This window comes from Lepisma saccharinum, chromosome 23 (assembly GCF_977018435.1).
Source record: "Lepisma saccharinum chromosome 23, izLepSacc3.1, whole genome shotgun sequence".
NCBI classification, from domain to species: Eukaryota; Metazoa; Arthropoda; class Insecta; order Zygentoma; family Lepismatidae; genus Lepisma; species Lepisma saccharinum.
Window position 1 is genome coordinate 41,615,323 of NC_139251.1, and position 270,916 is coordinate 41,886,238.

At 38.1% G+C, this 270,916-nt stretch overlaps 6 protein-coding genes and 1 long non-coding RNA gene across 10 annotated transcripts; 3 read left to right on the forward strand and 4 right to left on the reverse strand.

Moving 5' to 3' along the window:
- Nucleotides 1–4,190: 4,190 nt before the first annotated feature.
- Nucleotides 4,191–10,887, reverse strand: LOC146005251 (uncharacterized). Its single transcript, XM_083144345.1, has 4 exons — nt 10,767–10,887; nt 6,506–6,631; nt 5,940–6,091; nt 4,191–4,443 (listed from the first exon to the last, which is right to left on the reverse strand). Exons 2-4 carry the CDS (start codon nt 6,624–6,626, stop codon nt 4,276–4,278), a joined length of 441 nt encoding a protein of 146 aa, XP_083000471.1. The 5' UTR covers nt 6,627–6,631; nt 10,767–10,887; the 3' UTR covers nt 4,191–4,275.
- A 12,610-nt stretch (nt 10,888–23,497) lies between these two features.
- LOC145977766 (suppressor APC domain-containing protein 2) lies at nt 23,498–86,330 on the reverse strand. Its single transcript, XM_083110040.1, has 8 exons — nt 86,246–86,330; nt 47,301–47,426; nt 42,513–43,104; nt 40,694–40,761; nt 37,982–38,082; nt 30,109–30,255; nt 28,788–28,985; nt 23,498–28,095 (listed from the first exon to the last, which is right to left on the reverse strand). Exons 2-8 carry the CDS (start codon nt 47,416–47,418, stop codon nt 27,964–27,966), a joined length of 1,356 nt encoding a protein of 451 aa, XP_082966166.1. The 5' UTR covers nt 47,419–47,426; nt 86,246–86,330; the 3' UTR covers nt 23,498–27,963.
- A 257-nt stretch (nt 86,331–86,587) lies between these two features.
- Nucleotides 86,588–136,126, forward strand: LOC145977869 (flotillin-1-like). The gene is made up of 11 exons (XM_083110202.1): nt 86,588–86,753; nt 100,730–100,805; nt 103,379–103,469; nt 104,454–104,597; nt 106,082–106,201; nt 119,366–119,496; nt 119,619–119,703; nt 121,699–121,886; nt 126,109–126,319; nt 129,701–129,865; nt 132,364–136,126. The coding sequence occupies exons 1-11, from the start codon at nt 86,705–86,707 to the stop codon at nt 132,379–132,381; spliced, it is 1,278 nt and encodes a 425-aa protein (XP_082966328.1). The 5' UTR covers nt 86,588–86,704; the 3' UTR covers nt 132,382–136,126.
- A 1,816-nt stretch (nt 136,127–137,942) lies between these two features.
- Nucleotides 137,943–138,422, reverse strand: LOC146005474 (histone-lysine N-methyltransferase SETMAR-like). The gene has a single exon (XM_083144718.1). It carries the CDS (start codon nt 138,420–138,422, stop codon nt 137,943–137,945), a length of 480 nt encoding a protein of 159 aa, XP_083000844.1.
- Nucleotides 138,423–141,449: 3,027 nt separating this feature from the next.
- Nucleotides 141,450–183,703, forward strand: LOC145977868 (flotillin-1). 4 transcript variants are annotated; one of them, XM_083110197.1, is made up of 13 exons: nt 141,450–141,582; nt 145,266–145,341; nt 152,025–152,115; nt 154,097–154,240; nt 156,543–156,662; nt 159,352–159,381; nt 169,109–169,239; nt 172,452–172,536; nt 173,357–173,544; nt 174,768–174,978; nt 180,229–180,393; nt 181,306–181,370; nt 182,621–183,703. In XM_083110197.1, the coding sequence occupies exons 1-13, from the start codon at nt 141,534–141,536 to the stop codon at nt 182,694–182,696; spliced, it is 1,431 nt and encodes a 476-aa protein (XP_082966323.1). In that variant the 5' UTR covers nt 141,450–141,533; the 3' UTR covers nt 182,697–183,703. The 4 variants fall into 4 exon arrangements, with proteins under 4 accessions (XP_082966323.1, XP_082966325.1, XP_082966324.1 ...); XM_083110199.1 differs by lacking the exon at nt 181,306–181,370 and having other exon boundaries at nt 180,229–180,397; nt 182,625–183,703; XM_083110198.1 differs by lacking the exon at nt 159,352–159,381.
- Nucleotides 183,704–189,178: 5,475 nt separating this feature from the next.
- Nucleotides 189,179–231,844, forward strand: LOC146005258 (uncharacterized). Its single transcript, XR_014443998.1, has 3 exons — nt 189,179–189,292; nt 231,148–231,306; nt 231,786–231,844. It is a non-coding gene; the product is annotated as an uncharacterized LOC146005258 (long non-coding RNA).
- Nucleotides 194,520–198,517, reverse strand: LOC145977759 (uncharacterized). Its single transcript, XM_083110027.1, has 3 exons — nt 198,433–198,517; nt 195,658–195,737; nt 194,520–195,247 (listed from the first exon to the last, which is right to left on the reverse strand). Exons 1-3 carry the CDS (start codon nt 198,494–198,496, stop codon nt 195,080–195,082), a joined length of 312 nt encoding a protein of 103 aa, XP_082966153.1. The 5' UTR covers nt 198,497–198,517; the 3' UTR covers nt 194,520–195,079.
- Nucleotides 231,845–270,916: the final 39,072 nt, after the last annotated feature.

A 270,916-nucleotide genomic window follows, 5' to 3' on the forward strand; every position in this document is an offset into this window, starting at 1 on the left:
AATACTCGCTCAAAATTGGTTTTCGGGCATCCAATTTTTCGTCAAAAGTTAGTTTTATTATTATTAGTAGTAGTAGTAGTAGTAGTAGTAGTATTTCGATGGTATAGGAGGCAATCATGTGCCACGTGGAATGCGCAGAATCAAGTTTCATGGAGCTAAGTCTGAGGGTGGTTGTTTTGAATATTGCCAATTTAGCGGAAAGTTTGTTAGATCTATTACTTTTTTGTTGAAATAGGACAATTATTTTGGATATAAAGCAGTATCGTTTTGCATTTTTTAAATTTGTAACTCATCGCATCAATCTCCGTGCCAATAGTCATTTACTTGCGTTAAATTGAAATTTGCTATTAGTTTTTGACGCATCAGAAGATGGAGACGAAGTTATTAACATCAGTCATTAGAAAGGAACAGACATAACGTAACCAATCTTAGCAATTTGAACTCATTAAACTTTCCCCTTCGTTGCAGCAATGTAATGCGTTACTGCTTAATAAAGCGTGAGCACAAAAACACTCCCTGGTTTCAAGATGTCATAAAATTAATAGTTATTTGAATATTTTGATAAAATTGATATCCAAAGCTCAGTTAACTCAAAATATTTTAATATCTTTCTTTTCAGAATCGCTAGTTGTGAATTCGGTAGCTAGAGGGCAGTAACATCGAAAATGGCGTTCACTCCGCAGCAAAGAAGCTGGTGCGTGTTAGAATTTGTCAAAACAAGCAGTGTTTTGAGAGTGCTGCGTGCATTCAAACGGAAGTTTAATGTTGATCCACCTACACACAAATCCATTAACAAGCAGTGTTGTGAGAGCGCAGCGTGCATTTAAACGGAAGTTTAATGTTGATCCACCTACACACAAATCCATTCTGCAGTGGCATAAAACATTTGTTGAGAGAGGATGCATTTGTGATCAAAGAAAAGAACATTCTGGCCGACAGTCCATCTGAGGAAATTGTGGAGCGTGTGCGAGAAGCCTTTGTACGCAGTCCCAGAAAATCAACACGTCAAGCCAGCAGGCAGTCGCAGGTGCCACAAACTACCGTAAGCAAGATTTTACGGAAGCGTTTGCGTTTTCACCAGTACCGGCTGCAATTGGTTCAAAAGTTATATCCACAAGACAAGGTAAAGTGACGTGAGTTTTGCGAGACTATCCACACTTTAATGGAGGACGATGAAACCTTTCTGACAAAGATCATTTTTAGTGATGAGGCGACCTTCCACTTGAGTGGAAAGGTGAACAGGCATAATGTTAGGATCTAGGGAAGCGAGCATCCGCATGCCACTCTTGATGTGGAACGTGACTCACCCAAGGTGAATGTTTTTTGTGCAGTGTCAGATCGTCGAGTGTACGGTCCGTTCTTCTTTCAGGGGCCAACAATCACAGGTGGAAGCTACTTAACAATGCTACGTGACTGGTTAATTCCTCAACTTGCTGCAGAGAGAGGTGACTACATTCTACAACAAGATGGATTGCCCCCACACTCGCATCAATCTGTACGCAACCTCCCACACCGTTGGATAGGACGAGCTGGACCCAATGATCAAAATCTATGCAAGTGCCCCCCACGATCACCAGACATGTAAGTTTGTGACTTTTTCCTTTGGGGGTTCGTGAAGGACCAGGTCTATGTACCTCCACTACCCACAACCTTGAATCATCTTCAGGAACGCATCAGTACAGCTGTCAACTTCATCCCACCGGATACGCTTGAGAAGGTGTGGTTGGAGCTGGATTATCGTCTCGATGTTTCCCGCGTAACAGGTGGCGCGCACATTGAGCATTTGTAATTCCAATGAACACCACGAAAACTTTATGAGGTTTTACAACTACTGTGAACATTTCTGTAGAATACTACTTTTGGTATTAAAGTTATACCCTTTCAAAACCAGGGAGTATTTTTGTGCTCACGCTGTATAATTGTGTGTGTGTGTGTTAGTGCATCGAAACAATCAATATTTTTGGTGTGCAGTGAAGAGCATAAAAATACATATATTAAATAACATTGCATACAGCATCCTGAATACATATACGTGATATGCGTATTAGTCATAACATGTGTAATTATACACAACTTATGAGGAACAGCTAATAGAAAATATCTTTAACCTTAAATCATGACAATCAATAGCTTGTAAAGGAAAAATGCGCAGAATGGGCGTCCCTCAAAGTGTACATCGGATTATTTTTAAGTGTTCTAATATTAACGCTTTCTGTTAAACTAAAAAAGAAAGGTAAGAGAGTGGGATTTGAACCCACGATCTTTGATGGTTGACGAAAAATAAGGACACCATCGTCTAACCAACTACTCAATAAGAACTTGCTGACAATACCCACTTAAAAACCACTTTGACGTTTATAAAGACATCCACTTTCCTGCGTTCCAAGCACATTTTCTTGACAAGTCGTGTAAGACATTAATTTTTTGAAATTTTCGATATTATGCAAGGCATTGTAAATAAAATGTGGTATAAACTCTTCAGAAATTTGCTTCTTTTTGCTCACACTTGATGGCGATTTCCTCCAGGTGGAGAAAAAACGTCATTCAGTGTTTAAACCTCTCTGACTTCAAGTCGAGCAAGGCAAGCTCAATCGTAAAAATTCCTCAAAGTTCTTTATGCAATTTACTATTTCTGTTTGATTGTGTATTATATATGTTTATAGTTTTTTAAGTTCGTGGAATGTGCGAAATTGAAAACCTTTCACCGCAGCGTTTTTCGTCTAGTTGAATGACCGACTCAAAGTTGGCTACTCTGAGCTTGCACTGAAGTGCAATGTTGCTAAATTTACGAATTCGGGACTTAGAATTCTTTCGGGGCAGTCAAATAAGAAGTTGCGAAGAGTACCTTCATTTTCATCCATTCATCACTCATCTTCATCGTTGCGATTAGACAAAAGTGGCAGAAATGTGACAATGAAAAGTATAAATACAATACCTTTTCTCTATGTGATCATTTCATTGCCAATTCTTCACGTCCAAGAAATAAAGCAAAATAGTACATTTTCCAAAGTATTTATTTGCAAATAGTAATTATTACAACGAACAGTGACATGATTATCGAGATTATTTGTAATCATAGTTGAAGAAATTTCATTTTACAAAAGTTATCATTTCATCTTTACACTACTTTATTTGGTATAGCCTATGTGAAATTTTAGATTAATACAAAATTAATAAAAATAATCGTTCTTCAATTCCTTAGTTCTTGTTATTGATGTGATTTTTCACTTTAAATAAAATACACAAAATTGCATAAAAATACTTTAACGTCAGATTGTCCTTTTGAAAGAATGTGACACGGTAACATAAATAGCCAGCAATACTGTAGTAGAGGGGTTAGAATTTTTTGGGAGGGGTACTCATTTAATGACACACTTTAATAATGTTCGAAGCATTAGCACTTTTCTTCTCTTTCATTGGGAATTGGGGGTTGCGCGTCTCATGGGTGACTGACGTCTTTCTAAAATGACACTTCTTTTGGTCCTAGTCATACGTCTTAATTTTGAAGACCTAAGTCATTATTTGAATAAGTATCAAAATGGGCAACAGTACCCAATAATATGTCTCATTGATACAATTTTCCCATGCTTGAGCACCACCCCTCTGGTGCAGAGAATGTCGATGTCGTCATGATTCAAGCCATAAGCTTCTTGAACCCAAGAGTGCAATTTTTCTGCAAAGTTTTCAGGTATGTCCAGCTCCTGTAATGAAGTAAAGGGATTTTAGGATTCTGTAAACAACGTTAAAACTTAACTTAGATACTCCAAGTCTAACTCGAAGCAAGTTATTTTCTTCTCTCATGCTTCATCTGTAACTTCTCAAGTTAAAAGGCGAAGTATTTGTATTGAAAGCCTTTCATGGAATAAATACAACGAAACGCATTGTCTTAAGTATTTATTTATGTACAACTTTAAATTACAAGAAAGCGTTAAATGATAACTTCATTTTATCATATTTCAATTAGCTTGAAGATTAACAATGTTTCCTATATTTCATTAATTGTATCGTGAATTACTTTGACACTTATGTTGGTAACAATATTCAGGAGGTATTGCGAATAAACCATTAATTATATTTCCTTCATTTTTTTTATCGTGAAGTCCGTTGAAACTTTTGTACTATTCAAGAGGCATTCCGGACAAACACTTATCATGATTCTGTGCATCACATTAAAAGTTACGATTGAGGAGTTAAAAATTGGATTCTTTAACAGAATCATTCCCTGCTTTCTGTATATGTTACATTTTAGCTATAAGAGTGTATACAAAAGAAATTTTAAAAAGGGCAACAAAGTTCATGGATGTGATCCAGTGTTACAATATGTCCATGTTTTCGAACCATTCCTCTCATACACAGAATGTCGATCTCCCAGTCAGCCAAACCAAAAGTTTCTTTCACCCAGGAGTGAAGTTTTTCAGGGAATTGTTCGGGTATTTCCAGGTCCTGTAATGGATGGAGTACATAAGACTTAAATCAAACACAGGGTGAGGTATTTACGATTTTATTTCGTGAACTTTATATTTTATTTTTTTATTTTTTTAGCGGTGCCAATTATGTCTTCAGTCTTGTTGTAGTTGTAGTTAGTTTCCGAAGTTAAGTTTAAGAAAGTTAAGATCAACAAACTCCGTCCGAGGGTGGCGGGGGACGAGCGCCCCTGGACGACAAGTCCACCACCCCATTTTTTTTTTTTTTTTTTTTTTTTTTTTTTTTTTGGTGCATCAAGTGGACTTAAAACAAAAAGTCAATCAATCTTATCTAGAGTCGCTTCCTGTCACTTTTGGTTAATTGTGAGAATGAGGAAGAATGATGAAAGAGCAGCGTGGGGAAAGGAGGAGCAGGAGGATCCCATCCTCAAGGCGTCTTTCCTAGTTTTTATTTGGAGTCCACTTTATGCACAAATAAGGAAATCGAGACTGGTTTCGAACCACTATGTGACTTAACTCAATATTTATTCTCAAGGAAAATATGTTGATATGTAAATGTAAATAATTCTACCAAATTTTATTTGTGTATAGTTGTAATCATTAATTTTGTGTCATCCTAATTGAAATACTCATATATCAAATTTGAATTGATCTGCCGCTTACATAGGTATGTTATTCTGAAACACTATATTGAAAATAAGCAACTGAAGTAACACTGCTATCAAAATTACAGAATGACGGGAATCATGATAATAAATAACAGAATCTATTTTCCAGCAAGTACAACTACCATACTAGGGTCTTCTTGGAATATCCATGTGGTTGTTAATTTCTTTTATGCAAAAGTAGCGGAAAAGTAGCAAAGTAGCGAGTAGCGAACAGGAGTAGCGTAGCGAGCTACTTCTTGGAAAATGTAGCTGTAGCTGTAGCGAAGCTACATTTTGGAAGAGTAGCTGTAGCTGTAGCGAAGATACTTTTAAAATGTAGCGTTCTGATCACTGCTTTTGATGTTATAGTCTTCCAAGATAAAGCTAAATAAAATTGAAATTATTAGCCCAAGCCTCCTCCTGAACACGATCCTGAAGACCAATCAAAACGCAGCAAGATTTTGGAGAACCAAATTCTCACGTTCGAAACTCATTCTGTATTTGGATTATAAGCAAACTAGAATCCGTTCTTGTTTGTAATACATAAAAAGCGTCAGATAGGCTACTGTGGGACTAGAGACTGGACCTGAAGTTTAAAGTACAGAATGCGAAGAGTTATCAAACAATTGCGATAATAATATTGCAGTCAGTAGCAGCGATTAGGTGCTGGGGGAAGGGGGAGCGCAAGGACAATTTACTTTTTCTTGGTAGACAAGGCTTAGCAATAAGAGGTCATAATGCAGAATTGAAAAGTGCCAAAAAAAATTGAGGAAACTGCCCCCCACGCCCCACCTAATCGCCGTCACTGGTTGGAGTTAAAATCGCCTGTTCTAACTCTAATCTTGTGTGAGTAATGTCTTTTACTTACGTAAATATGTTCGAACACGCTGTCTGGTATTTTCCCCAGGAAAGGGTATCTGTACAAAGAAGGCCTGGATTCTATATCTGTTTCCGGGTCTTCATCCGACATCACTTCGCTGTTGTACTCGTCAAGAATGACAGTCAGGAAGACAAGCTGCTCTGAAAAGGTATGAAAATAATTTGCTAAATGTTTTCATCTTTTGCTCATTCATTCACATTTGCACTGTCATGTTGAATGGAGCTTTATTCTTAGTTTCAGGCTTTTGTCCCACAATTTCCCCTAATCCGCCCATGATGAGACAAGCCTTTATGGGGGAAAAATCGGGGGAGGGGGTGAATCACCAAAACCCCTCTCGGCACCCCCTTACCTTTCCCCATTAACAAAATCCTGGGGTACTGAACTACATACATAGAGAGGCCTCTAACATCAGACAAACTGACAAACATTAACTTTTTCTTTCTCTCTTGGTAACTTCTCGACATTACTTATAGATGGAGTAACTGCCAAAGATTATTGTATTAACATTTAAACAACAGGATTAAATTACTTGATTGATTAATATTATTGCTTACCCTTCGCTGGCAGGGACGCAAGGAACGCATCGTAGGACGAATTCGTTTCTGCTTCAGCATTGGCTTGCAACGTCAGCGCTATTATAGTGAACAAAAACAGGTAGCACTTTTTCCTGCCCATTGTGTCTGGAAGAAAATTTATAAGAGTTAGTTACACATAAAGACACCTTGATCCCTAGTCCAACCAGGGCCGCCGCTAGAGCTGTGCGACGCGTGCCACCGCACAGGGCCTCTCTCTTTGAGGGGCCTCGCGCTTCCGAAATATTTATATTCTCCACCTGGAGGAAATCGCCATCAAGTTCGAGCAGAATGACGCAAATTTCTGAGGAGTTTATACGACTGCATAATATCGAACAGTTCTCAAAAGAAACATCTTTTTCACGACTTGTGGAGATTATGTGCTTGAACACAGGAAAGTGATGTTTTCATAAAAGGCAAGGTAGTTTTAAGAGCATATTGTCAGTAAGTTACAATAGAGCAGTTGGTTAGACATTCGCTGGTATCTTTATTTCTTGTCAAGCATGAAAGGTCGCGGGTTCAAACCCTCACTTTCTTCTTTTTCTGTTGTTAGAGAATACAGACCGTTGATATTAGAACACTAAACATTAATTCGAGTGATGTCCTTTTTCTGCACGTTTTTTCCATTGAAGCTTAATGCTTATTCGGTTGATTGCCAGGATTTAAGGTTAAAACTTTGTTTACTTTTAGCCATTCACATATCAAATTTTGAATTTTGAATTTGAATTTAAAATTTTGGGTGCGTCAGTACTAAGGCTATTTTGCACCCGTCACATTATACGGGGTCCAGCCCCTTATCGTTACACATAACAACTCTAACGTTGCAGAACTAAAATCATAAAATATTAAAATCTTCTGACTTTCGTTAAAAGCTGAGGCTGTAAAGGAACACTCAGCACAAATAAGGAAAAAACACAGGACAACACAAACAAAATTATACTGACCATGGGGCCAGTCGCCAGAGCCTCTTTAGTCTGCAGTCCAGGGTTTACTACGTGGAAGTGAGGTTGACTATTGGGTGCACTACGTGGAAGGATCACCCCTACATATCAAATATATGTATCCAGGATGCTGTATGTAATGTTACTTAAGATATACACTCTTTACTGAATATTTCGAAATAATAACATACACATACAAAATTACATTGTGTAGTGGGGAGAGTTTAATGAATTCGAATTCCTAAGATTGCTTATGTTCGTTTCTTAGTAATGACTGTTGTTAATCCTCTCACCTCCATCTTCCTATGCGTCTAAAACTAATAAAAACTCGCCAATTAACGTAAGAAAACGGCTATTGCGACCGAGGCCGATGCGATAAAAACCCACTAATAACTATTTTGTCTAACATTTGTTCATCTAAAGAAATGAAAGACCTGAAAATGATCGTTAATTCATCACTGCTTTGTGTCCAAAATACTTGTCTTATTTCAACAAAATGATGTAACAAATTTTCAACTAAATTCGCAATATTCAAAACATACCCTCAGACTTAGCTACGTAACTTGATTCTGCGCATTCCACGTGGCACATGATTGCCTCCTACTATCGAAATAGCTTCCAGAAATGCTGGACCTCTTACCTTTCACCTCGTCAAATACAGAGACTAACTTCAATTTCCAAGCACAGTGGATAAACTTTACGCCCAACGCTATACTCCTGAAAAATCCTGCCCCGATGGAGAATCGAATCTAGGATCACCCTCGTCAGAAGCAAGCACGCTACCACTTCTCTAAGTATCTCACCTTAAAACTAGTTATCAGTTTGAAGAAGCTAATGCACACATGATGTCATGTCTGTAATTTTCTGATGGTAATTTTTAAGTGGAAACATGTTCAGCAAAAATCGAGAAACGCTGAAAGGGAAGAATGACGAACATTTCTATTGGTGTTTTGTTACATTTTGTAAATGGTGTGTAAATGCCGTGTTTTGAAGATGCAATCTTTAAGTTACGAAGTATTTTTTGATTGTTGAAAGTATGATCTAGAAAGTGAAAAGGAGACAGTTGAAAATTGTCGACCTCCGTGGCGGAGTGGTTACCACAGGGCGCTACGACGTCAGGGGTCCCGGGTTAGAATCACGGCTCGGATGTCTGTCTTGAAAGAAACGATACAGAGAATTGAGTCAAGTCATTTTCGAAATATGAACCTTATATTTCTGTATGTAAAGTGGAGATATGGGACTACATTCTCCCTCAGCAAGCAAAATTTACTCTAAAGAAGCAAAGCAAAGGTTTAATCCTACAAGCATTCCCCAGCATCTTCAATGCTCTAGCAAACATCCCCCTCCAAAGACTTTCCACTTCATACTAAACTACACAATTTAATGTGTATGTCTTCATCTCTCGAACGGAGTGATGAAACTAATGTGAGCATATGTGGTGCAGTGGAATAGTGTTCGATTGTGGAATGGAAGGTCGTGCGATCAAACCTCCTTCTTTACAGAAACTATTTCGGAAAGTAAACGGTCTTGGACGAGAATGCTTACCTACATTTTTGTTAAATTTCCGTTGACATTTATGCAATTTAAGTCCAGTATTTCCGGAAGAATATTTGAATCGTAATTAGCAAGATGCAATGTGGAATGCGTAGAAACATGATGTGTAGTATATTATGAGGTGGGTAGTTTTAAAAGTTTAATGTAGCATAATATGTGTGGTTGTAGCGTGGAAAATCCAACTTATATTTTAGGTCAGCAATGAAGAGCACAAAGAACAAAGAACATCATGTTTGACTGTATATATTGTTGTCTTAAGTCCACTTTATGTCTGAAATCGGGTCCATCGTTTTGACTTACCCTGTATAATACACAATCAAACAGAAATAGTAAATTGCATAAAGAACCTTGAGGAATTTTTACGGTTGTGCTTGCTCGACTTGAAGTCAGAGAGGTTTAAACACTGAATGACGTTTTTTCTCCACCTGGACTAAATCGCCATCAAGTGTGAGCAGAAAGAAGCAAATTTCTGAGGAGTTTATGCCACATTTTATTTACAATGCCCTGCATAATATCGAACATTTCTAAAAATGAATGTCTTACACGACTTGTCAAGAAAATGTGCTTGGAACGCAGGAAAGTGGATGTTTTTATAAACTTTAGGCTACTCGGGACTGGATCTACAGTTTAAACTGAATCCGAACCAATGTGCAATGTGTCTCCACCGGGTTTCAAACTCGGAAAACCTTGATTACAACATCCTGTTTACAAACATGTGACATATAAATTATTAACGTATTAACGTAACTTATGACAGCTGAATGAAAATATGTATTGTCTAAGATCCTGCGAATCACTGAATATCGTTGAACTTGTGATGAGTACTGTGCTAGAGAAAAATCAAGCAAACAGAAGAATTCCTTGAGGAATGCACAAACACTTACAGTGAATTAATATAATATTGTATCACATTATTACAACACTTCGTACTCGGTAAATATAAAAAAATAATAATTAAAAAAAGGAGAGGCTGGGATTTGAACCTACGATGTTTCGTTCTTGACGAAGAGAAAAGTATAACAAAGCGACAGTCTAACAACTGCTCGATGAGATTTTTTAAGAGAAACTATAAAACACGTGGATCTCAATGGAAACAACCTTGTGCCGAACGATTTTTGCCATAAATTGCGCAATATGTACCCAATATGGCCTAAACGTTACTTTATATCAAAATCTCCACTGCGCCCATGTTATTATTTGGAACTGACTCCAATTATCAGTAAAGGTCTAGAAATGATACCAATTAGTTTTACCTTTCTGACTTTGTATACCATTAGAAGCAATCGCAAACCGTAGGTAGGCCATATTGGGATCAGGTACCTTACGATACACATCACATTTCTTTTTCATACTGCTGACAGAATTTTAAAGGTTGCCCCCTCGGGATTGCGAAACCAATGCTATTGTATAGGGAAACAACATATGATGGGTTTGTTTGGACTCACTAATATGGTTCATTTACATTGTGTTGAATATTCCGCTGTTTTCTAGGATGTACGCCAGTGTAAAGTTCGGCAGTAGCCGGATATAATGTGACCCTATCCTTAAGGAACAAAACGTTATTATAATAAGAAAAGTTATTCGTCTTGGCGACCTCTACGCGTGAAAATTTCAGTGACGCTGTATAATGTACTGGTTTCAAATCTTCCAAAGAGAATGAGCTTTGGGAAATATGTATGTCGCAATCAGCCTAGTTTTCAAAACACCGAACCTCAAATGTGCTTTCTCAGCTTACAAATAGCATTTACCTGTAACAGATGACGACGTAGCCACACTGAAACACAAGGCCTGTTCGATTAAACAGTAGCTGAAGTGGAAGTATGATAAGAACCCTTCATCCCTTCCTTTATAGCGTACGCAAGATGAATAATTTCAATCGAGCACGTAAGGATGCAATTTTAGGAAGATTATCTTGTTAGCTCAAAGATTACCACCGGCAGCCATCAATCAAATAGGCAAACAAGATCATCCGATTGTTCCGTCAGTGTTGCAACAACAATCCGCGAATTCAATTCGTGAACTTCGGAATGACGTGTCGGAAATCTTCGTGACCTGCTTATGTTCGACTTCAAATGTATTATCGTGTAGATACCAGTAAGTAAGCTTCATACGAGAGTTCAAGGAAATCCAAATCATATCTCCTTTTATCTTCTATGTCTTCCTTCGGTTTTCCATTTGTCGGTTTCAAACAAGTTGCACATATTTATTTTTTCTTCACCAAATAGAACAAATGCCTCTGTGTGATATAAAAATCCTGTAAAACCTTAAAAATAAATATAAAAACCTAAAAAGTATTCGATTCAGACTCAAAAACCTACAATAGGTTCTAACAAGCAAGATAGGTTATTTTAGGCAGTATAAAACTTCATCAGTTGTAGCATTTTTTTACTGGAACGCTGACGTAATTTGTTATTTCTTATTTACCTGCAAAAGAAAAAATAGGTTAAAAGCCTAAAATCAGAGGTCTAATTATGAGCTGTACAGCTAACACCAGTATATTTACGGGCAATATAACGCTGTAACCAACAAATAGAAAAGGAACTATTTCTTAGAAGCCACATGGGTTTGTTTACATTAACTTCGTTCTTAGAGTGAACGGAGGATAGATCAGCATGTTCGGAACAACATGGAAATAACCATGAAAATATAGGAAAAGATCCTCTACTTGCTCATATTTCCACGAAACAATATCTGTTTCGAAGAGTCTAAAGCCTATTGCATTAGCTAAAGCGTCCATAATGACTAAGAGCTTGCAATGCATCAATCACTGGAGATTCCGATAGTCACATATTGACAGTGAGGATTTTGAGAAAATAATCTTGGGATTATTTGGAGCCCGTGAAATTGCGTAAAAAGTGCTACATCACTAATCAAGTTCGGCAACTTACTGCGAAGTAATATAATGTAATTTACACAAAAACGGTGCAATGAGAATATTAGTCACTTCGTGGTGACGTCATGAAGCTCAGCGCCACTAGCACCACGTTGGCAGGTTACCGCAACATGGCCAGCAAACGAGAAATATTTACTTAATGGAACACAGGGGGTGGCACATCTGTAAGGAAATATCATTTTCGGACTCCCTGATGGCGTAGTCGTAGTGGTAATGTCGTTGCCTCGTAATCGAAAGATCCCGGGTTGTATACCCGATGAGGGGGGGGGGGGCACATGGTGGTTCCGATGAAACTTTAAACCGTAGCTTTAGACCCGATTAATTATATCTGCGTGGTTGTTGGTGCCAACTTCATTCAGCGTAGCCAATGTGTGTGTGTGTGTGTGTGTGTGTGTAACCTATATCAATATCTGTGTATTTTCGGATACTGTGTGTCATTTTGTCGGTAATAGAAAGCTACGTGCGTTTTGTGTGGAAAGTTTACAATTTGATCTAGTGCACGAACTTTTTCAGTAGATAATTCTTTTGTAGGAAAGATGCTTTCCTGCATGTTTTTGAACCATGCACAAACCTGTAGATTTTCCGTTCAGGTTCCAGTTTATATACATGCTGTTGATGTCAGTGTTCTACTTTGGATTTTGCACTTTTCAGAGACACACATAGATGGCACATATAACAACATAAATATAACCCTTCACAACTATGATCAGTCTCCCAGACCATGCTGAATTTATCCTTTATTTTATTTCTCTACCCCTACAACCACAAGTGGAGGCGTAGCAGTGGCAAAGTGGACGACTTGATTGATATAGGTTTATCGATAGGAAGCAGTGGCGATGCTACATAAAGGGCAACTAGGGCACTGCCCCACAACAATTTTAACATAAAAAGTTCATCTGAAGAGACGATCGGTATATATGCGTAAATATTTTTTTTTGTTTTTTTCCCTCAACCCCTACGTTGCTGCAACCAGACTTACAGGGTATGCACCCTGTGCGAGGTTAATATATTTCTCCGTCCTGTTGGAGAGAGTCCAATCTCAGGGCTCTGACTGATCCAAACATTTACAGCATAGGTAAGGGACGGTCCCCTCACAATGGAAAAGCGCAAAATTCGTAGCCATCTCTGGGCAGTGAACGAGGTGCCCTGCCCATTCATGTTTGCCTCGTTCACCGTTCAGTGTTTCCAACGCTTGGCAGGCAGTTCATTCGTTCTTCCAGCCTGCAGCAATAAGATAGAAAAAAATCCCTCGAATGCTTTTCTTCGCGCTTGTTCCGGCGACCTGAAAAGTTGACAACACTTTTTATTGCTCAAACTAGTCCCTCGTATTTTCAAAAAGATCCTCCTTTCTTCCCATTGTAATACGGATTTGGATTTGAGTTAGTGTGTGAGTTTGCGTTGCGTTCCGTCTGTGCGTATTGGTCGCTTATGAAATAATTAGTTTTCGCGAGTATATAGTTACTGTACGTGTTTATTTATTTGTGTAATTGTGTCTGTGTTCCAGCAACTTGACATGCAGAATATCTTCGTAAGTATAAACGAACTTTTTGGGGGTACATGGCCAATGTAAAGTGTTGTAACTGAACTTAACGCTGCATCATCTTCCTACTTAGTTATTGATATTAGTGGAGACTTGGTGAATATGACATTGAATCATGTAGAAACTTTAATATCTACGCCTTTCAATTAATTGACAATGGAAGAGAAACTGCAGTGTAACATTTTCCTAATCATTCCAGTATCTACCCAAAGTTTAGTTACTGCAAGCGTATAGGGTTCCGAAGTCAGTATTCGAGTTTTTTTTTTTTATTCATGTAATTTGTTCCATATGTTGCTGATTTTTCGTATTCCTACGGAGTGAGTATTTAATGCTCTTTGGAGAGATATCTTGATCAGAATGTTAATTTTATTCCAAATTGTTCGAACAATTTACTTACTCCATATCAAGGAACTCCCTTCAAAAAACTTAAAGAGGAATATAGAGGTTAACTGCCCCCCCTCCCCCACCCAGAAAGAAAAATGTGCCCTGCCTGACTGAAAAGGCACGCGCCGCCCCTGATAGGAAGTAAGGCGAAATCCAATTCCGATTTTAATGGTGGACTCAAATCTGAACTTGTCAACAACACCAACGTAATGAATTCCAATTCAAATTTCATGATTTTAAAATAATAATAATAATAATAATAATAATAATAATAACAATAACAATAATAATCAAAGGAGAAACACGAGGTTGTATGACTTGTGAAATCTCATTCTGCCCTTCCTGAGAAAAATTGCTGCGGGCGCTTCATGCCTACTGCTTCTCTTGCCATTGGGTGCAGTGGCGCAGGAACGTTTTTCATTTGGAGGGGGGTACAAAATTCAGTCTCCCATATACGAACACACATATTACTGCATCTAGAAATACATTTCGGGGGTGTCAAACCAAGTGTTGCAATAATAATAATAATTATTATATATAATTAAATTAAAATAATTAAATATGTAAATTAATTACTATTGTATTGTTATTACATGAATAGGTAAAATATAGTAAAAGAATATAGATATAACAGCACATATTCATTATCTAGCTTACGCGTAGTTAAGATCGTTAAGATTTGCATAAAAACAACTAACCTGGCAAGGAATTTAATGTCAAATAGAAAAAGAATTGAATATTTATTGAATAACAAACAAGGAGTTAGATCCAATTAACGAAAAGTAAAGTTCCTGATTAATATTTTATGGATATTATGATTAGTTGTGTGCATAAATATTTGGAACCCTTCAAAGCCGTATGAGCCAAATTACTTGCCTTCCAATAAGTTCAGGGGAAATGACCATCGATTATATAACAAATGCTAATCAATTATATTTTGATTATTTACTTTTACTACTTAGTAAGTCTTTCGAAGGGTGGGGTCCGAAACTCCTAAATACGTCCTTGATACCTATAATGTGAAGCCATGGGAAATATTCTATTTTAGAACAGCACACACGAATGTCGTTATTTAATGCAAAATTTGCATTTATTTTTTTCTTTGTGTTTCTTAGAATTTGTTTTTTTTTTTAAAAAAAAAAAGATTTTAAAACCAGATAAGAATTCTGAAACATATAAAGCTCTGGACCTCGTTCTGGGCTTATTTGGATTTAACGGAAATGTGAAAATTGCAAACAAAGATACATCTATTCATTTTAATGCAGGTTGAGATTAAAGAGGGTGAAGAGGATTTTAGAGCTACCGCAAGCAGGAATAATCATTATTCCTGCTTGCGGTAGCTCTAAAATCCTCTCCCACCCACTGGATATAGAAACCACATTATTGAATATATCATACTTATAGAGTTCCACTTCAGTTCAGTTCATTCTAATTTTAAAGTCCCATAGCTACGAATATAAATATCTTTAAACAATTTGGAGTACCACATCCAATGTCTTTTAGAAGCCATGTAGACTATTTGGTATTTCCTCAAACATCTATAGGACGTTGTATTATAAAAGAACTGAGTTGAGATGGTTCCCTTGGGTGTACAGTACAGCCAACGGCAAAAATTGATTGATTGGTTTTGTCTTACGTCGCATTTCTGCCACTTTTGGGCATGATGATGATGAGCATGAGTGATGATATTCATGAGGATCTCACCCACAAAGAATACGCACACCCAGATTCGACCCCGGGACTCACGATGTTGATGTTGTACTACCACTCCGGAACAGAGGCCGGCAACTGCAGAGATAATAGTACAGTGGGATCCATGAGTATTACCGTGCAAATTGGCCATGACCATTTTCATTAATTATTCTCTTGCATCCTATGCATTTTTAAGCGATGGATTTTCATGTATGCTGTGCAAAATTGTCAACAACTTGTTTTGAGTTTTCTTTTAAGTCTTCAAACTCTTATTGGGTTAAATAAAGTGCATGAACATGCTGATGGACAATTTGCACGGTAATACTCATGGATCCCACTGTACCCAAACTGACCATCGCTATTTCATTCTTTCTTATTCCACACCGTGTGTTGTTCTAAGGAATGTAATTCTGTTGATGCGAACCAAATGTTTCTCCTCTGTTTATTGACACTTTTATTTGATATCATAATCATTACACTGGAAAACAGACTGAATGAAAATGTTGATGACAATTCGTCTAGTACACCCAACGGCACAAGTAATAGTAGAGGAACTGTCCTTCATCATTTTCATTCACTCTGTTTTTCGCAATATCATACAGTAAAAGTGTAAAAATGCATTTTTTTCTCCGAGGTTTCATCACAGAAACACTGTTGCCAGCTAAAAATGGCATAACTTTATAGTATGGATTGAAAATTATGTTGGACCTTTTATTGTATCCACTTAAAAACCATTTTGAACAAAGATTAACGGTTTGTAGTATTACCGCAATTGCTAAATATCAAACGCATATATGGCATTCAACAAGAACGAAATATCAAAGGCATATATGGCATCCAACAAGAGCGAATCATCAAAAGTCTGTTACGTAATGTCTGTTACGAATTTAGCAGCTCAAAAACCATAAAGAACGGATGTTTTCTCGCCTGAGTTAAAATAAGGGCGTCGAACCCTCAAACCTACATGTTTATCGCTGAAATAATTGCAATGATTATTTGGAGCATTCTTGTTAATCTAAACTCTCGATGTTTGAATAGTATAATAATGTATTTAATTATCGCCTCCATTTTTAACATAACTATGACAGACAAGAGGCCATATAAATCTGGGAATGTCGATTCAGGTTTGTATGGCGAAGCCAACCGCTTTCGAATGCAAGAGCGACCGTACGATCTTTGATCTCACCTAAGTAGCAGAGAAAGCTAAGAGGCAACGTGGTGTGGTCTGGTGGTTAAGGCAGCTAATCCAGGTGCCCGAGGTCCAAGTAACGAATCTCCTCCATGGTGAAAATTTTTAAGTGACATGCATCAGCTTTTGGTGTTGGTCTCCTTCTGAGCTAGTTTCGTCACATCTCTCTCTACTGAATATACAACTCGAGGCCTTGCATGCAAAATTGCTGGCTGATAATATACGCATTAATTACAGTAAGTGTGATGAACTTCATCAAATTGGCAATATCTGCTTCCATGTTTATCGCTGAAGTAATTGAAATGCTCATTCAAACTCTCCAAATGTAGAAAGAACAATTTATTTAATTATTCTCACTATCCAATGATAAGTGTCAATTCTACATCTTGGTTCTTTGCAACGAGGTGGAAAGGGGAAGAACCACCACACATTTCTTGGGTCAGTTTGGTGAGCAGACAGCAGAATTCCATTCCTCCAGCGACAATCAATGTGGAAGGGAAGCCCAGCTGTTGCCAACTTCGTTTTTTGGAGCAAGGTTTATTCAACTATACTTTCGTCTGTTACCTAACTGGTCTGTTGTAGTTAAATCCAACCTTGGCTTTGCAGTCTAGCTTTAGTTGCTTCAGAGAAATATTATCCCCATTTTAGGTGGGATTGAGCTCTTTCTGGGAATCCAATGTGACAACACTGGCCGGTTTCCAGCAGGCCTGACCGGTAACAGAACCCCTCAACAGGCATATGAATAACCCAAGTACTATGTTCTGGTATGCATTTTTTCAAGCTAATGACGATCTGACAGGGTGGGGTTAGTGTAGCGTCCATTTGTAATCAAAGAACCCCTCAATTCGATCCCCCGTGGAGGCACAGTAGTTTTGATTCCACTTTAAACTGTAGGTTCAATCCTCATTAATGTGATGGACTTTTGAGTTTGTGTTTTAAGTCCACTTTATGCACAGAAAGGCTGATCCGGACTGGGCCTACAGCTTAAAGTGAGATCCGAACCACTATGTCTCTCCACCGGGTATCGAACCCGGGAGCCCTTGAACAAGGCGACGATGGACTTTTGAAATTTGGGGCCTGGCAAATGGTTTTTTGGTTGGCGACACGTGGTTTAGCACATAAACTTCGATAACACATGCCATCTGTCATTCTAAAACAGATCCAGTTACTTCAGGGTGACTGACCCTTTCTGAAGACCTGGACTGCATTTTGCAAATTAGTGAGGCTTTGACATCTGGACTCTCAGCCAGTATAATCCTCTGTGGGGCGTGTGTTGTCCCTTCATGCATATCGTATCACCATTCATCATCATCTTGACGATTAGCCAAATGTGGTACAAAAGTTAAGTAAAAGAAATCAATCAACCTGTTACTTCATTTATTCATGTAGTATCTCACTATCCATTTGATGTTGGGTTCAGAGGATTTCAAAGCTGCGCCACCTGCCCCAAAAGTGAGTGTGCCGAGTCATACGGGAGCCTACAATTGTGTTTATTAAATATAATCATACTAAAATTAAGTTTGTCTCTATACTGTGAGGATGGTAGAACATCGGAAAACTATTAGAAGATATATTCCACTCCGTACTCCCAAGTGGCAAAATGTGAGTGTGATCTAGTGTAAACAGTATGCAGGCAAACACAAGCTTTCCAAAATATTTTTACTAAAGCTCAAGCCATGGAAACAGTCCAGTGAAGGTCATGCCGCTCACCTACATTGTTGCCAATAAGTAACAATTTCGATCGATGAAATAACCACATACGTACGAAGTGTGAAGTGTCGACTGAGTAACTTAGAAGAAGCATGGCAAGTCTGAAGGGCCAGGGGTGTGGAGGAGGCAAGGGAAAGCTCCGACCTTGACTGGACTGTTTTCGTGGAGAGAGCAATAAATAGCTGAATGAAACAAACTATTAAAAAATTAGAGCTAGTTAGAATCTTAAGTTTATCATACTTTCTCTCCAGAGAGTAAAATGAATGTGCGGAAACAAATCACTGAACTTCTTGTTAATGGAAAATATAATTTACACAAAAAGCAAAAGCAGTTAATATAGAAAATGAACAGAGCAGTTGTATCAATATTATTCATTATAGACATATAAAGGTTACATTAAATGTATCCAGAATACTGACACACTACTACATCCTTGTAGTTGTGTAGTTCCCAGTGGCAGCGATTAGGAAGGGGGGGCAGTTGCCCTCCACTTTTGCCTACGCACTATGCTAAACCTTACCTACAAAGGGAAATATGTTGTCTTTGCCCCCCAGTTTTTTTCACCTTGCCCCCCCCCCCCCCCCCACAGTTTTGTAACCCAATCACCGCCACTGGTAGTTTCATATATCTCTGCTGAGTTAAAATTAGCTATGGAAGAAAAAATCAGACAAATAAAACAGGATGCATACAAATCTATATAGATTTTATTGAAAACTAATAAAAAAATGATTCAGAACAATATAGCTCTTTTAATATATTAACAAAAAACTTGAAAAATTAGTCAAATTGCATTAGTCAATGGGCTACAGAAAATAATACTACCTATATTTATTTGCTACAATAAATTCAATTTGAAATAAACAAATAATAATATTTTACATATTTACAGCATCATTTGTGGTCAATCATCTATTACTATAACAATCTTAAACTGTTAAAAATGAGAATAAATCAACATGTACCCTATATCGTCCTCTGAATTCTCAGATCAACCTTGGTCCTTCTTCAAGGATGGAAGGAAAACAAGGGTTGAACATGGTTAAAATAGTTAAAAAACATTAAAGAGTATAAAAACTTGATATCTTCATCATACCCCTAGAGCACTGTTTCTCAACCTATGGGGCACGACCCACTGTTGTGTCAAGAAAAGGCATTTAGTGGGTCATGAAGTCGGGCTTGAAAATTTATTTACCCTGTCTTAAAAGTCCATTACATTTAAATTACTAATTGTTTTATCATTTTAAATTCAACCCGTGTTGTACGTAGTCTCTACATTTCTGTCATTTGCGCTCTACCATTACTTTTTACCGGAATCTCTTTGATGCTTAACTCAAGGGAATTGGATATTTGTCGTTTTCATTTCAGTGGTAGCAATTAGTTCTTAGTTATCTGTGTGTCACATGCATGTCGACTTAAGGTGTCGCTTGATATTTCTGACCGCCTGTGTGTGTATGCGTGCCCACGCACATGTATATGTGGTTGGCGAGAGGTGTCAACTGTCATTAATGCACATTGCTATCGAGACTGCTTGAATTACAAATCTAACTGCATAAGAAAATATGTTTTCAATTTCAGCATGTGTGTTTAGTTAGATGTTAGACTAGAGTAAATTAGTCTTTTAAATTAAATATTTACTTTTCTAGAATGAAGTATGTGTAATTTGTTTAAGCAAGAGCAAAAGAGAGCTTCTTAACCCTTAGTCCGCCCCCGTAACACATATGTTACCAAAAAAGTATGTCCCTTGTAGCCTCTGTAACACATATGTTACAAACAGCTTTAGGTACAATTATCAAGGGTTTGCCACACTTATATTTGTATATTGAGGTTGAAACACTGACAGTTCGTTCGGGAACATGTTTTACAATCGTGTTTACGAAAATTCCAATAACAAAAGTTATCCGAAGTAGATTGGTCCCATAGTGTCAGTTATAACAATTTTATGAATAATATGCAAATTGGCTAAAATTCGCTAGAGTTTTACGTTTAGCCTTATTATTCAAATTGTATTGCATCCACGAACATGAATCAAGTTTCATTCTGTTGCGGAAGGTCCATTCTTTAAAAAAAAGCAAAAGTTCTGGTTTTCTCTCCAAAGTAGCTGGAGAAGAGGGGGCAAACTACACATTTTCATGCTTTTTTCATTGAAATTCGAGGGATGCAGCCCCCGCCCGTAACCCCCCCATGGTTGGGGCATCCAAATTTTACATGGTTGCATGCACCAATATATTACCTGCAAAACAAAAGTTATCCGAAGTAGATTGGTCCCATAGTGTCAGTTATAACAATTTTATGAATAATATGCAAATTGGCTAAAATTCGCTAGAGTTTTACGTTTTGCCTTATTATTCAAATTGTATTGCACCTACGAACATGAATCAAGTTTCATTCTGTTGCGGAAGGTCCATTCTTAAAAAAAAAAAAAAAAAAAAAAAGCAAAAGTTCCGGTTTTCTCCCCAAAGTAGCTGGAGAAGAGGGGGCAAACTCCACATTTTCATGCTTTTTTCATTGAAATTCGGGGGATGCAGCCCCCGCCTGTAACCCCCCCGTGGTTGGGGCATCCAAATTTTACATGGTTGCATGCACCGATGTATTACCTGCAAAACAAAAGTTTTCCGAAGTAGATTGGTCCCATAGTGCCAGAGTTATTACGATTTTTCTCCATTATGTATACGAATTCAAATTTCCCGCTCAAAGCCTCGGCGACACTGGGCTTACTTTCGTCAGACCGCGCGGCGTACTAAGGGTTAAAGTACTCGATGATAGCAAAAATATGATTATAATCTGGGTGCACACCCCTACAAGTAATTGTGCCGGCGTCCATGCTTATGGTCCCATGAAGTGGGTGGGACTGAAAAAGGTTATGAACCACTGCCCTAGAGTAATCAACTGTTCCTTGCAATAGACTTAGCGTGACGTAAACATCAACCATTAGGTTGAAACAAGGTACATGTTGTGATTTTATTTCATTTCTATGATGACAACATGTGAAGTCAAATACCAACTTTTAAAATCTTAAACAAAACATACATATTGTGATATAAACAGTGTTCCAAGTGAGGCGATGCTATTTCCCAGTTAAGAAAATTTTCACAAAGCATCCCCCCCAATTGCGATAATTAGCATAAGCCATCCCTCCACCTTCTACTGTGTGTCCATGTTGATCCATACAAGCATCCCTCTACCTACCAACAAACTTGACCAAATACCCCCACCCAGCTATACCCTGTCCCAAATATCTCTGGAGCAAGGCTGTGCATAATGCCAGAGAAGGGGAGGAAATCGAGTGGGCAGAGTGAAGCACTACATGCTGCTCGAAGGCTGGGAACTGCAGTTGCTTTCCCCCTCCAAGTAATAACGTTCCCTCTCATGTGTTCATTGGTGGAGCCATCTTGCATCACTACTTGCACAGAGACTTGCTTTTGTTCACCTGCTCCACAGATAGCTGGGACAGGGTATAGGAAATTCCACTTCCAGCACTGGATATAAAAATTCATTTATAATAACAATAGAAAATAACTTTACAGCATTACACAATGGATACTTTCCTCTGTTAATTTACATTTAACGTACACATATATTTGATTTATATATGCATTTGGTACGGTCAATAAATAACCGGATTAATGCTGTGAAAAAGCAAACTAAAGTGACAGAGCGATGAAACTTACGAGATATGTAGGCCAGGATACGCCACATATCTGCAAGACGAGTTCCAGACCACGTCGCTAGGTAGCAGCACTGGCAGGGAAGGGAGGTTGTGTATGTGCAATGTGCCTCCAAGGTGCCAGTCATTCCGTGAGGTGAGTCATGGCATTCACAGTGTCAGGTGCCACAAAGGAAGCTCAGCGATCCGTGATCCAGTTCTTGACGGCAGAAGGCAACACACCAGGGAACATTTACGAGCGTATGACTACTGTGTATGGTGATGAGTGCATGTCCCGAACACACAAGCCAAGCTTTTTGGAGTGTTGTCAGTGTACAGAGCAGTGTTCATTTTCTCACCCTGCCATCAAAAACTGTATCACGGATCGCTGAGCCTCCTTTGTGGCACCTGACACTGTGAATGCCATGACTCACCTCACTGATTGACTGACTGGCACCTTGGAGGCAAATTGCACATACACAACCTCCCTCTCCTACCAGTGCTGCCACCTAGCACTGCGGTCTGGAACTTATCTCGCAGACATGTGGCGTACCCAAGACTGGTCTACATATACCGTAAGTTTCATCGCTCTGTCACATTATTTCCCTTTTCACGGCATTAATCCGCTTATTTATTGGCTGTATGAAATAATATATGAATACAAACATTTTTAAAACTGTACAAATTACTTTCAAATATCATGCAGTCATAAAAACACATACTATTTCATGAACACTTCCTAATCACTATCATCTTCATGTAATTTCTCTTTGTCAAATACAACAGTCTACATTTTATACAAGTTGTCACTCTATTGCAGATAATATTAACAGTAAACTTAGAAGCCAATACAAATACAGATAATTGCTTGAAAGAAATATTTGTTATAAATTAAGAAATGTCAAAAGAAAGAAGCCTAAATTGTTGAATTCAGGTAAAATTTGAAAAAAAAAAAAAAATGAAGACTTCAAAGTTCCTATTGCTTGAATTATACCTGCCATTTCAAACCCTTCCATATCCACACCCCAAATGGGAAAAGCCCTTGACTGTTCTGATACATCTTAAAATACAGGGTGAACCAAAAGTCAGGTTACGTAGGAAAACAAATACGTACATACAAACATCCACACGAATGATATGAAATTGTTGCAGTTGAAGCACATGTACAATTTGTGCGCCATCTGCTTGAATGCATGCTTCAATTGTACTCTCCCAGTTGCGTAAGACATCTGCTAGTGAGGTGGCACTGATATGGGAGATGGCACCTGTGATTTTTCTTTGAGGTGGTCCAGGCTCTAATTTTCTTAGTGTATGCAGTAGCATTTACGTGTCCCCACAAGTAAAAATCCAGGAGTATTAGGTCTGGTAACCATGGTGGCAATACAACTTTGTAAATTGACTTTTGACCCACTCTGTATATATATCTTCCTTGCAAAATACAAATATAATTATGTTGACTTCATAACGAACCAAGTTTTATCATTCAGATATTGCAGTCATGCAAATGTGAGCCTTAAAAATTCACAAAAATTATATATAAAAAAAAAAACCACACACACAATAAACAAGGAAATGTTTACTCCTGACCTCGAAGTTTGAGGTCTAATACTTTCAAGCATTCACTGTAAAATAAACTACTATTTCAAGAGATCAATACATTACTATAATTTAATATTTGGCACATATTATGTAAGAAATAACTTACTTGTCAAACTCGATACAACTAAAAATTGATACTGAATACATTAATGTACGATAAAATATTTATCCATGGAATAACCACACCACTGTCAACCACATTTCAAATGAGACAACAAGATAAACTTTCAGATGACACTATTTAAACAATCACTTATAACAAAAAGAAATATATATATATTGCATTTTCCTTAACTATTACAGAGCAAACTCTGAATATCATAAATTTTTACATTACACACAACTTCATTAAAACTCTAGATAATTTTCAAGCATAAAAAAATGTTTGTCATATTTTACTATAAAATTTTGTGTCCAATTTCTGCATCCTATAATTTGATACAATACTGATTCAAATAATATATGTGATGGGAAATTTCTGTAAATTCTCAATATTATCTTAAACAAAATAGATCCCTACTTAACACATACTCTATGTAATACTACATAAAATATATACATATATTTCATGCTTATTTTCTCTAATGTTCATTAAATACCATGACAATATATTTCTAGAATCGAATGAGGGGGCCAAAAGTTGAGAATTCAATAAAAGAGGGTTGATGTATAAAACAAGTATGCATAGATAAAATGTTCTCAAGGAAAAAAAAAAACAAAAAAAACAACACATTCTCGATCTCAGACATAGTGGAAGTGACGTGATTTAGTGCCATGCTCAGGGTTGTCATCGGAGGCTGAGTGAACCCCAGAGCCATTCTATGCAGGGATTTTGTAAGTAATATTCCTACCTGAAATCACCTTGCATGGCAGTCAGACATCCTACTGGCTGGACCAACTTTACTTGTATATAATATTTTAAAATCAACCAATATTATGTGTGATAAGGATGACATTTTTACTTATGTTGTCAGAAAACAAAAACATTTGTTAGCTTCTGAATGTCATTTAGTTGAGGCATAACAAAGGACATGCATGCATCTGAACTGTCATTCACACTTGTAATGACCTCCCTTGTCAACTACAGTTCAACTACTAAGACGCAATTGTAACAGAGCATGGTACATGATCAACCTTTATGTTAAACTCTCAAAATAATGTAAGAAGGAAGAAGGTTTGAAAGAATAGACATTGAGATGGATGTAATAACTTGCAAGTTACATATTAATTATATTTTCAGTGTTTAACGTGATTAGCGTTGATATAACTTAGTAGTGTATACAAGTGTGTTGGTTTTCCAAATAGAAGAAGGTAAATATATAGAAATCAGGCACGTATCTAGAAATAAGTATGTTTCAAGGGAGGTGGGGGTGTGGGTCCGAACCAAGTGTCTCAAAATAATAATAATACTAATGTTTAAACTAAAATAATTATAATTATATTAAATAAATTAAAATAGTGTTAATTAAAATATGCAAAGTAATTAATATTATTATTTTTTTACATGAATAGGTAAAAGGATGGTATAAGAATATTGAAATAACAGCATGAATTCATTATCTACCTTACGTGCAGTCAAGGTTGCCAAAATTTGGAATAAAAAAAATTTAAAAAATACAAAACAGCCCTGGTAAGGAAATTAATGTCAAATAGATAAAGATTTGAATATTTATTGAATATAAAAAAGGATATTAGATCCAGCTGACGAAAAGTAAAGTTCATGGACCTGGTGATACAATGAATGTAATGTTATAAGTACACTCTGTACAGAAAAAATACACACACCTCAATTCTCTCACAGTAACTTACACAGAAAACCATAAAAGGAAAGGAACAGTAGGATAGTTTTGTTGCGTTATCTGTGACACCTGTGGTCATGAACGGCGCTAGTCAAATGTTTGTGTATCAGTAATTCTCACCAGATGGAACATGAAAGCAACTCGTCAGTTATTGAGAATTTTGCATTGCAGTTGTGATGTGTACGCCAAGGTAAACAGCAGTTAGTGACTGTTATGTGCTTTCTCATTGTTTGTACAGTGTCACGTGGTACTATTGTTGTTGTGTAGCGTTGTTTTTGTGTGATATTGTTGCTGTGTGTGGACTCTAAAGAAGTAAAATGGGTAAGAAATGTGACTTGTCGTCACGTAAGCAAGGCACAATTTTTACTTTGCACATCGAAGGTAAATCTCTTAGTGAGATCGGTGGAATACTAAAAATCCACCATTCAACAGCAGGAAGAGTAATTCACAAGCAAAACCAGCATAACAAATCATCACTTCGGCAACAGTGTGGTAGAAAAAGGAAAACATCACCCAGAGTAGATCAGAAAATGAAAACAACAGCACTGCAGAATCGAGAAATGAGTTCCCGCCAACTCGCTTCTGTAATTAGAAATGACCTTGGAATTGCAATCAGCCATACAACTGTACTGTCTCGACTGCGCGAAGTGGGTATTGGGAAGAAGAAACCGTGTAAGAAGCTGAAGCTGACACAAGCACACAGGGCAGCAAGATGTGAGTTTGTGAGGCGATATTCAAGTTGGACTGAAGACGAGTGAAAGCATGTCAATTTCTCTGACAAAAAGAGATTTAGAATAGTGGGAAACGATGGTGTGAAGTTGTGGATTCGGAAGGGCGAGGAACTTGAAAAGGATTGTGTTTCAGAGATGCAAAAATTCAGTGGCGGAGTGATGGTGTGGGCTTGCTTTACTGCTCAAGGCATCGGAAGGATGGAGATATGTGAAGGGTCAGTTGATGCACTAAAATATCTTCAAATTGTAGAACGTAAAGTTCTTACAACAGCTAGAGACTACTTTTCTGGAGAAAATATGGACTACTTGGTTTTCCAGGACGATAATGCTTCATGTCACCGAGCGAAAAATTGTCAATACGTGGTTCAAGGACATGAGTATTTCGAGACTCCGGTCTCCAAACTCGCCTGACATGAATCCCATTCAAAATTCGTGGGCCATTATGAGCAGAAGACTGAATAATAAGACATTCTCGAATAGGAGGGAACTCATGGAACATGCATTGCAACGACTTTGGCGAAAATAAATAATCCTCCATTAAACAACTAGTATACTTGCATTATTTAAGTTTAGTTATTTTATTATTTCATTTTTGTACTTAGTAAGTCTTTGGAAGGGGCCCGGACCCCCTAAATACATCCTTCATAGAAACATGTCTGAAGTGTGTTATTTGTGAAAGCAAAACAGATATGTGTCTCCTGCATGCATATGAGATAGTGTAAATTAAGTTGCCGTAGCTCCTTGCCTTATAAAAGAACCGAGAAGTCAGATTATGGAAAATTAGCAAACTTAGGACTATTTACACTCAAGTCAAAAGGTGTGTGTCATACTGATGGCTGTATGGTAATAAATTGTGTTCAAATTTCATGTTTCTTCATTCATGCCTATCTGTAAAACACAGAATAGCGTTGTCTAAAGCAAAATGAAGTTGCTAGCTTTACCATCAAGAGAGATGAATACACACTAAAACACTACAACTGAGGCGACAGAATTCTAGAGGAACTTTAGTTATTTAAAAAATGCTTAGTCATAGCCTACATTTTTCACTTTTCTAAAAAATGGAAAGCAAGAAACATTTAAAAATAGGAATTAATGTATATAAAAATACAAATAACATATTACATGCATGTGTGTACAAATCTATTAATATATAAAGCAAATCACAAAGTACACATTCATTATACAAACAAAAACTATAAAAACTCATGCAACAGTATATACATGTGTGTGTGCGCATGTGTGTGCATATGTGTATACATGTACGCATATTTTAAAAAAATGAGAAAGATGAAACAATACTAATTCATCCACAATGGGTAAAACAACCTTAGATTCTTAAGGCACAAGATGCAGAACAAAAACAGTACAGTAAGTTCTTGTGAGAATGCAAAAACATATCCCTTGTAAGACCAAATAACCCTTTGCATCCTTACCAATATCATTTCTCACATATTTCAGCAATTTAAATAAAAATAATTATAGTTTGAAGAACTGGAAAATGACACTGCCAGTCTATCAAAAAATTTGGACTAAAATATCATAAGCAACAATAAGATCTACCCACAAAATAGAGTTTCTTTTATGGATATGCCAATATTTAGCGTAACTCACAGGATTTTAAAAATACTGGCATTGTTGCCAAATCTACACAGGATACAATGAGATGCTGTATATGAGCTGGTCTCTACTGAAATACAACTACTTACAATGTTAAGAAAATACTTTACAACCACTGGCTACTATTTTACTGGTTATAATCTCTACTTTACATTAACGTTTTATCGTCTTGCACTTCACTGCTCCTCCTTGTTTGTGCTCTTATCTGAAATAATTCCCTTATCAATGAAGCTTTCTCCCTTTCCAGTGCCGTGATACGTTCACTTTTCTTACCAACTTCCTGCAAAAGAAACATAAAAACTATTAATTATGCCTGGAAGATATTTGCGGAAACAATGAATATGAATGGTGGAATTTCTACACATATTTTTATTAATATCATGACTTTAAAACTGCTTTTCTGCCTATTTGGGATAATTATGATGTAATTATAATCCTGACTGCACAATGACCACCTTCCTTTTTTTATTTTTTACTAGAAGAGAATGATTACAAGAAACATATGAAAGAAAGAATGATGGTCAAATAAAGAACCAGTCGAGGAAACAAGATGACAAATTGGACACACAATGATACACCACTATTTAAAATGTCAAGAGAGATAATTTAGTAAAATACAAATTTCACTAAGTATAACAGAACACTATTATTTTTTTCAGTTCATCTGAGAAAAGAAGAAACACATCCTGATTTTTATGTGAAATAACTAAGTACAGAGTGTCCAAAAATTAAGTATCTATTTTGTTGAAATAGTGATTTTACTCGCAATGTTTTCATGGTATATGTTGCTTACGCATTGCTTTCAACATGTGCATCATCTACATCACGACCCACTTTCCATCTATCGACAGTGGCGCAAAAGACGTTCTGGAGCATTGCTGCTGTTCTGGCAGCAGCAGCTTGTGTAAAAATCTACATGAAGTAAACTGAGCATTATGCAATAAAATCTACACCAAGTAAATTGAACATTACCTCTGTTAGCAAGTGGTTTTGCTGCTTCAACCGCGTGAGGATGTCTGGACCATGAGAAGGATGATGCACAGCAAGGTTCATGTGCAGGGGCAAGCCACGTTCCCAGCTGTCCATGAGGGCGGTGAGGTGTCTGTTCACTTCCAACACTCTTGCTCGCTGCAGTTCGAGCCGTTCTTGTTGTGCTTCCGACCAGTGTTCCTGAATTACAGAAAGTATAGGCTTCAATATGTTGGAGAAGTCAATTTTTCTTTTTACAATGGGTTAAATTCAGGACAACAAAATTTAAAGTATCACAGCAAGTATTTTTGATAATGAATAATGAAGTAACAAGATAGGTAATGGGATGAATGCAAAGATAAATCCGTGTTTTACCCAGGATTCAAATCTCGGACCTGGCATGCCTCTTGCAGAATAGTTAGCATAAAATGCTACTACTATGCTCAGCTGAATTTGAATCAGATATGAATGTGAATTTTTTTATCATTTTTTTCAACATCCATATTCATTTTCATGATTACCATTTCTTTCTTTATAGAAGTTTATTTTTCATCCAACATTTTGTCAACATATTAATCAATGTTACTGGAATTCTGGACAACTTTCAGTTTAATTCACTCAAATAAACTACATATTTCATATTTAAGGCTCGGCTGGACTTTCACCAACACCTGGGCAACTGTTTATGAATTTTCCTCTCCTTTTGAAAAACTGCTATGATAATCCAAAATTGGAAAAATTGTATATACCTGGAATTCCTCCTAAAGGATTCACTTAAATCTTTGTGTGGTTTGCTATCACTGTTGCCTGGATATTATCAATAGTTTAATAGACTTGCACAGCCATGAAACTATTGAGAATATATAGGCAACAGCGAAAGGTAGCCAGTTAAGATTCATGTGAATATTCTACAAGGAATTCTAAGCATGTGTAATTTTTCAGATTTTGGAATATCATAGCAGTTTTTCAAAAAAAGAGGAAAATTCGATAACAGCTCTTCTGGCATTGTTCCACCAGTTGAGCCTTGAGTTTCATTTCACATTTTGTATCCAATGTCACTTCATTTTGTGAAAAAAATGTGGTACAAAAATGAACCTCTCTCCCTTTGCAATCACCTAAAATAAAAGATTATGGTGGATAATCTTGCATTTCTGTCAAAAATATAATATCAATACCTTAGTTTTTTTTACATTTTACCCTCCATATATCATTTTATGATTTCAGTACAACTACTCCCAAGCTCCACAAGTTTTCATTGCAATATAATTATGGAAACAAGACCTGCTCATACAAACTATTAAGTATTCTGAATTATTGTACTTACCATGTGCGAACCCATTCTACCAAGATACTTCATTTTCTCTTGGACTGCAGCTATTTGTTTAAGGTACCAGTCTCTTGCTCTCTCCACAGCCTGCAAACCCTGCATCAATACGTCTTTCTCTTGTTCGATCTGCTTCATGCGCTTAAGCTGAAAATTCAAGAAATAAAATTACATAAGTAATATGAAAATAACATATTTTCTTTTTCATTTCACTAGCTGAATGCTATGTTTTCATTTGTTCATCTGCAATAACTTTTCAGGAGAGCTGATTGAAGTTTGACGCATGGTGATTTTGAATACACAACGAAATTTGAGCAAACATTTTATTACAGTTTATAATTAATGCCACTTGACATTAAGAAACGTCGCATTCGATTGTGATTCAATAACATGTATGGAACATGATAACGTCATCAACTATATTTCCAATGAAAAATGGAGATACTGCAAAACAACACTCAGTCAGCTATTTGTCACCCACTTCACCATTAAGAAGAAAGAAAGAAAGGGAAAAAACTGCTGAAAAGGGAAAAAAATGCTAAGTAGTTATGGATATGCTTGGGACAGAGAATAAGTTGTTGGATGAAGAGGCAAAGGGCATTCCCTTCATTTAGTTGTTCAAGTTTGCTTAAGGTTGATTGATTGATTGATTTGCTTTATGTTTGCTTTTTATGCCAGTTTTGGCTAATTTGCGAAGATGGGGATGAGTGATGATGTGATGAAATTGATGAATGGACACTCACAAACATCCATGCCCAGGCCAGCATTCGAACCCGGGACCCCTGGCTTTGTAGCGCAATGTGCTAACCACTCCGCCATGGGGGCCGGCAAAAAGTTTGCTTTAGGCTCCGATAGACTGATTAGGATTGGATTTACAGTTTAAAGTGGGAAAATGGCACCCCTTTGTTAGAAGGTGACGGTGTTACCACCAGAGGTAAATAAATAAACCTCCCTCATTCTCAAATGCCCTTGTGGCTTGCACCCAACCTTACCCTTACACACCCTCATGACTCACCCTCAATCACTCTCACCCTCAGAAGTCTTCCAGAGGGTGAGAACTGCCTCATGAGCAGTGCTCAAAGTGAGGGGTGATGGTATCCACCTAGCTATCAAAATTCTCACAAACAATATCCCCAGTTGTCCCACTGTCACCATGTTACACCATAGCATCCCCCAAGGTAACCCCATCAGGTGCTGCTCATGAAGGTCGCCCTCCAGATGGTAAACACCTCCGGAATGTGTCCAGGCATTCCAGGAAAATGAAACGTAAAATTTTGTACCAAACCTGTCCATGATGCCCATAGCTAGTGACAACAGTGTGGTTGTTCCAAGTGCAATAATCAAACCTGTAGCCGATGAAGAGGTGGCAGATGTGGTTCAGTGCCCTCCGATAAAGATTATGTATCTCATTCGCAACATTTGCCCTCACTCTTTCAACATCACTTTGCCCTTACCCTCACCACTGAGGCTTGACCTCACCCTCATGGGTCATCCTCATTACTTAGCCAAGCCCTCACATGTCTTCCAGAGGGAAGGTTCAAAAGGCAGATGGGAAAAAATGATCGATTGATTGATTTGCTTTATAATTATTCACTTTTCTGCCACATTTGGCTAATTGTGAAGAGGAGGATGAGTAGTGATCTAATGATGATGATGGAGAGAGACTCCCCGAGAACACCCATGCCCAGGCCAGGATTCAAACCTGAGATGCACGGCATCATAGCATGCTAACCATTCTGCCATGGAGGTCAGGCAATAGATTTAGTTTATTTTACGTGGGCTGTTCAACAAAGAATGATCATTACTTTCTTATTCACACAATTTCTCACTCTAAAATTTAATTTTATGTTACACAATTTACGTTGTGTAATGTACACGCAGTACTAGTTTCATTGTTTTGACTTCAGTTGTGCGCCTGTGAAAACAGTGGAAGTTGAGACATGTTCAGTTCCACCTACGGCAATAATGGACGTAACATGCGACGAACAATACACTCCATTGAAATGTGCAATGATGCGATCATTACTGGATCCTTTTTTATGTTATAAATTGTGTATGGCTATGTATTCCTGTACTTTTGGGTTCTTGGCCGTTGGGGAAGCGGTAAGTTTCCAGTAACGGTTTAGGTCATTAGCGGGGCCTATAAATAGGAAGGGCAGGGGAGCAGTCGGTCTCAGATGTTTGGCGGAGTACAGCAATGTAAGAGGTATCTTTTTCTCTGAGGGGAGCGGCTGGGCGAGCATTCTTTCCTTACTATGTGAACCGATGGCGGGGATGTTAACTTTCTTTCTTTTAATACACACACTTGCTCTTTTCACATTATTCCAATAGTTCATTTCATGAGGGAAACCGGGCACACAACACACATACCTTCAGCCACCTTTTTTGGTACTGAGGGTTATATTTTTTTTTACTCGTGGAGCCAGTGGCTACGCGAGTCTACACACTCTCTTCGGGAAGGGGGGACAGGGTACACCGAAATGTAGATTTTGCGAATAACGGCCAAGAATTAACTTCTGTAAATATAATATGAATAAACCTATATATATCTAAAAGGAAATGGGCGTTAAGTTGTAATTTGAAGAGGTACGTGTCTATTGCCTAAACTAGCATCCACAGAACTTCAGGTACTGCAAGTTTTGAACCTCGGGACAAGGATTCAAAAATGTATGGTTGTGTATATTGTGTATGTTGCTGAGAATCAGCTTAAAAGCACAAAGTATACCGTTACATACTGGGGGCTCAGAGTCAGGGATATTTTCTTGTGAAAAGTACTGAAGGCATTAGTTATTGTGAAGTGGAAAGAAAATAATAGAAGACAAAATGGCAATTCAAATAGACAGGGAGCTCATTAGCAAGTTGCTAGGCAATGCGAACTTGGAAGGAAGGCCGGAGGAAGATATTGTGGGGGAACTTGAGAGACTTTCTCTAAATGTTACACGAGGAACTTCGATAAGGGCCGGCGAGGAAAAAATGAGCAAAATCTTGGAAAAAAGCAACATTAACATTCCGATCTTTAAGGGAAACGTCGGCGATGTAAGTCCACACGATTATTTGTATGAATTACGCAATTATCAGGAAATCATGGAAATTGGGGATACTTTTCTCTTAGATAGAATCTTGCCGCTTTCGTTGAAGGAAATCGCCGCAGATTGGTTCAGATTTTCGAGACCTTTCGGCACTTTTAGGGAATTCGAGAAGGCTTTTCTTGAAGAATACTTTAGTGTCGATTATGATTCGGAAATAGCAAGGATCATTCAGAACAATTACCAGTTACCAGACCAGTCTCTTCTTGCATTTATTCGACACACCAGGAAGCTTTTCGCAATGAGGGAGAAGCGGGGGACAGAAGACGAGATTATCCAGCATGTTTTGAAATTTTCCCATCCTAAATTCAGAACGCACCTGTACGATAGAACCTTTACAACCTTGAAAGATCTGGAGATTCGCGCTATGGACATTCAAAAGAGATTGTATTCAGAAGCCCTGTACTATTGTCCAGAGCTAAGAGATAGCAGTTTACCACTAGCGTCAACTTCAGGGTGTGTCGCAAGGCAATTAGTAGCAGCGGGGGCAACAAACCCTTTCGGCCGCGTGGGAACAGAGGTATCAATGAGTGCCATAAATCCAGGTCTTTTCAACCGCCTAAGGCTTTCCGGGAATTTTGGAACCCCGTCGAGAGCAGAAGAACCGGCGAGAAGAAAGGGGTATGATGGTCCGCAGAAAGAGGCCACCTGTGCAGTCTCTAAAGATACCGTTACACCAGAACAGATAACTCCGGTTCTTGCACACGTAGAAGGAAAGCAAAACAGGGGGAGGAATAGGGAAATACGCAACTGCAGAAATTTCCCTTCTGGCGACAAAAAACCGTTAGTCACCTGTAAGGTTCAGGGAAAGGACTTCTCGCTATATTTGGATTCTGGTGCGTCTGTGAGCACCGTGTCTGTTGAGATCGCAAGAGAACTGGAAAAACAAGGAAATAAGATTAACAATAAATGTATTAATATTCTTTGGCAGTAGGCTCTGTACAATCATGTGGGGAAATGTATCTTACTGTACATTTGAATGGGATGAAATTTAAGCATAAATTCGTCATTCTGCGCAATTGTTTCACGGGATTTATCACAGGTCGTGGGTTCATAAGGAAGGCCGGCATATCGCTACATATGAAGCAGGGAGGCTACAGTTTTGAGAACAGTAACGTCATTCATTTATTTTCTGCGGAGAAGAGGGAAGTGGGAAAGAGGCTTCCGTTCTCGCAGCAGGGGAGGACGTCGACTGTGGAAGCTGGAGCTGGGCTAACCGCGACGATGACAGCGACGATGGAAAGAAATGAAACTGTTGCTGAAGCAACTGCGACGATGGGAAATTGCAAACCACACCCCGAAACTGAGGACATGATTGACCGTGTTGAATGTTCGACCGACACTGTGCAGAAATCAGCGCTTTGTGTACTGCAGAAAGTGCGAAGCAAATGAGGAAGAAACAGAGGGAAAATTTGCTTCGGAGCACAAAACTGCCCATGGTTCGTTTCTCTGAAAGTAAAGAAATGGAACATTCTTCATTGTTGCCATTCTCCGCCACTGAGGGAAATGAAGAATACAATTCTGAGGAGCCACGTAGGCTTCTAGACACAGCCTCCCTCATTTCCGAGCAAATGAAAGACAAGTTTCTTGCTGACGTAGCGAGGGTTACAAGGAATGAGGAGGTGGAAGGAACGAAGAAGTACAAGGAAAAGGTGAAGACCCAGGCCAAATCTTCGTATTTCGACAACGAGGGAATTCTTAGGAGAAATTTGCCTACGGAAAAGTACAAAGAGAAGGGAAAAGGGAAAATATGGGCACCTACTTCTCTACGTTCGCAAATTCTCGTGTCGTTGCATGGTAATGCATTCGCTTGTCATCCTGGGAGATTGAAAACGTTAGCGAAGGTTAGGGAACAATACACTTGGATAGGCCTAACTAAAGACGTTATCCAGTATTGTAAGTCATGCCAGCCATGCTGCGTATTAAAAGATGACAGGAATAAGCAAGATTTCATGTCAAGTAAGGAGGAAACGAAATTCAGGATGGAAGACGCCAAGAAGAAAGCTTGTGATAGGAAACGCCGCAAATGCACGTTTCAGGTGGGGGATAAAGCTTGGCTTAAGGAACATCCTATCTCTGGTAAGGCCCGCAGAGAAACCAGTAAATCCTCGGGGAAATCCTCTGGATCACATGCAATTGTGGAGCAAACTTCGGCAAATACTTTCAAAATGGAACACAGCGGGGACGGAAGAATATTGAGAGCCAAGAGTGACCAGTTAAAGCCTTATTCTTCGCCACCTGACTTTGCAAGGAAAGTATCTGAACCCAATTCAGCAAAGAGAGCGCACGTAACTTCGGCAGGAGGAGCAAGACGAAGATATATCCCGGATGCGTTACAAGCTGAGAAACAGATTCTAGTCTAATTTCAAAGGGGGATTTTTTGTAAATATTGTACATAGGGACTTATCTATCTTTTTTTTATTCTATCTTTCACTTATTTTCTCTACCTCATACCTCATACAGTACTCATACAAAAGTGTCGTTCCGCAATCAATTTCATCGCGAAAGTAACGCAAAGTTAGTGCGTATTCTTTTACCGTGTAATTTTGTCGAGAAGCCCCAGTTCGGTGGCGAGTGAACGCAGTTTTAGCGCCGGACATAGCAATGACATCTCTGGATGTAGAGCCAGTTCGATCCATTCATGTGGAAACCGGTCGAAGCGGTGACTTCCGATCTCGGTAGGAGCGCAGAGCAGTGGCGTTGCCGGGAGTCGAACCAGCAGCCTTGATGACTTGGATGGATTTCCAGGAGACTGTCTCTCATTGGTCCAGGAGGAAGGATGGAAGAGATGCTGAGTGGGTAAGAATCGACGTGGGTTAACCAGCTCCAGTGCTGAGGGAAGATCGGTGATCTCGAAGTACACTTGTGGACAAAATTCGTGTGAACATTGACTGTGAATTTCGGGTGAACTGTTAAGTGAACAGAAACTGCGAACAAGTGTTTTGTGTATATTATTATTATTTTTCTAGGTTACAGAACTTTGATTTTTCTCTCTTCAGGAAGGGGGGACTATGCAATGATGCGATCATTACTGGATCCTTTTTTATGTTATAAATTGTGTATGGCTATGTATTCCTGTACTTTTGGGTTCTTGGCCGTTGGGGAAGCGGTAAGTTTCCAGTAACGGTTTAGGTCATTAGCGGGGCCTATAAATAGGAAGGGCAGGGGAGCAGTCGGCCTCAGATGTTTGGCGGAGTACAGCAATGTAAGAGGTATCTTTTTCTCTGAGGGGAGCGGCTGGGCGAGCATTCTTTCCTTACTATGTGAACCGACGGCGGGGATGTTAACTTTCTTTCTTTTAATACACACACTTGCTCTTTTCACATTATTCCAATAGTTCATTTCATGAGGGAAACCGGGCACACAACACACATACCTTCAGCCACCTTTTTTGGTACTGAGGGTTATATTTTTTTTTACTCGTGGAGCCAGTGGCTACGCGAGTCTACACACTCTCTTCGGGAAGGGGGGACAGGGTACACCGAAATGTAGATTTTGCGAATAACGGCCAAGAATTAACTTCTGTAAATATTACATGAATAAACCTATATATATCTAAAAGGAAATGGGCGTTAAGTTGTAATTTGAAGAGGTACGTGTCTATTGCCTAAACTAGCATCCACAGAACTTCAGGTACTGCAAGTTTTGAACCTCGGGACAAGAATTCAAAAATGTATGGTTGTGTATATTGTGTATGTTGCTGAGAATCAGCTTAAAAGCACAAAGTATACCGTTACAAATGTTACATATTTCGTCAGAACAAATCGTCAGCTGAGGTCTATGCAATGCTTACAGGAGTCCAATGGAGAGTCTGGTTTAAAAGGTTTAAAGAGGGGATACAACCAAATTCAAAGGAAGATGGACCCGGAGCTCCAGTCAGTGCTCTTATGGGAGAAAACAACACTGCTGTCATTGTGAGAGAAGATCATAGAATAATGTTTAGAGTATTAGAAGAGATACTGAAAATTTCATTGGGTGCTACGCACATGTTGGCAACAGAAAAATTACCCATGAGACATGTTTGTGCCCAGTGGGTTCCAAGACTGCTCATACCCACACAACAGGACAACCACACACTGTAAATATTGTTTCTGAATATCTCATGAGAAACAATGTGAAGTGTGTTCCTTATCCTCCCTATAGTCCAGAACTAGCCTCACGTGACTTTTATATTTTCTCCAATATGAAGAAACGCCTTCATGGGATGCATTTGCCATCATCAGAAGCAGTAGTGAAGGCTGCCACTTGTGACTAAGTGCAAAGATGAGGATGCGTAATGATGTGAAGAAATTTATGAATGGACACACAGAAAGAACACCCATGGGCAGGCAGGAATTTGAACCCAGGACACCTCACAACGTATCATGCTGTGCTAAGTAGTTTTTCAAGTAGTTGTCAGGTGGTTGAAAAACAAACAGATTCAAAGAATATTTGGTCCAAAAACATGTTCAACTCATATATATATAAGCACCTCATATAAACATGATATTGAATAAACTTAGTCAAAAGCACTACATAATTAATTAAAATAGGAACAAGACATACAAAAAAAAGCTTTACATACTAGTAACATGCAATGAAAACTAAGCTCACAATGACAAGCAATAAAAATATATTGTTTCAAAAATCCTACTAGAATAAGAAGCAATAAACGTGCAATGAAACTTATCTTTAGATCAACACAAATAATTATTTATTGATTCATAGTTGCAACATAATTAGTTGGCTTATTAAAAATAATATTCTCTGTTGTACTATATTCAGAGGAATATTAGTGTTTTTAATACCATGTTATAATCAATCCCGTTCTGTAGGGTATGCCTCCGCGGTTCTCTTCTTCGGCCTGAGACTTTTTTATGCTGGGGGCCTGGCACCTGAGTATTTTGAACTGAAGAGAAATTTCATGAGTAGAAATACAACATAAAAAACTGAAATAGCAAATTAAATAAAAAGAAATTAAAAACACTCCCAAAATAGATGGGAGGGATAACGTTGAGATGGACCTAAAGGGAATTGGTATCGATGGAAAAGAGTAGTATCTTGCTCAGGATAGGGACAGATGGAAGGCCTGTGTTGATGCAGCCATGAACCTTCAGGTTCAAGAAGGCTAGAGAGTTAGTTAGTTACTTAGTTAAAATAGTATCAAAACTGTAACAAATCACATTACATACATAAAAATTTAGAAACAATATTCTAAAATTTTCATTTCTTTTGACACTGCTTTCTCTATCCACTAGTTTACACAATTTCCTGATCTGGATCTACTGAAATAGTGCAGCTGCAGGGCATTTCCTCCTAGTGGGTATACAGTCACGTTATTTTCTATCATCATTTCAGTCTTAACGATATATCAGAATCTAAAATTTTTGTTTTACCACTGCTTTTGAAAGAAATTTGTATTCACAATTTTCAAGAAATCGTCATCATAATTCTTTTGCCATATTGGAGAAAAATCGTACAGAACTCACGTCTTATTATACAATTCCAATAATTTAGTTTCTCAAAATCCAACTATTCAATTCTTCTTATATTAACGGCTTGGAACTGAATTGTTAATTGGTTTCACGCTGTCTGTTAATTTTGCTTTGATTGTTAACATAGATAATAATTTACATATTTTTTTTTACGTAGCTCTTGCATGTTAAAGTATGAAACATGGGCTGCAACTGTTTTCTTCTTTACTGCTTTCTTAACATATACTATAAACAGGACAGAAAAATTAGTATTTTATCAATATCAGCGAATATAGGCATTTTATTTGATTTATTTTACTTTAATTTTCTGTCGCTTTGGGCTAATTGGCAGAGTCTCATATTAGTGTTGGTAAAATTAATCTTCTTCTTCTCTTCTTTCTCTATCCCTTATGCCTTTACAGCGTTGGGGATAATCAGTATAATTACTGAAATGATCGACATGCCCTGTAATTTAGTGCAAGATTCTTAATTTTTTATGAATATAAACAAATACAGTGGAACATCAATTTTACGTTTTTCAGGGGGCCAAGCTGAAAAAATCTTAAAATGTGAGAAAATTTAAAATTGAGGAAAATTTTATAATATTCTTCCATGTTGGGACCATCAAGATTGAATGTATTTGGTATGGTCAATAAATAACCGGATTAATGCCACGAATAAAGTGGCAAAGCGATGAAACGTACGGAATATGGAGGCTAGGCTGGGGTACATCACGCCACATGTCTGCGAGACGAGTTCCAGACTGCATTGTTAGATGGCAGCACTGGCAGGGAAGGGAGGTTGTGTATGTGCAATTTGCCTCCAAGGTGCCAGTCAGTCATTCAGTGAGGTGAGTCGTGGCGTTGACAGTGTCAGGTGCCTCAACAACGCAGGGTAGTATGCCATTACGGATGAGTCCTTTTCTGCTGTTGATGACCATACGGGAGTGTCGGGGGATTAGTCTGAACCAGATTGCAACCGAATTCGGCATTAGTCATGGTACAGCGTACACTATTGTTCATGAACACCTTCACTATGGTGTTGCCTTCTGCCGTCAAAAACTGGATCACAGATCGCTGAACCTCCTTTGTGGCACCTGACACTGTGAATGCCATGACTCACCTCATTGAGTGACTGACTGGCGCCTTGGTGGTAAATTGCACATACACAATCTCCCTTCCCTGCCAGTACTGTCACATAGTGACGTGGTCTGGAACTCGTCTCGTAGACATGTGGCGTACCCCAGCCTGGCCTACATATCCCATAAGTTTCATCGCTCTGTCACTTTATTTCGCGTTTTCACGGCATTAACCTGGTTATTTATTGACCGTACCAAATATAATGTAGGAAAATGAAAAATTTGGGAATATAAAATAGGGGCTCCACTTTAAATCATTTCTCTTTGGTTTGTCGAGTTAAAGTATAAATTTGCAGGTTTTTTTCATACAAAAGCCACTGCAGTCACCTGCTTACAAACATTAAGAAAGTTAATGAACCATTTATTTTTTCCTCAAAATTTGTCTGCCAAAGTTCGTTTTGAGAACACTGTATGGCAGATAGGCTAATTGGGACTAGCCCTACATTTTAATGTGGAATCCGAAACACTGTACAATGTGCCTCCATAAGGTATCAAAACCACCCAGAGCAGCTGATTACTGAACCTAGCTCTGTAGCAAACAAAAAGACTTTTCTGTTTTATTCCATTCTATTAATTACGAGGCAACTTTGTAGACCATCACTGAGGCCATCACATACACTTTGATGTACTTATGTTACATATATTTCTTTTTTAGCAAAATAACAGATAGCAACAATACAATGCATTCATCATGCAATTCAACTCACACATTGAAACAATACTCAGGCAACTGTAATGGCTATAAAGAAAAGTTTCTCCTTACTGATAATAGCCTATGAGGCAATCAATAATTGTGTAACTTCTGAAATTTATTCAGGCATTCGTACATTGGCTACAATACACATTTCATGCTAACATATCATGCTTTACCTAAGGCATGTGCATACAAGAATATGTGCTAATACTACCTGCTGGCTTTCCATCCCCTGAGCTTCTTCCTCGAGCAGTTCTGTGGTCAACTTCAGAATAGCCGCCCCTGTAAAAGTTTATAAGTAAATCAGTGCACTTCTAGGTTAAGTAGATTAACTGCAAATGTCATTACAGGGACATGTCCGCAAAATAAGCTAAAATAGTTGCTACAGCTTGCTCAGTCACATTGAGGGGTCAAATAACTGCTCCACGTGCAATGCTTGAACTAAGATTAATAACTTTGCATGTCACTTTCCTATCTGTAAATAGGTTTTCAAATGGTATTGCTACTAAACATAAGTCCCGAATCGTGGCCGTGTGATCTAAGGCATCAGGCTTTGGATTTGAGCTACTGGATGTGTGCTAGTTTGAGTCTCCTGCCAGGATGTGTAACAACTTTTCTCCTGACATTTTGGCCAGTGTATGGGACCACCCACCAGCATTGAGGAAATTGGGGACCTATGAATGAGTAGCGTAACCCAGTCATTGAAACTTATAACAACTGCAGGTTCAACGTGCTCACCACACACAACCCTGTAACTGGTTGGATGAATTTTCAGTTTGTAGGTAAACTTTGGCCCTCAAGGGCTGTTGCCCCACGGGGTTATGTTACGGGGATCCAACCAATACTGATACCTCTGCCGACACTCTCAGATTCCCAGTGATAACTATGTTCGATTATTCTAAATAGAAATTATTCAGAATATTTATAAATAATAACATATACATATTAAATGCAAGTACATCACATCGACCTACCAGAGATTTGCTTTCAAATATTCAAAGAATTACATGTGAGATAAAAGAAAAATTAAAATAATGCCATTTAATTATGATACACACTTTTGTCATACAATATTGGTGCAAAATTAATTAATTTAAACACATGAATTCTGCATATTTTCAAGGGTAATTTCTGCAGACCACATGTAATGCTATGACTGATAAAATGTACCAACTAGTATTCAAAACTAAACTTTCTGATACTGGTATCAGCTCAGACCTTAAACAAACATGTTCAATCTATGAGACCTAACACACATTATATATTATTATATGCTTTTCTGTATGCCAACTGCTGAATTTTGGATATAAAATATGAACATCAGTGTGAATCATGTGATGATCAGTTTTAAAAATAGAATGTGTAGATCTTGTGCAACTAAGAAGTGCTGTTCTAACTGTTGCGCACAGTAACATATCATATGAGTGTAATGTTAACAGTACTCACGTGAGATGACATTCAATAGTTGTTACATACCATAACATGCAATAGTGCAAAGAGTTTTAAAAAGAATCAAAATATTTAACAGAACTGAATGAAAATATTGAATCATCACATTGCAATATATAACTTAGTGATTGTAAAACTAAATATTCATCATGAAAGAAATATTACAATCTATGAAAATTTAATTTCAATTCTCTTTTTCACATTTGCATGCAAATATCTTCTTACTACACTAATTGGAGAAACTTAGTCAAAGTTTCATCTGTATGCTCTATAGAGTAAACCAATGTTATCTTTTTCCCCTTCATAAAAAATATTCACAATTAATCATAACATCTGAATTATTAAATTTCAAGCAAGTGTTTCATGTTAGTCTTTCTTTTTATATGTTTACCTTACAAAGAAATCAACACGTTAATGTTATTTCTGAAAAAAATTACCACATTTTATCAAATCAGTATGATTGCTAAATTTTATATTGGTTATTTAAATGATCTTGGTAAACATTTCTTACTGGTTCACTCCTAGTGAACAGTGCTTTGACAACATTAATTTTCATGAACACATGAATAACGTAAAACATATACCTTTTATCACCGTCAGATAATGTCTTCCCCATTTCCTGTTCATTCATCATCAACCCCATTTGCCAATTCTGAAGGGCAGTCCTTATTTCAGCTTTGTCCAGGGTTCTCTCCTGTGCACGTTCGGCATTCGTCACACCCAGCCTGGGAGGTTTCGGTGGTCCGTACAGAATTGTGGCTGGTTTCGTGTTAGGCACAGTGAGCTTGGCATCGCTTGCATAGTTTCTCAACTCGCAACCATCTGGATTAATATTTTCCTTCCTCTCTGTAAGCAGATGAGGCATGCTTAACGTCCTCTGCTGAGACATGGCGTTGTTTGGCCAAACAGCTGCGGTGTTCGGGGAAGCCCACAACGATTGCTTTGACTCTGCATCCAAGATTGGAGCCGAAGGGGGACGCATGGGTTGATTCGGCTCCACCTTTAACATCCCGGTTCTTGTGTTCTCTACTTGATTGTGCAGCAAGCAGATTTTCAGTCCTGCACAGAAACGCTCGAAGGACAGAAGTCCGTTGGGTGGAGTCACCTTACGCAAGCAATCAATCACGCCTTTTGGAAGACCCTTAGAACCATCATCTTGCCACCTCTGTTCTATTTCTGAAACATTAAATTAATGTTGTTATTTAACATCAAATTACAACAGCTATACATAAAAATGAACAAAAAATGTTCAGTTCGCATTAGATTCTTGCAGATTATCCATGTACTTACATTCAGGGCCTCCCAGATGACAATGTAGTAATGTAGTCACCTTGTAATCAAGGAGTGCCAGGTTCGATACCCAGTGGAGGTACATAGTGGTTCAGATCTCACTTTAAACTGTAGGTTCAGTCCCAATTACCCTTTCAGTGCATAGAGTGGACTTAAAAAATAAACTCACATAAACAAACATTCATAGCAGAACTAATAAAAACTTTATTGTTTTGTATAGTCTAAACCTTCTTTACAAATCAATGTTTCAACACATACCACATACGTCTTTTTTCAAATTATATAAAGAATGAATTGTACAGTAAAGAAGCTGCAACAAGTGATGAAATGCTACCAAACCCTTACATTTGCAAGCTGACAGTTAACAACAAATGTTAAAAAATATTACACTGTTTCATTTCAATTTTCATGTATTAAATTATTCAATAATAAATGCACAATTCTCACATTTCTTTTGAGGGATGGAATTTTAAAACATCTCTCAGAAGTATTCACTTTAACTATTCATTTTTTAGTCAGCATCATCGACATTTGTCAACCTTTATTTGGCTTATTTCAGAAATGCTTTACGAAGAATGTAAACAATTATTCCACATAATTAATGCACCAGGGGGCAGATTGATACATTTTTCTGTGCTTAAAAATGTTCGCAAGGATTACATAATAAGTTTTCTGTGCTTGAAGAAATAGCATTTAAATACAAATAAAGCTTTCCAGCATGAAAAATATACATATCTAACTAGAATTACAGTATTTGCAAGCCAATGTGTACACAATATGCATATAAAATTGTGAAAATTAATGATTTAATGAAAATTAAAATACACATAATGCAAAATCAACAACTGACTGAACAAATACATTTAGACATAGAAAAGTACAATTACTAACCCTGCAACATTGCCATAAATAAAATCATAACAATGATTCAGTTTGGAGTCACTGTGCCCTTGTAATGATGCCTATCAGTCTTGCTTGTAAATATCAGTACCCCCTCCTAATGTTCTAACTAACTAACTCTCTAGCCTTCTTAAACCCGAAGGTTCATGGCTGCAGCAACACAGGCCTTCCATGTTTCCCTATTTTGAGCAAGTTCTATATACTCTTTTCCATCCCTACCGATTTCCCTTAGGTCCATCTCAACGTTGTCCCTCCATCTTCGTCTTGGCCTTCCTACAGGTCTCTTACCATCAGGTTTCCCAACAAGAATCCTGTAAACTCCTCGTTCCTCTCCCATTCGTGCCACATGGCCTGCCCACCTAAGTCTTCTTGATTTAATTATTCTAATAATATCTGGACATGAATACAAATTATGTAGTTCTAAATTATGTAACCTTCTCCACTCACCTGTCTCCTCTTCCCTTTTAGGTCCAAATATTTTCCTAAGGATCTTATTTTCAAATACTCTCAATTTATGTTCCTCTTTCAATGTAAGGGACCAAGTTTCACATCCATATAATACTACAGGCAAAATTACTGTTTTGTATATTTTAACTTTTAGTTTCTTAGATATTAAACGAGAAGACAAAAGTTTATGAAGAGAGAAGTAACATGCATTTCCTGAATTAAGCCTACTTTTTATTTCCTCTTTAATATAATTTTCATTTGTTAATATTACTCCTAAATATTTGAATTTGGAAACTGGTTCAAATGAGTTGTTATCAATAATTAGATTTTGATTATTACCTAACACTTGGTTTCGGCCTGTAAGCATATATTTAGTTTTCTCTTTGTTAACTTCCAAACCTATCTCTTTAGCAGTTTTGAAAAATATTTTAGCATTATTCTTAATTGTATTCACATCATCCCCCAGTAAGTCTACATCATCTGCATATGCTAACAACTGAGTCACACCATTTAATTTTAGTCCTTCTTTAGTTTCTTTTACTTTCCTAACAGCATATTCTAAGGCAAAATTAAAGAGCAATGGAGATAATGCATCTCCTTGTTTTAACCCATCATGAATTGTAAATTTGTCAGACATATTAATACCCACACGAATTTTACTTTCTGTTTCACTGGTGCATACTTTTATCATACTAACAAGCTTCTTAGGTATTCCAAACTCAACTAATATATTATATAGTTTATCTCTTTTGACTGAATCATATGCTTTTTTGAAATCAATGAATAGCTGATGGACATTTTGATTATATTCCCACTTTTTTTCAAGTGTCTGTCTGATGTGAAAAATTTGATCTGTAGTTGATCTGTTACGTTTAAATCCACATTGATAATCACCTATAATTTCATTAGCATATGGGGTTAGTCTTGTTAAAAGAATGTTAGATAATATTTTATATGTTGTTGAGAGTAGAGAAATTCCATGGTAATTATTGCAGTTCATTTTATCACCTTTTTTAAACACAGGAACAATTATGGATTCTTTCCACTGTTGAGGGATTTCTTCTTTATTCCATATTAAACAGATTAATTTATGAATTTGATACATTAATGAATTTCCACCATATTTAATTAACTCAGCTGGTATTAAATCAATGCCAGGTGCTTTGTTATTCTTTAGCCTTTTAATAGCATCTTTAACTTCAGTCAAGTTGGGTTCTGGAACTAAAGGTTCTGCTGTGTGTACTTCATTCACTTCTGATTTATCTCCTACATGGACATTTAAAAGGTCATTAAAGTAGTTCTTCCATCTATTTAGAATATCACTTGGGTCAGCTAGAAAATCACAGTCTTTATCTTTTATCAAGTTTACTTTAGGTTGCCACCCCTTTCTAAATTCATTTACACCTTTATATAAATCTCTGATATTTTTATTTTTGCTGTTTGTTTCAATTTCGTTAATTTTGGTTTTCAAGTAATCTCTTTTTTTACTTCTAAACGTGCTGTTAACTTCTCGCTTTATTCTATTATAATTGTTTAGATTTTTATCATCAGAGTTATTTAACCACCTAAGTCTAGCCTGATTTCTTATTTCTATTAGATTATGACATTCATTATCAAACCATGGCTTACTTTTTCTCGGTTTATGGTATCCTATACTTTCTTTAGCTGCTGATTCTATTGCATTACGTATGTGCTCCCAATTCTTATTTACGTCTGTTTCATTTATATTTTCATCATCATTTAAATCCTGCAAAACATCAAATCTATTTGACAGTTTAATTTGGTAATCTTTCTTAATTCTTTCATCAGTAAACTTTCCTTATCAAATTTTAGAACTTTTAGATTTTGTTGCTTATGATTTATCACTGAGAGTCTTTCTCTTAATTTAGCAATTACTAAATAATGGTCACTAGCACAGTCAGCACCTCTATGTGTACGAACGTCAATTATACTAGTATGCCTTCTCTTATCAATGAGAATATGATCTATCTGATTTTGAGTTTTACCATCTGGAGAAGACCAGGTATATTTATGGATATCTTTATGTTTAAAAGTGGTACTTTTCACAATTAAATTCTTTGAGGTTGCAAAAGTAATCAATCGTATACCATTATCATTACTTAATTCATGAAGACTTTCTTTACCAATCGTGGGTTTAAATGTCTCTTCTTTGCCAATTTGTGCATTACAGTCACCTAACAGAATTTTCATATCATACTGAGAAAATTTATCAAAGACCTGTTCTAACTCTGCATAAAAATCATCTTTAGTATTATCATCTTTATCTTCCGTTGGTGCATGTATGTTTATTAAAATAATTTTACACCACCTACCCTGTAAAACTGCATATGATATCCTATCATTAATAAATTCTACTGTTTTAAGAGCCGATATAATTCTATTATTTATGAAAAAGCCTGTTACAAAATTATGATTTTCAGTACCACCATAGAAAAAAGTATAATTTTTAGTTTTACAATTCCCTTCTCCTGGCCACCTAACTTCCTGGACAGCTACTACATCTAATTTATACTTAACTATCTCACTAACTGTACACTGAAATGCCCCAGGCCGGTAAAGGCTCAGAACATTCCAGGTGCCTAATTTAATATCCTTCTTCCTAACGTAGATCTTATCCTTAGTCCTTATCCTCCTGATGTTCTTGCTATCAATATACTTTCCACATAAAAACAAGTACAAATTAATTTGAAAAATTGCAAAATAACAATACATACCTAAAAACTTTACATAACCAGTTTTCCTGTCATCCATAATATCAAACAGTGTGTGCATTGCCAGGATGAATTGTTTTGGAAGCCCTTCCAAAGAAGTAGACTGATGCTGTGGTAACATGTTCCAACCTGTAGAAAAAGCAAGACAGAGTGTATTTAGTACCCTATGGGATTTCATTATTCCTTCCAGCAACAAATATATTCAGTGTTCTTACACTGCCAAAACAAATTCAGTACCCATGCCCTTCTGTATCCCCTCGAGAAAGTGAAATATTTTACATGGTTTAAGATGATTATGTTGTGTATGAATGTTTTCCGATGCTTTTAGCTTATGGAGATGTGAAGTACATCTGATACCTTACCATGAAGAAGAGCAGCCCGAACGCTTTGTGCAAGTGAATATAGCACCCAACATGATATTCCACAACAGCAGCTATAATTTTAAGCTGTTAGGTTAGGAGTGTTAGGTTTGGAGCTGATAGCCAGTGTGTTTTTCACATACAAACTGTTTTTACTAATAAAAAGTGGTGAAAGTACTCAGAGATGGCACATTTTTTTTTATTTATGTGGGATCCAATATCTCCGTTATTTGTGTTTTCCGCATGCTGGACCTGATTTTATATTACAAAAAACATTGAAATCTGTTGATTAAAGCAAAATTCAACTTAATTCTTGAAGGGTATATTGGGTCAATGACCTCACAAATTCTAAAAAAAAAATCCAGGCCACTTGACTTCACTTTTAGACCACTTTAATGTTTTTGCAGATTTTGATTTGATTTGATTTATTTCCATCCACTTGATCATATAAGTACAAATATGATATGGGAAAGGTCAATTACATGTATAATTTTGAGTACAAAAAAAGATACAGGAACACCAGTCATTTTAGGTGTTGGTGACCTTCCGTACAACCATGAAAAGTGGAAAAATGTTGCACCGTTTATAAAGTCAGTGTTAAAATGAACATTTTCTGCTGCTTTTAGTTAGCATAGAAATGGACCTTTTTTATGTGATACAATGTAATATGCTGGGAAATCATCATTGCTGATGGTACCTTTATGTCTTTTCTTACATTAGGAATGCTAGGTTCAATACCGTTACAATTTCTACTTCTTGTGTAGAGCATTACACAAGCAAGTGCTCAAGGATAGGACAAATTAGACTAATACGAAAATGCAAGGTAAATGTGTATAATGTCTTGATGATGGTTTTCTTTCAGATGTGATAGGTTTTAATTTAGTAGTGTTAGATTTAATGATGTTGGTAATTGTATGCTCATAGATTATGAGTATTATGTTTAAAGCTGTTAGAACTTCCATGTACCTTTGGACTAATATCTTGGTTATTTATGTTTTCCACCTTTTGAAATAAATTTTATGTAATGTAAAACAATTAAAGGTAAAAATTTACTATCCTTCGGACACCTCTAATTTTTTCGTTTAGTCAATTTTTGACATTCGTACTTACGTATCTGCTTCGCGGAACATTCCTGAAGGTGTATCAACGCTGTTTTGATTAAATTAATTGCAATTTTTCACATTACCAGTACGTCTTTCTGATAGGCCTTTTCGCTTGCCTGAGACGAACTAACCTAACCACGTGCCACTGGTTCGTGGGGCTAGCGCCAATGGTTCACAATTATTTCCAATTTCTAGATCCTGATACTAACACGACACCAAATTTTAACTATGTTTCCTAACCTAACAGAACTAACCTAACAACGTGCCAATGATTCGTGGGGCTAGCGCCAATGGTTCATGGCGAAACGAAAAAATTAGAGGTGTCCGAAGGATAGTAAATTTTTACCAAGCATATATTGAACAAAATCTTAAGTAATTGCTAAAACTCCACAGTGTATGTTAACAGAAGTAAATTGAAATCGAACCATGTAAAAATTGCATTCGTAGCATGATGAAATCGCAATAAAACAAAATAAACTTGGGCCCAATTATGAAACAGCAAGCAACTTCCAGTCTACTGCTGTTGCGCAAAGCCTTCAGTCTATTCTGCTTCACGCTAAGGTAACAGATGTACTTTACTATAGTGGAACCACAAGCAAAGAAACCTCCGCAGACCCGCAACTCCTGTGCACCGTACTCCCACGTAGAGGGGAGGGACTTATGTTAAGTTAGCCTGATACGAGCCAGCCTGAACGTTTCGCGCACGTGAATATAGCACCCGAAAGAGAATCCAAAACACACCAGATGGGAAGTTGCCTACCGTTACATGCATGCATAGGTAATTAATAATTACTAATTTAAATACTGCGTACAAATAAATAATCCAATTAAAACAAACAAATATAACTTATTGCGTACAAATAAATAATCCAACTAAAAGACACAATAGATTTTTTTCCTTTATAATATTAAATTTCAAATATTCCTCACAATTGAGTAGAAATATACCGCATTGAGAAATATATATAAAATTATTTTTAAAAAAAACACAAAGAAAAGCTTAATAAAATTTATCACCTCTCCCCAAACATTATTTCTAGACAAAGACCGAGTAGAAGAGAAATTTGAAGCCTATTTTAAAATTATGGAATCATAATAAAACTTAACGGAATAGATCTAAAGCTGATAACAAACTTACGTATATTATTATCGATCGAATACTCCAAAAACAACCTAGAATGCGACAAAATGAGTAGTTCTAATCCTGAAGTTAGCCTGACGCGTCAGCCTGATCTCTACTTGAAGGTAAACACAGATATAAACTACCCGCCTATTTCTAAACGAGGACATCTATCTCAGTGAAATGTATTTAGGATCAAAATACTTATATAGGACAACAACTCTCATACTATGAAATTCATTGTTTCATCTATTTACGCTCATAAAGTAGCGTCAAAAACCGTCAGGCTGAGCATTTACTTGAACTGTACGCCCAACATTAGAAGCGCAGAACAGACGTGAAGGCGAGTCTATATTTTCAGGATGCAATGAAATTCCACTGTATTGACTTAAATTGACTCTAGACATGTTAGACTACAATGCCTTGCATTTGACAATTTCATTAAATCAATATGACCCCCTTAGGGAGCGCCAAAGAAGTGTAGAAATGTATCGAAAAGTCGATTTCAAGGACGGACAATTTTTATAATATGGTATTATAATTCCTCAAATGTACCTGAATTTAATCTACGGATGTCGCACAAGAGGACTACGAGAAAGAAACCAATAAAATCATTTATGTACCCCCTCAAATAGAACTCCGAAGTCGTCACTTTGGACGTCGCGTCAGCAATGAACGAGGAACGGTTGAGCGAAAAACGGATTTAAAGGACCGTACTATTTCTAAACGAGGTCATCTATTTCAGTGAAATGTACTTAGGGTCAAAATACTTATATAGGACAACAACTCTCATACTATGAAATTCATTGTTTCACCTATTTACGCTCATAAAGTAGCGTCAAAAACCGTCAGGCTGAGCATGTACTTGGACTGTACGCCCAACACTAGAAGCGCAGAACAGACGTCAAGGCGAGTCTATATTTACAGGATGCAATGAAATTCCACTGTATTGACTTAAATTGACTCTAGACATGTTAGCCTACAATGCCTTGCCATTGACAATTTCATATAATCAATATGAACCCCCTCAAAGAGCGCCAAAGAAGTGTAGAAATGTATCGAAAAGTCGATTTCAAGGACGGACTATTTTTAAAATATGGTATTATAATTCCTCAAATGTACTTTGACTTAATCTATGTATGTCGCACAACAGGACTTCGCGGGATAATCCAATAAAAGCACTAAACTACCCCCTCATATCGAACTCGGAAGTCGTCACTTTGGACGTCGCGTCAGCGTGAACAAGGAACGGTTGTGCGAAAAACGGATTTAAAGGATCGGCCTATTTCTAAACGAGGCCATCTATTTCAGTGAAATGTACTTAGGGTCAAAATACTTATATAGGACAACAACTCTCATACTATGAAATTCATTGTTTCACCTATTCACGCTCATAAAGTATCCTCAAAAACCGTCAGGCTGAGCATGTACTTGGACTGTACGCCCAACACTAGAAGCGCAGAACAGACGTGAAGGCGAGTCTATATTTTCAGGATGCAATGAAATTCCACTGTATTGACTTAAATTGACTCTAGACATGTTAGACTACAATGCCTTGCCATTGACAATTTCATATAATCAATATGACCCCCCTCAGGGAGCGCCAAAGAAGTGTAGAAATGTATCGAAAAGTCGATTTCAAGGACGAACAATTTTTATAATATGGTATTATAATTCCTCAACTGTACCTGAATTTAATCTACGGATGTCGCACAAGAGGAATACGCGAAAGAAACCAATAAAATCATTTATGTACCCCCTCAAATAGAACTCCGAAGTCGTCACTTTGGACGTCGCGTCAGCAATGAACGACGAACGGTTGAGCGAAAAACGGATTTAAAGGACCGTACAATTTCTAAACGAGGTCATCTATTTCAGTGAAATGTACTTAGGGTCAAAATACTTATATAGGACAACAACTCTTATACTATGAAATTCATTGTTTCACCTATTTACGCTCATAACGTAACGTCAAAGACCGTCAGGCTGAGCATGTACTTGGAATGTACGCCCAACACTAGAAGCGCAGAACAGACGTGAAGGCGAGTCTATATTTTCAGGATGCAATGAAATTCCACTGTATTGACTTAAATTGACTCTAGACATGTTAGACTACAATGCCTTGCCATTGACAATTTCATATAATCAATATGACCCCCCTCAGGGAGCGCCAAAGAAGTGTAGAAATGTATCGAAAAGTCGATTTCAAGGACGAACAATTTTTATAATATGGTATTATAATTCCTCAAATGTACCTGAATTTAATCTACGGATGTCGCACAAGAGGACTACGCGAAAGAAACCAATAAAATCATTTATGTACCCCCTCAAATAGAACCTTGAAGTCGTCACTTTGGACGTCGCGTCAGCAATGAACGAGGAACGGTTGAGCGAAAAACGGATTTAAAGGACCGTACTATTTCTAAACGAGGTCATCTATTTCAGTGAAATGTACTTAGGGTCAAAATACTTATATAGGACAACAACTCTCATACTATGAAATTCATTGTTTCACCTATTCACGCTCATAAAGTATCCTCAAAAACCGTCAGGCTGAGCATGTACTTGGAATGTACGTCCAACACTAGAAGCGCAGAACAGACTTGAAGGCGTGTCTATATTTTCAGGATGAAATGAAATTCCACTGTATTGACTTAAATTGACTGTAGACATGTTAGACTACAATGCCTTGCCATTGACAATTTCATATAATCAATATGACCCCCCTCAGGGAGCGCCAAAGAAGTGTAGAAATGTATCGAAAAGTCGATTTCAAGGACGAACAATTTTTATAATATGGTATTATAATTCCTCAAATGTACCTGAATTTAATCTACGGATGTCGCACAAGAGGACTACGCGAAAGAAACCAATAAAATCATTTATGTACCCCCTCAAATAGAACCTTGAAGTCGTCACTTTGGACGTCGCGTCAGCAATGAACGAGGAACGGTTGAGCGAAAAACGGACTTAAAGGACCGTACAATTTCTAAACGAGGTCATCTATTTCAGTGAAATGTACTTAGGGTCAAAATACTTATATAGGACAACAACTCTTATACTATGAAATTCATTGTTTCACCTATTTACGCTCATAACGTAACTTCAAAGACCGTCAGGCTGAGCATGTACTTGGAATGTACGCCCAACACTAGAAGCGCAGAACAGACGTGAAGGCGAGTCTATATTTTCAGGATGCAATGAAATTCCACTGTATTGACTTAAATTGACTCTAGACATGTTAGACTACAATGCCTTGCCATTGACAATTTCATATAATCAATATGACCCCCCTCAGGGAGCGCCAAAGAAGTGTAGAAATGTATCGAAAAGTCGATTTCAAGGACGAACAATTTTTATAATATGGTATTATAATTCCTCAAATGTACCTGAATTTAATCTACGGATGTAGCACAAGAGGACTACGCGAAAGAAACCAATAAAATTAATTATGTACCCCCTCAAATAGAACCTTGAAGTCGTCACTTTGGACGTCGCGTCAGCAATGAACGAGGAACGGTTGAGCGAAAAACGGATTTAAAGGACCGGCCTATTTCTAAACGAGGTCATCTATTTCAGTGAAATGTACTTAGGGTCAAAATACTTATATAGGACAACAACTCTCATACTATGAAATTCATTGTTTCACCTATTCACGCTCATAAAGTATCCTCAAAAACCGTCAGGCTGAGCATGTACTTGGAATGTACGTCCAACACTAGAAGCGCAGAACAGACTTGAAGGCGTGTCTATATTTTCAGGATGAAATGAAATTCCACTGTATTGACTTAAATTGACTGTAGACATGTTAGACTACAATGCCTTGCCATTGACAATTTCATATAATCAATATGACCCCCCTCAGGGAGCGCCAAAGAAGTGTAGAAATGTATCGAAAAGTCGATTTCAAGGACGAACAATTTTTATAATATGGTATTATAATTCCTCAAATGTACCTGAATTTAATCTACGGATGTCGCACAAGAGGACTACGCGAAAGAAACCAATAAAATCATTTATGTACCCCCTCAAATAGAACCTTGAAGTCGTCACTTTGGACGTCGCGTCAGCAATGAACGAGGAACGGTTGAGCGAAAAACGGATTTAAAGGACAGTACAATTTCTAAACGAGGTCATCTATTTCAGTGAAATGTACTTAGGGTCAAAATACTTATATAGGACAACAACTCTTATACTATGAAATTCATTGTTTCACCTATTTACGCTCATAACGTAACTTCAAAAACCGTCAGGCTGAGCATGTACTTGGAATGTACGCCCAACACTAGAAGCGCAGAACAGACGTGAAGGCGAGTCTATATTTTCAGGATGCAATGAAATTCCACTGTATTGACTTAAATTGACTCTAGACATGTTAGACTACAATGCCTTGCATTTGACAATTTCATATAATCAATATGAACCCCCTCAGGGAGCGCCAAAGAAGTGTAGAAATGTATCGAAAAGTCGATTTCAAGGACGAACAATTTTTATAATATGGTATTATAATTCCTCAAATGTACCTGAATTTAATCTACGGATGTCGCACAAGAGGACTACGCGAAAGAAACCAATAAAATCATTTATGTACCCCCTCAAATAGAACCTTGAAGTCGTCACTTTGGACGTCGCGTCAGCAATGAACGAGGAACGGTTGAGCGAAAAACTGATTTAAAGGACCGTACAATTTCTAAACGAGGTCATCTATTTCAGTGAAATGTACTTAGGGTCAAAATACTTATATAGGACAACAACTCTTATACTATGAAATTCATTGTTTCACCTATTTACGCTCATAACGTAACTTCAAAAACCGTCAGGCTGAGCATGTACTTGGAATGTACGCCCAACACTAGAAGCGCAGAACAGACGTGAAGGCGAGTCTATATTTTCAGGATGCAATGAAATTCCACTGTATTGACTTAAATTGACTCTAGACATGTTAGACTACAATGCCTTGCCATTGACAATTTCATATAATCAATATGACCCCCCTCAGGGAGCGCCAAAGAAGTGTAGAAATGTATCGAAAAGTCGATTTCAAGGACGAACAATTTTTATAATATGGTATTATAATTCCTCAACTGTACTTGAATTTAATCTACGGATGTCGCACAAGAGGAATACGCGAAAGAAACCAATAAAATCATTTATGTACCCCCTCAAATAGAACCTTGAAGTCGTCACTTTGGACGTCGCGTCAGCAATGAACGAGGAACGGTTGAGCGAAAAACGGATTTAAAGGACAGTACAATTTCTAAACGAGGTCATCTATTTCAGTGAAATGTACTTAGGGTCAAAATACTTATATAGGACAACAACTCTTATACTATGAAATTCATTGTTTCACCTATTTACGCTCATAACGTAACTTCAAAAACCGTCAGGCTGAGCATGTACTTGGAATGTACGCCCAACACTAGAAGCGCAGAACAGACGTGAAGGCGAGTCTATATTTTCAGGATGCAATGAAATTCCACTGTATTGACTTAAATTGACTCTAGACATGTTAGACTACAATGCCTTGCATTTGACAATTTCATATAATCAATATGAACCCCCTCAGGGAGCGCCAAAGAAGTGTAGAAATGTATCGAAAAGTCGATTTCAAGGACGAACAATTTTTATAATATGGTATTATAATTCCTCAAATGTACCTGAATTTAATCTACGGATGTCGCACAAGAGGACTACGCGAAAGAAACCAATAAAATCATTTATGTACCCCCTCAAATAGAACCTTGAAGTCGTCACTTTGGACGTCGCGTCAGCAATGAACGAGGAACGGTTGAGCGAGAAACGGATTTAAAGGACCAGCCTATTTCTAAACGAGGCCATCTATTTCAGTGAAATGTACTTAGGGTCAAAATACTTATATAGGACAACAACTCTCATACTATGAAATTCATTGTTTCACCTATTCACGCTCATAAAGTATCCTCAAAAACCGTCAGGCTGAGCATGTACTTGGAATGTACGTCCAACACTAGAAGCGCAGAACAGACTTGAAGGCGTGTCTATATTTTCAGGATGAAATGAAATTCCACTGTATTGACTTAAATTGACTGTAGACATGTTAGACTACAATGCCTTGCCATTGACAATTTCATATAATCAATATGACCCCCCTCAGGGAGCGCCAAAGAAGTGTAGAAATGTATCGAAAAGTCGATTTCAAGGACGAACAATTTTTATAATATGGTATTATAATTCCTCAAATGTACCTGAATTTAATCTACGGATGTCGCACAAGAGGACTACGCGAAAGAAACCAATAAAATCATTTATGTACCCCCTCAAATAGAACCTTGAAGTCGTCACTTTGGACGTCGCGTCAGCAATGAACGAGGAACGGTTGAGCGAAAAACTGATTTAAAGGACCGTACAATTTCTAAACGAGGTCATCTATTTCAGTGAAATGTACTTAGGGTCAAAATACTTATATAGGACAACAACTCTTATACTATGAAATTCATTGTTTCACCTATTTACGCTCATAACGTAACTTCAAAAACCGTCAGGCTGAGCATGTACTTGGAATGTACGCCCAACACTAGAAGCGCAGAACAGACGTGAAGGCGAGTCTATATTTTCAGGATGCAATGAAATTCCACTGTATTGACTTAAATTGACTCTAGACATGTTAGACTACAATGCCTTGCCATTGACAATTTCATATAATCAATATGACCCCCCTCAGGGAGCGCCAAAGAAGTGTAGAAATGTATCGAAAAGTCGATTTCAAGGACGAACAATTTTTATAATATGGTATTATAATTCCTCAAATGTACCTGAATTTAATCTACGGATGTCGCACAAGAGGACTACGCGAAAGAAACCAATAAAATCATTTATGTACCCCCTCAAATAGAACCTTGAAGTCGTCACTTTGGACGTCGCGTCAGCAATGAACCAGGAACGGTTGAGCGAGAAACGGATTTAAAGGACCGGCCTATTTCTAAACGAGGCCATCTATTTCAGTGAAATGTACTTAGGGTCAAAATACTTATATAGGACAACAACTCTCATACTATGAAATTCATTGTTTCACCTATTCACGCTCATAAAGTATCCTCAATAACCGTCAGGCTGAGCATGTACTTGGAATGTACGTCCAACACTAGAAGCGCAGAACAGACTTGAAGGCGTGTCTATATTTTCAGGATGAAATGAAATTCCACTGTATTGACTTAAATTGACTGTAGACATGTTAGACTACAATGCCTTGCCATTGACAATTTCATATAATCAATATGACCCCCCTCAGGGAGCGCCAAAGAAGTGTAGAAATGTATCGAAAAGTCGATTTCAAGGACGAACAATTTTTATAATATGGTATTATAATTCCTCAAATGTACCTGAATTTAATCTACGGATGTCGCACAAGAGGACTACGCGAAAGAAACCAATAAAATCATTTATGTACCCCCTCAAATAGAACCTTGAAGTCGTCACTTTGGACGTCGCGTCAGCAATGAACGAGGAACGGTTGAGCGAAAAACGGATTTAAAGGACCGTACAATTTCTAAACGAGGTCATCTATTTCAGTGAAATGTACTTAGGGTCAAAATACTTATATAGGACAACAACTCTTATACTATGAAATTCATTGTTTCACCTATTTACGCTCATAACGTAACGTCAAAGACCGTCAGGCTGAGCATGTACTTGGAATGTACGCCCAACACTAGAAGCGCAGAACAGACGTGAAGGCGAGTCTATATTTTCAGGATGCAATGAAATTCCACTGTATTGACTTAAATTGACTCTAGACATGTTAGACTACAATGCCTTGCATTTGACAATTTCATATAATCAATATGACCCCCCTCAGGGAGCGCCAAAGAAGTGTATAAATGTATCGAAAAGTCGATTTTAAGGACGGACTATTTTTATAATATGGTATTATAATTCCTCAAATAAACCTGGTCTTAATCTACGCATGTCGCACAACAGGACTACGCGAAAGAAACCAATAAAATCACTTATCTACACTCTCAAATCGAACTCCGAAATTGTCACTTTGGACGTTGCGTAAGCCCAAGCGAGGAACATTTCAAGCGAAAAACGGATTTAAAGTACCGCCCTATTTCTAAACGAGGCCATCTATTTCAGTGAAATGTACTTAGGGTCAAAATACTTATATAGGACAACAACTCTTATACTATGAAATTCATTGTTTCACCTATTTACGCTCATAACGTAACGTCAAAGACCGTCAGGCTGAGCATGTACTTGGAATGTACGCCCAACACTAGAAGCGCAGAACAGACGTCAAGGCGAGTCTATATTTTCAGGATAAAATGAAATTCCACTGTATTGACTTAAATTGACTGTAGACATGTTAGACTACAATGTCTTGCCATTGACAATTTCATATAATCAATATGACCCCCCTAAGGGAGCGCCAAAGAAGTGTAGAAATCTATCGAAAAGTCGAATTCAAGGACGGACTATATTTATAATATGGTATTATTATTCCTCAAATGTACCTGGACTTAATCTACGGATGTCGCAGAACAGGACTACGTGAAAGAAACAATAAAATCACTTATGTACCCCCTCAAATCGAATTCGGAAGTCGTCACTTTGGACGTCGCGTCAGCAATGAACGAGGAACGGTTGAGCGAGAAACGGATTTAAAGGACCGGCCTATTTCTAAACGAGGCCATCTATTTCAGTGAAATGTACTTAGGGTCAAAATACTTATATAGGACAACAACTCTCATACTATGAAATTCATTGCTTCACCTATTTACGCTCATAAAGTAGCGTCAAAAACCGTCAGGCTGAGCATGTACTTGAACGGTACGTCGATCAGAAGAAGCGGAATACCGATTTAGTTGCCTTGCTAGTATATGACTTTTTTGTTTCTTATGAAACTGCTTATGACACTGGATTGATGTTACAGAGCTTGGAATAATATTTTATTGTTTGAATGGAGATACAGTACAGGATTTTCCATAGGTGGTTGTATTTAATATTGGGACTCTCTATAGTTTTTTCCGTCGCGTTATGTGTTGATGTCTACTTTATCTTATCCCCATTCTTCTAATTATCACAATTAAAGTGGTAGAAAGGTGAGGTAAAGCAAATCAATGGCAGTTACTACTTATGGATTCTATATAATTTGCTGGCAAAAAGGGAACACATTTCGAATTAGTTATTCAGTTTGGATTCGCTAATCACCTAGAATGTACGGGTCTCCCCGATGGCGCAGTGGTAGCGAGGTCGCCTTGTACTCATGTGGTCCCAAGTTCGATACCCAGTGCAGCACATAATGGTTCTGATCCATCTTTCAACTGTAGGTCCAGTCCCGATTAGCGTTATTGCACATGAAGTCGACCAAATCAATTTACTAACCAACCCAGAATTTAGCTAATTACCAAATATTAACTTTAACGTATAAAGTACTAAATAACAAGCAGCCTCCATATCTCCTTGAGAAACCGAAAACAAATTCGAGTAGACATGTGACAACTGTCACAAATAAAACCTACACATGTGATTTTACTGTCTGCGAATCCAGATGTCATAACCTGGTTAGTCTGCAAAATGCATTCCAGGGTGAACAACGTTGAAGAGAGGTTTACATTTTGGTGCATTTTTAGGTCAACGTGCACCCGCACACGATCTATCAGTTCTGTGTTCACACTTGCTACAGTACAGTGACCTTCACACCCTCCACCTCAAAGCCTGATGTGTTGTTATCCTAGGGTCTCCAAATACATAAGTTCTGGTAGACTCCGGACAACTTTGTTTTCGCACAATAGGCTGCAACTTTCCACACACGTGCAGAGTCCAAATCTATCGACGTCTCATTGTCTCTACTTGTCTAGGGCTCGGGCGGGAGGTTGACTTGGCCTTCTCAATTACTTTACAGTCTTCTCTTTCCCACCGGCCATGCCCACATTCCTGGAATGTGCAACCCCTTTCCATCAACCCTTGGACCCTTGCTCATCCACAGGGGAGACAGGTCAGGCCATAAAACAATTTGGGATACGGTGAACAGATGGTCACACTTCGAGCCATCTCCCTCCCCCCGCACAAACCTCTCTGTCCGGCAATTCTTTCAGTCGAGCGTAATAGTTGCAGTGTTACGCAATTTTCTTTTAGATTAAATGTCCAGTGATATTGGTAGCGAATATTGGCTAGTCATTATTTTCGAATTTTTGTGTAATTTCGTGAGAATAAACTTTAAAAAAGGAATTAAAATATGCAGAATGAAAGTCTTTGAACACCCTTACTCATTCTCTGCATTTGCATTAATTCAAAACTGCTTCCCAAGATGCCTAAAACTTTAAGTGAATTATCAATTAGCATAAGAGTGAAATGTGATCGCCCCACCCCCCACCAGCTTAAACGTAAGAAGCCTTTTATTTTAGAGTGCTGTTATAATATTAACCCACCTATCGCATTGTAGATAGTAAAATGTTCACGTAAAAATACGTAGCACAATATATTGCACGTGGTGCGAGCGAATCGAGTAATAATAGTGGTTGAATGATTTGGTTTATTTTACTTCACTTTTCTGCCATCTTTGGCTAATCGCGAAGATAAGGACGATTGATGATTCGAAATTGATGAAGGGACACTCACAAAGAACATGCATGCCCTTGCCGGGATCCCTGGAGTTATGTGCGTTGCGCTAACCACTCCGTCACGGAAGTTGAAACAAGACATAAAAATGTAACAAAAAATAATTACTGTAAATAGTTTTTATTAGGATGGAATTAACAATGGGTCTACAAATACATACAGTGTTGCTATACGAGTAGTATTGGAATTTTATTTATTATTAATATTTTTACTTTTCATTTAAATATTTCAGGTGGTGTAAGGCTTGTTGTTAAAAAGGAAAACGAGTATTCCACCTGAGACTACTACAAGTTAATTTAATGTCATTCGTTGCACATTCTTCTGTGGCACATATGGGTCTTGTACTAATGGTGCCATTATGATAGTGATTACGAGAGTAACGTGGACTTCCGTGGCGGAGTGGTTAGCCGTGCTACGATGCCAGGGTTCGAATCCCGGTCAGGACCTGGGTATTCTTTGTCATTGTCCTCTGATCAATTGCATTGTATCCAGGGCCGGCGCTGGCTATTTTGCCACCCTGGGCAACCGCGGCGAATGCCGCTCCCTTTCGACCCCCCCCCCCCTCCCCCGTCATTACACAACAACGGGAAATTGAAAATCAAAATCAATATTTTCTAAGTAAACATCAAAGTATAAAATAATAAATAAAATAAATAATGTAACACTATTGAACAAACGGATGTCTCTACCACAGCAAAACTTTAAAAAATGCGAACCTAAATTACAATTTCATTATACGTATCTTAAATGTAACAAGTATTAAAAAAGAAATGCCTTGAAGACTTGGGCTCATATTTTTACCATTGAAGGCCTATGATATGATTGGATGTTTTTAAAAAATACATGGAATGTTATTTCTCGTATGGTCTCCTTTGGTGCACTATTGTATTTTATGACAGCTTAAAGTACTTTCAGTTCATCTTTCAAAGCAGTAGGGTAATTACGCATATTTGGAGCCTTCATGTGTTAATAATATACAAGCAAGTTTTGTACACTTTTGAGACAAAAAATCAGATGCATGGGCGTCACCAGAATTTTTTATAGGGGCGGTCAGGCCATTGATAAAACTTGAATAGTAGAAATAACAACAATAATAATTATTATTATCATTGTCTTTATTATTATGATATAATACCTATTATAAACCAATGAAAATTAACCTACTTTTTTCCAAATTTATTATTATTATATCGATCCACTGAATTAGTGAATATCCACTTCATACAGTTAGTGTACTGAAATGCATAGCTATTTTATTTTGTTGTTAACTTCTGCATAACTTTTCCTAGAAAATATAAATATTTGGGAAAATGTTAATAATAAAGTTCTGTTATTTCGCCTCACCCCATAGAACTTATAGAAATCTTTTTTTTTTTTTCAATTTTGAAAACTGCAGGACCATTTATTATTTTAGTTTAAATGGTAAAATATGAAAACATAACCTGGTTACTGTATTTTACACTAATTGTTTCGATCTAACGCTGTTTTTACTTTGATTATTCTGTTCGAATATTAAGTGGTCGTTATTTCTTCAGTTAACAATAAAAGTAGGCTAGCTCCAAATTGCATGTCTTTAAGCTTACTAATATCAAGCGAGAAATCGAAAGATTCACTACGATGTTCAAGCTACTCAAATATCTTAGAGCTAAAATAATCACGTTTAGGACATACTAATAAAAATCAACTTTGTACCGTGTTTGCGGATCTTTTAACAGTTTCGTCATACTGGAACTACCGCTTCTTTCGATTTCGCACCTGTACAGTATTGCCTATCTTGGATCGTCTATATCTAAATTTGATGTCATTCCTTCGCATCAACTAAGAACAGTGATGCGATTGGCGGGGGCGAGGGGGACAGTTCCCCTTCGCTTCCCGCCACTTGTGCCTCCGCACTATGCTAAATCTTATCTACAAGGGAAATATACTGTCTTCCCCCACCAGTTTTGAATCGCCACCACTGACTAAGTAACTGGATTGTTTCATCACTTCTTATTTCAAAGTGCTCTGATATATTTGCAAGAAATCTAACAGCATCTATCACATCGAGATATTCGCTCACTACACTTATGTGGAGTAAAATTGAGCCTATCAGTTTTATCAGTAATATTATAACTTCCAAGTTTTCAATAGGCTTATTTTTTTGTTCTCTTCCAATTTTGCCGCCCTAGAAATATGCCGCTTTGGGTGGCGGCCCCCTTCCGCCGGCCCTGATTGCATCTAATCATCAATAACCCTCTTCGTCGCCATTAGCCAAAGTAGCAGGAAAAGGACGTCGAATAACTTAATAGAAATACAGTTAAAACTATTAGTTAGGAATGTTGTTGGGGATATATCGGTCTCTATTAATCTTTTTATATTCGAGAAAAAATGCATTTAAACAAGTTCTTTGCCGATCTGTGGAGCAACGTGCCTGCAACCTTTACCAAGATGGTATTTCATGTAATGCAATTTGTCGGCCTCCGTGGCTCTATGACGCCAGGGATACCAGGTTCGAATCCCGGTCTGGGCATGGATGTTTGTGTTTGTTCATTCATCAATTTCACTCTATCATCACTCATCCCCATCTTCGCAAATTAGCCAAAAGTGGCACAATATTAATGTAATTTATTGCATATCATAGGTTTATCTCTACCGGTATTTGCCGTAACCATTTGAGCTTTTACTTCATCCATGTTAAAACATTTTCAGTCCTTATTTATGTCACACTAGCTCGTGAAAAGGACAGAAAAGAGGGTTGCTTCGAGGGAGAGGAAGGGGGGAGTAACCTTGAGTGGGCCAATCAAATAACCTGACACTTGGAAATATGGACCCAAGATGAAACCCTGTTTGTTCTTGGGAACCTCTCGCGAGCCGGGTTCCACCATGCTTTTGTCTTCCCCATTCAACTCTATGGGTTTGAATTACCTGAAACTTGTCCCCGCGAGTTTCTGGTGATGTGTGACTTGTTCTGTGCTTCACTGTGTTTTTACGACAATGCATAGTTCCGGAAGATCTTTGAACGCTAGGATTGACCCTTGCGTCTCGAATTCAGGAAATTTCAATGTAATTTCTTGTTCAGAGTTTCAGAATTTATGTAATCTTTATGCACAGATAATCCGAACAAATATGAGCTTCAACCGGGAATCGAACCCGACCTCATGATTCAAGGCAACAGCGTTATCACTACAACATCGGGGACACGTAAGATGGTTATGGACGAATTCATGTTGAAAAAATGTTGGAGTTTCGGTTTTCTGATAACTGAACTTTATTCGCAGATAGGGTTTCGGGACTGGGTTTATAATTTCACTTATGAAATTATGTGATATTTATGCACATATAGGCTAATCTAGACTTACCTTACAATTTAAAGTGGAATATGAACAAATATGCGCTTCCACCCAGAATCGAACCCGACCTCTTGATTCAAGACATCAGTCTTATCAGGGAGACGTAAGATGGTTATGGATGACTTCATATATAAAATATTGGAGTTTAAGTTTCCTGGTTTGAATTTTGAATTTGAATTTAACTCATATTTTGGGTGCGTCAGCAGTAAGGCTATTTTGCACCCCGTCACTTTGTACGGGGTCCAGCCCCTTACCAACACTAAAATAACAAGACTGTAGTGTCGTGTCGCAACTGAAATATTAAAATATTCTGACCGGTTAAAATCTGAGGCTTTAAAGAGGCACTCAGCTCAATCAAGACAACACACAAAATTATACTGGCCAGTCGCCAGACCCTCGTTCGTCTGCAAAATGCAGTCCAGGGTGTACTACGTAGAACTGAGGTTGCCCATTGGGTGTACGTACTACGTGGAAGCATCAGCTTTATGCGCATATTGGGTTTCGGAACTGGGTGTACAATTTAAGTTAGAAATGGAACCACATAGCGCTTTCAACGAGTCTCGAACCCGCAATGCAAAAATATGGATTCGCTGTTCAGAACAAATAATCGTGGCGGCTCTCCTCGTAAAGTTTTGCCATTTTAGGCTCAGCTACCCTGGCTGAACATAAAGTGGGTGGGAAAGAGTAATGGCGCAGATAGTTGCATGAAAATATAGGGGGCTAATTTTTATTTAAAGTAATATAAAATTCAACACGTAAAATGTTACACATTGGTACCATGCTGCAATATATGCGATAAAGCTGAGGGAGGAGTGAATCAGGATATATTCTTTAGTAATTCATTTACTTTAGCTGCTTCCAAGTTCCTTTTGCTGTACTAGATGTACTTTTGAAAACTGTACAAGTAAGGCACTATGCATAACCAAATTATTTTTCCTTATACATTTTAGTTTCATCACTTAACAAACAAGTCAAAATGCAGGTATCTATTACATTGTGTAAATTTTAAATGTAATACGGTAGTCAAATGTATCCGGTTTATGACTTATATACATACATTATATCTATTTGAATTTCTATCAAATTATTAAAATTTGTTGTATATCACAGTGTGAAGGGAAAATGCAGAACCCATAACATATTGTATTGCTGTAAACCCCTAATTATTGTCCATAGCTGTAGCTATAGCATTATCTATATAAATGTACGAGATTATATAAACCTGTTTGGGATACAGGGTAATACTTTGTAACAAGATGTAATATGACGCTTTCCATGCCCTCTTACAAAGGGTCAACGAAAAAAAGAGAAATAAATAAATATTATCCGTTAGATGAAGAAACGACAGAACAAGTGCTCAGTAAAGCATAAATAAGAGCGACTTTCAGTAATTAGATGGTAGTAGATACTCTGTTGTAACTAAATAATTTATTGGCATTATCATATGATCTGGGGTGACGCGCATTGGCCTTGGTGTGTGTGTATGGGAGGTGGGGTGCACCCCTGTGCTGGAATGTTTCCTTTAACTGTACCACAACCGTTTCCTTCCATCATAGTTTCATTCACTCGTCTCTAAAAACGGGCGAATTCTGTCTTGGTTTTTATTTCGGTCCACTATTAATCAAAGATAGACTATTGCAAGGATAGGGTCTACAGAAAGTTATTATATAAGCATGCCTAATGTGTGTCAGTGTTTGGAAGTAACTAGTTTACAGGGCGTAGGGGAAATCCCTGTGAACGATTTTTCTCGTTACGGTTATCTTCATTGTGGTCGACAGTAGGAGCTCTGAGAAAACATTTTTATCCGGTATTCATCACATTCATGGCCGTCACAAGCATGTATTTCTGACGGTGGACAAAATCTTTAGTACGCTACGGACAGACAGCAAGGGAGCACCATCAGAATATGAATGTCTCTAAATAAAAGATAACGATTCTTTTATGCATAGGTATTAAATGCGATAAGCTACAATGCATGAATTTAGCGAAAACAATAATTTCAAGGGTTTCAGCCTGTCTGCTTCTCTGCTAGTATGATCCCCTTTCCATAAGAGTACTCAGGTCTTTAGTGCTGTATGAAAGAAATTTCGAATCTGCAGTGTGTATACGCAGACGATAAATTATTGATTTACGATGACTAGTAGTACCGAAACATTATGTGGCAAAAATTTCTTAGGAAAATATTTTGTGGATGTCCTGTAAATACTGCTAAAATTTAATGGATTGGTCACGGGAAATCCTATGTGTGCTTTGATGACCGGGAGGCGTATTTCATAAATGCACATGGGATTCGCAACCGGACAATTTTCAACCAGTCACAAGGGAGAAACTTGCTGACGTCATTTGCTGCAAGGGCAACGAGAAGGGAGGTTCTTCAAGGTCGTTCGCTTTCACCTCTTAGAAGCCACCCTTCTTTCAACAGAGTTAAGGTTTACACGTGTTACAGCTATATAACAGTTATCAAAGTGAGTCAAAAACAGCTCAGTTGATTACTATAATTGAAGAGAAATCTTCAGTGCACAACAAAGTTTGCTATAATAGATACTGTCTAGGCGAGGACTGTAAAAAAGTTCCTCCAGATGTTGGCAACAAAAAAAAAAAAAAAAGTTTCAGTAAATTAAATTTGAACTCCGAAAACATACAGGTGAAAATATTCAAATGATGTTCACAATTCTTATTTAATTTACATATACCCCCCTTTGAATTTACACAAAATTTGTATTTAGTACAACCAAAAAAAATATACGTGCGTCGTACAATAAGGAGACACAACACTGTTAGGAACTTACCGAAAAACATGCTGAAATTCCTACAACTTACACCCTATCCTACATTGCCTCTTTGATTCTTAACATTATGTTTATTGCATGCCGAAAAGCAATATAAATTTACAATGTATTTTCATGATTTCATAACTACAGCATCCAATCATAGTACGGCGTCTCTGGGGCGAAGTCTATGGAAAGGTGGACACTCGATTTTGCCACCGAAGGTTCCAAGTTCGACTTCTGTCTGGGCATGGGGGACGACTTTCTAAGTGTTCTTTTATCCTGTCACTAGTCATCCTCATGGCTTCGATTAGTTCAAGTGGCAAAAAAGGCGACGCAGAATAAAATGTGGTGAAGTGGGACACGTGAACTCAGAATTTTCAAAATGTGCTCAAAATCTGAGAAAACTTGTAATTAATTTTAAAATAGTATTATCTAGTTCTATGTATATATTCTTGAAGTTTTGTTACAAGCGAAAGTCAGCTTTCGACTTATCCTGACATTAAATATCCAGTAATATATGCGTATACGTATTTGGAAGCCGGACATCCGGGAGTATTACCTAGGTAGTATGAATATATTTATTATACATATAATTCAATATCTTCCTGAATGTACGATGCATTTCAATATATGTGTGATGTGGGTGGATGGGTGCGCGTGGTTTTCGTTTGATTTGGAATATGTTTTATTATCAATCTGAATTTATTCACATTGTGTATGAGGGACACAATCTCATTCCAGTTTTCTGTTCTATTAACGCGTAGATGCAAGCAAGGCCGCCCGCAGGACTTTTTTCAGGAGGTAGTAGTGCTTAAGTAGGAGAAACGTGGAGTGATGCTTTCCCCCAGTTAAGAGAATTCTCATAATGATGAATTAAAGGAAAGGGTTAGCTATGTAGATATAAACTTTTGCACGAATTAGAAATAGTTTTTTTCCCCAAGAGCAGTAAAAATTAAAAGAAACTCAGAAAAATAACAAATCTCACAAAGTTTTTGTTTTAGGGAGGCGATTTTTCGGATGAAACTCCAAAGTATTCTTTTGTGTTTTGTACAGAAGGAATTTAAGATCAGTTCTTTTTCATCGATGTGTTAGATAACGCACATAATCAAAAGAAAGGCAGCACATTGGGCGTTGGGAAGAAAGAGTGATCCAAGTTCTGCGCTCTGCGACGTCTCTCTCGAGTCGCGACTGAAGAGAAACTGGGTGGTAACAAGTTCGACATGTCATCATTTTCCCTCCTGGCTGTTGATAGGCTGACAACTCTCCGGTTGCGAATCCCATGTGCATTTGTGAAATACGCGACCGGGAGTGTTGGTTGGGGGTGGGGCGGGTAATTACACAATGCTGATAATCATGTTGGTATCAGTACAGAATTTTACGAGTTGTAGAAAGTGTCTATATTTCATTTTCTTTTTCTAAAATATAAGTGCCATGCGTTTCGCAAAGGTGGCCCTGACGTGCTACCACAATCGCAACTCTAGGGTATGGAGATCCGAATTGGCAACACACCGCTCCTTGCTCCGGCCGGTCAGTTGGAAGCATAGGGATCGGGATTAAGGCAATCTCCAATCTGCCGGGAAGATAACCACCGAGCAGCACATCACGTCAAATAAAAATCAAATACTTTATAATTAAATATCCAAAAACTTTAATCACGAATTGCGCGCGTAAATACTCATTATAATTTGTTGGGTCCTGCTCGTTCGTAGGCAGTGATAAGCAACTTATTTAACACGACATAGTCCGCCTTCATCGTTAATAGCAAGACCTCAACTGCTACGTCAGGCGCGAGTCACAGCTTAACAGATTCTTTCTTACAATGCTACAAACTCATACTATAAAAATAACACAAGAAAAGCTGATAATGCATATGTCAGATTAATGCTAAATAGCGAAAGTAAGCTTAATTGTGGTTGGCAACAATTGAGAATGCCAACGTGGAACTTTTGACGTCGCCATATGCACGTAGCGTCATTCCCCACTCCTAAAGTAAACAGCCAATAGGAGAATGATATAGTATTGAAAGCGAGAGAGAATTGCGGCGCTATAATATTATAATATTGAACCAGATACAAAATAACGAAACTGATTTTATAAAATAATTCATATTTGCCCTTACACATAAAATGATTAAATAAAGATTTAGTTTACGAATTTATAACGAAGACTAAATTACTTCAATCTTGTACATTGTTGAACAAAAATCGACATCAAGAAGAAATTTTATGTAGCTTGTGCTTAAACAACAACTTCTGCGTGAAAGATAGAAATGATCCTAGTCATCTTGGATTTGAAAAATAATGACAACGTAGCATATATTATTTGGGATAATTAACAGCCTATAAAATTTGAATGTTCCAAAAATTCCTTAATAATATAATAACATAAGATAAACAGGGTCCTCCGTTCAGCCTTGGGCGCCTTGACAGCGGCACGCTTAACGGGCGCCCTGACGCCAACTCCCGTCAAATCGCGTGCGATATCTTCGCTATGGAAACAGCTAGCTTCGAAATGACTTAAAGTTCTCAGAATTATAGTTACAATTACATTCAAAGTAAGCACGTTAATTGTCACGGCGGATGTTGGAAATGTTGTCCTCGTGCATTCACTCGTTTTTGGCACGGTTTTAGGAATTTTGTGGGCTGATCCCGGAGATTTGTTTAGAATTTTATGCAATAATAGGTTAACGATTTGCCATAAAATGCCTTTTCTTGTTCCTTGGACAGATATTGTAGGCTTTTATGTTTAAAAATCGTCTCGTAACATTTGTGAGTGATATTCATTGATTCATTGACTGAGTTGGTGTTTTAAGTCCACTTTATGCACAGTAAGGCTAATCGGGACTGGACCTACAGTTTAAAGTGGGATCCGAACCACTGTGCATCCACTGGGTATGGAAACCGGGACCCCTTGATCACAAGGCGACGATGTTACCACTACACCATCGAGGAGGAGCGTAGAGGTAACGTCGTCGCCTTGTAATCAAGGGGCCCCGGGTTCGATACCGGGTGGAGGCACATGGCACAGTGGTTCTGATCCCACTTTCAAAGTATACGAATAACATAAATTGCAGTACATGACTGAAATTTGCCTAACATGGCGGTCATTACACACTGCCAAAATTTAATCGATTGTTCACGGAAAATTCTGTGTGTTTTGATGACTGGGAGTGTTGGGTGGGGTGGGACGGGTAATTACGCAATGCTGATAATCATGCGCTTCTAATTGCTTCTGAAGGAAAAGGGGAGAGGTAAGGACCGGTGTTTCGTATGGGGCAATATTTCACGGGGTGATATTCATTCTACGTTCCGATTTTAATTCCTTTGGGGGACCATGTTTCCCTAGGTGAAGTTTGTTCCCCTTGCTAACCTCTTTATTTTTTTGTTCCCCCAGGTGAATGTTTAATTTTATTTAGCTGGCAGGACCATTCGGAATTTTCAGTTTAATGTCAATGATTTTCCCGTACACTCGGGGAGGGACCTAATATTCACTCCCCCTTTGCTGAGAGATTTGGACCGAGGTAACCATATTTCGTGGTTTATTTGGTCCGACAGAACTATGTTCTTTGTGGGGGGGGACCACATAAACCGTGACACCGGTTTTGTAGAGGTTCTCATTTGTACTTTACGTAACCCTGAAATACTACGAGGTATGTGCGTTACAGTGCATATATACCCATTTGCAGAAAAAGTCATGTCATTTACATTTTATCTATGTATTTTGAGTATATTGTAGATCTTTTGCTTGTAGAAAGAGCATATGGGGCGCCGCTCAAAGGAAACTGCATTTTATTGAGATCAGCGTTAACATTTTGTAAAGACTGAGGTGTCAAAACGGATCGAGATGATAATTTCAACGACGTTCTGTCCTTTGTAAATATGTTGGTCCAATACATAAAGGAAGCAGAAAAACTTTAATTATTGTTGTTATGGGAAGACTTTAGATAACAGTAATACTCGGCATAGTGGCATGCCCAGGGTCTCATTGGGAGGTTCATAACCCATCTCTTTGGCACAGTAGTTGTAAAGAAAAATAACGTCAAAGGCAGGAAGAATGGCAAAATGAGTGCTGACTGCGAAAGAAAAGTACATTTGAATATCCTGAGCATGCCACTGACTAGGTATATTTTAACACAGGGGATAAAAAAAGTGTCTGCCTCCCACACTCTCACTTTAATAAATGATTAACTTTCATGTATCTTCACATTTTCCGTATAACCGTGCAAGGTGGTCAGGATTTCTTTCCAAGACAGGAAGTTGAATGGGATACGTTAGAATTGAGAAGAACAACAGAGAAAACAACACATGCAATTATATTTTAACCATATGTACTAAACCCTTATGTATATAATTTGTTCGTTTATCGGTTTTCTACTCCGAAACCATACTAACTAGAGACCCCCTCTTTTTTTACAGGACCTCAAAAAAGGATCCAAATCCAAATGTTAAGTATTTCTCTACAGAGTTTATGACAGCATAATTCCGACATTCGCATGCGCCCGTACAGAAGCCACTCTGTACAAAATCGCCCCACGCTTTGCTTATGACTTGTAGAGAACTTTCCTGGGTTGGGAACAGTGGTGTAGGAACGGGGGGGGGGGGGGGGTACAGGGATACATTGTACCCCCCAAATTTTTTAAGGTAGTACTGTACCCCCTAAATCCGTAAATCCAATTGTACCCCCTGTACCCCGTTCCATAATTTGACAGACGCAAGGTGCTACTGTTAAAATAACACATTTTCAAGTCGTTCAATTAAAATATTTATATTGTTCATAACTTAAAGCATTATCTTTCTTACCACAGAAATTCAAACCATTGTAAACGTATTCTACTACATTGTGCTTGTTACGAGTTAGTTCATTGACCTGTGTTCTTGGAAACCTCTTTAAGGAGATGGAAATTGTTTAAAATGTGCGTGGAACAATGGAATCAGATAAAGTTCACTCTCAGAAAGTCACGCTCCAGACGAATTCTCTTTTGCGTAAAGGGGTACACTTTTCTAAAGAAGGGGTTGCGTCGATTCGAAGATAAGATACAAATCTTCATCAGGAAACTGTATGAATTTTTCAAATGGAATTTTTCGAAACGGAATACTTACACAAACGAGACGAGAAACGACAGACCAATTTGAGGGGTACAATGTACTCCTGTACCTCACCCATAATTTTCATAACTTTGTAAGAGGGTGTTCGGAAACCTATACTTAAACCTATACACGAAGAAGATTTTTGAAAATTTAGATGGTACTGAGACAAGAAAAAGTCTCTATTTCCTCTCAAATTCCGAGACGAGACAAATAAATATCTGCAATATTAAAGCGAGACGATTTCATTCGAAACTGGTATCATATTTGAAGAAATTGCTTAAAAAAAATTATATTACTATATGACTTATCCAGACATACCAAGCGTATATCTTATTGATTTTTCTTCCAAGTAAATCCTATATTTTGTTTATCGTAATTTCAAAGTTAATCCATTAGTGTCAATTGCGAGCCTGTGATGCCCGGTTTCGTCTATTCAGGATAAAATTCCGTATTTCGACGGTTCGCAGCGTCGAAAATAGATGTAAAGCAGACAAACGTTAATAACAAAAGTTTTACTTCAATGACATATAGTATATAGTTGTAAAACGTTGGGTGGTGACACAATATACGTTTTCCTTATACTAAACATTTCGTGGGTCAGGACGAGATATTTCGCCTTGTAATCAAAGGGTTCCACATGCATAGTGCTTTGGATTCCAATTTAAACTGTAAATTCAGTCCCGAGCTATCTGAGCATAAAGTGAATTTAGAAAAATATTTAACAAAGTCTGAGTGGAAACCGAAACAAAAATAAACACAAACAAGAACGAGAAGGACCTCACGAACCACACAGGAGACGAGATGAGGCTGTGACAATTCTTGACTCTCGTATCGCGATATCATTCCTAAGTGAAATGATATGTTTTCTAGACATTAAAACAGGGTGCAATTTGTGATTTTATCAGAGGGGGAGGACTTATTTTTACCTTGGACTAGGTATACTTAGAATTGGACATTAATTGCTTAAAATCTAATATTGATACATTAGTCAGATAAATGCACGAGATAAGTGAGACTCGCTGCAGGTTCTATGATTTGCCAATTGGCTTGTAATGAGCACTGTGTCACTTAGACTTGATCCAATTTCTTGCAAATTTTTTTGAATGAAAGCATTGCACTGAGGGTCTAAGGAAAGGAAAAGTAAGTTTAAAAAACTTCTAAAGGATTTCTCTAATCATTTCAGACGAGGTTTTTGGCATTGAACCCGCTTTCACATTCAACTGTAGATACTGGTATGGATTGGATTCACGAGGACTATGAGTGAGATGGTAATGTTTGACTGATTGGTTTGGTTTATTATACTTCGCATTTCTTCCACTTTGGCGAATCGTGAAGATGATGATGAGTGATGATATTATAAAGGACACTCACAAATGACACCTATTCCCAGGCCGGGATTCGAACCCGGAACCTATGGCGTCGTAGCGCGATATGCTAACTACTCCGCCACGGAGGCCGGCGAAATGGGAATGTGTCTTGGATTTTCTTTGTATAGATGTCAAAATCTATAACTGTGATGCACACATGCTTTTGCTTACTTTAAAGTTCAAATTTTCACATAAACGAGAAATTGACATGTCACCTCAAAACACACGCATGTATTTGCATTTAATACCTCTACATACGAAAAGAAACCTTGGCCGACTCTTCATATTGTCCACCAAAGATTGAAAAGGAAAAAAAAAACATTCGAGCATATAGTTTTCCTTGCTTGCTCCGAGATCTGAAGGATTTCGGTTTTGTATTTGTAATGCTAGTACTGTCAGTGCTCGAAGAGCGTCATTAGGTACAGCTAATTATAAATTAAATATATTACAAACATATGCTTTGTCAAGTGTTTTAGAAATGTTCCAAAGTTTGACCTACAACGAGTAGATCGGGAATCATCTCAACCCAGTATTTTTTCAATACAAAGCCCTCTAGATATCTGAGAAAATACCGAACATATGGCTTCTAAAAGGCATTGGATGTGGTACACATGTGCTATAAATTGCTTAAAGACATTTTTATATGTAGCTATGGGACTTTAGAATTAAAATGAACTGAACTGAAGTGGAACTCTATAAGTACATAAGTATGATATATTCAATAATATGGTACGTATATCCAGTGAGTGAGAGATGATTATTCCTGGTTGGGATGGCTCAAGATAGAAGGGGGGTGGAATCCTCCTTACCCCCTTTCATCTCACACTGCATTAAAATGAATAGATGTATCTTTGTTTGCAATTTTCACATTTCGAACTTCTGATTTTCTGTTCCATTAAATTCAAGATGGGCGCAGAAGAAGGTCCAGAGCTTTATATGTTTCGGAATTTTATCTGGTCTTAATATCTGTTTTATAAATAACCATAAATTCTAAGAAAAGCAAATAAATAAAAATAATTTATGCAAACTTTGCATTGAGAAACGGAAATTTGTGTGAGCTGTTCTAAAATGGAATATTTCTCATGCCTTCACATTATACCTAGGTAGGTAGGTCCTTGTGGTGTGTGTGTCTATATATGGGAGGCTGAATTTTGTACTCCCCCAAATGAAAAACGTTCCTGCGCCACTGGTTGGGAAGACATTTCACTGAAATATCCAACTGGTAAAGACTATTTTTTGAGATGGCACTGTTTTCATTGGAATTTCCATAGTTCGTGTATTGGGAAATCCTGACTCTGGAATCGCCCTGTGTGTGACATGTTTGGAAATTGATATATTTTCAGAAACCATCTGGCATTTCCAAGATTACACGGCTGCACGTCTGTAGGGTAGCAGAGCGACAAAGATTTTGAGGACGTCCTGGGCATACTGTAACTCATCCTCATCGTCGCGATGAGCAAAAAAAATAATACAAGAGAGATACAAGGCAGTCCGTTCAAACAAAATAATAATATTTGTAGACTTGTTTTTATTGTTACTATTTTATTTAGAAATACGTTTGGCCCTTTCATTAAAAGCAAATAACTGCTGCTGCACAAAACTTCTTATTATTATAGCACGCCTTTGCCATTCCTTTCCACAAAGTGGACGTACAAGCGGCAACGAAACTCGAGAAGGAAGGAAACAACTTGATGCCAGCCGCCACCTGTCAAATATTTTCTCGCGGTCAGAGGAAACCTTCCCGGTTCAGACCCTCCCCCCACCCCTCCAAGTGTCAGACACATGTGGTCGGTCGGTCCTCTGTATCGCCGCGGCAGACTGCTTGTCGCCGCGGCTCTCCCATCGCGGAAAGGACATCGAGGGCCGGTTGTACAAACATCACTAACTGGAGATTAGATTTCAGATTTGACCTACGATCCGGGAGTGAACCAGGCCCGTAGCTCGAGCTGATCTCCAGGGGAGGCGGGAGGAGGGGGCTCGCGGGTTATAAGTCGAAATTTTAATCGTCGTATTCATTTCCTAGAAACTCTAGCCGGGCTCCGTGCTGGGATCACGGGTTCGAATCCCTGCCTGGGCATGGGTGTTCCTTGTGAGTGTTCACTTATCCTTATCTTCGCGATTAGCCAAAAGTAGTAGAAATGACACTTTGCTGGATGCAGTAAAGCGAAATTGTAATATTTTTAACGTCCGTGAACCTGGCCCCCTCTTCATCCCAACGCAAGTTTTACAATGACATCAACAAGAAAGCGTAAGCGGGGCATGTTTTCTGTTTGTATCAATGAACACTTGATTGTTCTCAAGTTACCATTCTCTGATCGTGAAATCAAACAATGTTACAATATGCTTTTGCACTCATTTAAGGCTAATTTCAAGGGGAAAAAATCCATGGTATTTCAAACAGTAAATAACAATGACACAGGATATATGGAAAGAAAGAAAAATGGAAGAAATATTTATCATTTTCACCTCGTTGTGCATGCTTCTTCTTTATTATTATGGAAACAGGATTTTATGAATTGATTCTCCCGTCTTGCCGCATACGTTCACTTGCAACACATTTTACAAACAAATATTCTTTAGTACAGCCATGTTACAACAGCTGAACTACGGTCAATGTCTGCTGATCGGAGAAAAATCGCGGGTCAACTTTGACCGCAGATCGCATGGACTTAATCTCAGTTCAACTTTTATACAACACAAAATCAGAGTTCAGCGTGACTGCAGATCAATTTTACTGGCTAATCGAGGATCAACTGCTTTATACAATCGGGCCGATAACGTGTTACAGGTGGACCATTAGTTCCTTTAAGTAGTATACGAAATTTTCCTTGCACTTAATTGAATAACCTACGTTGTGAAATGTAAAATGTGTTTGCGTTTTCCCGAATGGAAATAAATATTGAAACAACAATGGCGTTTGTCCTCTCGGATGTAAATTATGCCCAAAACAAATAATATTTGAAATAAAATAAGATTATAACACCATGAAACCTTCTTTCCATGATGTGAAAAACTCAATATGCTGACCAAGGCAGAAATTTATTTCATTAAAAACATAAACTAAACGTAACGTTTCAACTTTCTAGCAAGGTCTTCTTCAGACTCTGCACCAAGTACAAATGTAACAAGGTACAAAACAGGACGATATATATACACAAAAATTACTCCCCTCCAGACTATTAGAAAGTTGTTCTGGATCATTCTAGCAGCTGGCTTTCCCTTGTCAACTGTACTTTCATCTGAAATGTGGTTGGACTCTTTATCTTACGATCTTTTTCCTTCATTCTTCTTCCTTCTTCTCTCCTCTTTCTCTCTTGTCCTTTCCACTCTTTCTAACACCTTCTTCCATTCTTTGAATATCTCCAGTCCCCCATTCCAGTTCATTGTGTCTTCTTCACCTTTCTTCTCTATTTCCTTGGCTTCCTTCCATTTTCACACTAGCATTCTCTTCTCCCTTCCTATCTGCTTAGTCTCATCCCACTCTATGTCATGTCCTGTTTCTCTCGTGTGTTGAAATATTGCATTTCTCTCTCTCTTAAGTCGTACATCATCCCTATGTTGTTTCAACCTGTCTTTCAGCCTCTTTTCGTTTCTCCTATGTACACACTCTGACATTCTTTACATTTCATTTCGTAGATAATCCCTACCTCATCCTCTTCTCTGTTTTCCTTTTTCTTGTTTGCATTCTTCACTATTCTTAAGATGCTTCTCCCTCCCTTCCTGTAAGTTTTAATGTCCGCTTTCCTAAGCACTTTGCATATCTTTTCTGTTGTCTTCCCCATACTCCTTATTCGAAACCTCCTCTCTTTCTCTTAATCTTCCCTCTTTTTCTTTCTCCTCCAATTGTCCCCTGCACCTTTTCTTCCTTACTCTGTTTATGTCCTCCTTCTCGTAGCCATTCCTTTCCAACTGTTTCCATAGGCTATTTATCTTTCCTTCTTTTTCACATTCAATCGTGCATATTTTCTTGATTCTGTCATCCATATTCTTTATAAAATTTATATTTGCCACCTCACATACAACACTTCTTTTGTGGCCGGATACACCTGCTGCACACTTCCTCTGATGCCAAGTGGTTTCAATTTCTTATCCTATCTTCCTTTTCATCAATGTATGAGGAATTATAAAAAAAACATGATATAAAAATGGGCCGTCCTTGAAATCGGCTATTCGATACATTTCTACACTTCTTTGGCGCTCCCTGAGGGGGGTCATATTGATTATATGAAATTGTCAATGGCAAGGCATTGTAGTCTAGCATGTCTAGAGTCAATTTAAGTCAATACAGTGGAATTTCATTGCATCCTGAAAATATAGACTCGCCTTCACGTCTGTTCTGCGCTTCTAGTGTTGGGCGTACATTCCAAGTACATGCTCAGCCTGACAGTTTTTGACGTTACTTTATGAGCGTAAATAGGTGAAACAATGAATTTCATAGTATGAGAGTTGTTGTCCTATATAAGTATTTTGACCCTAAGTACATTTCACTGAAATAAATGGCCTCGTTTAGAAATAGGCCGGTCCTTTAAATCCGTTTTTCACTTGAAGTGTTCCTCGTTCGGGCTGACGCAACGTCCAAAGTGACAATTTCGGAGTTCGATTTGAGGGTGTAGATAAGTGATTTTATTGGTTTCTTTCGCGTAGTCCTGTTGTGCGACATGCGTAGATTAAGTCCAGGTACATTTGAGGAATTATAGTACCATATTATGAAAATAGTCCGTCCTTGAAATCGACTTTTCGATACATTTCTACACTTCTTTGGCGCTCCCTGAGGGGGGTCATATTGATCATATGAAATTGTCAAATGCAAGGCATTGTAGTCTAACATGTCTAGAGTCAATTTAAGTCAATACAGTGGAATTTCATTGCATCCTGAAAATATAGACTCGCCTTGACGTCTGTTCTGAGCTTCTAGTGTTGGGCGTACATTCCAAGTACATGCTCAGCCTGACAGTTTTTGACGTTACTTTATGAGCGTAAATAGGTGAAACAATGAATTTCATAGTATGAGAGTTGTTGTCCTATATAATTATTTTGACCCTAAGTACATTTCACTGAAATAGATGGCCTCGTTTAGAAATAGGCCGGTCCTTTAAATCCGTTTTTTGCCCAACCGTTCGTCGCTCATTGCTGACGCGACGTCCAAAGTGACGACTTTGGAGTTCGATTTGAAGGGGTAGATATGTGATTTTTGTGGATTACCTCACGTAGTCACGTTGTGCGACATCCGTAGATTAAGTCCAAGTACATTTGAGGAATTATAATACCATATTATGAAAATAGCCAGTCCTTGAAATGGACTTTTCGATACATTTCTACACTTCTTTGGCGCTCCCTGAAGGGGGTCATATTGATTATATGAAATTGTCAAATGCAAGGCATTGTAGTCTAACATGTCTACAGTCAATTTAAGTCAATACAGTGGAATTTCATTGCATACTGAAAATATAGACTCGCCTTCACGTCTGTTCTGCGCTTCTAGTGTTGGGCGTACATTCCAAGTACATGCTCAGCCTGACGGTCTTTGACGTTACTTTATGAGCGTGAATAGGTGAAACAATAAATTTCATAGTATGAGAGTTGTTGTCCTATATAAGTATTTTGAACCTAATTACATTTCACTGAAATAGATGGCCTCGTTTAGAAATAGGGCGGTCCTTTAAATCCGTTTTTCTCTTGAAGTGTTCCTCGCTTTGGCTTACGCAACGTCCAAAGTGACAATTTCGGAGTTCGATTTGAGAGTGTAGATAAGTGATTTTATTGGTTTATTTCGCGTAATCCTGTTGTGCGACATGCGTAGATTAAGTCCAGGTACATTTGAGGAATTATAATACCATATTATGAAAATAGTCCGTCCTTGAAATCGACTTTTCGATACATTTCTACACTTCTTTGGCGCTCCCTGAGGGGGGTCATATTGATTATATGAAATTGTCAAATGCAAGGCATTGTAGTCTAACATGTCTAGAGTCAATTTAAGTCAATACAGTGGAATTTCATTGCATCCTGAAAATATAGACTCGCCTTCACGTCTGTTCTGCGCTTCTAGTGTTGGGCGTACATTCCAAGTACATGCTCAGCCTGACGGTCTTTGACGTTACTTTATGAGCGTAAATAGGTGAAACAATAAATTTCATAGTATGAGAGTTGTTGTCCTATATAAGTATTTTGAACCTAAGTACATTTCACTGAAATAGATGGCCTCGTTTAGAAATAGCCCGGTCCTATAAATCCGTTTGTCGCTCAACCGTTACTCGTTCATTGCTGACGCAACGTCCAAAGTGACAATTTCGGAGTTCAATTTAGGGTTGTAGATAAGTGATTTTATTGGTTTCTTTCGCCTAGTCCTGTTGTGCGACATACGTAGATTACGTCCAGGTACATTTGAGGAATTATAATACCATATTATGAAAATAGCCAGTCCTTGAAATCGACTTTTCGTTACACTTCTACACTTCTTTGGCGCTCCCTGAGGGGGGTCATATTGATTATATGAAATTGTCAATGGCAAGGCATTGTAGTCTAGCATGTCTAGAGTCAATTTAAGTCAATACAGTGGAATTTCATTGCATCCTGAAAATATAGACTCGCCTTCACGTCTGTTCTGCGCTTCTAGTGTTGGGCGTACATTCCAAGTACATGCTCAGCCTGACGGTCTTTGACGTTACTTTATGAGCGTAAATAGGTGAAACAATAAATTTCATAGTATGAGAGTTGTTGTCCTATATAAGTATTTTGAACCTAAGTACATTTCACTGAAATAGATGGCCTCGTTTAGAAATAGGGCGGTCCTTTAAATCCGTTTTTCTCTTGAAGTGTTCCTCGCTTTGGCTTACGCAACGTCCAAAGTGACAATTTCGGAGTTCGATTTGAGAGTGTAGATAAGTGATTTTATTGGTTTATTTCGCGTAATCCTGTTGTGCGACATGCGTAGATTAAGTCCAGGTACATTTGAGGAATTATAATACCATATTATGAAAATAGTCCGTCCTTGAAATCGACTTTTCGATACATTTCTACACTTCTTTGGCGCTCCCTGAGGGGGGTCATATTGATTATATGAAATTGTCAAATGCAAGGCATTGTAGTGTAACATGTCTAGAGTCAATTTAAGTCAATACAGTGGAATTTCATTGCATCCTGAAAATATAGACTCGCCTTCACGTCTGTTCTGCGCTTCTAGTGTTGGGCGTACATTCCAAGTACATGCTCAGCCTGACGGTCTTTGACGTTACTTTATGAGCGTAAATAGGTGAAACAATAAATTTCATAGTATGAGAGTTGTTGTCCTATATAAGTATTTTGAACCTAAGTACATTTCACTGAAATAGATGGCCTCGTTTAGAAATAGGGCGGTCCTTTAAATCCGTTTTTCTCTTGAAGTGTTCCTCGCTTTGGCTTACGCAACGTCCAAAGTGACAATTTCGGAGTTCGATTTGAGAGTGTAGATAAGTGATTTTATTGGTTTATTTCGCGTAATCCTGTTGTGCGACATGCGTAGATTAAGTCCAGGTACATTTGAGGAATTATAATACCATATTATGAAAATAGTCCGTCCTTGAAATCGACTTTTCGATACATTTCTACACTTCTTTGGCGCTCCCTGAGGGGGGTCATATTGATTATATGAAATTGTCAAATGCAAGGCATTGTAGTCTAACATGTCTAGAGTCAATTTAAGTCAAAACAGTGGAATTGCATTGCATCCTGAAAATATAGACACGCCTTCACGTCTGTTCTGCGCTTCTAGTGTTGGGCGTACATTCCAAGTACATGCTCAGCCTGACGGTCTTTGACGTTACTTTATGAGCGTAAATAGGTGAAACAATGAATTTCATAGTATGAGAGTTGTTGTCCTATATAAGTATTTTAACCCTAAGTACATTTCACTGAAATAGATGGCCTCGTTTAGAAATAGTACGGTCCTTTAAATCCGTTTTTTGCTCAACCGTTCGTCGTTCATTGCTGACGTGACGTCCAAAGTGACGACTTCGGAGTTCGATTTGAAGGGGTAGATAAGTGATTTTTGTGGATTACCTCGCGCAGTCAGTTGTGCGATATCCGTAGATTAAGACCAGTTACATTTGAGGAATTATAATACCATATTATGAAAATAGTCCGTCCTTGAAATCGACTTTTCGATACATTTCTACACTTTTTTGGCGCTCCCTGAGGGGGGTCATATTGATTATATGAAATTGTCAATGGCAAGGCATTGTAGTCTTACACGTCTAGAGTCAATTTAAGTCAATACAGTGGAATTTCATTGCATCCTGAAAATATAGACTCGCCATTGACATCTGTTCTGCGCTTCTAGTATTGGGCGTACATTCCAAGTACATGCTCAGCTTGACGGTGTTTGAGGATACTTTATGAGCGTGATTAGGTGAAACAATGAATTTCATAGTATGAGAGTTGTTGTCCTATATAATTATTTTGACCCTAAGTACATTTCACTGAAATATATGTCCTCGTTTAGAAATAGGGTGGTCCTTTAAATCCGTTTTTCCCTTGAAGTGTTCCTCGTTCGGGCTGACGCAACGTCCAGAGTGACAATTTCGGAGTTCAATTTAGGGTTGTAGATAAGTGATTTTATTGGTTTCTTTCGCCTAGTCCTGTTGTGCGACTTACGTAGATTACGTCCAAATACATTTGAGGAATTATAATACCATATTATGAAAATAGCCCGTCCTTGAAATCGACTTCTCGTTACACTTCTACACTTCTTTGGCGCTCCCTGAGGGGTTTATTATTCAAACTAAAGGTTAAAAGATTAAAATCAACAACTTACGTGTGTGAGTATGAGATTTTTCGTACTACGTTTCGGAGGTTACACTACCTCCTTCTTCAGGTTAAAACGATGTTTTTCAGACACCTGACATGGTGCCTCGTCGTGAAAGTGATGGTTAAGGATTTAGGTTAAAATGTTGTAGGAAGGACACTTTCTAAAAATGAATGTAAACTCACATCTAAAACCGCGCAATATTCATAAGAAACAAAAGAACGTCCAAGGTTGACGTCGGCGAACTGCCGACCAGTGCTCGGGGTAGGCGAATGCACGGTGTCAGCCCCATACCGGGAGAAAGAAAACTTCTCCTCCTCAATCCTTCCGAACTGGGGCTCGGGAGTCACCAATCCAAGGTGAAATCGACTTCCACCTCGGCGGCTTTCCTAACCTCAGGAGTAACACGGAAGCCTATCTCGTCCCTATTCACTGCGGCTTTTTCCCATTTTTTAAAGAAGTTAACCCAGCCGTCTTCTAAATTCCCATCGTCCCTATTAAGTTTGTTCCAATTTTTCGCGCATATATAGGCAGCTTCATATACATTTCTGTCCAATTTATTGTTAACCTCTCTAATAACTTCCCTTTTAACAATCTTATGTCGGTGGACCAATAGGTGTTCAGATAATCCTGTTTTGGGTATGCCCTCCTTTACATCCTTATCATGCTCTCCCCACCTAATTTGCATACTTCTCCCGGTCTGTCCCACATATTCCTTTCCGCATTCACATACTATCCTGTATACTCCCTTCTGCTCTTCAGGGTTATTGCGCCTATCCCCCTCCCTTTCTTATAAGACGTAAAGTGTTTTTCAATACTCCGGGGTGCTCTTACCCCACATTTTATCCCGTAACCCCTCACGGACTTTTCAATTTTCTCGGAAATACCCTTATAATAAGGAATCCCGACAAAATATGTATTCTTTTCACCGTTTCCTACCTCAGTTTTTTTCCCCTCTTTGTCATTTTGCGATGTTTCTTGTCCAACAATCTTTTTTGCCCTCCTAGCCTAGTATTGAAAAACACTTTACGTCTTATAAGAAAGGGAGGGGGGATAGGCGCAATAACCCTGAAGAGCAGAAGGGAGTATACAGGATAGTATGTGAATGCGGAAAGGAATATGTGGGACAGACCGGGAGAAGTATGCAAATTAGGTGGGGAGAGCATGATAAGGATGTAAAGGAGGGCATACCCAAAACAGGATTATCTGAACACCTATTGGTCCACCGACATAAGATTGTTAAAAGGGAAGTTATTAGAGAGGTTAACAATAAATTGGACAGAAATGTATATGAAGCTGCCTATATATGCGCGAAAAATTGGAACAAACTTAATAGGGACGATGGGAATTTAGAAGACGGCTGGGTTAACTTCTTTAAAAAATGGGAAAAAGCCGCAGTGAATAGGGACGAGATAGGCTTCCGTGTTACTCCTGAGGTTAGGAAAGCCGCCGAGGTGGAAGTCGATTTCACCTTGGATTGGTGACTCCCGAGCCCCAGTTCGGAAGGATTGAGGAGGAGAAGTTTTCTTTCTCCCGGTATGGGGCTGACACCATGCATTCGCCTACCCCGAGCACTGGTCGGCAGTTCGCCGACGTCAACCTTGGACGTTCTTTTGTTTCTTATGAATATTGCGCGGTTTTAGATGTGAGTTTACATTCATTTTTAGAAAGTGTCCTTCCTACAACATTTTAACCTAAATCCTTAACCATCACTTTCACGACGAGGCACCATGTCAGGTGTCTGAAAAACATCGTTTTAACCTGAAGAAGGAGGTAGTGTAACCTCCGAAACGTAGTACGAAAAATCTCATACTCACACACGTAAGTTGTTGATTTTAATCTTTTAACCTTTAGTTTGTATCTAATTGTGAGTAATTCGCACATTATCAGTATGGGTTTATTATTGATTATATGAAATTGTCAAATGAGAGGCATTCTAGTCTTACATGTCTAGTGTCAATTTAAGTCAATACAGTGGAATTTCATTGCATCCTGAAAATATAGACTCGCCTTCACGTCTGTTCTGCGCTTCTAGTGTTGGGCGTACATTCCAAGTACATGCTCAGCCTGACAGTTTCTGACATTACTTTATGAACGTAAATAGATGAAACAATGAATTTCATAGTATGAGAGTTGTTGTCCTATATAAGTATTTTAACCCTAAGTACATTTCACTGAAATAGATGGCCTCGTTTAGAAATAGGCCGGTCCTTTAAATCCGTTTTTTGCTCAACCGTTCGTCGTTCATTGCTGACGCGACGTCCAAAGTGACGACTTCGGAGTTCTATTTGAGGTGGTACATAAATGATTTTTTTGGTTTCTTTCGCGTAGTCCTCTTGTGCGACATCCGTAGATTAAATTCAGGTACATTTGAGGAATTATAATACCATATTATAAAAATTGTCCGTCCTTGAAATCGACTTTTCGATACATTTCTACACTTCTTTAGCGCTCCCTTAGGGGGGTCATATTGATTATATGAAATTGTCAAATGAGAGGCATTGTAGTCTAACATGTCTAGTGTCAATTTAAGTCAATACAGTGGAATTTCATTGCATCCTGAAAATATAGACTCGCCTTCACGTCTGTTCTGCGCTTCTAGTGTTGGGCGTACATTCCAAGTACATGCTCAGCCTGACGGTCTTTGACGTTACTTTATGAGCGTAAATAGGTGAAACAATGAACTTCATAGTATGAGAGTTGTTGTCCTATATAAGTATTTTGACCCTAAGTACATTTCACTGAAATAGATGGCCTCGTTTAGAAATAGGGCCGTCCTTTAAATCCGATTTTCGCTTGAAGTGTTCCTCGTTCGGGCTGACGGAACGTCCAAAGTGACAATTTCGGAGTTCAATTTAGGGGCGTAAATAAGTGATTTTATTGGTTTCTTTCGCGTAGTCCTTTTGTGCGACATACGTAGATTAGGTCCAGGTACATTTGAGGAATTATAATACCATATTATGAAAATAGTCCGTCGTTGAAATCGGCTTTTCAATTCATTTCTACACTTTTTTGGCGCTCCCTGAGGGGGGGCATTTTGATTATATGTAATTTTTAATGGCAATGTGTTGTAGTCTAACATGTCTAGAGTCAATTTAAGTCAATACAGAGGAGTTTCATTGCATCCTGAAAAAATGGGTTCTCCTTGAAGTCGGTTCTGCGCTTCTAGTGTTGGGCGTAGAGAACATATCGACTAATCAGAGGATACAGGACCATAGCCAGAGAGGAAACTCGGGGAAGTTTTTATTTTAAAATGTTCATGTTATATTTTGTAATGTGAAAACTGTAAACACTGCTTATTGAAAAGTGTAATAGTGTGTAGATTTTCTGGTTATTGTAGAGTAGATCCGATACGGGGAGGAGGAAGATACAATATATTCCTGGAAAATAAACACTAAGAGCAAAGAGTTATCTTGTTTTAATATAACAGATTACGAAATTTAAAATTAATAACTTTGCAATTTTTCAGAAGATTATACGAATAACACATGCTTCACCAAGTATCGAAGCCAGTTCTTTGGCACGGTATCAAAATGCGTTTAATAACAATATTATTATTAGTAATAGTTTCCTTAAACTTCAACGTAAGCCTTAATTGATTGCCGAAATATAAATCAGGGAATGTACAGAAATAGAGTGGGAAGGCGGAAACGATTTATCTAAGGGCAAAACAAAAGTTTCGACACAAAAAAGGATTACATTCATCGTTTTTTTCTACTTCACTGACGTTTTCTAATATTTTGCACTTACATCCCTGGCAACCCTTATATCATGCACCCTGCACCCTGATACAGCGGGAAGATAGCTACGTTACGCTACCTTCCCGCTATTGGTGACTAAGGAAGGACAATGTGTGGCTAGCTTCACTGAGGGATGCGCAGATCAGGCTGGCGCTTCAGGCTAACTTCACGGACATAGGGGAGGGGGAGAGTGGACCATGCTTCCTTATGGCCCAAGTTGAACGGAAGAAGGGAAAGCTTTTCGTCCAAGGTTTTTTCCCTTGTGGTCGCTCTATAGACAATAACACATTTCCGTAAGGTAAACACAACAGAAAACGTTCACAAAGAACATATGCTTCATAAAGTATGCAAAATATTTCACTTTCTTGAGAGAGTAGATGGTCAAGGGTAAATATTGTAACATTCATGAAGAATGTAAGTTATGGATAAGTATAATTGTCTGGGGAACCCACTTGTTACTTCAGTACAGTATTTCCTTTTTATTGACCCTTGATTTGTGCTTCTATCAGATGCAATTAAATTGAATTTCTGTTTGAACTTAGGTTTTATAGATAAGGCAGATTATGTCAATTACTTAACGTTAGTATTGTAACAGTACATTATTTGCATCTCCCCTTCTTACTCATCCGCTACTATCATCATTAAACTTTATATGCGTGTAATTATAAAAATGTAACATTGGAATACAAACCACACAATAAAATAATTTCTGAATTACTGACAATTTCAGCAAAAGAAAGAGATCACAGTGAACTCAAACAAAACACAGATTACCACATACATTTAGCACCACAGACTACAATACGGACTAGTGGTAGCTGTGGGTGGGTAGGGCTGTTAAAATTTCTTCCAGAAATACGTCAACATAGGTTTTCAATTTATAATTTAATTTCCAATTAGTTATGGATCCTTATAATCATCTGTAAGACCTAGAATAATGTTTCATAATGATATATTATAGTTAACATTTTTGTATGTTACTAATGAAGAAAATATCTGAGCAGATGAAGATAATTTATTATTACTACACTTGCGCAAAAAAAAAAAGAAATGACGTTTGTCAACAAGATAAGGATTTAATTATGGTGGTTATGGATGCCTTTGCTCTTTGATAAACAATAACTTCAAGTCAAGTTACGAGAAAGTCAAAATGTGGGGATTTGTGACATGTGGTCCTAATGAAGCGTTAGTTGTCTCAGGTAAGTTTAGGTTTGAAAGTGACCGGTTGGGTATTTTGCAATGGCTGTAAATCTCCAATATCGAAGAGTCGTAGTAGGCCTCTAAAATATAACTTAAAAGATAATCTGCTAACTTAAAAAGATAATCTGCTTTAATTTCCTAATATGATGGATATTATCACTGCGAATATGCCATTTTGTGTCCCATATTTGTAAATTATTTGTTAAATAACCTTGCCGATGGGAAATGAAATGTCCAAAATTCTTGATTTCGAACTCTTAGGAAAGTGGGATGTGTCCATGATAAATTCATCCACATTCGATTTTTGTGTATTATTTTTTTTAAGAATGTGTGTTTTGACATATATTTTCCAGAATTATTTGAACTGTATAAATACATAATGTTATGAGTGATGCAAGCGTCTAATTAGGTGGCAGGGCGTGACAGTCCATTTTGTTACTTTTGTGGCTCTACTTCTGTATGTTGTATGATAGTCTTGAGTATGGTGAACCAGTTTTGTATGTACCATTTATGGTACTACTTTACTATACCGGAGACACCTGTCAATGATTTATTTTGCACTTTTTTACATTGCTAACGTACTATTCTGCATTGCGGAACATTTATTTAGGTGAAATAATGAATTTCTAACGAAAATAATGCCTATTTCTTACATTTACGAGTACTTACTGCTCTTCCTTATTTCCACACAATATGGCGATAGCTTACCCGTTCATTGCGTGTTGTGCCAGTGTTTTGTCGATTTGGAGTGTGCATGCAGTGTTGCAACCTTGTTCACCGAAAAATACCTAAATTTTAAAAAAAAATTCGGTAAATTTCTCGTATCGGACAAACGGATTTCTTCAAATTTACAGGAGAAATTACTTACCGAATGCAGTTTCTTTAGACTTGTGGAAGTTCGGGGAAGTGTTTTCTTGCATCGATCATTGAATTTTGCCGGTAAATCATCTATTTTTCGATATAAATGTGTGACCGATGCACGAAAGCTCTTGCATCCATTTACTTCCAGGTAGATGTAGCCTGTGTCTGATGACGTAATCCGGTCAGTGTTTCCAAACTGAAGAAGGTACGTTTCCGCAAATGGTTTGTGGGGCTATGTGTCAATGGTTCGTGGGGCTATGTGTCAATGGTTTGTGGGGCTATGCGTCAATGGTTCGTGGGGCTATGCGTCAATGGTTCGTGCGGCTATGCGTCAATGGTTCGTGGGGCTATGCGAGAATGGTGTGTGGGGCTACGCATATTTTTCTCTAAACCAATTTTTAACTATTGTAACCTATAGTGACCCTACCTAACCTAACTTTACCGGAAATGGTTCGTGGGGCTATGTATGAATGGTTCGTGGGGCTATGCGTCAATGGTTTGTGGGGCTACGTAGGTATTTTTGGGTGTAATGGGGTGGAAACACTGCATGCCGAGTACGGTAGTGAAACTGTGACCGCCATTTTGCGTGTTACCGAAGGCCAAAAGAAACGAAGAAAACTTACTCTATATGTCGCAAATAGAGCTTATTTCCGTGAAATAAGCGAAATGCCACCTTCAGCAATGTTTCTCAATGCAGAATGCGTAAGTACGAATATTCAAATTAAATGAACTAGCAAATTTCAGCCATTTGTCCCATACGAGAAATTTACCAAAAATTCGTGAAAAAAGTTCAGTTTTTGACATAAAGAGTAATTATTAAACCATTGACGTTAGCCTCAAAAACCATTGACATTAGTCCCAAAAACCATCCACGGGTAGCCCCAAAAACCATTGACGTTAGCCCTAAAATTCACGATAGGCCCACGAACCATCACGGAGACGAGGTATGCCCACTAGGATAGGTTCCATTAGCACTCCTTTCATTCAATTTAGCATATACGGACAACGACACGTCATCTTATAGCGAAAAGACGGCGTGGGTTTAAACACTGACTATGGCGTTTAGGTCATCAAACACATTTAACATTGTGCTCTCATGCAGAAAGCAAATGGCGGCATCAGCAATAGCGTGTCGGAAAGAGATTTTCGTAGAAAACCACATGCATTCGCATTAAAATGGATCAAAACTACATTACCGAACATCAACAACGCTACAGAAAATGATTTGCGTAAGTACTTTCTCCTGTAAATTTGAAGAAATCTGTCTCCAGTATAGTAAAGTGTTACCATAACTCTAAAGTCTACATCTCTTCATGTATGGATCCCATCAGAAAGTGTTTCAAAACAATCGCAAACATATCTTTCAAGGTTTATAACGTGGGCGCTGTAAGATATATATTTACAAGTACTAGTTTTCTGCATTAACAAGCATCATCCACCGAGATATTTTAACCTTCCGTTTGTATGCGTGTGAGTGCAGCGTTCACCCTAGGAATACTTGTAAGTTTCTCAGGCCTAGGTAATGATATCACTTTCTGCTATTGTGTAACTGTTGATTCTAATGTCTATGGCCTGTAGATAGCAGTTATAGGTTGTGACATTGTTCTTAGTCTGTGCAGACATGCCATTTTGATGATAGCCCGTGTCTTGTGAGCACCATGCTCACACGTATACCAATCGCATAACCATTTTATGCACACACAATTTATTTCTGTGTACACTGAATTCGTGTTGTATCACTGTTTTCTCTTTTTGATACTCTAGTAATTATTTTATTTGATTTTATTCCCTTATTACTGCCACTATTTCTGGCTAAATGAACTTTGAAACCTGATATTCATTACAAATGAACATTGGAAAGTGATAATGAGAGCAACACAGATCAATCTCCTTATGAAAATGGGCCTATTTTTACTTGTTTTTTCCTCAATATATTGGGCAGGTTGAAACTATAAAGTTGAATGTACGGTAACTATCCGATATCGCCCGAACAGATTCTTCAAATTTACAGGAGAAACTACTTACTGAAATCACATTCTGTAGCATTGTCGAAGTTCTTGGAGGTATTTTCTTTCGCGGAAACTGAAAACTTCACCATAGAATGCTGCAGAACAAGAAATAATCACTTGTTACGTAAGAAACTTGCATCTTCTGTAACATTAGGCCGTTGTTTCCATTATGTACGTGCAGATGGCACGAGCATCGAAAGTTACGCAGTCTCGCCAGTGTTTCCAAACGTGCCTTTTTTTACGAGAATTTTTTTTATTTTTTTTTAACTATGCTTACCTAACCTAACCTAACCTTGCCAGAAATGGTCTGTGGGGCTATCGTGAATGGTTTTTGGTGCTATCCGTCAATGGTTCGTGGAGCTATCGTGAATGGTTTTTGATGACATAAAGAACACGAAAGTAGGTATTTTTCGGTTAAGAAGGTTGAAACACTGCATACCCACTCCAAATAGACAAAACACAAGCACGACGCGCGATGATCCATGACGAGTGCACACCATATTGTCTGTTACCCAAGCATAACAAGGAAGACAAATAATGACTCATAATATAAAAAGTTGTCACTATTTTATGGAAAAAGGCATAACTACACTTTAAAGAATCTTCCGCAATGCAGAATAGGTAAGTATCAATGCTAAAATTAAGGAAAGAAACGAGTGAGAGGTGTTCGGGCCTTATCGGATAAGTACCGAATGTACATCTCTCTCGACATAAAGTAATATTGATAGAATTAATATGAAAAGATATTCGAATAAATCACAAAAAAACAACAACATTGAAATACATATGTGACCGCCACGCTCACCGTATACCAACTGCGTTCTCTGGAACACGAATACCAACGAAGGGTTAAAATATACTTGATTTCCAGGACCAGGTTCTGGTTGTTCAATTCTGAACTAATCAATGCACGTAGCCCCACAAACCATTCATAAATAGCCTCACGAACCATGCATGGCAAGGTTAGGTTAGGCAAACATAGTTAAGAGCCCGTATCACCGCTGGTGACGATACCTAAAAAATAGGTTCTTGCGTCGACCTTCTGTGCTCGAACAGTCAAGTGTGTGGCATTTAAATTTTACTGAGTTAAAGATCAAATATGAAATTTGTTATGTCGTTAAGCCTTTTTTTAAATACATTATTTATTACGTAGTTTTCCTTATCTCAATTTCGTAAAATTCACTTGCTCGCCAATTATATGTAATAACTTAAATGAACATTTTAAAGAACAAGAAAGCTTCTACTGTTCTTCTACAGCAAAGAAATGAAACTGATCTTACATAATTTTCTTTAGAATGTCTGTAGTGTGTCGACGTACAGAGCAATGTATGTAAATTTTAACTTCGACTTTTCTAAGCTGGTCGCGCTGGCCGTTTCCCCCTCTGTACCGCTCGTGCCCCTCATGAACCCCCCTCCTCCCATTTTTTTTTCTTTCACAATCGGCCAGTCTTCCTCAAGTGGCAAGAAAACCGCATGCTGAGAGCTAGGAAAAGAAAAAAAGAAGGCAGGGAAAGGTTTTGGGGGGAGAATCAATGGTTTGGGCGATGCTTGTAAACAGTTCTTCACTACGCGATATCCTCATACTAAATCACGATGGGGTTGTAGTGCAATGACAACAGTGAAGGATGGTGGATTTCCCCAGTATATTGTTCACAAATGGGAAGGGCTGATTGCACAGACTGAAGTACACCTTTACAAAAGGTTTGCCCGCGAAAGAAAAATTGTGCCAAATTATAACTTTTTTTTTTGTGAGAACACGAAAGTCCATTACCAAAGGATTTTTTTTAGGGTGAAGGTGACTTTACCCAAAGTTTTTAGGTAAATATTGTGTAAATTCTATCTGGTGGTGGATTATCATCCAGTCATGCAAATGAATGACTTTTTAGCTGTCGATCATAAATAAGTTCAATGAACGTTCATTGTAAGTTTGAGATATTCCTGAGGGTCAATGGTAAAAAATACTTGATGATCTGTTATGGAAATAGTGCTATTTTTAAAAATTTTGAACGTCCGTTCAATTTAATTTCGAATTTGGCTCCTTTCATGATTTGTAAGTAGGGGGATAAAATATATTTACTTAATACTTTACTGCATTATTTTATCACCAATTACATATATATATTACAGTCAGAAATCACAACATAAAATAGTTCTGTGTCATCATATACAAAAATACTTTTAGGCATAGGTCTTATGTAAAATAAAATACATTAATTATTTGTTGTTTTTTTTTCCAGACATTATTTAGTGGAATAATATGACAGACTTACTATTGATAATGACCATACAAAACACACCATAAAAATTTCATTCACTTTCAACTTTCTGGGGCCGGCCACCGTGGGGGGGTGGTTAGCACATCGCGCTACGACGCCATTGGTCCCGGGTTCGAATTTCGGCTTGGCCACGGATGTTTGTGAGTGTCCATTCATCATATCATCACTCATCCCCATCTTCGCAAATTGGCCAAAAGTGGCACAAAAAGCGAAGTAAAATAAAGCAAATCAATCAACTTTCTGGATATACGACAAATAACACTATTTCTGTCTCAGATCCTCCGATTATGGGGAGCAAGGGCCTTGATAAGAGTTCAGCTGACGAAATAAAGCCCTCATTCCATCTCACTGTTTTTTATTACATTAGTGGGAACAAAACAGGATCGTGTGTGTCCCGACCCACCTAAAATCACTTTATTAGATGAATTTCAACTTCAGAGGCACCATTGTTCTCTGCTGGCACTTTATTTTCCATATCTGTCGTTCAAAGACTAATGTACGTATAAACGTGGTTTACTACCGCAAATTCAAAAGAACTACACATAATTTATTCATGTGCAATATATGGGCAATTTATTCTGCAGACACATACAGATAATACAACTAAAGAATGAAATATGTGGAGGTGTTAATAAGAAATTTGCTAGTGGGAGAGTCCAATTACATAGGAAGTAATTCACTACCCTTTCCTTACGTAGTTACTTGGAACTTTCGTATTTTTGAAAATAGTATATACTTTTATTTCTATAAAAGCATAATGTTGTTTAAGAACGGTTATTAGATTCCTCTGCACTAAATTTCTAAGTGAGACTATTAAGGGGGAACTTCTTCCTTCCCCCACATTTACTCACCGTATGCAAAGAGTGTGAATACTTTTTTGCTGAAATGGGAAAATGAACCACAGCAAGAAACTAATAAAATACGCATACGTCTGTTTTTATGAACAGGTGCAGAATTATCTACAAACTTGTTGAAATTCACAGTTTTGCTTGCTTGTACTCATTGCACGAAATACATACAGCCAGGGACGGCGCTACAAGGAGGTTAGGGGGGATGAAACCCCAACAACAGATCTAAGCTCCCTGTAGCCCCCAGATTTTTATAGTACGGTAGATGCCTTGCGATCGAAAATTAAAGAAGTAGAAGCTATCTTACGTAATATTTTCCATTATAAAACTTCCCTTAGGGCAAGGCCATTGCAATGTTCAAGTACATTTCCTGCTTTTATAAGATCGCAAGATTATTACAACGTGTTGTACGTAAAATCGTGGTTGGAGGTGGCAGCTGCAGATCTGCATGGATCAACAACGAACCAAAGGCTCCCCTCTACCAACCTACCACACACAAACATAAACACAAACATACCCTCTACGCTCTATTTCAGGGCGCGAAATTTCCGGTCGCCAGGCGACCAAAAGTTTTGGTCTGGCGACTAAAATTTTGTTCTTTCAAATGTGTGTCAAACACGCCTCAAGACTTCACCTCTTGAGAGAAACGGCAGAAGTTATAGAAGAAATTCTAAAACTTAATGATATCCACACTATTAAGTGGTTAGCCAGCAAAGAACGTGCAAAAAGAGCTCTCTTGCAATCATGGAAAGCTGTTGTGACCCATCTTGAACAGGTGGCCCATAGAAAAGACAATGATGGCGCTAAAGCTAAGGATTTGCTGAAAAGTTTGAAGCAATTTAAATTTGTTAAGCTTCTGTACTTCCTTTTGGATTTCTACGGGAAATTGAACCCTTTAAGCGTGGCACTACAAAATAAGATTCTTTTGATTTCATCTCTGAAAATAAGAATTGAACACTGTATTTCAGTTTTGGCTGACCTGGAATCTAATGTTGGACCAAGCGAACAAGATTTCTTGGACCATGTATCCATTTCAGGGAAGATCAGGGATGTGCAAGAGTTTCAGACTGTTAGAGGAAACTTAATTAACAATGCGAAGGTGTACATCACAGAAACATTGCTGTCTATGTCAACAGATGCGATTGCATCTCTGCATGTTTTCGACACCTTGGGTTGGCCTCCCAAAGAAAATATTCTTCAGTTTGGGATAGAAGAAATAAAGAAGATCTACATTACTTTAACCCGATCCTTTATAATGAGAAAATGGATGTTCTGTCAGCAGAGTGGACAGAATACAAACTTTTGTTTCCTTCTCCAGCTTTGAATCAGACGATGGAGAAGATCCACAGTGCAGAGTGTTCAGCAAGATTCCCCAACTTGCTCCAGATTTTGACATTTTGTGCTGTTCTACCAGTGAGCACAGCCTCATGTGAGGGAGGTTTCAGCTGTCACAACAGACTCAACACTACTTACAGGAACTCTCTGAAGACTGAGACACTGGATGATTTGCTCAGAGTTTCCATAAATGAACCCCCCGTCAGTGTTTGACCCAGTAGTTGCGATTGATAAGTGGTACTTCAGTGCAGAACGACAGCGCTACACAAACATTAATTCCTAACTTTTTAATAATTGCTCATATTTTTATTATTTATCAATATAAAATAGTGGCGACCAAAGATTTTAGTCCGGCGACTGATTTCAAACTTGAAATTTCATGCCCTGCTCTATTTATAATATGTGTGTGTGTTTGTGTGTCTGTATGTATATTATAATGCATGTGTGTGTGAAGTTCTTGATCTCATGTTGACAAAGTCACATCTAAGAGCCTAGAGGGTGATTCAAAAGTCCCTCAACAACTCATATATAAACACATTGGTGTGTTCCAAGTGGACGTCATGGCACGGTGCTATATGGACAGGGAACTTTAACTTTACCTTTACCCAGTGGTGGCGATTGGGTTCCAAAACCGAGGGGGGAGGGGAACAGTATATTTCCCATTGTAGATACTGTACGGTTTAGCATAGTAGGGGACAAAAGTGGGGGCCGACTGTCCCCCTCGCCGCCACTGCTGTTACCTGTATATCTTGTATTCATTTCTGAACCCCTGAGTAATTAAGTTTAGTTTTTAAATACGCATATACGAACCCTATACTATGTCAATCACTGAGGGCCTTCTAGAGACTTACTTGTCTCTGCCCCCACCCCCGCACTGCGGGGTCTTGCGGCTTGTAGATCCGGCAGTGCTCGTTTCTGTGTTCTTCCCCTGTTCTTGTATTCGTGTATTTAAATCATTTTGTATGAGATCCATATCTCAGTGCCAGTGAGATCCATATCTCAGTGCCAGTGATGATGATGTGTTATTGTCCTGTAAACACATTTCAAAATTATCTCATGAAAACTGAAAATTCTGATTTTTTTACCATGCATTTCCGTCCGAAGTTAAAAAAAAAAAAGAGCAAATGCTGTCGAAAAGACAACTTTGAGGTTACTAACTCGAGAATTTGTTCTGCACATTTTTCTACCAGAATGTTATGAAGTCTGAATTACTAGGAATTATCACACTGATAATTCCACTTACACATCAGCAGGTCAGTGTTCGCGCAAGACGTGTGAAGTAGAGATGGCCAAATCCAGATTTTTTTTTTTACTATTCGGGAATCCGATGGAAAAATGAGAGAATCCGGATTTCGGAGGTAATCTTCCCATTTCGGAGACAATCCGGATTTCGCTACAACCATAACTTACGTAGAATTTTCAGTGAAAAATGCAGGCTCAACGAGGACTCGAACCCAAGGATGAAAGGATGGAGAGAACATCGCTGACAATTATACGATTGCCAGCAGGCAGGGTTTCGGAGCTAGGTCGCGGTGGTACTAAAGGAGCCCTCCGGAGCGGAGTGATTCAGTTCTTTTTCACATGCATGCTCGGATCCGGAGTGATAGTTTGCAACTATGAATAATAGGAGTGAACAGTTAACAGAATCGAGCATATCTGGAAACTAGTAAGCTACGTGAAAACTGACATACGTGTATTTCAGGATAACTATGATAGATATGAACAAGAAACTGTATTAGCCTTATCTGCGGATGTTTGAAAAGTCCTGTAGTAAATTCACAAATTCATCGTTCCGGTTCAATATGAGTAATATGCATTGGCTGTAAATAGTTTTAATTGTATCAAAAATGCTAAAAGTACACATTTTACTAACTACACGACTTTCCCAATGATTCCAAATGACTAACTTGGAGTGATATTCATGTGCATTAGCCCTGGCCTCTGTGATGGAGTGGTTAGCACATCCGGGAGTTCGAATCCCGGCATGGATGCTCTTTGTGAGTGTCCGTTCATCAGTTTCATCATACAATTCATCCTCAGGCGGAGCACAAAGGATGACTCCTTAGGTTAAAGAAAGAACATCAAAATCATCTCACTTAGGATTATCCACCAACTGCAGAAAACACAAAAGAATGTCTTCCGCCTGTTCTGCACATGTGTCGCAACAGGCTGAATTGCTATGCACTACTACAAAACATCGTCATTATTTCCCTAGTTTACAGCACCATACAGGAGAGATATCCTGCTACTCGATGTTATAAACTATTCCATATATGTTGGTCATAGGCCTGTGCACGTGCGGGGGAGGGGGGGAATTGCTTCAAAACAACAACCTGAGAGTCTTGCCTGAGCAAAATCCAAAACATTAATGATACTTGGGATGTTGTAAGAAGCATTGACAGTATTTATAAACTGACCAAGACAAATAATGGGCAGACTGAAATTCAAGATTACGAACTCATTCTAAAATATCTCCATAATTGATCGATTGATTTGGTTTATATTAATTTGCTTTTCTGCCACCTTTGGCTAATCGCGAAGATGAGGATGATAGCTATGATGAAATAACAAATGACACCATTGTCTAGGTCAGGATATAAACTCGAGACATCTGGCGCCTTGGCAATCTTTGCTAACAACATCACCACGGAGTGTTTCGTGTATCATGCAATATCAACAATTGCAAGGGACACGTAAGATACGGGAAATCCACTAACGAACAAATGTAAATAATGCGCAAATGTGCAATACGAGTGCCCTTTACAGTTCAGCACTTGACATAAGTATGCATTTCTTGGCTTTGGTTCTTAATAAGCACTAGTTTTAATGTGTGAATTTTGTTCATATCTACGCTACGATGCCAGGAGTCTTGGATTCGAATCCCGGTTTGAGTATGAATGTTTGTGAGTGTCCATTCATCAATTTCATCATATCATCACTCATCCCCATCTTCGCAACTTAGCCAAAAGTGGCACAAAAAGTGAAGTAAAATAAAGCAAATCAATCAATCAATGAATCATTAAATTAAAAGAGCCTTGCAATTTTTTCCTTATGATTGATTGATTGTGTGTTTTAAGTCCATTCTATGCACAGTAAGGCTAATTGGGACTGGAGTTACAGTTTAAAGTGGGATCCGCTTCACAGGGTATCGAACCCGGGACTCCTTGATTACAAGTCGACGACGCTACCACAGCGCCATCGGGGATGCCTAATGAGACGAACACGATTAGCAATAACGGTAGCACAGATAGGAATAATTTTCAAATAAATTGTAATAACATTACAGTCTGCGTGTTCGAAACGAGGCAGCAAACACATCATGTTTACATTTGTTCGTTCGTGGATTTCCCCCATCTTACGTGTCCCTTGCAATTGTTGATATTGCATGATACACGAAACACTCCATGGTGATGTTGTTAGCAAAGATCGCCAAGGCGCCAGATGTCTCGAGTTTATATCCTGGCCTAGACAATGGTGTCATTTGTTATTTCATCATATCATCCTCATCTTTGCAATTAGGCAAAGGTGGCAGAAAAGCAAATAAAAATAAACCAAATCAACGGATCAATTATGGAGATACAGTGCGTCCATTTCGATCTGCAGCCGAGAGATCGGGAGAAACGTGGCGGGCGGCGCTGACGGAGATGCCGACATTTGAGGCCTGTAATGCCCGCTTATTTTTGTGGACATCTTGCAAAACGAGCACTAACCTGTGTTATAACACGCAAAAGTTCTTCTGTAATTCTTCCAAGTTCCACCCTTATATACACAAATAAATACGCTTTAGAAATGATGTTAAGAGCCACAGATAATACTCTGTAAAACATTTTAATCATAGTTTTGACCAGTAACGTCCTGCTTAAGTTTATATCCTTGAAAGAGTTTTGTGTCGATGGGGATCGTTTGGAGGTTTCAAATGTGCAACACTGTATCAAGATTACGCTGCAGACGAACCGTTAAAAGCTAATGGTGTTCGTGAGCTTCCTTGCAATCCGAAATCTCCTAGCTCAAGTTTTTTGTTCCTTCGCGACTACAGAGCTGTGAATATAGTGGCAGGCAGATGTAAACCAAGAGCGTGTTAATTTCGTACTGTGCGTAAGAGTGTTATTCTTGGTTACTTGCCATTACTTGTTTGTGTTATTGCAGTGTGTATGTGTGTTGTGTCAGTCAGACGATTGGAATGCCAGCCGCAAGGTTCACGTTAGAACAAAGAATTTTTATGTATGACACTTACGTGAAAACAGACTCGTGTCGAGACGTGTGTAGGCAATTTGTACAGAAATTCCCAGGCGTTTCACCTCCACATAGAGATACGGTTAGACGTCTTGTCCTTAAATTACGAGAAACTGTATCGTTAAATTTTAAAACACCTAAGCAAAAACGACGGATTCTAACCGAAGCAAAACTCGATGAAATTGGTGCAGCGTTAGAACGTTCTCCAAACAAACCTCTACGCCGTGTTTCACAGGAGATGGGCATGTCAAAATGATCAGCACATACAGCCACTAAGCTACTAAAATTAAAACCATACAGAGTTTCTATAGTGCAAGAATTACGGCCCCCTGACAACGTAAGCAGAGTAAATTTCTGTAATTGGGTTTTGCAGAATATTGTAGATGGTATTGTTGATCCACAGTTAATAATTTTTTCGGATGAGGCATGGTTTCACCTGCATGGTCATGTTTGTTCACAGAACAATAGATACTGGAGCACTGAAAATCCCAGAATAATACACGAAGTTCCGTTACACGATGCAATAATTAGTGTGGGGTGTGTCTTGGTCAGTTTATAAATACTGTCAATGCTTCTTACAACATCGCAAGTATCATTAATGTTTTGGATTTTGCTCAGGCAAGACTCCCAAGTTGTTATTTTCAAGTCGTCTCTCTTAACGAGGAACGCTAGTGGCAACCCTGTCATGCGCCCCTGGTAGTTATATCAGAGCAAGCGTTTGCTGTGTTGGGTTGCATACGTACAGGATAGATTTTAAGCTCTTATAGCGCAGAAACTAAGAGCTTTCGAGGTAAACTTTATAGGGAAAAGTTACTTGTTTTAATGATATCTACCAGCACCCAAGCGTTGTTGAAAGAGTTTTGCGACACCCTGTATAATATACACACGTGTGCGCGCGCGCGAACACACACATATATATATATATATCACATCAATGAAAAAATCTAAAACAGTGAGATAAAATGAGGTTTTCTTTCCCGATCTCACTGAATTTTCAAGGCTTTTGCCCCCCCCCCCTTATCAGAGAGTCTGTGCACGCCTATGATGTTAGTACCTTCTTCTAATAATAAAAACAAATTAAAATAACTGTAATATTAAATTAATAATTAAAATATTAATTAATATTGTTATCACATGAATGGGAAAAAGATGGCATATGAATAGGAATATAACCGCACATATTCATTATCTAGCTCATGAATAGTTCAGATCGCTTCAATTTGTATAAAAACAACTGCCCTGGCAAGGTGATTGTGAAACAGATAAGGAATTGAATATTGTTTGAATAACGAAAAAGGATGTTAGATCCATTTGACGAAATGAAAAGCTCTTAATTTAATATTTAATCATATTACTTAAGTAGTGGGGTGCATAAATCTTATTTGATACAGTCATCCAAAGTTGTTTGACCCCAATGTAATCCTTCCCTTAGAATATGTTTGACGGAAATACACGTCTCTCGATTATACGACAGATGCTAAACAAAACAAGCATATTTACATTATTTAATTTTAGTACTTCGTAAGTCTCTCGTAGAAGATTCGGACTCCCTGGACACCCCACCTCCCCTAAATAGTCCTTGGCTCTCAGTTGTATTGCGATGTTCGTCAATGTGTGTTTTTCTCGTCTATGGTTTTTCTTCTTTCAGACACTCGGAAAAAGTTTTGTCTTGTAACAGAAAACCTGTTATGGTCAGACTCTTGAGCGGGAGGAGAGTAGCGGACAGGGAACCTTGTGGTCTGCTTCTTTCGACAGAGCAACCCCTCCCTCCAGCAAAGGTCTCCCATGCAATGGATTTGCCTTCGAAGGGGGAAATGGAATCAATATTGGCAAGACTAGGAAGAATAAATGACATCTGTCCGCTGCTTTTTTCGAGCGAAGCTGATACGGGCTCTTAAAATTGTCATGTTCTTGCAAAACAACGGTGTGGTTGGAAACACTGACCAGGGGTTACATCATCGAACGCATGCAACATTTTGTTCACGTAGTAGAAGGACGTAGAGGCAACAGCTTTCATGCACTGGGGAGACATTAATCTTCAAAAATCTATGATTTACCGGCGAAATAAATTAAGCGATGGGAAAAAATACTTCCACGACCTTTCAAAAGTGTACGGAAAGTCAGTTCGGTAAGTACTTTCTCCTGTAAAATTGAAGAAATACGTATGCATATACATACACCTTACTGAAGCACCTTAAACAAGTATATTTTTTCATTACATGAATTTTTGTACATTAAGACTCTTTATCAAAAGATATGTCCAAATACAGGAAAATATTGGATTGAATTACATTGATTTATGTGATCGTACTTTGTATTGTTCAGCTGGAAATCAATAACAATGTGGCAGAGAAATAAGTATTAATGTGTAAAAGAAGGATTGAAAATTTATAATTGATGCTTTCTTTTTCAGGATGCTGTTACAGCAAGCCTCTTTTGGTGCAAGGAGGGCGGGCGTTTGTGTGGCCGGGCGTTCAAATGGTTCAAAAGTAAGTAAATTGTGTTTTCAACTATTTGATTTAAACTTCAAACTAAAATAGGTTCTTCAGGTACTCATGTTTTCCGCGAAGTTGTTTTAAGTAATTTTCTTTCTGTTAGTTTCAGTAGCCACTCCCACTGCCATCATCCTCATTGGAATTTGACGATGGTGGCAGTTGCTACTGAAATTAATAGAAAGATAATTACTTAAAATAGCTTCGTTAAAACGTGAGTACCTGAATTATCTATTACCGCATCTCTCATTCCCATGGTATGAATAAAATAGGTACATGAAAGAACTTAACCTTTTGGTGCCCAATCCCATTTTCACATGTAACCCCCTTGATGCCCAAGCCGATTTTGAGCAAAATGCAGAGTTTCAATTAAGTGAGTGTAGATCGGAGGCTAATTGCCCTAGAGAGATGAGTGATATACCGTTGTACGCGGAATGAACCAGAGAGTCAGACTATATAAAATTTAAGCAAATTCGGCGTATATGTGGTGGGGGGAGGGGGCTAACTCTCAAAATTCCAAAATTTCGGGGGAAAAAATTTGGTTCCCCCACCCTCCCCTCAAGAAAAAAAGTACATGACAGTGTCGACATGCACATGGAAATGATCGCTGACATGTAAGGAACACAAAAATATTTGCATTATTATCATATGACCAATGTAGCTTGAGTTGTACCCCCAAAAGGAATGGTCGGCATGCCGCTGATTCAAGCTTCAAAATGCAGCGGTACCTTGAAATGACTTTAGCTCAGAGAATATTTGCCCTGGAGATATGAACGATATACCGTTGTACGCAGAATGAATCACAGATTCAGACGATATATAATTTATGCACATTCGGCGTATATATGGAGAGGGAAAGGGGGAAATCCCCTGAAAATACTTTTTTTTAAAAAATGGGGTTTCTCCCCCCCCGCCCCCCTGAAAAAAAGGATATGAAAAGTTCAAAATGCATATAGAAATTATCGCTGGCATGTAAGAAACAGAAAAATATTTGCATCATTGCCGTATGACCAATGTAACGCGAGTGGTACCCCTGAAACGAAAGGCTTGTACACCACTGTCTCAAGCTTCGGAATTGAGCGAAATGCAGAGTTACATTGAATTGACTACAGCTCAGAAACTAAATGCCCTAGAGATATGAAAGATATACCATTGTACGCAGAATGAATCACAGATTCAGACGATATATAATTTATGCACATTTGGCGTACATATGGAGGGGGAAAGGGGGGAAATCCCCTCAAATACTTTTCTTTAAAAAAAATGGTATTTCCTCCTGCCCCCCCCCCCCGAAAAAAATGTCAAAATGCACAAAATGCAAAATTTATGCAAATTTGGCGTATATATGGAGGGGGAAGGGAGAAAACCCCCAAAAATTATTTTAAAAAATTGTCACTTCACCCAAAAAATGTCCTCGCACTTGGGCACAAAACGACACCTACGCACAACATTCACGGACGAAATGCTAGAACGCAGTGAAAAATGAGCGCCGATTCTAGCAGCTGGTTGAAATTCTATTTTTAGACAATGCAGGGTAACCCCTGTTGCAACTTGTGGACACGTGTGCTAAAAAAAACAAAGGTTTCCTTCAGCGCGCTTCGAAATTCCATATTCACAACGCAGATTCAACAACCAGTCTTCCCTCTCCCCCCACCCCCTGCCCCCTGCTTGCGACCTCATGGAAAACTTTCATTTTGACATCGGATACTGATAAACAAGCTTCCTTCGAATGCCGTTAACAGGAGGGAGTGAAAAAACATTGATTTAGAACAACAACAACAAAGCCAGTCTTCCTTTGTCGGCAAAAATTTGACCTTGAAAAGAGACGCAAAAGAAGTACCTTTTCCCACCTTTTCCCCTCCATTTTCATGAAGACAAAAAAAATGCAAAAAAAAACATTTTTGTTAAATACATGTGTTAGGAACAATATAAAAAAAATCGAAATTCTAGCCAAAAATAGAAAAGTTATAACGTAAAAACTACGACCTTGACACAGCGTCTCGATCGAGATGCTTGGTACCGGGAGGGTTACATTTGGGTATCTCGATCGAGACGCTTGGGTCCCTAAAGGTTAATGCACACAGGTTAAACTATATAATTTATGTCCCTCTTTTTCATGAAATTCCAGTAGTGTTTACATGTCGACAGCATGGTTCCCACTGGTGTGGAAATGTCAGGGAAATCAACTGAAAAATGAAAAGGTTTTGAAAAATTGGGAGAATTGTGTAAAAGTATTGAAAGTCTTGGGAAATGTGCTCGTCTGCTTGTGGAGATTGAGGCCCTAATGATTTTTTTATTTTACTCTTGTTCATTTATTTTAACATTGTGGAATAAAATTAATTTTTTTTTAATAGTATGCAAAATTGAAGACATAACACTTGTTTATTACTAGGATGTGGAATTTTACCCATTTGGCCCAGTTTGTGCCATGTGCATTCACGTATTGATGTTAACTGATATATTGTTCAGGAATAAAACAAAAGTTTTTATGTCTTATTTTCCTCCCTCCCAATGTTAGTTATAACATTTTAAAAACTATGTTTTTATTAGACCTGAATTGTCCATTCCAGGATATCCTTGAACACGATGACCCTCCAGGTTGAAAGTCCCACGGTGTACACAAGCCAAGGAGTACCCATTTCCGTAACAGGGATTGCCCAGGTATTTATCTGTATGCATGAATGCAACATGTAATCAAAATTCATATTTTTTTAAGGTTGAGAAAGCTATGTGCAACATGGTTCTTGAATGTGCTTTTTAGGTAATGTTATCACACAGCTTCGCCAACAAAATTAAAAAATGAAAAATATTTTCCATACAGTTAACATAATAATTAATAATATGAATAATAAAGGCAAAGCTGCTTCTGCACATTGCAACATGTCGTGAAGACATGTAAAGTTAGGGCCATTTTTGTCTATATCAGTAGATATGTATAGAGTACACATGAATCTGTGTATCCCTAATATTTGCCATTTCCTTAATTACTTGCATATACAGGGTGTATCATAAGTAATAGCACAAACTGACACATTAATAGAAGGAAAAGGTCTCAGTAAACTTGTTCTGCAAACAAGCCATTTTCGAGATAATTGCGAATGTGTGGTTACAAGCTGCCACTGACTTCATTGTTTGTAAATGTCATCCTAGTTGGTAAAATTTACTCTTCGTTGCTGTAAGGTTCCATTTTCACTAAGCAGTACAGCACAACTGACGTGACTCCCACAGTACGATTAGACTGTGTACTGATTGTATCCATCCTGTTTGATTACAACACCACCTCTCGGAAATTTTCTGTTTTGTAAACAGAGCAAACCTCGGTATGCAGAAGGAGTAAAGCACTCAGTATTTACAAAATGCAATCAGTGACTGCTTCTAACCACACATTCACACACATTATTATCATTTTAGCCACTGGGACGACGTTGACATAAAATGACGTAGGTGGCAGCTTGTAACCACACATTCGCAATTATATCGAATGTGGCTCCTTTGCAGACCCATGTTTACTGAGACTTTTTTGCTTCTATTATAGTGTACTTTCAACTGTTTCAGTTTGCGCTATTACTTATGATACACCCTGCACATACCTTCATCAAAGCATGAAAAACATTTTGCTGAAATGTCCTAATTTCTTCACTGCAGGTTAAAGTCCAAGGGCAGAATGAAGAGATGTTGCTGGCTGCATGTGAACAGTTCCTGGGGAAAACTGAGCGTGACATAGAACACACAGCTTTGGTCACCCTGGAGGGCCATCAAAGGGCAATCATGGGGAGCATGACTGTGGAAGTAAGTATGCGAAATGTAAACAATGTGTAATTTATATTTGCACTTGAGAAGAGTGCAGTTTTTAAATTATGCAAATAAAGTTCTGGTATAAAATTTACTGATAACTATACAGCTTGCCATATATGACTGCCAGTGGACCCGTATACATGGTTCACATTGGAGAGTCACATGAGTGAAACAGCCAATCCACATCACTGGTATTGAAGATGCTTCTGTAGAAGACATGACTACCAGAAATTTTGGCAGTGTTGCTAGTCTGTTTTCCACTGTATTCCTCTCAGTCTGTGGGCCGTCACTTGCTATATGTGTTGACATTTATAGTCCTAGGAATCTATGGTGAATGCCTATTTTATTATTTTATGAGGAAGTGAAAAATACCTTTAGATGTTTCACATAAAATTAGTTATACCGAGAGAATTTTAGAGTGCTAAAATTCATTATATTGATTCTGAACATATTTTACAGTCTCTTTTTTCTTCACATAGAATTGTTACAACATTCTGAAGTATTGTTCAGTGTTGGTTATCGGTTTTGGCAAATTTTAGATCAGTACTTTATCGGCATTGCCCACAATTTCATGTAGATCGATGCCTATAATATACTGCTCATGCCATACCATTTCGACATTTTGAATTAAATGCTAAAATCATCTCTCGCTACTAATTGAAAATGGCATCAAACTCTAAATACAAGCCTGAAAAAAAAATCTATGTTAGATTTTGAGAACTTGAAGGATATAGGAACAAGTGGTTAAATTATTAATATATTTTTTTTAAAATGATGAAGTGACAAGGGTTGGTCGGAATGTAATGGAACAGCCCATACATAATTATAGATCTAGTGTAAAATAAGCCTACGGCTGTGCCAATAGTGATAATGACGATACTCAGTACTCTTTCTGATTCTTACTGATATCCCCGAGTTCGATACCCGGTGGAGGTGCATAGTGGGTCAGATCCCACTTTAAACTGTAGGTCGAGTTCCGATTAGCCTTTCTGTGCATAAAGTGGACTTAAAAGAACAATTCAATCAATCTTACTGATATCGATGCTTGGAAACTGTATTAATTTAAAGTTATTCTAAATACTGATATTATTACGTAAGTATTCCACTGCAGAATTTCCTTTAAAATATTCGAGAATTACATCAGATTATTTAATCACTAAATAGTTGGGGTTTTTTGTTTTGTTTTTATTACTGTTGCAAAATGATTTGCACTCTTTCCAGGATCATTAGATTCCACAAATGTGTTACATGACATTTTGTGAACCCCAAGGAAATGCCAGGCAAGTGCCAGTAACAGTGATTCAGCATTGGCAGTTGTTTCGGCCCAGGCATAATTAAGCATAGTCATTTATCAGAACGAAGGGAAAAATCTTTAATTTTCTCAAAATTGTCTTCGTAATAAAATAAATCTGTAGAAAACTTTTTTGTATCTCTTACGTTCACATATTTGCTGCTAATTGAATAATTCCTTTTTGTAGGAAATCTACAAAGACCGAAAGAAGTTCAGCAAGCAAGTGTTCGAAGTCGCCTCCTCTGACCTGGTCAACATGGGCATCACAGTTGTTTCCTACACACTCAAGGACATCAGAGATGAAGAGGTGAGAATAAAGTTCATGTATGACATTTCAATGTAAGAAGTTGTTCTCTCATTCCAATTTTATGAGCTGCGTTGTCATATTTGTGTGTGACTATAATTGAATTTTAGTACTGCTTGCTCAAAAGAGCTCAAAAAATCAGTGGAAAATACACCTTTAGTGAAAGTGGTCCTTGGTTCGATCCCCAATAGGAGCTCCAAAATTTTGATGTTGACCTAAGATTGTGAGGACAGTTGGGAAGCTACTTGAAATCAACAGTACCAGCCTTTGCTCTCCAAAGATGGAAGTGATGATATTTAACATGCTGACCACTCAGTACCCAAAGCAAAGCTACCTGGTAGGCTTTGTCCTCAAAGGGTTATTGTGTCATGGAGTTCAGCTTTATTAGTTTATGTTACTCAAACGATGGTAAGAGGCATGGTTGTTGATAATTAACCAAAATTTTATTTTTGAATTAGAGCATAACATACCCCTTTTGTGAACGTTATTAAGAATAAGTAATGTAAGTTATTAGTATCCATTTACTTTTATTACTGGTTTTGGCATGTGTTTTAAATACAATATAATACAATAATACGTATTACAATGTACATGCTAAATGTATGAACGAAAAAGAAAAATGGGAAGCTTCAGGAGAAGATAGATAAGCTGCAGATGAGATGGTTCAGACACATGAAGAGGATGGATGCAGAAAGACTACCGGTAAGAGCTTACAATGCACAAGGAGTAGGAATAAGGCCAAGGGGGAGACCAAGATGTCTGCGGAAAGAGCAGATAGTGGAGAATGTCAGTAAAAGAGGACAAGATTACAACACCGTGGAAAGAGAGGAATGATGTAAGACCAGGAAAAAATTGACAGGCTTGACTTCTATGCCGATGCAGCCAGAGGCAGGAAACTGTGAAGGATCATGATGATGATGAATGTCTTTTAAAACTTCAACAATTAATAAACTTAAACTTACATTAATTTTTTATTTGTCTTTTAAAACTTCAAAAATTACCGAAGTTAATCTTACATTGATTTTCTTTATTAGTTTTTAGACAACTCAGGTGAGGTTAATACTTCTGAAGGGAAGCAAATCATTTACTCATATGTTCATTGTCAGTTTCCAGTATCTCATAGTTGGCGCAGTCCAGTGTCCATAAATTTTGAGTTGATTAGCTTTTAGATTTGAAGTCCACTTTATAGACTAATCGGGACCGAGTCCATAGTTTAAAGTGGGATCCGAACCACTATTTATCTTCACTGTGTGTTGAACTTGGGTCTCTTTGATTACAAGTTGATGATGTTACCGCGATGCCATTTGGAAAGCCTGGTGTGCATCCATAAAAGTATGTATAATAAACTATTTGTTAATGTTTTGTGTAAAATGTTAACACAAAATAACTTTTTAATATTACAATTGTTATTATTTTTCACCTTGCATTTTTGGACAATTTATCTGAAACTTGGGAATTATATCAGTTTTATGTTGATGAACAGTAGCCATGCAGTAGAACCAATAGTAAATGTAAGTGGTTATATATTGTTATATAAAAGTATTTGAAGTTGAAGTTTTGTTGTGGACTGATGTCAAAAGCAAGAAAAAACCAACAGTGGATTTTTATATTTAAATTTATAAGAAGAACTGTGTTTTGAAGGTGAGGCTTTAACTTTCAATATTTATACACTAAAGACTGTATTAGTAAATAATCAAGGGCCAGGTACCTGAAATAGGTGGTTTATAAGCGTATCTGGAATACGCCGAGTGGCCAGCTTCCAATATAGATTTTATGAGATACTATCACATTTTTTCAATAACGCTTTGTACCGTACACAAATTTATTTTTCTTGTTGTAACCAAGGTTGCCTACTACATTTGGCAAGAAACTATCTACTCTGTCTTTATTTATTTATTATTTTATTGTGACTATATATTTTTAATTTCATCACTCCAGGCGTTAACTTCCTGGGCATGCTTAGTAAATTTGCTGAAACACATGGAGGGTGTTAGGGGGAGTATAAATCTTGATGGTGACTAAATTCCAGTTGTATGTCTTCTATCTTCCTTTAGTTCCGCCTATCATGTCTCTCTTCCATAGAGATATGTAAATATTCCAACAGGTATCTTGTCATGAGGAAGTGCGTATTACTCACTATTGAATACAAAATAAATACGTAAAATAGTATTAAAACTTTTCAAACTTACGTGAGTGAGTATATGTTAATCCGGACGACGTTTCGGAGGTTAATACTTCCTCCTTTCAGGTCTAACTAGATGTCTAGACACCAGACATGGTGTCATGTGAAATAGTGTTAAATAGGGACATGGTTAAAGGAATCGGTAAAAAACACTTAAAAATCCTGGTTATTAAAATCGTAAAAATCCCTATCCAGGTGAAACATTCTAAAAAATACTCATATTCAAAACTAAAAGACTAAAAACAAAACCAGGTGCCCACATGGCAGCCGAGGAACTCCCGTCCAGCAGTAAAGTGAAGCATGTTGGTAATGATACGTAAAATAGTATTAAAACTTTTCAAACTTACGTGAGTGAGTATATGTTAGTCCGGACGACATTACCCACATGCTTCACTTTACTGCTGGACGGGAGTTTCTCGGCTGCCATGTGGGCACCTGGTTTTGTTTTTAGTCTTTTAGTTTTGAATATGAGTATTTTTTAGAATGTTTCACCTGGATGGGGATTTTTACGTTTTTAATAACCAGGATTTTTAAGTTTTTTTACGCATTCCTTTAACCATATTCCTATTTAACACTATTTCACATGACACCATGTCCGGTGTCTAGACATCTAGTTAGACCTGAAGAAGGAGAAAGTATTTACCTCCAAAACGTCGTCCGGTTTGACATATACTCACTCACGTAAGTTTGAAAAGTTTTAATACTATTACGTTACGTTTTTAATATGCATTTATTTTGTAGGTATCTTGTACTGACCTTTAGTACTTTCACAGCTCGCGACAGAAGAACTTTTCTTTTCAAACGAACACGACTTCACTCCTTAACAGTTAGCAGTAAATTGGATTCCTTTCCAATAAAACTTCTAATCGCACCATAGTAATGACACTAAACTTCACGATTGTAGTCTCAGCAGTATTCCATTTAGTTTCATTTAGACTTGTTCCAAATGGTTTACTAAATTTTCACACCCAAGTGCAAAAACTGAGTTCATGTATCGACGTGGATCTTACTCGTACCAACATGCAGCTTGCACTGTCTTATGAGCAACACACCTCAACCGTCCCTGAGAAAAAACGTTAACAGCTTTTACCGCCTTTTTTTCCTCCAGTGAGGGCGGGTCAAGTTTTGTAGGGGTTCGTCAAGATCGTTACAGTTACTTATGCTACATAACTGACATAACATTTCCGTCATTGGACAGAAACCCAGGGGCGTGCCGTGACCTTTCGTGATAGGCAAGCGATGGGTGAATTTTTCGTTTCGGTTAATTATAACAATTTCAAATATAATATAGGCCTAGACACATCCCCATTTACAATAATGTGCTTAATGGTGACGTATCGGGCTTGAGTGTGTGATGTGCATACATACCGTAAAATCAAATCTTCGCTGCATGGTTTGTAAAGAAGGAAAACAGCTTTTCGATATAACTTTTAAATTCCAACCATGAAGAAAATTATGATTTACCTGACATTTGAGGGCAACTATAAATTAAATTATGTTCTTCTTTAACCCTGAAAATAAGGAACATCCTATTAGCGTAAAGTTTTGATATTAAATAAACGGACGGGTTTCGGTTTCTTACTTGGCTAGAATTATGAATCATGACTTGTCTTCAGTTACTGAATGCAAGCGCAGATGTGATTCTGCGAACGTTCATGTCTTTGCACTGCATTATAAAAATTGCTCAAGTCACTCACCGTAGCCTGTACAGTTCCATCAGTGGCGTGCTCAGGATTTTCGAAAGGGAGGGGTTATGTATACTTTTTCTTGGTAGTCAGCCCTCATTTTTTCATATTTTCCTACCTTTGACGTTCTTTTTTAGGAATACTTGGTGAAAACCCACATCAACCCCCCCCCCCCTTGGGCACGCCACTGAGTTCCATGGTCCTACATTTGTACTGAATAAAACGCATGGCGAACAAAATAATTTATTAAGATCATTGCTGCCACATAACCAGATAATATTGTTGTACTGAGATGTTTTAAACTGCCTAATGAAAACTTTCCCATCTTTCTTAGTTGGTTTGGTTATGAACAATTCAGGACATGGTCGCTCATGGTTCACAAGCTCCAACCTTTCACCTTATGTTCTCGAAGTGAATGGTTTTGAAAGAAGGCCCCTAATAATCAAGTCCTTACCTGCAACACTGCAAATCGATGGCTCGTCTGGTATGTCAACCATGGCGGAAATTTTCAATGTAGAATCATACTTTTACATCAGGTACAAAAACACTACACGAAGAACAGAAAAACACAGCACAATATCACAGTAAAAAACAACACGCATCCCAGCACCCACGCTTCTTCCGTTTCACCCTACCTGCAGTTGCAGTGTTACATACCCTCCATATTTCCGAGTAACTGACTACATGACGGATATGTTCAAGTACCGGCTGTGATTTTATTTCTTATAAATAGCACACGACTGGTGATCACTGGCTAGCTTCATAATGTAATTTGTTAATTACTATAGAGTTTCAAACATGAAAATCGTACCGCGTGAGGTGGTGCTACAGATGCGCAGAAAATTCTGGAAGTTAGCAACACTTGTGGCCCGTGTGGACGAATTCTTTCCAACACCCTTGCCAAAGACAGATGCGGTCTTGGTGTTGCTTGCCCTCGGCCTTTTTTCTTCGTGAACGGGAATGGACAGTGACCATGCAAGAACTGCATAAGTCACTCGAAAAGCGGGGAGAAAGGCGAGCAGTCCTCTTCTTCTAACGCGGTCAGTCGTACCGCATCGCCCAACGTCGTCAAGGGTGCAGCCGGTTTATGTTTCAAGCCAATAGAACAGGAAATAGGGGAAATGAAAATTCTGTAATGTAAATATCTTATAGTAAATAAATTCCATTCTAAGGTATATAAAGGCATTGAAAAACACGGACTTAAGATATCAAAAGTGTTTTAAAAAACAACGCAAGTGGCGCTTGCCCCGCCTTTCCTTACCGCACGCTTCTGCAGAAACCTGATATAAAACCTCTTAGTTGGTGACCATTGATTGTTGATTCATTTTCGTTGATAATTGTACTTGTTTGATTCCAATGTTTGTGAAGCTTCATGCATCTTATCTAAGAACATAACCACCAAGGAACAGAATGGTATTTGCATTGGACGAACCATGAGCTCACAATCACTCAGGGTTCAACGGTTGCATGTAGGTACCATTAAAGGAAAGAATTCTGAAATAGAAATTTGTTCAGTCTACTCTTCTCCGTTGTTCAACTCTGAACATGGTGAAGCTTTTACCACCATCATGCATCCCAGACTTTTCTGCTCACACACAAGCACACGACTTCATAGTTACAATAATCTTCGTCCTGAAGGTGCAGTTCAAGTGTCTGAAATGTTGGAATCAAAAAACATTCATACTGGAAACTTGCTGTTTTATTTTGTGGCTTGTTTCACAATGTGTTATGGAACTGAAGTAAATAAGTATTACTGCATTTCCCACCCTATTATGTACAATGTATAGTGAAACCCCTATTTTACGTTCCTGGATTAAGTGTTACACTTTCTTTCCCTGAAAAATGCAAAATCAAAGTTCACTGTAATTGTAAAATTTGGTTACTTTGTGTAATGCAAAATAACTTACATGGAATCATGAATAGTATAGGATTCTGCTGCTTAACATCATAAAAATTAAGGGAATAAAGAAGTGAATCACAAAATTTGGTTTCCAATAATGCTTCTGAATTGATTGTTTAGTGTACAAAACATAGTGTGACAATTTGTTTCAAGTAAGCATAATTCTTTATGCTCATATAAGCTAATCAGGACTGGACAGTTTATAGTGGGATCCGAATCACTGTGCCTCCTCACAAACATTGGAATCAAACAAGTACAGTTATCAACGAATATGAATCAACAATCAATGGTCACCAACTAACAGGTTTTATATCAGGTTTTTGTCCAGTGATGAAAATGTTATGTCAGTTATGTAACATAAGTAACCACTTACATTTACTATTGGTTCTACTGCATGGCTACTGTTCACCCACATAAAACTGATGTATAATTCCAAGTTTCAAATAAATTGTCCATAAATGCAAGGTGAAAAATAATTACAACAATTGTAATATTAAAAAATCATTTTGTGTTAACATTTTGCACAAAACGTTTACAAATAGTTTACTATACATACTTTTATGGATGCACACCAGGCTTTCCAAATGACATCGTGGTAACATCATCAACTTGAAATCAAAGAGACCCAAGTTCGACACGCAGTAAAGACAAATAGTGGTTCGGATCCCACTTTAAACTATGGGCTCAGTCCCGATTAGCCTATAAAGTGGGGATTCCACACTTTCCACTATGCCATCAGGCCTCCCCGATGGCACAGTGGTAGCGTCATTGCCTTGTAATCAAGGGGTCCCGGGTTCGATACCCGGTGGAGGCACAAGTGGTTCGGATCCCACTTTAAACTGTAGGTCCAGTCCCGATTAGCCTTACTGCGCATAAAGTGGACTTAAAACACCAACTCAAATCAAACCAAACCACTATGCCATCAGGAAGGAAAGTGTGGCAAAATATCTTTCAATTACCTAATATGTAATTATTCAATATTGTTTAATATGTAGCTTCTTTATATATTCTAGGAAAAATAGATTTATTTGATGGAACCTAAAGGATATAAGATAAATATGTATGTACCCAGTTTGCGGTAGGAAAATCTGTTCACAGCGAATATTTTGTTTTGTGGTTTTGAAACATATTGAAATTAAATCAGGAACAGCCATTTTTAATGGAAAATTGTTGGAAATTGTGACAGTTATATGTTGTGTGGCAAACTGAATAAGTAATCATAAGGCTATTGTAAATCTTCTGTAAGAACAAAGTCAAAGAAAACAAGCACACGTCTTGTGAGAAATTCTGTTGGTTATTAGAATAGCAGCTGTGTAGGATTTTTTTTTGTAGGAATATAGTGCTTGCGATAAAGCCATACCACTCAACGTAGCGGCTGTATTGAAGTAGTGGGGCCCATAGTATGAGCTGTAGATCTATGACCAATATATACAAGATCAAAATATAACAACAAGAACTAACAAAGGAAAGGAATTATATCTCGGAATCATACAGATTTGTTTACATTAAATTCATTCTCACAGTGCTGGAGAAAGAAATGTCGACCAAAGATTGATTTTCTTAAACCTGAAATCTAGGTTTGGTATTGTACACAGCTATGCATTTCTCACTTTTTTAGTTGTTTTACAAGACATGAAAGGCTATAGAAGTCCAAAATATATTACAGCATTAAATATCTGGTATGGATTTCCGATTTCAGGTTTGCATTTAATTATGTATTTACCACCTTTACTTTCAGTCATAAAAAAGTTTGAGTTTGTTTTAAGTCCACTTTATGCACAGATAGGCTAATTGGGATTGATATTATGCCACCAGGACATACATTACCACTATGCATTTGGAGGCACCAACATTTTGAAACCATAAAATTTTATTCAGACCTTAACTAGTTTTAGTCTGGAATCAGATTTTAGTTCTGAAGGAAGCCATGGCTCAAGATAGTTTTTATTAAACCAGAGCCATGACTAAAGGTTTCTGCTAAAACTAACTAACTCCCTAGCCTTCTTAAACCCGAAGATTCATGGCTGCAGCAACACAGGCCTTCCATCTTTCCCTATCTTGAGCAAGTTCTATATACTCTTTTCCATCCCTACCAATTTCCCTTAGGTCCATCTCAATGTTGTCCCTCCATCTTCGTCTTGGTCTTCCTACAGGTCTCTTACCATCAGGTTTCCCAACAAGAATCCTGTAAACTCCTCTTTCCTCCCATTCGTGCCACATGGCCTGACCACCTAAGTCTTCTTGATTAAATTATTCTAATAATATCTGGACGTGAATACAAATGATGTAGTTCTAAATTATGTAACCTTCTCCACTCACCTGTCTCCTCATCCCTTTTAGGTCCAAATATTTTCCTAAGGATCTTATTTTCAAATACTCTCAATTTATGTTCCTCTTTCAATGTAAGGGACCAAGTTTCACATCCATATAATACTACAGGCAAAATTACTGTTTTGTATATTTTAACTTTTAGTTTCTTAGATATTAAACGAGAAGACAAAAGTTTATGAAGAGAGAAGTAACATGCATTTCCTGAATTAAGCTTACTTTTTATTTCCTCTTTAATATAATTTTCATTTGTTAATATTACTCCTACGTATTTGAATTTGGAAACTGGTTCAAACGAGTTGTTATCAATAATTAGATTTTGATTATTACCTAACACTTGGTTTCGGCCTGTAAGCATATATTTAGTTTTCTCTTTGTTAACTTCCAAACCTATCTCTTTAGCAGTTTTGAAAAATATTTTAGCATTATTCTTAATTGTATTCACATCATCCCCCAGTAAGTCTACATCATCTGCATATGCTAACAACTGAGTCACAACATTTAATTTTAGTCCTTCTTTAGTTTCTTTTACCTTCCTAACAGCATATTCTAAGGCAAAATTAAAGAGCAATGGAGATAATGCATCTCCTTGTTTTAACCCATCATGAATTGTAAATTTGTCAGACATATTAATGCCCACATGAATTTTACTTTCTGTTTCACTGGTGCATATTTTTATCATACTAACAAGCTTCTTCGGTATTCCAAACTCTACTAATATATTATATAATTTATCTCTTTTGACCGAATCATATGCTTTTTTGAAATCAATGAATAGCTGATGGACATTTTGATTATATTCCCACTTTTTTTCAAGTGTCTGTCTGATGTGAAAAAATTGATCTGTAGTTGATCTGTTACGTTTAAATCCACATTGATAATAACCTATAATTTCATTAGCATATGGGGTTAGTCTTGTTAAAAGAATGTTAGATAATATTTTATATGTTGTTGAGAGTAGAGAAATTCCACGGTAATTATTGCAGTTCATTTTATCACCTTTTTTAAACATAGGAACAATTATGGATTCTTTCCACTGTTGAGGGATTTCTTCTTTATTCCATATTAAACAAATTAATTTATGAATTTGACATATTAATGAATTTCCACCATATTTAATTAACTCAGCTGGTATTAAATCAATGCCAGGTGCTTTGTTATTCTTTAGCTTTTTAATAGCATCCTTAACTTCAATCAAGTTCGGTTCTGGAACTAAAGGTTCTGCTGTGTGGACTTCATTTACTTCTGATTTATCTCCTATATGGACATTTAAAAGGTCATTAAAGTAGTTCTTCCATCTATTTAGAATATCGCTTGGGTCAGCTAGAAAATCACCGTCTTTATCTTTTATCAATTTTACTTTAGGTTGCCACCCCTTTCTAAACTCATTTACACCTTTATATAAATCTCTGATATTTTTATTATTGCTGTTTGTTTCAATGTCGTTAATTTTGCTTTTCAAGTAATCTCTTTTTTTACTTCTAAACGTGCGGTTAACTTCTCGCTTTATTCTATTATAATTGTTTAGATTTTTATCATCAGAGTTATTTAACCACCTAAGTCTAGCCTGATTTCTTATTTCTATTAGATTATGACATTCATTATCAAACCATGGCTTACTTTTTCTCGGTTTATGGTATCCTATACTTTCTTTAGCTGCTGATTCTATTGCATTACGTATGTGCTCCCAATTCTTATTTACGTCTGTTTCATTTATATTTTCATCATCATTTAAATCCTGCAAAACATCAAATCTATTTGACAGTTTGATTTGATAATCTTTCTTAATTCTTTCATCAGTAAACTTTCCTGTATCAAATTTTAGAACTTTTAGATTTTGTTGCTTATGATTTATCCCTGAGAGTCTTTCTCTTAATTTAGCAATTATTAAATAATGGTCACTGGCACAGTCAGCACCTCTATGTGTACGAACGGCAATATTACTAGTATGCCTTCTCTTATCAATGAGAATATGATCTATCTGATTATGAGTTTTACCATCTGGAGAAGACCAGGTATATTTATGGATATCTTTATGTTTAAAAGTGGTACTTTTCACAATTAAATTCTTTGAGGTTGCAAAAGTAATCAATCTTATACCATTATCATTACTTAATTCATGAAGACTTTCTTTACCAATCGTGGGTTTAAATGTCTCTTCTTTGCCAATCTGTGCATTACAATCACCTAACAGTATTTTCATATCATACTGAGAAAATTTATCAAAGACCTGTTCTAACTCTGTATAAAAATCATCTTTAGTATTATCATCTTTATCTTCCGTTGGTGCATGTATGTTTATTAAAATAATTTTACACCACCTACCCTGTAAAACTGCATATGATATCCTATCATTAATAAATTCTACTGTTTTAAGAGCCGAGATAATTCTATTATTTATGAAAAAGCCTGTTACAAAATTATGATTTTCAGTACCACCATAGAAAAAAGTATAATTTTTAGTTTTACAATTCCCTTCTCCTGGCCACCTAACTTCCTGGACAGCTACTACATCTAATTTATACTTAAATATCTCATTAACTGTACACTGAAATGCCCCAGGCAGGTAAAGGCTCAGAACATTCCAGGTGCCTAATTTAATATCCTTATTCCTAACGTAGATCTTATCCTTAGTCCAGGGACCTCCCAAAGTAGTCCCCACCCGGAGATCCGAACGGGGGACTATTTTACCTTGGGAACATCCATGGCCTTATATTGCTGTTTGTTGACATTTTTTTTTTACAGTGCAGAGTTGTCAGCTCTACGCCTAACCCCCAATATGAATGGAGGAACTACTACACAAGACAAACACAAACACATTAGACCACAATTACTACACAAGACGAACACAAACACATTAGACAGCACAACTACTACACAAGACATACACAAACACATCACAACTATAACACAATATAAACACAAACACACCACAACTACTACACAATATAAACATAAACAAACTACACACCACAACTTCTACACAAGACAAACACAATCAAATTATGATTGCATGATTGTAACAAATGTATCAGTGTAAGAAAACAGTGTCATATATATATGTATAACTTTCAACATATTACGTACATAACTTTTGCACACAGAAACTTCGCACACAATAGATGGGAAATTACGCAGGATTCTGCTGTTTGAGAGTCTCTCTTGTGCTTGTGTGTTTACTATTTCAGTATTTCCTTTCAGGTGGGTAGTGTCACTGTGGGAAGAGAAGAAAAATAGAATTTGGTGATCTCTTCACCAAACCATTCTGAATTAGCTGTACTTTATTTTATCTTACATTCAACATTGAATTTGCTGAGCCATTGGCATGTACCTTCAGATAATCGTTTCCTGTTTTACTTTTTATCAGATCCAACATTTTTTTGTGTAAGTCTCACTAAAAACGTCAGATCGGAACTTACATCTTATTCTATGTAATATCATGAACAAATGTATTATCTGTTTCAAAGCAATAAGTATAAACATTATGTGACTCTTACAAAAAATGTTGTATTGTGAGAGAAAACAATCTTGCAAACGCATGCTGATAATCCTATTAATTTAATAGGGTTCCAATATTTTCACAGGCCACTACAATGTTTACACTTTTCCTATTTTTGTTCCTTCTGCATCTTCTTCCCTCCCAGACTATGCCTCTGAATGAAAATGATGTCATAAATTAAAACTGTGTTTTGATTTTCTGTGAAATATCAGTATTTTTTTAAATTCTTCACAACACTTTGTGATTATTATTGCCACAATTATAATAAATTTGCATCCATTCTCACTGCTAATCTGCAAATTTAATGTACATCTAAACACAATTGTGTAATCTTTTTGCATCATTTTTCTTATATTCCAGTAGTATCATTTGATTTTACATGCATGCTGTTTCTAAGTGAAGGTACTTTTCTAAACTTCTGTATTCCTTTTAGATTTGTTAGTTTCATATCTATCTAAAATCTACTGATACCTACGTATCTTTTCATTTTATTTGTACATGAAAGGATGTAAGGTAAGTTTATTATCATTTACTTTTTTTTTTTTAATTTCAGCATGGCATGTTTTGACTTTTTTCCCATTGTTTTGTTCTTAGGAGTGACCATTTACATATCAAGTTTGTGATACGTGATCGTGCAATGTGTTAAATACACATTCCACTTGTAACTGTCTGTAACTGTGAAGAAAAGTTGAATTGTTTTTCTGGAAAAATCTCCCATCAAGACTCTATTAGCATCTTGAAACTTATGTAGTTTAAAATTATAAATACAAAAAGATGTATTCAAAATTTCACATGTTGACTCACATCCCCCTTGGATTCAGAGACCAGAAAATGTTTAATCAGAGGGAAACATGGTTAGACTTTGAACAGCTAAGTCAAAATATCTTGGAAATTATGCAAAATGCATAAGATTCTATGATAGTTATTTTCATATTCTGATTGTTTTATTGGTTAATAATACTTTTGCATCACACTGGTAGATTAATATGGTATAGTTGTCATGAAGTATTTATATCTTAATATGAGGCACATCCAGAAAGTAGTGTAGTACCTGTTTGGCAATAAAAACTTTATTTTACTTCGAAAGTACATACCTTGAGCTAGTTTTCTGCATAGGCGGTGTTGAGACACTTATCGTAACAGGATACGAGTTTTTGTATACCTTTGTCATACACTTCTGCTGCCAGTCCATTGATAAGTGATTTCCTCCCCAAAACTCCTTTAATTTAATAAATAATTCCCTATTCGTAATGGTGTAACCTGAGTATTGGCGTATAAGATGCACACTGTTTTTTTCAGAGCTATTTTTAAAGGGAGAAAGTATATTTTATACACCGGCAAATACAGTAGTTTTTAGTGTACAAGAAAATGAAGATCGAAGGAAATAGACATTTACATAATACAATTAAATTGTGCACTGATTTACAATAGTAGCATTTTGAAAAAGGTATGTACTATTGTTGAAAGATTTGATCAAAACATAAACTGTGATGAGCATTCACATTTCAAAGAAAATGTAATACATGTGTCACGATTGATATCTGCATATTCTTCAATACTCTATTTATTTTAGGGTTATCTGAAGAGTCTGGGCATGGCAAGAACGGCTGAAGTAAAGAGAGATGCCAGAATTGGGGAGGCAGAAGCCAGGCGTGATGCAGAGATACAGAAAGCTAAAGCTGAGGAGGAACGCATGGCTGCAAGGTAGGTTCTTCCCCAAATGAAAAGGCCGAAAGCCATAGACGGTTAATGATCCACCTCTGTAAAATTGTTTTCTTTCTTGAAGACTGACAGTGCCACTGAAGAGCAATTTGCTTTCTTTTCAGGTTCCTGAATGATACAGAAATTGCCAAGGCACAGAGAGACTTTGAGCTAAAGAAAGCAGCTTATGATGTGGAGGTCCAGACAAAGGTATGTTTAAAGTATGATTACACTGCATATGAATTACATATTGTGTTGAATCACATCCACAATGAACAACAACAAATAACCTGTGATGCAACAGCCTATGAGAGCGTCATGATGGTGGGTGGCCACCAGTTCCATAACAAAGGCTGAAATCTCAGGGGAAAAGTTTTACGCTTCCCCCAGGAGACTCGAACCTGCATGCATCCCTTAGTGGGAACCCAAAACATGATGACTTAGACCGCACTGGCCACGGTGCGGGACCACATCCATAATGGCTAATTGTTTATTTGTGACAAAACATATATCTCGCAGTTGTATACATATTTTTTATTGGACCTGGCCACCAACGATCAAGAGAATATGAAATGAAGTCAAAAATGTCTAGTAAAAAAAAGAATAGAACAGTAGAACAAGGAGAACAGTTTCCAAAGTTGCCTTCTGAAATCGACATAAAGCCTCTTATGAGTGAGTGCTCTCCATGTTTCATGTATCAATTTATTAGGGCCAGTCTGATACCGATGCATCAGTATTGGCTGGAATTTATGTACCTGCTAATTCTTTTCTGGTATTTTGATCTGTTTTGGTGTTTGTAAAAGTGCTGCATGACACTTTCACAGTAATTATCTTGGAAATTATGCAAAAAGTGAAGTTTCCATTTGTTTTGCACCAATATTGTGTGAAAAACAGGGTTCTGATTACGTAACGAGTATTTTAATATTCTCATGTAATTCTGGAATATTTTATCCTTTAGAGGATGGCACATCTCCCATGTGTATAGCCTCAAAGGATGTAACTTGTAGGTCTTTTCAAACTTGCCAGGATGTACAAAAGAATCATAGCTCAAGAACTAATTGTTGTACAGAGATGAAATATATATATTTGTTCGATCCGCGGCCGGTTCAAATCCGGGAACTTTTCAAACGATGGAAGCGGCCCCGGCGCCCACCCAGCGTCGAATAACATGGGTACCTGGGGGAAACCCTGGGGGGTAAAGGCGGTCAGGGGCGTGATGCTGATCACATCACCCCCACTCACGACCGGATCAAGAAAGTGTGGGGCGTTACCCCCACACCCCCTATACGCCTTCATGGCGTGGTGCTATGCACAGGGGAGCACTTTACCTTTTTTTTTATATATTTATTTATACATTTATACATTTTACCTCTCAGTAATGAAAGTTAGAGGACGAAGAAGAAAAATAAAATTGATATTCGGCTCATTCTTGTGACCACAACAATAGACGAAAGTGAATGAATGAAATGTAGTATGTAGAAGTGATACATTCCTACAACCATGCAAAGTAACATTGAAAAAAAGCTTATATTTTTTTCGAAAAAAGTAATAATAATGTGTAACAGTGGCTGTGTTGCGCTTTTATTATTGGGGAAGAAATCCAGAAAATTGCTTCTACCAACAGCCCTATGGAAATGTTGGGAAATTTTGAAAATTTGCCATTTCCTGTTGAACCCCCATTTGTCACACATTGTAAACATCTTCTTTTGTTTTTATTATTACATGGAAATGTGAAATATCTGCAAAAAGTGGTGGTTGAGGAGTTATAGTCCATTTTAAAAAATCTATCCCAAACAAAGGCATTTTCAAACTCCACTTGTCAATAATAGTAACACTGTATATATTGTTTTGTGATTTGAGTATGTCATACCTTCATATATACCTAGGTATATAAGGGAACGAAAAGGACAGAACTGATATTTCATTATATTACACGTTAATTGCTGTCACGTGTTACTAAGACATGTCTACCATCGGGCCACTAAAGGTTAAAGCAAAAATGTGCTATAGGTATAATTTCAGACACCAACGTCAATCAATATTTTGAACAGTTTAGTTATTACAATGTTCAATCATTGGTTGGTATCAGCTCAAAGTGGTATTGGTTTTAACCTAGAATTTATACATCTAACTTCCTTACATCAGTTTCGACTGGTGCAATAACTGATGCACCATTCATTGTGTATTGTCTTCACATGTTTGCAGAAAGCAGAAGCAGAGCTCGCATATGAGCTCCAGGCAGCTAAGACCAAGCAACGCATAAAGGAGGAGCAGATGCAAATTCAAGTTGTTGAAAGAACCCAGGAGATTGCCGTTCAAGACCAGGAGATCCAGCGCAGGGAGAGAGAGCTGGATGCAACCGTTAGAAGACCAGCTGAAGCAGAGAAGTACAAGTGAGTCTCCAGGATATTAATACAAATGCAATACGTTTCTCATTAGCATGGAATGGTAATTGAACATTGCCCATTGTCTCGTGCTTTTAACTATCACAGGTCTGTCATAGGCTCGATCCCCACCAATAACAAAAACAACATGAAGACAACAGAAGAGGTCTCTCTTGGTTGTTAGAATAAGTATAGTTGAAGCACTGCAAAGGATAATGCCCAATTAACATTGCATGCTAATGTACAACCATTGTCACTAACATTTAGATAATTATTTAGCAATATATTTTGTTTTTATTATTTTTAGGGGTTGCCGATGCCAGTGGTATTGATATTACCATATAAACTGCACATTTTATCCAAATTTCAATTGTGAAAAATTAGGATGTGTGTTATATTCACGACCTTAAAAAAAATATGACATTTCGTCAAATCATATGCCGTTAAAAATGTGCTGATTTCTCATTTGAAATAATGATAATGCAACAATAGCATTGTTTCTAACTGGAACAATAGCATTGTTGTTTCTAACTGGACATTGTAAAAACTGTTGGTATTCTTGATAACGTACTCTTTGATTTTATTGTGTTCGTTCTTCTCCAAGTTTATACAGGTACCGGAAGTGAAGTCAGTAGTGACAATTGTGATGGCGTTTAATAGACAAATTTTGTTGCCTAATAAGTAATGTGCCGGTAGTTAACAGAAAGCTACCTTTGAAGTAGGTATAGCACACAATTGTAACCTTAATTTTTCATTAATGATACTGTATTTTGTATGTACTGTATGTATGATAAAATAAAATATGTACCTACCTAATTATATTTCTCTAAATCTACCAGTAAATGGTTACCGGTATTTTCTTTTCTTCCCCCGGGTTATATTTAACTAACTAACTAACTAACTCTCTAGCCTTCTTAAACCCGAAGGTTCATGGCTGCAGCAACACAGGCCTTCCATGTTTCCCTATCTTGAGCAAGATCTATATACTCTTTTCCATCCCTACCGATTTCCCTTAGGTCCATCTCAACGTTGTCCCTCCATCTTCGTCTTGGCCTTCCTACAGGTCTCTTACCATCAGGTTTCCCAACAAGAATCCTGTAAACTCCTCTTTCCTCTCCCATTCGTGCCACATGGCCTTCCCACCTAAGTCTTCTTGATTTAATCATTCTAATAATATCTGGACTTGAATACAAATTATGTAGTTCTAAATTATGTAACCTTCTCCACTCACCTGTCTCCTCATCCCTTTTAGGTCCAAATATTTTCCTAAGGATCTTATTTTCATCTCAAGTTATGTTCCTCTTTCAATGTAAGGGACCAAGTTTCACATCCATATAATACTACAGGCAAAATTACTGTTTTGTATATTTTAACTTTTAGTTTCTTAGATATTAAACGAGAAGACAAAAGTTTATGAAGAGAGAAGTAACATGCATTTCCTGAATTAAGCCTACTTTTTATTTCCTCTTTAATATAATTTTCATTTGTTAATATTACTCCTAAGTATTTGAATTTGGAAACTGGTTCAAACGAGTTGTTATCAATAATTAGATTTTGATTATTACCTAACACTTGGTTTCGGCCTGTAAGCATATATTTAGTTTTCTCTTTGTTAACTTCCAAACCTATCTCTTTAGCAGTTTTGAAAAATATTTTAGCATTATTCTTAATTGTATTCACATCATCCCCCAGTAAGTCTACATCATCTGCATATGCTAACAACTGAGTCACACCATTTAATTTTAGTCCTTCTTTAGTTTCTTTTACTTTCCTAACAGCATATTCTAAGGCAAAATTAAAGAGCAATGGAGATAATGCATCTCCTTGTTTTAACCCATCATGAATTGTAAATTTGTCAGACATATTAATACCCACACGAATTTTACTTTCTGTTTCACTGGTGCATACTTTTATCATACTAACAAGCTTCTTAGGTATTCCAAACTCTACTAATATATTATATAGTTTATTTCGTTTGACTGAATCATATGCTTTTTTAAAATCAATGAATAGCTGATGGACATTTTGATTATATTCCCACTTTTTTTCAAGTGTCTGTCTGATGTGAAAAATTTGATCTGTAGTTGATCTGTTACGTTTAAATCCACATTGATAATCACCTATAATTTCATTAGCATATGGGGTTAGTCTTGTTAAAAGAATGTTAGATAATATTTTATATGTTGTTGAGAGTAGAGAAATTCCACGGTAATTATTGCAGTTCATTTTATCACCTTTTTTAAACACAGGAACAATTATGGATTCTTTCCACTGTTGAGGGATTTCTTCTTTTTTCCATATTAAACAAATTAATTTATGAATTTGACATATTAATGAATTTCCACCATATTTAATTAACTCAGCTGGTATTAAATCAATGCCAGGTACTTTGTTATTCTTTAGCCTTTTAATAGCATCTTTAACTTCAGTCAAGTTCGGTTCTGGAACTAAAGGTTCTGCTGTGTGTACTTCATTCACTTCTGATTTATCTCCTACATGGACATTTAAAAGGTCATTAAAGTAGTTCTTCCATCTATTTAGAATATCACTTGGGTCAGCTAGAAAATCACCGTCTTTATCTTTTATCAAGTTTACTTTAGGTTGCCACCCCTTTCTAAACTCATTTACACCTTTATATAAATCTCTGATATTTTTATTATTGCTGTTTGTTTCAATGTCGTTAATTTTGCTTTTCAAGTAATCTCTTTTTTTACTTCTAAACGTGCGGTTAACTTCTCGCTTTATTCTATTATAATTGTTTAGATTTGTATCATCAGAGTTATTTAACCACCTAAGTCTAGCCTGATTTCTTATTTCTATTAGATTATGACATTCATTATCAAACCATGGCTTACTTTTTCTCGGTTTATGGTATCCTATACTTTCTTTAGCTGCTGATTCTATTGCATTATGTATGTGCTCCCAATTCTTATTTACGTCTGTTTCATTTATATTTTCATCATCATTTAAATCCTGCAACACATCAAATCTATTTGACAATTTAATTAGGTAATCTTTCTTAATTCTTTCATCAGTAAACTTTCCTGTATCAAATTTTAGAACTTTTAGATTTTGTTGCTTATGATTTATCAGTGAGAGTCTTTCTCTTAATTTAGCAATTACTAAATGACTGAATGACTGCTGGCACAGTCAGCACCTCTATGTGTACGAACGTCAATTATACTAGTATGCCTTCTCTTATCAATGAGAATATGATCTATCTGATTATGAGTTTTACCATCTGGAGAAGACCAGGTATATTTATGGATATCTTTATGTTTAAAAGTGGTACTTTTCACAATTAAATTCTTTGAGGTTGCAAAAGTAATCAATCTTATACCATTATCATTACTTAATTCATGAAGACTTTCTTTACCAATGTGGATTTAAACGTAACAGATCAACTACAGATCAAATTTTTCACATCAGACAGACACTTGAAAAAAAGTGGGAATATAATCAAAATGTCCATCAGCTATTCATTGATTTTAAAAAAGCATATGATTCAGTCAAACGAGATAAACTATATAGGGTTATATTTGGGTATCTTTTTTTTCTTTTCGCTCCATCAAATTTTAGGGTGCATCTTATATTCGGGCCAATACGGTAATTAGATTTTATTCACTGATATTGGCAGATATAAAAGATACAGGCTGATATCGCTGATTAAATTTCAGTGATTGTGTTGATTGATTGATTTGCTTTATTTTACTCTGCTTTTCTGACTTTTCCGGCTAATCACGAAGATAAAGATGAGTGATGATATGAGGAAACTGAATGGACACTCACAAAGAACACCCATGTCCAGGATGGGATGCGAACCCACAACTCTTGGTACCATAGTGTGCTGTGCTAACCACACTGCCATGGAGGTTGACTAAATTTTAACTGATACCAATCCAATTGTACCAGTATTGGATCAGCCTTATTAATAATTTTAAATTGTCAATAAAATTTGTTTTATATCAGAAGTCATAAGACAGTATCTTGTAATTTCTTTGTTATTTAGCATCACCTTTCTTCTAATTTTTGGCTGAAGTGAGGATGAGTGATGAATAGATGAAATTCACAAAGAACACCCATGCTGGGACTTGAACTTGTGAACTGAGATGCCGAGGTCAAATGTCAATGACAGGTCACTCGGCATCCAAGCTGGCCAGTATCTTGTGACCTGATATGTACATGTTATGGCAATTTGCTCATGTTATTAATTTCATGTTCCCAAAACTAGGTTGGAGAAATTGGCAGAGGCCAACAGGAACCGAGTGATTCTGGAGGCAGAGGCTGAAGCAGAAGCCCAGAAAGTAAAGGGAGAAGCAGAATCATTCGCCATTGAAGCCAAGGCAAGGGCAGAAGCAGAGCAGATGGCGAAGAAAGCAGATGCCTGGAAAGAGTATAAGGAAGCAGCCATGGTGGACATGCTTCTGGAGACACTGCCTAAGGTATATTAGATATTTTGATTCAATTTTGATTTGATAAATTTACTCCATAAATTCCTAGCGAAACTGAACAAATTATGACATGAGAGAGCTGACAACTGAAATACTGACCAGAAATCCACAGCATTGTTTCATGCTTGTCTATCTCACTTCTCTTTTGTGTGTAGATTCATCTTCTTGAGCTAGTGTTGTCTTCTGCGGTTGAACAGTAAGTTACATGCTAATTATGGATACATGTGATCATTAAAATTATCAGTAATTTATTGTTAAACTGATATGGCTACCAGTCATTCATAACCGAAGGGACAGGAGAAAAAAACAACAGATAAGTCAACACTTGTCAAACTCCAGAAAAATGAATTTGAATTGCAAAACTTTACTCAGCATATAAATGAAAAGGTAGAAGAAACATATGCTTTGATGAATTGAAGTGTCAAATTGATTGATTGTTTTCGTGTTTTAAGTCCACTTTATGCACAGTAACGCTAATCAGGACTGGACCTACAGTTGAAAGTGGGATCCGAACCACTATGTGCCTTCACAGGGTATCGAACCCGGAACCCCTTGATTATTGATTACAAGATGACAATGCTACCACTGTGCCATCGGGGAGGCCCATTAAAGTGTCAAAAGTATGAAACGAAAGAAACATATTGTAAAGTCCAGCGAAGCATCCACATGGCAGGAAATAACACCAATACTTCACTTATGACAGGAAATTGACTTAACTGAAATCTAGTGCACACTGAACAAGATTCCAGAAAACACTTCGTGTGACCATTGATCACACTGGCTTAAGCTTCTAAAGGGTCATTAATGTTTATGGCGTGCATATTGAACACTGCTGTACTGACTTAAATTCAAAATAGTTTGTTGTTACCTCAGCACCACATTTCCACCTGGTGGTGAAAATTTGAACTATTATTTTTTCATCATCATGGTCTCCATAGCCTCCATACCAAGTCTCACCACAATCCGTTGCTTCAAACTGGCTCCAGAGCTCTCTGAGTAGGGGAAGTTTAATTATGAACACCGGGTATGTGCATAGGTAGGCTGATACCAATAGGGCACCAATCAATCTGCCCTATACCCATTAAAATAATAAATATAATTTATTAACCCTAGAACACCACCGTACGTAAAATTTACGTATGCTTTGCGCTCAAATCCCTCCCACCTCACACACACACACCCCTCCACCTAGCAGTGCCTCGAGCAGCCTGTCAGCCGTGAGGCAGCACTGTGGTAAGGAGGTTGCAAATGCTGATTGTCTTGATTTGGTTTGTTATGTTGTGCATTGTACGTCAATTTTACGTATATCTAGTAAAATGAGAAAAAAATTTCATGTAGTTTTGACATTCGTAAATTCAATTTGGATAATTAGATTTTGAAAACAAAAGTTTAGAAGCATGCACTATTATCTTGTAAGACTTTAAAATTACATTCATTCTTTATTTACAGGGTTATGAATATTATTATTGCTTGTTTTTCATTGTTCGAACTTTTCGCCTTCATTCTTAATGTACGTACGGGCTTGTTAATCAAGACATTCTCTTAACCCTTTCGGCACGGAGAACGTATATATACGTTCTTAGTTTTTGAGTGCTTATTAAAATTCTTGCTTGTTTCTATGTAGTTTGGCGATTGTGAACTTTGTTGATCTCACGTTATCAAGAATCCAAAAACTATAATGTAGCATACGTTTGGATGGCATAGGTTGGATATTTTAGTACATAACTTGACCGGTAGGTGTAGCACAAGTGTGGTTTCTTTATTTTTCTTACATGTTTACGAGTGACGCCTGTTCTGTGCTTTCTTTTGAGTTCGCACAATGGCCGACAATGCTGTTCTAGGTCGTTCCCGGCGGATATATGTGTAAAAAATGTGTTTTTTCCTCTAATTTATCCCTCACCGAGGAAAACGTGAATATCAAATGTATTCTGCAAAAGAGTCATCTAGCAGCTAAATCTGAATGGTGCCCAACAAGGGCTGAACCCATTTACATATACACCACCTTTCACAATATACATCAAACATCTAGACACTTACATTAGACATTACAAAGTTCGTACACTATGGTACCACTATTTACAAACATAATATTTTGACAATTTACACTATTTACATCTCTCCTCCTGTAATTTCACAAATCATTTACCTAGGTACTAGATCCTTTGTGGCTCATAGGATGCTTTGAAGACTATCACACGAAAGTGAACTTTGTTGATCTCACGTTATCAAGAATCCAAAAACTATAATGTAGCATACGTTTGGATGGCATAGTAAACTGAACTTCTCATTTTTTCATACTACATATTTGTTTTTATGATGAGCTTTTTACATTTCTTACTCATATTGTAATTGTTTTTTGGTTTGCAACACTGACAAAAATATAAAAAAATACCTTATTTGGATGAATATGTATCATTGGTTGAATATTTTAAAAAATGAATGATAATAAAATTTTTAGAAATTTTTATTATTATGAGATGGCAACACTGTTGCTTGTAGAAAATTTCATTAGCTTTTGTAAATTATTTTGTAAACTTTAGTATTTTGTATTCAAACTCAAAATTGAAGGTCTGAAGATATGTTTGTATGCCAATGTCAACTTTATTTCTTGTATGCTTCATGTCATCTTTCTTTTCCCAGATGAATGATAAATTTACTATTTCTCATGATGTTCAAACGGCTTTACGTGTCTGATGTCAATGTAATCGTACTTAATAATAAATAGTAATTGATTAATAATAAATAAAAATGTTACTTTACTGTAATGAATATCCATAATCCACTGAATACTTGGAAAATTAAGATATATATGTAAGAACAAAAACATTTTTTTTTTTAGATTTTGGAATATATTTTGGGATGGCAACACTGACGTTTGATATACATAACGTTTCTGTACGATACCTTCTATCCCTTAGTATTTTGAATCAGTGTGCAAAATTTCATGTCTATATAGCAAATAGTAACAGAGAAATTAATTTTCACAAAAGGGTCAAAAATCATACTTTGGCTGTGAAAGGGTTAAAATAGTCTTATGTTAAATAAAACCATGTTTATACATTTTAAAATTAAGAATAAAATTCCAATTTAAGGAAAATAAACAAAATGTTCACAAAGAATCGTCATTTTGTTTTCATGATGTAGAGGTTGTGTTAAAAATAGGTTCCTTCATGTACATAAAATTACGTAGCGCTAGTTATACTGTAATATTGGAACACAATAGTGTTCTAGACTTAGGTAACACGTAAATAACGTTTATCTGATTATAGGAATGGCAGTATAATGTAGATAAATAGAAAAATTGAGTATTTGTAATGATTACGTTCGAAATGCAACAATAGTTATTCATATGTTTGTTTTGACTTCCTTTAGATTGCAGCAGAAGTAGCAGCTCCTTTCTCGCAAACCAAGAAGATCACCATGGTATCCAGTGGAAAAGGAGATGTTGGAGCAGCCAAGATAACATCCGAGGTGCTGGACATCGTCGCCAAAGTACCTGAAGTTGTGAGGAATTTGACCGGGGTGGACATCATAAAGGCAAGTTTTCTTGTTTTGATTGTGACCTCATCTCAAATTCTGTTGTGATAGATACATTTTGTCCTGACTTTTATGTACCACAAATGCACAGTCTGTGTCTGTGCCTAGAGTGTGAGAAAACTATATAAAATAATCTGATTATCTACATCCTTACATCTACAGTGTTCCCACTGCTGTTAAAATCAAAGAAAACTCAGGAAAATCTATGTATGAGTGGAATAAATCAGGATATTTTCAAAATAACCCAAATGCTTAAGTCAGGAAATCATTTTTATTTGCAGAATTTGGAAATGACAATAAATTACTCCTTTTTCTTAAACCAGCTTGATGTGAGATATTCTATGTAAAAGTATCCTTTTGGTTAATTTTGAACAACGTTGAATAATATTTATTCTCTTGAAATGAAAATGCAGCTTAACACTTACAATTGGTTATTAGCTTGTGTGGTGTTTGCTTATAGCAATTATCATTTTAAAAGCTCCACCACATTCTCCTCGTTGAATTCACGAGGAGTTTTGCGTCAGAGTGTACTAGATGCTCGGCTCTCAACGTCGGACAGGTAAAACTGGCAATGCTGCTTCCCCTAGCGGGAGAACATGGTAACTCAACGGAGAAAGCCACGCTTGCAGGTGAGGTTTTCTTCCGAGAGAAAAAAGCAGAGGCAGTTGTGGCATACATACGAAAGGAGCTCTCTTCTCCTTGTTCGCACACTGGCGAAGGTGATCACCAGACACTGCTTTACATATGGATTTGACTGTGCCTTTTGACTGCTGGTTTCGACATGCAATATTAAGTATACTTATATAATTAATTTTTGGTTTGTGTTAATGACCGGTCTGTTTTAGTTTATTATGATTTTCTGTAATAGTTTGAATTATTCATTTTCGTGCATCGAGACTTAATTCCAGTATATCAATGCAACCACAGTACAGTCTAAATTCAATAGCTTGATTTCTAGAATATCTCGGACAAGAGGACATAAGGTTTTCCGATCACCTAAACCCATGCAAATGCCAGAAATCTATTTAATATGTGTGTTTATCTTCATATTCTATTTTAAGGGTACATATGGTAAATGAATTATTTATTATGCATGTGTGTTTTACTATTTTCTACGTACAGTTGTATTTGTGAAGACGTATTTGTCAGTTGTTTGGGGGAAGTTATGAATTGTACGGGGATTAGACTGTTATAATAAATTGCCACAAAATTGAAGTTCCGACGTTTTGTAAATGTTATTTTTTGTTGATTAATCATTCCATATATACGTATATATTGGTTTATTCTAACATATACTTTACTGAAGCAATAATGAGGGAAAAGAACTACGTTATGTATTGGATTAAGATAAAATCGTAACTATAAACCATCTTGTTTTGTGCATGTTGAGATTGGATCCGTTTTCGTGGCTAGACGACCAACAATACGGAAACCGATAGCTAATCGCGACTGCTAAAGAAAAGGGGAAAGATACTGTATTCTTGGGATCGGATGCTGGAGATCCATGATATTTTGTGAGTCAGCATTAGGGGGCCAAAACTTGATATCTCTGTGGTTATAACTGGATATTATATTTCGGATGAATGATGATTTTGCCACAGAGGTAATAAATTATGTTTTTTGAGTAAAAAGGAAAAAAGGTTGCGGGTTTGTGTATTTTCTCACAAGCATTAAGACATTTAACCATTTTTAATTTGCTCTAATTTTGGCAAATGCTGATGTGAGGTGGTCGTGGGCTTAGTGGTTAAAGAAAACCCTTTGTGTGTGTGTGTTTTTTTTTTTAGTTTGTTTGGCTTCCAAAATTTTACCACTTTGTTTGAATGCCGCGACCACGTCACACTTGTTACATCACCACGGACTGGTATGGAAGTTTATTTTAAAATTGCCTGGAAAACATCTGAAAGCTGGGTAAAAGCAGTGCAGAACGTGCACCTAATTTACGTAAAGTTTTAACCTAAATAAATTTTTTTTAAAGTGTATATATTTATGAAAGCAGAACCAGTACTACTTTACAAATACTGATGTCAATATGCTCAACAGATTGGGTCTCTCCGGTGGCGCAGTGGTAGCATCATCACCTTGTAATCAGGGGGTCCTGGGTTTGATCCCTGGTGGAGGCACACAGTAGTATGGATCCCACTTTAAACTGTAGGTCCAGTCCCGATCAGCCTTACTGTGCAAGAGTGAACTTAAAACACCAAATCAATCAATCAAACACTTAACAGATTCCTACTGATCAAAGAAAACTAAAACTATTTCACTGTGCCATGAAGGTGCATATGGGGTGTGGAGGTATGGCAATGATTCCTTGACTTGTGACTGACAGAAATCTACGACAAGGAACTATTCACAAATACTTAGTGTAAAATAGTAATGCCTGTTAATTGTCATTAAAAATATGTTATCATAGCCTTGAAAATGTGGAACAGTATTATATTTGAATATTATATTTTTCGTAGAGTAGCTGCTGTGTTGACGAAATTTATTATCTTTTCCAGTCTGTCCATGCAGCCTAGAGGCTTTGAATAATCTCTGCTGGCTGTTGCATTCTAACTTCAGATTGATGGAAATGACGTGTTGCAGTATTGCACTTCATGTTAGTGTTTGAAAACAAGGAGAAAGTAATGTGCTGGCTTTTATGTGTGTTGTAGTTAAAATTGTTGGATAGAAACAGTATGTTTTTTGCTGATATGTTAAGAAAGGAGCTGAATATGAAAAATCTAAAGTTAAAAAATTGCAAGTTATGACGTATTGTGCATTAAATCATTTTTGCTTTTTGAATCTCATTTGGAATGTTAAAAATAGAATTGCCGCAAAGTTTATTTACTGTAGTAGTATAGCTCTTTCCCCAATGTATGTAGATATGGATATGAGAAGATGATAAAATATTAAATGTATGTGTTTGTATTAAATGAAAGGACACAGTGACACATTATATTTTCTTTTATTGCTTTGTAGCTTTATTGTATATTGTTTTAAGAGAGGAAAGCTGTTGTCTCTGACAACATATCATTAAGATATCTCTTCATCTAATCTTCAAGTGAGTAATGCCTGATATATAATGCATAGTATATATAACATTGCACGCCACGTTGTGAATTTATATATTACGTTTTCCCCTTTATTAATGAAATAATAGTTTTAGCTTGTTGAGATGTGTCCAAAATTATAAAGTAATAGCAATTCTGTCAATAACTTTTTTTTTTCTGGTGCAACAGACACCCATCACAAACATACCTCAGTGATATGAAATACTTGTGTATGTCCTCTGCTAGATTTCACTTCCTTGCTTTTTTTTTTCAAATCTATGTCTCATGAGCCACACTTGCCTTTACTATCTCTTTTTATCCTTTTTTTTTCGGCAATCATTTAGGCAGCTTTCAGTCCAAAGTGACAGGTGGTATGCAACTGCCAAGCTTGTTGTTTGAAAATGAACATTCCGAAATCAATGCTATGTACCAGTGACACAACATGCTGCACATGTTGCTTGTCACTTGGACTGCACCATTTTGTCAATGGTGTGCATTGTGTTGTCTCGGTCTGTTGGTCTCTCATGCTCAGTGAGTGCTTTTTCAGACCGAAAGAGTCCATGTTGTTTGCCACCTCAGTGCTTGTAGCCTGTTCCGTGTCGCTTCTGTCTCACAGTTGCCTTACCACACACACACACACACACATCAATATAGAATATTCTGTAAGTATGGTATTCACATGTGCATCCACACAAATTTTATTCCACACATAAAAAAAATTCACCAGTCCGTTTGTTAATAAAACTAAAGACATATTGCATATTCAGCATATTTTATGTTAAGTACAAATTCATATTTTGGGGGATGAGAGACGCGGTAGTATATAATTACAGGGAAACTTGGTACTAACTTTTTCCTGAAAGCTGTTTTTTCGTTCTATTAATTTTGGTAGCCACTGCCACCATCCTCGAAACCTGTTGCTCTAAAACAATATGAATACTAAGTTTCTTTGTTAATAATTTATGTATATAGATATGCGTGTGATATATTATTTTTATGAAACTCCTTCAGCTGATGACATTAGAGTGTCAATACTTGTACAATTACAAGAAAACCATTGAATCTGTGCTGCTTGTATCCATTGAATGGAATCTGAGGTGACTTTCATGCAGGTTGTATTGTGTCGATGCTTCCTTTGCAATCATATGGCAACCAGAATCAACTCACACAATGAAGATCATATATATATATATTTGAAATTAACAGGTTCCATTGAATCAAAAGAAGCAGCACTGGTTCACTGGTTTTTGTGTAAATTTTACCCACAAAATTAGCACATAACATAACAGTACAGTTAGATTATCTACATAGCTTTTTTCTCCAATCTATATTACTGAATTATTTTCAAAAAAGTAGTTAATAATGATGCAGCTTTCTGGTTTACGATTAATTTGGTTGCAATAATTTACTTAAAATTGTTCACATTTTGCAATACAGTAAATAGCACACGCACAAAGACCAGTTTTGGAAATAGGCTATGATCAGTTCAGTCAAAAGTACCATAGAAATTAATTAAGACACTACTCTTGCACATAAATATGCACAATATACTCATCACATATATACATGCATAAAAGAATTTACATACAGAAAATAGGAAGTTGTGGAGTTGAATAGTTTGTCATATGTTTAGCTGGAAATAAAACTATACATAGATATATATATATATATTCTAGTGCAGGAATTAACCTAATATTTTTCAGACATTTAAATTTTGACAATCAAAAAATGTGAAGAACCAACAAGAAATATAAAAATAAATAAAGAACCAAAAAACTAGAACATACAAGTTTTGAATCACAATTTTGACACTATGTTTTATAGTGCAAGAATCTCATCACGATATGTGTAACAAAACAATCTTCACTGTTTGATTAAGCACACTCGTAATAATCCAGTTAGAAACTATTCAAGCATATTCCTGTTTATGACCATGAATTGACTTATATTTTTGCATTATAAATTGATATTTAAATCTTTTGAGAAAGATACCTTTGATATTTTGTAAGCACTAAATTTTCTAATTATATCAGTACTTCATATTTGTAAACAGTGCAGCAAATTATATACAGTACAAATTTCGTAGTACAAATAACATAATTTGTTATAATATTTTTCACATGTGTGCCAAATTTGGTATTGGCAAACTGTGTTACACAAAAGTCTATATATTTTCTTTACTGCGTGCATTTAACATTTTCAAAGTTTTTCCACAAATTCTACATGTGTGTTGTTTTACATTTTATATTCTTTCCACTAAGGTTAAACACTGGGGTTGTTATAGTTTTGAATTTATATTGTATCTGTATCTATAATATGAGAAAAATATCACTTACTTTTAGATAGCATGACACTAAATATAAAAGAGATAACATTTTGTATAAATGTTTGTAATTTTGACGGCAAATCTTTTGGCTTCCTTTTTTGATAAAGTGAGAGTATTGCCAGTGAACAGTTTCAATTTTATGCTCTAATTTTTTGTACAGAAAATCTTGTAAACTTTTGTAAACTATTGTACATTTCTGTCCAAATTCTCTTGATATGATTCTTGTGGAACACGTAGCTTGATACATGCAGAATTTATCTTCTACAATAGACTTCAAATTGAACTTTAATATACACACTTCATGTGTATACAAATACAGTGTGGTTTTGTTACAATTCCTAAGTAAATTACTGTTTATCTATACGGATATTTTGTTGCTAACTTTGAATTAGAAAATTTTTAGTTTTGCTTTAGAAAAATCATAAAATATGAAAATAAAATATTCCATAAGTTAATATTAATCATAGGTGTTAGAATATGTAACTTCACAGTATGGATATTTTATGAAATCAAAACCAGAGGCAGATTTTTTTACAAATTATGACAACAGGAATGAACCATTTCACCTGAAGGTTGGCTTAAGTTCAAATTTAAATCACAAAGATCTGTTTTGAACCAAATTATAAACTGTTTTGATCAATTATATTCTTCTGTCCATTTTTTGTATGTAGTTGTACTTGTGAGTTTTTATAACATTAAGAGTTTTTCATGTTTATAATTGTTCAAAGACTGCAACAAAATATATGTAATGTAGAAAGCTTTTGTATTTGTAACTTTTTATATTGTTTAGTACTGCTAGGCATGCAAAAGTGTAATTATCTTGGACAAATCCTTTGTACTAACTGATTCATATAATTGTTACCATCTATGTTATAAAGTTGAAAAATAAAAGGTTTTGTAAGTTTATGAATTGAGAATAATTGATATTAATAAGACTCGGATTTTTATGACCTAGAAATCGCCAAACTATGGGAAAAAAAATGCACTTATGTCCTAAATGTGCCCTAAAACATAAAAATATGTGCTTTAACAACAACATAAACTTCTATTCCTTACAATTTGGCACACACAGAAGATGTTATATGAAGAATTTTAGCGATCCGGCTTTGAATCCTCATCGGGCTGGCATTTTTTGCTGAAATTTCTACATAGTACATCTCCTGTGTGCTAAATCGTAAGGAAGTTACAACTCTACGCTGGGAGAAACTAGGCGCTGTTGACGTCATAAGTGTTTCAAAGGCAACGGATGCCATTGCAGTAGCATTGGCAGAGACAAAACAATAAGAGTGGATAATAAGGGAAGCCATGTCTGGCTCTGTAGCAGAGTTTGAGAACAATGGCATGGTGTGGCCGAGACCTGGATTTGAGGACTGATCAAGCCTGCATTCTTGACTAAAATTTCTAATTAATAAATGATGTGTTTTCATAAAGCCTACTTCATGGAGCGAACTATTTTTGTGAGACAAGAAGAAAAGAAATGCAGACCTATTTATTTTATACCAAGGTTATAAATAACATACGGTTGGATATTTTCACATTTACACTTTTACAAGCCTTGAGTTATAATCTACAATGATCAATTTGTGTACATTTTGAAATGTAAAGGACAGCATTTTCAGCCAGCACAGCCATACACACACAAAAGTTCTAATCTATCTTGATTGGCACGAGAGGAGCAAATTTAATCTACTTCATTAATAGCTAAATGTATGAAGAAAGATCTGGTGTTCTTTGTGAGTATCCCTTTTATGTAATCATTGCTCTTGAAAGCTTGGTAACTTTTTCTGAACTTGAGAAAATCTTTTCAGTAAGATTAATAAATAATTCATTTCTTGTCCTTTTCTTTTCATTACACATTATTGAATTGTCTGAATGACTTTTAAAAAAGGGGAGACCCTACTCATGGTTTTAAGACCTATAGTTATTAAATAAAATAAGCTAGTTATTCTGATGGATGGCCATAATTAACCTACAGATGATAAAGTGTAACATAAAGAGATTTATAAAATATGCAACTTGAACCAAAATATAAAGTCTTGAGCTAACAAGGAATATTTATTGTTGACTCAGTAGACAGTTGCAGAATCGATTAGTTCATTGAACAATCCAACCCAGCTACATATTACTATAGAGTACCAAATGAGGATGATTTTGTAGTAAAGTTAGAATATACGAGGTTTGTCCAGAAAGTAAAGATACAAACCAAAAATAAAATATAAAAGAAATGTATTGCTCGCAACTAAAGTTACATTTATACAAAGGCTATTTCTCCACATAAGTGCCACCATTGTCCAAACATTTGTTCAGACGCGAAACAAGTTTTTGTATCCCTGAATCGTAGAAATCCACCGCCTGCATCTGGAACCAAGTTGTGACTTCTTCCCTGACTTCAACGTTGTCGGAAAAGTGTTTTCCACCAAGATGTTTCTTTAGGTACATGAACAGGTGGTAGTCGCTGGGTGCAAGGTCGGGGCTTATGGTGGATGGTGAAGGACCTCCCATCGAAACTGTGCAAGCAGATCTTTGGTGACATTCGCTGCATGGGGGCGGGCGTTGTCATGAATAAATCGGATTCCACTTGACAACATGCCTCTCAGTTTGTTTTGAATTGCACGTCGAAGATGTTTCAAAGTCTGGCAGTAGGTTTCAGCATTAATCGTTCTTCCAGGCGGCATGAATTCCACCAGCAGGATGCCGTAGCGATCTCAGAAAACGGTTGCCATCAGCTTGCGGGTTGAAATTGACGTTCTGAATTTTTGGCTTTTGGAGAATGGGTATGGCACCACTGCAGTGACTGCTGCTTGGATTCAGGCGTATGGTGGAATACCCATGTTTCATCACCTGTCACAATGGAGTCCAGGAATGCATCTCCCTCTTCTGCGTAGGGAGTAAGAAAGTTCAGTGCATATCCCAGTCGTTTGGTTTTGTGTTCGTCAGTCAAATGTTTTGGGACCCAGTGTGCACACAACTTTCTGTACCCTAACCCACTCACAACTTCATGAATAGTGGTTTTCGAACTGTCTGGAAACATCACACACAATTCTCGAATTGTCACCAGCCTATTCGCATGCACCTCTGCTTCAATACGATTGCGAAGGTCGTCAGTGCTCATGGACGGCCTCCCACTTCTCTCTTCATCATGAACATCATGTTGACTTTCTGCGAAGGCACGGCACCATTTTGCCACATTTTGACGATTCATTACGTTCCCAATACACAGTCACAATTTCTTGGTGGATCTCCGATGGATGCTTTCCTTGTGCCTGCAAAAACCTGATCACGGCGTGCACTTCGCACTTGGCGGGATTCGCTATCGCCGCTGCCATTTCCAACGTGTGTTCCTCGCACAAGACTCAGCACAGCACTGACGACTCACCCCCAATCCTCGTTGTATGGATCAAGGTTACTTACTGCCAGTGTTGCCAACTTTGGTACACATTTTTTCCCTAACGTGCAAATGTGTGTCTATCTTTACTTTCCGGACAAGCCTCGTATAAGGTTAGGAGTAGTGATAATGTGGTATAATGGTAAGATGGTGGAGTTTCATGTAGTGCATCATAGTAGGTTGCATAATGGAGTAGTGGATGTTGCTGTGTGATACGTGAGTTTATCTAGTGGATGTGAAGTTTTTCCAGATGGAACAGAATATATGGCAAAAGTCATCCAGACATATAGTAATCTAGTGGGACTTAGTAAGGATATTCTACAAACTATGCGAAGAGCATGCCTTTCTAAAATCTCAAGTTTTTCACATAACAATGTGCTGTACATGTCCAAGCTGTGAAGCCATAGATAAGAATTGGATGGAGAGTTGCTTTGCAGGTCTTGATAACCAGTGTTGACTTCAGGCTCCAGGTTGTCGCACATGCACCCCTCCCCTTCCCTTTCAATAGGTTGTCTTATTTTGAATTTTCATTTTTGTTGGTCGAAGACAACCTCAAAGTATGTTAGTGTTATAAAATTTTGAACATTAATTAATAGCCAGCAAATCTGCTGCAACCTTTATGTAAGAATACTATTACTTGTGTTTTTTCACCATTTATTACACACACAGCCAATTCTTCACACTGCGAAACAAATGCTTTATGGAACAAGCTTTTCACCCATATTAAATTTTCTCAAATAGCCATCTTCGGGTTTCTGAACATAGTATAATTTATTGCTTCTTTCTACCTTTATATTTTAATTATGTAAGTAAGAGTATTAAAATATAACTAATGAGCTTGAATTTGGTGTAAATAATTACAATTTACTTATTTAGATATCATTAGAATATTTTATTATATCATAAAACGTAAGTACTCGTAAGTTATATGTGCTACCAAGAGAGAGAGACATAGGAGCACCCAGAAATTTTCTATAGTAGAAAACTGAAACTGACAGAAGAATGAGAAATTTTCCATTATAAGGTGCGTTGCAAAATGATAAGAATGGTATGGAATTTGAACATATCGTGGGAACGAAAAGGAAACAGGAAACGAAAGTGATGCAAACTGACAGAGAGAGGAAAGCATGTTATGAGAAACGTGGTACTCTTCAGGGAGACGTGTATGTGTAACAGCAGGCAAGGTCGAAGTCAAAAGAGCGTTGTAAAATGATAAGAACGGAGTGCGGTTACCCCAGTAGATGTCATTGCCAGTGGCTATAGAGGGTGGTGTTGCAGCTAGCGTGCAGATCACAAGGTATTCATACCCTGTTGCGGAGTATGACAGCATTGATGAAGGTGCAGAATGGGCCGTCGAGCAGGATTGTCGGAACGTGAAAAGGGTCAGATATTGGCATATAAAGAAGAGGGAGTGTCTTGGAATGAGATTGCACGCCGAATTCGTCGCAGCGCCTGTGTGGTGAACAATTTCCTAAAACTTGGAGACAGATATGGAATGAAGAAAGCACCGGGAAGGTCGCAGAAATTGACCCCCCGACAGGAACGTGACATCCTGAGGAAGCTGGCTGCTGGTGAAATATCCCTCAGACAGTTGGCTCGTGATCCTCATATTCATGTGCATCAATCAACGCTATCACGGGCTGTGAAATGCAGCAATTGTCTCCGATATTGCAAGGCTAAACGACAGCCACGACTCACAGCACAACACAAGGAGTGTCGCGTGTCCTGGGCCAAGATGCACATGGCGTGCAAGGAGGAATGTCGGTGGGTAATTTTCAGTGATGAAAAGAAATTCGATTTGGATGGTCACGATGGCTAGAGAAACTATTGGCATGATCTCCGCAAAGAGGAAAAGATCTTCTCCAAGAGAAAACAAGGAGGACAGTCTGTAATGGTAATGGGTGGGTTTGGTTATCATGGGAAAATGAATCTCGCCTTTTCCCACAGGCCGTATGAATGTGCTCGGATACCAAAACATCCGAACGGACAATCTATTGCCATTTGCCAATGGCATTGGTGGCGATCAGTGGCGTTTTCAGCAAGACAACGCCACTATACACACTGCTGAGTCCACTATCTTCTGGTTTCTTGACAGGAATGTGCATGTCATCGATTGGCCTGCGATTTCCCCTGACATTAACCCCATGGAAAACCTGTGGGATCTTCTGTCCCATTAAGTGTACGCCAATGGAAACCAGTACAACAACGTTCATGACCTGAGGAATGCTATCGATGCTGCATGGGATGCCCTTGATGCTAATCTATTTGAAACACTGGTGGACAGCATGTGTGATCGGGTCTTCAAAATGGTGTACTGCCATGGTTCGTGTATTGACTATTAAAGCAGATCTGGGATGCCGTTCTTATCATTTTGCAACAGTAAACATGGTCATTTTTAAGGTTCGTTGCTTTGTACCTTCTCCTTGCCTGCACATGACTTCTGGTCAACACGTTTTTTCTTTCTGTACATTATGTGAGCATTGTAATGTGCTGTGTGCCTGTACCTGTAACTTAGTACACGTGTCACACTTACTTTTTGATTCGTTCTTATCATTTTGCAACGCACCTTAAAATTGCGGGAAAAAGTAATTTTCTGTAAAACATGCTGACCCAAAGGGGGGGGGTTCTGGCCCCCATAACCCCCTTGTGTGTTGTCCGTGTTTGCTACCATCTATTGGATTATTTCTTAACATTTATTTATTTAATTATTTTTCTCAACTGGTTCTCTGTTGAATTTTTAGAAAAACATGAACAGCAGTAAGTACTATGCGTCCGGTAAGAAAAAGTAAATTTGGTGCCATTTTTACGGTCATAAGTTTGTATTCTGTGATGTTGTGAAGAGATGCCATTTTAGGAATGTTGTTTATGTTTAGGGGTGTGGTGTTGATGTTTTTATTGTGAATTGCGGACGATTTGTAAATATTGGAAATGTGGGGCTTTGTAACCTGTGGCCCTAACGAGGCACTAGTGGTGTCAGGTGAGTGCGGTTACGATTTTTAGAATTTTTTTGAATGTTATTTTTAGAGTCGGTGATAAGTAATGCAAGAAGCGTCACAGAATTGTGCAATATTTTGTTGCAGTATTCACACTTTTAATTGAAATTGTAAAATACCTGCAGTGATTATGTACAGAATTCGTGTTTTTCGTCGCAAAGGCGGAAAGTATATTAGGACTTTATGCGACTGTTGGATGAAATTATATTTCTATCAACCGGCGCAATTTGGCGTTCGCATACAACTGGACTAGGGCTATTGATATACGTATAATAGCTTATCCGGCCCAAGTTCCTTTTGTTTTAGTGCGATTTCATCATGCTACGAATGCAATTTTTACATGGTTCGATTTCGATGTACGTCTGTTAGCACATACTGCAGAGTTTTAGCGATTACTTAAGGTTTTGTTCAATATATGCTTTCGTGGTTAGGTTAGCTTTGGTTCCCTTAGCATTGTGGAAAGTCACGCGGTCTTGCCAGTGTTTCCAAACGTGCCTTTTTTTACGAGAATTTTTTTATATTTTTTTTTTAACTATGCTAACCTAACCTGACCTTGCCGGAAATGGTCCGTGGGGCTATTGTGGATGGTTTTTGGGTTGGTTTTTGGGGCTATCGTGAATGGTTTTTGGGGCTATCGTGAATGATTTTTGGGGCTATCCGTCAATGGTTCATGGGGCTATCTGTCAATGGTTTGTGGGGCTATCGTGAATGGTTTTTTGGGGCTATCTATCAATGGTTTGTGATGACAAAATGAACATGAAAGTAGGTATTTTTCGGTTAAGAAGGTTGAAACACTGCATACCCACTCCAAATCGTCAAAACATAAGCACGACGCCTGATGATCCACAGCTGTGCACGCCATATTGTATGTTCCGCAACGGAAGAAAGGAACCAAAAGAATTACTCGTAATGTGAAACAAAATATCCGATTGTAATGTGTCTCCGATATAACGAACTGTTACCACCTTTCCTATTGCACTTTAAATTCCTGTTCAAAATCTCTGATTACAATTAAACACATCATAATATCAACATGCTCTGTTTGTGGGACATTAAAAAATAGCATTGGTGCAAGCAAACAAAATAGAAAATGTCTTCAGTAAAAGTACCATTTGACAGCTTTGCAAGAAATGCACATCTGTCCGCTCCCTTCCAGTTGTCATCATTGTTCTCATTAATATAAGAAAAGTCCATTATTGGCTCCCTGTACTGTTCAACTGTGTTCACGAAGCATGATGTAAAACACCACTAGTTTGTGGAAAAGATTTGTGGTTTTCTTTAAATGTACTTGTATGGCAAAGTGGAAAAGAATACATTACACTCCGATATCTCATTCATTACCTGAGACAGCACTACATTTAGTACATGAGCGTAGCAGTTCATAAATAATCCCTTTTGGTACTCGTCCTGGACCTTCTTTTGCAAATCCGCTTAATGACCTGACATAACTGTCACCCCCTCATAAGTTTGAGCAATAAATTTATCCTCCAGTTTATAGTTATTTGCAACAATTTTTACATGAACAAATAACCCATTCATCAATAAATCCGATAAATTATTCCTTAACTCATTCCTCCTCCTTATGCACATACCTCAAGACAGTTGGCAATTGAGACCCACTGTTAACATCACATTCTTCGTCTAACATAATTGAAACAAAATCTGATATTTCAGTTCTTTTTAAAGAATTGTTCCATTCATGACATAACTAATTACATGCATTGCATACTGTACAATGCTGGAAATATCAGACACTCGGAAGAAATTTAATCTTTATGGGGTCAGAGAAACCCTGTCGTATACATGGGACTGGAAAAAAAGGCCTGTTATGACAATACCTTCAAGAGCAGGTAAAATTAAGGGTCATAGGGTGTCTGCCAAGATGAGCTGAACGTTTTTGAACAGGTAGAGATTTGCACAATTCTGCTCTGAGCTGGTTCGGTTAACACCATTGCACTCAATAGGAAACGTTGTGTGAGTGTTGGTCACGGAGAATAGTACTGGGCTCTCATTTCGATTCGCTAAGCTTAGGGAATTCCTTGCATTTTTCTAGCTTTTTTCATGCTGTCACTTGACTAATTTCACGCAAGTACAAGAATATTCTGATTTATTTTTTACTTCTTCTCTAAGATATTTGAAATGCAGTAATTTGTTATTTTGCTTTGTGATCACCACATCTCCCAATGACTGGATGTCTTCCCTCTGGTGCCATTCATTGTTCTTTGGAACTGATTATTGTCAATATGTGTATCAGAACAAAGCTTAGCATATTCTTAATTTTGTTTCATACATTTCGAACTTTTTATTTGTAACTCCTCCCTCTACTCATCACCCCACAATTTTATGTAATTGTAGTTAGTTATGAAATGGATTTTCAATCCCATGTACAATTATTATTGCTTCTGATTTAAATATATTAGCAGGGAGCTGATAGATTAGATAACTTTCGAGCTACGAATGAGACACCGATAAAAAATGCAGGTATGATAAATAATATGACATGACTTTAAAAAATAAAAATTAGATTACATGTTCATATCTTGAAGATATGTGGTCATCTCTAAGTATCTACAGATTATTCACTGAAAAACATGATTTTGCAAGAAAAATATGTTTCTACTAATCATTGTTTGGACTGGACATGAACACTTAAATGCTATTTGGCTCCTAATACATGAAATCTAGTCACCAGTCTGAAAGCTTTGTCATGAAATTATAACCCAATTAAGAAAGACCAAGTAACCAACATATGAAAGATAAACAGCATTTTCCACTTTTCTAATGATTAGTAAATTATAGAAATATAATTAATGAAATTTTCATTTTATTACAAATACAGTAGTTTTTAATGTAAAAAAATATTTCTACATATGGTTCATTCTTTTAGCTGGACTAGAAATAAAATATCTCAAGTGATAAGAGTTTCACAACAGGATGTGTAACCGCGCAGTGACTACTGAAAATGAGTAACACATTCGAGTTTATTGCCCGTATTAGATTTTTGGGTACTACTTTACTATACCGGAGACACCTATCAATGATTTATTTTGCAATTTTTTACATTGCTAACGTACCTTTCTGCGTTGCAGAACATTTCTTTAGGTGAAATAATGGATTTCTAACGAAAATAATGTCTATTTCTTACATACGATAGCCCCACGAACCATCACGGGGACGAGGTATGCCTACTAGGTTAGGTTAGGCCTGTTAGGTTAGGTTCCATTTGCACTCCTTTCGTACAATTTAGCATATAGGGACAAATTCCATGGCATCTTCCACACCCGGCAACAATTTCACGACGCATCCTCGACACGTCATGTTGTAGCAGCAGCAATAGTGCGTATTGTGCTCTCGTGCAGAAAGCAAATGGTGGCAGCAGCAATAGCGCGTCGGAAATAGATTTTCGTAGAAAACCACGTGCATTCACATTAAAATGGATCAAAACTACATTCCCGAACATCAACAACGCTACAGAAAATGATTTGCGTAAGTACTTTCTCCTGTAAATTTGAAGAAATCTGTCTCTGGTATAGTAAAGTGTTACCAATTTTTGTTATTCTCATAATAGATTATATAGATGAGAATGCATTGGTGAACAATTGAAAGAAGCAAGCTCAAAATGGATGTAATTATTTTTATGATATTTATTTCTCTTCTTTTTTTTCAGGATGTTGTCACACCAAGCCACTTCTAGTACCTGGAGGGAGGGCCTTCGTGTGGCCGATGATCCAAAGTGTTCAGAGGTAAAATGAAATCTCTGCTCATTATGTAGTTCTGTGTAGTAAACTGTGTTCTACTGTTAACAATTATTTTTACATATTTATCCATTATTTTAAAATATTCAACTGAATTTCAATATAAATATGAATTGCGCATAATGCTGCTATTTATTCCATTATGTTCTGTTATTTTATTTCGGATTTATTTTCTGCAATTGTTGGGGTCATGTCAGTATGTGCTGACCACGTGTCACCCAATAAAGAATTCACTTTGTAGGCTCTGATTCTTAGAAGACTTTTGCTCCACGGAGTTTAGGGTTTACATAAGACTAGAGCTGGGCACCTGCTCTGGGTTACCTCAAGTAGACATTTTTTTCCCCATGGCTCTGCATGAGAGGTTGTCAGGCTCACTCAGCCTCTCATTAATACAGGTGCTGGGGCATGGTGCTGCTCACATCACCTACACAATGGGAGAGATTGATAATGTATGGAGTTTTACCTCCACACCTCTCTAGATCCCTTCAAGGCAGAGTGCAAGGGAGATTTCAGACCAAAGTGATGTATTGCTTGAGAACGAACCAATCAAAAGCAATGCTTCACACTGTTGCTGCAAGACAAGCTACACAAGGCTACGTTCAATTGGTGAAATCCCCCGCACATCTTGCATGTCAGTTTTTGCTTCAATGTGAAATCTGTATTATGCACAGAGATGACAAATTTACCAGACGTAACATACTGTTTTCCACACACATTAAGTCAGTGCGCGAAATTTTCGGTCGCCAGGTTGCCATTGGCGACCAAAAGTTTGGGGCTGGCGACTAAAATTTTGTTGTTTCAAATGTGTGTCAAACACGCCCGAACATCTCAATCCAACATTCATACATGGTTTTGAAAGCGAGCCGATTGAAAACCCCGTTTCCACTCAATGCCGACCCCATCTTACAAATTTATTTAATGTAGCATACTATGTAGCTAAACATGAGAAGCCATTTAAATACTTTGCAGATCTGCTGCGTTTGGCAGGACAATTAAGTGTGAGTGTTCTACCTAAGTATGGCAATGAAAAGCAATGAGGAGAATTTATTCATTTCATAGCTGACACTTTGAAGTTAGATCTAGTGGAGAAAATAAATAAAAGTACATACATCAGCCTTCTGTTGATGGATCCACAGATAGATAGTCAGTCGAGCATGCAAATGTGTATGTTCGATACATGGATGCAATTAATGGTCACATCAAAGAGAACATTTTAGGAGTAATAGAGCTCCCAAACGCTACTTCTGCTGGTCACTTCACAGCCATAACTGATTATTTAGATTGGGCAATAGGTTGAGAGTTTCAGACTGTTAGAGGAAACTTAATTAACAATGCAAAGGTGTACATCACAGAAAGATTGCAATCTATATCAACAGATGTGATTGCATCTCTGCATGTTTTCGACACCTTGGGTAGACCTCCCAACGAAAATGTTCTTCAGTGTGGGATAGAAGAAATAAAGAAGCTCTACATGTACTTGAACCCGAGCCTTTATAATAAGAAAATGGATATTCTGTTAGCAGAGTGGACAGAATACAAACTTTTGTTTCCTTCTCTGACTTTGAATCAGATGCTGACGAAGATTCACAGTGAGGAGTGTTCAGCAAGATTCACCAATTTGCTCCAGATTTTGACATTTTGTGCTGTTTACCAGTGTGCACAGCATCATGTGAGAGAGGTTTCAGCTGTCACAACAGACTCAAGACTATTTACAGGAACTCTCTAAAGACTGAGATACTGGATGATTTGCTCAGAGTTTCCGTAAATGCCCCCCCACCCCCCGGTCAGTGTTTGGCCCACCAGTTGCGATTGATAAGTGGTACTTCAGTGCAGAACGACAGCGCTACATAAACATTAATTTCTAAGGTATGTTCTTTTTAATAATTGCTCATATTTTTATTATTTTTCAATATAAAATAGTGGCGACCAAAGATTTTAGTCTGGCGACTGACCTCAAACTTGAAATTTCATGCCCTGCATTAAGTGAATGTTAATGCAAAGACTGAGAAGGTAATGCAATGGTTAAGGGTCATTCCATGCCAAGTAGCACAGAAGTGCGTACTTTTCAACCTAACCCTTCACAGACTTTATTGAATTTACTGAGTTAGTGAGGAGAGTGTGAATATGCAAATTTTCAGAGCTCTGTGACACAGGTTTCAAGGAACAAGTTTGCCAATCATATTTCAACAATCAAGCCAAACAAAAAATTGTTATAATTTTTTGGCTGGCAGTAGCAGAAATGTAATGTTAAGCCCCTATCACACGGAACTGGATTTCTAGTTGGAATGCCCTAGTTGGCGATGAACTGACTTTGTAGGTAGAAATTATGGCCGCCTGGCTGACTGCTTGACTGGTTTTGAGAAATAGGACATGTTCTAATTGCTACTAACTTCTTCGACTAGATTCTGTGGAACAGCCAATCAGAGCAAAGTTTGGCCATGTGAAGATAATCTGTGAGTTTGCAAAGTAGCCTTTTTTGTCTGTGGTTTCCGAGTGCATACAGCACGAAAGGCATGTTTACAATTGAAAAAGCTAAAATATTCTTCCATACGTGTATAGTAAACGTTGTAAAGTATGTATTTTATCAGCGCCGTTCTTCTCTACCTAAAACCATTTAATACGAAGCGATATTCCTCTCCGTTGAATAGTTATCGTATTTTAAAAGTGTGAAGTGATACATTGTTTACATCTCGCACGGCCGCCATTATGGGAACGGAAGACTATCGACAAGTACGGTGTAACAAGTACCGTGTGAGGCGAAAACTAGCAAATGGGTAGCCAGTCCAGCGTCAACTAGAGCGTTCCTACTAGAAATCCAGTTCCTTGTGATAGGGGCTTTAGATTATTTTAGGGTTGTGCCTAAGCTGATTATAGATGTATGAAAATCGGCAGAAATTGACGCATCGGCAAAAATCCGATATTTAAACCGGTACAGATAATACTAGAGTTTACCTTATAATAAGTTTTATATTCTAGTTTTGTAAGATTTATTGAAAATTTGGTTATGATTCGTAATTATTGTAGAGTTTTTGTAATAAAATTATTGTAAACTCATTCAGAGGATCAACCTGACTATTAATCGGAAATAAAGCAGTACATTGCTGAACCAGGATCTGCTGTTGTATTGGAAATTCAAAAGTGAGTATCCAAACCTGAAGCAAGTGCTGAGAAAATACTTGGGCATACTTGCTGCATCAGTATTCAGTGAATGAGTGTTCAGCATTGCTTAACAGATTTGCAATAGGAGAAGAAGTAGGTTACTTCCGAAGTGCTTCCAAATCTCGTATTTCTGAAGTTGAATCTGGTAGAACAGGAATTCATTTTGCATTTCAAAGAACTGCTTGTGTACTAATGTTAAATCTCTAGGTTCACATAACCTTTTGTAGATGCAAATGTACATTCGCATCTCTTGAGAATATATATGAATGGCTTATTGCAGAAAGGGACCTGAGTCACTTTTGCACAATTCTGAGAAAAACAAGAAAAATCGTATAATATTGAGAGTGTAAGAAAGAAATGTGCTGTTGTTGGCTCAAATTTTTAGCATAATGAATAGTTAATTTTGCAACCCTCAATGCGCCCTCCTGCAGTATGCTGCTAGAGACAGAGGAGATGAAAAAGTTGTGACTCCGATACCTCAAAAATGTGACTCAGGTCCCTTTCTGCAATAAGCCATTCATATGTATATACATATGATATGCAATAGAAATGTACATACCAAATTTATTTTTGTCATGCAGAAAATAACATCCCATTTCTGTTTAATAATCTTATGTATCGGAATCGGTGAAATATCGACATCGATATCGGTTCCAAAAATTATAGGTGAGTACATCGGCATCGGTAAATTTTCAGCTTCGTCACATCCGTAGATTGTTTTGAAGCTAAAGGAATTCTCTTCTCAAGAATTGACAATATATCAAAATTTTCCTTTCAAGGTCATGCAATGTGACTCTTGGTCTTCAATTTTACCCAGAGCATATTTCTTTTCCTTAGAATAATATGTATTGTGTTACCTCTGTTTCCAATGATTTTCTTTCTAGGGTGCCTATGGCAAGAACAAGATTGGCTGTGAATATTCATTCCCCTTTCAATCACCCCAGCAGCAGCATTATTTTCATTCTTCAGATGGTGTAGCGTCTCCTCAGCACATTCTTTAATTATTTAGTTGCATCTTCATGTTCAGATAGCAAAATTATTTTGACTTAAGGTTTAGTTAATGTAACTTTTCTGTCTCCTCTCTGTCTGGTATAGTTTTTTTGTTCTTTTCTCAAATATTCAGTATCGTTGATATGTTAGATAACACCCTGTAACACGATTTTTGTTCCTGTGTAGTGAGTTTTATTTTCTAAAGGCTTCTGACTGGAAACCATAGAAAATGCCTATTATTCCCCTCAAACTTTGTTTTTGTGACCAGGACAGTGTTATTTTTTTTAATTTTACCTGCTTTCAATGAGAAAATATACGAATTCGTGTTTTTCGTTTACATAAAGAAAAAGACAAACACATATACATCATAAGTGACATATATTTGCACTCTAGTTGTGAACAAAATTATTGCAAAATATTTAAAAATGAGTAGTTTTCCGGGATTTACGATTATACTGTACATTACTTTCACGAATCAGCCCCCAAATATAGTCACCCATCATGTTAATTTTTTATTCTGGCCTTGGTAGCGACGTTCGAAGTCCAATATATCTTGATGGAAACGCTCGCCTTGCTGCTCCTAGTACGCTCCCATGTTATTCTTAAATGTATTAAGGTGAGCATCGAGCACATGAATTTTCAGGGACATCCTGCAGCCCATTTTGTCGTAGTTCTTCACCAGAGTCTCAACCACTTCCACATAGCTTTTGGATTTATGATTGCCCAAAAAGCCCTTAACCACTAAGACAAAGCTGTTCCAAGTCGCTTTTTCTTTCTCACTGAGCTTCTTGGGAAATTCTTTGCACGCAAAAGCTCTTTATCTGTGGGCTGACGAAGACACCGGCTTTGATCTTTGGATCAGACAGGTTAGGAAAGAAGTCTTGAAGGTACTTGAAGGCTGCTGACTCCTTATCTAAAGCTTTTACAAATTGTTTGATGAGGCCCAATTTAATATGGAGTGGAGGCATTAGCACCTTGTAGGGGTCTACCAGTGGCTCCCACTTGACGTTGTTTTTTCCCACAGAGAACTCGGTCCTCTGTGGCCAGTACCTCGTGTTGTAGTGCGCTTTGGTGTCTCTGCTGTCCCATAGGCAAAGATAACAAGGAAACTTGGTAAAACCGCCTTGGAGACTCATTAGAAATCCTATGATTTTGAAGTCTCCGATGACTTCCCATCCATACTCATCATATTTCAAGGTATCTAGCAATCGCTTTATGCTGTTGTAATTTTCTTTGAGGTGGACTGAGTGAGCTAGTGGAAGAGACGGGTATGTATTTCCTTTATGAAGAAGCACGACTTAAAGACTTCTGGACAAACTGTCAATAAAAAGGTGCCACTCATTTGGACTGAAGTCAATTCCAATTGCTTCAAACAGACCGGCGACATTGTGGATGAAGCAGAGTCCATCTTGACTTATGAAAAAGCTAGAAAAACTTTGATGACGCTTCCTCTGATCTGTTATTTGCACACTTTCATCTAATAAATTCCACTGCTTAAGCCTGGACGTCAAGAGTTCTGCATTGGACTTGGTGAGACCAAGATCTCTTATTAAGTCGTTAAGATCTTTTTGATCTAATCGGCTCGAAAATTGTAAGTATCAAGATCAATGTCTTCCTCGCTCTCTGACTTACTACTCTCATCTGAAGAGGGCAGCTTTCTCTCTGGAGGAGTGGGCACGGGAAACTCAGGGCAATGTGGCACAGGGGCGATGGACGAAGGTATATCCGGACATATAATAGCTTGCGCATTCTTTCCAGCCCGACATTTGGAAGGATCCACCATGCAAAAGTAGCAATTACTTGAGTGGTCAGTGGGTTCCCGCCAAATTCTTGGGATAGCAAACTTCATGGCTCTCTTTTCTCCTCTGTACCATCCTGCAAAAGAAAACCCTAAATATTTAATATATAATTGAAATCATTAAAATTTTAAATTTTAATTTTCCGTCTTACCTTCCAGAGTTTTTTTTGCAGTTCTCGCAGGTGAAATGAGGTGCCCAGGTTTTGTCTTGTTCCCCTACAGACATGTCAAAATATGCTCTGTATGCTTCACACATTTTAGCAGATGCTTTCACAGATTACTTATTTCCTCTTTTCTTGATAAAATGGTCATAACAAAATTAGTCTGCCATATACTTGCAGCCTCTTGATGGTATTGTAAACGTGTATCTAATTAGGTAGCTAGGACGACAATGAACTACTTCAAACTGCACGATTTGCACTATTGTTGCTGGTAGAATGCCAAGACCTGTCCATTTCAGTTATAGGGAAGACCAGTATATTGCTACAGCACGCAATATGACACGTTATTTATCTTGTCTATTCATAATGAGAACAAAACGTGTACTGGAAAAGGGTAAATCTCAAAACATCATTGTCCTGGGTACAAAAACAAAGTTTATGAGGAATAATAACCATTTTCTATACTTTTGGAACACAAGGAATTAGGAAATAACAATTATTACCCAGGAACAGAAAAAAAATATTTTTTTGTTACATTGTGTAATTATTCATCCTTTTTCCAGAATATCGTTGAACACGATGACCCTCCAGGTTGAAAGTCCCACAGTGTACACAAGCCAAGGAGTTCCAATATCTGTAACAGGGATTGCACAGGTATTTGATGATCTTATTCCTTATGTTCAACATGATACTTCAATGTTCCTTTGCATGATACTTTTTTTTCTGCTAAAAATATAAATGGTGCAGTTAACTCCGCAGTGCACATACTCTTTTTGTAACGTAATTACACACACAGGTGTTGTTGCGCTCACTGACGTATAATCACAAATAATGTATTGAGGTTTCAGCAACAATATTTTATTTTGTCATTTTACATACCACTGAACATTTGGCAAAACATCTGTAATGATTACTTGATGTTTTTATAATAATTACCTTTGTTTTGTTCACGAAATGAATGTTGTGTGGTTTTGTACCACCATGCCTGCTTTTTCCATAACGCCATTACACAAGGTGGTGCGGAGCTCAATGAAATATTTTGCTTATAAATTATTAATTTTCAGCAATACATATGTGATTATTTGTTTGCTTGATCACTCAGCTCGTTTATCAGGTCCACAATTTGCCTCTGTTCTGTCTCACAATCCATTTTCACAGAAAGAACTCTGACGGGAAACCTCGGCACTGTACATCCCAAAACAAACAAGAATGCACACGTGGGCAGCATGGAGATGCATACTAAACAAACTCCGATGTTTTGACAGTAGCACAGGTTGAGGCAATTGGGTATTGTGAGGAGTTGAAGATGGCACTTGTGCAAGAGAATTCCTGCAAAGACTCATCCATCCAACAAAAACGTGTAATAATATCACAATTAGTTCTGTCCGAGCGGCGTTAAGTAACTACATCAAAACTGAGGTCCTGCCCAGGATTTGTCAAAAAAGGGGGGGATATGACCTTAAGGGGTGGGTGTTATGTCTTCTTTCTGCAGTGAGCTTATATTGTGCCAGCATTTGATGTACTTTTTCAAGAATGCAGGACAAAATGGTTTAGGGAGAGGGTATGACAACCACCAATTCCCCTTGAGCATGTCAGTCTTGATTACTCATGGTATCGTTAGATAACTATTAATAAAGACATAGACAAGATGTTTATAGTACTTGAGTGCAAATTGCAAGTTCCAAAATGCAAATGTATTTTTTTGTTTCCTTGGTGCTATTGAAATATTTTAATGTTAAAGCTTCCTTAGGCCACCACTCATGGCAATTATTGAAGTCTAATGCTAATAAGCATGATGGAAAATTCACATCTTATTCAGGTACTGTAGTTGTATTTGGTATTTTGTATTACTTCACATTTGTGTTTCTTTGGCTAATCCATTTATTTTGCACCAAACTATTTTATAGGGCTGAGTCTATACCGCTTTGAACCAATACTCTCACCAATTCCTACCAATACTGATGCTTCAAATTGTACTAATTAAAAGTTGTTCCAATTATTAATATTAGTGTTTAAGTATCCACTCTAAATTTGTGCATCAATTAACCAGGATTTTTGCTTTAAATATGCGAGAATTGCATCAGAATATTAAATTACAAGTTATGTTATCACAAAATTAATTTTTTCACACAAAACTGGTGCAAAGTAAAAAGGAATTTCGAATTTTGCATGATTTCCATAGCAATTAGTCTCCTCGAAAGTGTCTCACGTCATTTTTTTTTGGAGTCCGTGAAAAACCACAATGCCCAGAAAGTATTGGTAAATAAATTCACACTGATACTTACTGACACCGATACCATTGGTATTGGCTTAGCCCACTGGCAGGTTTTTTTTGGGAGGGGCTGGAATTGTAACAGGGGAGAGGGGTGTTGTATACACAATACGATACAATATTTGATATTTTTAGAATTTTCCTCTCTCAAAATGGCAAATGGGGTGTTTTAAGGAGGTTTTGCATTTGCCACTCTGGTTTTTCCCCGAGTTCTTCACTGCTTTTGTTTGAAAATATTGATTTTCTCAAAATTTCATAGGGGGCTGTACCCCATTCAGCCCCCCCTGCATATGCCAGTGGCTTAGCCCTGTTACTTATCTTAATATCTTTGATGTTCTAACGTGATTCCTCTTTGATCTGCAGGTGAAAATTCAAGGGCAGAATGAAGAAATGCTATTGGCTGCTTGTGAACAGTTCCTTGGCAAAGGCGAACATGAGATACTACAAATAGCCCTGGTAACACTGGAAGGTCATCAGAGAGCAATCATGGGGAGCATGACTGTTGAGGTAGGTTTTCATGCCAGATATAATATGGACTTCTCTTTTGGCACACAATGTTGGTGCGAAACTAATTAATTATAATTGTATACTTTTCAGAATATTTACACTGCAATTGGCTAATGTCAGTATTGATTAGGGAACGAATTTTAAAGTGCAAAATTATGGTCTGGATAGGGAAAAAAAAAAGGTTCTGATTTTTTTTTCAAAAAGATGCTGATAGAATGCAATACATGAAAGAAAAAAGGAAAAGGGTGCTGAAGCATCAAAGTGGGGTAAACAGGGGATAAATGTGCTAAATTCACGAAAAGGTGCAACAAAGTGTGTTCATTTTACTTGATTTCATGTCCTAAAACATATAACTCAAACGATCGGTATGAAAACAGCTATATTTTTTGAATGGTGCCGCACCTTAAAATCCATTCCCTAGTAATGATGTTTGGATTGATAGTTTTCGATACCCAATACCATTGGCGACTGCTTAACACACAATACCGTGCTATAGCATGTTAATGAATTTTTCTGAAACGAAAAGAAAGAAAAGGACACATTTCATATATTTTAGAAGTTCAATAAACACTGAAGTGATATGAAACCAGTTTCACTTGGGCTCTAAGATTTCCCAGCGGTGTATCTTCCACATGCTGTTAAGCTATAACGAATATCGTGTGATTGACTTCAGCACGTATTTTTGCAACCCCATGCATGATTGTGCCCCTCCTTTTATACGGAGAATGTAGGGTCTTGTCTCGATAATGTTGTCTGCTAGTGTGTTTTTGTATTTAAGTCTTTTGCTGCAAACCAGCACAACATAATAAGTGTTGTCAACTCAGGATTGAGAAGAAAGTTTGTGTCAAACCTACAGTGCCTCTCAGAATATCTTTTAATGTTGTGTCCTCACATTCTGTAGGTTATTAGCAGGGAATGGATTTATATGTAGTAAAAATGTGCTAAATATGTATTTACTTATTTTCACCAAAATATGGAGTTAAATATGGACTTAAGATTGTCAAAAATTACCTCTTTAATAATAAATTGACACTACGTGAGCTACATAAAATACAGTCTCGGCAATGTAATTATTACCATGATTGTCTGTCTTGAAGAGGAACCAGAAGTGAATCGTGTATGTGTGCCAGAAAATCGTTGCTTCTGGTGCTGCTGTCAGATTCGAAACTAGAAGTGAGGGTGGGGTTAGCATATAACAGTGGGCTGCTCAACTTGGCACACTCTTCGAATGTTGCCAAAATAACATTTGTAACAACCAGGAGTCAATACTTGAGCCCTCAATCTCTATTGTTGACAACAATTGGAAATAAACAGAAATTTCAAGTGTGTTTTACAATAACAAAAGCAAACAGTTGGGAGATGTAAAATTGAAAAAGGAAAACATTATTGTTCGAATGACAGAAAACTTGTAATTAACGCAATTGGAAGGTATAAGAAAGGTTGTAAACTTTTGTTTGTTTAATGTCACTTTGGAGTTTGTCGGTTATTTGCAAGAAATTTAGCCATGTAGTTATTCCATGAATATGAAGTATATGTTAAGAAATGTTCTGAAATATGGAAATAATAATTAAAATATGAGCCAAAACTCTATGTACGAATATGGAAAATAAAAACTGAATATTTCAAATGTACATGCCATTATGCGCAAAGATAATACAAAATATTGATATAACTGATTTCACCTTCACACATAAATATGTATTTACATATAAGTCCTTCTGCCCAGGTCCTTACCAAAAATTACCCATAACTATTCACCTCTTTATTGATGATAATGAAGACACAGACCACCATTCATGTTTATATCTGGTAAAAAAAAATGATGGACAAGACTTTATAATGCAAATAAACTGTGTATGAAATATACATGCAGAACCATTTACTTCCTTGCATTTCTGATAGGGAAAATCCATTACAATGGAAATGTTGTGTCAGGATCCTATAGCACCGTGCCATTAAGGCACATATAGGGGATGTGGGAGGTAGGGCCCCACATATTCTCATATCTTGGCTATTTTGGATGTGATGTGAGCAACATCATGCTCTGGCCGCAGTTACTCCCCAGGGTTGTCCCCAGGTAGCCATTGATTTGAGGATGGGTGAGCCCCAGAGCCAATTTATACGGGGACAAGATTGGAAAACTCCGACGTAGATCACCCACCCTGGGAATCGAGCCCAGGTCTCCCGTGTGTCAATCAGACACCCTACCAACTAAACCATCATGGCTCTCTGCAAAATGCTACAGATTTGTGTATTCCAAACCACAAGTATTATTATTTTATTGGTATGCTTCTTTTACCAGGAAATCTACAAAGACCGAAAGAAGTTCAGCAAGCAAGTGTTCGAAGTCGCCTCCTCTGACCTGGTCAACATGGGCATCACTGTTGTTTCGTACACACTCAAGGACATCCGAGATGAAGAGGTGAGAACAGATTCTTATTTGATCACTTTGTTAATGTTTACAAACATTCATTAGTACTCCCTTTTGTGTTAAAGTATTTTGTGATTATTAGGAATGTTGTTGCTCATGTGGTATGCTTGCCTGAATTCAGTTAATAATTTTAGTGTATTCCTGTATTTTCAATGTAAGTTGGCATTACCATTATGTCAATGTTGATCAACCACATATCCCAATAGACAGTAGAATACAGAACATTAGTCCTGTAGATATCAAAGATAACAGTGTTAAAAACATAACAAAGCATGGGAATGGTGACTGCAAGGTGTTAGATATGGGAATGTAATGGTGATAATGTAAATGTGATGTGGTGAGAAATGCATTTTTCATGGTTGATAGCATTGTTCGAAACATATTAGTTACTGTATTTTTAAACATTTCCGTTATAAAAGAAGCTCTTGAAAATGTGGTTTTTTTTTTTTACAAGTTATGCTGTTATTCTATTTCATTTCCACACCCTACCTCCATTTTTGTTTCCCAAAATCTAACAGTATCATGTGGTGGGAAAAGAAATGTCACTCGTAAATTGGAACTTCAGAGGACTTGTTAAAACGTATGAACAGTTGCAGGAATTTCAACTCTCACACTACAGGTACATAGGGTGTTCATAGGCATCTTATACCATCTTTCTGCTGTAAACACATTAATCATATAGTCTGGATAACCACAAGAAGCTTAAGGAGTGTAAAAATTAATTTTGCAAATTGTTAACTAACACATTTAGATGTTTTTTGTTCTTTTTAAATGTTTGTGTAACTGCTTTTTATAGTTCTGATTTCCCAGAACTTTTTCAAGCTTCACTAAGAAATATATACAATAACACAACCTCACATGGCTAGTCACTCTACACACTACAAAGTTGAACGAAACTTTGCAGATAAAATAAAATAAAAACCACAAAAAATAAGTCACATTATTTTGCATTTAGATGTATTAATATGCAATATCAATGGAAATGGAATGTGATGCTACAAATTTGCTTTGATAAACCGAGCCATTTTCAGTAATAATCTTACACAGTTTTATACTGATGTAAAAAAATAGATTCATATCATCTTCTTGCTAAAACCTCAAAATGTCATAGCAGTTACCTTTAAAAAAAGTCTGACTACCATGCTAAAGGTCCTGGGTTCGATCCCCGGCCAGTTCAAATCCGGGAACTTTTCTAATGTTGGAAGCGGCTCCGGTGCCCACCCAGCATCGAATGACATGGGTACCTGTGGGAAACCCTGGGGGGTAAAGGCAGTCAGGGGTGTGATGCTGATCACATCACCCCCACTCATGACCGGATCAAGAAAGTGTGGGGCGTTACCCCCACATCCCCTATACGCCTTCATGGTGTGGTGCTAAGCACAGGGGAGCACTTTACCTTTTTTTTTTACCTTTACCTATATACATTTTGATAGCAGTTCTTAGGGAAGCCTCAACTAGGGTATGTAATAGACACAGTATAGACAATGGCTAGAGGCATGCAAATTTCGTTTTTGATGAAAAAACGAAATATGCAATAACATGTTGTAATATTCATTTTTCATGTTTCTGAAAGGTGTGAGGTGCATTTTTCTACCTTGTTTTGTCACGAAATAATGCGAAATGAACTGTAAAATGCGAAATATGCTCCTAAACACAAAATTTACCGTTTATGTACCGACACAACACATTCTGAAGTCTGAAGTATCCTGTGAGTTATGCAATTCATGGAAAATGGCTTAATTCTGCCGCAAATATTTGAGAAGCAAAAATGGACCCCTTTACACAGGAATAAAATTAATACTCTGGTAACTAAATAAATGTGCTATTAGAAGGGATAAGTTTATTTTGTGTAATAAGTGCAGTTTTTAAATCAAATTTAGGATTATATTCCCAATTTAAAACTAAAATGTCATTTTATATAGCACTTTTGATGTGATTATTCACCGCTATAACACCGAAATTTTATTCTATTTACCGCTTTTGAACCCAAAATAGACTATGTTTTTGTACCGAAATTTTGCTTTTTTTATTTACGAAATATATGTGCCTCTAACAATGGCAAATAAACAACTTTCGATACAGTATACCCTGATAAACTCATTTTCTTGTGCTGTCAAAATTATTTGTAAACATGGAAGATTGTGTTCTTACTGTGTCTCTATGCAAACAGGAATTTAAAGCTTGTAAAGGTAACATTACCCGGTGCTTATTGCACCATACCCTTTTGTAAGGCATCTAAGGGGGTTGTAACACACCCACATATTCACGATCTCCACCATTTGTGGAAGTGATGTGATCAGCACCACATTCTGCCCACCTTTATGCATCGGGGTTTGCCCCAAGGTGTACCATTTGTTAGAAGCTGGGTGAATCCCAAGGTTGAAAAAATACAAAGCTTTAGGTTGCCTTTCCCGGGAATTAAACCTGGGTCTCCTTCAAATACCCTATCGACTAGTCCACCGTGTTTCCATTTTTATACTATACCTTCTCAGGATTATGCTGAACAATTTTTCCCACTAATTCTGCATATCATCACCCCTCACAGACATTCCATATGATCAGCATCATTTAGTGTTCTATTTGTCTATTCTTCATTATGTTAAATACAGTTACCCTATTATATGGACGATCTCCCTCAATTTCCCTATCTGGAATTCATTCATTGTAATTTTTTGCATAGGCAACCATGATAGGAGGTCATTCTATTGCTGTAAGTACCACTTCAATTTTATCCTTTCATGCACAGAATTGTTTTTGAATCCATGTTACATTTATGGAGATTTCAGAACAAAGCAACAGGCGTCACTGTTCATTGATTTGTTTCCTAGTAGCATGTGTCGCTTGCCACTTTGGTGTGAAATATCTTATACAGCCTATGCTTTCTGTATTTGTACAGTTAAACATCAACACCTCTCAGATACTGGTGTTATGGGATTTCAATTTTGTTACCTGTACTGCTTTTCCACATACATACAGGGTGATACAAAATTATTGTCCGTGTTTTAGTGTCCTGTAATTTTTGAATCTGGAACATCAAAAGAATACTGACCACAGCATTTTTAAGGGTAACTCGAAAAGTTTTATTACTGGTAGTATTCACATTGTAGGATACTAAAAATCTTCATGTGAAAGTGTTACAAAAATAATCCATTACCCTTCAAGTGTTCTTCATCATTTACAGTGTAATTGTTACTACAATTTATTAACAATGTAGCTGCTTCTCTCTCTTGAAATTGCTTTAACCAGTGCGTATGAACATTATCTGAAGGTTGATGATGTCAGTACTGAGTTCTGTTATGATGATAACTTATTTTGAGAAAACAAAGTATGCATATTTCTTTCCCTTTAAATATCCCCATTTTGAATCCTGTCGTAATCTCTCAGACACAAGGACAGCAAGCACAGCATTACCAAATAAAACTTTTTGAGTTACCACTTTCGTATTCTGTGTATAGTTTGGTACCACAATTTTAGATTTATAGTCAGTGGTAACCTCAACAATAATTTTGAATCACCCTGTAAGTTACATTAATACATGAATTTCCTTCACAGTCTTAAGTTTTTCCCCTCAGTCCTTTCAAAGAAAGAACAAGATGGTACTTGGCTTGAAAACAATAAATGTTTTCCTATTGCTTCTTCCAGCCTCATCATTCTATCTGCTGTGAAACAAGTCCAATACATGATTTTTTTTTCCAACCTTTTCCCTCCTTCTCAATACTTTGTTGATAGTCTCAGAAGATGAGTGTGACCTTCATATTTACAGAGCATGTTACATTAATTATCTTTCTAAGTGGTCATTCTTCACTACCTTCAGTACTGTTCACTCTTTTCTTACTTGTGCACATGGCTTGTTGATTACCTAACAAAGTAAACAACAAATTACATGTTAAACAAATATGTGTGTGATAAAGACTTCATTGTTCCTTTTTGCAGGGACCTGTGACTAAAACCAAATACATGAAGCAGAATGTATAGAGTAATTCAAAATTTGTGCAACCTACATTTTGATTGTAACCAGGGTTTTAGAGGTCAAGGAACCCGTAAATTCTAATGGGTTCTATTGGATTCCACTGTCGGACCGGAACCTGTTTTTCTTGCACAATTTAAATTCGGTCCAAGTTGCATATAGTTTCATTGAAAAACTGTTCTTGGACCGCATTTAAAATGGATCTGGAAAAAAGGTTCCTGGACTGTATTTAAATTGATCTGGAAAAAAAGGTTCCTGGACTGAATTGAAATACATTGAACATAAAAAGGTTCTTTACGGTCCAGAACCCATTTACGCTTACTGAACTTCTCTCCTGGACCAGATTTGAATTCATTCGAAATTCCTGGTCTTCACACATAAACATTGTTCAGAGCAGTATTATACACATAACTTTAATGTCTTCTATCACACAACAGTACTATTAATCACCAAACACCAACACACGATCTGTAGTACAAGACCCGATCGTCTTTTGTCCCAGCAACAACTGACAAGCATATACCAACAGTGTTGCCACTACAAGATAAATGACCCTCGTGTTTTTGTTATTTAGCACACTTTTGGCTAATCACAATGATGAGATGATGCGAACAAAATGTTGAAGGACACTCACGAAGAACATTCATGTCAGGACAGAACTCAAACCCACGACCTTCTGTGGGAAGATTGAATTGAAAGTCAACCACTTAACATGCATATACTGCATGTATATTTCATACACAGTTTATTTGCATTATAAAGTCTTGTCCATCATTTTTTTTTACCAGATATAAACATTCAGAAATGAATAAATGGTGGTCTGTGTGTTCATTATCATCAATATGTCGAAATCAATAAAGGGGTGAATAAAACATTATCAGTGTAGTGTAATATGAAGTTACGTATCTGGTATTGTTTCTAAAATATGTGCTTGAATAATTATCATGAGCACACGAAAAATGCATTAAATGTAAAACACCTGTTCATATTTCATTTCATTACTCATCAGAATTTGTGTTGCACAAATTTTTGATCACTCTGTTGATCTTTGCAACAGAATTTATTCATTCCAGGAGGGTTAAATATATTTAGCAAGAAACAATAACTTGTACGGATGTAAAATCAGAGTACTTTTCTATCTACTTTCTTTTAAAACGTTATTTCTAAATTGTTTCCTACTTCTCTGTGTTCTATTGATTGCATGAATTTCTATGTAAGTATCCTTTGAATTAATGTAATCTGAATATTGGTGTTCCAGTGTTGTAAATTCTTTCTACATAATGAAGAAGTACTCTGTTTTTACATCTCAAGAATTTTCACTTTGCCACATATTAGATTTCCTGCAGTATACTTTTCTTCAACCACTGCCTCCTGAGAAAAGTGTATTTAAGATTTTCCAGTGCTCTTCTTTCTCATCAATAACTTTTTTGCATGTTCGCATGCCCAGTATATTTGTAAACATTGTGTGTAAAACCTGTTCAATAAGTTGTCACATTTTCAAAGTATTGTTAGTGCTAAGCATCTTTATGTGGTATTAATACATTAACAATTAAAAGTTATGTAAATTTACTTGTCTACTATGTTATTGAAATGTTTATTGAACCTGCACAAGCTTTAACTATTGTAATATTTTGCTAATGGTTTTTGTTCTCAAAGTTAGGTTCGCTTTATGCTCAGACATAGCAATCAGGACTGGACTTACAGTTTTAATGTGGATCAAATCTGGGTCGTCTTGATTACAATGTTACAGTGTTATCATTATACCATTTTTGTTGTACAGTAATATTTTGCCTTGGGAAAAATATTAAAACAGGTCATGTACGACAAATATCTTGAAACTAAACACTGGCCCAACAGAAAGTGTTGGTTGTCCTGATTGACTGAATGCTTGAAAAACCTGGAAGAATCTGTGTGAGAAGTAATGATGGACATTTCGAACAATACTTCTCAAGTACTTAAATGTGTAGGAAGATTGTACACATGGGCATTGCCAGAATTTTCTCCAAGACCATTTATAAAATTTGAACAGTCAATAATTATTGTTGTTGTTATAGTAATTATAGCCGGACCATGTGGCCGAGTGGTCAGCACATCGAGCTGCGATGCCAAGGGTCCCAGGTTCGAATCCCACTCGGGCTTGGTTGTTTGTGAATGAATGTCCATTCATCAATTTCATCATTTCATCACTCATCCCGATCTTCGCAAATTAGCCAAGAGGTACAAAACGTGAAGTAAAATCAACAATATAAAAGGTAAAGGTAAAGTGTTCCCCTGTGCATAGCACCACGCCATGAAGGCGTATAGGGGGTGTGGGGGGTGATGTGATCAGCATCACGCCCCTGACCGCCTTTACCCCCCAGGGTTTCCCCCAGGTACCCATGTTATTCGACGCTGGGTGGGCGCCGGGGCCGCTTCCACTATTAGAAAAGTTCCCGGATTTGAACAATATAGTAATTATAATTATTATTATACAATAATTACTATTTTTCTTTGGATTAAATGGTAGAATATGAAAAAACATAATCTGATTCCTATATTTCACCCGATTTGTTTTTATCTAATTATGTTTTTACTTCGTTTATTCTATTTGAATGTACAAACTAACTGAACAACAAATATAACAAGCTTTCTGTTTTTGTTGTAACTTGAAATGAATAATGCAAATTTCCATGGGGTGGGGGGGACAGACCAGTATTATCAATACAATATATATTATGCAAACACTAACCAAGTATTATTTGAATTATCCATTGTTACTTCGCACCTAGAATCTCATTCAGGTTCTTCTTCAAGCAGTGATTCAAGCTTCCAAAGTCTCCATGGTGGTTGTCTGCATATTTTGATTTGATTTAATTTGCTTGGCCTAAAGAAAGTATGTACTAAGTGCTAAAACGTTGCCAACATGGAAGTCTATTCAGCACTTCCTTTAGTGTAGATGCAGATTTTTTCCAGTGTAATTCAACAAGCAATGTGTACAATTAAGAAAAGTTTGTGTCATTTAATGTAGACAATTTTTAAATTGTTTATAAGTGTTGGGTTACCCTTCAACAAAAGTAAAATTACAAATACATTGTGTTCTGGCTCTGGTCTGAAGGCATGGTGTGGTGGTAGTTCCCTGTGTTTGATTCTTTCCTTGCAAGTACCCCTTCATCAGGTTCATTTATTTGTCATTCATCCTCATTGCTGAAGTTAGCCAGATGCAGGAGAAAATCACTACAAAATGAATAAAATACACAAAGAAATCATATGGCCGGCCACCTTTTATTGTGGTTTTCCTCATCCACTCAAGGCAGATTCTGAGGTGTTACCATTAATAAAGATTCCATGTGGCTGGTTGCATCCAATTTCTTGGCGTTCGTCCCTCATTTCCTTTAATTCATGGTGTTAGTTAACCTGATAATACACAAAAGTCAATCTCATATCTGCATTAAGAGTGTTATTTACTAGACATAATTATTACCAAGGGTCATTGTATAACTGAATCCAAAGACATATTGTGGACATTCATATGAATTCAAAATTTTCAGTGACCAATTTTAACACCATACAAGTACTCTTTCGAAATTTTGATGTTCGGTAATGTTTTTGGGAACATGTTTAATCTGAAAAGTAATTTACATGGAAATTGCATTCACATATTATTAACATAATTCCTGGTTAAAATCCTAAGTGATAATTTTGTTATTTGTTTTGTTCTCTTTTATCATAATTAATTAACATGTAGTTTCAATTACTGTTTTATTATGATTAGTTTTTAATTAGTGATTTTATGTTGTGCATCAAAGGGGGCAAAGGTACGTTAACAGTATTTTTAATCCTTAGAGTGTGGCATGGTTCTATCACCTGTTTCTCTTATTACTTGTCAGAGTGATCATATTTTGTAAATTTAAGTCTGCACTAAGAAAGCAAGCAATTGGGGTGTTAGAGGCATATATTTTTCAGAACGACTAGTACACAGTATGGTCCTTAAGTTCCAGGACTAAGACAATAACAAATTCAAAGTCAAAGACGTATGAGTTTTGACTGTTTATTTACTCAAAATAGGATCCATTTGATGAGATACATTGCTTAGCACGAGTTTTCAATCTCTTCATGGCCTCAGAAAAGTCTTATTTCGGAAGTGTGTTGAGTTTGTCGGTCACAGCCTTCTGGATCTCCTCAATCGAGTTGAATCTTGAACCCTTCAGGTGCATTTTCAGTTTTGGAAAAAGGAAATAGTCCGGAGGTGACAAATCTGGTGAATAAGGTGGATTGTGCAACATGGAGACTTGCTTGCTTTTCAACGAGGAACTGGCAACAATAGTTGCCGAATGAGCTGGGGCATTTTCGTGCAGCAGGAAAAAATCACGAGAGGTGAAATCAGATCTTCAAATTTTCATGCAAGATCCGCAAAATCACTGTTTTGGGGATGTTTATTGTTCCTTCTATCATCCAAGACATCACTTTCCGATCCTCTTTAATCAATTAGCGACAGCTGCATATTCTCGGTGGTCCAAGTTGTTGTCGGCTGACCACTGCATTCGTCGTCCTTCGCTGTCTCCCGAAAACGTTTGTGCCACTCAAAAATGGTTGTCAGACTCAGTGCTGACTCACTGTACTCCTTCTGAATCAGTCCCAGTGTTTTTGTTGCTGAAAATTCAGCTTTGCAGCAAACTTTAATTGCTACCTGCTGTTCCTCCTTCTCGTCAATCTCCCGAGTCTGACACACACCCACACCACCAGGTTATATCAGACGTCCGCACTCCTCAACAACAACGGCTAGACTGATGCCTCTCAGCATGGCTGTTCGAAAGGGTTCAAACTACGTAGTTCAACAGTCGTCCGCTAGATGGGGTTAATGGGAAGGCTGCAAAAAAATCAATACGGGAACTTATGGACCGCACTGTGTGTTTTGTGCATGTATTTCTCTTATTATGTATTTTGCTAAACATTTAGATTGCAAAATATGGATGTATCATGTTGACAATAAAATATGGTCATTCTGAACATGTTTTCACAAGCTTACAAACTTTTGTCATGCACAAAGTATTTATAATATGTAAAATATTGTTTCTTTTTAGATTGGTCAGTTTGTCCAGAAAAGAATTGAACTATGTAATGTAATTTTCTTTTAATAATAGGCCTTGATGTAGTTATATTGTGTTCCATTGGTGAAAACTTATATTTGTGTTGTAGGTTGTTTACTGTGTTAACTATTTATCGAGACTAGGGCTAAGCCAATACCTGAAAATTGCAATATTTTTTTTCGAAATATTGATCAATATTGGTGTGTAAATATTATTCTCCAATTATATGCATCAAGTTACCAAGAAATTTGCTTCAAGACTTGCGTCAGAATATTAAAATAGATGTTATGTAACCACAAAACATATTTTTTTGTGCAAAATTGGTGCAAAATAAAAAGAAACTTGGAATATTGCATAATTTCCAGGATAATTAATGTCGATAAATCGGCATAGGTATTGGCTCAGCCCTAATCAGGAACTTGTGTAAATCTGAAACTTGTACAAAACTCCCTCAGGATACGTTGGTCATTTTACATTTGTATTTCAGTCCATGAACCACTAAAAATAAATTGCTAATGTTTGAATTTATCATATTAGCTTTCTGGACAAACAAGGATTGTGAATGCCTGACAGTTTATATTTCTTGATTAGACAGCTTTGGAGTTGAATGATACAAATGAGATCATTACATATCCAGTATAAGTCAGTTCTTGTGGTGCTTCTAAGCATGATAGATGGCAGTTCACTCACTATGGCTGTCATTCTTTTCACAATTTTTTTTCTTCACAATTGTATGATATATTTTCACTGAATATTATGCTATTTATGCACTCTATGCATGGATACTTGCATGTTTTGTGGATATATGTACCTGTAGCGTTGATTGTTATAATCAATAATATGATGATATTTCTTTAGAAATTATGCTTTGAATGTATATATTATAATGCTATCTACCAAGATAGCTTCTGCCATCTTAAATAATATTAATTTCGATTTAGGACACAGCATAGTTATCAGAAAGGAAGATGTAAGTTATGTTGGTAAGAAGTTTCTTACAGACTGCTAATTTTCACGTTGTTTCTTTATGTAAGTATATTACACTAACATTAATTGTTTTCTACTACTGTATTTACTCATGTATAATGCACACTTTTTTCCAAAATTTTTGCCCCCAAAAATTGTGGTGCGTATTATGCACGGAATAATTTGGACAGCCAACATAAAACCGTACATGGTCATTCCATGATTTTGTGACACTTGCATTATTTTTTTATGTTTACGGAACCCTATTGTGTTATATATCGTTGTAAAGCTTAAATCCTGCAGTTTCTGAATATGGTAACAGTATTCCATTCAAGATAGTGACTCTAATGTGAAATGCGGTTGAAATAACCTCATCACAAAATGAAGGACCTTTCTGATTTTTATGGTACTTTGGATGAAAGAAAAGATAAGGAAAAAGAAAATAATAATTAAAATGTATTACTGGCCAAATAATAATGTATATAAGGAGTATGTAAATGGCTTAATGGAAGAAATCTTATGCTGCTGCTATCTGCTAGTTTCAGGGTCCTCAATGAGCCTCGTTATGTTAGTTACTATATGTTACATTAGTCCCTGAAAAAGTATATATTTTGAAGTTTTTTTAGCAAAAGTAAAGAAGGAATGAGCAAAGCCATGTATAAGATTTTGAAGGCCATTTCCCACAATTTTTCACTTTGTAATGTATTGTTCTGCGACACCAAGAAAAGCAGTGCCATTATTGTTTACACAAGAGAATATTCTCCTGATGGTCCATGTAGCAACAGGTGAATGGAATCATTGAATAGGTATGATGTCATTATATTCTACAGGTATGATGTAATTCACTCTTGATCGTCATAGCAACAGCTTTATGACCTACAACTAAGAAAACCATTTCTTAAAATTGGATTGTACTGCACATTATATACGAGATATAATTGTTTGTCACTTTCACCATCAAAAACGAGGTTGCGCATTTTACACGTGTAAATATGGTATTTCCTTTGTGATCAGTGGTGCATATCTTTATTTAAGTAACATTCTAAACCATGAAGACGAGATCTGGTTTTGTTTAGGGCTGAGCCGATTGCACTTTGAACCGAAAATTGTAAACATTTGAAACAATTCACAGGATATATAAATTTTAAGATAAGTTTTAAAGCCTAACTATATCATATACCATTTATTCCCATTTATTTTTGTTGATTAAACTATGGCACCATAATTGAGACACCGAACATTTAGGTGTGAGATAATGTGGTTTTGGTTAGAAGATGTGATGCTGCTGTATGAAATTAGGATTTCTAGCACAAGCTGAGTGCCCCAAAGAACAGAAATAGGAAACATTATTCCCGACTTCTGAGTTGTGTCAAATGATCACTTATTCCGGGATTGACTGCAAAACTTTGCAAAAATTTTCTCGGGCAGGTGGATACCACCTCCTACATCACACCTCACTTTGAGCACTGTGAACCATAATGTTACAAAACTTTCTACGATTTTACTTATTCCTGCATTCTAAGTTTTTTCGTCATGGTCCCCTGAAATACGTTGAGGTTCCACTGTATTAATAAAAATAGCCTGAACTTTCATTGGCTATTATTGTAACGTGTTGGTATTAAGGTGCCACTCCGAATCAATATTGACATCAATGTTGATACTCATAGTAATTCTGTGGTGGAGTGGTTAGCAGATTGCGCTACGATACCAGGAGTCACGGGTTTGAATCCTGGCCTGGGCATGGATGTTTTTGAATGTCCATTCATCATATCATCACTCATCCCCATCTTCGCAAATTAGCCAAAAGTGGCACAAAAGCGAAGTAAAATAGCAAATCAACCAATCGTAGTAATTCTCAAGGGTGCTTGAAAACTGTATTTAAAAATTGTTCAAAACTCTTGACTAATATTATTAGAAAAATATTAAACTGCAATTGTATACATCAATTTGCCAGATTCTTGCTTTAAAATATTCAAGAATTATATTGTAATATTAAAATAGATTTAATTTAATCACAAAATCTATTTTCTATGCAATACCAATGCCAAATAAATGAAAATTTTGAATTTTGTATGTAATCATTGAAGTGTTGCACAGCATTCTTGTAGACCCATTGAAATATCCAAACTCCACAGTCTGGTATCAATGAATAAATTACAAGATTAAAAAATTAAGATATGGTTTTCCCTGATATCGGCCAATATAATGCATTGGTATCAGCTCAGCCCTAGGTGACATACTTCTCATGTCACGTCAAGAAATTATCAATTGCTGTCTTATTAAGTGGATAGGATCTTTGTTTCTATACATCAAGAGGGTATGGCTTACCTATGTGAATAAACCACAGTTGGAGATAGGTATTTTGAAATTTTCACAATGCATGTGTTGGTTGAACCTGCATAATGTTTCTCACTGTTGCTTTGCTTTTGTTTGTTTAGGGCTATCTGAAGAGCCTGGGAATGGCAAGAACTGCTGAAGTAAAGAGAGATGCCAGAATCGGAGAAGCGGAAGCGAGGCGCGATGCAACGATCAAGGAAGCCATAGCTGAAGAGGAACGCATGGCAGCCAGGCAAGTTTTTCAGTAGATAAGTATATACGAGGCATGTCCAGAAAGCAGTACCCATGTGGTAATAAAAAATGAAGTTGAACAATATTTTGAGGCCCTTATCATACCGGGAGACAAGTTTTTGTATACCTTCGACACACAGTTCTTCTGCCAGTCCATTGGCTGAAGGATGCAGAGACAGCATCCAAGGTCACCTGGTATGACTCAGTTGTGCATGAACTTTTGTTTAAGTTGCATAACAGTAATGTTTCTGTTGGAATTAAGACAAACCAAAACATTGACAGGTGGGAAGTGACAACTGTCTATTAGATATTGTAACCTACCTTTTGAAATTCATTGTCTAATTACGAAAGTTTATGGTGATGAAATGATTGATGAATGAACAGTGAGATGATGTGTAGGAATGCACTGCCGGCAGAAGTGTGAGACTAGGGTATGCAAAAACCTGTCTCCTAGAGTAACTGACTAAATGCCCTGGCTACCCATGTAGAGAGAGAGAGAGAAAGCTTAAGGTACAAAGTCTGTTAGAAAAGTAATGAGACTAGCGCAGCACTGTGCATGAACCGGCAACGCTGCTGCCTCCACCTTCACACGACAGTTAGGTTAATGCTTGCCGTTGACTCAGTACAAGTTTCAACTTGCTACAGTAGCTACATGATGGTTGAGGGCGTCTGAAGTGAAGTTGTGTTTGTGAGGTGCGTTACAAAAATGGACTGACAAAAGTTCGAGCAACGTTGTACCATCAAATTTTGTGTAAATCTTGGGGAATCCGCTTCTGTGACTTATGAGAAGTTACAAATGGCTTATGGAGAACATGCACTATCCAGGGCACAAGTGTTCAGATGGCGCAAGTCCTTTTTAGAAGGCCGAGAACAAGTGGAAGATGACGCTCATGCGGGAAAACCTTCAACCTCAATAACGAATGACAATGTGGAAAGAGTGAAGTCTCTTGTGAGGTCAGATCGTCGATTGACGTTGAGAATGATCAGTAGTGAGTTAAATTTGAACGTGTTTACCGTCCATCAAATTTTAACACAAGATTTGGACATGAGGAAGTGTGCGCCAAGATTGTTCCAATGCACCATGTCACACGGCAGTCTCCATCAATGAATTTTTGGCAAAAAAAAGCATTCCTGTGGTTCCTCAGCCCCCCCCATTCGCCAGATCTCAGTCCCTGTAACTTTTTTTTATTCTCCTTGCTCAAAAACCACTTGAAAGGGTGCCATTTTGATACTTTGGATAATATCCAGAAGAGTGTAACCGATGAGCTGAAAGGTATTCCAGCAGAAGTCTTCCAGCACTGCTACGAACAATGGAAACAACGCCTCCATCGCTGTGGCCCAAGGGAACTTTTTTTGAAGGGGATAACCTTGATTTCTAAGAAGAATAAAATTCATCGTTTACAGAAAATCAGTCTTAATTACTTTTCTAACAGACCTTGTATGTACTTTCAGAGTGAGATTGAGAAGGTTTTGTTCGACTTACTTCTTTCACTGTTGTTTTGTAACAAACAGGTACTACCTTCTGGATATGCCAGAACAAACATGCACTTTCACACCCCCTTTCCCCCTGTTACTTTCATGCATACTAAAAACTCGGTGGTTTCACTTTATTTAAGTGTGAATTTTTTTCTCTTATTGTTTCCTCCCAATCTGTGACCTTTGATAACTCACCATTATTTGATGGACAGTCTATATTACAGTGAAACCTTGATTTTTGTTTTTCAGGGGACCAAGATGAAAAAGCTTAAAATGTGGGGAAATAATATCCAGGAAAATTTTATAACATTATGCTCTATTTTGACCATGCCAGTTGAATGTATAATGCAATAAAATTTTTAAAATCCGGGAATGCAAAATTGTGATTCCACTGCAGTATTTTAATGCATTGTAGCATGGACTGGACATGTATTAACAGACACCTGCAGAACCTGTAAAAGTCGGTGAATTTGGTGTAGAAAACAGAAGCAAGAATCCTGAGTGTGTACTGTTTTGGTTTGAGTTGTGTGTTTAAGTCCACTTTTATGCACAGTGAGGCTTATTGGTACTGTACCTACAGTTTAACGTGAGATCCGAACTACTATGTGCCTCCACCGGGTATTAAAAACTGGAAACTCTTGATTAAAAGGTGAAGATGTCACCACTATGCCATGGGGAAGGCCCAGTGTTGTGTCATTTATGAAAATTGGAGAAACCTGTAATGATACGAGGCGTATTCGGAAAGTAAGTACCGAAAGGGTGTAAAAAATAAAGTAAAATAGTTTCGTATCTTTTTTTATTTGCATTGCATTCTACAGACCTTAAACTACTTTCTACGTAGTTTCCGCCATTGTTCAAGCATTTGTCGTAGCGTGGCACTACTTTTTGTATCCCACCATCATAGAATGTTCCCGCCTGTAACGAAAGCCATCCATGCACTGCTGCTTCAACGTCATCATCCTCGTCGAAACGCTGACCAGCAAGAAACTTCTTCAGATGAAGAATGAGATGGTAGTCACTTGGTGCCAACTCAGGGCTGTTGGCGGATGAACAATTGTTCCCAGCCGAATGACATGATGAAATTTTGAGTTTGTTGGGCTGTATGTGAAGCAACAAAATGCCTTCGCTAAGCATTCCGCATCTGTTGTTTTGAATTGCACGACGCAGTTGGATTAATGTGTCGAAGCAGGCATCTTTGTTGGTGTTCTGTTCTCTAGGCAAGAATTCAACAATTCTTTCATTGAGAAAACAAATCACAGACCGGACTTCACAGTCGGCAGGCCGATCGATTTTCTTCAACATTTCAAACCTTCAGAAAACTACGAAGAAAAAGCTTGACCTGCTCCCACTCGTGCCTGTGGCTAACTAACGGATGAATGACGTCAGCGAGAACTCACACGGTCGCGACTGCATCTCTACAGCGGCAATATTTGCAAATGGTACTTACTTTACGAATACGCCTCGTATCTTCGAAAATTGCAGGCTCGACCAGGACCCAAACCTGTGTCTCTGGCCTACTGTGCCATTGCTCTACCAACTGAGCATCCCTGGTTTTGCCTTTATTTCCCCCCTTCCTTCCTTCCTGTTTTATCTCCATGGAATTGTTTCTGTCAGTGCTCCCACACTGGAACACCCATATCTAGTTTGTCCCAGTGTAGAGTTACCTTCCTGTTTGGCTGTGTGCCAAATAGTAAAATGGTAAGCTATAATAATTTTTTCCCTCAATTTTTTTTGCAGGTTCCTGAATGATACTGAAATTGCAAAAGCCCAGAGAGATTTTGAACTTAAAAAGGCAGCTTATGATGTAGAAGTGCAAACAAAGGTGAGATTTTCAGAATTATAAACTTTTATTCCATATTCACTGTCTGTAAGAAAGTGTATGCTCATCTTGGGAAAAGTTTACGTTTAAGAGCTGCGAAGACAAAAAGGTAGTTCTTAGTGATTGCTTAAACTGCATTGCCACAGTTCCTGTTTTCCAATACATCAACATTGGTATTGGCTCAACCCTAATATCAAGCATTAAATATATACAAGGGTTGATCTGAAAGAACAGAATACAAAGCCTGTAAATTCCAGTAGGCATTTATTTGATGAATACAGACTAATGTGAAAGAATACTTCATACACTACTTCTCATCATGGTTCCTCCCTGGTTCAGGCATTTATCCCAAAGCTTCACGAAGTTCATGATGCCTGTCTTAAAGAACTTGGGGTCCTGTTGTCGGAGCCCAACCTTTTCTTCATGCTTGACAACATTATCCAAGTGAAATCAGCGTCATTGCTGCACCTACGAACATCTCTTTGTTCCTTTGAAGAAGCATCTCATAGGACACCAGTTTCACTCAGATGATGTTGTGCAGCATGAAGTAAGGGCTTGGCACCGACAACAGGATCCCGAGTTCTATAAGACAGGCATCATGAAGTTTGTGAAGCACTGGGAGAAATGCCTGAACCGTGGAGACTATATTGAGAAGTAGTGTATGAAGTATCCTTTCACTTGAGTTCGTTTGTATTCATCTAATGAATACCTACTGGAATTTACAGGCTTTGTATTCTGTTTTTCCAATCATCCTCCATACTTCTTGGTAAATTAACACTGTAGTCCTGCAATTTAACATGATTGTTTCTTCTTGTGCTTGCAGAAAGCAGAAGCAGAGCTCGCATATGAGCTTCAGGCAGCTAAGACCAAGCAACGCATAAAGGAGGAGCAGATGCAGATTCTTGTCGTTGAGAGAACCCAGGAGATTGCAGTGCAAGACCAGGAGATCCAGCGCAGGGAAAGAGAACTCGAGGCTACAGTCCGAAGACCAGCAGAGGCCGAAAAGTACAGGTAATGCTAAGGAGATGGCATGGCTTAAAGTATTGTCTTGACCACATGACTAGGCAACATGTATGTAGTGGGGAAATGTAGGTGAAAATGCAATCTCTTCCAGGACTTGAACCTGTTTTCTAGCATTGCTCTACCAACTGAGCCAGCCCTGTTTTTACCAGATTTTTTTGCTTCTGCTGTTTTACTTGTGTGGAATTTTTAGCTTAAATTTCTATGTAGTGCATCTCCTGTGTGTGGCAATTCATAAGGTAATGCATGTAGTGGTGTCCTAATATATTCCTACATATCACTTGGACCTTTTTTGCAACAGTCACGAGGTAATGGAAACCACTTTTATCCTATTAATTTTTTTAATTAAAATTTCACTCTCATTGCCTGTACAATAATGTTGTACAGTGGGATCCACTAGTATTGCTTGGCAAATTATCCATGACTATTTTCATTAATTTTTCTCTTATATCCTATATGTATTAAGTGATGGATTTTTATGTAGGCTGGTTCAGAAGTTGTCAACAGCTTGTTTTGAGTTTTCTTTTAATTCTTGAAGCTCTTATTGGATCAAATAAAGTGCACGAACATGGTGATGAACAATTTGCATGGCTAATACTCATGGATCCCACTGTAGCATCAACTATTTCCACCAAATATGGAGTGGTACAACATTTGTACTAAGTCTCGTTTTTAGATTTCTGGAAAGCTCAGATAAAGTTTGTAGTTATATGTTTTTATTGCTACACAAGTCAGTTAAGTACTTTTTTGATGATTTTTGACGTCAGTGGTAGCATGCAATGTTAATTGGAAATTATCCATTGTCTAGTGCTTTTAACTATATTTATTCTGACATCAAGTTTCGAGGGAGCACCTCTTCTCTTATGAACAATTTTATATATCAGATTGGTTGCATATTGATTCAGTATTAGCCAAACATTTGTATCTGTCCGTTCTTATAGAGCGAACCTTCGGCGAAATGTCTCCTCGCGCCTTTCTCTTCTTCAGTTCATAAAGAAGCATGGTCCACTCTGCCACTCCCCTCCATGCGGGAGTATGGTGCACAGGAGTTGTGGGTCTGCGCAGGCTTTCTTTGCTTGTGGTTCCACTATAATAGTACTGTAAGGATTGGTGATTCTGATAAGAAAGTAAAAATGCTCTTTTTAAAGCCTACTGGTACACTTACTTTTGGGTTATACCTTGTGTTGGTACTAATAGCATGGTTTCACAATTAGGCTGGAGAAGTTGGCAGAGGCCAACAGGAACCGAGTGATTCTGGAAGCAGAAGCAGAAGCTGAAGCTCTGAGGGTGAGAGGGGAGGCAGAATCATTCGCCATTGAAGCCAAGGCAAGGGCAGAAGCAGAGCAGATGGCGAAGAAAGCAGATGCCTGGAAAGAGTACAAAGAAGCAGCCATGGTGGACATGCTTCTGGAGACACTTCCTAAGGTAGGATCCTTATAAAGCTAGGTTGAACTTATACAGATATCTCAGTGATTTTAAGTTAATCTGAACAGTTGTAAATGTTTGAAGATGCACTCTTATCATGAAAACTACATTCATTGCATTTCCTACATGAAGTTTTGCGTTTCTGCATTGCACAATTGGATAGTTTTTCCTATTAATTTCGAAGGCTCGCTGCCTTTATTCACTAAGGGTATGGCATCTGGAGTGATGATGGTAGCACATCACCTCTTTTCTGGGCAGCGGTAGTTGCATTTTCTCCCACTTGGTGGCACTGGTGTGTGTTTCATGGCTTACATTGTCTGCTGTACTTTCTGCAAAGAAGTGACACTCTACCATCTTTGCTCCAGATGCCGTACTCTTAGTGAATGAAGGCAGTGAGCCTTGGAAATTAGGAAAAAACTGTCCAATTGTGCAACGCACAAACATGAAATTTCACGTAGGTAATACTAGAAAGACATTTACCGCATCCATCATGAATATATTCATTGTGTAATTAGTCAGTGCTGTGGTATGCCTTGATGTGTTGAGAAACGTTGAGTCTTTGTTTTCTAACTCCCTCTAAGTGTTCAGTAACTCGACCTTCAATACTTCTAAAGGTGTAATGAATTTTGTGTCTCTCTTTTGTTTTCTTAAGAAACTCATTTCTCCAATCTCGCTCCATTTTTTATTGCTTCTAATACCGTGCGTCCATTTCGATCTTCAGCCGAGAGATCGGGAGAAGCATGGCGGGCGGCGCTGACGGAGATGCCGACATTTGCAGCCTGTAATGCTCGCTTATTTTTATGGACATATGCAGACATTTATATAAATATTGCAAAACGAGCACTAACCTGTGTTATAAGAGTTGTTCAAACTGATATCCACCAAGTGCCAAGTGTGTAGACTTTCGGGGAGAATACGTTGAATAGCCTGAAACTTTCGTGCCTGTAGCTAAAGTCCTTCTGGGTTGGCCCGAGAACTTATCAGCCCCCCTCGTAACGTGAACATTGCGGCTGACATTCCAATCATCTCACTGACGCAACACACACATACACACTGCAATAACACAAACAAGTAACGGCAAGTAACCAATCATACGAGGGTCACTATTTATATTTTGAGCCTTGGCAACACTGATTGAAGTTAGTGCGATCCGTGCGAAACGAAGGCGAAGCGAGAGAACGTCGTCGTCTACGCGGCTGGTCCAGGGATCCGTGCCTCCAGGTTACGTTGCCGCAAACAGGATAGGTGAACCTAACCTACTCACCAACTTTGGGCTTGAATGAATTTACAACCTGGCTATGTAACCTGGACGTACTTATGCCCGTGCAGCTCTACGCTGTCCTCCTGTGACCATATACATGGAGGATGTCCCCAGTTGACCAGCATCCATTCCGAGGAATGATTGCCGGTTTATCATAGGGACTTTCAGCCTATTTAATCCGGAGCGAGAAGCACGCTTCCTGGACTTATCCACCCAAATATGAATTAATAAACCAAGATGTTGGAAAGACACATTTAATATTCTTGGATTTTTCACATTTAATTATATACAAGCACTGAACAAACTTATAGGTGTGTTTTTACACATATAACCAACACATAGGTAACAAGAGCATGGTACTTACATAGTCTGCTTCCACTTCATCACACATGGGCCTTTGTGCAATTCACTTACCACTCCAAATTTGAATGGGGGGGGTTTCTGAGAATTTAGGCTAAAAATGTGACCGGGTCTTAAGGCAGATGGTTATTTACTTGCAAATGCACTGTTCCAGGGAGATATATGACAAAGGATGTGCTGAATAAATGTGGATGCCTTTGGATGCAAATCCCCTTGGTTTTCTGAAGGCCCTTTGTCCACACCATGTGGTTTGGAATTGTTCCGATTTTTCATGGATTCTGATTCCATGCACTACTGGACACTTTAAACCCTGCAATTTGTCCATTTTGTACACTATTGCACTAGTTCTATGCACTTAGAGGGTGTTCAACACTATTGGACACAATGGCTGCTCCATTGGTCCTCTCTCCAATGGCCTACTCTGGCCCAAACTGCTGAAGCGATGTGTACTGCTTCAGATCTAAACAACAAGTAAGTTCAAGATGGCGTCCTCTCATGATAAATACTACCACAGTTCTATTGTCTGGAAGCTACACCCAGGAAGCCATCTGATTGGTCCACAGCACCTTGGGCTACTTGCCTTCTTCAAGTACCTTGAAGAACTCCACTAGATGGCAGTCTAGTCGGGGCTAGTTCCACTGGCTCTCACCAGATGGCACTGGTGCTGTGAGACCGATTGTCTTTTGTCAAAAACATCAATTTTTTGATGTTTTTGGGGTTTATTTGTGCTAATAATTGTGACTTGGGGTTATTTTCAGGGAAAGCAAGTTAATTTGTGCTTGCACAAATGTTATCCTGAAAATATATCTATTAATAAAAATTTGTATGAAAAGCAACATGTGCTTATTGGATTCTGCCTACACACAAAATGTTGTCATTTTGATAACTAATGAATTTTGGTCAGGAACTTATTCTTTACGTAATATTTTGATGTTTTATCATACTTTTACTACTTAGGCCTAATTCCTGCTAATCTTAATACATCTGGGAATGTCTACTCATGTTAATTTTATATGGAGTGAATTAGCCTTGTACTTTTGTTGGAGTGGAGTGGTGCCTGTATGTATGTATGTATTGGGGATGTATACCCAACTTTTGGTTGGTTATATTAGGCACGATTTGACGTTTGCACGGAATCGTCTGGCATTATTGACCATAACGTACTTCAAATGTTTTGTCAATAGCTTGATTTGTGTTGTTTATGTTGCCTTGGAGATTGCGCGACAATAATAAAATGGAATTAACTTGTGAACATTTTCGTGCGATGATTTTTTACGATTTTCGACGTGGATTATCAAGACAAGAGTGCATCGATCAACTTACTTCCACATTTGGCGATGAAGCCCCATCCTTTGCCACTGTGAAACGCTGGTATAACGAATTTAATCGTGGCCGCCATTCGCTCACCGACGAGATTCGCGAAGGTCGTCCAAAATCAGTTGTTGTTCAAGAAAACATTGATGCTGTGCAAAACCTAATACTGCAAGATCGTCATGTGACATACTGTGAGATTGAGGCAACCATATGCATTAGTTCCACCAGCATATATAAAATATTACATGATCATTTAGCTGTGAGAAAGGTATGTTCTCGTTGGATCCCACACAATTTGACAAAAACTCAAAAAGACGCTCACGTCAATTGGTGCAAACAAATGCTCAATAAATAAAATCGTGGTGTGCTGCTTCAAAAGACGCATATAAGATTGTAACAGGTGACGAATCATGGATATATGCATATGAGCCGGAACGTAAACAACAGTCGACTGTATGGGTGTTTGAAGATGATCCCAATCCAACAAAATTTGTTCGCGCTCGAAGCACATCGAAACAAATGGTCGCCTCTTTTTTTCTGGAAAACTGGTCATGTGGTAACTGTGCCTTTAGAGGAACGTAGAATGGTCAACTCTGAATGGTACACAACAATTTGTTTGCCAGAGGTCTTCGGTCAAATACGGAAAACAAACAAACGCCGTCGGATCATTCTTCATCAAGACAATGCCAGCTGTCACACATCTCGTCTAACAACCGACTTTATGAACAGTCAAAAAATCGAATTGATGGGTCATCCGCTGTACAGTCCTGATTTGGCACCCAATGACTTCTTCTTGTTCCCGAATGTCAAGAATCAATTGCGTGGACAACGATTTTCGTCGGCGGAAGATGCCGTTGATGCATTCAAAAACCATATTATGGAGGTGTCTCAAGAAGATTGGAAAAACTGCTTTGACAAATGGTTCGAACGAATGCAAAAGTGTATTGACCATAATGGAGAATACTTCGAAAAACAATAAAGCAGTTTTCAATGCCAAATTCCTGTTTTTTCATTGTTATGCTCAAAATATAAATAGTGACCCTCGTAACACTCTTTGCGCACAGTACGAAATTAACACGCTCTTGGTTTACATCTGCTTGCCACTATATTCACAGCTCTGTCGCGAATGAACAAAAAAGTCGAGGTCGGAGATTTCGGATTGCAAGGAAGCTCACAAACACCATTGACTTTTAACGGTTTCGTCTACAGCGTAATCTTGATACAGTGTTGCACATTCGAAACCTCCAAACGATCCCCATCGGCACAAAACTTTTCAAGGATATAAACTTAAGCAGGACATTACTGGTCAAAACTATGATTAAAATGTTTTATTATCTGTAGCTCTTAACATCGTTTCTAAAGCGTATTTTTTTGTGTATATAAGGGCAGAACTTGGATGAATTACAGATGATAAATTATAACACAGGTTAGTGCTCGTTTTGCAATATTTATATAAATGTCTGCATATGTCTATAAAAATAAGCGGGCATTACAGGCCGCATATGTTGGCATCTCCGCCAGCGCCGCCCGCCACGCTTCTCCCGATCTCTCGGCTGAAGATCGAAATGGACGCACTGTATAACACTTGTTTTTGTCAAACTCAAAATTTATGCATTCCTCCATTCAATTATAAATATTCTGCGACCTTTTTCGTCATTAATTGTTAAAGTTTCCCATGCATTTATTTATTTATTTTGTCTTGTTTTACATGGCAAAGTTAAGTCTGTGGATCCTTCTCTTCCACTTGACCTTGTTTACACAATTTTTGAATATGAATTTAGTGGTCTACATTGAAATATTGAAAAAAGATTGATTGTTTGAGTTGGTGTTTTAAGTCCACTTTATGCACTGTAAGGCTAATCGGGACTGGACCTACAGTTTAAAGTGGGATCCAAACCACTATGTGCCTCCACCGGGTATCGAAAAAAAAATATATATATATAAAAATTACAAAGGAATAAAAAATACAAAAAAAAATACACATAAGAATATAGAAGTCTAAGCTACAGTCATGGGCACACACACTCACATATTCCTGACAATAATATGGAATTTGAAATGGTGTTTTGAATTATGGGTTTCAGCACTTTTCTGCAATGTAGCAAATGATTTCCTGATTTCGGGAGACAAGGATTTCCAAATATGGGAAGTGGAAATATGAAAGATTTTGAATCTTGATCATTATTGCAGACTTAGTGTAGAGCATTGGAATGGGATGTATGTGTACATATGTACAGAGTTACCAGCACATTATGTTTACCTCCCACTTAATTAATTTTATTATTTGATTCACGTTGCCAATATTCTTTTTTCAGGTTGCAGCTGAAGTAGCAGCTCCTCTGTCCCAAGCAAAGAAGATCACCATGGTGTCCAGCGGCCATGGTGAGGTTGGAGCTGCCAAATTAACTTCGGAAGTACTTGATATTGTTACCAAAGTGCCTGAAGTTGTCAGAAACCTGACAGGAGTGGACATTGTAAAGGCAAGTTTGAGACATCTGTAGATTTTAAATATGAAATGAATATTTCATGGTGAGTTTAGCAGCTGTGATTGGAAAAACAAAATGTTATTATTTGATAGCTCAAGTGTAGCTCTATTGTAAAAGTAGTGTTGTGGGTAAGGGAAAGGTGAGATGTTTTCTTGTTTTCTTTTTCTTTTATGCTCCAATACAGGAAAGGCATAGCGTAATGTTGGGAAATAAATATTTTTTGGTCGTCGTGTAGGATTTTGTAATGGTTTGCATAACACCCACATATATTTTCACATGTGAGAACTGTGAATTATATTTTAGCCCTCTTTTTAAGGCTGTTTTCTCACTGAAGTGGCATGCCACATGCAAAATGTCACCTGCCCTCTATGTATCACATCAAAACACCTTTTGCCACACTAGAGTGGCACTCATCACTTGGACATCGCTTTTTTTTTTCATACACAATGAATGTTCTTTTGAGACTGTAGGGAAAGTAGCTAATCAGATGTGTGGTGAGTGAACATACCATTTGGCAACCTTTAGTTTTCAAAGAACAATCACACTAAGAACTTTACACTGCCTTAGTGGCTGAACATATTAAGTGGTCAACTTATGGTCTTGCCACCAAAGGTTTAAGGTTTGATTCATAGCCTGAGGATATGTATTTCTTTGTGAATACCCCTTCTTCAATTTCATGCGATCATCATTCATTCGTATTGCTGCGATTAATCAAAAGTGGCAAGAAAGCAGCATAAAATAAGAAAATTACAAATGCAAAAATGCCGTGAGATCAATTTTTTTATTTTTCTTCAGGGTACAGCCTTAATGTTGTAACCTGGGACTCTGGTTTAGTTCCCATTTTTGTTTGTTTACGTTAATTCTGAATTCTTTCGTTCTCTAACTAAGACTCTTCTTTTTCTGAAGACTTGCCACGAAAAAGATAATGTTGCCTTCAAAACCACAGACTCACATCTGAGTATCGACTGCATGTGAGTATAATTTTCCTTATAATTTTTAATTTTAAAACACTTTAAAAATTGTGAAACATAAATTTAAAACTTATAATGCGTCCGTAAATACTGTTTTGTTCTGATGAAGGCTTTTTTTAATGGAAGATGAAGAACGTAGGGCAATTAGAGGTCGAATAAAGGATAATACACTAATATATGGAGTGATTCAAAAAGGACTGGACAACTTTGAAAGCATATAGAAATTTATTCAGATAACTTACAGAGTCGGTTGAGTTGCCATTGCAAAGCAAAACACATCAAGTTTGTCATACAGCATTCATGTTGGGTCGATGTGGCTACCATTTGTAATGCAGCATACATCCCACCTGAAGTCGATTTCATTCCAGACTTTCACCAGTAAGTCAGGCATCACTTCTGCAGTGGCGGTGTTAATTCGAAGTCTAAGCTCAGCAAGATCAGCAGGTAAAGGTGGTACAAAAACCCGATCTTTAATGAAACCCCACAAGAAAAAATCTAGCGGGTTCAAATTTGTGGAGTGAGGTGGCCATGCAACCAGTCTCAACGAAGGTTTGGGGCCAAGAGTAAATTGTAGGCCTCCTAGGAGGCACCTATGATAAACCGTACGAAACTTATGTTGCACTGCAGTTGCTGTTGCGTCTCGTGAAATCAAAATACACGTTCCGCACCAGTAAAAGTAACCATTTTCAAGAACAATGTTGACAGCGCTACTGGTGGGTGAGTTCAGTACGAATGGACTAAGTGAATCAAAACTTGAGGGAAAACAAATATATTTTGAAATTAATAATAATAAAATAACAATTGATATTTTCATGATGGATGCGGTAAACGCAGTTTAAGAATTACTTTCGTGAAAACTTTGCTCCAGATGCCGTAACCTTAGTGAATGAAGACAGAGTCTCGTCGAAATTAATCGGAAAAACCATTAAATTGTGCAACGTGGAAATACAAAATTTTCACGTAATTAATTGAAATTTTGTTTTTTAATTCGAGTATGTCATGCATTAAATGGCCCATATAGCCACAGAAGTTCCTATCTTGAGTCCTACCGTGTTCTTTGTGAATGCCCCTTCATCACTTCAGTCATCACTCATTGTTGCGATTAGCCAAAATTATCAGAAAGCAATGTAAAATAGGAAAAATACATGTAAAAGAAATAGTAGAAATGGAAAAATATAGGATCTTCTGGAATATGTGCATCAATGATTACAAATGCTTGTTACTGAAACTAGTTAATTTTTCTTTTACAGTCAGTTCACGCAGCCTAGACCAACTCGTCCTCTGTCATCCATCACACATGATGCATTGTTTTCTACCGTAGGATGACCATAAAATGGTTTTAACAAAGATACTCAGCTTCAAATTCAGTGCAGAAACACGTCTTGATCCATATGTAGCTTGATGTACACGTGTGACAAGTACCAAGGTTTGTGTTCTGACTTGTTGCATGGTGTGGTTTCCAAAGTGCAAAATCTCAATTTTTTTATTATTAATTGTAAATGTTCCTGTACATTTTAAGCTAGGATTACATTTTCATCTGATGTGATGTGTTTTTACAGTGCTATAACTGCCACTTTGTTAATACATTTTAATTTTTCCCCCCTATATCTTTATAAAATGAGTGAATGAAATAATATAGGAACCATAGAAACCTAATTAGCAGTTTCAATTCATTTGAAACCAATTTAGTCCTTGTATTTTCTACTGCATGTTTTAAATTTTCCCAAAATTGCAAGGAGTGGAACGTGCAGAACACGTCTTCATAATGTTGCAAAGTAAAGCAGCTCTGTAAAAACTGAAAATCTGAAGCAACGCTTAGTTTTTATTTTATATAATCTTGAAATATGCAGAACTCTAAAACTGGAAACAGCAGTAAAAGGTATCCACTGTTTCACATAGGCTTATTTTTTTCTTTTGTTCCATTTTGCAAGTGTGGAGTATTACCAGCAGTAATAGACAATTCTATGATAAAATAAACATAAATTCACACAAAATCATGTGAGGAGCAAATAAAAACAAAAATAAATAAAAAATGTATATGCCAGGTAAATGTGAAATAAGAAATATAATATTGAAAACATATTAGCGTAGATTTGAACAAGCATTAAAGAACAAAAAGTAATGTCAGTTCAAATAAACACTTGCATTTACAGTTTAAAATAATGCAATTGTGAAAATTGTGGAATAAACAAACCAAATGTTCATATGAATAAAGAGTTGCATAACATTTCAGATAAGTAAATAAAAACAGTTTTGCAACACATATTTTAGAAATTAACTAAAAAGTCTAATTTGTAAATAACTACACAATAGTAAATATGGAGAATAGAAATGAGAGAGATTTGAAAGAAAGTATACACACATTACAAACTAATGGTCATGATAATACACCTCAAAGTCTGTTATTAATGGGTTCCAACAGTTCAAACAACAAAACGAACTTTTCATCTATTTTTTTTTTAAAATTTCCGCTTCCTTTGATCAGCTGATGCGATTCCTTCAGACAAGAAGTTTTGTAGAACATTGGAAACATGTATTGTGTATATCAAGATTATGTATAAATAACGTATTTAATGTTATTATTTGAATAAACTTAATCTTATGTTTTTGTTCATTCTGTTCCTGAGTCCCGCTTTTCCATAGGTACATAACATTTTCTGTATACACATGAGAAAAAGTAGGTTTGGAAGGAGAAGAATTAACATCTGCACCAAATTTTGTTTGTAACTGTTGTTGTGTCTATTATTGTTTTACAAATTTAGTTGTGTAATTAGTTTTGTATTGTTTTTTGTAAATGAAAAAGAAAAATGTAGATATTGAGGCTTGTCAGTTTGTATGTATGTAAATGTATGTATGCTCTATATATATATATATATATATAAATAGAGATTTAATGATCTTAAACATAGACTATAAAGCCTAATATGGATTTATGCAGAAGTCTGAACAGAAGACTACAATCTAATTTCCAGTATTACTATTATTATTGTGTTTTATGTCTTATATGTTCCTGACAAGGGAAGAAGTTGTTTTCTTTCCCAATTTTAGACTGCATTGTGAATGTTCACATTGAAATAGGTGTACATAAACTGATGGAAGTTTTACGATTTTTGTTACTGTTTTGCTTTTTAGATATGCATAGTTTTGCCTCATTTATATATATGAAAGATTAAATATTAAAGATTAAGAAATGTATAATTTTTTCTGAGATGATTGTATTTATTATAATTATTTTTAACAGGTTATATTTTTATCTAGAGATAACAAAAGTTACTACAGGGAAATGAAAATATATAAAGAATTAAACAATCAATATTTTTATAGCTGTTCGAATTGTCTGAGATTTTATTTTAAAAGACATTTATGTAATAAACCCATATTGAATCTTATTATTATCTATTGATCTGTAATCCATATGTTTTTACCTATAATACATATTATTTGGATGATATAATCATAGAAACATTCTTAGAAAAGCAAGTTTCAAAATGTGTTGCTTATAATGACATGCAATGGTGTGGCTTTGATATGTATTTTAAAAGCAGCTTGTGGATCTCTAATTTATGTGGTTGTATTTGCAAAATGTGTTCACAATAGCATGCAACAATCGACCTCTGGATAAACGGAAAAATCGACACTACTGTATTAACATTATATACATTAATGCAATGCTTGAAGTGGAAATTGCTAGCTGGGGAGATGTTTGGTTGGCCCTTGGAGCTAACTGGGGAGATGTTTGGTTGGCCCTTGGAGCTAACTGGGAGATGCTCCTATGGTTTTAACAGGTGAGGGTGAGGCAGCTGGGGGGATGCTTTGTTTGTTCTTTCATAATTCATTTTCTGTTTTTTTTGCATGTTGGGGTGAGGGCTCAGTTTGAGGTTTTGTTCCCCTATGCAGTCTTCGTTGAATGTTATATTTCTGTGCAAATGTATTACGTAAGTTATTCCAAAATCATCTTGGGCTATTCTGCACTCAAACACAATAAAACATAATTCTACCGGTTTTCTTGTAATGAGCTACAGTATTACCTATCATATATGTTTTATTTATTTAAGAAAGAGTAAGCAAGAAAGGTGAGAAGAGTTGCTTCCTCTAAAGTGATTGGCTGTAGAGAAATAACAGACAAGGAACAGCTGCAATATGTAATACATTCTGTATGCTAATTGTTAAAATAAAATATTTTTATTCTGCAGTCTTCATTCCAAATTTATTTGCACTCTGAAATCTTGCAGTAAAAAAAAGAAACTACACTCAATGCATTAGAGGTGATGTGATCAGCACCATAATACAGTCACCTTTACTCCTCAGGGTTACCCTCCCTACAAATTATTATAAATTAGGCATCCATGAAAAGTATAAGGATTGTAACAAAAAATGGAGGCGGATAAAATCAGCAATTTTGGGGCTTGCAGAAAATATATCTGCCTATCTTACAAACATAGACAGATACATTTTCTTAATGTTATAATTATGATGTGGCTTATCTTAAAATCACTGTGGTTTTAAGCAAGTGCTTTATAGTTTGGTAAATTTATTGATATTGTCATGCACATACATACCTTGAAAAAGAGATGTTTTACAGAGGAGCAAGGCTAAATTTTGTGTATGTTTGTAATTTGTTGTTATTACACAATGTTTGTGACAGTTCGTAACTGTATTTCAAAGATGCAGATAATGTAATCACGTTTATTGGCTCTTTTTTCTGTTGGTGCAAATGTTGGATGCATGGGTAAGATTCTGATATTTATAAATTGTATTGGCAATTTAAGAAAAAGGACTTACATCACAATAATCAAGTACAAATTTACATTTACATTCTCATTGCATGTAATATTGTCAACTCCAATTATATATGCAAGAATACCTAGGTTAGAATTTTGCATTACTTCTTCAGGAATAAACATGCATGAAATCTTTTTTTTTAGAGACGTGTGATAGCCCAGTTGTTAAAACTGTAGCATTGTAAACAATAATTTTTGTATTGGATAAACATTTTGTTGTTCATATTCCACTTAAAACATTATGTCGTGTCCAAATTATCTTGTCTGAATATAATCCATTGTTGGATGCAATTAATTTCTTAGAAATGTGATGTGTGGATCTTGTCAATACCAATAATGTACAGATATAATAAAAAAACAGATTGATTAAAATGGATAATGGATGATCAGTAAGATTAGAAAAAAATCTTTCAGTTTTTATTGTTTTCATTTGCTAATAATTTTATTTATTGTTGATGTGAATATATAATGAAAAATTACCATAATGAATAAGAATAATCTGGAGAGTAGTTTAGTAAAAATACTTTTATTTATACATAAGAAGCAAATGTGACAATGTATTGCATGCATTATACCCAATACAGTTGTAAAACGTGAAAACTTTCACTGATCAAGACCATACAGTAGATGCGAAGAGAATGTGTAAGAAAGAGTTTGTCATTATTAGTAATTTTTATGTTTTTTTTCTGTCAAACAGTTTCATACTTCTGTAATTTGACATGTTTTACTACAGTAAATGTTTCTAAATGCCAGTTTACGCTTACACAGTTCAAACCTAAGATTGATCTTAATTTGTGTTTTTTTTTTCATTGGATAGTAGTTTATGGGTATGTATTTCTTGTGCCATATTTAGTAAGTATATTTCATTGTTTTTAATTATGCATTCTAATCCAATCAATAAATTACATAATAGTTCCATTGGATTATGAATTTCTTTGTTCAAAAAATATTTCAAGGTTAATAGTAAAAATTAATATCCTGCTTGTTCATAGTGTGTGGTGTGAGGAGGAGAATATTTTTTTTCCATTTGTGCCTGAAGAACTTCTCTAGTTTTTCTATGCATTTATGCCGCTGCACGTTTGAGAACCTTCATGCTTTTTCATGTGCGTAGTTTGCAGTGACAGTGTACTTAGAAAGTGTATATTAGCAATATGTATGTAGATAGAACATTTATGTACTTGTATTTTTGTGTGCATATGTTTTAATTTTTGCTAGTCAAAACAAAAAAGGAAATACAAATGCCTGATTTCTTTACATGTGGACATCAGTGTAACTTTTCATGTTTCGGAACTAAAAAGAAATAAAATTTCTAAATTAAGCTTTTGTTAAGTACATATATTTTTTGTATAATATTGAAGATGAAATTGTGGAGCCTATAGGCTGTCTCTGCATAGACTTATCAAGGTATTTTTTATTTAAAAAATCAGTGGTAAGGCCCTCTCTTTTGGCTTGTACAGAAGGTTGTTTGGGATATATCCAAATGACTTTGCAACACCACTACCATCTGTGCTGGAGTGACGGTGCAGCTGTTGTTATCAGTTCTGTATCACAGCATGCAGGTGCTGTAGTGTTGTATGTGTAGCTGTGTGTCCCTGTGCACATCACAGAGGTCGATTGTTTTGTGTAATATTTGGTACAGTCAATAAATAACCGGATTAATGCCGTGAAAAAGCAAAATAAAGTGACAGAGCGATGAAACTTTCGGGATATGTAGGCCAGGCTAGGGTACGTCACATGTCTGCAAGAGAGTTCCAGACCGCAGCACTGGTAGGGAAGGGAGGTTGTGTATGTGCAATTTGCCTCCAAGGTGCCAGTCAGTCATTCAGTGAGGTGAGACATGGCGTTCACAGTGTCAGGTGCGTCAACAATGCAGGGTAGTATGCCATTACGGATGAGTCCTTTTCTGCTGTTGGTGACCATACGGGAGTGTCGGGGGATTAGTCTGAACCAGATTGCAACCGTACTCTGCATTAGTCATGGTACAGCGTACACTATTGTTCATGAACACCTTCACTATGGTGTTGCCTTCTGCTGTCAAAAACTGTATCACGGATTGCTGAACCTCCTTTGTGGCAACTGACACTGTGAATTCCATGACTCACCTCACTGAATGACTGACTGGCACCTTGGAAGCAAATTGCACATACACATTCTCCCTTCCCTGCCAGTTTTGCCACCTAGCGACTCAGTCTGGAACTCTCTTGCAGACATGTGGCGTACCCCAGCCTGGCCTACATATCCCGTAAGTTTCATCTCTCTGTCACTTTATTTCACTTTTTCACAGCATTAATCTAGTTATTTATTGACTGTACCAAATACAAACAGATTTCTTAGTTTCATGATCAGATCTCTGTAATTCAACTTCGACCCTCTTTTAGTGTAAGGGCACTTTCTAGATTATTTAACTAAATAATTATATAATACAAGGAGAACAAAATAAATTACAGTGGATCCCCAATTTTGCATGGTTTTACACTTTCCTGCATTATACATTCAATCTTGATGGTCCTAACGTAGCAAAATGTTATAAAATTTTCCTCAATTTTACATTTTTCCTCATTTTAAAGATTTTTGAGCTTGGTCCCCTGAAAAACATAAAATTGAGGTTCCACTGCATTTTGCATATGTCTGACTTGAAGGTTTTTATGAGTTTTACAGTCCAGAACAATAATTTTATATGGACAAAATAAGTTTTATTGTTGCAAGAATCTTTATTTTGAATGAATTTCTATGATTCCTATTGATGATCTGCTTGATTTTTCTCATTCTTGTCAAAATTGTGGTAAAACAAATTTACATACATGATTAGAATATTTTAAATATTTCTCTCTCATCTCAGAAAATACTAAACCATGTGTGGAAATGAAACTTATTTTTGAATGTTTTCCATAACTTTGCATGAAATTTTAAGTGTAATTTTTACTTTTTTGACAGCATTTCCTATCAGCTTATTTTCTCATTGTTTTATTTAGTTAACAATAGAAGCACTCCTGATTGTTATTGTTTCATAGAGATAGGTTTTACATAAGTTGACTGTGTCACTCTCTGATGCAATTATGAAACAAGCCTGTAATTTTAAAAAACAGGGCCATATAACTACTATATGTCTTCAAAGAGCATTTTGCATGATAGCCGTGAATGGTAAGCAGATGCTGTTTTGTTTTCTGTAGATTGAGTAATAGCATAGAGCAAACTCTAGCAAATTAACTGCAATGTAATTTTCGGTTGATCATGAATTTTTATTTGATCATGTTGAATTAAAATAAATGTATCCGCGAAATATATCCACACTCATAATATAGGTAGGAAAACCTGTATAGGGAATTATATTTTTTATATTGCATGGCCTTTTTTTTCTTAAATGATGAGCATATTTTTTTGTCAAGATCATTTTTACTTCTGATTTTGAGGAAAATGAGATGGATGACATAATTGAGAAACTTTGTTATGTGAAATATTCTTTTAAGTGGGGCAATAATGTTTTGTTTTCCCATCAAAGCATTTTAACATTAATAAGTAATAACTATACTATAGACAAACATCAGCCTCAACAGGGATTTGCGGTGAACGTATGGTTAGGTATTACTGTCGATCACATGGTTGGATATTTCCTCCTGTCGTGTGATTTCTACCTTCCCATGCCTGTACTGATTCACGATCACTTTCTAATGGATGTCTATTGTAAAATTGTTATAGTTCGATTCAACATCTCTATGTGCTCCTTCAGGTTGTGTGCAAACTTCTGAATACCTGGTATTCCATTCTAGACGAGCGATTGTGGTGACTGAGTCTTGCATTGCTTTGAGCCATATACTGGCCATGGCTGTTTCTTTTGTGTGTGACATGTTAACAACTTCATCTAAGCCCAATTTGTCCTCATTGTTGTGATTAGCCAAAAATGGCAGGAAAGGTGTAAAATAACAAATCATGAATTCGTTTTAGATAAAACAGTAACACCCAGTGCTTTTTTTTTCGGCCAGAACATAATAGAATGGTGTTCCAATAAATTGTTAGGTGAAAAAATATGCTATTTGCTTCCTATAGAGTCAAAACTTTGCAATGGAAATTGCAAGACAGCGTTATTTTGAAATAATAGTCTTGAAATAGATATTGCCCAGAAACATGACTGTAAGTGTGGAGCAGTACATCAAGATTCTAGCCTATTCTTTCAAGCAGGTGTGTGGCTTCTAGCTACACAACTGTGTTCGCTGTATGGCATAGTTTGAACCTCTACTATTTCACTCTTAGTAAGCAAATACTGACAACCTGTTAGAAGAATGAATGATGTATAGACCCACCAAGCTTTCTGAAACCTCGGAAAATATGCGAACTACAGGCTTGCCCGTAACTTTAACTAGCGACACTGCTCCCATGCTAGGATTTCAGATGGGTTAGTGGATCTATACTTCTGAAGGTCTACATCTGCAATATTCATTTTAGATTTAAGGTTGGTGTACATTAAGAGTTATCAGAGGGCATTTTTTCTTTTCTTTTTTTCGTACAAGAAAGAAGTGTTTTTTACCTGCTTACAAATAGGCTCTACAAAAATCTTAAATTTTGTGGTGTTGATCTGCATAGGATAGAAAAAAAATAGCAGACCTATCTATTTCTGTAGTGGAGTTTTTTGGAAGTCGCAAAAATTCCATTGCTTAGATACTTCTTTCTTATGATAACATGGACATTACTTAATAATTGGAAACCAAAAGAAGTGGCCCACAGAAGCCAAAAAAGATTATTATTTTTGGAGAAAAAAAAAATGTTATGCAGGTTTCAGCTCATGGAGAGTGAAATGATTTGAGCATTCTTCAGATAGTATTTGAAGACACCAGATTATAATTTTCAAACAACATTTAATGCTTTGTATTTTTATAAATAATTGGAAAATTATATAAAAAAATAGTCTGGTAATAATTAGTTTTTTTTGTAGGAAAAAGCCTGGTAACATCTAATGTGTGAATCCATACTTGACTTTCAGAAATTGTAGCCATGTGACCAAAACGGATGCTGTGGCTGTTTATAACCTATTACACATTTTTGATAAATCTAAACTTGCCCCTTTTCTATTCAAATCAAATTTGAACATTATAAGTGAAAACTCTTGAAAGGGCCAAACAGAATGTGGAAGTTAAATAAGGATGAACTTTCCTTGTTTGAAAATGAGAAAATAACATTACAACCTGACATAGAAAGTTACTGCAGGTTTTACTCTTGTTCTTACCTCTCCAGCCTTTAGCAACTATGTAGATCATGGAATGAAAGTATGTATATTGCAGTTGCTTAGAGCTCATTAATGTCCTCCCCCCCCCCCCCAGTTTTCTCTTTTTGCTCCTTCAGTGCCTTCTTTGACTGCTCCTGCTCCCCTTCCCAGGGCTGGCTCAAGATAAAATTTTTACCCTGGTGAGGTGGCTTTTTGAGGATCCTCCACTTTCCACCCTGTCACCTCACCACCCAACTTTTCTCCTGGTCCCATTACTTTCCACTTTCCTCTAATAAAACATGACCATGTTTATGGTTTTAAGACACAAAATAATACTTATTTTTTAAATACTTTAAGTGTTACTATCAATGCAAACCTTTATTGTAGGTGAGTGCTACATGATTTTGCCATTTTCTTATTATGATATGCAGCAATAACTTAAATTAATTCCTCTACACAAATCTAAACCTTTACCTTTATATACCCTGAATTATGATGTAAGATATGCAGAGGCCTGAATATTCTTTGAGACTGCTAGTTACTTCTATAGATACAGGAAATGAATACAAGTGATTCAACTTATTTTGTTTATAATTTAATTACAAAATTAATTACTGGTACTTAGAAGTAGACCATGCTTTGGTGACTAAATATAAATGGAAATTTTCAGAAAAAGTTTTTCTTGTAAAATAGCTGCCTGTTAGCGTAAGAAAACAAAAGCAAGCACACACTGCAATCTATGGACCGATAGAACATATGTAAGCGTGATACACAGGGGTACCGCCAGGATTTAACAATCTGTGTGTCCAAAAAGTTATTTCTAAAATACTGGTACTTTAAAGTGCCGTCAATAAATAATGGGTTATAAATTAATAGCCACACTTATGTAATCAGAAATAAGGTTTTGGCACTACTCATATGGCCACTCCCCCTTGGGCGACGCCCCGTGCAGTCCCTGCCCCTCCTCCCAGCATAGCTAAGTCTCTTGCGGCTCTGCAACAACAGATGTGCAGTGCTATTTTAGGTGCATACAATCAGGGTTGGCATCTTAAATGTGTTTGATTTACTTTTTCCAAATGCGCACATCAGCCAATGACCAATCCCTTTAGGCGATTGACGAACCTGTTATCTTCTCCTCTTGATATTGAGGACAACACGCATGTGCAATGCTTACGCTAATCTCAGAACATCGAGTTTGGCAAAATAACGTAGACATTGTGTAATTTTCCTATCGAATGCTGTATGAATTTTATTTTTAACTAATTTTTAAGACTAGTAGGTATTTGTTCATTTCTTGCATGGGAAAGTCCTTGTTCTAAAAGAAAGGTATAAAATAACAATATTACTAATTACAACAGTTTATTGAGCAGTACCAATGTAAGTAACATTTCATTTTTGTAACCTTGGTATTTTTAAAGTGAACAACGACTTCCTAATGCTTCCTCATACTGTTATATTGTACACGCAGACAGGTAGTATGTGACAAAATGTTTCCTTGTAGAATGGGGCAAGAACTCGTTATAATATGCATTCCTTTTTATTATTATTATTGTTATTATATTAGCCGAATTTCACATGATGTTACATTTAAAATGCGTGATGTAGATAGAAGCCCAGCTTTCCTTTTGTTTTATTGCGATTTTATCATGTTACGTAGTAGGGCTGTGCATTTTTTACATGGTTCGATTTCGATCTACGTCTGTTAACAAACACTGCAGAGTTTTAGCGATTACTTACTGCTTGTTTCCTTGACAATTGTTTTTCACTTCCATATACTGGGCGAGTCTTTTAAAAGAGGCCCCGTGGAAAATTCGTTCCTTGCATGTAGGCAACCTTGGTACACCGAAGAGAAGAGCGGGTTAGAGAACAGTCCAGGATATCGGTGCCAAGCATATTCGACAACATGACATGACATGACATATCCTGGACTGTTCTCTAACCCGCTCTTCTCTTCGGTGTACCAGGGTTGCCTACAAGCAAGGAGCACGTTTTCCACGGGGCCTCTTTTAAAAGACTCACCCAGTATTTGTATAGTCTTTCTACTAGGAGAATTTGACAAAATCATGAAACTATCGGAACCGTTACCTAGACATTTATGATTTGTCGAAAATTATACATTCGAGCTCAGAACTACAATTACGAGAATATAGTTTCTCATCTCTAAAATTATCTTTCTAATTTTCCAGTAACTCGATGGATTTTGTTTGAGTTCGATTTTAAGTCCACTTTATGCACAGAAAGGCTAATCGGGACTGGACACAATTTAAAGTGGGATCAGAACCACTATGTCCACCAGGTGTCGAACCGGAGCCTGCGAGATACTACGGGCAGTGGCGTGTCCAGGATTTTCGAAAGGGGAGGGGCGGGTTTTGCGTTATTCTCTTAGTAGTCTACCATATATTTTCCAGCATTTAAAGTTCTTTATTTTAGAGATGATGATCCAAAGGGAGGATTATATATAGACCCTATTATATATATGAGCTAAGCATAACGGTTTTCATATTAACAGGAGTATCCCTACTTATGTACCTAGTGTAGGCTATATAAAACGACTACTTAACGGTATCCCTGATATTATATATTGGAATAATTATGTGACAAAGACTTCTTTGGGCGTGCTATGTAGCATGCATGGGAGAGGATATAAAAATTTACAGAGTTCTTTGTTGGGAAATCTGGTGGTATAAGAGACCTGCGAGAAGGCCAAGACGAAGATGGAATTACTTTAAAATTGACCTGAAAAAATTAGGAAGGATGAGCAGGAGTGAATTGAGCTTGCCCAAGGTACAGATGGAATTCGTACAATACTCCGACAACAAAACTTCGGGTTTAACAATACCAGGTGTCGAACCGGATGCTAGGTTGTTAGTTGCTTCTGATATTATTGGCCACAGTATCTTTTTTACATTATATCCTTTACAGAGATATTTCTTCTTCCCAGGGGAGGCCCCTTTGTATATGGAGACCCAGGGCTTAATCCTTCTTCTAAATCCAGACATTACCATATAAGGTAAACTGGGGTATTAAGGACCACGGGGCATTAAGGACCATGTGCTAGAATTTCGTAAAAAGCGCAATGAAATGCGAAGCGGCAGGCGCACCAGCCGTGTGCACGGCCTGTGATCCTTTTTTGTTTGTGTAAATAGTACTCTGCACACAAATGGCGTTTAAGGTGTAGTTAAGACCGGGAAACGGAACCAGCCAAAAGGCAGACGCGCGAAAACGCCATAAAGAACTGCTGAGCGGCTGTATGACGTTAAAAGCGCATCCTGGAACGTCTACTGCACCAACAGCTGCAGAAGAATCGCAATTAGAGGAGTGCTTCATTCTATTTCCTCAGTGGGGTTTTGGAATGAAGAAACAAGACTTGTGTGACGTAGTTCAAGATTATTGTGTTTCGAAAAAGAAGGACGTACCATTCAAAAGTGGACCGGTCCATGATACCCCATTGGCTGGTCCTTATTACCCAGCAAAGGGGCAATTGGGACCATACAACCTACCTTTCAATTCATTGTTGTTTTTGCCTTTGCATTATATTCCTACTCGTTCGTGTTGTCATTAATGTAAACTAGAAAATATACATTCCCGAATGCATCCTGTTAGTGTTTTCTTGAACAGCTCCTGATGAATTTCTTCAATGAAATAGCAATTTGTTGGTCCTTAATACCCCTGTTTACCTTACATGGCAAGCTTATATTTATTTGCCATACTTGTAAAGTTGCGAAGAAACATTAAAATGGACAACAAAGTTCGTCAATGAGCTCAATTGTGATTTTAGCTCCATTTGTTCCCACGAATCCATTGTTGCACATAATCCCGATATCCTCAGGTTTCAAATCAAATGTGTTTAGAACCCACAAGTAAAGATTTTCAGCGAAGTCTTCTGATTGGTTCAACTCCTGGAACAAAATAAAGAAGTTACTTAACATGATAACACATTATTTTATGGCAAATTGTCGCATGAACAACAGAGGAATGTAAGTCAAGAGATGTAGTTTTCGGTTTGTTTAAATAAAATCTGAAAAGATCTATTCGGAGTCAGATCGCCATATCTCCACTTCTAATCCTTAGCAGTAGCCTTGAATAAACCTATCTCCAGTTTCATGACTCATTTTAAGAGTGATATATTCCTAAGAATACATTATTTCCTCTCTCCTGTAAATTTGATAAATTTGGAGTTAGGTCCCCTCTGGTTCTCACATGACGAATTCATATGTCTACATGAGCAATTGTAACTTGATTACTTCTTTGCAATAATTAACAGCTACTTTAATCATTACTTGTTCATTAAGGCTACCCTCTCACTTACCTCTATGTTATCTTCTTTATACCCATTTAGAATTTTATTGTTGTAGTCGCATAAGGTATTGTTGAGAAACTTCAGTTGCTCTGTAAAAGAAAAGAAACGGATAAAAGGTAGCGTTAATTTTTCAGAGGAAGATGAAAATAGCAAAAGTTTTTAAAATTTGAGGCTGGACCTGCAGTTAGTTTAATGTGCGCTCCTACACCGGAAATTGAACCGGAGCACCTTAAGGCTCGGGTGAACCTTAGGCCGACGCTAGAGCAGCCGCTTTCTAATTATCCTCTCTTTTCCGCGTTCATATTCCAAAATCTTAAAAAAATATACAGGGTGAGTCAAAAGTCAGGTTACATGGGAAGTTTTCCTCCTAATGCATGGATCGGCTACCGTGGTTCCGTTGAGTGGCCACCGCGGTCTCCAGACCTAATACCATTGATTTTTTTCTTTGGGGTAATTTAAAGGCGCTGGACTACTCAGTTAAAATTCAGAACATTCAGCTTCTGAAGGAACACAATGTGCACGCATGATAATGCCGGTCGTTCTGCGTCGCGTGTACAAATGCATTGATGTTCAAGGTGCACACATACTATAAATCCCTATGTAACCTGACTTTTGACTCACCCTGTATATGATTAGAATTCCTTCTAGAGCATTCACATGAATCTTCCCGTGGTTTGCTTTTCTTGTTGTCTAGATATTATCAATAGTTTAATAGACTTACGTAGCCACCAAACTATTCAGAATATTTAAGCAACAGCGAAAGAAAACCACATGAAGATTCATGTGAATGCTCTAGAAGGAATTTTAAGCAGTTGTAATTTTTCAGATTTTGGAATATCATAGCGGTTTTTCGAAAGGCGAGGAAAATTCGAGAACAGCTGCCCTGGCGTCGGCCAAAAAGAAGACGTGTTGTCGGAAATCCCCCAAAATTGATATGAGCATGTGCTGAATTATGAGTCATCTGGATAGACTAAAATGACCTTCAAGCAGGTGGTGAGTGTTAAAAAGAGGGAGAGAGATTTCAGATGCCCCTGTTACAAAGCAAGCCACAGTTTTAGAAATGTTTTGGAAATGATTGAAACGAACGAGAAAAAATTGAGCATAAAATACTTTCTTTTAAAAAAAAATTGACAGCCACGCCACAATGCGCTCGATTCTTTTTGGAGCAAGGTTTCGTCTGTAAGTTTAAAAAATATATAATATCCCATTTTTTAGAAAATCAATAGACAAAGGATGAGTGTGAGTTTGACTTCGCAATGTTTCTGTGCACATTTGAAAACATATTAGATTGTTTCAATATACCTAACAGAAGTAAATTGAAACTGTTTTAATACAATAAAAGTAAGTTTTTATGTGGTCGTCATTTAATTTTAGTTACGGTTAGCAGAGGTTCTCTTTATCCGCACAAGTCCTTCATTTTAATATTTTTTCCGGTGTCCGGGAGAAATTTGAAAGAAAAGTTACAAATGCCCTCCATTTTGAGAATATATAGGCTACCCATCATTTAGAGGAAATTATCAGAAGGAAATTTTAATAAAAGGCTTTTCATAGACATATTTACTGTTATAATTGATTTTAAATTGGTAATTCAAAATTTGTTAAAATAATATTGTATATTCTGTCAAACATTTTGACATGAAATTAACTGCATCAGGTCTGGTCAACGAGCCGTATTTGTGGAAGAGAGCTCTCGGATGCAAGTGTGGACTGCAGGGCGAGCAGCGGTACTGTATCGTTCTAAGAGAGACGGAAAGGAGAGGCAGAAGGCTTCGTCGGTCGCGTTCGTGCAGTGCGAAGGAGGCATCTGTTTCGTAGGAAACTGTAATCATGACAGATGAAGTAAGAGGTAGTTCCTTGAAAAGAAAGGCGCCTTCTCCACCACAGTATTTTCTTTACCGGTCAACGTAAGTCGCTCGTCTGCTTTCTGGCCTTGAAGCGCAACGTGCAGGCGGGAAGCTCTCACCTCCCGATGACCTCGACAAGTGAGAGCGAATATCTCAAGCTTGTCCGGCTTCTTGCTTGTGTTATTATATGAAGTGGCAGGCAAAACTAAAAATAATTCAAGCGCCAGCCCTTTTATTCAGGAGCCAGCATTTTGTTTTTCAAATACGGGCTAAGAAAGCCATGAATCCAAGTAAGATAAAGCTACACATCTTGAAATATGATCTTAAAACATTTAATTTGTTAATCAATACAAGATTGGATTAAAAGTAATTAACTTTTGCACCGGAGTGGCCTTACTAAAGAAAACTCTGTAGGTAACATAAAAAGGAACTATGCAGACGTTATACAGAGGCCGACTTTTCCATATCGCTGCAGATTTTAAATTCCGCCAACAGTGCATAAAATTTATAGTGGCATGTTTATTACTCTGATTTAATTAAACACACACACACACATTAAAAATATATACGTACTCAACTCGTTATTTAAAAAAAGGTAATGGAAATTTCCATAAGCGAACTCCAATTATTAAAAACAGATATTAGAACTGGGTTTAAAAATTTAGGCGCCAGGTGAAAATTTTCAGGCGTCATGGCGACTGGGAACCCTGTATTTGTCCCTCCCTGATTACATAACTGTGTCCATTCTCTTTGTTGCGATCAACTTATGGACGAGAGGTGCGTTTCCTTCATGAAGCGCGAGGTGATGAATTAGAAGCAGGTGGGTGCATTCTGACAGAATTGATATAAACATGCACCGCGAAGGTGTACAGCATTAGGCCTACCATAAAGAGTTAGAGGGGCGACGTGTAAACACTTAAAATATAAATACATTACTTACCATTCGATGAATCTGTTTTAGTTGGTTGTTTGAAAAGTGTCGTTGGACTTCCTTCTCGTGGCATTGCAACCACCAAAGTTAACAAGCTGGCAAACAACAAACACATACTCTTCTCATGTGGCATTCTCCGCAAACTGTAAAGTATATAATACATTTTCTGCACAAACATATTATTTTTAATTGCGACGATGCAAGATTTTATACTTTGTCCCGAGAATTTCTGGAGCGAGGGAACGAAAGCAAGTCTCTGCGCAAGTAGTGACTCGAGAGGGGGAACGGGATTGCGTAGAGGGGGAGAAGTGACTGCAGCTACCAGCCTGTGCAGCAGCGTGTAATTCTTTGCTCCGCATACTCGCTTTCTCCCCTTCTCTACCGTTATGCGCGGCCTTGCTCCAGAGATTGCCAGGATAGAGTCTACTTTTTTGAAACCATAACATTAACGGCTAAAATTTCATAATGCAGGCAGAAGATTGTATAATTTTTCATTAACAGAAACAATATTATATATTTATGCATTATTTATTAATTTTCAAAACACAGAAAGTCTTAAGAATTATTTGTTCTAACCTCAAACAGTATAAAAGTTATACTAATGAATATGAACAATTGTTTTGGGGTTGTGAAATTGTTTTAAACTCAGTGTCAACTTCCCAAGTACCTACTGTGGGGTATATTTCAGTTAACAAATATGGTTTTATGTTATACTGAAATTTCTAGACCAACTAAATGAAAGGGAACAATTCATATTTTCTTGTATTGTATCGTTTTCCTTCCATATTTGGCCAATCGCGACGATGTGGATGACTGACAAGTAGATTGAATTCATATCAGGGTATTCACTAAGGAACAGTCAAGTCTTGCCGGGACTCGAACCTGGAACATTAAGTATCGAGATTGTTGTTCCACCGTACACACAACTATCAGTTACAGGTCATTGGTCAGGACATTTTTTTTAATATATTCTATCACTTGTCCCAAGGAATATTTCTTTTCATGGGAGAGTTTCTCTGCAATTGATTGATTGATTTGGTTTATTTTACTTCGCTCGTCAGCCACTTTTGGCTAATCGCGAAGATGGAGATGAGTGATGATATGATGAAATTGATGAATGGACACTCACAAACGCCCATGCCGGGATTCGAACCCGGGACACCTGGCGTCGTAGCGCAATGTGGTAACTAGACTTCGGATTTTAGGTTTTTAACCTATTTTCTCTATTATAGGTATGTAAGAAATAGTAAGTTATGTCAGCCTTTCGTTTGAAAACGCGCAACCGATGAAGTTTCATAGTGTCTAAAAAAACCTATCTTGCTTGTTAGAACCTATTTTAGGTTTATGCGCCTAAATCAAGCCTTTGTTTAGGTTTTTATATAGTTTTAAAGGTTTTACAGAATTTGTATGTCACACACAGGCATTTGCTTTGTTTGGTCACAGAAAAATTCAATGATGAACGTGTTTGGAACATACTCTTTGTCGATTTCCCTTCCTCCAAGTTCACAATGTTTTTCAAACCTCTAAACAAGGCAAAATGTATGGCGCCACTGTTACCTGTACCTGTACATGTGTGGTCTTGCTCACTTTCGCACCACTTCGGTGCTTTGTTGCATTCACTACTTCCAGACTAACATTTCAGCATTGAAGTTTGCACCACTGACTATGTTTTTGCTGAAAGATTATTTTCAGCATATAAGATGATACTCGCAGACAAAATTGTGGAGTTTGACTGTGGATAACCTACTTCAGGATTTTTGGAGCCTAACTTAAGATTTTTATGACCTATTTTAGGATTTTTAGAACCTATTTTAGGATTTTTAGAGCCTATTTTAGGAGCCTAAAAGCACACTTGTTAGAACCTAAAAATCCGAGGTCTTGTGTTAACCACTCCGCCACAGAGGCCGGCAGTTTCTCTGTGAGGTTGTTAAAGATTTTAAGTGAGTGGTCAATAGAATTTTCAAAGCTTTTCCCCGGATTAAAGTTGATGAAAGTTACAAGAAATGTGAGAACGACTAGGCATTTAAAGTTTAGAAATTTTATAAGTATTGAGTAGAAGAGTCTCTTCAAAGATATAATAATAATAATAATAATTACTACTACTACTACTACTACTACTAAATAATCAATTCCAGATTGCCGCCACCAATGAGCATAAAGCCAACTCAGCATCAATAACAATAAAGTTTCAGTGAATCTTGGCGTAACTCAATCCACCTAACTACTTTAATATTAGTAATAAGAAGCGTTCCGGCCTTCATAAAAATACATACCATAATTTCTGCAGGTACAGCGAACACTAATTGCTGAGAATTCTTGCTGCTTGGCTTAAATAACTGTCAGTACTAGCGGATTTCTGCTGAAATTTTGTTAGCAGAAAACGTTATCTTAGCTAAATATTTGCAACCACTTGAAACTGATAATGCTTGGCAATCAAAATTGTATTTTGTGGAGATTGAGTGCTCTCATAGACAAAGTTGCCAACGCCTGGAATTCGCTAAAACTCCATATAAAATCCGCTGCAAAGTTGCTCAATCAAATCTTAGATACAAATTTAATGTAAAAAGTAGTATTGTAACTTCATGATGAAGTTCAAATCGTGAGATTTTTAATCAAATTTTAAAAATCAATAATGATATTGTATTGTCAGTTCTCTGTTACTAAACGCACGGCGATGAAATAGGCGGGTGGCAGAAGTTCGCGCAGTTGCCACGTCGGAGCACAATGAAAGATCTCGTTGTAGTGTTGTCGTTGGTATTTTGTAGGTGATACAAACTGACAGAATTTGCTCGAAAGGTCAGGGATGGCACAAAAGTTCCCCAGAGAGAAGTCGGTCTGACGCTTGAACTAACGCAGCCCGGTCGACGCTGCAACCGAGTTCGCGAGAATTAGCTTTGCTTTTCCCATATTTGGCACCAGCGCAATTCTGCACGGTCAAATTGTACTACATGTATGTATGACTGCAACTCTCCCTCTCTCTCTGTCTCTCTGGGTGTATGCACCTACATACATAAATTTTTAAAATTCCTGCTTATTTACGCTAGAAATATGATAAACTTCTATTTAATTGACTCATCAATCAATCCATCAACGTATACAAACGGTCTCTGTGGCTGAGTAGTGACTATTACACGCTGATAAGCCACAGGTCCCAAGTTCGAAATCTGGTTAAGGCATGGATGTATTATTGTGCTTGTCCCATCATACATTAATCATCATCGTTCTGATAAACCCGAAAGACACACAAGCGGCGTAAAATAACCTAAATAGGAATAAACGTACAGAATGGCAAACATTGATCTGTTATTGGTCGATGAATTCTCTCGACTAATGACTATTTATTCGATGACACTCTTCACTATTTTCTTTGTAGTAGTATATTTCAGTTATATTTTATATTATTTTATTTTGTATTATAAAGCATATTTCCATGTTTAAGTGAAAAGATGTAGTACATGTCTCCAATAGATAAGTTGACGAACTTATGAGTTAGCGAAAAAATGTAAGAACATATAACTTTCCTACATAAAATTAACATCGAAATACTATTTGATATTTTATTTAATATAATATCTAATAATACATCTAACCCGCTCTCACAAAGTAGGCGAGAAACAGAAGGAAGTAGCAGGCCAGGATAATTTATTTGTTCCAGGCATTGCTGGGTTCAGTGTCCTTAGAGATTCATGCGTTTAAATTTGTACGTATTTTAGACATTTACTGATTTTATACCTCCATATCTCGTATAAAGATACTTATAAAATCTTACAATATATTATGTGCATAAAACAGACAGAAAGTAGCTTGTCACTTTCTCATGAATTACATTGTCGACTGACATCATGAAAGCTTCATACTTAGTGACTTCGCTATGAAGTTGGCAACTATGGTCATTGATTAAAGAAAACGACGGCGGTTGCTATCAATCAACAAGTTCTTTCATCAACAATGTTTACATTGGAAACGGAAACAAAACATGTTCTGTGGAAGTGTGTCAGATTTTCCTATTCTTTGTCGATTACAACGTGAGCAAACGTTTGTTTATGTAGGAAGTACTTGCGATTAGATGCACCTTTATTTGCTAGTTTATTGATGATCAATTGCATTCTTTACGCATTATCTCAATGGGAAGTTGTAACAGGAAACAACAATGAAAATATCATGTTCAGGAAAGCGCTATGGATGAAAGCAACTTATTGCAATTTTAACAGCCCTGGCACTTTCCCCTATCAGTAATGCACGGTAGCTTCATGAATATTTTAATATTCAGCAACAATTGGGTAGTTAGTAATTTGTTTTTGCTCAATTTTCATTGTATTCGCTGTTCTTAACTTCACCAGAGCCCCAAACCATGCGTGTTAATCGTCATACAAAGTTGTAGTCATTGAGAGGTCGCACGACAGATTTCTGTTTTCTTCGTCTTAGTGGCGCAATATTATGTTTTCTAAAATATTGAGGAATCCTTTTCGAAAAAATAAATATCGAGAATAGCATAATGTTATACCAACGATTTATATCATTCAATCGATTTAATAGACGAATGCCACACCAAATTACTTTTAATAATTCAATAAGTGACTAAGTGACAATGCTATTACTTACAGAACCTATACTTTTCCGAACGTCAAGATATAATTCGAAAATTTCGAATCTTCAGTGATTTCGCACCCTTCCTTTACCTCAATTTGGCTAAAAATGCACATTCTTTCCCTGTGGTCTTCAAGTATGATGTGACCTTGACAAGAACTGCTGTTCTTCCCGTTTTATTCGTTTTGAATGTGTAACCGCGGTACTCTTCTGTGAGTTCACTGCTAAACGCCACTCATTGGTACATTGTTAAAATATAGAAAATTGGTATTTCATGTATCGTTGGCATAGGGTTAGTCAAAAACAAAACAATCGTAGTGGTGGACTGGAATGGCCATGGAAGATATAACGTTATGGCTATCGACCAGCATGCAGGACAGGGACGGCGACAGGGGTGGGCACGGGCGGGCAAGCGCCCACCCAAAAATTCCTGTGCCCACCCGCTTGCCCACCCAATCAAATTCACTAAGTATTTACATATACTTGGGAAATGTGAATTTTTCAATAAATAAGTGTATTCTGGTATTCATTACATGTATATTTTACTCATGAATATTATCTATACTAGAAATGTTCACATATCATCATCCCATAAAAAGCTGTCTTAACTTTGTCATTAAAAAGCAAAAGGCATTACTAGAGATTTTGAAACAGAAAAGCTGTGATCAATTGAATACTTTTATGATTAGAAGCAGCTACTAGGCTTAGGACCTTCACTGGGTAAAAACTGCTTTGAAAAGTACCACATAAAGAAAAAAAATGAGGTACTTCGGATGTGATGAAAAATGTAGAAATACGTATAACTAACCACCTTATGTAGCTTGGAGAAAAGTTATAACTGAAACTGTGGAGGGGATTGGGGTGAGGTCTTGGTGTTGTAAGCTCCGGGTCTTCACATATATAAATCCCGGCCTGGGTATGATTTAAAAAATCTCTAAATAAACAAATAAAAAACCCTTTTTGCGTCATGTCATCTTCAAATATCTACATGGTTTACAAAATAACAACTTTTTATTCGTTTTACTAATAAATACTAATAAGAAGCAATCACAATAACCACTACAATACCGAGGTGTATAAATTTTGATGTAACAGTTATCTGGGTTTGGGATGCAGAATTATTGAATTAATAACGGTTGGCTACTTCTATTTAGAAATCTTCGTTCCCCGCATAAATTTAGCCTATCAGTTACGTAATCATGCGATTTTTCTTGTGATTAACTTACGTAGAATTAAAAGAAGAAGTAGTTGGTAGGAAAGCTTTGTTTTGAGGGCGTCAGAGAACTAACCAATCACGATGATAATTGTTTAAACTTTAGAAGCATCAGAGGTTCAGCCGAAAAGGTCAACAGAATCTGTAGATGCAGATGAAGTAAAACAAGAAAGTATTATCACGAAGTATGCAAAATAATTTTTTGTTTGTTTGTTTTCAAATCCACTTTTATGCTCAGATAGGCTAATCGGGACTGAACCTACAGTTTAAAGTGGAGTCCGATCCACCAGGGGAGGGGGCAGTAGAACTCAGAACCTCTTTGAATTGAATTTTATTTTCTTCCGTTGACCCTTGATTAAAAGGGCATTATAAGGCAACATTATGCCATTGGAGAAAAAAGTATACAGAAAGAACGTGTCATCTTATCACCACAGAAGATGCGTTCATTTAAGAGGGTGTATTGCCAGAGGGAAGCATTTAAGACTTTCGGAAAACAACGTTATTGTACACGGAGTTAGCTGCCTTGATCCAACAATATAACACTGTGAAATTAAAACTACCACCTCAACTTTGGAAGGGGTATGAACTAATGCAACTCCACTTTTGGAAGAGTAAATTGTTGCTGATTCGACTGATTTGTTCTATGTGAAGTCACTTTTCTGCTAATTTTGGCTAATGGCGAAGATGAGGTTCAATGGTGATTAGATGAAAGTGACGAAGGGTGTAAACAAATACACGCAGACACTGAAAATTGAAACCCCCCCCCCCCAAATTATTATTTTGACTGTGGTTCCAGGCGCCAGAGACTAGTTCGCCTGCAAGATTAAAGTTTCCAGGGTATACTGGGTAGGATAGAGCTGGTTGACATTTGAGTGTGTTCGATAGTCGTCTGTGAAAAAGAGATGAATTACCGGGTATGGTGATCAATTTCGATGAATTCCTTGTGTCCAAAATCACATTCTACAAAATGTAACTATTTGTTACCAGTGGCGAAGCGTGACATTTTTAGGTAGTCATCGCAAGATTTGCCAATCGTCATGGTCGATCTTTCAACGGAGGGGGAGAGGTACAATATATCCGTGCGATAAACGCCAAGGTCATTGCCAATTCAATGTAAAAGCTCATACTACAGACCTTACGATTACAAAAGACACATAATTCTATCCCATACGATGAGAATTATTAAATATGATCAGAACTGAAATGAAAACACCTCAATTGTCACGTTTTAATGGTCCGCCGTCAATTGTTGTTTTGATAATGAAAATCAGATTTCATATCGTTCAATGTGTGCTTTTCCTCTTAACAAGTGGAAATAGCAGACATTCGTATTGGTGTGCCCAGGATTTTCGAAGGGGGGAGGTGTTACATGTACTTTTTAGTAGTCATTCATGAATTCCTCATTTTGCCACCTTTTCCTGTCCGGACGTTCTTTTTTTTGTAAGATTATTGAGCCTAAGCAGGGATTATGACCCTCACCAACCCCTCCTTGAGCAATCCACTGTACACTCGGAAGAATCTTGATGACTCCAGAGAAACCTTGCCGTGGCTGTAAGCATGGGGATGCGGGCTGAAAAAAGGACCTGTTATGACCCAGACCTTCAAGAGTGGGAGAAAGTAGAGGTTGTTGGACCTTGTCGTAGGGTCTGCCTGTTCGGAAGCGTTTGGCTGTTCTCGGCACCGACAAAGACAACAGGGATTCGCACCACTTCTGCGATGAGCTGAGGCTATTAACACCATTGCCTTCAATGGAAAACCTGGCGGGAGGGTAGTACTGGGGCCTCGTATCGATGCGCTAAGATTAGCAAATCTCTTGCGTATTTACAGCAGTTTCATGCTGTCGCTTGGATTATTTCGCACAATTATGCAAGTATGCTTACTTATTTTTTACTTCTTCTCTAAAATATTCAAAATGCAATATTTTCATTATTCTGCTTGGTCATCGCCGCATCTCCCGATGACCAGACGCCTCGCCTCTGACTTGTTACCTTAGTGCATGCAGGTGTGCTCATCCCCCCAAAATTTGCGGAACAATATAATACAGACATGTTTAAGCAATATATGTATACATTAGGTACTTTAGGCTTTCATGTTTACTAACATAAAGCCTGTCATTGTTAGTGTACTGAACCTTATTCTTAATAGTTTGTCTGCTTGACTAACCTTGTATTAATGCGAACAGCACGGCCCCTCCCATCCAAACCGATTCTAAAGGCATAAGAGCTGGTGTTTCATTTCAACCCAAACGCCGCGATCAACCATAGGTAGGTAGAGAAACTGTACATAATAACCATAACTAGAAATCAATAACAAGTCAATCAAACGAAACGACCCCCCCCCCCTTTTTTTGGTTTGTGTGAAGATTTATAGAATTGATATAAAATCTTGTCCCCCCAAAATTTCCTATGACGCAGGTGCGTCAATGATCCCTCTCAGTGCATGTGTTCATCTAACCATACGTGCGTTACTTCTCCCGCGTGAGTAACGAAGACTTACTTCAGAAAACGAATAGCAACTTAGGAAATGTATTCAATTCTTAACAGATTTTTCAATGTTACTTCATTATTACTTTTGGGCGATAATTTTATCAAAATAGCCTTTCATGAGCCTAGGGGTACTTTATGCAGAATGAACAAAGAATTGTTTTTTTCCATTTGTGTGTGTGTTTACATTCCCAATAAGATATTAATTTTAATCCAAATACTTAGTAGCGGCGATTAGGAGGAGCGAAGGGGGAGTTTCCCCCGCAACATTTTGCAACTTGTTGCACCCGCACTATGACCTCTTAATGCTAAGACTCCGCACTATGACCTCTTAATGCTAAGACTCTTCTACCAAAAATGTAAACTGTCCTTGCCCCCACGTTTTGACACCCGATCGCCGTTACTGCAAACATTCAGATACATTTGTCAGTTGCAATAACCTTGTAAGCCAAGAAAAGTGATCATTAACCCCCAAGTTTCAGTCAAAACTCATAATTTTATGATGAAAAATCAGGAACATGTATTTATATATGACCTTACACTTATACCTACCTGCCCACCCTAATCTATCAATATACAGCTTCTGCCCACCCGGTCGAAAATTTCTGGCGCCGCCCCTGATGCAGGACCCCGTTATAGCAGAAAGTCACGTTGTCAACAACTTGCTCTCTGCAAGAGATTTCCCACGTTGAGCATATTTGATGCGAGGCTTCGTTGTTGGCGGAACTAATCAACAGAAGTTTCTAGTTGTCACGCGGTGAAATCACTCTAGCGCTGTGTTCAGTTTGACATGGTTTTGTGTTTTCATTTGGTGCAATGGAGTCGAAATACAATTAACAGAGAACCAATGTTATTGCAGACCGCATGTATACATAAAGAATGGGGGGAGGGGGTGTAACTCTTTCTGAGGACACCCAAATGTTAACCTCCCTTCCACGTAGTAAACCCTGGACTGCATTTTGCAGACTAGCGAGGCTCTGGCGTCTGGACTCACAGCCAGTATAATCCTCTATGGGACCTGTGTTGTGTTCTGCCATACGTGCTTGTGATTGTCCCTTTATCTATTCCATCTTATCACTAGACCTCGGATTTTTAGGTTCTAAAAGTGTGCTTTTAGGTTCCTAAAATATGTTCTAAAAATCCTAAAAAAGGTTCTAAAAATCCGAAAAAAGGTTCTAAAAATCCGAAAAAAGGTTCTAAAAATCCGAAAAAAGGTTCTAAAAATCATAAATTAGACTCGAAAAATCGTGAAGTAGGTTCTAAAAGCTTAAAATGGTTCAAAATTCCTAAATATACTGATAATTTAGGAACCGTATGAAATTTTAATGGGTATATGTAACAACCAAATATTAACTTTCTCACCAAATGTTAACTTCTTTACATCACTTTCAAAATTATGCACAAATTATTGTAATACTTTGCTTGTGCTGTTAGCAAAAGTTACTTGTTGATATGAAAAAATAATTACGTATGTATAATTTGCTGTACAATATCAAGGTGGCTACTCACTTGGAATTCCTTGAATTCCGGGAATTTAGCGTGAATTATTTGCTCTGGTAAACATAAAAAGAATGGTACAAGCAGATGTTTTCTCTCTTCCATTTTTTTCTCCGTAGACGTGAAAAATTGCAACTTTCATTAAGGGGCTGACAAGAACAGTTTCTATTCTCTTAGTAGGCTTAACATTAAGAATCCATAGTGCGGGGGCAAAAAGTGGGAGGGAATTGCCCCTCTAATCGTCGCCACTGTGTGCATATTGTTTTGTTTAGAGGTTTGAAAAATATCACAGACTTGTAGAAAGGGGAAATCGACAGAAAACATGTCTCAAACACGTCAGTAATTGAATTGTTTCGTCACCAAACCAAGTAAATATACCTTTGCGAGATATAAAAATCCTATAAAACCTAAAAAAATGCGTTAAAACCTAAAAAGAAATGGTTTAATTTAGACAGTTAAACCTAAAATATGTTGTAACACGCAAAATAGGTTATTTTAGGTACTATAAAACTTCGTCAGTTGTTGCGTTTTTTAATGAAACGCTGACATAACTTATTTGTTATTTATCTGCAAATGAAAAAAAGGGTTAAAAACCTAAATTCCGAGGTCTAGTTATCACCATTAGCAATTAGCCAAAACGGGCAGAAACGCGAAATAAAATAAAACAATCAAAACCAAACTCTAACGGTTCTTATTATCAATCTTTATATTTAGCTTTATGAACATTGAATTGAAATTGAATCGCTTATAAAATGGAAGGAGTAAAGGAAGGTATTCCCTGTGCATTGCACGGTACTTTACAAACACGTAAAACATAGAATTATAGAGAAATATAAGGGTAACTTACGGGTGATGTGATATCCTTCCACACACACGCACAGAGATGTTTGTTTGGGTGTATCTGGCTTTTCTAAACCGGAATATTTTTGCTCCACCGACACAAGTCTTCCATCTGTCACAATCCTATCTGTTCTTCACAGTCTGTACCAATTTCCTTCAGATTCATCTCAACATTGTCTTTGCTATTTTTTCATGGCCTTACTACAAATGCCTCACCATTGGGTGTCTACCAGGTTTTGTAAATAGTAGAGTGCTCAAGACTTTCCTAAGGAGAGGCATAACATACGTATGTAACAGAGAGGCGAAGCCTTGTTTTTGGACTCATTTTGTCATGTTTTCCAACATTTCATGTTTATATTTGCGTATGTGTGTGTGTGTGTGTGTGTGTATATATATATATATATATATATATATATATATATATATATATATATATATATATATATACACACACACACACACACACACATTGTATATAAGTACTTATCAGGCACGTATCTAGAAATATGTTTCGGGGGGTCCGAACCAAGTGTCTCAGGAATAATAATAATAATGTTTATATTAAAATATTATAAATCAAATTAATACTAATTGCAATACCTAAATTAATATTATATTATTATTACACGAATAGGTAAAAAGACTGTATAAGAATAAATAACAGCGCATATTCATTACGTAGCTTGCCTGTAGTTAAGATCGGAATAATTTACATAAAAACAAGTGCCCTGGCAAATGATATTAATGTCATATAGATGAATAATTTAATATTTATCGAATAAAAAAAATGATGTTACATGCAGTTGGAGAAAAGTAAGTTTCTGATTAAAATTTTATGCATATTATTTTGAGTAGTAGTGTACATTTATCTTCTTTGTAATGCCATTCAAAGCCGTATGATCTCAATATAATCCTTGCCTTCTAAAAAGTTCAGAGGAAATTAATAACCATCGATTATGCAACAAATGCTAATATTTTCATTTGCATTACTTAATTTTAGTACTTGGTGAGTCTTTGGGCTGGTCCGGAACCCTGGACCCCCCCTTAAATACGTCCTTCCTGTCCTTCAAAGGCGTACGATCCCAATATAATCCTTAACTTACAATTAGTTCAGAGGAAATTATACAACCAATGCTAAACGAGTATATTTTCATTATTTAATTTTCGTACTTAATAAGTCTTTCGGGTAGGGGGGGGGGGTCTTGACCCCCTAAATACGTCCTTCGCGTCCTGTAAAGCCCTATGATACCAATATAATCCTTGTCTTCCAATAAGTTCAGAGGAAATTATACAACAACGTCTAAACGAATATATTTAATTGGAGTACTTAATAAATCTTTCGGGGGGGGGGGTCCGGGCGTACTTGGTACTTATATATATATGTAAGTATATGGGAAATAGTCAATTGTGGATGGTGTGGATGGAGCAATTCCTTCACAAAACCATCCTGAGCATGTTCTTGATTGATTTGTCTCGTTTATTTTACTTCGCTGTTCTTCTACTTTGGCTAATCGTAAAGTTCAAGATGAGTGATATGAATTAAAATTGATTAACGGACACTCGCAAAGAATAGCCATGACCAGGCCGGGATTCGAACACGGAACACCTGGCGTCATAGCACGGTGCGTAACCACGGAAGTCGGCCTGAGCATGTTCTGTCCACCGAAGCCTTCTCGATTTCAGCATTGTATTGTTAGAAAGGTGGTGTGCAATATACCTGTTACCTATTTACGTCAGACTTCAGGATATCGCTTGCACTTGTGGAAGCCAGCGAACGCTACCTTGCAGTACGAGATTCCCGTCTGCACTTGAAAGCAAGTAACCAACAGAGAGATATAGGTATACATATTTTTAGTACATTTCGACATCGGGACTTCTGTCCATTCATAAGTTTTTTTTGAAGTGACAAATAAGTCAATAATTTTACCCCTTCCTTCCTTACACTACATGCGCCAAATATGTACTCCACGTCAAATTTGTCTATCGTACAAATACAAACAATTTATTATTTCTATAGATTGGAAACTACGGGGAAAAGTTATGAGAATAGATTTACATAGAACTTATTCAGTACTGCAGGAGACTCAAAGCCGGTATCGCTGCAACGGACTACAGTTATTGTAGCATACAAAGTACCCTACCTCTAATACAGTAGAGTTCTAAAGTGATGAAGGTGCCTTAAATATAGACAGAGCTGGCTTTAGTGAGTCCAGTTGAACCACCCACGGTGATCCATCCAAATGCCAGGAGGGTAGACCTGGGTTCGATTCCCAGGTGGCGGGATTTCAGGTGGAAATTTTCCCAACCATGTCCCTGCATGCAGCGGCTCTGGAATTCACCCAGCCTTTACAAAATGAATATCCGGGTCGTAAAGACCGACGGAGCGTGGTGCTGACCACATCACCTCCACGAAAGTGAATGTAAGGGAACGTACCTTCACATCACCCCATATGCCTTTACGGTATGTTCAATGTGCAAGGGATAGCTTTACCTTTTCTTGTGTGTGTGTGGGTCGTAATGCAGGGTCTTCGGGCTAGAGGTTACAAAAATAACTGCTTATAATGCGAAAACTGCTCTTTGAATTGTCTCGTAGTGAAGCTAAGTCGATTGACCATCGATCCAAGATTTTAGTAGTCCACTTGGAGGATCAATCGTGTTGTTGAGTCACGCATGCGCAGAAAATGCCTCTCCACCGAGATCACCAGATTTGTCACCATTAGACTTTTTTGAAGGGTGCTTCATTAAAGATGTACACAACGGAAAGTTCACGATTTTGGTGATTTGAGACAGCGTATCGTTGCGCTAATAACGCCTCAAATGCTGGTTAACAATTGGCACGAGCTTGACTATTCGTTTGGATATGTGCCGAGTTACGAATTGTGCTAACATTGAGGTGTACGTCTTAGAAAAAAATACCTGGGCCACGGGACGTAGAATTTCGTAACGTCTTAAAGCCTGTTGTTTATGCAACCCAAATAACAAAATATTCGCTTAAGTTTGCCTGGTGAGTCTGAGTTCTCGGGAAGGATTGAGCTTTGATAGCATGAGTCACATGACTCGTGCCCCAGCCACAACAAACAGCTGGGTGCTACGATGCCTCCAGAAGAAAATTTCAGGAACTGGTTTCTTGACAAGAGCTACTCGTAAGGAAATTCCCAGGCGTTTCACCTCCACATAGAGATACGGTTAGACGTCTTGTCCTTAAATTACGAGAAACTGGATCGTTAAATTTTAAAACACCTAAGCAAAAACGACGGATTCTAACCGAAGCAAAACTCGATGAAATTGGTGCAGCGTTAGAACGTTCTCCAAACAAACCTCTACGCCGTGTTTCACAGGAGATGGGCGTGTCAAAATCATCAGCACATACAGCCACTAAGCTACTAAAATTAAAACCGTACAGAGTTTCTATAGTGCAAGAATTACGGCCCCCTGACAACGTAAGTAGAGTAAATTTCTGTAATTGGGTTTTGCAGAATATTGTAGATGGTATTGTTGATCCACAGTTAATAATTTTTTCGGATGAGGCATGGTTTCACTTGCGTGGTCATGTTTGTTCACAGAACAATAGATACTGGAGCACTGAAAATCCCCGAATAATACACGAAGTTCCGTTACACGATGCAAAAATTGGTGTGTGGTGTGCTGTAAGTGCCAAAAGAATAATAGGGCCTATATTTTTTGAAGACACAATAAATTCAGAGAGGTACCGCACACAAATACTCGCGCCGTTTTTTCAGTTGTTATCAGATAATGAGAGACAATATGGGTATTTTCAACAAGATTCGGCCACAGCCCATACCGCCGCTGATTCTTTGGACGCTATAAGGGAGGTGTTTGATGACAGAATAATTTCAAGAGGTTTATGGCCTTCACGTTCGCCAGATCTTACGGTATGTGACTATTATTTGTGGGGAACCTTGAAAAATAGAGTCTACCGAAATAACCCTCATAGCATCGACGAACTAAAAGACAATATAAGGGCAGAACTAGGAAGAATTGCGGAAGAAGAACTTTTGCGTGTGAATCAAAATTTCATCAAACGATGCCAGGAATGTGTGAATGTAGGTGGACATCACTTTGAACAACTCTTATAACACAGGTTAGTGCTAGTTTTGCAATATTTATATAAATGTCTGCATATGTCCATAAAAATATGCGGGCATTACAGGCCGCAAATGTCGGCACCTCCGTCAGCGCCGCCCGCCACGCTTCTCCCGATCTCTCGGCTGCAGATCGAAATGGACGCACGGTACTATTCTTTCAAGTGATATTAGAGTCATTGTCAAGAAGGTTCGCTGAAATGATGGTTCTCATCACAGACCACATGCCACACGTTAATTGTTTAAGTCCAGTTCATGCACTGGACCTACAGATTAAAATGGGATCCGAACCAAATGCCTCTCTATTTGGTATTGAATTCGAAAGCCTTTCATTACATGGCGAAGACGTTACCACTACGACATCAGAGAGGCAATGGAACCCCTTGAGAAAGAGATAAGCGAAAATTGCTACGTGACAAACCATATTTGCCCGTAAATTTTAAAAATAAGACAATATTTTGTACTGACAGTTTCGAACCGTGGGAGAGGCATATATTATTTTGTACCATCGTCCATTTCACGAGTTTATAATTCTTCCTCACCGACACGATTAACGCGAGTGGTAGAAGAAAAGCGAAGTAAAATAACTGAAAGAGAAATAAAAGGAAAAAGCTAAATAAATTTTATTCATAATATTCTGCAGTCACTTGAGTTGTATTCACGGGATGCTTGCTATCTTTAAAGAAAGCCGTGGTCTCTTCCTTGTCTTTTTCGCTTTCTTTGTGCTCTTGCTTCCCCCGTCACGATTGATCTAAAACTAATTAATGCGACGTTAATTAAACAATCCAAACAACGAAACAATGCACAATCAACTGCACAAAACAACATTCCAAATGTTTTCGAATCGGAAAACAATTGAGATGCTGTAAAATGACTTAAGATGCAGTAATAAAGTGGGAATTCGGTACCGTATAGAATTAAATCGGTAGAGATGTTCGATTTGATTGGATGTTTGTTATTTAGATTTGCTATTCTTTCACTTTTGGCAAATAGCGACGATGAAGATGAGTGATGATATGATGAAATTGATGAAGAGACACTTACCAAGGACACCCACGCCCAAGTCGAGATTCTAACCAGGGATCCATGACATCGTAGCGCGCTGTGCTAACCACTCCTCCATGGAGTGGACATTATAGCATATTTTGTATGCTCAATTGGGATCAATCAATGGAATGAATAGGCATATTATATGATTAATAAATTCATATCATAATACCATGTCATATTATTCGGCACGAAGTAACATCAGAGACATTCAATCTTGCATTTTTGCCTTTTAACTAATTCTTTGAATTCAGGTTAATCACAACAATAAGATAAATTATGAAGCAAATGATAGCGAATGTGGGATATTGACAGTTATTACGAATTACCTGACAGAAATAACATTAAGCAGGCTCGGTGGTCAAGCTCATTAAGTGATTGACATTCGATATCGTCGCCAAAGTTCCCGGGTTTGAGTACCGTCCTTGTCGGGGATGTTTGACTATTTCGTCATCAATTTCATGTAATGGTCACTCGTCCTTATCGTCGCGATCATCGAACAGGGAATAAAAATTATAAAAATAAATACGATGGAAGAGTACTTATTTCATCTCTCACGAAATCTCCTACAAAACCGGAATATATAAAATACATGTACCGGGTGTCCGAGAAGTCTTTGTATGAAAACAAAAATTAACTGTATCCATTATATGCAACATAGACATGAAAAAATGGTACCAAAATGTTCGGAAACTATTCAAGTTTTATTGGCAATAGGAAATAAATCAATAAATCTCCACGTGAGCACCCTTGGTAGAACGGAGTACATCTAGTCGAAATTCAACTTCTCGCCATGCATTAGCCAACATCACAGGAGGGATTGATGTGATGACTTGGGTTATCCGTTGTCGCAGAGTTGCAAGATCGGATACAGGAGTTCTGTAGACATTGTCTTTCACATAACCCCATAGAAAAAAATCTAAAGGGGTTATGTCTGGAGATCGTGCAGGCCACGCTGTCGGTCCATCTCGACCAATCCATTTTCCAGGAAATGTCTGATCAAGGTAGGAACGAACGTCCAGACTCCAATGTGGCGGTTCACCGTCTTGTTGAAAGATAACATCTGGGTGATATTCTAGCAATTGAGGAACAGCAAACAATTGCAACATATCGAGATACACTCCAGATGTTACGGTGTCCTCACAGAAAAAGAATGGTCCGATTATTCTGTCATGCAGCAGCGCGCACCAAACATTCACCTTCGGGCTGCCCATGGTCGACTCCCTCACCTCATGAGGGGGCTCTTTACCCCAGATACGCACGTTGTGTCTATTCACTAAACCACTGACATGAAAGACCGCCTCGTCTGAAAAAGCAACATGTTCCAGATAGCCATTATCAGCGTCAATGCGTGATAACATTTTCACCGCAAAGTTATACCGACGTTTGCCGTCATTGGGCAACAAAGCCTGCAGGATTTGCACTTTGTACGCACGAAACAGTAAACGTTTGTGTAACACATCATGAACAGAACTTTTTGGCATCTGTAATTCATGTGAGGCCGTACGCACGGATTTCTTCGGACTGCGCACAAAAGCCACTCTGACATCTTCCACCCTTTCGTCTGAGGTTGATGGTCGGCCACTTCTCGGTCCGTCAGCAACAGATCCTGTGGTCTTGAATTTGTCATACCACGACTTAATGCTCCTACCATCGGGCGGCACCTTTCCGTACGATGTTTGAAACTGTCTCTGCACTGTTTTTTGTGACCTGCTCTCGTGAAACCACAGGACACACTCACCTTTTTCCTGATTTGTGTACATTTCCGGTTTGCTGGACACTGGCACTGCTACACTACCGCAACGTTACAGAAACCTGAAACAAAAAAAACTTGAATAGTTTCCGAACATTTTGGTACCTTTTTTTCATGTCTATGTTGCATATAGCGGATACAGTTAATTTTTGTTTTCATACAAAGACTTCTCGGACACCCGGTATATTCATTCACATACATTTTCGATTTCTATATTTAACTAATCGAGACCGAGAACGGGAGAGCAATTTTCAATAGGACAAACCGAGAGACGGAGAAACTGTCAAGTCTCGTTTCTTCTTGGCACCTCCGTAATCGAGTTGTTCTGTTTGTCATTGGCTTTGTATTGGCAATTATTGTCATTATTCTTCCCCTGCAGGTAAACCATAACGATGAATTATGATGAAATGAAGCAGATAAAAGGGCAAGAACAAGAAAGTCATGCCTGTTCGGGACTCCAACCCAGAACCTTATGTAACGAGATTTGAAATTCTGGAGAAGGCGTCCGTGTTTCGCTTGGTTTTCTCTTTCCTCTACTTCTCTTATATTATCATACATGTATAATAAAAATGGATCTGATACGATATGTTGCGATTCATAGTTGTGCTGGTTAGATGCTACAGATGTGAACTCCAACCTGCAATATATTATTCCCTTTTGTTTCGTATCTGGTTGAACATGAAATTTTCTTACACTGTGACAATTTCATTCTTAGTTTTGGTTTGGTGCACAGATATGCTAATCTGGACTCGACCTTCAGTTTAAAGTGGGATACTAACCACTATATGCATCCACCGTGTATCAAACCCGGGATCCACTGATTACAAGGCGACGACGTTATCACTACGCCATCGAGGAGGCCCCATGACAAAATGTTATTCACTCGATCTCTACCATAATTTATTTCAGCATTTACATTTTCGTTTTCTTCTTCTTTTTTCCTTTTGTTAACTACTCTTATACAACTCTTTTTGCGTCTTCGAATTTCTTCTTGTTTCAGGAAAAAATAATACATGCAGGCTGTATAAAAATCCCCCGTTCAAATAGATAAAACGTTCAATCTCGAGAACTAATTTACATGTTTATCACTAACGTAACCATTAGGAAACTATTGAAATGTTAACTGATATAACTGCAGATGAAACAATACTTACAGCCACTAACGAAATATCTATTCTTGTGTAGCCTCACAGACAACAAGTATCTGGTGAGTCATTCACTCTTGCTGACTACGGGCGAAGGTCACTGAACTAAAGGGTGGTGGCAAGCAAGCAGGCTTCTGCTCTACCAAAGACGAGGTCACGTGTTCCAGTTATCAATGGCGTACGAAATAAGGAGGAACACAGCTATCTGACGTATGTTTTGGTCCCGTCATTGCACCTAGAACACTTTATCGTCGTGGCCTTGAAGTTCCCTCAGGGCACTCCTGCGTAAAGGCTTCTCAGCTAGAAGGATATCTTCCCCATTGAGTGGAGGAAAAGTGGGTGCGTATAGAGGTCCTTCAACTTTCGTATTCTTTTTCATTTCAGAACCCGTGCTGTATCGTCGACTTAATCCAATCTATCCGATGTAGGTTTTAGGTTCTGTTTCTGGTCGGTTATTTCACGTTGTCTTCCTGCTTATGTTATTCGCGACGAAGGTTCTGGATTCGATAATTTGGACAATAACGGGATTGTGTTGGTTGGTGGATTTGGTGTCTTAAGTCCACTTTATGTCCTGTTAGGCTAATCGTGAATGGACCTACAGTTTAAAGGGGGATCCGAACCACTATGTTCCTCCACCGAGTATTGAACCCGGGATCCCTTAATTACAAGGCGCCCACGATCCCACTGCGCCATCGGGGATTGTGTTCGAAACGAATGAATCAAATTTGAGTGATATGATATGCAACCATTGGAAGACTATTGAAAGAAAAGCTATGGGAACCTGCCAGTTTTTCTACTGCAGACAGGAAACCATAAACATGGAAGAGAAGCTTATATTATATGAAACCTGACGCTATGTGCTCGAATACTGACTAAATATAATCCATAGAGGCATAGCAACGTTAAACAACCTCTTATATGATACATATAGGTTTAAAAAGGTCGAAATACAAAGATTGTGTGCGCCTCACTGATGGCGTAGTGGTAAGGCCTTGTAATCAAGGGGTCTCGGGTACGATACCAGGTGATCGCACATAGTGGTTCGGATCCCACTTTAAACTGTATGCAGTTCAGATTAGTCTATCTGTGCTGGTGACTCAGTCGGTAAAGCGTCTGACTACCATGCTATATGCCCCGGGTTCGATCCCCGGCCGGTTCAAGCCCGGGAACTTTTCTAACGTTGGAAGCGGCCCCGGCGCCCACCCAGCGTCGAATGACATGGGTACCTGGGGGAAACCCTGGGGTTAAAGGCGGTCAGGGACGTGATGCTGATCCCATCACCCCCACTCACGAACGAATCAAAAAAGTGTGGGGCGTTACCCCCACACCCCCTATACGCCTTCATGGCGTAGCGCTAAGCACAGGTGAGAACTTTACCTTTTTTTTTGCATAAAGTGGACTTACAACAAAATTTAAACTTGCGATAAAGATTATGATAAGGTATTAAAGAATTGGGTCTGACACATTTTTTTTATTGTTTACAAATGACATTGTTAACTAATATTCTTAATTTCAGTTTCAAGATGAAATCGGCTACGAAATAAAAGGAGTGGGTTTATATTTCTGTTACGAAATTCCACTTTTGTAGTAGACCTGTGCCACACTGAGATGTGACATAATAAACAAATCTGAGACACTTTCAAAGTATTAAATTGCTATCTACGTATTTGGGAACAATCTTTCAATATAATACTTTTTTTGGACGCGTCAAATCGTAGTATTTAATTCCTGTTTTAGCAGCTTTAAGAAACCTGATTTTGGGGGGGAGTTACAAATGCCCTTTCTGCTCCCGTCAAGTTACGCCTATGACAAACAGGAATTCAAAGTAAAAGACTGTCCCGACTAAATCGGGAGACACGTCTGATAGATTTACAATTGGGAAAATCATAATTAAGCGTGTAGTTGAAAACAACCTATTTTCATATATTGCATGCAGCTCTACTTTTTCTGCAATGTGGATCAAGAACTGGGGACGTGGAGAAGCACAACACTCCACGTAACCAATAGTCACGTGACCCTCTTTGCTTTCCTGTCATGTTGACCTTCGCGTGGAAGACATTTCTCGGTGTTAAGACAGGCAAAATCACCCGATCATCGAAGGTGCAATATGTGTTGCCTACCATCCTGCATTACTTGCTCCTATTAAAGCCTTATGGGGAAGAACTTTTTTCCATGACTGTACACGTACATAAAAACCTTTTGAGTTACTTTGCACATAACCAGAACAAGAAAGTTAATAAACTTTACAGATGCTAAAATATATGTGTATTTTTATACCCCTATCCCGGACACCCTACCCTGTACATTAGAAAGAAGTAGTATTAAGTAAGAATGAATGTTATGAGGGATTGCAAAAAGTCGGTCCATTTGGACTTATCTTAGTAATACGAAACCATATAGACAGAAGGAATTGATATATCGTAAACCCTTTATTGTTTGAATGGTTTTGTTGAGAAGAAATCGACAACGAAACATATTCTCCGAAACGTATGACTCAGGGTAATAAATACTATACAACGTGCTCCTCATGTAGCTAGCTATATACGTCTCGCCCTGTGCTAATTGTTCACACAAGGCCGTGCAATATCCTAATGACGTCACATTCTTGGGTGTGGAATGGCTCAACAGCTTCCTTGTAAGTCATGGCGCGTGCAAAGTTCTCTATTTCAGTGGTTCCCAAAGTGTGCCCTGGTGCGCTGTAGCTGTCTTGCAGGAGTGCCGAGAAATGTTCCAATATATTCACTGAAATGACACTTGTTGGTCTACTCATGGTTTTAGCACTTTTTACACATAAATGTTTCTGAATTTGAAATATGTGTTTACTTTTTAACTTAAGGCAAAAACGTAACAACACTATACTGTTCTGGGTATCTCTGGAGCAAGGGAACGAAAACAAGTCTCTGCGCAAGTAGTAACACGAGACGGCTCCACCAATGAACAAATAGGAAAGAACGGGATTGCGTGGAAGGGGCGACTGCAGTTGCCAGCCTTCGCAGCATCGTGTACTGCTTCGTCCTGCCCTTCTCTGCTGCTTTGCGCGGCCATGCTCCAGAGATAGGGGGGACAGAGTATAATTAAGCGTTGCAAATGTTAGATAGGCCTGCATTCTGAGTTGAGCGCCGCAGAAGAATCCTGAAACACTAATGGCGCCGTGAAACGAAAAGTTTGGGAACCACTGCTCTATTTCATTAGTAAGGTTCCTGTACTATAGTGGAACCACAAGCAAAACAACCTGCGCAGACCCGCAACTCCTGTGCACCATACTCCCGCGAGGAGGGGAGGGGGATAGTAGACCATGGTTCCTTATGCGCGGGGACTTTTCGTCCAAGGTTTTTTTCCTTGTGGTCGCTCTATATAGAAAGAAAGAAAAAAATAGGTAAATGGGAAAGGGAAGAAAGATTGATTGACTTGGTGTTTTAAGTCCACTTTATGCACAGTAAGGTAATTGAAACTGGGTCTAAAGTGGGATCCGAACTACTACGTGGCTCCACCGAGTATCTAACCCGGAACCCCTTGATTACAAGGCAACGAGGTTACCACTGCGCCATCGGGGAGGCCCTGAAAACAATATTGATTTAATAGACAGCAATTGATTTCACGGGGTGCCATGGCATTCTCTCCTTTGCAGCCTTTTTTCAAGTAGATCGTTCGGCGCCCAGGGTCGACTACGCCGCCCACTAGCTACGGCTCTGAACTAAATAATAAGAAAAGAAGGAAATTGCGAGCGAAGCGAGCAAGAACATTTTCCAAAATGTGTTTCAATTCTCATAAAATTTGAAATCGAGAGGGACAATTGCACCTCTGTACCCCCTCCAGGTGACCTTGGCCGTCAATGTTTGCCTTCCTTGCCCCCCGTTAGATTTGATTTTTGTCCAAGATTGGGGAGGGGTGTGCCCCCTGTGGCTGCGCCAGTGTCTACTCTCGCGCATGGCAAATGAGAAAGCGTGAAGTCTGAGGTTGCTGCAATCCGGTCCATAAGGGCTCGCTGCAGAGAGACGTTGCTCAGGCTCGTCAGGTTTCAACTCCCACGTGAAGCTCTTGTCGTTAGTGAGCACGTAGAAGCGGAACCACAATTCCACGCTAACGTGTCGTTTTTGGCGCAGTCGCGAATCGAGATGGCAAAGAAATTCGCACTTCGAATTGTCAACATTCCATTTTCAAAGCAATGGATAATTCGAGTATCATATCAATATAACCCGAATACGGAAATACAGATGGCAGATATTTTTCTTTTAAAAGAGAGCTTCAATCCGGAGCTTTAAAATCTACGTAAATATAATTATCCGAGATTTAGGTTCAATATAATTCGGATTTGTATATGCTTATTCTATTCATTTATCCGTTCTCTATACAAAACTAAATTGGCTGAAATTAATTGATGGCCGTAAGGTACACAACCTCACTCTTCTCTATAGAGCAATCTGTTCAAAAGAACCGGCTTATCTCAAATGCAGATTCTCAATGCTCTCCGAATCACACAGTATGGCAACAGATAGCGCGATAGAACTCAACTACTCCAATTCTTATTCAAAATCTTTCACCGTTTCCAATTCTCGTCTTTGGAACTTGCTGCTCCTCGAAATTCGGATCGCATGTTCAGCATATATGTCTTTCAGACACAATTAAAACATTTGTTATTTAGCACAAATAGTTAACACATTATACGTTAGTGACAACATGAATACAGTCAAGTGCAGAAAAACACCGATACCCCTTATTCAACTTAATATTTCAAATTCCTAATGAATATGTGAGTGTGTTTGTTTCATGCCCTTGAGTATAGGTTAGACTTTCATTCTCGTATGTATTTTTTTTCTTTTTCTTCTCTTGTAATTTTATATTTTTTTCTTTCTTTGTTTTCAATATTTTCCTTTTTATGTAATGGCTTAAATGATGTTTTCCAATTTCCATAAACTAAAATTTCTACGTAAACATGGTTAAGTGGTAGAAATGGCTGCAAAGCCTTAACTTCACCATGCTAAACAAGACTTAATAAATAAATAAAATAAATAAATTCTACGAAAATGTAGTCTAAAATATAAACAGAACTTTAGGTCGTCCTAGCATAGGCGTAACTTGGCGGGGGCAAGAGGGGGAGCACTTGCTCTTCCCAAACGTTTCAGGTTTCTTAAAATTTACAAGTTAAGGATACTTTTCTTAACATCCTGAGGTCCGAGGAGCTAAGTAATAGATAATAATTAGGGGCATGCATATTTCGTTTCTGGCGAAAAAACGAAATTTGAAAAAACACATTGTAGTGTTAATTTTTCATGTTTTTGAAAGGTGTGAGATGCATTTTGTGACCATATTTTGTCACGAAATAATGCGAAATGAACTGCAAAAAGCGAAATTAACTCTTAAACACGAAATTCAGGGTTTATTCACCGACGCGACACCTTCTGAGGTCTGAATTATCCTGAGAGTTATGCAATTCCCGGAAAATTGATTAATTCTGCTGTTAATATTGGGGAAGCAAAAATGGACTCATTTACACAGAAATAAACTTAATACTCTGATAACTACATAAATGTGCTACTAGAAGTGAAATGTTAATTCTGTGGAATAAATGTAGTTTTTAAATCAAATTTAGGATTATATTCACAATTTTAAAACCAATGTGTCTTTTTATATACCACTTTTCATCCATTTTTGCACCGCTATAACACCGATATTTTATATTATTTACCGCTTTTGAACCTGAAATTGACTCAGTTTTTGTACCGAAATTTTGCTTTTTTATTTACCAAAAATATGTGCCTGTAATAATAATATTAGTGATTTCGCAAATGTAACTGTTATTTAGCAAATAATCTTGTATACTATTTTTATGGGATGAAAAACTTTTCAACTCTGCCCCCCCCCCAAAAAAAAATTAAGCCTCAAGTTCGTATCTGCCTCTCTAAAGTTAAGTCCCAAGTTACACTCATGAGTCGTAGGATAGGGAAAACCGGTTTCTTGTAAGTCGTATTGAAACACTACGACCGGGTTCTGGTAAATACAGCACAGTACCAAATCTCTGAGGTATTTATCTGCTATATGAATTTCAGAGTAAAAGCTCTGTTTTTACTACCATCGTTATCGTTGTCAAAATGTAGCTGAGTGGTTAGCGTAGCGCACTACAGCGCCGGAAGGCCAGGGTACGAGTTCCGGTCTGGGCATAGGTGTTCTTTGCGACAGTCGCTTCATCAATTTAATATCATCATTCATCCTCATCGTCGCCATTAGCGAAGAGTAGAAAAAAGCGACGCCAAGTAACAAAAATGAAATTAATATGTGTAATATTTAGTCCCCACTTCCCTCCTCAACTACGCATTAAAGTTGGAAATTACTGTCAGTTTGGACCGCATAAAATAGGTATAGCCCAGTCAGTGATTTGAAACCAACAATAAAGGAAAATTCGATTATTCTTCCGCCATCTTGAAACGATTCGGTCGACTACTCAAATCCAATACCAGACCAGTCATCTGAAGTACCTCTACAACCAAATGTATACTCAATTTTCACCTTGTTATTCATTGTGGTGTAGTTCCCTTACTGCACAAGTAGTCCCATGATCTGGTTACGCCCGTCTGTCTGTCCTTGACTACTATCGGATTAAAAATTATAGATACTCTAGTTTGAACTCCAATTAAAAATTAACCAATAGACCTACATAAAAACAAGTTACATCAAAATTTAGCTTATTCAATTATGCGTTAATTTATGATAACCAAATTTTTTTTCGAATATGCCTTATCGCCGTGAGAACGAAAAAAGGGCCGTTTTTTTAGTTTTGCAAACGATCGCTCTCTTTGACATTCTGTAGATCACAAACGGGTTGTCCGATCGTTATGAAATTTTAGTAGGGTGCAGGCAGAAAGGTTTTAAACACAATTATTTCATTTCAGGTCTTCAAAATTTGTGGAAAAACAGTTTTTAGCAATTTTGCGACACAACGTTTTCTTACTATTGGGTAGCCCTACAAATACAATATTGGTCTTGTTTGTAAACTTTTTGCATCTGTTTTTAAAATGAATTATCATTGTCAATTCACATTTCGAAACCGATTTTATACAGATTTTTATTCAGCGGAGTAAAGCTGTACGCAGAACGTGGCAACACTGCACATAGCGATGTCATTGAACAGTGGAAAATTCGGGCTGCCCCAGCGAGACAATGCGTGCGGTGGGGTCTGAACTCGACCATCTAGGGAGGTTATTTCAGTCGTTCACCGCCAGCGTGACGGCCGTTCCGCGGACTCTTCATGCAACAGGTCCCGGCAAATTGCGTTCAGGAAGTCCGTAACAGAAACCGCTTGTTTTGTAATGTTTCCACTTTTCACAATTACAGTTACAATTACAATTGAAATAAGCACGTACCTTGTCGCACGGATGCAGGAAAAGGTGTCCTCCCAAATACAAATATTTCCGGCACCTTATTTCTGACATCTAATCTTAGATTAGACATCGCTACTTTATCCTCAGTTGACAGAAAGGGAAGACAGCATCCCGGCGCATAAAGCAAACCGAAAGCGTAAAATGATATTTAAAAGTAATAATAATGATGATCACTAACCTCCTGTGTTATAAGAGATGTTGAAAATGACTTCCTTCAACAGCAATACAACACGTTTCTTAGGTTCAAGAGATCCTGTCTATCGTAATCCCTGACCACTTTTCTGCAAGAATTCGTTTTCACGTAATTATCGTACATAAAAACTCTCTGTTCAAGACTATATTTGTTTAACGACATAAGTAATGAATGAATAACAATTAACACACAATAAAGCACTGGCCACGAGTAAGCACATTACAATAACACAGTATAAGCAACACGCGTACTGTTGAACGCAAACAGAATTGAACATGAACGAACACTGACGTCTGGTAGCCGACAGTGTTGCTAACCATTTTTCGGCAATGTCCCTACAGACGTAGTCAAAATGTCCCTACAACTGACCAAATGTCCCTACGCCAAGTAAAGTGACTAAAAAAAAACACCTCATGAGCATGCAAACAGAAGATAAAATATACACATTTACTTACCAAATCTTTCTGCTCGGTGCTTCCACAATTAATGAAGGAGCGAATTTACAATACAGGACCTCTCCCCGATTTTTTGTAATATTTCGCATACTCACTAATTGAGGCCTCCTAATCACGAATTTGAAGTTAAAATTTGGGGGGGTCACGTGTAGAAATTGCAAAATAAGTGACATTGAGTGGTCCGCGATCGGCACGATTGCTTATTATTTACCGGAAGATTTTGTGTTTCCAATACTTAAAAAACGAAATATACATTCCTGATATTACTACGACCCCAAATTTTAACTATGTTTGCCTATCCTAACCTAACCTAACCGTACCTGAATGGTTCGTGGGGCTATCCGTCAATGGTTTGTTGGGCTACCCGTGCATGTTTTTTTCGAGCCCAAATTTTAACTATGTTTGCCTAACCTAACTTAACCTAAACTTACCGAGAATGGTCAGTGGGGCTATTCCTGAATGGTTTTGCGGTAATTGTGATTACGAACCGATAAAAAAATATTATTTTCGTAGCACTTTAACGGCAAACGTTCATCATCGAAGACGCCATTTTCGTATCCTGCAATTTTATGATTGATGTACTGTTGCCAAATTTACCTGTAATCAAATCAGTTCTTCTACATCGTGATTGTCGCTGTCACATGTAAGCACGTTCTTTGGGCAATATACTGAAATCCATAAGTTTATTAATTAGCCCACAGCCATCCTCCTGCACACTCCACCTAACAATCTGTACAACATTAACAACTTTTTTACTGTTCTCTTCCGCCATTCTTACACGATCCATGCTCTCCAAGTATGAAATCAACAGTGTGGCAACGCTGTAGACAGCGTAACTAATTTTAATTTGTTCATATCAACAAATATGGCTACCATACTTGTATACGGAGAATCATTGCGAGAATTGAAAAGCTTATTTTACAACTTCTACACGTTAATGAACATTTTTTCCCCCTCACCCCAACATGTTAACTTGAGATAAATAATCACGAATAATTATTTCGTGAGTATAAGACGTAGCATAGAAATTACAGAAGGGTCCGGTATTGTAAATTCTTGCCTTAATGAATAATAGGGGTGTGATGGACAGAATTTTTTGGGTCGGGACGGGATCGGGACGGTAATTTTTTTAAATCCCGACATTCGGGACTGAAAAATTTGCAATTTCCCGACCAAGTCGGAAAATTTTCTGGACGGGAAATGTTCGAAATTTCCCGAAGCACTGGAAATCTCGAATTTTACAAGTCATTTTCACTTTAAGTGATTGTTTTTGCATTTCTAGAATAAAAACTTACAACTTTCGATAAGTTCCAGAAACTTACAAGGCAGAAAACGTCGAGAATTAACGACTTTTTAAAGTAAAGAATCCAGCACACCCCTAATGAATAACGTTGAGTCGTTTACTGTTGATTATGTTATTTGAAGTCATACATGCTGCTGCTGTGAAGAGATAGATGTTGGTTGGTGATGCTGTATTTCCTGCATTCTTTAACAATTTTGGTCCCATTTTATTTCCCTTTTTTGTTTTTGTATCACTTAACATTGAAAATATTCTTTCCGTTTCCGCGTTAGAATGCGGCAATGTTAGCACTATTTTCGCGAGAGTGGAAATGTTTTCAAAAAGGAACTTGCCTTGAAAGTTTTTGGTAACCGATAACATGTTCCAAAATTCTGATGGAGATCTGTTAGTTAGTTCTTTTTTCTCCTCCTCGCTAAAGTATCCAGATAAACTAATTCATAAAATGTAATTTACCAAGATTGAAAAAAGTACCTACGTTTTCCCTCATTTGGCAAAATCTGTCCCTACGTTCCTACGCGGGCGAAATTTAGTGAAAAGTCCCTATGCGTAGGGACATGTCCCTACGGTTGGCATCACTGCCGACACGTGCAGTATGAAGCGCCCTCTCGCGGCTGACAACTCACCCAACCCCCGATAAGCTGCAGGCGCTGTCGCGACAACTGAGAATAAAGTAGCGATGACTAATCTAAGATTAGATGTCAGAAATAAGGTGCCAGAAATATTTGTATTTGGGAGGACACCTTTTCCTGCATCCGTGCGACAAGGTACGTGCTTATTTCAATTGTATTTGTAACTGTAATTGTGAAAAGTGGAAACATTACAAAACAAGCGGTTTCTGTTACGGACTTCCTGAACGCAATTTGCCGGGACCTGTTGCATGAAGAGTCCGCGGAACGGCCGTCACTCTGGCGGTGAACGACTGAAATAACCTCCCTGTATAATCCGATAGTACCGTACGTCTGCGAGGCCATGATCGGAAGAAGCGTGGCGGGCGGCGCTAGCGGAGATGCCGACATTTTTGACCAGTAACGTCCCGCTGAAGTTTACCCCCGAAAGCGTTTTGCTTCGCTCGGAATCGTTTGGAGATTTCGAATGTGCAACACTGTATCAACATTACGTTGCAGACTAAGCCGTTAAAAGTCAATGGTTTTCGTGAGCATTGTTTGCAATCTGAAAGCTCCGAGCTTGAGTTGTTCTTTCCTTCGCGACTACAGGTGCCCTGGACAGAGCTGCGAATGGAGTGAGGAACAGACCTTGAACCAAGAGCGTGTTAATTTCGTAATGTGTGAAAGAGTGTGGTTTTTTGTTACTTGCCGTGCTACTTCTTTGAGTAATTGCAGTGCTGTGTAGAAGTGAGGCGATTGAAATGCCAACCGCAAAGTTCACGTTAAAACAAAGAATTTTTATGCATGACACTTAATTACGTGGAAACAGACTCTTGTCGAGACGTGTGTAGGCAATTGGCACGGAAATTCCCTGGCGTCTCACCTCCAGGTAGAGAGATGGTTAGACGTCTTGTCCTTACATTACGAGAAGTTGGATCGTTAAATTTTAGAAGCCCCTAAGCAAAAACGACGGATTCTAAGAGAAGAAGAGCTCGACGAAATTATTACTTGTGGGGAACCTTAAAAAATATAGTCTACCGAAATAACCCTCATACTAGTATCGAGGAACTAAAAGACAATATAAGTGCAGAACGTGGAAGAATTACGGAAGAAGAACAATGCGTGTGAATCAAAATTTCATCAAACTATGCCTCCTATAACACAGATTAGTGCTCTTTTTGTAATATTAATATAAATATCTGCATGATAAAGATACGGTTCATAAAAAGAAGCGGGATGTTACTGGTCGAAAATGTCGGCATCTCCGCTAGCGCCGCCCGCCACACTTCTCAATATCTCTCGGCCTCGCAAGGAACTGGATGCACTGTAGTACCGTACTTGTAATGACAAATTTTGTAACTTATAGAGCTACGAAATACGTTGAGCTCTTTTTAATTCGAAGTTTGATAATTCGAAGTATTCGGTAATTTGAATAGAAGTTTATTCCAATTGAAACCATCTTCAGTGACGCATGTTTTGGTTAATTCGAATTTTGGATAATTCTAATTATTTTCGTATCGCTTTGGAGTTCGAATTAAATCGAGTCCACCGTAGTAAGTCAAACATAACCTATGCAATCTCTCTGGTCGCGAAAGACAACCATTGATTAAAGCCCACCCGTCGATTTCTCGAAAACTCTATTGCAAAACATTTCTCAATTGAAAGCATAGTCAATGCCAATTTAAAGTGACAAGTTATTTCGATTTGCAGATTATCTGTATCTGACAGTAAGATAAATTAGGCTATATTTTATAATGTTGCTCTATCTTTATACCCAGCAGAATCCGGTTCCATCTGGAAATATAAAAGTATTTAAACATTCAAAAGTAATGAAATGTAAGACTGTGGTTTCCAATGCATTGAGTAATTATGCTTGTGTGATCAATACTAGGGAATGAGTTTGCTATCAACGATAAGGATCAAAGAAGAAGACTGATAAATGAGAGACTCAAAGTCAATTCATGTTGTTTTATTTTGCTATTGTTACAATATTGTCTTTCTTGTCACTTATGCTCATTTTTGTGCGGCCCCTATTCTATAACCTAGGATAGCCTAGTGGCAAATCCTCTCCATTGGTAGAACCAGTACTCAAAGTGAGTGAGGATGCAGGGGGATGGCACCCTCCCAGCTAGCAAAATTTTCGCAAGACATCGACCCTCAGTTGTATTATTGTCACCACGTTAAACCATAGAACCATCCCCCAAGATAACCCCAACATTTTCCACTTCAAGCGCTGGGTAGAACGAAGAGAGTAAATATGGTGTGGGAAATTTGATAAGTAATGCTTATGCTTTCTGCTCTACTTACGATCTTTATGTATGTTTTAACCAATATTTTTTTTTGTTGTTATTGAACTACTTGAAAGCCAAAATAGTAATAATTGTCTTGAGCCTACATAGCGTGAAAATATGACTAATGGGGATGATGTCTACAATACGACAAGAATTGAATAGGAAACATGTGGTTTAGATATTTCAGTCTACCGCTTTAATAAATATAATAATAATAATAGACCAATTATTGAGTAGGTTCGAGCTCCACGCGCCCATAAGTTTGCGCCGCTGTCTAGACATTGACGAATTCAATCCACGTGCAGACTCTAGAGAATATTCATTATTTTTTATTTTATTTTGAACCTAACAGCAATCTAGAGAGTATTCTAGCATGAATTTTTTAACAAATGATTTTAAACAATTTGGAATAATGCATTGTTGGCTTGTAATAATAATGCTTGCGAGTTAATGGTTTCCATAGAACATATGTACAAATGAACTATGGAAAATGAGATTTCAAATGCCTGGCTTTCGCAAATGGTTAGAAGCTATTTAGACCAGATGGAAGCCAATTTGACAGTAGGCTATTCAACCAACAAAAAGAGAAAGGTACTAAGATACAATATATATATTTACATAATTTATAAATACTGTGAGCTTATCCAAAGTTTAACAATTCTCAGTTGCACTGGTATCAGATTTTCAGTGATCAGTGGATCTTCATTATTAATATAAACTGATCTATAAGTGAGTAGACAAATAAATGAAGTGATGACTGTTTAAAATTGCGCATAATATACCTTACCAGAACTATGCGCGCCTGTTCTTGAACAATTCATGAATTAATGTAAATTAGTATATACTTTGCTATTTCATTTTTAAAACCTAAGTTTGTTATGAAAGTTAGGATTCACAGATAACAAGCTCGTTCATACACATTTTATCATAAAATATATTGTGCATCTGTCATTTTGGTGTTTTAACGAAAATGGAAGGGAGAGTTCGGTATACGGTAAGCCATTTCTGTGTAAAATACTGTTTATATTCTGTTATATTTAACAATCGAGAAGGTCTTTCATAATAACTTTTAAAAGTTTTTCTAATATTACTTTCAAAGGTCTGAAAATCTGTCAATACAATTGTGTGGAAGGGCCTCCCCGCAGTGGTAGCGTCACCGCCTTGTAATCAAGGCGTCTCGGGTTCGATACCCGGTGGAGGCACAAGTGGTTCGGATCTCACTTTAAACTGTAGGTCCAGTCCCGATTAGCCTTACTGTGTATAAAGTGAACTTAATACACCAACTCAGCAGCAACTCAGCAATTGTGTGGAAAATTCATTGAACACTTTGTTGAATATACTGTGGCTCTTTTATATCAATTATTTTAATAACTTTTCAATTTGAATCTGGTAATTCCGTCATGTTAATTTAAAATAGCACTGTTCAACCACCTTATGCAGATTTTCAAGTCTATGAATGAATTCGAAAGAAATTTGTGTCAGGGTACAAAAGATAGTATATATCACTATTGGAATGTCATCCATCTTAGATTGCAGTGAAGAATAAAATAAACCACTTGAATGTACCCTTTGTTTTGTTGCCTTTGAGCTTTGGAATGATATACCTATTAAATTTTTTGTTGGTTTATTTTTTGTTAACATCATATCAGTGATACAATTACAGTTAACATTATCCTTATGTTTATGCCTAAAATCTCGATACAGATATGGTCTTGTTATTTTCTTATATATACGCACTATTTACATATGTCCTGAAGATGTCCTTGTCCATTTTGCATAAGTTAAAGTTTTCAAACGACTTGAGGAGTCCTAAAAGAATACATTTATACTTCACAGATAAGGTCTCGCCACGCTTTGAAGACTTCGACAAGACAGCCTGAGGAAACATGGAAGTTCGACTACGATTGGACTTCACCACGTCTCCTAAGCCAATGAAATTGGAGAAGATAATCCAGGCACCGGCACCTAGCAAGAGGAGTACTGTGCAAGCAGTAGGTGAGAATCCTTTCTCTCTATTTATATACAGCAATGAAAATTTATACAAACCATAAAATTGTCATGTTAAACCTTATTAGCATTACCCCCAGCTAGCCCCAAGACTCTCAACTAGGAATTTTCACTTTAGACTTGTTGGTACAATCTAATTTCACTTATAATTCAATGAGCAGTCAAACCAGACATGACGGTTCGATTGTATGATTCAGTTAGCGAAATGTACAGTTCCTGGTAATATTGCGACATTGAATTGTTGCGGCAGATAAACATCTTAGAGTACATATCCAGACTTGCACTTGAGCGAAATTGATGCCTGTAGATTGAAGCAAGTGGTGACATTTCCTGCACTGTTGCGTTTTTAACAGTGTGGAAGGTAACTGGAGGCTACTCTGATGAGAAGCTTCCAGTTGTTTTTAACTCTAGTTATTAATAAATAACATTACAGCATGGGTTATTTGTTTCTTACTTGTACATTTCAGAGGCAACACTGTAACGCAGGGACAGGAGAGAAATGCTGTGCTTCGGAAGTGGACCCACCAGGAATGGTTGGTGAGTACATGAATTCATATTACCTATCCTTAAGTCGTTACAAACATCCCAAAATATTATTGCTTTGATGAAACGAGAGTCATTTAGCATACCTTCAATATAATTTGCACGTTCAATACATGTCCATATAATTTTCGGCTGGCAACTCATTACCATACCTCGAACTTAACAATTAATTTCTTGCTGCTTTTGATGTACATTACCAAATTTAACCTCCGTAGCATCAAGATATTCTGGGACTTTGTGAAGTATGATGCATATGTCTGTGCTTGAAATTTGTGATCGTAATTTGCTATATCCCTGCCTCGCCGCCCATTGGTCAACGGGATCAATCAGGACAGAGGGTAAAATCCTGTAGGATTACCGCTCGCCTTTAAGTGTTCCAGTAATATTCTTTCCACATTTCAGATATAACTTAAATTAATCATAAACTTGTTTATTTTTGTAATAATACGCAACGCATTCCAACTAATGGCCCTACGCACTAAAACAACAACAAACAAGACGTTCACATTACAGCTTGAGATGCATGTGATATAAGTACTCCACTTACGATGCAACTTATGAGAGATGAGTTAGGATGAGTGGGTGAGCACAGCAACTGGAGCAGGTCACTTATCCGGGCTGTTGTCCACCTTCTCTGTACACGGGTCGATCTTCGGTACTGGGTGACTGTCCGGCTAGCTGACATGAGGACGGGTCCTGCTTGGTTGATTATTCGGATTGGTTTATTTCACTTGCCTTTTTTGCTACTTTGGCTATTGCGATGATGATATGATGAAGGAACACTCACAAAGAACTTGTGAGATCTCGGCTAATTAGTTTGTCAGTGGGGTTAGTGAATGCATGGGGGGGGGGGAGGGAAGCAGCTGCAGCTACCATCCGCTTGCAGCATCGCCCACTACTCTGCTTCGCCCACTCGCTTTCTCCCATTCACAATTACCATTATGTTACCTTGCTCTGCAGTTTCCCGAGACACAGTGTGTACAGTGGAATGCCAAAGTATTACTTAGCAAATTGTCAATGACTATTTTTCAGGGACTGGATTGATTGATTGATTGATTTGCTTTATTTTATTTCACTTTTTGTGCCACCTTTGGCTAATTTGCGAAGATGGGGTTGAATGATGATATGATGAAATTGATTAATGGACACTCACAAACATCCATGCCAAGGCCAGAATTCGAACCAGTCGTAGCGCGATGTGCTAACCACTCCGCCAGATGGGCCGGCTGGATTTGTACGTATGCTGCTACAGGGCTTTCAGCAGTTTCTTTGGCGTTTTGTTTCAATTCTCTCAAGGCTTTCATTGCATAAAGCAAAAAGCATAAATATGGTGGGCAATTTGCTTCGTAATACTTATACATCACACAGTACTTGTAATCTCGTGCGGTCTGCTCGAGAAAGGTTGTTTACACGTTTCATACGTGATGTCTGGAGTGGGTAAGTACTAAGATTGTTCCGGTTAAGGCCGGTAACTATAGGCTTTGTTGCATGATAAATTTAGAACATCCTCGCTTTAAGGAGATTCGTCATATCCAATGAAGACTTCACTGTTTTGTTCCATTATTTTTTGTTATACGTTTTTATTTGTTGTAATAATATTACTATATGCAGTAGGGCTGAGTCGATACCACTTTCAAACCGATAGCAATATTCTAACCGATACCCACCAACACCTATACCAGTTCTTAAAAGTTGTAATATTTAAAATCTGTTCAAAGTATTGATTAATATTAGTGTGAAAATTCCACTCCAATTATAAGCAACATTTCACCAGTTTTGCTTTAAAATAATTAAAAATTACATCAGAATATTATAATACCTTTTATGTAACTACAAAGTACACTTTTACGTTAATATTGCTACGAAATCAATGGAAATGTCAAAGTTCGCACAACTTTTGGATAATTTTACTGGGCGAACAAAATGAATAAATATGGAAAATATGACTGTTTTTAAAGGGCCTCCCTCCCCCATGGCGCAGTGGTAGCGTCATTGCCTTGTAATCAAGGGGTCGCGGGTTCGATATTCGGTGGAGGCACAAGTTGTTCGGATCCCACTTTAAACTGTAGGTCCAGTCCCGATTAGCCTTACTGTGCATAAAGTGGGCTTAAAACAGCAACTCAAACCAAATGACTGTTTTTAATTGCATTAAGGTTTAGATGTTTGTGAATGCATATAATTTGTACATTTCACCAATAAATGTTACTAGCATCTTAAGCCTACATGCTTCACAGACAAATGAAGTCAAAATTTGCTACATTTTTTAAAGTATCACACACGTAACACATTTTTGTTAATGTTTTTCATTCATTCAGCCTATGCCATCATACTCAAAGTTTTTAATTTGTTATCAGGCACGACAAAGTACGTCATAATTCTATTAAACCCGTTCATTATGAATTTAATCCAATCTCTGGCCTATAACCTTAAATTTTGTGTGTAAAATGTCACACGCGTAACGCTGGAATGGCCCTATTTGATTCGATTTTATTCTTGTGCAAGGTTCGGCAAATACTCATCTATCACCTAACCTGATAATATCGATACCACTTGTATCGGCTGATATCGATACATCGGTATTGGCTTAGTCCTAATAGGAAGACATATATTATGTACCAAAGACAATAATAAAATACTTGTAAGACTTCACATATTTATTTTATTTCGTTAATGATCATTGATTGTTTGTAATATGTTAGTAAAAAAATTTCCAGCTGAACGTAAGTGTAAAACGTAAAAGTAACTTATCTGTCCCTGAATTACTTTTCAAAATGAGTAAATGTAACTCAGTTACTTTTTGAAGCAAGTGACTGGAGCTGTAAGTCAGTTTACTTTTAAGAAGTAACTTTCCGAACAGTGATTTTTCTGGAAGTGGCACAAGCAGCAATCATGCAGATCAATCGCACAGCTTCGAGAGCCTCCTATGAAATGCATTATCAAGAACCTAACCTAAAATACAGGGTGCACAAAAAGTTATCTCACCATTTCAATAAATGATTTCCTTGCCTCTTGCAAAATGTTCTGCCTTCCTGAAAGTACCCCCTTCCCCCTTGTGAGCTTTGTCTGCATGGTTGATGCTTGAAATGTCGTTGCACCCTAATGGTTAACTTTGACTACGGCATTAGCGAAATGGTTTCTTAGACAGACAGGACGTCTATCCTCGTCCACACAACTCGAGAACTCCCCCATCTTTGGGAGTTCTTCTGTAAGCAGTGGCGGTGATTTGGTGCCAAAACTGTGTTCGTGGGCAAGGGCAGTTTACTTTCTGTTGCTAGGCAAAGTTTTCATTAAGAGGCCATAGTGCGGGGGGGGGGGGAATAAATGAGGGAACTGCCCGCACGCACCCCCTAATCACCGCCGCTGTCTATTAGTTAACTGTTAAGTCTACGTTGTATTTTAAATCATCTCCCAACAGGTGTAAGTGTATATTATTTTCTTTCAGGTTCCAATAATAAAAAAAGGGGAATAAAGCATAATTAAACGAACAGATCACTGCCTTGCACCAGAAAAATCCCCCCTCGTTAGAAAGCCTACTTAAGGCCACGAGAAAAACTGGAGTCCATTTTCCAAGGATCGCTTCAGCCTTAGGGGAAAAGGGTAGGGTAGGGGAGGGTTACAGAGGGGGGAGAACCGGCGCTGCGGAGGGGTGAATGGTCAGTGGGGGTTGTAACCAAGCCGGGAGGGACGTAGGCACCAGCGGCTGCTGAGGAAGCACTCGTTGGTGAAAACTCCATACTTCCACCCTTTAACGAGCTCCGTTTGCATGAACCTTCTGGGGTTCCTCGACGTCATCCAGGTGGTATCCGGGTCTCCTCTGTCGACGTTCGTGAGAGGCGGGGGAGGCCGCCCCCTGTCCCCTGTTAGTTGCGTTAGGGGAAGGGTTGCAGGGGATGTAGTGGTTGCATGGAAACTCGCTCGACTCTCTCGTCTACACTTCACACTGCTCGGTCCTCTGTCGCCTGGAAGCAGTTCGATCTCCTTTCCATTTCTCCAGCAGTTCCAGCGATTCTTCCAGTGACTCGTGGTGTCACAGTCAGAAGAGCCAGTTGAGAGTAGGAAACACTATCCACATTCTATTTTGGTTACGTTATTTTATGTCTCTATTTTACCTGTCTAGGTCAGCCTTTGAGAGACGGTAAATTCTTTCTTGAAAAGTTATGTCCCAATTCCAAAAAAATTACTTGTAAATACTTTCTATTTTTTAAACCATTATATATTAATTAATGTGTACTCTTGAAATTAAATATTAATAAATAAATTATAGCATAATCATAAATAATAATAGTTCGATTACTGTATATAAGGTGAGAGTTTAAAGAGTGCAAGCCGTTCCCATTGTTTACTAAACATTTTACACTAATTGTACAATCAAATAAACAACATTACTATATTAGTCAATACATTATATGGATTGAAATCATGTTCTAAAAATGAAAACTTAACTTAAATGTACTAAAAATAATATTGTTAAGTTTAATGTAATTAACTTATATCAAGCAAATATTTATATCCAAATAGTTAAGAGGAAATGTTAATTGTTTATAATTTAATACTAATTATTAATAACTATAAATATGTAATAATAATAAAAATAATAAAATTATAGCTATTATATTGTACTGTCATTGGGCTGCTGTAACTTGAACCCTAAGTTGACGAATATAAACCTCTAGGACCCGGCGGTTGAGAAACACTAGTCTAGGTTAATCGCAACAACAAGGACGAATGACGAAGCAAACTATGAGACAATCACATTCTTGCCCTTACCCAGGACTCGAACCTAAGACACCTGGCTTCGCATCGCGTTATTCTTGTCATTCCACACACAGAACATACAATAAATTAATTCACTCGGCATTTTCTAACATACGCTGGAGAAAGGTTATGGGTAAGATTAATACCTTTCTTAATTTATTTGGACGGGATATGGGGAAGGTGCCAGCGGCCCCTGTTCGATTTCCGGTCGGAGAACAATTGGTGAGCTTCTTGAAGAGATGATGTAGCGGGCTTAGATCTCGAAAGCTAGAAAACAGCGGCGATGGGACTCGATGCGCTGACCACTTGTCACCCAATGAAAACCCGCCTGACAGGCCTTGGCTCTCAAGGGCTGTTGCGCCACGGAGTATAGTTGTAGTTGCTTCAACAAGCCTGTGTACACTTCGGAACAACAGTCTACATACGAACACACAAACCTCCATTCATACGTTTCTAGTCTTCTAACCACAGTTGAGTAATCAATGTATTTTAAATATCACCAACAGGCTCAAAGTCTATTAATATTCTTTCTATGAACAATAGTCTACTCTTAGATCTCAAACTCTTCAGACAATCCAATTTTCTCTCCTAGTTATAGGCATTGTATTCACAGCCGTTCATCTTACATAGCGAAGATAGTTGTAACAATTCTTCTGAACTATATCTCGAAATTACTCATTGTCATAACTTTCCAAAATAGCGCAGTTAACATTCTAAAGGCTTCCTCATACAACAATGTTTTTACAAAGGTTCTGAATACATTTCAAGCTATTATTAATCTCCATCCACGTACATAAGATATCATTCAGTGTGTTGAATGTTTCTTCTCAAGAAGTTTTTGAATAATACACACACAGATGTTTAAGGTCAGTTTACACTGGGGAAGAGCATATTATCATTTACAGAACCATCTAGTTGTGAATTCTATCTAGGAATACTTTTGAAAGGGCAAGGAGCGAATTTGTTGAGTTTTTCACCTTTTTATGTTAATTGCGATGATGAAGATGAATGATGATAATATGAAACTAATGAACACAAAGTATCTGCACTAGAACACGGTATATTTATTTATTTATTTAGGAACGCCACAAGAAGATACCCAGTTACAGCGATCTGCAAAGAAAGTGTGGCAATGCAATTAACAAAGGCTGAGTACAGTTGTAATATCATGCACGGGATCTTAACGAAATTAAATATGCTTTCCGTAATCACAACTTGGTTTACACTTCCATAAATATTCTTATTAAATCTTGAACTGTACTCATTCATAATAATTATAATAAACTTGAGAAGATAGAATCAAAGAATACATTCAACAATAAAATTTCTGAGCTAGAACTAACAAGTTCAAGGATAAACATTTTTTAATACTTCATATATTCTTTTAGGTTCATATAAAATATGTCGATGTTTGGTGTTAAGATCTGCGATCCTCATTCAAATCGCTTGGCTACCGGGTTTTGTGTATTTTGTTTTTTTTTGTTTTTTTTCTATTTACCTCTCTACGTTAATCACGGTTATGAGGATGAATGGAAAATTGATGAAATAGACGGGGAGCAAACTCAACGTCCTTGCCTTACACAGGATCCGAACCTAGGACTTATACATCCAAAAGCAACTGGCTACTGAATGTGACACACCACGAGCCACTGGACCACACATTTTCTTATGCCCCTTTTCTTTCATGCTTTCTTAGATTGCTTGGCTATTTCATTTAATGGAGTTTCTCTCTTTGGTCATGGTTTGTACAAGTAGTACAGGTGCACGGGTTCTGCAACCGAAAATGAGGCTCGGTGAGGCTTGCCTTAATGGATTTCTCTCGTAAGGCATGAGCCTCATTTTCTCGCAGTGTTGCCAGCTCACCCCAAGAATATTTCACCATGTGATATTTTACAGGCGAAGCTAACCTACAAATGGGAGTTGGCAACACTGGCAACATCAATTGCGGTTTAGTGTTGCCAACTCACCTTAAGAATATTTCACCATGTGATATTTTACAGGCGAAGCTAACCTACAGAGTAGTACAGTGTCCCGGGTTCCACACCCGAAAATGAGGTATAGTGAGGTACACAGTGTTGCTAACTCCTCACTTGAAAAAATCACCAAGGTTTTTGTTTTTGGGTCTAACCTAACCTCAAGCAAGGAGCTGGCAACGCTTGAGGCTTTCTCGCAGTGTTGCCAACTCACTCCAAGAATATTTCACCATGTGATATTTTACAAGCGAAGCTAACCTACGAATGGGAGTTGGCAACACGGATTAGTGGAGGTGCACGGGTTCACCAGCATCAATTGCGGTTTAGTGTTGCCAACTCACCTCAAGAATATTTCACCATGTGATATTTTACAAGCGAAGCTAACCTACGAATGGGAGTTAGCAACACTGATTAGTGTAATCAGCTCAGTTGAGCGCCATCAATTGGCGATTAGTGTTGCCAACTCACCCCAAGAATATTTCACCATGTGATATTTTACAGACGAAGCTAACCTACAAATGGGAGTTAGCAACACTGATTAGTGTAATCAGCTCAGTTGAGCGCCATCAATTGGCGATCAGTGTTGCCAACTCACTCCAAGAATATTTCACCATGTGATATTTTACAAGCAAAGATAACCTACGAATGGGAGTTGGCAACACTGACTAGTGGAGGTGCACGGGTTGAGTGCCATCAATTGGCGTTCAGTGTTGCCAACTCACTCCAAGAATATTTCACCATGTGATCTTTGACAGGCGAAGCTAACCTACGAATGGGAGTTGGTAACACGGATTAGTGGAGGTGCACGGGTTCTGCGCTATTATTTGCGATTCAGTGCTGCCAACTTACCTCAAGAATATTTCACTATGTGATATTTTACAGGCGAAGCTAACCTACAAATAGAAGTTGGCAACACTGGCAACATCAATTGCGGTTGAGTGCTGCCAACTCACCTCAAGAATATTTCACTATGTGATATTTTACATGCGAAGCTAACCAACAAATAGAAGTTGACAACACTGGTAACATCAATTGCGGTTCAATGTTGCTAACTCACCTCAAGAATATTTCACTATGTGATATTTTACATGCGAAGCTAACCAACAAATAGAAGTTGACAACACTGGTAACATCAATTGCGGTTCAATGTTGCTAACTTACCTGAAGAATATTTCATCATGTGATATTTTACAGGCGAAGCTAACCTACAAATGGGAGTTGGCAACACTGACTAATAGAAGTGGCCAGGGCTGCGTCCGAATCAGCAGCAGATGTCACCTAGAGCGCTGTTCCATCCGGGACTCAGCCAATCTCTGTTGTCCGAATTTGCGGTAGACGTGGAGTCGGAGGGAGGCGCGACAGATGCACGCTTGAACTCGCTGTGACGCTGCGCTTGGCAGCCATATTCTAACTTTCACTTTGTACGGACAACATTTACTGATTGGAGGATGTAAAACTCAGTTATATTTTAATATTTTATCGATAATGCAGAAAACGTAAATGATGAAATAGCGTGTTATATTTTTAATGTGAGTAGTTAGGTGGAAATCATTGTCATGTTTGTTTGCGCCCCAGAGCGCGGTGGGTGAAGTTCGGGCTGACACCTGGCGGGAAAAGTGACAGCCGTACTACAAGGGGACATGCAGATTCGGACGACTTGGACGCGACTTCGAGTGCACGCGAGAGCAACGGGGGAGAACGGGATGGAGCGCTTGCCAATCCGGACACGGCTTTTGTAAACCTCTCTCGGGAACGATGTGCCACACACACGTGCACGCGCTGGCGCCTATCGGTAGATTACGTTTCGCGCATTTATTTGTTGCGCTGACACAGCGTGATGAGTAAATAATGCATTTTCTCATTTTTGAAGTACGAATGCACTTTATCGTAATCTTCCAAGTCCCGGGGACACTAATGTTTGTATATCGTGACTTTTGTAAACCTCTCTCGGGAACGATGTGCCACACACACACGTGCACGCGCTGGCGCCTCTTATTATTTGTGCAAGAAAAAAGATGTTAAACATGTTAAAACTGCTCTGTGACCCTCTCGTTCTTCACGTCGTACGCGAAAGACTTCTCGGCGACCAGGATCACACTGCATACGGTGTCCTCGGGCAACGGACTGTTGAACTCGCAGACGATCTTGATGTTGGTTCGATCGTTGACCACCACCTGCTTCCTTTTTGTGGTATTAATGACGGACATGGGTCTGTGGGTTATGAATTCGCTGGGCGTGTAGTACATGTCCACGTTTCCCTCGGTCACGCGTTTGAAAGAGGTGTAAGCTTCGTAAAGTTTTAGGTAATCGTTTTTGGTCATGTCGAGGTTGTAATTCTCGCGCGGGAACACTTCGTTTCTTCCATTCTTCAGATAAATATTCTTGATCTTGCAGTTGTCGAATTTGCTGGAATTTTTTTCCTGGTTGTTATCGCGTCTGGTTTGAAAGAGTACCACGACGAAATCTGGCATGTCGAACTGTATGTTGTTGAACTGTGTCGTCACGTCGAATTCCATGTGACTTCCCGACGCCACCTTTTGCACGCACTGGTAACCGTGAAAGCGAATCGACACCTGCGGACTCTTCAAGATCTCCGCTTTGTACTTGAGGGCGTAGTTTGTTTCGTATTCCACGATCGGCATTCTCAACTCCATGCTCCGGATGACGCACTTGGCTGCTTCGGGTAATGTGTTGGCTATCGGCGTGCCGTCGGCGTTCAAGTTGGTGTATCGCATCAGCGCGTTGTTGTCGTTGGCTGCTCTTCGAAAAGTGACGCGCAATCCCCCCTTCCACATGATCTCCTTGTAGTCCGAGAAGAATCCCGGCAGCAGACGCATGGGAAAGAGAACCGTGTGACTTGTCGTCGATATTTTGGTCCCTGCTTCGAATCCTCCCGCCTGGTAGTATGCTGCGTCTGTTTTGGATAATTTCAATGTTCCCACTGCCGTCGACGTGATGCCTGGATAGTCTATTCTGTCTATGACGGTGTTGTGTTTCCTCACCTCCACCTGCGAGAACAGGTGAGGCACGAAGTTGTCAACGAGTATCAAATTTGCATTGGGCGGAAACGCGTCTTCGCTTTCCTTCTTCACCACGTCGAATTGAAGGTAGAGGTCCGCTCTGTGAGGATGAACGAACCCATCCCCTACGTCCACGTCGTATTCGATCTCCCTGTTCGCTTCGTTGAGATTGGCGAACGTGCGACGGTTGGGAGGGAAAGATTGCAATTCGTAACTTTCGATTTGTTCCATTTTCACTATGTATGGTTATTTATTATACGTTGATCTCCACGATGGCCGTCGTAGTGGCACCTGCGAAATCCACCACGTCTCCTTTCTCGTTTGTCACCACCAACTCTATGTCGTCTATGCGGTTGCGACATACTGGAAAATAGATCGGCGAAGAGGGTGTGTAGATGATCGGTTCCATGAATTCGGAACTTGGTTTGAACGTGGCTATGATCCCCGTCTGCTTGTGACTTCCCAGCAACCCCCCGTCTGAGGATTTCGTGATCATGCCTTCCGCCACGTTGCAGTGAACGTTTAGAGTTTCTATGGCTAGAAATTTAGGAATATTGATTGCCGTATGCTTGATGCCAGCTTCGAGTTTTGTGTTGTTCTCGAAACCTAAAAGTTCTCCCATGGTGCCCAGGTCCACGGTCTCCGTTGCCGATACGATTTCCACTCTGTGCGTGACCGAATTTTGAGAAAGGTACGTGCCTTTGGGTAATTGAGCTTGCAAAGTGGAAAGATTGTATTGACCTGGCGTGACGACGATGTGTTCGCTTCCGACGCTAATTTTGTTGTTGTGATGCGTGACGTTAGGTATGAGGTACATGCTGTAGAATGCACGCAGAGCTACGGATTTAGGATAGACGATGTCGTCGTGCAGCGTGAGTTTCAAGATCGAAGATTCGCTCGTGAGATGGAACACGCCCATCGTATTTAAGATTCCACAATGCTTTCTGAAAATGTTCCACCGAGGGGTTATTTATTTTAGACATGTATGCGAGAACAGAAAGGCATAGGTGGCCGCAGTTAACATCGGTGAAACCCTGGATGCGTTTGTCATTGTAGTAGAGGTTGGCAACACTGAGATACTTCACCAACCTGGCAGGTGGTGTGCCACCGAACGAATCGAAAACAAATGCTTTGTCATCGTCAATTTTGAGGTAGCATATCCAATGTGTACCAGGATTTTTGTAACTGTCCAGGTTGACCACGCCATACTCTTTTTTCTTCACAGCAGAGGGTAGAGAATCGGACATGAAAACACCCCTGAAGTTCTTTATTCCCAACGGTTCGATCAGAGATTCAATATCGAAGTTGGACAGGGCTTTTTCTTTTTTTTATATTTCTTCAAAGCATCGAGGTTGCTTTTTTGTTTTTTGGTTATACCTTTCCCCTTCTTCTCCATAGCCAGGTTGTGACGTTTTTGTTCTTCCAATTCTGCCTTGTTCTTCTTCGAGTCGATGACGGTTTTCGCGATGGCGGCGCTACCGCCGGCCAAACTTCCAACGGCCCCTAATGCTGCCAGAATGGCCGGGATGCTGAATATGAAACCTCCGATCTTTTGCTGTTTTCGCGAACGCTGCAAGCGTCTCAATTGAGGTGTGCTGAGAAGTAATTTCATTCCGTGTCCTTTCGTCAAGCAAGAACGTTTCTTCTCACGTTGTTTCTTGGTGAGTAACCCATCGAGGGCACCTAGATTTTTCAGATTGGAGTATGGTATCTGGTACACGACACCCTTAGGCTTCATGTTGATGCTCTATATGTTATCTTTACGGTATGTTATTTATATATATGTTTTGAGATTTTTTTGCTTTGTGTAATTTTTTTGGTATGTTATTTATATATAAATATTCTGAGATTTTTTTGTTCCGTGTAATTTTTTTTCAAGGATATACTCTGCGCAGAACCGTTACACAAATTCTATTACGTGCTTTGTTTTCTTACCAAGAAGTTCCTTTGTACCCTTGTACACGATTTGAGTTTTGTTCTCGATTAAAATAGCTAGCTTCTCGTTGGATAACATGTCAGCGTATCGATCTGGTAAAAATAGACTGTATTGTGCGTTGAGCAACAGACGCGCCTTGGGACCATACTGGGTAGAAACAATTGAACCGGAAGTTATCGTGTAAGGTTTGTCCACTTCCAATTCCCGAATTTTTACATACTCTACTGACAAATTTAGCATTTGTTTTAATGCTTGGAGGTCACTCATTTTTTCAGTTGTCATATCGAAGAGAAATTTTCAGTGTGTGTGTTAGAGAAATTTAGTTTTTTTTTTTTCACGATGTGTGTTATTTATATATATATATATTTTTCACGATTTGTATCGAAGATTTTTTTTGTGTGTGTGCGTTAGAGGAAGAAAGTTCGTGCTTCGGAAAACGCAATGATGTGCGTGATGATTTCTTCAGTTTCCTGTTTGGACTTACACCAATCATCAGTATATCGCCTTCTCCCCTGCCTCGCCTCGTGCAGTTCGTCTAACCTATCGTTTAATTTTTCCCCCGCAACCGAAAGAAGAGTGTCAAGATCACCGCTCCTCATTCCACTGATCTCCCGAAGATGGCCCTTGATAAGCATTTCACAAGGGATATGAAATTTCGGAGTTGTTCTTGCTACGTGTAAAAGTTTCCCTACATCCTCGCAAGCGTGTTTGAATATTTTACATAGCAGTTCGTGCGGCAAATCGGTTATGCAAGACATGTTGTTATTATTTCTTTTTTACTGTATGTTATTTATTTATACACCCCACCCAAATTTTTGTTTCGTGTTCATGGCGATGGTGGTGCCCAGTGCTGCAACTCTTTCTCCCAGCGAAGCGTCTCTGCTAACGAATCTTTCGAAAGCTGCGTGCTCTAACTTTCTGTCTGCTTCGTGACGTGCATCCAGATCGGTGCGAGTGGTGTTGTAGGCAATATCGTGATCTTTGCATGCGACGTCCAACGGATTCACACCCTTGTCTCCTCTCTCCAATCTTTTCTCGAGTTTGGTACCCGGTCCGCAGAACTGGTAGCCGGGTAAATGCATCTCGAAAGGTAACTTGTTGATGATGTCGTTCACGAGTCCCTTTCCTTCGGCCACGTTCCAGAATCTCGGAGGCAGCGTGTTGATAATTTTAATGAGGTAACCTATGCCCTTGTCGTTGTTCACGATGAAGTTGGAAAGTTTTGTGCTGATCATGTCCACAATTCCTACCTTCTCGTTGTAGAAATTACGATTGCCTGCATTCTCCTCTCCTGCAATAACCAACAACCTGTCTATGAGCTTGCGCACGTCGTCCACCCACACAAACTCTTTGGGTAGGGTGTTGTAGAGTTTGACGCCGCTGCCTGTTTTCACCTGGTTCCAAATCGGTTTGATGAGATTTCTGTACTTCTCGCCACTGCTGGATTTCACCCTATTCTGCGAGGCGTCGTTATTCTGGTACAAGGCATCCGTCATAATCAAAATTTCCTTGTAACTCTGGTAATCTTCGTCGGTGTAATCTTTCGGCTGCTTTTTGGCAACGAGTTCCCACAGTCCCACCGTACCCGGATACCTGTTCCAACTATCCTTCTCGCCTAAATTAACTTTAATGTCGTTGCCTTCGAAGGTCACCTTCGATTTTCCAATCTTCCAAACCACACCGCCGCCTTCGTTGCTCTCCATGCTCGGATACAATCCGAACACTTCATCCTTGTCGAATTTCCCCGTGCTCAGGTAGTCTCGTGCCAAAGGTCCCAACTCGATTTTATCCAAAGACGACGGCGTGCTACCTATGGCTCGACGTCGTGCCGGTACGTCCTTCAGTTCGAACGGCGTCGAAGGAATGCTCGAAATGGACGTGGGTACGGTGTAACTTTTAGCTGCAAGTGGTACGAGTTCGTTGATCAAATTTTTATTTTGTTCCGTGACGCCTTTAATTTCTTTACCTAGATCACTGATGGCGTCGATCACAGGTTGATCTTGACGTTTTTTCTCTTCGTAGAATCCGCGATTCTCGGATTTCCAACCTTTGAAGCGTTTCGCGAGGTAGTTTCGCAACTTGAGATTTTCGTCTTCGATTTTTCGTTTCGTCATAGCGTTATTTATACACGTCGTTTCTCACAACGTTGCAACGTTTAGAAAGTCGTTGATTTTGTTTCTGTATTTTCCGTTGTTGGGTTTTCTCGTCATGTCGATCGTCGCGAATCCGAAATCGTCACTGTTCCAACAGTGGGAGCAGCAGCGTTCCGAAAATTGATTGTAGTTCATGTCTCCGCCTACGTAGTCATCGTACGCGTGCTTGAGGTTGGTGTGATCTTGACGAAACAAACATATGAAATTAGCGTTGTCGCGTACTAACTGTTTTGGAATTTTGGAAAACGTTTGAGCTAGGAAGAAGCAATCTATTCCTTTGTGACGACCTTGCGTGAAAAAATTGCGAATTTCATTTTGATTTTCCAGGATAACATCGTCGAACACAACAACTGAATTTTCACGACAATCGTCGAGTGGTTTTATTTCCGAAGAGAACGTTGCAATGTCCAGACCATCGTACAGTTTCATCAGTTGCTGGTATTTCGCTTGCTCCAAACTTTTCGAAAATACGTAGAGGTGCCTGTTCTTCCAATCTAACCAATTCGGTGCGAGGAGAAAATTGTCCACGAGCAGTGTTGTTTTCCCACACTCTGAAGGACCTACGATCAGACAGCGGATGCTGTCGGGGAGCAACTCACCGTTCTTTTTTTTCGTTTGACTTTCCGAATCCGGTAGACGCTTCACCACGTTCCACGTACTCACAAGATTACTTCGTTCGCGTCGATCCAACTCTTTTCCGGAAGTCCCAGCCATTTGACAAACAGTTTGTCGCCTTTCCTACGCAATACTTTCTCGATGAGGTACGTGTCGGGATGTTTTGTTTTAGAGAGTTCCTCTTCGTAAAATCTTCCTTTCAAAATCTCGCCGCTACTATCTTTTATTATATACGTGTGTCGGTTTCCGGGTAAAACTCGAACCACCGTAAAAAGTTCCGTGCTCCAATTTTTTGTGAACCCCTTCTCGAAGGTGCGTTTGAATTTGCTGATCCTCACCTGGTCTCCAATTTTGAATTTTGATTTCTTGGTAGTCGTGGGAGTGTACTTTGGACAGTAAACTGTAGAAATTAAACGCTGCTCGTCAGATTTCGTAACGTCAGCTGGCTTCATGCCTATCGTTCTGTGTACCGTATTATTATAGGTGTCGACGAGTTCCGGCAGTATGTCGACCCATTTGTAATTCCCCCGAAGGGTGAATTGTTTCCACATGTGTGTTTTCAAGGTTCGATTAAATCTTTCCACGATGCTGGCTTTGATGTGACTGAAGGTTGAATAATGTCGAATGTCGTGTTTCCGAATAAACTTTTGGAATACGGCATTGTAAAATTCCTTCCCCTTGTCTGTTTGCAAAAACCGAGGTCGTCTGCCGTTTTCGCGAAAAATTGTCTTGAATGCTTCCGTGACGCATGTCCCCGTTTTAGCTTTCAAAGGTAGAGCCCATGCGAATTTCGAAAACGTGTCTATGACGGTGAGGAGATACTTGTTGCCCTTGTTCAATTTATGCACATTTTTTAGATTGCCGCTACTCATCTCCACGAGGTCACTTTGCCAGAGGTCGTCGATGCCCTTGGTCACCACCGCCAAACGTTCGTAGTTGCGGCGTGCAGGTTTATGCAATTCTTCGACGATGGCTTGCCTAGACATTTTTTAGAGATTACGTTTGAAGAGAAGGACCAGCGTGATGGGATTCAAAGAGGGTGGTACTTCGCTCGTGTTTTGAATGATCAGCTTATCGCCGGCACTCACGTCAAAAACGGTGAGATCTTCGTCTTCGTGTATTTCATATATGTTGCGCGTTTCGTTCCAACGTGCCAGAGGAATATTTCCTGCTTTCTGGACACCACGATTCGATATCAAGGTCATGGTGGGAACGCTAGCTTTTCTGCCGTGAGACCAGTACGAAAATTCGTTTATCTGAATCGTGCCATCGAGGAGAAACTTGTAGTACGGATGATAAGGATGCAACATGTACAGTTTGTTACCTTCAACGAACGTGGAGATTCTCTGTTGATTGGGTACGCTGTTGATTTCGATGGCTTGCAGAGAATGCAGTTTAGCGAATTTAGTATCGACGCTAACGAGGTTGCTGTGAAGCTGTCCCAGTGTATTTTGTACGGGCAACAAATGTTCGACGATGGTATCTGTTACGGAAGAAAATGACGGCTTGATTTTCACTTCCACGTTCAACTGCTTGAAGTTTTCGTTGAGTTCTTGCAACTTGGTACCGAAAGAGGCCAGCGTCGATTCCTGCGTGGATTCCAGCACTCCAACTTGATCTCTGATGTTGACGACGATACTCTGAAGGTTCTCGACTTGATTCAATTTCGAACTTTTCTCGGTGAGATCGTTCACGATGCTTCGCATCTCGGTAAACTGCGTGTGAAGGTCGGCAACGCTCTGCGAAGTGGGCAGCGTCGACACCAGCGAAGCAAGTTCGTCTCGAATCTGTTCCACGTTCGCTGTTTCCGTTTCCAGTCGTTTCAGCATACGTGATATGCTTCTTTTCAAAGCGTGCAATTCTTTTGAGGTGGGGAGATTGGCCACCCTACTCTCGAGATCGCTCAACGAACTTTTGATGTCGCTCGAATCGGATAGTGCCGTCACCGCCGTTTTCAATTTTTCCAAATCTTCGCTCGAGGGTACGCTCGTCCGTAACGATTCCAAGTCACCCTGTATGTTGTCCAGTACGTGATGAAAATGAGCAAGATTCGTTTCGACGTTCAAATTTTCTAAATATTCGATCTTCTGCTGAACCGTGCTCAACGTGTCTTGTATGCTCGTCAACGCACTTGCTTCAGCGTGAATATTTTTAATTTCTTCGTTGATCAACTCCAGAGACGCCTGAAGCGTAGCGATGGTGGTTTGAATGTGTTCGAAATCTTGATAAGCCTCCAATTGAATTTTTATGTTCGCGACGCTTTTGCCGATGACCTGCAGTTCGTCTGACGATGGTAGGTTCGTCATGGTATCTTCCAAAGTCTGTAACTTGGATTTAATTTCTTCCAACGTGCCGGCGAATTCTTCTTGTAATTTGGAAACAACAACGTGCAAGCGTTCTACATCAATATCTTTCACGACGGTTTGAAGTTCAGAGAAATTCTTTTCGATTGCCGAAGTTCGTTCTTCGATTTCGAGTTTCAATTTTTCCAAATCTTCATTTTTCGATTGAAATTGCTGCAATTTGGCCAAATCATTTTGAAGCTTATCCACGCTCAACTGTATATTTTGAACGTTGTCGTAAGAAGGTACGTCGACATAATTTTTTATGAGCGTTTTCAGTTCGGAATCGATTTTCAGAATGGGGTCGAGACATTGCGTTTGGAGCGTAGCTATCTCCGACTCTAAACTTTTGTTTAAGGTCTCCTGCAAAGCGATCAAATCGCTCCTCAATTTTTTAATTCGGACGTCCAACATGAGAATCTCTTCTGCGTGGTCTACACGCTTAGTGTTGCCGAAAATATCGTTAGGCATTTTGGTTAACGGTTATTTATAATAGGATAGACGATTCGTAATTCTACGAAGAGAGGAATGAGTTTGTCGTAATCTCCTAGGAGTTCCACGTATAAACAATCTCCTGCAGAAACATCGTACGTAATGTTAGAAAGCATCTTGTCGTGCTTGATTCGAAAAATGTTCTTGCCGGTAGATATTTTGATTTCGCCTACGTTTTCCGGATTCACGGCGATTTGAAGTTTTCCATCAATCGGAATTTCGTAAAAATGTAAATTGTTGTTGAAGACGTAAAACATCTTGCCCACATCGTCATCCAATTTCGTCCAAATGCTGTTAAGGTGAACAATCAGTAGACCGTTGAGTTTAGTTAACATGGAAGGTAGAAATTCATGATCTGTCGTCGTGTGGTGTACAGTCTCCATGTTGGTTTGTTTTCGGAAACCAAAAAGATTCATAGGTATGCTGGTTATTTAAAATACGGTCAAAGTTTTTTGTAATGACAGTCAGTGTTTTTTTTTTGTAATGACTAACAAAATGATTTTTTTGTTTTTTTTGTTTTGTTTTTATGAATCTTCTGTTGAAGATGGGCATATGTTGCAGGTTTTGCTTTCTGCTAAGCGATAGTGTCCCCACGGCAGTGTGTGGATTCCACACTCGAGGACGCACCTCTTGTCGTCGTTGGGATCCAGGGCAATCTTCCTCACCTTGTTGGTGGTCAACACATGGTCGACGCTCTGGATGCGCTGTTCTGCTCTTAGAATCGACGACCTGGTTTTGAGGCAATCCACGAAGTCCTCGAATGTGAGATGCTCCCGAACCACCTGTCTGCCGACACCCTTGGCCTTTTTGGTAACGCTGCCCTCGGCTTTGATGGTATAGGCCTTGGCGCGAAGACCTGCAAACTCGAGAATCACGTCTCCGTCCTTCTCATCTTTGAGTTTGCCAGGCACCTTCTTGTTGCGGGGCGGGATACCGTACCGGTTCGGCTGGGGATAGCCCGAGGTGTCGAAGAGCTCTTCAAGAGCTGGAACTGTGGCTATATCCCCGTATGCGTCGGTTGTGTGAACGTGGTACATCAAACTATCTGTGTCCGTGTAGAGTAGGTTGATATTGTCGTTATAGTGCTGGCGTAGTATCCCATAATATATTTGAAACATGTGCAGTTTGCTCAGGTCTAATACTGAGGCACCAACATAAATTGGCTTGTTGAGCATCACCTTGTTCTTCCTCATATGCACCAGAGCAAGCTGCTCATTATAAATAGTCCTCGATTTGAATAACGGGTTTGCTACGAGCCTGCGACATTGTGCTTTGTTTGATATTAGCCTCACATCTACATGATTTCGCACATTCTCCATGGTCTTGCCAAACACCGCATTATTCATGAGCTTGAAGAAATCCTTATCAAGCTCGGACGTGGCTGCGGTGCGGTGTTTAGTGTTGACTTCGATATATGGACGCAACCATGAAGAATGCTCGAACTTGAGGATGTGGTGAACTGCGTGGACTGTGACTCCTTGCTGCATCAACCACCGGAGATTCCGGTAGTGAAGGACATAACGCTCTTTGGGCTCGAAGTCCATGACGAGCTTCTTCTGGTTGGAATCGGGTGGACACTTGAACTCGGGTGCAGGGGGAAGATCGCAGAACAAATCCTGCAGCTTCTCGGAGAACTCAAGGTCCACCTCGGCAAAAAATCCGCATTCCTCATCGTTGAAACCTTCAACGTCGAAGTTGGAGGGATCAGCCCACTCGAAACCTCTAAAAGGGAGTGGCTGCATCATGGAGTGTCCGTAGAGGTTATTAACATCCGTGTACATGATGTAGCTGGACGGTTGTGAGGGGTCGTAACCGATGGCCATGTGGTGATTGTTGGCGTGCGAGTGTCGCTGCGACACCTGGACCATTCCACCCCGCACGGCACGTTCCACAAACAGCATCATGTCCACGTCCGAAAGAAGTTCCAGCTCAATTTTCGTCACCAGAAACATGGCTGACCATGCCAGTCCGGGGAGACTATAGAAGTAGGCGGGATCCAGGTGGTAGATGGTCTTCGCAGTTGCACGAAACGCCTGGATCACGTCGGCGAGGAGCATCACATCAAGTCTGAGGTAGGCGTCGTGGTAGTCTCCGAGATTTTGGCAATCCAGCTCGCGCCACATGGACTGGGCGTGATGATATTCTTCATCGGTGATGTTCGAGCCCCGTAACTGACTGTAGAACTTCGCCTGGGGAGGTAGCGACGTCTCCGCAAACTTGGTAGGGTCGGTGACGTATTCGTAGGGGTAGACCCCCTTACGCCTGAAGAAACTGGCGTCCAAGTTCGGAAAATTCGCAGAGGTGATGAGCATTTTCTCGTCGCTAAGCTTCCCTGCAAGGGCATCGAGGCTGGCCGGGAGGAACCTCAGGGAGTCGAGGAAGCGAAGTTCGACGGTAGAGTCTGCTCCCGGGATCGACACTAGTTTGCTCACACTGATGTAACGCTCCTCGTTTTGTGCCAGGACGTTGATTCGCATGTCGTCGTACCCAAGATGCTTGATCAGGTGGTGGAAGTCGTACCCCGAGCCGTTGTGAAAAAACACAGGGGTGAAGCGTGGGTCCCGGGCCATACGGTTGCAATCGTTGCACCAAGGACCAACGTACCTACCGTTAAAGTGATCGTGGTGACGGACTTTATAGTTTTTGGTAGTGTACTCCTTGACGCAGACAGGGCAAGCGATGGCCTCGTCATGTCTATGTTGATCGTCGGTGGACAGCGGGAGCATAGACTTGGGGGCCAACAATACCTTCCCTATTTCGATGGCCTCGACAACCATCCTCTCGAGGAAGTGTTTGGCTGCGTCGGGACCACGGTACACATAAGGCTCGGGGGCGATGTGCTGGTCTCGTCGCACCACAACGTATGCGAAACTGGATGCCTCGTGGAGTTGGTAAGGGGTAGTGGAAGAAACTTCGGGATCGGGGTCGCAAGTGGACAGGGGTTTGAGGAAGGCCTCGAAATCCGCGATGATGATAGCAGGGTGCTCCACCATGGCACCGTGCATGTGGAAACGCTCCACGTCGCCAGGTTTGGGCAAGTCTGCCACCCCCGGTTCATTGGCATTGCAGTAGAGCTTGTGGTTAGCGAGCTTCTCGGCAGCGATGTTGGGGCCTCTGATGCGCTGGTAATCCTGCTGTTTTTGATTACGAAATTTAGACAAGCACCTGGGACAAACTTCTATGTGGGTTTTGTCTTTGCTCAGCTGGCTTGAAACAAGCCGAGAGAGGGAACGGATGAGAGTGTAATGGTGATGGGTTTCATCCTTGATGAGCAGAAGGTGAATTTCCTGCACACCGTCGTCGTCTACGTCCCTCACCCGGATGGGGTACACCGCATTTTTGTCGGTGAGGCCATAAACGTTGATGGCCAACCGAGGGTTGCGTGTGCGGGCCTCGAACTTACGAATGTCCGAAAGCGTCACCGGGTAGTCGATCCCAGCCATCGCATCTTCCAGCTCTGGCTCGTAGGGTAGGTAGTGGTTAACTCGGTGTGGTTGTTTTTTCCGGTCGACAGGGTGTAATGCTGCAAGCACCGACCAGACGAAGCACTTGGCGTCACTGTTCTGAATGTTCAGGACGGCCTTTTTATCCTCAATCGCTTCTGGTAAGAGGACGTAGCTGGAGGCGGAGAGAGGCACAAACTTGCAAAGTTTGACGCGCAGTTCGTGAGGCTCACCACACAGCGAACCCCCCGAGCCCTTGGCTTGATGTTCTTCTTGCTTTGCCACCAGCTCCTCGACAAACTTGTTGTAGATGACCTCTAGGTTTTCGACATCCGCCAGATGCAGCGTCTTCGCCTTGGTGTTGTGGCAGAAGCTGTAAATTTCGTCAGACGGCTTCTTGTACCGGCAACGTAGCGATGCGTAGAATTTGATGGAGTGCGTTGCAAGCGCATCGCCGAGGATGGAAATAATTTGGGCTTGCACGTTCTCCAAAAAGCTACGCACGTCGCATGAGCCCTCCGAAGTAAGGGGAAAGTCCTCTAACAAACGCTGGAAAGCAGACTGGTTCGCTTTCGCCACAGTTTTGATGCGCTTGGCGGATAGTGGCGAGTCGGCTTCCGCTTTCCTCTTGGTTGAGCTGGTCGACGGTTGAGTCCCAGATGTACTTTTGCTTAAACAAGTAAGCTTATGCTTCCTAGCATACGCAATTGTGATATATTTATTGCATCCGGAACATAGTTCGGTAGCAGCCAAATGCTTGCCTGGCACGCAGGTGCGACAATGTCTTGCAAAATTTTTGCTTGATATGGTTGTTTTGCACACAGGGCAACTTTTCATGGAGCGCATTTTTTTTCGGGGTATGTTTATTTATATGTGATCTGTTGGTGGTAGAGTGTTTACAAAACAAAAATGCCTTATGAGAAAAATTTTGTAAGCTAATTCTAATTGGTGTTAGTTTGAGGGGTTTATTTATATATAGGTAGTGCTGTCTTCCTCAAATATGTGCTTTAATCAACCCTATAAAAAAAATTAAAAAAAATATATAAGAAAAATATGATTGTAGATACAAAAAAAACACGTGAAACTCTACAGAGGTGCGGTAATCTAGAGCCGCAGCCGTTAGAACCTTTTTGGGTTGGGCACCACGCACCCTGGCGGGGTTAGGGGCCAGGAATCTTAAAAAAAATAAAAAAAAATATTTGTTTGTTTGCTTGCGTCACAATACGGAAATAATAAGAGGCGCCAGCGTATGCATGTACAGCACTTCGTTCCCGCAGGAGAGGTTTACAAAGGCCGTGTCCGGATTGGCAAGCGCTCCATCCCGTTCTCCCCCGTTGCTCTCGCGTGCACTCGAAGTCGCGTCCAAGTCGTCCGAATCTGCATGTCCCCTTGTAGTACGGCTGTCACTTTTCCCGCCAGGTGTCAGCCCGAACTTCACCCACCGCGCTCTGGGGCGCAAACAAACATGACAATGATTTCCACCTAACTACTCACATTAAAAATATAACACGCTATTTCATCATTTACGTTTTCTGCATTATCGATAAAATATTAAAATATAACTGAGTTTTACATCCTCCAATCAGTAAATGTTGTCCGTACAAAGTGAAAGTTAGAATATGGCTGCCAAGCGCAGCGTCACAGCGAGTTCAAGCGTGCATCTGTCGCGCCTCCCTCCGACTCCACGTCTACCGCAAATTCGGACAACAGAGATTGGCTGAGTCCCGGATGGAACAGCGCTCTAGGTGACATCTGCTGCTGATTCGGACGCAGCCCTGGCCACTTCTATTAGTCAGTGTTGCCAACTCCCATTTGTAGGTTAGCTTCGCCTGTAAAATATCACATGATGAAATATTCTTCAGGTAAGTTGGCAACATTGAACCGCAATTGATGTTACCAGTGTTGTCAACTTCTATTTGTTGGTTAGCTTCGCATGTAAAATATCACATAGTGAAATATTCTTGAGGTGAGTTAGCAACATTGAACCGCAATTGATGTTACCAGTGTTGTCAACTTCTATTTGTTGGTTAGCTTCGCATGTAAAATATCACATAGTGAAATATTCTTGAGGTGAGTTGGCAGCACTCAACCGCAATTGATGTTGCCAGTGTTGCCAACTTCTATTTGTAGGTTAGCTTCGCCTGTAAAATATCACATAGTGAAATATTCTTGAGGTAAGTTGGCAGCACTGAATCGCAAATAATAGCGCAGAACCCGTGCACCTCCACTAATCCGTGTTACCAACTCCCATTCGTAGGTTAGCTTCGCCTGTCAAAGATCACATGGTGAAATATTCTTGGAGTGAGTTGGCAACACTGAACGCCAATTGATGGCACTCAACCCGTGCACCTCCACTAGTCAGTGTTGCCAACTCCCATTCGTAGGTTATCTTTGCTTGTAAAATATCACATGGTGAAATATTCTTGGAGTGAGTTGGCAACACTGATCGCCAATTGATGGCGCTCAACTGAGCTGATTACACTAATCAGTGTTGCTAACTCCCATTTGTAGGTTAGCTTCGTCTGTAAAATATCACATGGTGAAATATTCTTGGGGTGAGTTGGCAACACTAATCGCCAATTGATGGCGCTCAACTGAGCTGATTACACTAATCAGTGTTGCTAACTCCCATTCGTAGGTTAGCTTCGCTTGTAAAATATCACATGGTGAAATATTCTTGAGGTGAGTTGGCAACACTAAACCGCAATTGATGCTGGTGAACCCGTGCACCTCCACTAATCCGTGTTGCCAACTCCCATTCGTAGGTTAGCTTCGCTTGTAAAATATCACATGGTGAAATATTCTTGGAGTGAGTTGGCAACACTGCGAGAAAGCCTCAAGCGTTGCCAGCTCCTTGCTTGAGGTTAGGTTAGACCCAAAAACAAAAACCTTGGTGATTTTTTCAAGTGAGGAGTTAGCAACACTGTGTACCTCACTATACCTCATTTTCGGGTGTGGAACCCGGGACACTGTACTACTCTGTAGGTTAGCTTCGCCTGTAAAATATCACATGGTGAAATATTCTTAAGGTGAGTTGGCAACACTAAACCGCAATTGATGTTGCCAGTGTTGCCAACTCCCATTTGTAGGTTAGCTTCGCCTGTAAAATATCACATGGTGAAATATTCTTGGGGTGAGCTGGCAACACTGCGAGAAAATGAGGCTCATGCCTTACGAGAGAAATCCATTAAGGCAAGCCTCACCGAGCCTCATTTTCGGTTGCAGAACCCGTGCACCTGTACTACTTGTACAATGCGTGCGTGTGTGTTTGGCCCGCTTTAGACGAAAATATTTTCCATGGCATCTCTCTTAACATTTCTGCTGTGATCGAAATTACACTGTGTAAAGTGAAGAAATCTTGTAGCATTCTGATACCATAGGATATATCGTTGCATATTTCACAGATAGAATCGGTTTTAATTTACTTAGTATCTCGCGTACATAACCAATCAGAAGTGAGCTCTACGTCACAACTGCAGATGTAGCTAATGGCGGCCGAAGTACGATGTAAACAATGTATCACTTCACATAAAAATAACTATTCAACGCAGAGGAAGAACCTATTTATACGAAAAGGTTTTTGGCACAAATCAATGGCGTTGCTTAAATACAGAACTTCACTAGTTATAGTACGGAAGCGTTCGATACCCGGTGGAGGCACATAGTGGTTCGGATCGATCGCACTTTAAACTGTAGGTCCAGTCCCGATTAGAATTACTGTGCATAAAGTGGATTTAAAATACCAACTCAATCAATCAACACCTACGTAAGAATTCGTCAGTTGTTTCAATTTAAACACGGGCCACTGACCCATGGACAGAAATATCTCAATATATAGGCTCATATATACGAGGTTAGGTGGTTGTTTCTTGATATTACAAAAAAGGTAAAGAGCTTCAGTTTGTTTACACGATATCTCAGGAACTGAATAACGATTTCCTCTCTTAAATGTTATCTCTTCCCCATTAAATTTGTTAATGAAATGAAAGCCGTGCTGTATACATTATCTCATGTTTACTCTACCCTTCGCATCTCAATCACAAATGCTAACCAGAATTTTACATGAAATGCTTCCGTATAAAGTACTTTCTGTTGTAAAAATGCTATTTACGTATCATTTATGTCAGCAAAGATGTTATGCTAACCGCGACGATATGATGAAGTGAACATTAATAGGGTGCACATAAGGGAACATCTATGCTTACCCAGGATTCGAAACTAGAACCCCTTGATTCTTGAGATTTATGCTAACAGCTTCGTCACAGAGACCTACTAACAACAGATTAAGAGACTGAAGATTTTCTTCTGTGTGCCTCGATGTCATTTAAGTGTAATGTAAATTAATTTTATTTGTTAATTTATCCACCAGAATCACCTGCATGGCATTTCTTCCATCCGTTGTCCTTTTGCTCATGATCTTCCTTCGGCCCTTCCTCCCATTTATCACTGTTCCTCTCCACGCTCTCTTTCACCTTGGTCTTTCCTGCCACTCTTCTCCTCCCTAAATGTTACATCTCCTTCTTGAGCTGGAATTTCCTTATTTTATCTCTACATCTCTAGATTAATTGAAAAAAAGGACGGATGATCACTTAATGAAATATCCGTGTCTTAACCTAGGCCTTTAGCTTCCAGGCATGATACGTAACCACTCTGCCACCACGGGTGGCATTCCCTTCTGCTAATAAACCCTTGGAAAGGGAGATCGGGCTGCTTCTGTGTTCCTTCTTTGCCTCTTGTTGCCATGCTTACAGTCTTCCTCTAGATTACTTTCTTGGTGCAATGTCCATGTTTCAAATGCAACAGGTCTTTAGTTTGTACTGAAGCCATTCTTCATTATGACGTCACACCTTCCACAATCAATTCCCACCATTATCAACATTTAGAATATGTGTTATACGATTAGCAACTTGTTGTACCTCAATTGAAATACATCTAGGTCACAGTCGAACAATATTACTATTAACTTTAAGGATTACTACGTATATCTACCATAAACGTGGATATGAGTTACATGGTGTAAGAAAATTGGCTACGTTAGAATGTCAACCCGTATCTAGTTGGTAAATAATCTATAGGTATAGATATCGGCAGGTTTACTAGACAGTAACTTGCAGGGAAAATGCGCAGCTAAGCAAAAAGGAATATAGTAAGAGAAGTGAAATCTCGAAGGATAGCTTGGTTAGGACATATTGAACGAATGGAGGAAGCTTGAACAGTTAAGAATGACAAATGAAAACCATTTGCATCTAGATTAAGAGGAAGACCAAAAAAGAAATGGGAAGCTGACGTAGAATAAGATGTTGAGGAGAATGAAAGTTAGAAATTGGAGACAACAAGCAGTGGCACAATATTGTTGAGCTGGCCAAAACTCACAGAGAGTTAGTTATAGCGCCGTATAAAGAAGAAAGAAGCAACATGTTGAATTAGATTTGAATTAGGTTGAATTAAGATAGAGAGCGACATGCATCTTACTTAGGTTGAAAAATGATTATAATTATATGTATGTAAAGTATATAAAGTATGTTCAAAACATACTTTGAAATGGCGCAGCTGTGCAACAGGCAGGGTTAGGTATAAAAATAAGGTTTAAAGAAATAGGGAAACGTGAATCCTACTTAGCTGCACACTGCACAAGGAAAGCAAATATAGATAAACTGTGCTTCATGTGATGAAATTCCTAGGGTGTTAGAGTTAAGAGAAGATCCGTAAATAGAAACACGGAAACAGAATGCGCGAAGAGAGAAATACAGAATTATTAGAATAATTAAGGTTTCGGCTCAATAGTTCATAATGCGCCAAGAGAGAAATATAGAAATCATTAGAATAATTAAGGTTTCGGTTACGGGATTAGCACTTGCTACAAGAGAAATACGTCAATTCGTTGAGTATTTTACAGCTAATGAGAAGTATTGAATTGGTTCATAGGAAATTATAGTGATGTGGAAAGCACTGGATAGTTAGAATAGCTTTAGATAAGTTACTGTTAGGTTGCGAGCGTAGTTTGCCGTGTGCCGGAAGGTTTACTAGAAGGCAACTTGTAGGGGAAATGCGCAGCTATGCAACAAGGAATATAGTAAGAGAAGTGAAATCTCGAAGGATAGCTTGGTTAGGCCATATTGAACGAATGGAGGAAACTTTAACAGTTAATAACAAAATGGAAACCATTTTCATCTAGATTAAGATGAAGACCAAAAAAGAAATGGGAAGCTGATATAGAGTAAGATGTTGAGGAGAATGAAAGTTAGCAATTGGAGACAACAAGCCAAAGTTAGAAAGCAGTGGCACAATATTGTTGAGCGGACCAAAACTCACAGAGAGTTAGTTGTAGCGCCGTATAAAGAAGAAAGAAGCAACATGTTGAATTAGATTTGAATTAGGTTGAATTAAGATAGAGAGCGACATGCAACTTACTTAGGTTGAAAAATAATTATAATTATATGTATGTAAAGTATATAAAGTATGTTCAAAGCATACTTTGAAATGACGCAGCTGTGCAACAGGCAGGGTTAGGTAAAAAAAATAAGGTTTAAAGAAATGCTCGAAGAGAGAAATACAGAATTATTAGAATAATTAAGGTTTCGGCTCAATAGTTCATAATGCGCCAAGAGAGAAATATAGAAATCATTAGAATAATTAAGGTTTCGGTTACGGGATTAGAACTTGCTACAAGAGAAATACGTCAATTGGTTGAGTATTTTACAGCTAATGAGAAGTATTGAATTGGTTCATAGGAAATGACAATGATGTCGAAGGCACTGAATAGTTAGAATAGCTTTAGATAAGTTACTGTTAGGTTGCGAGCATAGTTTGCCGTGTGTTTTAAGTAGCTATTTGCATGGCATCCATTCTGCCCGCACTACTCACTCACCACTATCATTACGAGGTTTCAAATTTCTCTTTCTTGCATTCTTTGTTGTCATCATGAGGCTGTGGCATGGACGCTTACAGGGTTTCCAACTCTTTGATTAAACGCGACAAGAAAAATGAAAGGAAATTTACTCTAGGATATCCAAAGCAAGCTAATGGTGAAAAGAAAAAATGTTCGTGACCATTGATTTTGCTTTCAGGCAAGAAAGCTTACGCTACTCTTGAACATGGTGCGTTACTGTGTTCATCATAAGAACTCACGAGTGTCAGCAGGGAGCGTCAAGGGAGGGGTCCTTTGCCCCTCACCCATTGGAATAAGGAAGAAATGTCTACAACCCCTTCGTCCGTTCCTTTTACTTGTAACTTGCCCCCCTTTATTTCCTTGTATCCTCATAGAGTTTGACTTTTTCTCGGTTTTAGTACATACTCCTGCGTGTATACTTCCTCTCTTGTTGACTCTTTATTTTTGTGTTTTCCTTCCCATTTTCTGTCGGTTTTTGTATTCTCTGTCTGTTTCGACCTAAAGCCCTTTCCTTTCTCCCTCCCTCTCTGCCTAAATTTCTATTTTCTTTCTCAAGCTTTTCTATTTTATTTCTTTCTTTCTCTCGTCTCTCTCGTCTTTCTTTATCTCTCTCTCTCTCTCTCTCTCTCTCTCTCTATTTCACATTCTCATTTCTTTCTCCTCTCACTTTCTCTATCTTATTTCTTTCTCGTCTCTCTCTCTCTTGTCTCTCTTTCTCTTCCTCTATTTCACATTCTTATTTTTCTCCTCTCTCTCTCTATTGTCTTTTTCTCTCTTTCTCTCTCTATTTCACATTCTTATTTCCCTTTCGTCTCTATCTCTTGTCTTTCTTTCTCTCTCTTTATTTCACATTCTTATTTCTTTTTCTTATCTCTCTCTCTTGCCTTTCTCTCTCTGTATTTCACATTCTTATTTCCTTTTCGTGTTTCTCTTTCACCTGCTTCCTCTCATTCTCTAGCGCTTCATTTATCTCTTTCTTCTGATGGCACGTAAACACGATGTTAATACAGTATATCTAACTTCAGGATACAGTTTTTCGATTATGACACCTCTTGAAATATTTTCTGCGGGCGCCCTACTCAAAATATTTTGAAATGTTCATGAAATATTGTGCACGTACATTCACTCATTCGCTCGCAATGAACACCCATACCCAGGCTAGGATTCGAACTCGGGACCCCTGGAGTCACAGCGTGCAGTGATGGTAATAGGGGACGGATGATTATAACATAAAATATGTTTCAAACCCAGGACTTTTGCATGTTAATAACGTCAGCCCAAAGTCTACTTAGGTATCCCCTTCCTGTAGGCGTCTATAGCCTCCAGTCTCGACAGTCTCCAGCATCTGTTCTTGGTTAGGTAGGAATAGCATTGACACCAAGAGACAAGTGGGAATGGCGAAGAGGCTGGGTCTAAACATGCTGTTACAATAAAACTATCTCCACACACCAGAGAGTTTCTGTGCTACCGCTATTTCTGAGGTAGCCTGTGAGTTTTTATGCTTACTTTAGTGAGTAAGGGGTCTCCGGCTACTTAGAGGTGGCTGGAGACCCCATAGCTACTAAGGGTGGTCTCCGGCTGCTGTATGGCAGCTAGAGCCACCACATAGAGTATAAGGGGGTCTCCGGCTGCTTAGAGGTGGCTGGAGTCCCTATAGTTAATAAGGGTGGTCTCCGGCTGCTGTATGGTGGCTGGAGCCACCACATAGGCATAAGGGGGTCTTCAGCTGCTTAGAGGCGGCTGGAGACCCCATAGCTACTAAGGGTGGTCTCCGGCTGCTATATGGCAGCTAGAGCAACCACATAAGAGTATAAGGGGGGTCTCCGGCTGCCTAGAGGCGGCTGGAGCACATAGTAGTTCATCCTCCAAGTCCCCTCTTAGTTCCTGGTAGATCGTAGTTTATACTGTATTTTATTTTTGGTGTGTGTGTGTGAGTGTGTGTATGCGTATTTGTGTGTGTATGTGTGTGCGTGTGCGTGTGTGTGGGCCTCTTCTGTCCCTTTCGTCGTTCACTACGGCGATTCGGATACATTGCGCCTTTAACGCCGGCGCCCAGGAATCCTTGGGGGCTCATTCCTACGGGGAGGGGGGATACGGAGGGAAGGAGGGCGGAAGGCATGGAGGTACCCCTCGTCCCCCTCTGACCTGGGCTCCTCCATTGTCCAGGATCCTTTCTGCAGTGGTGGTTTCCCCCTAGGGGAGATTGGGGGACTCAAAGGGGTCTCAGGGTCCTCAAAGGGGCCAAGAAAAACCCTGAAAGGGCCCCGGGGGACTAAAGGGCCAAGTTGGGCCTTAAAGGGACCAGGAGACACTTAGGTCCTGGGGAAGGGAGGCTCAAGGAGCCAGGGAGGGAACATGTAAGGCTGAGAAATGCTCAGAGAGTGGAACTCCAGTTCCGCGGAAGCATTAAAAAAAAAAAAAAAAAAAAAAAAAAAAAAAAAAAAAAAAAACGTGCCAGGGCAGAGATCTGCGCCAAATTATGCAGCTATCCAGGAACAAGGAGTGCAGCGTACACAAGTAAGTTTTGTAGTTTTTGTGTGATGTAAAATGTGCATCGTTTAAAAATAAGTCAAACAGTTTTAAAATAGAGCAGACGCGGATCGACGTGAGTGCGAACGCCTCTCCAAATTGGCAGTTTTTTTTGGATATATTATTATGCCTAATATTTATGAGCACTCAAATGTTGTGTGTGATCACCAACTTTAACACGCTCGATGATTTTTTATGAAGTTCGCTTTAAATTAATTTTGTGTTCATGATAGGCTAATCGGAACTGGACCTACAGTTTGAATCTGGATCCGAACCTCTGTGAAATATGCCTCCAAACGGTATCGAACCCGAGAGATATTGAGAGAATAGGTTTTTGCTTGCTTTGTTTATTTACTTTACTCTCCATACATGATCAATGGGAGGACATTTGATAATGTCATAGCTACAATAACTACCCATTTCAACCTTGGACTGTAATCTCTAAAATGGAAGCCAGATTGGTACCTGATTGTTTGTGGTAATATATATTATTTACACTAAGCAGTGCAAGTGTACCCAGCCCGACCCTGTGGCCGAGTGGTGTCGACCTTTGTGGCGAAGTGGTTAGCAGAGCGCGCTACAACGCCAGGGGTTCTGGGTTCGAGTCCCGGGTAAGGCATGGGTATTTGTGTTCGTCCAGTTGATAAGAAAGAAAGAAAATGTAAGAATTGAAAAGTGTAAAAGTGAGAAAAAGAGTGAATGGTGGGGGATACCTCCGTGTAGGGGGTATTTCCTTTTATAAAAAAAAAAAAAAAAAAAAAAGTGGTTAGCACATCGCGCTGCGACGCTAAGGGTCCCGGGTTCGAATCCCGGTCGGGCTTGGTTGTTTGTGAATGTCCATTCATCAATTTCATCATTTCATCACTCATCCCCATCTTCGAAAATTAGCCAAGAGGCACAAAACGGGAAGTAAAATATACTAAATCAAATCAAAAATCAAATCAAGTGTACCCAGTGTGCGAATTAACGGAGGATTTCCCGGCGGGACCCCCCATCCCACAAACACACAATTTTTTATCCCCTGCAGAAGAAACGTTTTTCAATCCCTGCCAAGGATGCTTTTATTCCCGCCAAAGAAAATGGAATTGAAAGCATAGTTCACCATTTTTTAACTATGAAACAAACACCACTGACAAGTCATTGGGGAAAACAGTTCATTAACCTTTAAGACAATTCCGCCCTACTTAGCATCAGAAGTTCTATTTTAAACTAGCTCATTGTTTATTTGCTTATTGTCGGATGCAGAGGTTTTTTCAAAATGCTACTAGATTAACTCCGATGCTCTGTCCATTGTCCAATTAGCTACGCAAGCCCCCGCCATGGCATGAACAGCTGATTTCGCCAGCTGTATTCGTTGGAGGTTCGCAGAACACATTTCTCGCCACACGCCGCCATTGAGTTGAACGCGCAATAGATATTTGGCCAAGTTTTTTCAGTGCTACGAGTTGAATAGCTCTTCTTGCGTATGGGTTTTCTTAAATGTAAGCGTACTGAGGGTTTCTAAATTACATCCAAGTGTTATGACGAGATTTATTGTTCTAGGTACTAGGAACTGGAAGGCAATAGTAGTTTGCTAACTGGAAAGATATACAATTTTGCATATTTGAACCCACCCGAAATGAAATCACAAATACGACATTGAGTGGACATCCCCCCCCCAAAGCAAAAAGCTTAATTCTCACACTGAGTGTAGCTTAGAATTGATTCTCTGTGAGGTGAAGTACCGGACTGAAATTCGTCCGTCCCAACTTTAACTTCCGGATCCGCCACTGACTTAAAGTGGCCATGTTGAATGTTGATTAAGAATTCAAAAAAAGACTCTCGTTTCAGTTATTATGTAGGATAACATTAGTTTACAAATATATTTTTTTTTTATGTGCATCAGCTGAAACTCCGAAATCAAATTCCATCTTGCAGGAACCAAATGTCAGATTCTGCCAAAGAGCAATGCAAGTAGAATATGGTTCCAGCGCTAAAAATCCAAAAGTTTCTTGTATAGCTTATAGCTTTAGACTACAAGTCCATATAAGTGATTAGAGTGTATTTCTCTCAGCTTGCATTTGTCAGTAAAGCATGCGTTGAAATTTTGTTTCCAGTCAAGAAAGATATGTCCTGCAAGAAGAGTGAGTCACTCGCCTGAAATTCGCCTCAACTGATCCCAGGTGCAACTGTAGAAGTCACGGCAATAAAACCATCTATGTTTACAAACAATTTATGTTTTATTTCCAATATTTTTTACTTTAGTGTTGTTGTAGGGTGAGAAGGAGTATGTATATTAGTGTTGCCCACGGGACGAGACGGGACAGGCTTTTAAAAATTCGAGACGAGACGAGATTGATCATGTGTCCCTTTGACAAACGAATATTTTCGAGACGAGACATCATTTCACAACATTTCTACGAAACGAGACAGCCAAAGATATATTTATCAAACACTTACGATGTGCAGATTAGAATGTAGGTATGAAGTATTTTCTCGTAACATGAGTTTTTATATAACTTCCAACAGCTATTTGAAGATGAGTTATCTCGAAAATTTATAATCTTAAATTTTATGTTAAATAAACAACTTGTCTTAAAATAAAAACGTAACAATAAGCAAGCATAACTCTTTTACTTAGGTTAATAAATATAGCGATTTTTAGTTAATACAATGGTGGGTTACACAATGTTTTAATCAGTCATATGAGACAAATTTGTTTCTTTGTTTTGTTAACAGAGTAACAATATTTACAACTGTAAAACTGTAACACATTGCATTTATAACTGGCTAAAAATCTTATTACACCAAAATATTACTACATTAAGGCTATCCTAGTAATCGTAATACCTATATTCAGCATCTCACAAAACAAGACACATGTACATGGGCGTTAAATACAGAACACACACACTATTATTTACAATATTAAGAATAGTTATAAAGTTTCACAATCATATTAGAATGTATTAACTAATATTGTTAAATGTCTACCTTCAGGATAAGGAACTGGATGTGCTTCTATGGTTGTTCCACCATCTATTTTCTCTGCTTATTATTAGTAGAGAACGAGTGTTAGACAAAATGACTATTCTTTATTTTTATAGATGTCATAAGAATGACTTAATATAAGTTCATGTAAGGGTATTAGGATTTCATACACAAAGGTTTATTTTGCCTGGAAATTTTGACCATATTATTCGGTTACTCCAAACAAACTCGCACGATTTCTACAAGAAACTGTTTCTTACGAATAATTATTTCTTTGTCGCCTATTCGAACAAATATTTGGTTAGAAACTGTTTTTGGTGGTTCCAAACTAACTTTCTGTACTTGTACAAATTACGTTTTTCTCTGCATAGGAATGATTCGAAACAAGATTTTTTTTTGTAGAGGAGTTTCTTAGTTATTAATTTCGTTCTTTTCAACGTAAGCATTTTCTATTTGTAGCATCCCTCACTTTCCTCAAAATTCTAATTCCTTGCTCATATATTTGGGCCTGCATCCACATCAACTCCTCTCTTGGGAACGCCATTGCCCTGAATTGAGACCTTCGAAATACGCTCTGTTGGTCGAGGTATTTGCAGCTGACGTCATTCTTCCTGGGTGCATTCTACAAATGGTCGTCCGGCAAAATGACAAGCAGCATCAGGTGACGATTCTCACAGTGAACTTTTGCGTCCTGCTATTGTTCAGTTCAAAGAAACAATGTCTGATTAACACGTCGCTCGATAAAGGAAGGACATGGAGAGAAGGAATGTCGTGTAGTCACGTGTCAAACGACACGTAGGCGGCGGATGATACTCTTAAATAAACAAACGGGATATCATTACCGTTTCGCAACGTTGGTGCACATCAGAGATGATGTTGGAGGGAAATATGAATCCTTATCAATTGCGCCACAAGAGAATTGTGTTTGGGTGATCTCAAGCATGGACGAGGTGCGCAGTGCACTCTGCCTCATGGTTCCACGATTCTCTTTATCTTATTTTTAGGGTTTGGAATCTGAGGGAAAATCCTTTTTCTTCCTAGTGTCCGAAGACGAGGCCCAACATAATATATGTTCATTTTGGGTCATTGTAGGCCAGAAAAAGGTGGGTTTTATTTGTCCTTTTTTGCCTTTTTCGGCGTTTTTTGGCTTATGGGTCCTTTTTTAAGGTCTTAACGGGTTTTTTTTGCAACTTCACCTTCTTTCGACTACGTTTTTACTGCCCATTCTCAATTCGAATCATCATCAGTTCATCACCTCTTAAACATCCTTTCTGTAGTAAAGAAATAAAAAAAAGAAAGAAAGAAATATATTTTTGGATGACTGAAGCAGGTACGGTACAAGGTCCTTTAACCGTAACGTGTCTGGAAGGTCGCGCTGTTAAGTGGCAACTTTCTCTTGTTTTGTAGCTTTCAATTTTTTCGCACTGTGTTTTCCATACCAACAGAATTTTGTATTTTTTTATTCATTAAATATGTAATTAAAACTGAAGTTATTAATTAATTTGGATCACACTTATGCGTCTTATTTTCCGTTTTTAGGTCCTTTTTTGACATTTTTAGGTTTTTATAGGTATTTTTTTGGCAATTTTTAGGTATGCTCCTCACTTTACTTTCCTTTATTCCTCTTTCTTCTTGTGTTCCTCTCTTTTCCTAACTTACTCTTTCCTTCTCATTCATCCTTTCTACCTTCCTCCTCCTTACTTTCTCACTTCCCTCTCGCTCTTCCTTTCGTTTTTCTTCTTCGTCTTTTCCCCACTCGTTTACTCTTTTTCACTCCTTCATCTTCTTATTCTCTTTTCGATAACTTATTCTCTTTCTCTTCCCCGTCTCGTTACCCCTTTCTCTTATCTTCTTCCGGTTTTCATTCATTTACTTTATCTCTCCCTCCTGTCATTCTTTTTCTTCCTCTCTTCTCCTCCTCATTCTTCTTCTTTTGGCCCCTTTCCCTCACTTACTCTGCCTCTATTCCCCTGTCGTTCTTCCTCATCCCCGGCGTCACCAGAAATTTTTGCAGGGGGTTCGGGCAAATAATAAAAGTTTAATAGTAGGTAAATAATAAGTATTATAACAACGGTTATAAAATGTTATTATACAATAATAAATATTATAAAATAAAATTAATTTTATTCGAAATAATAATATTAATTATTATTATATAAATGGGGAGACTCAATCCACCAAACGAGTAATTTTAGCTGAACTATTTTCCATTATTTCTTTTGCATTTTATGCAGCTAGTATCTGAAATGCATTTTGATATTACCCTTTGCACGTCTTGTTGAAGAAAAGGCTTTACATTTTAGGGGGATTATTTTTTTCCTAACGTTTGTTGCGTGACCTCACACTTACAACTGTAATTATTAGAATTTTGAAAACTGTAAAACCATTTGTTCTTTGGATGAAATGGTAGAATATAACTGCGTTCCTGTATTTTTTACTCAATGCATTTTTACTTTGATTATTCTGTTCTAATACTAACTAAATGAACTTGATTTCTCTTCTTAACAATAAGAGTAAAAATCTTTCGGCTTTCTTGTGTCTTTAAATGAACAATGTCAATTTCCAGGGGGTTCACCGACCCTTTTGACCCACCTCCCGCCGCCTATGCTCATCCCTTATTCTTAGTCTCTCCTCTTGTTTCTGTTTTTCCCTCACTTACTCTTCTCTTATCTTTCTTCCCTTTTATATCTTCTTCCTCTCTTTTTCCCCTCACTCCTTCCTCTTCCTCCCGTTCTTCCTTTCTCTCTTCTTTCTCCTATCCTTTCCCTCACTTATTATTTCCCTTTTAATTTATTATTCCTCTCTCCTCTCTTAGCGACCCTGCGTAAGAAAAATAAAATAAATACATTACTGCAAACGTACACTACGTCAAAACGCTAAACATCGCCTCAGTGACCAAGCAAACTCGCCACCGAAGGGTTCTCTGTATTATTGTGCCACAGTCAGTTCCACGTAATTGTCGTTCATCGTCATCCCCGCGTAAATCGACACTACATACCAAAAATACAAATGCAAATAAAAAAAAAAACCGCTTAAACTTACGGAAGGAAGTCGGCCTATTAGTTTATAACAAAAATCAAGAATCAAGTCTAACGGCTTGGTTATTTCTTCACTTCGACCCCAGGGTAGATTAGATTCATATCCTTGGCTCGGTTGGTCAAATCTTTTTATCTATTCGCTCTGGAATCAAGTGGTTCCGGGCTTAATTTCCGGTGGAGGCACAATGCAGTATTTCGAATTCCACTTTAAAGTGCAGACCCAGTCCCGATCAGGCACGGATCCAGGGGGAGGCCGATCACCCCTCCCAACTGTCCGAAGTTTGGATATATTATTATGCCTAATATTTTTGAAGATTTAAATGTTTTGTCTTTTATCACTAAGTTTAACAGACTGAATAATATTTTTTTAAAGTTTGATTAAAGTTTAAATTATTTTCGGAAATGGACCTACAGTTTAAATTTGGATCTCAACTACTGTGCAATATGCCTCAAAATGGGATCGAATCCGAGACCCCTTGAAATAACCTCTTTTGTTTTCACTAATTATTCACTTTATACCTCCTATGATCGTTCAGTTTACCGTGTAAATGGGAGGAATTACGTTAACCATATTATTAACCAATTCCAGCCCTGGACATCTATTTTCGCAAGACAATACTCCATTCTCTAGAACATGGAAATCAACAGTGCAAGTGTAGATTAGAACTGATTCTCGATGAGGTGAGCTGCCCAACCAAAATTCGTCCATCCCAACTGTAACTTCCGGATCCGCCACTGGTCCCGATAAGCAAGTCCGAGCATGAAGTGGAGCGACAACAAACTCCGTCAAACTCATCTTGTCATTCACCGTCCCCGTGGCAGAGTGGTTATCACATCGCCAGGGGTCCCAGGTTCGAATTTCGGCCTGGGCATGCATGTTTGTGAGTGTCTATTCATTAATTTCATCATATCATCACTCATCCCCATCTTCGCAAATTAGCCAAAAGTGGCACAAGATGAGAAGTAAAATAAAGCAAATCAATCATTTTGTCATTCATCAATTTCATCTGACCATTCTCATTGTCCTAATCGCTCTCACTTACCTCCTGAGGTTAACCGAGGTGCCCCTTTTCTGCCACTTTGAGCTAATCGCGACGATGAGATGAGTGATAATATAATGAAGGGACAGTCACAAAGAACATCCATGTCCAGGCCGAAACTCGAACCCGGGATCTTAAGTCGTCGACTTAACGCACTCAGCCACCCAGAAACACGTAGAAATACAAGCAAGGTTACTGCTTTGTAATGAAAGTTTTTTTTACAAATACGGTTTGTGCAGGGAAAGGTATTGTATGTAACATTTAGTTTAAAGTGCGTTCCGATTAACTGAAATGTGCCCCCTAGAGGTATTGAACTTTGAATCCTTGACTATATTTATACGTAAGTCAACAGTATAATTGTAATCAAGCTGTTTTGATATCGACAGAACACAACACAAACAAATCAAATTAACAACCTTGAATTAACACAGACATGGTGCAGAAGCAGGTCATGTGACTTCATTCCTTTGCACTGTTATGTAGTAGATTAATGTGTGACTCAACACTCCATCTGATCAACAGCGTGACAAACTGACACAAACAAACTCACTTTCAGCCTTGCAACTTATTATGCTAAGTATTTTTTACCTATGCTTGGTTGGCAACACTGGGAGAAATGAGCTCTATGATCAGTGTTGCCAAATTTGATCATAAAAAAGAGCTAAATCATACCGAATATTGAGATGAATTATCTTTCATGGAGCTAGATTTTGGAAGCTGCAGTACTTTGTGGGTGGACACAATATGCTTTCGAAGTAGCGCTTTTGAAATAAATATTGAAATTTCATATGTCCTTTGGAGCTAGAGATTGACTTTGTGACAGAAACCAAAGTAACATATTTGACAAGAAATTTTCGGTCATATTTTCTGCACGCGACAATGTTACTTATGTAAGACACACGCAAGAAGGAGATTTCACATCAATGCGACAAAGCGACACGACCTCGACCTGTCCACAACGGTACATGCACTTTCCCTCTCAACTCTAGAAAGACATTCACTGCGCATGCGCGAACAGCAATTACCATTCACATTATCAGTTTATCAGATTACGTATTTTCCAATGTCATTTAGTACATTACAGTTTTATTATTTTAAGAAACTTCTCAAAATACCGGGTGGGCCATAAGTCAGTTGTCACTAGCAATCGTTAAGCTTTGATTTGCCTAGCGTACTGGAAGTCAGTTGTGAACTTGACTAGTGCATATTACCCAATATAAGAATGCCTAGCGTAGTGGAAGTCAGTTGTGAACTTGACTAGTGCATATTACCCAATATAAGAATGCTGGGTAATACGCACTAGTCAAGTTCACAACTGACTTCCACTACGCTAGGCAAAACAAAGTCTAACGATTGCTAGTGACAACTGACTTATGGCCCAACCTGTATAATAATATTGAGAAATTAATTTAGACAATTGCATTTTTTACTGCCAGGAATCTAAATAAAAGACAAAAATTAGAAAGAATGCGCACATTAGATATTTTAATTTTTACGCACTTACATATTTTGACATTTTTCAGTATATTTACATATTTTTACATATTTCTGCGATTTTTCTACATATTTATGTACATATTTCGCAAGTTGTGTCTACATACAAATTCGGGCCTTAATGATATGAGCATGTGGTTGCAACTGGCAGAATGTGACCCCAACACGTAGCATGTTGTAAATATGTTGTCTCCTTGAAATTGCACCCTAACTGGTAATGCTGCTCAAGGAACAAGAATCAATTTGCCCTGTAACGTTACGTCGCATGTTTCTCGACGTTTCTTTGTAACGCCAACTGAAAGATGATAGTGGCATTGGTCACTCTGTTCAGTGGCGTAAGAACTGAGGAAGGGTGCATTCAAGTAC

Excerpts from the sequence above, each read along its gene's own strand:
- LOC146005474 (XM_083144718.1), bottom strand. The coding sequence starts at position 138,422 with ATGAATCGTCAAAATGTGGCAAAATGGTGCCGTGCCTTCGCAGAAAGT.
- LOC145977766 (XM_083110040.1), bottom strand. The coding sequence starts at position 47,418 with ATGTTACCACAGCATCAGTCTACTTCTTTGGAAGGGCTTCCAAAACAA. Across the intron at positions 30,256-37,981 it reads ACGGGATTGATTATAACATG|CTTAAGCGCATGAAGCAGAT; the intron begins GTATTAAAAACA and ends TTGAATTTTCAG. Across the intron at positions 28,096-28,787 it reads AAAACCACTTGCTAACAGAG|GAAGTTGGTAAGAAAAGTGA; the intron begins GTAATGTTCAAT and ends TTTCTTTTGCAG.
- LOC145977869 (XM_083110202.1), top strand. The coding sequence starts at position 86,705 with ATGTGGGGATTTGTGACATGTGGTCCTAATGAAGCGTTAGTTGTCTCA. Across the intron at positions 104,598-106,081 it reads TGGGGAGCATGACTGTGGAA|GAAATCTACAAAGACCGAAA; the intron begins GTAAGTATGCGA and ends TCCTTTTTGTAG. Across the intron at positions 121,887-126,108 it reads GCTGAAGCAGAGAAGTACAA|GTTGGAGAAATTGGCAGAGG; the intron begins GTGAGTCTCCAG and ends TCCCAAAACTAG.
- LOC146005251 (XM_083144345.1), bottom strand. The coding sequence starts at position 6,626 with ATGGGCAGGAAAAAGTGCTACCTGTTTTTGTTCACTATAATAGCGCTG. Across the intron at positions 6,092-6,505 it reads TGCGTCCCTGCCAGCGAAGG|AGCAGCTTGTCTTCCTGACT; the intron begins GTAAGCAATAAT and ends ATACCTTTTCAG. Across the intron at positions 4,444-5,939 it reads GCGTGTTCGAACATATTTAC|GACCTGGAAATACCCGAACA; the intron begins GTAAGTAAAAGA and ends CATCCATTACAG.
- LOC145977759 (XM_083110027.1), bottom strand. The coding sequence starts at position 198,496 with ATGCCACGAGAAGGAAGTCCAACGACACTTTTCAAACAACCAACTAAA. Across the intron at positions 195,738-198,432 it reads TAAAACAGATTCATCGAATG|AGCAACTGAAGTTTCTCAAC; the intron begins GTAAGTAATGTA and ends TTTCTTTTACAG. Across the intron at positions 195,248-195,657 it reads ATAAAGAAGATAACATAGAG|GAGTTGAACCAATCAGAAGA; the intron begins GTAAGTGAGAGG and ends ATTTTGTTCCAG.
- LOC145977868 (XM_083110197.1), top strand. The coding sequence starts at position 141,534 with ATGTGGGGCTTTGTAACCTGTGGCCCTAACGAGGCACTAGTGGTGTCA. Across the intron at positions 145,342-152,024 it reads ATGATCCAAAGTGTTCAGAG|AATATCGTTGAACACGATGA; the intron begins GTAAAATGAAAT and ends TCCTTTTTCCAG. Across the intron at positions 172,537-173,356 it reads ATGTAGAAGTGCAAACAAAG|AAAGCAGAAGCAGAGCTCGC; the intron begins GTGAGATTTTCA and ends TTGTGCTTGCAG.